This window comes from Phyllobates terribilis, unplaced genomic scaffold (genome assembly GCF_046119375.1).
Source record: "Phyllobates terribilis strain yellow unplaced genomic scaffold, ASM4611937v1 Scaffold_1__5_contigs__length_1240528914, whole genome shotgun sequence".
Lineage (NCBI taxonomy): Eukaryota > Metazoa > Chordata > Amphibia > Anura > Dendrobatidae > Phyllobates > Phyllobates terribilis.
Genome location: NW_027362761.1, coordinates 373,064,050 through 373,279,894, shown reverse-complemented (window position 1 = coordinate 373,279,894; position 215,845 = coordinate 373,064,050). Strand labels below are relative to the sequence as shown.

The following is a 215,845-nucleotide window of genomic DNA, read 5'->3' as shown; positions in this document are numbered from 1 at the left end:
GAACCTGAACCCGTGAAGTAGTCATAAATGGTTGCTTTAAAGCTACGAGAATTAATGAGTTCACATACAATAGGTGTGTGCAGCGTTCTTGATACACAATCTGGGGTGCTTATCTTGGTTCGTGTAAGTGAAAGTCGACAAGATGAAAGCTTCCTATACATCAGGGGTGGGGAATTTTTTTTATGCCCGTACAAATCATGCGCCAACTGTACCCACAAAGTACGTCCTGACGCTGGCACTGGTGTTAGGACATAATCTTTCATTGCACGCGCCTCAGCGATCAGTAGTGAACACTGCGTGTGCTCACAGAACACGAAGAAACTAGAGGGCCGGCGGGGGGCAAGATACAGCTGCCGGCCCAAGCACTGCGGTCCCCGGGAATCTGCCCGGGGGCTGGATAAAAGGTCATTGCAGGCCATAAATGGCCCGCGGGCCTGAGGTTCCCCACCCCCACTATACAGCAACATAATAACAGAAGATCATTCCGCACAACAACAGAATCAAAGTAATGGATCCTATTAATTTTCTGCCACTGGTGAGTGCAAAACATCATCCAGCCGAAGACACGCATGCGACATGTATTACTACATATGTTATACTATTGAAAATATACCCTTGTGATGTTGGCATTGGTGTTTCCTGTAGTTTAAGGGGCTGTCCAGACTTTGTCATGATTAAGCAGTCACACAAAACGACTGCAGACTTTTGTCCAGTGTGCGGGATTCTTCTAGTATGCGGTCAATTTGCCTACTTGTGGTCACATTCTGACTTGACTGGCCGTCTTCTCTCAATAGAAGCCAGGTGAGTCTATCACATGCATGTGGTCACATAACCTCTGAGTAGCTCGGGGAATACCAGGGAGTTCATTTTTGCAGTCTGCAGTTATTCAGAGTGACTGCAGACTTTTGTCACTTTTGTCCCATGTTCAGCCACCTCCTTTAATAAACCCACAAGGAGAGATGTATTCCCTGTATTTGTTGTGTAGCTCCACAGTTTATGTGATTAGTCTTTAGGTCGTGCTATGAACTGCTGGCAGGAAGAGGGCATACCCTGGCAGAAAATGTAGACCGCATAAAACTAGATAAAACAGGCAGAAGCTGCATCTTCTTAGATGTGTGAGACACTTTTCCTAATGCCACCTCTTGGTTGGCTTACTCTACACCAATATTTTGCGTCAGTGCAAGCCATTAATAAATATGTCACATATTACTACTTCTTTTAGCCATACACCATTATCTAGATACTTTTTAAAGGGAGTCTGTCAGCACAAAACACCGGTTCAAACCAAGCACGGATACTTATTGCACCCTTTACAGGACTGGGCAGGTAAGTGCACTACTTGAGATGTTAATCAAGGAAGAGAAGGCGAAGACAGAAACAAAAAGGTGTGAAGGAGCACTGAACTGCTCGGATACATCTATGGTGCACCGAGCGCCTCTGCTTGCTTTCAACAGTCATTTTAGCTTCCATTAAAACTGTTTAGGGAGGGAAAAAATACACTAAATCTGGCACACGGCATATATTCCAGCTTTTGCTGCAATTCACTTAGTAAATTCTCCCAATCACCTTTCATTTTTAAATTTAATGGGTACACTAGGCAGCTTAATATGTGTGAACTGTATGGTCACTGAAGGTTTAGAGATAAGACAGAAATATCCAGTGTATGTTGACTTAGAGCAGACTCTGCCGTGTATTAGTGCCGCAGCATGGTTACAGCTGCCACTCACTATGTACTGAGCTGTGACTGAAGCTGTGCCGGCCGCACCGCTATGACTGAAAGGCCACGGCCCCACTATCAGTATGTGGTCAGTATTTGGGCAGTATTTTCGGGAGTGGGAGACAAAACCAGGTGAGGAACAATCAGAGAAAAGGTATAATAGAAACAAGTCACCAATTCTGCATTTATCACCCACTGACTGAATACTGTTAGTGGGGCCGTGGCCTAAGCCGGAGTCTGCCGGGAGGAATAAAGTTAATTTCCTCTTGGTAGCAGGGCTTTCAGTGCAGCGGCCAGGCAGCTTTGGGACGCTACTAACTGAAGATTAGGTTTCTTTTACAGATGCGCCAGATTTAAGTTTACATCACCTATTGATTGACTTACTTTGTACCAAAATTTTGGCATATTTTTTTTTTTTTTAGAACAGTGTTGCACATGACGCCATGCATTCTTTTCCATTAAATCCAAGTCGCTAAAAGTGTCTAAAACACATAAATGTGGTGCAAGTCATGAAAGACAGGTTTTTTTGGTGCTTTTAGCTTTTAGATATCTGTTCCCCATGGGGATTTATGCTGCACAATAACATGTTGAATTACACAATGTTTTAATCATAACTGATGAGGTCAGTGTGTTACAGACAAACGTCTGTATATACGCTTAATATCAAGTGACAATAATCGTATGAACCTGTCACAGTGGACGTGCTGTGTGATCTGTCAGCAGCATGTTATAGAGCAAGAAAGCTGAACAGATTCATATATACAGATTTGTGGGGAAAGAGTCAGGGTAACCTTTATTCTGCTGCTGAGCGTCACAGGATGGATATCAGCAGTCGTGGCATAATCAGGATTGAAGCCGACCTGCAGAGGACAACCAACAGTTTTTGCTGTCACTACTCACTGGTCATTATTAAACTTCAGTGAAGATTACAGATTCCAGTGACATAAAGGTAGCTGGCATATAATATTCTATTCTGTGTTTAATATTTGATGAAACATATTCAGCTTCAGATCAAAACACAAAACATAGACTAATCACATTACCCAAGTGATCTGGCGTGGAATAACTGGATAGCTTCCTAACCTTCTGCAGACAGTCTGAATGTCATCTGTCCCTACGTGCCATTGCTTTTACTTGTCAGCACTTGGCAACATTGTGGCATCTTATGTACTTATGGAAAGAACTTGGAAAGAGAAGAAACTAGAATAGGACATGGTAATTGTAAAATATTCCACACGTCACAATATGATTCCTGCGGCTCGTTGTTCTTTTGCTCGCAAATATTTCCATTATAATGTTAATCAGTAACAAGAAACTGTGAAGAAAAATGTGATCCAGATGTGACAATATTCAGACTTGTAGCCAAATACCATGAAATTAAGCAGAGGTACAGAGTCGGGTGCACACAGGGCATCTAAGTAGAACTTTTCTCATACATTATTGTTACAAGTAAAGGAGCGGCCAGTTATAAATTTGGAATTTGTCGCATTTTTTTATTGTCCTCAATGGGATATAGGATTACAACACACTTTTAACACTTTTTTAGCATGAGGGAATTTTTAACACCTTTATTGCTTTTTTTCACCAATTTTTACTCCTACCCATTAATGATGTGAAAATTGCAACTTTTTTTGTGACTCTTTGAAAAAGTTGCAATTCATGAATCTGGTATATTGCTTAGCTAATCGTGGCCTCTTTCCCAACCAGATTTGAAAATTGGTGAGGGTGACACTTTGTGCAATAAAAGCTTGCGACAAAATTTGCAATATTTTGATGACAAAACACTGCCTTAAAAATCTATAAATGTCCCCATTAAAGTTCTTGATCAATAACAAATACACAATGAGATATGAACAATTGAATGGAGACATGCTGGAGGAAAATTCTAAAATTGAAGGGAATTTGCAGCAGGTTTTTGCAACGCAATCTGAGATCAGCTGAATGTAAGGGCAGAGACTTAGATTCCAGTGATGTGTCACTTACTGGGCTTTGTGTTGCTGTTTCAATAAATTTAGTGATTTATCGGCAAGAGATTATCACTACAGGACTAGTTGTCTTGTGCCTGCTCTGTGTAAGCACCCGCCCCCCTCCACCACTGATTGGCAGGTTTCTGACAATACAGTGTGAACAGAGAGCTGTCAATCAGTGGTGTGGGCGGGGTTACACGGAGCTCAGCATTCGGAGAACTGCTAGATCTCCAGAAGAGAAAACTGTGATTGTATCAAAATGAAAGTAAGCAACCAGTGAGTAACACATCACTTGAATCAGGGTCTCTGCCCCTACATCGTGCTGCTCTCGGATTCCATAGCACAAATCTCGTGACAGATTCCTTTTAAGTGAAAACTATTTTTACATATCTAAGGTTTATGCTGAAATGTGATCGCTGGAATATTCTGACCCAAAGCCTAATACTCTCAGATATTCTGAGAGTATTTTCCTCTTCTGATTTCGGTCCGTGGCAATATTATCACGAAGACCATGAACCTTGTGTATAAAATCTGCAATAACAAGAAGTGATCATCGGTCTGATCTCGGATTTCTATGCACGGACTGGCCGCTCGTCACCTGACCCAAGCGTGACAGCTTCTTATATTTCTATGAGGCAGTCACGCTCGGGTAGCATGAAACGCAGCTAGTTTGCAGTGCATTGCGATCAGAGATCGGACTTATGATCATGGACGTCTGAAAGCGCTCTTACACATAACAATTAATCAGATAAAGGGCTCGTACAGACGACCGTATTTTTGGTCTTAGTGCGATCCGACAAAACATCAGATCGCATCCGGACCAATGTTAGTTTATGGGGCCGTGCACATGTCTTACTTTTTCCTCGGCCAAAATAGAAAATGGATCCAAAAGAATCGGATCACACTCTGATCAAACTCTAATCAGAGTGTGATTTGTATGGTGGACCCGATTCTCGGATGAGTGAATATTCTCTCGTCTGCTGCCCTAATTCTCTCATTTTCAAACCTGCTCTAAATAAACGATACCTGTATTCTAAGTGATGGCTATTGATTACATTACTATTCCATGTTAGAACTGTCTTTATGATGACACATCCTTCGTCTTCCACACAGTGTCCTCCATCGCGCTTCTGTGCAGGCACCCTTCTCTCAGTCCTTACGAGAGCAAAGCACTGTGAACGCATGTGCCGGCTTCACCCGTGGGTCATCGGTGCTCTTAGGGCGTTCCACGGTCATGTGCGTTACAGTACTTAGCTCTGCCCTCGGCATGTCAGAGTGAAGTACGCCGATGCAGGAGCACAATGGAGGACACTGTGTGGGTGACGTATGACGCGTCATCCACATGAATCAAGAAAGGAGGATGGCAATCGTAAGAAGAGAGGAGGCGTCGGATCAAGACCAAACTGCGCTGTCTGTAGGTATAATAAAAGCTATTTTTCTTCCTTGCATAGGGAATTGGGGACATATATACAGCATACTAGAATCCTGTAACAGAGGACTTAATGATGCTGGCAGTACTTTATATGGGTAAACCTGGTGACAGGTTCCCTTTAATTGTACAGCGGCTCTCATAGCCACATGAAAATAAATGGGAAACACAGCTGGTAGAGTCTCTGGCCCTGATCCATAAAAAATGCCATTTTGCACGCCAGTCTTGTTGAAGGTTCTGCTGGTGGAAGGTAGGTCTCTTAATGAATTTGGTGCAGCTTTCAGAGCCAGTAATGTGCTCCAGTCATGGATAGAAGTACATTTCCTTTGTAGCTTATGACATTTTTGTGGCGTAAATCATGAGGATTTTGTTGGGCATGCCCCCCTCTCTGTAAGCGTCGTCCACTTTTCAAAAAAGATGGCAAAACTAGCCAGGGTTAGCATAAAAAGGTCACAAAATGTTTGTACAATTAAGAGTTTCACAAACTTTTTGTTTTTATAAAACTTCAGTTTGAAATCAATCGGGACTTCTGTGTAGTGAAAAACGCCAAAGGAGCTTCAGCGTCCACCTAGCAGTCACACTGGCACCAAATCCTACCAATATGCATACTAGTGGGAATCCTCCTTAAACGTAGACTCAGCAATACAGACCATATATATATATGGCTATAATATAAATAACCATGCCTGTGTGAAAGAAGCCTTAAACCCATTGTGTGGATTAAAATCACCAACTTCATCAATAACTACATCTCAATTGCTATTAGGACAATGGCACCTGTCCAGGGGTGCGATAGATTAGGTAGCAAATGAACAGTCAGTTCTTGAAGTTAATGTGTTGGAAGGAGGAAAAGTGGACAAGTATAAGGTTCTTAGTGATTTTGACAAAGGCTAAATTGTGATGACATGACGACTGGATCAGAACATCTACAAACTGCAGGTTGTGAGGTGTTCCCAGTATATAGTGGTTAGTACCTACTAAAAGTTCTCCAAGAAAGGACAACTGGTGACAGGGTAATGGGTGCCACTGAAGCACTTGAGGAGCAAGAGCTAGCCCACCTGCTCCAATCCCACAGAAGAGCTACTATAGCACAAAGCACTGAAAAGTGCATGGCAGCTTACATAGTATGGAGCTGTGCAGCCGATGGCACCAGGGTACACTGTGAGAAGAGGGCGAGTGAGTGGAGGCAGTGTGATGCCCTGAGCCAAGTTCTACTGGCAGAGTCCCGGCATTCATGTGGATATTAAAATAAATCGTGGCCCCTTTCAGTGGGATAATCATTCAGGTCTGTTTTCAGAATTGTGACAGAGTTTGAGGTGTTAACTTCACCTCCAAGTTCTCCAGATCTCAATGATCTGAACATCTAACAATGCACCTGACAGGAATCAAATGAAGGAAAGCAGACTTAAGGATGGGCAGCCCGGTGACTCAGTGGTTAGCACTGCAGCCTTGTAGCGCTGGGGTCCAGGGCTCAAATCCCACCAAGGACAACATCTGCAAGGAGTTTGTATGTTCTCGCCATAGTTGTGTAGCTTTTCTATGGTTTCTTCCCACACTCCAAAGACATACAGACAGGGAATCTAGATTGTGAGCCCCAATGGGGACAAGTGATGATGGATGTAAAGTTCTGCGGAATTTGACGGTGCTATGTAACGGTGTACATAAGGCTGGCGTCACAGTACCGTATAACATGGCCGAGTGCTATGTGATAAAACATCGCATAGCACTCGGCCCAGTGTTATTATATATATATATAATATTGAATATATAGTGTTATAGTATAATATATATTATAACCAGTGTTATTCTATGGGCCAGCTCACATCTGCGATTATTTTCTCATGCAGATTCAGCATGAGAGAGCACTCGTAGCATGCTGTGATTTGCAGCGAGATTTGGTTCACTCGCACCCATACAAGTCTAAGGGTGCGCGTGAAACATCGCACTGCACTCGGATGTCATCCCAGTGCAGTCCAATATACGCCGACACAGGCAATGGAGGAGATGGAGAAATTACTTTCTCCATCTCCTCCGCATCTGTGCTGCAATTCTATCATGGGAGAAAATCGCAGCTGAGCAGCATGACACTCGGCTTACTCTCCCAGCAGAGCTGGAGCTGAGGGTGATTCGCATCTCACATCCGATGCCATACGCTAGTCAGTTTCCAGCCTAAAATTAAGGATTCTTCAGCATAAATGTAATATATTACAAAATTATTTTCATATTTCAAATGTTGACTTAAAGTGGTGGTGCACATTTTTTAAAGACTTTATTAATGGGTCCAGGGTGATGGAAAAAGTGTAAAAAAAAACCAACAACAACCTCTCTTCCAGCTTAGATGCAGGCAGTGGCCACCATGTTGGGCCCTTTAATAAAGTCTTTAAATGCAGTTGTCAACCTCTTTAATTGAGCCTTAGGAAAGATGTGGTATAAGAGCCAGTGCCAGGGACATCACACCATAATTAAAGGCACATAGGCCACATTCACACAGTATCTGTAAGTCAAAACAAGGAGTGGAACAGCCAGAGGAAAAGTATAATAGAAACACGTCACCACTTCTGTATTTATCACCCACTCCTGGTTTTGGCTTACAAATACTGATGTGAAATAGTAACCAAAATACTGCTGTGTGAACATGGCCATAGTGTGTCAGAAACGTGGGTGGATTGGTGAGTGATTGTTTCAACTGTATTCTGCTTTATTACTTGTTAAAGCACCACTCCAGTGTTTTTCTTATTGCAGTGCTGGGGTGGTGGTACTAATGTAAGGCCCCCGCCGCCGTCTTCATCGTTTATGAGCACTGCTATGGTCGGTCTTCAGCAGGTTGTGACCGGCTAAATCGCTCCTGTGTTGCTGGGTGAGCCAGAGGTCACTTTTCAATGTAAGTGTATGAGAGCCTTTTTCTGAGTCTCATAAAGTTACACTGAGAGCTTATGACCATTACTTCTGACTTCCAGTCAGTCCGAAGCTGTGGTCACAAGATGTCACCCCGGGACCAGAACGACGCCGATAAAAGGTGAATACAATGGAGGGTAAGCATAAGATGTAGGGGCAGAGACACTGATTCTAGCGATGTAAGCATTGCTTACTGGGCTGCTTAGTGTAGTTTTGATAAAATCGCTGTTTTATCAGCAGGAGATTATCTCTAGAGGACTAGTAGTCCTGCTGCCACGTTGTCCTCCATATTTATGATCTCTGTGTAACCCCATCCCACCACTGATTGGCAACTTTCTCCTAATGCGCAGAACTGCTAGATCTGCAGAAGATAAAACCCTGTAAGTGATTTATGGCTGGAATCAGGGTCTCTGCCCCATATTGTGCGGCTTTCAAATGGGATAGCAAAAATCTGATAACAAATTCCCTTTAACAGGACAGTTTTGCAAAGGTGCTCCATTTTTATTTTTATTTCAGGATTAGAAAAATTAGATTTTTTTCCTCCAGAAACAGCAGCACTTTTGTCAATAAGCTATGTCTGAAATTGCAGATCAGGGTCATTTAAAAAAAAAACAAAGCTTAAAAAACAGATCTAATCCATTATAATAATGGATTAGAAGTTTATCACAATGCTCCATCGCACATTAGTGCTGCAAATTATTATGAATGATACATAAAGAGATCTGCTTCATTATATTTGGGAGCAGAGAGTCTCCTACTGACTGCAAATTGTTTCCATTCACTGATATGTAAGATAAGTAACACTACAGTATACTTCTGATCTCCTGCTCGCTCTGGGGTTGCTATGGTATTAACGTATCATGTGCTCCTGTAAGTGGTGGTCACATGATGGAAGATCAATACAACAAAGATCCTGACATTACCATGGCAACCCCAGAGCAAGCGATAAGGTAAATCATAATCACATAATGGAGCCTAAATTGCTGTACAATGATTATGACATTTACACACAAGTCTTACAACTTTTTACAGATATAAAACCCGCTATCAAAATAATGAACGGTCAAGTAGCATTAGATAATGCAATGTTCTCCATAACCAAGAAACATCATATACAAAATGGACAGCAGAGGTAAAGATTAATGTACAATACTGAATTTTTTACAGCATAGAAATCTGGCAAATTTTCTCTTTTTTCACATTCAGACAATTCCCCTATTTTTCTTGGATGTTTTACTATAAAATTAATATATACAATAAAACGGGGCTAAATAAAAAGAATTACAGTGGCCAATACTGTACAATCAGTTACAAAACTGCCGTCCTGGGCATGTACTAGAGTCATCTGCAAAATCCTCCCTGAGATAAATCAGTAACAGTTCACACATATCAGCTGGAGAGACTGCTGGTGTCACACATTGTCATAGGGCACAGCCAGGCCGATGTTGTAATTGTATCCAGTCACTTCACTGTAGGAGGAACGACAAATCGGGAGAATGCTCTCTGCAGATGTCTGATCCACCGAGAATTCGTATAGACTGATGGTGCCTCGATGTCTGCAATGATAAGAAAAGCCTAGCATTCACAGTGGACAAAGCAGGACTGGCTCTTAATCTGTTTAGTCAGTATGATCGCCATCTAGTGGTACATTCTGTTCTTACACATGTACCGTATATTCCGGCGTATAAGACGACTTTTGAAGACTGAAAAATCTTCTGTCTAGTCTGGGGTCGTCTTATACGCCGGTAATGCTTTTGAACTTTCAGAAATTGACATGCGGGGATACTCTGGGGGTGTTAATAAGCTGCCGTGGCCGTATCCCTGCCATGTCGGAGTTAATATAAGGTGGAGGGAGTTAAAATACGGCGGCGGTAGGTCCAGACAGTCAGCGCTTCTGTGCTGAAACTGACACATCGCTGCGTATTCCCAGCTCCGGACACAGCGCAGGGCTTCTGTGCCGACAGCTTTCACTTGTCACAGAAGCGCTGCGCTGTGTCCAGAGCTGGGAAGTTCGCATCACTTCTGTGACAATATATGAAAAGCCGGCAATTCAGCAGCGGCATAAGCCGGCACCCGACAATTTAGAATAGAAAGAATAGAGCTTCACACATAGATTAGATAGATAGAAACATGTCAGTCACATATATATGAAGTACAGTGACAGTGTTGCTTACTGTACTTGTCATTTAGTGTAAAGGATTTATTAAAACAAATATTAGTGTTTCCATGCACCGTCTCTTTAAAAAAGCCGGCCGGCAATTCAGCATCTGTACCCGACAATTTATAACAGACAGAATAGAGCTTCACACATAGATTAGATAGATAGAAACATGTCAGTCACATATATATGAAGTACAGTGATAGTGCTGGTTACTGTACTTGTCATCTAGTGTTAAAATAACGGATTTATTTAAAAAAAAATTGGCATGGGGTTCCCCTTAATTTTAGTCTCTAGCGGAGGTTAAGCAGACAGCTGGGGCAGATGTTTGAAGCCTGGGAAGGGGGTAATACCCACGGAGCTTCCCAGGCTACTAATATCAGCCCCCCGCTGAATACCTATCCTTTACTAGCTATTAAAATGGGGGACCCCCCCAAAAAAATGACGTGGGGTCCCCCCTATTTTAATAGCTAGCAAAGGCTAGGCAGACAGCTGGAGGCTGATATTAGTAGCCCAGGAAGGGTGCCATGAATATTGGCCCCCTCCCAGGCTAGAAACACCAGCCGTCAGCCACCCCAGAAATGGCGCATCCATAGGATGCGCCAATTCTGGCACTTAGCCTCGCTCTTCCACACTGCCCTGGTGCGGTGGCAGTGGGGTAATAGGGCTGGGGTTGATGTCAGCTTATAATGCCAGCTGACATCAAGCCCAGGTTAGTAATGGAGAGGCGTCTATAAGACACCCCCATTACTAACCCCATAGTCAAAGTTAAAAGAAAACACAAACACCCAGAATAAAGTCCTTTAATTGAAATAAACACACAATTCTTTATTGTTCTAAATTAAACCATACTTACCATCACGCCCATTCCAGCTGAAGCCAACGATCTCCTGCAATAAAAATAAAATAATAAAGCAACCTCATCCTTACCTTTCCATGGTTCCCAGGACAGCTCCAGCTCTGCTACATCGAGATGACAGGCTGGACCGCAGCAGAACGCTGCCATCCAGCCTGTCATCCCGCAGACACTGAGAAGCGCAGGCATGCTTGCGCTCCTCAGTGTCTCGCTGTGACGGCATCCAGATGAGCCGACAATGAACTCAGCTCACCTCCTGGACGTCCGTCACTGACAGCGTGGGAAACTTCTACTGCGCATGCGGGGAGCAGGAGAATTTTCCCACGCTGTCAGTGACGTGCATGAGGTGAGCCGAGTTCATTGGACATGAACTCGGCTCATCTTTATGCCGTCACAGTCAGACACTGAGGAGCACAAGCATGCCTGCGCTTCTCAGTGTCTGCGGGATGACAGGCTGGATGGCAGCGTTCTGCTGCGGTCCAGCCTGTCATCTCGATGTAGCAGAGCTGGACCGGTCCTGGGAACCATGGGAAGGTAAGGATGAGGTTGCTTTATTATTTTACTTTTATTGCAGGAGATCGTTGGCTTCAGCTGGAATGGGCGTGATGGTAAGTATGGTTTAATTTAGAACATTAAAAAATTGTGTGTTTATTTCAATTAAAGGACTTTTTTCTGGGTGTTGTGTTTTTTTTAATTACTTTACTAGAAATTCATGGCGGTCATGTCTAATATTGGCGTGACCCCATGAATTTCAGGCTTAGGGCCAGCTGATAATGCCAAGCTGGCCCTAACCCCTTTATTACCCAGTGAGCCACCGCACCAGGGCCCTGGATGAGTTGGGTACAGCGCCAGAAGATGGCGCTTCTATGAACGCGCCATTTTCCGGGGTGGCTGCGGACTGCAATTTGCAGCGGGGGTGGCCCAGAAAGCTTGGGGCCTCCCTGCGCTGCAGATTCCAGCCCCCAGCTGCCTAGTTGTACCTGGCTGGACACAAAAACAGGGCGAAGCCCCACGTCAATTTTCTTTAAATTATTTCATGAAATAATTAAGAAAAAAAGGGCTTCCCTATATTGTTGTGTCTGGCCAGGTACAAATAGGCAGCTGGTGGTTGGGGGCAGCCCGTTCCTGCCTGCTGTACCTGGCTGGACACAAAAATATGGCGAAGCCCACGTCAACATTTTTGGGAAAAATTAATTACAAAATTAATAATAATTTAGGGACTGCATCTTTATTAACCCCTCAATTGTCATTTAGTGTTAAAATAAAGAATTTTTTAAAAAGAAAATTGGCGTGGGATCCCCCATCATTATAGTCTCTAGCGGAGGTTAAACAGACGGCTGGGGCAGATGTTTGAAGTCTGGGAAGGGGGTAATACCCACGGAGCTTCCCAGGCTACTAATATCAGCCCCCAGCTGAATACCTAGCCTTTACTAGCTATTAGAATGGGGGACCCCCCCCAAAAAATGACGTGGGGTCCCCCCTATTTTAATATGTTTATGAGTGACAGTTTTCCTGCTATATACCTGCATGTCATAAGAATTTAAATTAAAAAAGGACCATGTTAAATTCAAATCTGTTTTTTTTTAATTTTTACCGGTGTTTGGTATGCGTTGGAAAAGGGGTAGTCTTATACGGTGAATATATCCTAAACTCTATATTTTAACAGGAAAGTAGGGGGGTCGTCTTGTACACCAGGTCGTCTTATACGCCGGAATATACGGTACCTAAAAATCTAACTGTGTTTTGGGCTTAGCTTTTATGCAAAAATACTGTACATTTCCATAGGAAACATTGTCACAGGTGTCAGCCCAGAGATATTTACATCTAAAAAGGCAATTATATGGAAATAATGATTTAAAAAAAATATTTTATACAAGTTTGTTGTAAGAATTGGGTAGTTAAATGAAATCTGTCACCAGGTTTTTGCCACCTAATCTGAGAGCAGCATAATATAGAGACAGGAACCTTGATTCCAGTGATGTGTCACCTACTGGGCTGCTTGCTGTAGTTTAAATAAAATCACTGTTTTATCAAAAGGAGATTATCACTAGAGGACTAGTAAACCTGCTGTCATATTGGCCTACATACAGTTATATGAAAAAGTTTGGGCACCCCTATTAATCTTAAGATTAATGTTTTATAAAAATTGGTGTTTTTGCAACAGCTATTTCAGTTTGATATATGTAATAACTGTTGGACACAGTAATGTTTCTGCCTTGAAATGAGGTTTATTGTACTAACAGAAAATGTGCAATCTGCATTCAAACAAAATTTGACAGGTGCATAAGTATGGGCACCTCACCAGAAAAGTGACATTAATATTTAGTAGATCCTCCTTTTGCAAAAATAACAGCCTCTAGTCGCTTCCTGTAGCTTTTAATGATTTCCTGGATCCTGGATGAAGGTATTTTTGACCATTCCTCTTTACAAAACAATTCCAGTTCGGTTAAGTTAGATGGTCGCCGAGCATGGACAGCCCTCTTCAAATGATCCCACAGATGTTCAATGATATTCAGGTCTGGGGACTGGGATGGCCATTCCAGAACATTGTAATTGTTCCTCTGCATGAATGCCTGAGTAGATTTGGAGCGGTGTTTTGGATCATTGTCTTGCTGAAAGATCCATCCCCTGCGTAACTTCAACTTTGTCACTGATTCTTGAACATTATTGTCAAGAATCTGCTGATACTGAGTGGAATCCATGCGTCCCTCAACTTTAACAAGATTCCCGGTGCTGGCATTGGCCACACAGCCCCAAAGCATGATGGAACCTCCACCAAATTTTACTGTGGGTAGGAAGTGTTTTTCTTGGAATGCTGTGTTTTTTTGCCGCCATGCATAACGCCTTTTTGTATGACCAAACAACTCAATCTTGGTTTCATTAGTCCACAGGACCTTCTTCCAAAAAGAAATTGGCTTCTCCAAATGTGCTTTTGCATACCTCAGCCGACTCTGTTTGTGGCGTGCTTGCAGAAACGGCTTCTTTCGCATCACTCTGCCATACAGCTTCTCCTTGTGCAAAGTGCGTTGTATAGTTGACCGATGCACAGTGACACCATCTGCAGCAAGTTGATGCTGCAGCTCTCTGGAGGTGGTCTGAGGATTGTCCTTGACTGATCTCACCATTCTTCTTCTCTGCCTTTCTGATGTTTTTCTTGGCCTGCCACTTCTGGCCTTAACAAGAACTGTCCCTGTGTTCTTACATTTCCTTACTATGTTCCTCACAGTGGAAACTGACAGGTTAAATCTCTGAGACAGCTTTTTGTATCCTTCCCCTGAACAACTATGTTGAATAATTGTAACGGGTCCGGGAGGCGGAACCTCTGAGCTACTATACAAGGGGGCGGCCCTTGTAAGGGAGCGGGTGGCAGTCTCTGGGTGAACGGACAGGGAGTTACGGCACGTGAACAGGGCAGTCTCTGGGTAAGGGGTAGGTACGACCTGTGATGGCAGAGCCTCCGGGTAGGCTAGCAGGCAGATGGTAGATGTGTGCTCCCAGGTGAGCAAGCGAGAGTCTCTGGAATAGCAGGTGATCACGGCACGTGACGGCGGAACCTCCGGGCTGGCAGGCAGGTAGGTAACGGAGAAGCGCTCCCAGGTGAGCGGGCAAGAGTCTCTGGAATAGCTGGTGGTCACCGCACGTGACAACGGGACCTCCGGGCTGGCAAGCAGGCAGGTAACGGAGATGCGCTCCCAGGTGAGCGGGCAAGAGTCTCTGAGATAGCTGGTGGTCACAGCACGTGACAACGGAGCCTCCGGGCTGGCAAGCAGGCAGATAACGGAGAAGCGCTCCCAGGTGAGCGGACAAGCTGGTCCATAGACAGACTGACCGGAGTAGTAAGGCAGACCGTCGGACCTCAGGCAAGCAGGCAGGTAGCTGATATGCGCTCCCAGGTGAGCAGGCAGGCTGGTCCTTTAGACAGACTGACAGGAGTAGTAAGGCAGACCGTCGGACCTCAGACTGGCAGACAGGTAACAAGTATTCAGGCAGGAATCAGGCAGGTAACTGGCAGGTAACTGGCAGGAAACTGGCAGGAAACTGGCAACGGGACCTGAGGGCTGAAGCACAGGTGAGACACAGGTGCAAACAACATTGCTCGGGCACCTCCATTTTGGAGGAGGTGCCTTATATATGATGAAGTCCTCCGGCCATTGGCCGGGGACTCTTTAGGGCGGCGCGCGCGGCCCCTTTAAGAGGAGGGGAGCGCGCGCGCCCTAAGCACAGGGGCCGGGAAGGAGCGCGCGCTGAGAGCAGAGCAGGAGGAGGACGCCGGGACGGAGCGCGCGCAGACAGCAGAGCAGGAGGAGGACGCCGGGACGGAGCGCGCGCTGACAGCAGAGCGGGGAGAGGACGCCGGGACGGAGCGCGCGCTGACAGCGGAGCGGTGAGGGGAGCAGCGTCCCTGCCTAGCAGAGGGCAGGGACGCCAGCGCTACAGTACCCCCCCCTTTAGGCCCCCCCTTTTTTAGGCCAGACAGAAATTTAGCTAGGATGAGAGGGGCATGGATATTCTCCCGGGGCTCCCACGTTCTCTCCTCAGGACCAAACCCCCTCCAATCTACCAAGAAAAAGGTCTTTCCTCTTAGGCTGTGTTCACACGATGCGTATTTCATGCGTTTCCGCGGCGTTTTTGCAGTTGCGTAAACGCCGCGGAAACGCATGAAAAACGCATGGTAGAAGGGCAGCAATGTTCCCCAATGGAAATCCGCATGTGCTGTGCCCATGATGCGGATTTTTCCGCAGCGTTAACGCTGCGGTCAAAAATCCGCAGCATGTCAATTAATTTTGCGGAAACGCGGCGATTTCGCCGCCATTGACTTGCATTAGAACGCGCCAATTCCGCAAGACAGCATTTGTACTTGCGTAATTGGTGCGTTCTAATGTGCGGATGGTACCCGGGTGTGGAGGAGAGGAGAGTCTCATCCACACCCAGGTACCATTAAAAAAGCTGTAAAAAGAAGAATAAAATAAAAAATAAATGTATTCTTACCATCTGTCGGCCCGCGCAGCGCTCCCGCTTGGTTTCCGGCACTTGCAGTGAGTTGTAGGACCTGCGGTGACGTCAGAGTCATGTGACGGGTCACGTGACGCTGACGTCGGCAGGTCTTTCAATTCAAAGTTGCCGGCAGCCGGGAGAACGGAGTGAGCAGGACAGCGCGGGCCATCGGAGGTAAGTATATACACTCTCTCGGTTCACACTGTATAAATCCATGCTGTTTGCATGGATTTATATAGTGTGACCTAGTTGTCAAGCACTTTCCAGGTGATGCTAACATCGCCTGGAAAGCGCTTGTCAATCTGCATGCGGAAACGCATGTGAATCTGCATGTGGATCCGCATGTATTCTGCAGGAAAAACGCATGCACAATCTGCATGCGTTTTTTCTGCCAGGGAGATGCAGAAATGATGCAGAAATTTTCTGCTTCATTTCTGCATCGTGTGCACATACCCTTACCCTTTTGGTGGCAAGAATGTTCTCTACCTCAAACTCGTCCTCAGCAGAAACCGGAGCAAGAGGCGTACCTGTAGACTTAGAAAAAGAGTTAAGTACCACAGGTTTGAGGAGAGATACATGGAAGGAGTTAGGGATCCGTAAGTTGGCCGGGAGTTTCAATTTATAGGCCACCGGGTTGATCTGACTGATAACCTCCAGTGGGCCGATGAACCGAGGCCCCAACTTATAGGAAGGGATCTTGAGCCGGACATATTTGGACGAGAGCCAGACTTTATCCCCAGGACGGAATTGAGGAGGATCCAGACGTCCTTTGTCAGCGTGCCTTTTCATACGCTCGGATGACAGAAGGAGTGCGGACCGGGTACTCTCCCATATGGAGGAAGACTCGCTCTCGTGATTGTTGTACGAGAATTCGGCCCATGGCAGGAGATCCACCCAGTCAGAATGGTGAGCATTAACGAAGTGCCGGAGGTAACTGGTCAGGTTCTGATTGATCCGCTCCACTTGACCATTAGACTGTGGGTGGTAAGCGGAGGAGAAGTCCAGAGTGACGTCTAGCAATTTACAAGTGGCTCTCCAGAAACGAGAAGTGAACTGTACTCCTCGATCCGACACGATGTGACGGGGCAGGCCATGAAGACGGAAGATGTGGCGGATAAAGACTCTAGCCAGCTCGGGTGCAGACGGAAGACCTGGCAGGGGAATGAAGTGAGCCATCTTGGAAAAGCGGTCAGCGACCACCCAAATGACCGTACAACCGGCAGAGACGGGCAGATCAGTTACGAAGTCCATCGCTATATGCTGCCAGGGGGCAGCAGGTGCTGGCAGAGGAAGAAGGCGGCCGGCCGACAGGTGTCTCGGAACCTTGTTGCGGGCGCAGGACACACAGGCAGAAACAAAGTCCATAACATCCTTGTGCAGGTTAGGCCACCAGTAGTGCCGGGTAATAACCTGGAGGGTCTTTTTCTGACCGGCGTTGCCAGCTAGTTTAGACGAATGACCCCAGTGTAGGATCCTCTCCCGATCAGGTACCGATACGAACGTCTTACCAGGAGGGAGACAATTTAGACTCACGGGAGCCACCTGCATTACTCTGGCGGGATCGATGGGGCAGTCACATGGTCTATGAGGTGGTAATGTCTCTGCCTCCTCCATATCAAAGACATCAGCACAAGACCCATAAGGAATCGGAAGTCCAGGTAGATTAGCTGGGATAGGAGAGGGACGGACGGAATGGACGGGAACCAGACAGGTTTTATGACAGTCTTGTCCCCAGCGAAGGACTTCTCCGGTTTGCCAGTCAAGCACGGGTGCATGTCTCTGGAGCCAAGGCAGACCTAGCAAGAGGGCGTGAGAGAGTCCAGGCAGAACGTGAAGGGAGATACTCTCTGAATGCAGCATACCCACTTGCAGAGTAATGGATTCGGTGATGAATTGGATGGGGCGAGATAAGAGGCCCCCATCCACGGCAACAACAGACAAGGGTACAGCCAGAGGTTTGGTGGGGATGCGGTATTTCTCCACCAGGGACAGTGAAATAAGATTTCCGGCTGCTCCAGAGTCAAGTTGGGCTAGTTCGGAATAACGATTCTCCCCGCAGATGATTGAGACAGACAGCAGCAGGGATGGAGAGGATTTATTTTTGTCTAGATCAAGTCCTCTGAGCGAACCTAGACACAGGCGTTCTCCCGACCTCTCCGGGCAGGCACGGATCCGATGCTCCTTACTGCCACAGTAGAAGCAGCTCCCCTCGGCACGGCGAAAGTCCTGACGGGATTTGACCATCTTGGTCTGGTCGACCTGCATAGGCTCAGGAGAGTGTACCAGGGGAGAAACGGAAGGAGTGACGGGTTTCAGAAAAGTAGGAACCAGACGTGGAAGCCCCTTTTCACGGGTGACCTCTTTGGCACGTTCCTGGAACCGTAGGTCAATCCGGGTGGCAAGAGTTATTAGGTCATCGAGAGTGGTAGGAATGTCCCGACCAGCAAGTTCATCTTTAATACGGCCGGACAGACCCTCCCAGAAGACGGATACCAGAGCTTCGTTATCCCAGGCCAGCTCCGAGGCAAGGGTACGGAACCGTATGGCATATTGACCCACGGTGAGGCTTCCCTGACGGAGGCGTAGCAGAGATGATGCGGATGAGGTCCTCCGTCCGGGTTCATCGAAGGCTTTCCGGAAAGCCGTGAGAAAGGCAGGCAAGTCGGACACCAGGGGGTCTCCTCTCTCCCATAGAGGATTTAGCCAGGCCAGAGCCTCCCCGGTGAGATGGGACATGATGAATGCAATTTTGGCTCGGTCGGAATTAAACTGGTGGGACAATAGTTCAAAATGCAGGGTGCACTGATTTATGAAGCCCCGAGCCAGGACGGAGTCGCCTCCGAAGCGAGGAGGTGCAGAGAGCCGGGGTCCGGAAAAGGATACCATGGTACTGGCCGTAGTTGTTGGTGGATCAGACAGAGTGTTCAGGCGAGTATTAACATTCCGCAGGTGACCCAGGATGGCCTCCTGTTGGGACCTCTGACGGGACAGTTCAAGACAGAGGTCCGAGAGCGAGGGAGCTTGGGTGCCACCGGGTTCCATGGCCCGAGCAAACTGTAACGGGTCCGGGAGGCGGAACCTCTGAGCTACTATACAAGGGGGCGGCCCTTGTAAAGGAGCGGGTGGCAGTCTCTGGGTGAACGGACAGGGAGTTACGGCACGTGAACAGGGCAGTCTCTGGGTAAGGGGTAGGTACGACCTGTGATGGCAGAGCCTCCGGGTAGGCTAGCAGGCAGATGGTAGATGTGTGCTCCCAGGTGAGCAAGCGAGAGTCTCTGGAATAGCAGGTGATCACGGCACGTGACGGCGGAACCTCCGGGCTGGCAGGCAGGTAGGTAACGGAGAAGCGCTCCCAGGTGAGCGGGCAAGAGTCTCTGGAATAGCTGGTGGTCACCGCACGTGACAACGGGACCTCCGGGCTGGCAAGCAGGCAGGTAACGGAGATGCGCTCCCAGGTGAGCGGGCAAGAGTCTCTGAGATAGCTGGTGGTCACAGCACGTGACAACGGAGCCTCCGGGCTGGCAAGCAGGCAGATAACGGAGAAGCGCTCCCAGGTGAGCGGACAAGCTGGTCCATAGACAGACTGACCGGAGTAGTAAGGCAGACCGTCGGACCTCAGGCAAGCAGGCAGGTAGCTGATATGCGCTCCCAGGTGAGCAGGCAGGCTGGTCCTTTAGACAGACTGACAGGAGTAGTAAGGCAGACCGTCGGACCTCAGACTGGCAGACAGGTAACAAGTATTCAGGCAGGAATCAGGCAGGTAACTGGCAGGAAACTGGCAGGAAACTGGCAGGAAACTGGCAGGAAACTGGCAGGAAACTGGCAGGAAACTGGCAGGAAACTGGCAGGAAACTGGCAACGGGACCTGAGGGCTGAAGCACAGGTGAGACACAGGTGCAAACAACATTGCTCGGGCACCTCCATTTTGGAGGAGGTGCCTTATATATGATGAAGTCCTCCGGCCATTGGCCGGGGACTCTTTAGGGCGGCGCGCGCGGCCCCTTTAAGAGGAGGGGAGCGCGCGCGCGCGCGCGCCCTAAGCACAGGGGCCGGGAAGGAGCGCGCGCTGAGAGCAGAGCAGGAGGAGGACGCCGGGACGGAGCGCGCGCAGACAGCAGAGCAGGAGGAGGACGCCGGGACGGAGCGCGCGCTGACAGCAGAGCGGGGAGAGGACGCCGGGACGGAGCGCGCGCTGACAGCGGAGCGGTGAGGGGAGCAGCGTCCCTGCCTAGCAGAGGGCAGGGACGCCAGCGCTACAATAATCTTTGTTTTCAGATCATTTGACAGTTGTTTTGAGGAGCCCATGATGCCACTCTTCAGAGGAGATTCAAACAGGAGAACAACTTGCAAGTGGCCACTTTAAGTAGCTTTTCTCATGATTGCATACACCTGGTTATGAAGTTCAAAGCTCAATGAGGTTACAAAACCAAAAAAAGTGCTTTAGTAAGTAGTAAAAAGTAGGTAGGAGTATTTAAAACAAGAAAATGATAAGGGTGCCCATACTTATGCACCTGTCAAATTTTGTTTGAATGCAGATTGCACATTTTCTGTTAGTACAATAAACCTCATTTCAAGGCAGAAACATTACTGTGTCCAACAGTTATTACATATATCAAACTGAAATAGCTGTTGCAAAAACACCAATTTTTATAAAACATTAAGCTTAAGATTAATAGGGGTGCCCAAACTTTTTCATATAACTGTATTCATGGGCTCTGTATAACTTCATCCCCACCACTGATTGGCAGTTTTTTAGTGTGCACTATGTATAAGCAGAAAGCTGCCAATCAGTGATGTGGTCAGGGTTATACAGAGCTCAGCATTCAGAGAACTGCTAGATCAGCAGCAGCAGAAAAACAGGCATTTTATCAAACCTGCACCAAGCAGCCCAGTAAGTGACATCACTGGAATCAGACTTTCTGCCCCTACCGTACGCTGCTCTCAAATTGCATAGCAAAAACCTGATGACAGATTTGCTTTAAATCCAAATAACAGAAATTTAAAGGGCCAATAGTATTACTAGCTGCATTCTACAATCTGTCATTAGAACAATGGCATTTTACGCTATAGGCATCGTACGGTGTTCCTACAGGACTACTCACAAATGATGCAATGGTAAGAGATTAGACTGGCTACCTTCTGTGAGCAGTAAGGTCATCATCCATGATGCTTGCACCACGCGGATGCTTCTCGTCAGGGATGTTTGCGGTGATCAGACTTTGGGAGTTAAACCAGATGTAGCGGACTGGGTGTCTAGAAGAGGAAAAATGATTACACCACAGGTATAATAACTGCCCCAACCCAATACTAACCCATAGAAGAAAAAGCGTTACAGTTACATAGCCTGAAATACAGAGATCTGCTGTGAAATGTAATTGTATTAAGAAGTTTTACCAGATTCTCCTGCGGGTTATGTGACATCCACAAACCACAGTCACCTGGCACCATCTAGTGTCACAAAAGTAGAATGCAGCAGACGCACACATGAATGGCAGTCCGGGACTATTGTCTGCTATATAAGCACTGACGTTATATATGATTATTCCAGATTCCCACCTATTTTTTCTAGAAACATGGTTATTATACCAGTGAGCCTTCTTGTCCATTCTATGTTCTCGTTTATATGACTTTTCTTAGCTTTTTAACAAGTCTGTCTTTAGCTGATAGCACAACGGCAGTGAAAAGACTATGTGCGAATACGAGAAAAGGGGAACAAGTACTTAATGGAATCTCTAATTATTGCCTAATATATCAGGACCCTGAAGGTCCAACCGAAAAATGTATTTGTCTCCGGGGCTTCTTATGGCTGTATTCACAAATAACCTTTCAGATCTTGAATCTTATTCAGCTGGCTGTAATGTGGGGGCCGTTTAGCTTGTATCATAAAACCCGCAGATGTGAGGGGCTATAACACAGATGCCAACAGTATCTGAGGTGTTAATAATGCCTTTAGCTGGTATACAAGCAATGAGGCCTGGAATTGTGGGAGTGAGGCCTGGAATTGTGGGAGTAAGGCCACGGCCCCACTATCAGTATTTGGTCAGTATTTTTTCTCAGGAGTGGGAGCCAAAACCCGGAGTGGGTGATAAAAGCAGAATTGGTGACTTGTTTCTATTATACCTTTTCTCTGATTGTTCCTCACCTGGTTTTCGCTCCCACTCCTAAGAAAAAATACTGACTGAATACTGATAGTGGAGCCGTGGCCAAATACTGATAGTGGGGCTGTGGCCAAATACTGATAGTGGGGCTGTGGCCAAATACTGATAGTGGGGCTGTGGCCAAATACTGATAGTGGGGCTGTGGCCTTATACGGATGCTAAGATGAGCCTGCACTATGGCCGCCTGACTGAGGCCTTACTGTGTGTGCAATGCTAACAACTAAGCCAGCGCTGTATGGTGATAATTAGATGTATCAAAAGGATCAAAGTCACCAGATTTCACAATATAAATGACAAATTATTATCTAGATCTCTTATTCCTCTAGCTATAATCATAAAATGCTCATATTATAATCAGCATATAACCATTCTGACACGGATTTTCAAAGTAAGTTCACCAGTCTCCTCAGGTCCAAAAGATCGATTTAATGATGGATGCAGTTGGTATTGTGAAATCATGTGACTGATCCCCTTTAAGCAATTGTCCTATAGACAACGGGATCTCTATTTTTAGGAGAAGGAAAATCTTTACGTTTCCTTATACGTAAATCCAGTAGTGTTTTTAGTGTGTCAATAAGTGAATCTCATAAACAGTCAAATCAACTCAGTGAGCTCACGACCTGTGTATGCCAAATGTGTGTCTCTGGTCGGTACTTATCCTAAAAGGTTTCCTTCTGCTGTACGCTTTGGGCTTAAAGGATTTGTCCACTTTATTGTAACAAATGTGTTGAGGACGTGATTATTTTATGGCACTTACCACTATATAAGTATTACAAGTTCACTTGATAATGCAGCCTTCATCATAGACTATACAGCTCCAATTTTCAATATGGCCACTGGTAGAGGAACGTGTGACCCCAGACCGGTCCATGACCTCCTCCAATTAAAAACAGCTTTACCACTTGGGGTGTTTTTCAACCCTTTAAATAGTTCCTGTTCCTTTAGATAGTGTGCTCTTATGGCAGAGCCTGCTCTCCTCTCATCTTGGTGGTTCTTATTCTTATTACTTGTCAGTTTGTTTCCGCCTTTATCTGTAAAACTCTTGGGACTCTATTAGGATTATATGAACTACAGGTTACTGTAGTATTGCTATGGAAGTGCTGTGCCCCCCCCCCCCCCCTGTAAACAGTCTAAAGCAGGGGGCGCAGTCTTCTTTAAAGGGAACCTGTCAGTAAAAAAACACTATTAACCTGCATATATAGGGTTAATCTGCAGGTTAATAGCGTTCTGAACCTGCCCTACGCCTGCACTTAGAGCCCCACTGCCAGGAGGAAATAAAGTTTATTCCTCCCAGCAGGCTTACTCTTTCAGTCAAGGGGGAGGCGCGGGTTCAGTCACTGCTCTGTGTATAGGGAGTAGTGGCTGTAACTGTGCCCCTGACACTGACTGACAGCTGGCTGTAATGAAGAGCTACTGTCAGTCAGTGGCGGGGGGCGCAGTTACAGTCAGTACTCCCTATACATTGAGCAGTGACTGAACCTGTGCCGGAACCGCCCCTGTGACTGAAACCCGAATGCTGCCGGGGGGAATGAAGTTCATTTCCTCCTGGCAGTGGGGCTCTAAGTGCAGGCGCCGGGTAGGTTCAGAACACTATTAACCCCATATCTGCAGGTATCCAGTATCCATACTTTCAAAGAACCTTTATAATGTGATAGAGTCATTATTCAACAGTTAGAAGTTTTGATCAGTCAGGGCTTGGGTGCGGAGACCCCGCTAGTTCCTAAAATGGAAAGTCTTTAAACCTATCATCTCCAAGGAGGACAGCGTTCAACTGAGCACCTCTGCTCCTTCCTTTTAGCAATCAGGGGGATCTAAGCATCTGACCCTTGACCAAACAACACTGACATCTCACTTTTTTTGAAAATGAAATGACACTTCAAATAAAGTTCTATAATCACACTGGAAATACTGAGAACAGTAAAGTAATCAGCAGCTATAAGACAACATAGCACCACAGTACCTGGCATGCATCTCCCACAGTTTTGTACCCATTCTTTGATCCCATGTGCAGGTTAAACCTTCCTCTCCTCCAGAAACCACCTTCCAGTCATCCATCTGCACTGCGGAGACTCCCAATTGATGGGCATAGAAGGAACAGAGGGACTTGCTACAACGGAGGTCATGTACACGCACCCTGCAATTTACAAAATCAGATATTCACACAGGTAAATAGGAAAAAAACCTCAGAAACAATAATGTGGTTTGTGCCCTGAACTGTAATTCAGATATGAAAGAAACTGAAGCACATCCACCTGCTACTCGCTGCCATGAGATCCATTAGTAAACTATGGCTGAAAGTGAACCCAAGTGTGGACAGAATTCATCGGAAAGAGTCCAAATCCAGATGCATTAGCCCAGATTTGCAGTTTTTGGCATAAACGGTGTCAAACACCCATCTCCCCCAACCCGCAAATGACCAGAACAAATTTTCATCATTTCTTATCATTTGCTAAATTTGGAAAGTGGTATGGTCTTTTTTTTACGTTTCTGTAGATAAAGCCATATGAGGGCTTGTTTTTTGAGGGACAAGTTGTAATTTTCGATGACACCATCCATTTTACCATACAAAGTACTTAAAGACAGGAAAAAAAAGTCTGATCAGGATGAAATGGTGAAAAACACCTTCACGTAGTTTGGCCAGGTATACGGACTGCAATGCCCAGACTGACTGCAAATCCTCCGACCCGAACCCACAGCTCCATATGTTCTATGAAGCTGTAAATTTTGGTCGGAAGAACCACAGTCACTATGGGCACTGCAGTCCGTATACGGACCATAAAATATGCTTGTGTGAACATGGCTTAACTGATCCAGAAAAAAAAGTCTCACTCACCAACGCCCATACAGGATGCTAATAGCACAATGGGTTTTGCCAGATAGAATGGACCTAGATGTGGTTGTAGATCACATCGGATTATATGGGTACGATTATTAGGACTGGCACCATAAGGGAGCGCAGTACAGTATGTGGTACAATCAATGGATACAGGGATATTTATAAGCATGAATCTAGCACCACCACAGCACTGATAATGGGCACTTTGAATATGGCACTGATAATGGACCCAGTCAGGGCCACACTGGAGCTGAAACTAAGCTCTGGCAATTGAGAGCCTACAGGCCCACCCAATGCGTGGTGAATGTGAAATATTTTCGTGCATTTGTGTGCTATGGCTGATTTGGGTATATGTCACATTTTTTAAATAAAACTTGCTGTAAAGTGCAATCTATCATCGACAGATAAAACTGAATTGACATGATGTAGAATATAAATTTTCCTCCAAGAAAATGTTAATTTCTTTCAACTGGAGGGACGGACATATTGTGATATAGAGCTCCATGATTCCCAAAATGCTATGCTTCACAGTACAAGAAAAGTGAATAAGATATTTGAAATCTCATGGAAAAGCAGCGTATTGTTTCCTTGCAGATATGAAGCAGCGTCATGTTTGCAGCTTCTATTCTTTCAGCATTTTACAGTATTTTTCACAGGGCTGTGGAGTCGGAGTCCATTTTGGTGGTGTCGGAATCTGCATAAAATGGTGGACCGACTCCTAAAATATATAATAAATTGGGTACAGTAGTAGAGTTGAGCCACCCCCGTAGTGTTCGAGTTCGGTTCGTCGAACACCCGTATGTTCGAACTGTTCGTCGAACACCTTCGAACACCGTTAAAACCAATGGCAGGCAAACAAAAACACATAGAAACACATAGAAAACACCTTCAAAGGTGTCCAAAAGCTGACAAACTGCTCAGAAGACACAACTAACACATGGAAAAGTGACAAGTACATATAGTCATGCGAAAAGAAAAGAGGTGGAGGAGTAAAAGGAGGGGGAGACACAGATATAGGCATGTCATGCCCTTCTAAAACCAAAAAAGTGCGAAGCTGACACAGCCAGTCCGTTCTTGCCCGTGCGACCTCCGTGTCGCCGGGTTTGTGCCAGAGCTGCGGTGGACCCTGACGGCCAGCCCCCCTCTCTCAATACTGGTGCCTGTCCGCTGGTGGGTCGAGCGAGCCCCCTTGCGGTGGAGGCAGCTCTAAGCTTTTTAATTTAAATTGTCTCTGTAATTTGAATGACTACACTTTAAATCCTTTTACAAGGATCTATTGGAGGGCAAGTCTGATGCCAGCAGCCACGGGAATTCCAGCTCCAGTAGCGTCCACTAAAGCTGCTGCAGTTAAAAAGCTTTTATAAGGATCGAGCTTGGCGGTCCACCGCAAGGCGTCCTACCGCCAGTCCCAGCCCCCGTGCCTTGGGGTGCCTCCCCGATGCTCTTCACTGAGTGTCCCGGGGGCCCGAAGCATTTCCTTTGAAAAAATTAAGTGTCCAAACTACAGGTGGTGTAGCTTGCTTAACAGGTGGGATAATCCGCTGACTAGCAGACACTGCTACTAGGTCCAAAGTATTTCCTGGGCTAGATGCAGTTAAAAATTTGTAATTAGATCTACAGGCGGTGGCTACTCCGCTGTCTAGCAGACACTGCTACTAGGCCCAAAGTATTGCCTGGGCTAGATGCAGTTAAAAATTTGTAATTAGATACTCTCGTTGGATGCTGTGAAAGCATTCCATAGAGTTTCCTGGCACGCCATATATTATTCTCTTAAAAAGCTTGGGGTAGGGGTCTAGGGGACCCTTTTATAGCCAAAATCATGGCCCTGTATCGCAACCCGTCAGCTAGGCTGAAGATAAATGGAACATTTTCATCACCTTTCATAATCACCAAAGGGACAAGGCAGGGATGTCCTCTGTCCCCTCTCTTATACATCCTAGTGATGGAGCACCTGCTCTCATCAATTCGCGATAACCTCAATATTAGGTGGATTGAGGTGGGAGGCACCGAGTACAAGTGCTCTGCATTTGCTGATGATGTCCTAGTATATATCACTCAATCACATATATCCATCCCTGCTGTTATGGCTGAAATAGATCACTTTGTTACATGGTCATATTTTAAAAGCAATGCAGCGAAGTCTGAGGCCCTCGATGTCTCCCTCCCCAAATCCATACAGGATTCCATCCAGTCCAACTTTCCCTTTGCCTGGCCCTCACAGGGTATCAAATACTTAGGAATTCGTATTCATAGAGACCTCTCCCGTCTATTTTATCTTAATTTTGGGCCCTTTATTGAACAACTCCATAAAGATCTTACTTCTTGGACGGTGAAGGATTTTTCCTGGTTCGGCTGAATAAGTATACTAAAAATGAACGTCCTACCTAAACTCTTATACCTCTTCCAAACCATTCCCGTGGTAATTCCCTCAAATTTTTGGAAAAGACTACGCAGTAGCTTTTAGTCTCCCCAGGATGACACAGGTGGGGCAGATGGTGGTTGTCCCGGCCCGCTAGGCCGCATTGTAGTACAGTGAGCTTCGCACTGCGACTTATGCTTCATATCCATGTGACGGTTCATGCATGAAGTACTCAAACTATGTATTTTTTGGCCTCTACTTAGCTTTTGGTGACAAATGTTACAGATAACCCGAGTTGGGTCATCCTTAGCGATCTGAAAAAATGCACAGGCTATGCAAGGTTTAGAGCCCATGCGACCTGAAGAGCCACCACGACTTGTGGTCAGAGGCAGAGTTGTGTTTGAGGATGCAGTTGTTGACGTGCTTCCAGTACTATGTCTCTGTCCAAGAAGGCGCAACCTGACCTCGTCGTCACTAGCATCCTCCTCCACCTCCTCTGCTGACCTCATCGACTGGCTGACTGTGGGTTCACAGTAAGTGGGATCTGCAACCTTGTCATCATCACCCTGTGTGTTCTCACACCCGTCGTCCTCAGAGCCAACCTCTTCCTGCCCTGACAAAAAAACTCAAAAAACTTGCCCTGACAAATCTGATCGCCTTCTACAAGGAGGTGAGCTCACAACTGGACCGGGGAGAGTCAGTGGATGTTGTATACCTTGACTTCTCCAAAGCGTTTGATACCGTGCCACACAAAAGGTTGGTATATAAAATGAGAATGCTTGATCTGGGGGATAATGTGTGCAAGTGGGTAAATAGCTGGCTGAGTGATAGAAAGCAGAGGGTGGTTATCAATGGAGTAAGCTCAGGGTGTTTCAGGGTTACTAGCGGGGTGCCTCAAGGGTCTGTCTTGGGCCCTATATTATTTAATATATTTATTAATGATCTAGTGGAAGGGTTGCATAGTAAAATAGCAATATTTGCAGATGATACTAAACTTTGTAAAGTAGTTAATACAGATGAGGATAGGGCACAGCTACAGGAGGATTTAGATAAATTGGGGAGTTGGGCCAAAAAATGGCAAATGGGGTTCAATGCCGATAAATGTAAGGTCATGCACATGGGAAAGAAAAACAGCAGTCACCCATACATATTAAATGGGAAACCGTTGGGGAAATCTGACATGGAGAAGGACCTGGGCGTCTTGGTTAACAGCAAATTAAATTGGAGTGCCCAGTGTCAGGCAGCAGCTGCGAAGGCAAATAGAGTCATGGCATGCATCAGAAGAGGAATAGGGGCATATGATGAGAACATTGTTCTTCCTCTGTATAAAGCGCTGGTAAGGCCGCACTTAGAATATTGTGCACAGTTCTGGGCTCCGGTGCTCAGAAAAGACATATTGGAGCTAGAGAGGGTACAAAGGAGGGCGACTAAGGTAATAAAGAGAATGGAGGGACTAGAATACCCAGAGAGGTTGTCAAAATTAGGCCTATTTACGTTGGAAACGAGAAGGCTTAGGGGAGACCTCATAAACATGTATAAATACATCAGGGGGCAGTACAGAGATCTCTCCCATGACCTGTTTATACCAAGGATGGTGACAAAGACGAGGGGGCACACTATGCGTCTGGAGGAAAGGAGGTTCCTGCACCAGCATAGAAGGGGATTCTTTACAGTCAGAGCCGTGAGACTCTGGAAGTGGAAGTGGTGATGTCCAACTCACTTAATGAGTTCAAGAGAGGCCTGGACGCCTTTCTTGAGGACAATAAAATTACATCTTATGCTTAGTGATAGTTAATTAATCCAGGGATTTAATCTGACTGCCAGATTGGAGTCGGGAAGTGATTTTTTCCTCAGTGATGTAAATTGGCCTATACCGCATGTTTTTTTTTTGCCTTCCCCTGGATCAACGCTGCGGAATAGCTGCAGTGCACAAGAAATAGGCTGAACTGGATGGAGGCTTGTCTTTTTTCAGCCTTATAAACTATGTAACTATGTAACTCAAGTTGTCGCTCCAATCAGGTATTTGAGTCTCATCATCGTCTTCCTCATTGTCTCCACCAACAGGAGTTATAGTTTGGGAACGAGGGTCTACATTATGGTCAGAACCTTCTGCGTCTGGTCCTGGATCCGACTCATAAAGATTCTGGGCATCAGTGCAGATCATTTCCATGTCTGGATTCACAGAAGCTCTGGAGCCGACCTCTGATTCCCAGGCTATAGTATGAGTAAACAGCTCTGCAGACTCAACCATCTGTTCTACCCCATACTCAGACGGGCAGCTGGAGACTTGGGAGCTGTGAGGAAGCAAGTGCGATTGGGGTGACAGCTCTGAGGACTGGAGTATTTGTGATGTTGAAGTTGAGGTGGAGGAGAGCCCACTTAAAGGAGCACTTGATATCCGTTGAAGCACCTGTTTTTGTGCCTCATCAGGAATTTGTAGTGATTGGCGTGGCCGTAAGAAAGGGATCGTATCACATTGTCCGCTAAAAGAAGTAGACATCTTAGTTTGGCTGGAACATGGTCTTTCTTCTGCAGATGTTACTGTTGCTTTAACACCTACCCCATGGACACAACCTTTTTTGCCCTTCCCAACACACCTATTCCCCTTTCCACCAGCAGCAGGCCTTATTCCACTGATTTTGGTGCTTAACTAATTGACAACTCTGGAATTGTTTGCACAAAAAACGATGGATGGGAACCGAGCCAAACTGAGTGGCCAAACTGTGGTATTAGCCCAAAAGGATTGGCTGGGTTAGATGCAGTAAAACAAATTTATTACATACACAAGTGGTGGAGCTTAGTATAGTTGGACTAATAGAATGAGTCCCACACACTGCTACAAGCCAAAAATTATTTTCCGAGCTAGATGCAGCTAAAAATTATTTGTAATTTGCAAGCTGGTGGAGCTTAGTATAGATGGACTAAGAATAAGTCCCACACACTGCTACAAGCCCAAAATTATTTTCAGAGCTAGATGCAGATAAAATTATTTGTAATTTGCAAGCTGGTGGAGCTTAGTATAGATGGACTAAGAATAAGTCCCACACACTGCTACAAGCCCAAAATTATTTTCCGAGCTAGATGCAGATAAAAATTATTTGTAATTTGCAAGCTGGAGGAGCTTTGTATAGATGGACTAAGAATAAGTCCCACACACTGCTACAAGCCCAAAATTATTTTCCGAGCTAGATGCAGCTAAAAATTATTTGTAATTTGCAAGCTGGTGGAGCTTATTATAGATGAACTAAGAATAAGTCCCACACACTGCTACAAGCCCAAAATTATTTTCTGAGCTAGATGCAGCTAAAATTATTTGTAATTTGCAAGCTGGTGGAGCTTAGTATAGATGGACTAAGAATAAGTCCCACACACTGCTACAAGCCCAAAATTATTTTCTGAGCTAGATGCAGCTAAAATTATTTGTAATTTGCAAGCTGGTGGAGCTTAGTATAGATGGACTAAGAATAAGTCCCACACACTGCTACAAGCCCAAAATTATTTTCCGAGCTAGATGCAGATAAAAATTATTTGTAATTTGCAAGCTGGAGGAGCTTTGTATAGATGGACTAAGAATAAGTCCCACACACTGCTACAAGCCCAAAATTATTTTCCGAGCTAGATGCAGCTAAAAATTATTTGTAATTTGCAAGCTGGTGGAGCTTATTATAGATGAACTAAGAATAAGTCCCACACACTGCTACAAGCCCAAAATTATTTTCTGAGCTAGATGCAGCTAAAAATTATTTGTAATTTGCAAGCTGGTGGAGCTTAGTATACGTGGACTAAGAATAAGTCCCACACACTGCTACAAGCCCAAAATTATTTTCAGAGCTAGATGCAGATAAAATTATTTGTAATTTACAAGCTGGTGGAGCTTAGTATAGATGGACTAAGAATAAGTCCCACACACTGCTACAAGCCCAAAATTATTTTCTGAGCTAGATGCAGCTAAAATTATTTGTAATTTGCAAGCTGGTGGAGCTTAGTATAGATGGACTAAGAATAAGTCCCACACACTGCTACAAGCCCAAAATTATTTTCCGAGCTAGATGCAGATAAAAAATATTTGTGATTTGCAAGCTGGAGGAGCTTAGTATAGATGGCCTAATAGAATGATGCTATGCCCAAAAGGCTTTACTTGGCTAGGTGCAGTAAAAAAATTGTATTCTATACACACAGGTGGTGTAGCTTGCAACACAGGTACGCTACTCCACTGACTAACACACACTGCAAGAGGCCAAAAAGGATTTGCTTAGCTAGATTTAGCCAAATGCTGTGAAAAACACTTGCACAGCACTGGCACAGACCTGCCTGGCAAAAAGTCCTAGGAAATGCTGTAACCTAGTCCTCAAAAGGACTGCAATTACAATTAGTCCCTACTCCCAACCTATCTATTTAAGAGCACAGACCTGCCTGCTAAAAGTCGTAGGAAATGCTGTAACCTAGTCCTCAAAAGGACTGCAATCACAACTATTCCCTACTCCCAAGCTATCTGTATATTTCTCATAAAATTGGCTTGAAATTAACACTGAAAGTATAGCGCACACAGCAACAGCGGTGCCGTCTAACACGCAGCTGCAGCAGTGAGAAAATGGTGGCGACGGGGAAAATGGCTGGGTCTTATAGGGCAAGGACATGTGACATACACAGCCAATGACACATGCCCTTGCTTGTGTGAAAAAAAGCAGTTCGCTCCGTGTGTGCGCTGCTGATAGGCTGACAGATTGCACCTCCCCACTGTAAATGCGGGAAAGAGGAAAAAAAAATGGAGATCTTCATTATTTATGCAGAGATCCTTCCCCTGCTCCGCTGTACACTCAAACTGCGTATTAACATTGATTATCAGCATTACTGTGAAAAAATCCAGTTATGATTTTGGTGCACGAACAGTTATCGAACATAACCTCGAACAGCCGAATTTTTTTCAAATCGTTCGTGTTCGCCGAACGGCTCGAACACCGCCCAAAACAGCTCGAATTTGAGATTGGCGAACAGTTCGAGTCGAACACCGCTCATCTCTATACAGTAGTACAATGCTGTATATGCTGTATATTTTTTCATAAGAATTTGGAAAAGTTATGAAATGTCCTATAAATGTCTGTTCTGTTCCTGATCTAAGAATCTCGGCTTTTAGTTGAGATGAATCTGTTCTCTAGCCTTAAAATAATTCAATCAGATTTGAGGTCATCTATGAAGGAAAATCTGATGGAGGCGATGCGATTTCTCAGAACAAATTCATAGATTGCACAAATGTTATTCAGTACATTTTTGTTGAAAACTGTTTTTCCCACTTACTGCATAGTGCATTGCATATTTACAATTTATTAAAAGTTTTTTTTGTTCTAAAGTTGTATTCTAATAAATACACTGCTCAAAAAAAATAAAGGGAACACTTAAACAACAGAATATAACTCCAAGTATGGGTATGTGCACACGATGCAGAAATGAAGCAGAAAATTTCTGCATCATTTCTGCATCTCCCTGGCAGAAAAAACGCATGCAGATTGTGCATGCGTTTTTCCTGCGGAATACATGCGGATTCACATGCGTTTCCGCATGTGGATTGACAAGCGCTTTCCAGGCGATTTTAGCATCACTTGGAAAGTGCTTGACAATTAGGTCACACTATATAAATCCATGCAAACAGCATGGATTTATATAGTGTGACCCGAGAGAGTGTATATACTTACCTCCGATGGCCCGCGCTGTCCTGCTCAATCCATTCTCCCTCGCCGGCAACTTTGAATTGAAAGACCTGCCGACGTCAGCGTCACGTGACCCGTCACATGACTCTGATGTCAGCGCAGGTCCTACAACTCACTGCAAGTGCCGGGAACCAAGCAGGAGCGGTGCGCGGGCCGACAGATGGTAAGTATATATATATTTTTTATTTTATTCTTGTTTTACAGCTTTTTTAATGGTACCTGGGTGTGGATGAGACTCTCCTCTCCTCCACACCCGGGTACCATCCGCATATTAGAACGCGCCAATAATGCAAGTACAGATGCAGTCTTGCGGAATTGGCGCGTTCTAATGCAAGTCAATGGCGGCGAAAACGCCGCGTTTACGCAAAATTAATTGACATGCTGCGGATTTTTGAGCGCAGCGTTTACGCTGCGTAAAAATCCGCATCATGGGCACAGCACATGCGGATTTCAATTGGGGATCATTGCTGCCCTTCTACCATGCGTTTTTAATGCGTTTCCGCGGCGTTTACGCAACTGCAAAAACGCCGCGGAAACGCATTAAATACGCATCGTGTGAACTTAGCCTAAATCAAACTTCTGTGAAATCAAACTGTCCACTTAGGACGCAACATTGATTGACAATCAATTTCACATGCTGTTGTGCAAATGGAATAGACAATAGATGGAAATTATTGGCAATTATCAAGACACCCTCAATAAAGGAGTGGTTCTGTGTAGCATCGGCGTCTCTGCCCCTTGCTAGGCAGAGACGCCGTCCCTCTCACCTCCCCGCTTCTGGCGCGGCGTCCTCCAGCGCTTCTCTCCCCGCTGCTTCCGGCACGCGCTCCTTCCCCGGCTCTGTGCTTAGGGCGCGCGCGCGCTCCCCCTCTCTTAATGGGGCCGCGCGCGCCGTCCTAAGGAGTCCCCGGCCAATGGCCGGAGGACCTCACCATATATAAGGCACCTCCTCCAAAATGGAGGTGCCTGAGCAATGTTGTTGCAAAGTCTTTCAACTCTGCTTCAGCCCTCAGGTCCCGTTACCAGTTACCTGCCAGTCACCTGCCAGATTCCTGCTTGATACCTGCCTGATATCTGCTTACCTGCTTGCAATCCTGTGGTCCGACAGTCTGCCTACCAGCACCTGCCAGTCTGTCTATGGATCAGTCCGTCTGCGGACCAGGAAGTACCTGCCAGATACTTGCCTGCCTGCCCAGAGACTCTTGCCCGCTCACCTGGGAGCGCTCACCTGCTACCTGCCTGCTAGCCTACCTGGAGGCTCTGCTGTCACTTGCCGTGACCACCTGCCTGTCCAGAGACTCTCGCCCGCTCACCTGGGAGCGCTCACCTGCTACCTGCCTGCTAGCCTATCTAGAGACTCTTTCCCTGCTGTCACTTGCCGTGACCACCTGCCCTTCTACCCAGAGACTGTCCCCGTCACTTGCCGTGACCTCCTGCCCTTCTACCCAGAGACTGTCCCCGTCATTTGCCGTGACCTCCTGCCCTTCTACCCAGAGACTGTCCCTGTCACTTGCCGTGACTACCTTCCCGCCTTCCCTGGGAGCCACCTGCCTCCTTACAAAGACTGCCCCTTTGTATAATAGCTCAGAGGTTCCACCTCCCAGACTTGTAACAGTTTGCTCGGGCCATGGAACCCGGTGGCACCCAAGCTCCCTTGCTCTCTGACCTATACCATGAAGTCTCCTGTCAGAGATCCCAGCAGGAGTCCATCCTGAACCACCTGCGGAATGTCAACTCCCGCCTGGACACACTGTCTGCTCCACCAGCAACCACCGCTAGTGTCACGACTCGCACCCCGGCAGCGCCGCTGCCCACCAATACCATTGCATCCTGCCCCGGACCCCGGCTTTCCGCACCTCCTCGCTTCGGAGGCGACCCCGTTCAAGCTCGGGGCTTCATAAACCAGTGCACCCTGCACTTTGAACTCTTGGTTCACCAGTTTATCTCCGACCGGGCCAAAGTGGCATTCATCATGTCCCATCTCACTGGGGAGGCACTGGCATGGCTTAACCCCCTGTGGGAGAGAGGGGACCCCCTGGTGTCCGACCTGTCGTCTTTCCTCACTGCTTTCCGGAGAGTCTTCGATGAACCGGGACGAAAGACCTCATCTGCCTCCTCTTTGCTATGTCTCCGCCAAGGGAGTCTCACCGTGGACCAATATGCCATACGGTTCCGCACCCTCGCTTCTGAGCTTGCCTGGGATAATGAGGCCCTGGTGTCCGTCTTCTGGGAGGGTCTTTCCGGTCGGATTAAAGATGAGCTCGCCGGTCGGGACATTCCTACCACCCTGGATGACCTGGTGTCGCTGGCTACATGGATTGACATCCGGTTTCAAGAATGCACCAAAGAGACCACCCGTGAGAGAAGGTTTCCCCGCCTAGCTCCTACTTTCCAGAAACCTGTCTCCTCTTCTGTCACTCCCCGGGCGCACTCACCCGAGTCCATGCAGATCGACCAGACCAAGATGGTCAAGTCTCGCCAAGAGTCACGCCGAGCCGAGGGGAGCTGCTTCTATTGTGGCAGTAAGGAGCACCTGATTAGTTCCTGCCCGGAGAGGCCGGGAAACTCCAGTGTCTAGGACCGCTCGGAGAGGTCGCCCTAGACAAAAATAAGTCCTCTCTAACACTGACTTTGTCTGTATCTATCTCCTGGGGAGAGAACCGTCATTTTGAACTCGCCCACCTGGATTCTGGATCCGCTGGAAACCTCATCTCCCAGTTCCTGGTTGAGAAATACCGTATTCCCACCAAGTCTCTGGCTGAACCTTTGTCAGTCGCCTCCGTGGATGGAAGACTCCTTCCGGTGACCATCCTGCTCGTCACGGAACCCATAACCCTGCAGGTGGGAATGCTGCACTCTGAGGTAATCTCCTTCCATGTGTTGCCCGGACTTTCCCACTCCCTATTGCTAGGACTACCTTGGCTCCAGTCACATGAACTCGTGCTGAACTGGCATTCCAGTGAAGTACTCCGGTGTGGGCTGGCCTGCCATAAGACTTGCCTGGTTCCGGTTCGTCCTCCACCTACCCCAGCTAATTTACCCGGTCTTCCGGCTCCTTACTGGCCCTATACTGACGTCTTCGGTAAAAAGGAAGCAGAGACATTGCCACCTCATAGGCCATATGATTGCCCGATCGACCTGGTACCTGGCGCCACTCCACCCCGTGGGCGTATTTATCCGTTGTCTGCGGATGAAACCCGGGCCATGTCTGAGTACATAGAGGAGAATCTGGCCAGGGGATTCATCCGGAAGTCTACTTCCCCGGCTGGAGCCGGATTCTTCTTTGTCAAAAAAAAGGATGGCTCGCTACGCCCCTGTATTGACTATAGAGGACTCAATCAGATCACGGTTAAAAATAAATACCCCCTTCCGCTCATCTCTGAGTTATTTGATCGCCTTAAAGGCGCCAGGATCTTTTCCAAGCTGGATCTACGTGGTGCGTATAACCTGGTCCGTATCCGTCAGGGAGACGAGTGGAAAACGGCATTTAATACCCGAGACGGACACTATGAGTACCGTGTGATGCCATTCGGTCTCTGCAATGCTCCCGCCGTCTTCCAAGAACTGGTCAACGACATCTTCCGTGACCTTCTTTACTCCTGCGTGGTGGTATACCTGGACGACATCTTGGTCTTCTCTCCGGATCTTCCCACACACCGGAGGGATGTTCGTCAGGTCCTGCTTAGGCTCAGGCAGAACCACCTCTATGCTAAATACGAGAAGTGCCTTTTTGAGCAGACCTCTCTTCCATTCCTGGGCTATATTATCTCCCAGACAGGCTTGTGAATGGATCCCGAGAAGCTCTCTGCTGTCCTAAAGTGGCCCCGTCCGGAGGGCTTGAAGGCGATACAGCGATTCCTGGGCTTCGCCAATTACTATAGTCTCTTCATTCCTCACTTCTCGTCTCGGACTGCGCCCATATCTGCGCTCACCCGTAAGGGAGCAAATCCCAACGTATGGCCACCCGAAGCTGAGGAGGCCTTCCTTTCCCTGAAGCAAGCCTTCTCCTCTGCCCCTGTGCTGCACCGTCCGGACTGCAACAAACAGTTCTACCTGGAGGTTGATGCTTCCTCCTCTGGAGCCGGAGCGGTGCTCACCCAAAAGTCTTCATCCGGGAGAATGGTAACCTGCGGCTTTTTCTCTAAAATCTTCTCCTCCTCCGAGCGCAATTACTCCATAGGAGACCGAGAACTGTTAGCCGTTAAATTGGCGCTGGAGGAGTGGCGTTACCTGCTTGAAGGGGCTCTATACCCGGTGATCATCTACTCGGATCACAAAAACCTGGCATATCTCCAAAATGCCCAGAGACTTAATCCACGTCAGGCTCGGTGGTCTTTGTTTTTTGCCCGCTTCGATTTCATCCTTCATTTCCGCCCGGCAGACAAGAATGTCAAAGCTGATGCCTTGTCCCGATCCTTCCTGTCCTCCGACCAAGAGGAGGAGCCTATGCACATTATCGACCCCTCCAAGGTGATGAATGTGGCCCCCTTGGATTTGACTCGTCTTCCACCCGACAAGACGTTCGTGACGCCTCCTGACCGTGAGAAGGTTCTTCGCTGGGGTCATTCTTCTAAACTAGCTGGCCATGCCGGCCAAAAAAAAACCTTCCTACTCATTTCCCGACATTACTGGTGGTCTACCCTGCGTAAGGATGTGGTAGACTTCGTCTCTGCCTGTTCATCTTGTGGCCGCAACAAAGTTCCCAGACACTTACCAGCTGGTCATCTCCTGCCGCTTCCCATACCTGTTGCCCCGTGGCTACACATCGCTATGGACTTCATTACCGATCTTCCCGTCTCTGCCGGATGTACTGCCATTTGGGTGATCGCGGACGGCTTTTCTAAAATGGCCCACTTCATTCCCCTGCCTGGTCTTCCGTCTGCACCTGAGCTGGCTAAGGACTTTATCCGGCATATCTTCCGTCTCCATGGCCTACCCCTCCACATCGTGTCGGATCGAGGGGTTCAGTTCACCTCACGCTTCTGGAGAGCCACATGTAAACTGCTGGATGTCACCCTGGACTTCTCCTCCGCTTACCACCCTCAGTCCAATGGTCAAGTGGAGCGGATCAATCAGATCCTTACCAGCTATCTCCGGCACTTTGTTAATGCCCACCATTCTGATTGGGTGGACCTCCTCCCTTGGGCCGAATTCTCTTACAATAACCACGAGAGTGAATCCTCTTCCAAATCCCCGTTCTTTATTGTCTTTGGCCAGCACCCCCGGATTCCGTTTCCCGTCTCCGCCTCTGTGGACAACCCTGCTGCGCAGTCTCTTGTCAGCGAGTTTTCTACCATTTGGGAGAGTACTAGGTCCACACTTCTTCAGTCCTCCGAGCGGATGAAGAGATATGCTGATAAGAGACGTCTGGATCCGCCTCAATTCCGTCCAGGAGACAAGGCTTGGCTCTCCTCCAAACATGTACGGCTCAAGATACCCTCCTACAAGTTAGGTCCTCGCTTCATCGGCCCATTCGAAATCCTCAGGCAAATAAATCCAGTGGCCTACAAATTAAAACTCCCGGCCACCTTATGGATTCCCAACTCCTTCCACGTATCTCTCCTCAAACCCGTTGTCTTTAACTCTTTTTCCAACAATCCAGGTACTCCACCTGCTCCGGTTTCCGCTGAAGACGTCTTTGAGGTAGAGAGTATTCTGGCCACCAAGAGGGTAAGAGGAAAGACCTTTTTTCTGGTAGATTGGAAGGGGTTTGGTCCTGAGGAGAGAACTTGGGAACCCAGGGAGAACATCAACGCCCCGCTTCTCCTTGAAAAATTTCTTTCTGGCCTAAAAAAGAGGGGGCCTAAGGGGGGGGTACTATAGCATCGGCGTCTCTGCCCCTTGCTAGGCAGAGATGCCGTCCCTCTCACCTCCCCGCTTCTGGCGTGGCGTCCTCCAGCGCTTCTCTCCCCGCTGCTTCCGGCACGCGCTCCTTCCCCGACTCTGTGCTTAGGGCGCGCGCGCGCTCCCCCTCTCTTAATGGGGCCGCGCGCACTGTCCTAAGGAGTCCCCAGCCAATGGCCGGAGGACCTCACCATATATAAGCCACCTCCTCCAAAATGGAGGTGCCCGAGCAATGTTGTTGCAAAGCCTTTCAACTCTGCTTCAGCCCTCAGGTCCCGTTACCAGTTACCTGCCAGTCACCTGCCAGATTCCTGCTTGATACCTGCCTGTTACCTGCCTGATATCTGCTTACCTGCTTGCAATCCTGTGGTCCGACAGTCTGCCTACCAGCACCTGCCAGTCTGTCTATGGATCAGTCCGTCTGCGGACCAGGAAGTACCTGCCAGATACCTGCCTGCCTGTCCAGAGACTCCTGCCCGCTCACCTGCTACTTGCCTGCTAGCCTACCTGGAGGCTCTGCTGTCACTTGCCGTGACCACCTGCCTGTCCAGAGACTCTCGCCCGCTCACCTGGGAGCGCTCACCTGCTACCTGCCTGCTAGCCTACCTGGAGGCTCTGCCGTCACTTTCCGTGACCACCTGCCTGTCCAGAGACTCTTGCCCGCTCACCTGGGAGCGTTCACCTGCTACCTGCCTGCTAGCCTACCTGGAGGCTCTGCCGTCACTTGCCGTGACCACCTGCCTGTCCAGAGACTCTTGCCCGCTCACCTGGGAGCGCTCACCTGCTACATGCCTGCTAGCCTACCTGGAGGCTCTGCTGTCACTTGCCGTGACCACCTGCCTGTCCAGAGACTCTTGCCCGCTCACCTGCTACCTGCCTGCTAGCCTATCTAGAGACTCTTTCCCTGCTGTCACTTGCCGTGACCACCTGCCCTTCTACCCAGAGACTGTCCCCGTCACTTGCCGTGACCTCCTGCCCTTCTACCCAGAGACTGTCCCCGTCACTTGCCGTGACCTCCTGCCCTTCTACCCAGAGACTGTCCCTGTCACTTGCCGTGACTACCTTCCCGCCTTCCCTGGGAGCCACCTGCCTCCTTACAAAGACTGCCCCTTTGTATAATAGCTCAGAGGTTCCACCTCCCAGACCCGTAACATTCTGCAGGTGGGGACCACAGACCACATCTCAGTACCAATGCTTTCTGGCTGATGTTTTGGTCACTTTTGAATGTTGGTTGTGCTTTCACACTCGTGGTAGCATGAGATGGACTCTACAACCCACATAAGTTGCTCAGGTAGTGCAGCTCATCCAGGATGGCACATCAATGCGAGCTGTGGCAAGAAGGTTTGCTGTGTCTGTCAGCGTAGTGTCCAGAGGCGGGAGGCGCTACCAGGAGACAGGCCAGTACACCAGGACACGTGGAGGGGGCCATAGGAGGGCAACAACCCAGCAGCAGGACCACTACCTCCGCCTTTGTGCAAGGAGGAACAGGAGGAGCACTGCCAGAGCCCTGCAAAATGACCTCCAGCAGGCCACAAATGTGCATGTGTCTGCACAAATGGTTGGAAACCGACTCCATGAGGGTGGTATGAGGGCCAGACGTCCACAGATGGGGTTTGTACTCACAGCCCAACACCGTGCAGGACGCTTGGCATTTGCCACAGAACACCAGGATTGGCAAAGTCGCCACTGGCGTCCTGTGCTCTTCACAGATTAAAGCAAGTTCATATTGAGCACATGTGACAGATGTGACAGAGTCTGAAGACGCGGTGGTGAGCGATCTGCTGCCTGCAACATTCTTCAGCATGACCGGTCTGGCAGTGGGTCAGTAATGGTGTGGGGTGGCATTTCTTTGGAGGCCCGCACAGCCAGAGTTAGCCTGACTACCATTAGGTACCAAGATGAGATCCTCAGACCCCTTGTGAGACCATATGCTGGTGCGGTTGGCCCTGGGTTCCTCCTAATGCAGAATGCAGGGAGGTCATGCAGGCACGTGGAGGCCACATACAATACTGAGCCTCATTTTGACTTGTTTTAAGGACATTATATCAAAACTGGATCAGCCTGTAGTGTGTTTTTCCACTTTAATTTTGGGGGGTGACTCCAAAGCCAGGCCTCCATTGGTTAATAAATTTGATTTCCATTGATGATTTTTGTGTGATTTTGTTGTCAGCACATTCAGCTTTGTACAGAACAAAGTATTCAATGAGAATATTTCATTCATTCAGATCTAGGATGTGTTATTTGAGTGTTCCCTTTATTTTTTTGAGCAGTGTATATTTTATGTTCTATCTAAATAGCTTGATTATTGTATCATAATGGTGATGAAAAGCCTGATGTTACCATTTTACTACAGTAAATTTATCACTTAAACATGAGCCATGTATGAGGGAGTCGGAGTTGTGGAAATTGAGGAGTCAGAAGTTTGGCTTAACGACTCCACAGCCCTGGTCTTTCACCCATTCTAAAGAACGGAAAATAATCTCATAAAAAGCACAGCAATATGAAGGCGATTTTCCTGCCAAGCTTTTTTCCTATGAAGAGACATTTTTTGGAGCAGAAATGTCTGCAGCAAATACTTATGGTGTAATACTTATACCCGCACAGTGTCATTACCAGTAAACACTGTAGACTATGGGCTGTTATCTATACTGACTTCAACAATTATCTTGGACAGGAGAAAATTGCATTTACACCGACTGACTGCAGCCGTTATATCGGCTTCCCACCGCTCTGTCATATACTGTTAGTATGGGATTTCCACAGTTGTAGTTTTGTGCTGAATAGATTCTCATCATCTTCTCTCAATGTTCTTCTGAGTAAAGCAGATGACAATCTACTCAGAACATGACCACAAATTAGCGCAAATACCATTCCTGCAGTGACACCCGCTCCAACCGACAAGCAGAGCCGAATCCTAACATTGTATATAGTGCGCACTGTCAGCTATTCCGTAAGATGTACTGCTTGCTGACAGTTTCCTTTGGGGTGAAAACCCCCTTTATCGGCTGTGGTCTGCCAGGGTGAATGCACCTTAAAGAGAACCTGTCAGCTAGAAAACGAATGGCGGTGATGGTGCTGTAATACCGATTACATTGATATCTTTGGTAAAGAAATCCACTTTGTTGTTTCTCTTCTTTCACCATGTGACGTTTTCTGCTAATGAGATTTCGGTGCACATGGGCCGGACTGTTTAACTGGTCAGTGTTCATAGACTTTATTGCTAAAAGAACGGATCCAGTTGAAACTATTTTTTTTTTAGCTGGATCATACAGTTGTACAGTTGCTGCTGGATCTGTTCTAACCGATGATTACTGCCCATGTGAACACAGCCTTACTTTAGGGAGTCTTGCTTCTTCTGTTCTTGGGCCATCTATGGTCTTATCTCCTTAATGTTTGGACTCGCTGAGCTCATTCTAGAGGTCATTAGACTCCATATCTTTTTAAAAAGAATGGTTACAATACATCTGAGAATAGATATGCAGCCATTTTTGCTTATATTCTATGTTATATAGAGCTCCTTAGTATATTTATGGCGTTCCCTATTCCCTTTTTCATCTTTTCTCACAAATATGTCTTGTATCTTAGATAAAACATGGTAGTAAGTAGCACATTAGACACTTTTATAATGGGTAGTGTTGTATAATCACTGCATATTTCAGGGTTATGTGCTCCTGAGGACTAATTAGTGCCGCCTTCCTCAGGCATAACCCGGTTGTGACCTCGTATAATATGGGGCTGGCCGGTCTCACCTACAAGTTTGGGTCACAGACCTTTTTCTGTTTGCTTTAATGTTTTACTCATTGTTTATTATGTTTACACCCCAAATCCCTCCTAATCCTGGAGACCGGACCTATGAAAGCAATTTATGAATGATCATATCCCCTCTATGAAGGTAATCATCTCCTTAATATTTGCTTCCCTGTGCCGCACATTGCCACGTGAGACACTTAATAATCTGTTTGGGCAGTGTGGGCTGCGGTAAGCGGCTGAGATGTAAGCATTAAAGGGAATCTGTCAGCAGGCTTTTGCTATGTAATCTGAGCATACCATGAGATAAGGGTTAAAACACTGAACTCAACGATGTGTCACATATCCGGCTGTGTGCTGTTTACTTAGACTGAAGCTTTAATCAGCTTGTGATTAACATTGCTGTGACTAGCTGGTCTTGTGAGTCCTGATCTGACTCCGCCACCTTCTGTGATTAGCAGCTCACTGTCTATACCTATGTGCTTGAGAGCCTGGTGTGGGCGGGGTTAGCTGTGGTATGGGCGGGGTTACCTTTCTCAGCTCTGCTGATTTGCTAAATCTAAAAACTCTGATTGTGTCACAAAGGCTGTACCCAGTAAAGTAAGTGATGCATCCTTGGATTCAGGGTCTTTTTTCCTACATTATGCTGCTCTCAGGTGAAATAGCAAAAACATGCTGACAGATTCCTTTTAAGTAAAAATGATTTTAACTCTGCAGCTGTTCTGAATCTAAAAGTAATAGATGAAAGCAATAAATTAGAGAGTGATCCAGCTCACCCATGGTGAACTAGCCAGCGAATCCTCAGCTCGGATGAAAAACCACTCCTGCTCGGTGGCAGCAATAGGAAAAGATAGGGATATCTAGGCATTTTTTGGATAACAGAACATTCCCAGTACAATGTAAAAAATGTGAGACCTTTTCCAAAATGTTCTGTATTTATTCAATTCTACTAATGCAATTTTTTTAATTTTATCCAAAAAACAGCCGAATATCACTACCTTTTCCAATGGATCAAGACACCCTCCAAACTGCATACGTTGATTATTAACCTCTGATATTGTAATATTACAAAAGGATCTGGAAAAGATTCCTGCAAGGGCAAACACACAGCAGATGAAGTTTAATATTAATAAATATAGAATAATGCACAGCGACCGGAGTAATCATACTGCTGTGATCCAAATGTATTATTACCCCTCTATAAATCCCTTGTAAGGCCACATCTTGGATATGGGATCCAATTTGGGCTCCACATTTTAAAAATGATATTTGTAATTTAGACTCAGTTCAAGGGCAGAAAATAGATTATTACAAGATTACATTCCATTTTTATTTATAACTGCATATGTGGTCAATACATAGTACTGGCACATGACTTATCACTTTCCAAGACCTTACAAAGGGTAATGGAGCATTTGTTACACGTGGAGGAAAGTCCACTCTGGCAGCTGAATAGGGAAGGGTTCTTTACAGTTAGAGCAGTCAGAATGTGGAATGACGACCACAAGAGGTAGAAATGGCTGACACTATAGCAGCATTTAAAAAAGGGCTGGATACTTTTTTAACAAAACATGACATTGTGAGCTATAAATAATATAGAAATAAAAAATGTATAACTTTGAAGATAGGACCATAAAGTTCAAACTAGGTCTTTTTTTTCAACCTATATAACTATTGTGATTGTGTTACCCTCTACATAGAGCAGCTCTCGTTTGCAAGTTCATGGACGGATCTATGACTTTAATGGGTGATAAATTGGGAGGGGGGGATATTTATCCTATTAGGGGTTATCCATAATGAACAATCCTTTTAACCAAGTGTCCAACTTCTTGAGACTTGGACCTGGATCTGTAATGGAGAAATGTTACATCCACCTGAGCAATCAGATTAACCAAATTCATTCTAGCAATGAATGTGGTGACAGATATCGCAGCCAGATCTCTCCCACATCCAGTTTATCACATTTATAGTCTATATTTGTTATGTCGTTCTCTGTAAATCTGGTAAAATGTACAAATTGTATAATTCTGCAGTTACATCTGTTATATATCGGCACTAACTCTCTAAACCCAAGGGAAGGGCAGCCCTCCAACCATGGTTCCCTAGAGGGTTCCTCCACAGGGGTTTTTCCTCTCCTGAGTGCTGGAGGGTTGTGCTACTTTCGGTGTCATGTAAATTTAAATAAAGTGGAGAACATTTGACACCTAATTGCAATGCTTCGTGTATTTATTTTCTATGCTTCTGTCTGATTCATTTTGTTTGGGGATCGGGGTCCATCACATATCACTGAGTGATACGTCTGGACATCTGACAGCCGCAGTTTTGCTCCATGGGTTGCCCCTACTCTGAGGAGTATGATGGAGCAGAGAAGACAAACATTACAGCACAGCACCTGCAAGTGTGCACTCATCCTCGGAATAAGGACTTATATTACAGCAGTATTACAAGCAGCTTTCTCACCTCATTCACACAGTGAGTATTTTGGGCAGTAATTTACATCAGTATTTGTAAGCTAAAAACCAGAGGGGAACAAAGACACAGAAAAATAATAACTGAAACACTTTCAACTCTTCTGTGTTTTTGATCCACTCCTGGCGTTTGTTATCAAATACTGATGCAAAATATCTCCATGTAAAAGTGCCCTAAATCCTCACTGACTGATCTGACAGTGAGTTGCAGTGAGCAGCAGAGGTTGCAAGCAATAATGGAGTTTTCTGGTTTCAAAAACCCCTGTCCCCCGGTTGCCATTTTAAAAACAAACAAACTGTACTTTCCTCACCCTCCCCAGGAAAGACTGTGCAGCATATGATCACTTCTATGATAACTGCCTCCATATACTCACCTCACTTACAACCAGCTACTGCTTCTGATTATGAGACGCACTCATTTAGGCCGAGTTCTGCTGCATATTTTCATGCAAAAAAATATATTACAGCATATTAGAGTTCCAGCAAAGTGGATGACATGTATACAATCAAAAAGGCAAAAAGTCAGCGCACCCATAAGAAGATCCATGCACGGACACTTGTAATGCGGCGAGAGGAAGGCAGAAGCAAAAAACACCATATAAAAAAAGCATATATGTTTCTCTTGTGTTTCTGCAGCAAAAATGGATGTAATCCACACGACATTATCAGTAAAGCTTTATCAAAGCTCAGCAGACAGGAAGTTTACAAAACAAAGTACCGTATTTTTCAGACTATAAGACGCACTTTTTTCCTCCAAAATTCTGGAGGAAAATGGGGGATGCGTCTTATAGTCCGAATGTTGGGGGGTGTGTATATATATGTGGGGTGTGGGGGGAGCGGTAGCAGCGGAGGAGCGGGGCACAGGAGGCAGCAGCCGCCCGCTGCAGCCTACACTGTCCCCGCTGCTAAAGAAAATGAATATTCACTGCTCCCTACGCCCATATTCATGCTCCTTAATAGCAGCACACAGTGTAGCCGCGCTGCGGCTCCTGCTGCTGCCGGAATTGCCTGTGCCCGCTGTTAAAGGGCATGAATATTCAACCTCTCTCCACGCCCATGGGGAGGGGGTGAATATTCATGCCCTTTAATAAGTGGGCACACGCTATAGCCTGGCAGCAGAAGGAGCCGCAGCGTGGCTACGCTGTGTGCCGGATATGAAGGAGAGTGAAGTCACTGCTCCCCGCGCACACTGTCCCGGCGTGGGGAGCAGTGACCTCCGGCAGCTGATCTCTCCTTGTGAGCCACGCATGGCAGTGACGCCATGCGCGGCTCACATGGAGAGATCTGTGCAGGCAGACAGGACGCAGCGCTGGAGGAAAGAAGAAAGGTGAGTAGGAGTGTTTATTTTTTTTTTTATGTGCAGCATGATGGGGATTAGGGGGACCATGCATACTAGGATAAGGATGAGGGGGCCATACATACCAGGGTAAGGATGAGGGGGGCATACATAACAGGATAAAGATGAGGGGGCCATACATACCAAGAGAACGCTGAGGGGGGCATACATAACAGGATAAAAATGAGGGGGCCATACATACCAGGATAAGGATGAGGGGTGCCATGCACACCAGGATATGGATTAGGGGTGCCATGCATACCAGGATATGGATTAGGGGTGCCATGTATACCAGGATATGGATTAGGGGTGCCATGCATACCAGGACAGGGATGAGGGGTGCCATGCATACCAGGATAAGGATGAGGGGTGCCATGTATACCAGGATATGGATTAGGGGTGCCATGCATACCAGGATATGGATTAGGGGTGCCATGCATACCAGGATATGGATTAGGGGTGCCATGCATACCAGGATAAGGATGAGGGGTGCCATGCATACCAGGACAGGGATGAGGGGTGCCATGCATACCAGGACAGGGATGAGGGGAGCCATGTATACCAGGACAGGGATGAGGGGAGCCATGCATATCAGGATAGGGATGAGTGGTGCCATGCATACCAGGATGGGGATTGCTGTGCCATGCATACCAGGATGGGGATTAGGGGTGCCATGCATACCAGGATGGGGATTAGGGGTGCCATGCATACCAGGATAGGGATTAGGGGTGCCATGCATACCAGGACAGGGACTAGGGGTGCCATGCATACCAGGACAGGGATGAGGGGTGCCATGCATACCAGGACAGGGATGAGGGGTTCCATGCATACCAGGATGGAGGGATGCCAGGCATACCAGGATGGGTATGGGGACCACGTATAAAAGGAAGGGGGGGCATATATACCAGGATGGGGGACATTGTCAGAATTGGGGGACATTACCCCTATACCAGTGTCAGCAGAAGACCCCCTCCCCCTTAAAAGTGCATCATGAACACATTTTTGGCTTAAATTTGTTTTTTTTTTTATTTTCCTTCTCTAAAACCTAGGTGCGTCTTATGGTCCGGTGCGTTTTATAGTCCGAAAAATACGGTAGTTTTCTTTAAAACACGATATACAAAAAGAGACAAAAGCGTAAATGGAAAAAAAAAAAAAAGTGCTACAAAACACATACAATAAGTACTCAAAATACAACAAAACAAGCAAACAATCACAAGTAACCTAATGTAGCTAATTGAAGCATGAAATGCTGCAGAAAATCTGCAGTGCCAAAAACTTCCTAAATATCACTATGGAAACATATTGTAGCCTTACAGGGTAATTCTGCTGATTGTGAGACGGGGGATTGTAGTCTGTTGCCAATGGGAGAGAATTTGTGGTCTGAATTATGGGGGTTCTCCAGCTTAAAAAAACAAAACAAAATATTTTGATATAGTCTCTTGAAAAATACTAGGTAATATAGGGGTGCCCTTTGTCTGTGACCCTCGTGGTCAGCGTGGTTACAAAGAACATGTCTTGCTCTTGCCTCCGGACGGCTGTTATTCCCTGCAGTAACCAACAATCCACGGATATGAATGATCGCTGTATAATAAATCCATTCTGTGGTGGTGCTAAAGGACAACTGAACAGTATCACTGATTTCCAGATCGTCCTCTAGCAGCAAATTATGTTTTTTCCACCTAATTCGAGAGTAGCATAATATGTAGACAGAGACCCTGATTCCAGTGATGTGTCACTGGGCTGCTTGCTGTAGTTCTTATAAAATTACTGTTTTATCAGCATGAGATTATCACTACAGGACTGGTAAACCTGCTATCATGAAGTTCTCTATATTCAAGAGCTCTGAATAATCACGCCCCCCACCATTGATTGGCTGCTTTCTGCTTATGTACACAGAAATCAGGCCAATCAGTGGTGTGAGCGGGGTTATACAGAGCTCAGCATTCAAAGAACTGCTAGATCCGCAGCAGATAAAATAGGGATTTTATCAAAACTGCAGCAAGCTGCCCAGTAAGTGACACGTCACTGGAATCAGCGTCTCTGCCCCTACATCACGATGTTCTAAGATGGAGTAGTAAAAACCTGGTTATAGATTTCCTTTAATGCTCAACAAGGACTAATCATCATCTGGGATATTTTGCATACTTTATGTTCCTCTGCCTCTTTTAATCCATGGAAAAATGATATAATCGTGACCAGAGAAAGTTTACTGAGCTACCTCAGATAACTGAAATTAAAATTCATTTTATTTTTTACAAATCAAGTAGAGGAAAAAAACTATGACATCTCTTCAAAATGTGCATTTTTTAATATAATTACTGTCCCTTGTCTAAAACTGCAAATCAGCCTGAAGTTAAAGGGCTCAGGAAGATGTAGCAGCCTCCACTGGAAGCCTTAGGTCACAGCCCCACTATCAGTATTTGGTCAGTACTCGGTCAGTATTTTTTCTCAGGAGTGGGAGCCAAAACCAGGAGTGGGTGATAAATGCAGAATTGGTGACTTGTTTCTATTATACCTTTTCTCTGATTGTTCCACTCCTGGTTTTCGCTCCCACTCCTGAGAAAAAATACTGACCAAAAACTGATAGTGGGGCCGTGGCCAAATACTGATAGTGGGGCCGTGGCCAAATACGGATAGTGGGGTTGTGGCCAAATACTGATAGTGGGGCTGTGGCCAAATACTGATAGTGGGGCTGTGGCCTAAACCTCACTCCTGGATGAGGAGGACTCTAACCCCATCTGCAGGCTGGAGGCCTGGTGTCTCTTTATATACTGTGTGCAGGAGAGTGTCGTTTAGATTTCATGTATTATAGGGAAACTGGGGGTTATATTGTGATGTAAAGATTGTGGCAGTAGAGGCTCCATTGTCTCTGGATCAGAACAGCGCCAACACCTGGAATTGCTAGCAAGTTCAGCTTTTAACTCTATCTATATCCTCAGGACATGGATTTAGTTGCAAACTATAGAAAACATTGACATTGGCCCCCTGACCACCGACTTATACTGTCACAGACTTTTTAATAAAGTTTTTCCATCTCCAGAAGTCCATGTAAAAACTTTCAGGCTTTATTTGGTTCATCCAACTTAAGTGTAAAATAGGAAAACACAGGCATTGGTAAACGTGATGAAGACCATAGGGGGCGCTCTGCCGTAGCAAAGCTAAGTCCTAACTCCTACCACCAGGCTCTTTCTTTCTCAGACCTATCTTCAGGACGCCGTGTGCAGTGATACCTGGGTGCAAAAATGACTGCACGACCCAATCAAGAGGAGATGTAGCTGGACGTGTTGTCTGCTGTAGGGGCTGGAAAACACTTTGGGGTTTGGTTATGAATCTTATTTAATGTTGGGGTGATGCACTACTTAGGTTGGAGGTGCGACCTTTAAAAAAGGAAGGACATATATTAATGATATAGTAGCAGGGCTACCAGGACACTAAACTTCAGGAAAGCAAATTTCCATCTGCTAATAGATGATCTGGATACTGGGCAATGTTCTCGAAAATAAAAATACATAAAGGAAATGGGAGACTTTTATAAGCATCTTGGATAGGACCTGTGCACAATATATACCCCATATGTCACATCATGGGACGTAACTAACCTAATAATATGGGCATGCAGGTGATAGAAAATGTAAATCACAGACTAGTGTATTCCGTGATCTTCTGAGCGGGCGCCAGCAGTAAATCGCCTGCGCAGAAGATCAAGGAATACACTAGTCTGTGATCTTCTGCGCAGGCGCTGGTGAGTTACGGAGGCTCGTGGGAGGGAGAGAGAGAGGGAGGGAGGATCGTTGAGGGATTTCAACAAGCAGGCACGAGATTAATGCCCCGCAACAGGACGCTCTGATGTGCAGGGGAGGGGGGAACTATGATAATAAAGAGAGGAGGCGGGGATTCCTTACAGGCTCAAGGGATCATTACCATAAAAGTTATAATATAAGATTTCAAAACTATTAATATGAGGCATACAACCTGTATGCCTCATATTAATAGGTTAGCTACGTCCCCGGAGGTGACAGATTCCCTTTAAGAGTATAAAAACTTTGATGGGAGTGTTTCTTTAAGTACCGTGATAGACAGACCACTATTTCTAATACTCAAGGATTCTATGATAACTGGGTCTGAATCACAGGTCTGCCGCTCTCACGGTGGTAACTCGCATGCCCCCTCAGCGCCGCCCTACTCACCGCTGTCACAACACGGCTTCACTTTGCGTCAGGCCGGCTCGCTGAGCTTTGCCTCTTGCAGCACTGCTGCATATGAGTCTGTTTCCATTTATCTTCAGGGGGATGTGGCTGGTCTCTGCAGGAATTTAACCCTGCTGTGTCCTGCAGAGATTAGGTTCCTTGGCATATCCCGTGCAAGCAGGCTTTATATTAGGCAGCTGACGTCGGCGTGCCCGACTGGGGGAACATGGCAGTGATGTCATGCGCCATGGCTCGCACACCGAAGATCATGTGTAGCAAGATGGGAGTAAAAGATCAGAGGCAGGAGCTGCTGGAAAGAACAGAGGACAAGCGTTTCACCTAACACGTCGTCCCGCACACCGGGAAAAAATCCTTTTCACCAGCTGGACTGGGGGAGAGTTCCTGCACTAACATGCTGCTGCTCTTGTGTGTTGAAGCTACGTACCTCAGCCTTCTCCCGCGAGGCTGGCTGGCCATAGGTAATGATCATGCTGACTGGCTGAAGCGTCATGTTCTCTTTCACTCTTCACGTGCATAACGTGAATGTGAAGAAAAGGAGGTCACGTGGGACTCGTGGAAGAAGGGGTGCGGCGTTATTACCTGCGCAGCAGATAATACCAGGAGACACCAAGTGCAGGTACCAGCCCATCGGGCAATTGCCAGAATTGCCAGATGGCCAGTCCGGCCCTGGACCCAGTCTTTATCTGATAACAGGAGTACCACTGTTTACCACATTTGAGAAGACTGAATTGGTTTGGCCCATCTCGATGACATGAACTGGTTTCCAAAGGATAGGAGTCAATTTGGTATGACCAGGAAAATTAGGGTTATAATAGATTAGTGCTAAAAAAGTGGCATCACAACACCCCAGAATCTGTTTCTGGTCTGTAAATATTTAGATCTTGCACCCATTCCCCTGCAGGTGTGAATGAAGTGGCTGTTCTGTGTCAAAGGACGAAAAAGACCAATCCTCATCTAGGAGTATTTTATAGAGAGATAAAAGCAGCAATGATTATGTGCTGCAAGGGTTAATGTTGCAACATGAGGTAAGACATTTTCTTTAACCTCTTCATGACAAGTTAATTTTTTTGGGTTTTGTCACTTTATTTTTTTCCAAGAGCCATAACTTTTATTTTTTAAGTTTTGCATCGACATAACTATAGGAGGGCTCATTTATTGTGGGATGAGTTACCATAAAATATATTGAAAAATAGAAAAAAAAATATTCAAGTTGGGTGAAATAGTGGAAAAAAAAACAACTCTGTCATTGAAATAGTGGAAAAAAAAACAATTCTCTCATTGTTTTTTTGATTTTGGTATTATGGTGTTCAATGTACGGTAAAAATGACCATAATTCCTCACATCAGCACGGTGGTACCAAACTTATATACGATTTTTACACTTTAGTGGTGAAAAAAAAATCCTAACTTTGTAAAAAAGAAAGAATAGGTTTGTGTCTCCTTTTTCTGCGACTCATAACGTTTTTATTTTTCAGTTGTTGGAGTTGTAACAGGGCATGCTTTTTGCGAGGCGAGCTGCAGTTTTCATTGACATCATTTTGGGGTATGTAGAACATTTAGAACACTTTCTTATACCATTTTTGGGGGGATTTTTTAATTTTATTTCCTTGCTTCTAAATGGAGGGAGGATTCAAACTTTTATATTTTTTTACACTTTCTTTTTTAGTTTTCTTAGGGACCTAGAAACTGCGATATTTGATTGCTTATAATAAATACTGCAGTATTGCAATATACAGTATAGTATAAATAATCTCATAGGGTAAAAAAAAAAAAGGCACCAAATAAGACACTTCAGGAAAATCACTACCAGCTTTTTCATGAAGCAAATCTCATTGGGTGGGCCAGCGTCTGAAAGACATTGTGTGCACATACTCTAGCGATGCATTTAGATCCTTTTCTGCTGTTCCTAAAACTATAGTTTTCTTTACCAGCGTTCCATTCTAAACTGCTGAACCTTCTGTCTTTTTTAGTCTTTTCCCCTTATAAATTGCAGATTTTAGAAGTGATGCAGAATAATAGTAAAAGCTGCTTTCTGGTAACCAAGAAACCTCAGCCCGCTTCTTTAGTCCTATATCTTCATTGTTAACAGGACTAACTACTTCAGAAGCGTGCCAGAACATAGCAGGCCCCATGTACCCATGATCCATCAGGACGACCAGCAACTCATATTCAGATCAAATTGATAACAGACCATGTATTTTTGCCTAATGATTTATAAAAATTTGGGAAAAAAATGTAATTGGTTTAAAAAAAAACAAAAAAAAAAAACAATGAAGCCATAACGGTACATTATGCCCATCCGGGGAAACAGTCAGAGAGCAAGTGGCAGGGATTTAAATAGCAAATTATATGAGATCATATGAGAAAACGTCCCTCAGGTGAGAAGTGCAAACATTTCCAAAAATGAACGGCTTCCAGCATCCTTTTAGCTGATTAGCAAATGTCTTCCCGCAAACATTAAACTCACCCCAGGGTGCAGTCAGAAATGCTCCTCTGTAACTTCATAGCACAAGTACTGCAGTAGAGGCCGCATTGTCTCACCAGACTCATGAATCGCTGCTGTACAGACATATTACTCCATGCCTAGGCTTATAGTGAACCCCATGCTAAAAGTAAATTACTATGTTTTGGGATTTTTTTTTTTACTCAACAGCTTTTTGTAGCACAAAGAAACTAAATTCCTCATTTTGCTGATGGGTGCGGGTCCCAGCGGTAGAACAGACACCACTCAGCAAATTATCACCCATTTATCCTGTGGATTGGTGATAAACTTATTTTCACTGGACATCCCCTTTAATTCATCTAACCAGGCAATGTTACTCCACTGTTCAGTGATTCATTTTTTGCTCACTGAATTTTTGCTTTTTTTTTTCTTGTGCTGTGCTAAGGAATGACAAGTTGTGCTCTTGGTCACCTTCGTAGGAGCACAAGCGCTGTATGGCTGACATTCTCCTCTTATCCCTTACGTTGTCCAGTCATTTCCATCCAGAGGATCCTTTTCCTGGATGTTCTTCAATCACACTCTTCTCAGTATATACTTGCCACCATGACACAAGAAAACCCCATAAGGCTGGCTTTTTTTTTATAAATAAAAGTCCTAGCTAGTTTAACCCAATGATCATGCCTCAGGTGAAATAACTCCGATCACTTGATTTTCCCATTCTAATGTGGACTCACACTGAGGATAGCTTTACACAAGCGTTTAAAAAAAATAGTCCGAGTTTAATCCAGAAAAGTCGGACGATTTTTTTTCTCAATTGTCATCCATATTGGATCCGTTTTTATACGGCAGCAGTTAATACAAATTTACAAGATTAAACAGAGTGTCCTATAATTGTAGAAAAAGATATGGACCGCACATCCAAAAATCTTACATTGATCTAAAGCCGATAGAGTATTTTTTTAAAAAATGAATGAGGTTCTTCGCTAGCACTCTGATCAGACTGAACGAAGCCCACTACAACGTCACAGCAAACCTCTCAGTGGGTTCCTAATTCCTACCGTAAAATGTGTGGTGCCATGCGCCAACCAGTGTTGAAGCGATAGCGCACCAGCAAAAGGAGCGCCCTGGCGCCCCACAACACCCATGCTCTAAGGCAAAGCCCCACAGATCCAGGCCATTTAATCCCACAGGCACAGCACCAAACAACATCAACACCAAGTGGAAAAAAAAGCTAAAAAAACTCACTTTCTATTTAAAAAAAAATATTTGCCTGCCGGCATTAGATCGACGTATGATTTTTGGATGTGCGGTCCATGTCTTTTTCTACAGTTATAGTAAATAGTTTCCTATTTAAAGAATTGAAATGTATCCGTAAAAATCATCTCTGTATGGAATCTGATTTTTTTTTTTTGTGCACCCATAGATTTGAATTGCATAGAATAGAAAACTGTATTTATTGTAACTGTAAAAAAAAGACATGGAGCGCACATCCAAAAATCATACGTTGATTTGATCCCGCTAGACAACATTTTTTTTAAATGAACATGAGGTTCTTAGTGTAACATTCTGATCAGACTGTATGAAGCCCACTGCCACAACACATCCGACACTCGGAAGAAACTAGTGCATGCTGTGAATGTTTCACGCACAGATTTGGTCCGCAAAAAAAAAAAAGGCTCATCTCCACTGCCCCATTGAATAATATTGGTCTGAGTTCTGTCGTGCTGTCCATTTAATCACGGGCAGCACTCTGACTAAAGATACGGTCATGTGAACTAGGCCCAAATCCATAAAAAACTTGCTCCCTTGATGTTATGGTGCACTCTGAGATCATGGCTAATTCCATCCAGGTAAGTCTAATCATTAAAGGTAAGGTGTCTCCAATAAAGTGATCTTTGTCACAGTAACAGGTCTCGCTTTCAACAGGACTGTTTCCACCGGTAAGCACTGTGTGAATTTAGCCTATAAGAGGAAGCCACAAGGTCTTCAAACTGTTCACATCTGTTGAATAAATCCTGTAACCAGTGATACTGCTGAAGGTCTTATCGAGATCTTTGAATTAGATTCTGGTTTTATGCTTTGCCCGGCAGGGGCTGAATTTTGCAGTCCTCTGATCTAATAATAAGGAGGATCAATACTGATAATTAATATGCATTAGTGTACCATTTCCTACCCAAAGTTGAAACTACAATTCAGCCATCATTCATTATAAAAACCAGTAATTGCCCTACAAAATGTAATATTACAAATACTATTTTTTTGGGGGGGACGGGACTTCAACAATCTGTTTTTCACAATGCACCAAACCTACAAACTCCAGCGAGCAGCCAGGAATTGTCAGAATAGAATTAGTCTGTACTCCTCATAAATGTAAGAAATAGGTTTAAGGAAAGCTTGTTCTCTTATCTTTGGGATGTAATTAACGGAGCCGTGACACACACAGTTCTGAATATAGGGAACTTATCAATCTGGTAAATCCATGTTTTGGAAGAGAACACAGGCTGAAATGAGAAGAATAATTTATCAAGTATGTCACGATCCAGTGCACTGAAATAACAAGCTCTGGCGCATCTCCAGAGCTCTGCGGCATCTTTCCTCCTGTGGTCCTGAGGATTGGGGAAGGGTGCAGGTGCCTGGAAAGGGAAGGTGGTAAGTGTCTGATGGAAAAGACGAGACGCAGCTTTTCCAAATCCCTCTTTCAGAAGAGGAAGAGCAGGAACAGTGTGCCAAAAGAGTCATCTGGTACCGCGTTCTGCTGCTTCAGTAGCCACGCAGCCTAGACCTGTTGTGAAGCCTCAAAGTAGATGAGCATATTTAATACTAGGCAATCCCAGTGTAGAGTAATAGGCAATATTACTAGAATTCTCACTTTACTTGCTATGTATATATTATATATATATCACATTAATGATTCTTGACGTGTCCATTCAGAGTGATAGCTGTAATTGGCACTATTTTGGCATAGACTTCATCATTTTTTTTGGGGGGGGGGGGGGATTGGAAAACTGCTTGCTGGAGTGCTTCGGCACCGGCTCCCAGTACCTCCTTCCCCCAGCGATGCGATCGCAGGAAGCATTCGGGTTACTACGGCAGTCAGGGCCTGCTGAAAGCCCCTATGGCTGCCATATTTGTCCTTCTGTGGAGCAAAGTAAAATATTATGAAAGAAATATAAAAATGAATTATATATGTATTTAGATTTTTTACAATCTTTTACCATGCTTCACAGAATTATATATATATTTGGTAAGTCTCAAACAGCATGTTAAATGCCAAAAGGATAAGAAAATTAAATATCAGAATTGCTTCTCTGCCTTTTGTTCTGTTTAAAATGTTTGAAAAAAAATCTCCATCACACAGAAAGCAGCAGGACCCTATTGTAGTCAATGGAGCCCTTCTGTCTGTCTTAGATATTGATGGCAGCATAAAACCAAAACTTACAAGTTTTCATCATAGTCTGAATGAGAAAACATTGTAGCTGCATACAGAATATAGAGAAAATAGAGAAATCAGGATCAGAAAACCTGATAAGTCAGTAACTGTGGGTAAATCTCTAGTATTGGGGTTGTTGCCTCTACCGTACCTTCTGTCCCGGTTTCCAGTTACCACGAGATGTGGCGGGCTGTCTTTCAGATTGATGCAGGTAAAGTCTCCAGTGGAATTACCCAAGGTTGTGAGACATTGAGCAGTCTGTAGGTTGTACACATGAATCTGCGGATATAATGAAACAGGAATCTAATAAGTATAGTGATCCCTCAAGCTACAATATTCATTTGTTCCCGGACATTGTACGTTGACCATAACTCTATTGACAAATAGTAATTGATTCTGAAGTCTCGCAAATGTCAATTCAAAATAAGAAAAATGAGGATTAAATACAATGAAGCAGGTAACTAATACATTAAGGATGAAGCAAGTCTCTACGTGAAAAAGTCAAACAGAAGCTGAGGGGTCCCATTCTGGATTGAGGGCAGGAGTCTCGTAAGGGTCTAGTATATTATGTACAGTGTTCTAGAAAAATAAAGTGCAGCCACTCACATTGAGTGTCCAAAGGAGAAGTCCATTATGGCACAGGTAACGGCACTAAATGTAATACTGCACTATACTATAGAGAGGCCATACCAGACAGCCAATCAGTGCATGCACTTCAGTAATACAGGGGACTTAGCAGTGAAATGGCTGGATCTTCTAACTTAGATCACACGTTCTGTAGACTAAGGCCCAGGAAACATTATTGTATGTGGAAAGTATATTGTAACCCAAGGACATTATAAATTGAAGCACCATTGATGGGTATATACAGTAATATAGATATGTAAAATGTAATACAGACAAACATAATAAGTATATACACCAAGGAGCCATAACAATATGGCTACTTGTGTAGGCCCAACTTGTGCCATAAAATAGCTATGATCGTTCAAGGCATGGAATGAAAAAGACGTCTGAAGGAGACCTGTGGTATCTGGCACCATGATGTCAGTAGCTGATTGTAAAGTCTGATTTGCTGTAAAGATGGCCTACATGGATTGGATTTATTTTACAGCATATCACACAGATCCTCAATCAGATTGAAATCTGGAGATTTTGGAGGCCATGCCATCACCTTGTCCTCAAACAATTCTTGAACAATGTTTGCAGTGTGTCAGGGCACATTATCCTACTCAGAGAGAGAACTTCAATTTGGGAATCCGCTCAGTGAATTACTGTATTTGGTCTGCAACAATGTTTAGGTAGGTGGTACATGTCCACATAAATGCAAAAACCCAAGGTCTCCTCGCAGAACATTGCCCACAGCAGCACACTGCTTCCAATGGCTTTCACTAAAGCGCATCCTGATTCCCCGGGTAAGTGTCCTTACGATTTGGAAGTAAAGTTAATACATTAATCCAGGCCACCTTCTTCCTTTGCCCCATTGTCCAGTTCTGATGCTTATATGTGATTTAAGGGGTCAGCATGGGCAACCTGACCAGTCTGTGGCTACACGGCCCCATACTCCGCAAGGTATTGAGACGTGTATCATTAACTTTTTTTAGCAATTTGTGCCATATATGCCTTTCTGTGAGAACCAGCCTTTGGCTCCTTGGTGCATCTATGAATGTTGAGGACCCATGATAGAAAATAAGTGGCCCAAGGAAGGATAACCTAGGTATGAACCAGAGCATACCAGAAACACCCCACAAGATGCTCTGACCCAGTTGTCTAATTCTAACCATCACAATTTGGCCCTTGTCAAAGCTGCCCTGAACCTTATTCTTGTTTTTCCTGCATCCAAATAAACTTCTAGGACTGGTTGATCAATTGTTGCACATATGTACTCTTGCCCATGTATAACAGAAAGACCTTAATACCATTGTATATATACACTCATTGACATCATATGCCTTCTGATATACATGGGCCAGTGTCAGCGCAAGGGGATTGTCCACCTGGCCAACACAAGGATCTGTGGTCATACTGTGCACACCTCTGATTTAATGGCAGCTTTTGTCCAGAATCTATAGTAAAACGATCATGACATGATGAAAGGTCTACTGGCATGAATGCTACCTGCCTCCATGTGCAAATCCATAATATGGGAGAAAATCTCTATACATACTGTATCTATTGTTTTAAGCCTGGAGTTACAGATGATAATACAGATGCATTCCAGTTAACACTCGCTATAAACACATGGTACTAACAATGTTGCATGCTATATACATACTAAACTTGTAGCAACAAAATGTTTATGGTACATGAATAATAGATGCTGAAGGCAAAAAGCAGCTGGCTACAATCTGATGTCATTCTTGACAATGTGCCAGACTGGCTTTGGGGCCACATTGAGGTAGAGATAAAATATTGGGCCTTCTAACTATCAGAGAATTGACTTTGTTGTGCCATCCCAAAGGTGATAGGGAGAGGGCAACAATAAACTTTCTAATCCAGTGCACTTAGAGAGCTGCAATGTTCACAAGAATAGGTCTCGTGAGGGTAATATCTGGCGTTCTTACTGAGGCACCATAATGTCAGGATGCCTAATTACCTTCTTAAGGGTAAGGTTATACAGGGAGAAACCGTGCGCCTTAGCCTACCTGTATAATAAATTGCCGATGCAATCAATGTAATGTTCTTTATGAGTTTTCCCATAAGTGAAATGGAATGTTTCATCATAGCCTCTTCCCAAAATAATGTGTCATTCTATAAAAATACAAAGCAGGCAGAGCTTTATAAATTCTGGTACTCTCAACCCATTCACACATGGGGTCTGCAGAACATTTTTACCTATCAAGTAAAACACCAGTCTATATATTGCTCCTGCACAAAGCAGCAATAGGATCCTGGCTAGTGATCTACGCCTTTAAGGTTTGTGAACACGACAGGAGACCTGCAGAGCTGTGTCGCCAGTACTTTCTGTAGGGTCTTAGCAGCAGCATGAATGAGAAGTGTAGGTATAATCTGGCAATCGATAATGCAAAAATGCCTTAGCGCCCCTGCTTTAAAGCAAATGTCCAGTGATTAGGTATCGATGACCTATTTCAAGGCAAGGTCATCAATATGTGATCAGTGGGGGTCTGACACCCGCCATCCCAACTGACCAGCTTTTTGCAGCACCTATGGTGACCGGATGTACAAAGTGTACGGAGCAGGAACACTGTGGCTCTGTACACTTGGCAGTGACCATTCTTGGGTATATTGCTCAGATCAGATTCACTTCAAGGGAAGCAGAGCTGCTGCACCTGAGAATGGCAATTACTATGGTGCTCATGCTCTGTACATCCATCTTCCATGGGAAATGTGAACAGATGGTTTGTGGGGGTGCCAAACACTCTAGAAAGCCACCTCTTTATAACCACTTTTATTGATTCAATGTATCTCCATAGTAACAGACTACAAACCTTATGTAGTCTGGTCCTGTAGTCATATTCCATATCATATGTCTGCCTTCCTACCATCATTCATTTGATAGCTTAGCAAGAAGCAGATGGATAGCAACATTGGCAGGATCCGACCATCCAGGGGTGGATACTAGTATGTCACCATAGACACATATTGGTCTGAATAGGAGCTGTAGATTTTAAAATAGGACAGTTGGCACCAGTGAATCAGACAGTAGTATACAGCAACCGTATTTAGTGTGTATTTAGCATGGTTTGAGCTATGGGATATGTGATTGTTATGGAGAGAAATATGTGGTCCATTTGTTTTTTTTGATTGAATCAATAATAACAATCATTATAGACATCGATAAAAAATATTCAATAAGATGAAGTTCCGGTGGAAATCCTCAGGATGCAAACACAAATCTCAGGCTTTTTTTCTAGCTCTTATACATAAGAATCTTTCTTTAGCAATGCACAAATGAGATCTGAATGATTTTTTTTTTACCAAGCTTCTCAAGGTTTCTCTGATATTAGCTTTTTCCATTTAACCGGAAGATATTCTGCAGTGCAGTCAATATCATAAAGCTTAGAGCGCTAATTAGTCCTCGCTGCCATTGGATGCACATTACTCACAACTGACATAAAGCTAGCGAGATTCAACATGACAAAGCTACGATCAAAGAGAAAAGATGGAAAATTATTCATTACTAATTATTTCAAACAATTTTATCCAACCGCGAGGTGAGCGGGAATATGGGAAACGTCCAATCGGAACGCTCGCTTCCACTTCAGTGTGCGGAGAGTAATCACTCTAAGAGGCGCAACCTGATTGATTTGCAGGGTGATGTCAGCTGGGAAAGCCGTGCCAAGCACCAGTCCCATGTATCTAGCACACTGCAGCCATCTGGATTACTTCACTTCTGTGGCTATGATTCGTTTACACAGTAATGATTGTCTTAACCCATTCAGTGTTATTCATTACTGCAGCTATTGTAACAAGATACTCATCTTGGCAACAGGTTTTATCCCTTCGCATTATAAAATGAGAACAAAGCCTATACAAAAGAGCTGCGCCGTACTGCGGGAGATTAACCATATATCATGGCAGAAATGAAGCAACAGGCCTGTGTATGTGTGCCACAAATATTATCTTGTACGATTCCGTTAGACAGGCTAAGGGACAATTTTATGGAGCTTACGTGTTGCTACATGTTTTAAAGAGGTCTTGTTAAAGTAAAGATACAACGTAAAATAAGTTTAACATAAAATAACAATAGAGATTAAATAAATCAAATGTTAAACGTAAAGCTCGTTAGATCGCTTCTCTCCCATACACAGGCGCGCTCACTTCACCAAGCGCTTATGTCTCAATGTGAAAGCTGCTGTTAGACAGTGGCGGTAGCTTATCTCGAGGAGGACAAAGGGATCGGGAATCCAACATTGGACAAGCCGGATCCTTAACTCCCCCAACAGACAATTCTCCAGGGCTTCAAAATACATTAGACTGGCACAAGTAAGATACCAGTGAGCAGCTGGAAAAGGGCTGCGACAAGAAAAGAAATAAATCATCTCCTCGGCTGCATACGCACGAAGGACTAAGGCAGGAGAAAAAAATCCTTTGTGCTCGGTCAACCTGTCACGACTCCACCACTCACAGTGTCCTATGGACGCCGTGAATGACTACTCTGCCACACTATGGGATCGAAGGCTTGCTGAGTGGTCAGGATTGTGAGTGACAGCTCTACCACCCAATCTGAGGCAGAGTTGTCAGTATTGTGAATGACAGCTCAGCCGTCCTATCTGGCTGGGTCTTTTTGAAAGTCTTGTCATGCCTTTTGGGTTAACCAATGTGCCAGAAGTAGTTCAAAACTTTATAAATGACATTTTTTTCTGATATTATTGGAAGGTTTATTGTTGTTTACCTTGATGACTTTCTATTTTTTTTGTCTGATCTGGATTTGCACTATGAATATGTCCTTTATGTATTACATAAGCTCAGGGAAAATTCTTTGTTTGCTAAATTGGAGAAATGTACTTTTTCTGTTCAAAAAATATCATTCTTGGGGTTCATTGCATCTGCTAAAGGGTTTAAGATGGATCCTTGGAAGGTGCAAGCTATAATTACAGAATTATAACACAGATGTCATGTGCTAGAAAACTCTACAGCTCCCTTCAATTTACATGCTCTCGTTACCTTATTGCCATTATTGGTGAACCAGCCATAGCTTTTTACTCCGAATGCTGCCTGATGTGTTGAAACATCCAAGCAGGTAACCGGTTGACCGTAGGTGGAGTGCAGAATGTTTTCGGGCACATCTGGCTTTAGGAGGTAAACCATTTCCTCAGCAGCTGCAACAGCGACAGGAGATCCGGCGGAGTCGTGGGTTAAATGGAGAAAATTTACCTATAAACAGCAAAGAAAATCACTGTAACAAAACAGCATATGTAAATTTTCCTAGGCATATTCACCCTTGTAAAACCTGCAAACCTGCATCAATATCACAATATAATTTTAGACTTTTAAAAACTCTAGAGTGTCCGAAATTCTGAGCTGAATTTTCTCTCCAAGTGTGGATAACAGGGCTGCAGGTAAAATATTGCAGATTTTCTAGAGACCCTGAGTGTGTAGAGTCTGCACATTGATAAAAAATGTAGAATTAAACACCTGTGTCACTGCATATTATTAATAACATAGGGAAAGGGAAAAGGTGGGGGAGTAGTATGTGAAATAAAGTATAAAATGTGCGTTTCGCCGATAAGTGTCAGCTTTTTCTAAGGCCCTTAGGAAAAGCCGACACTTATCGGCGAAACGTACGTCTTCTATTTTATGTCACATGCTACCCCTCTTTTCCTTTTCTCTACATTATTCATGATTTCCCTTGATGGTGCACACCTATGTGAAAAAAAACTTTAAGTATTCAATAGGTTCACAATATATCTTATCACTGCATATTAGACTATAGCTACTGTTTTTCGGAACGTTCCTTGCCAGTGCCGCACTTTCAGACACATTAGACATGACATATAGTAGAAGACTGCGGCTTTCATGTGGATGCAATATTCTTGCCAATTCGATTTATCTTCGGCTACCTGCAATCTATCATTACTAAACAGTTTACAGCAGTGATACTTTAATGGAGAGCAGTGAATTTATCTTTACGGGGTCAAAATCCACCCTAATTCTGTCGGCTTTTAACATGTTAGTCCTGCAATCTACAATTTAATACACTCCTCTCATGGACGCTAATAATTTACTGTCTGCATCTAAACCCAAATATCTTTACCTTTTGTGTCACCCTTATTTTCTGATTAGAAGCAGGACCCTCATTTCTATTGTCTGAATTGTAAATTTGTGGAATATACCGGGAATATAGAAGTAAAGTTTGTTAATATTATTAATTAAAGGAAGTTGTCAACAATCATTATTGGGTTCTGAATGGCTTTGTAGGAATGCCTTTGTTCAAAATAATATTTTTATTAGGATGGAAAAAAGGAAAGATAAATATTACACCCTGCTCAACATAGTCATCTGGGCGGTGCTGACGTGGTGGTTAGTCTCAGTCTCCTTGTCATCAGTACATCACATAGCTTCAAAAAAAAGGGTTCAAAAACGCTTGGAAGACTTCCTATTTACTGCTGTTAATAAGGAGTTTTTTGTAAGTTTTTTTCTTTTCCTAATGAGGATTTAAAAAAAACACGGAGGAAAAATATATTAGTACATATGACTTATTTGAAGCAAATCTGATGGAATCTGTTCCAAAATAGGCAATGTCCAATCAAAAGGCTGCATAAAACAAAGAATAACTATCTCCCAAAAAAACAATTGTTTCCTGAAGCAGAAAAACTTGTCGGATTTTTCTGACTCTAAAAACTCTGAATACAGCCTTAAAGGGAACCTGTCATCAGGTTTCCCATTTCTAAATGACTCCCACTGCCGTGCTGTCATTGTAGTTGGTTTTCTAAGACTATGGTCAAAACTTGTCATTTTAGAACTTGTCAAAAACTCTGTGTGAAGTGGAAATCGCTTCAGGAAACACTTGTTTGAGGAGTTTATGGAGGGGTTTATATTTTCCTAAAAACTTTCCTGCAGAATTTTTGAAGAGATTTTTTTTTTCGTGAACATTCTTTGCAGACCTTTGATTGAACAGTGCCTACTTTAGAGTGGATCAATCAGGATCCGTTTCTAAGTAGTGACATGCGCCTTTGTTTTCTCCACCAGATGTTTTCAAAATCTGAATTGGAGAAAAAAGCTAAAAAAAAAAACTCCTTTAGTCCAGGCCTATTTCATGAGTCAAATTTTTTAAAAAATTCTGTGGAAGCAGGGTTGAAAAGCAATGTCTGACTTTCATTTGTTCATTTTCATAGAGTTCTCATTTACTATTACTTTTGTCAGATTCAAGTTATTTCTGTGACCATTGTGGGTTTTTCTTTCATTAAACAAGGGGTACCAACAATTTTGACCACGTGTGTATACTCAGAGTTTTTCGAGGAGTTTTTGGAGCAGTAATGTGCAGAAACTGAGTGGAAACTCTCCAAATCCTCCTTCATATCTCCTCAAAACCTATTCACACAGTTTCTGCTCTGAAAACTGAGAAAAAGGACTAAGCACATAGCCTGAAGTGATTTTTAAGAACATTCCAGAATGGATCTGCTAAGAAAAAAAAACTCAAGTGTGTTCATAAACTAAATGTGTATTTCCCCACCTTCATGCATATCAGTCAAGGCAAAGGGGCTGGATTACCTGCCTGCCCAACAGACAGTCCTGTGGGGATTTACATATAGTGGGGGCCAAGTTAAGTCAGTTTTTAGCTTTGCTTACAGAGCTGCAACAGTGACATCCCGTATACTACATGTGATTGCTACAGCCAATCATTGGCCGCAGCGGTGATGCCGAGGTTTATGCAACAAGACCACGGAGGTCAGTGAGTGGCTGTAGCTGCCATGTAGACATCATTAGCAGCAGTACTGGAGCTGTCACATGACGAATCCCATTGACCATAATGGTGTCAATCAGGTTTCCCTCATTTTGCCCAATAGTGTTAGTAGATGTTACAGAGGCTCCAACAAAATATAAATAAAATTGTATATTTTATATTAATTGGCGGGTGGTCCTTTGATTACTCCATTTTTTCGTTTGTTGTAGGTATTGCAGATGTAGACATAGCCGGAATATATTTTACTGTGATATATAGCATGGAAAGAAACCTTTATGGCAAACAGAATACATTTTTCTACCTTTCCATACAAACCTGCTTTAACGCAGTTTATGTTTAGGACTTTCTGTAGTGTCTAAACCTATTATATACTTTTCTAATCTGTAGAGACTGAATTATTATTATTTTTTTTTTACTGTAGTTCAGTTTTGATTTGACAATGAAAAGCATACCAGTTTCTGGGTCTGGAAACTGCAGCTAGTTCTCCAATAGCCTTTATCATCAGGACTCTCCACTTTGATTTGGAAAGTAGATGCTGTTGCTATAGCAGCGGTTTCTGGGCTCAGAGCGAGGGCTTGGATCTTTTGGTTGTGCTGATAATGATGGATAGGTTCCCGTCCAACCAGAAGACTCCAAACATCAATGGTACCTGCAGAGACAAAACACAATTATTTCTGTTCTCACCATATTTCTGATGTATCCTACTTCCTTTAGTAAATACAAAAAGTGTACAGTGTCCATTTTAGGACATGATCAGATATCAAAATCAAACATCAGAATGATGTCAGTTTGAGGCTAAATACTAGAGATGAGCGTTGTTCTACTCGAACTGTTCGCCAATCTCAAATTCCAGCTGTTTTGGGCGGTGTTCGAGCCGGTCGGCGAACACGAACAATTTGAGAAAAATTCGGCTGTTCGAGGTTATGTTCGATAACTGTTCGTGCACCAAAATCATAACTGGATTTTTTCTCAGTAATGATGAAAATTAATGTTAATACACAGTTTGAGTGTACAGCGGGGCGGGGGGAGGGGCAGGGGATGGATCTCTGCAGGAACAATGAAGATCTCCATTTTTTTTTCTCTTTCCCGCATTTGCAGTGGGGAGGTGCAATCTGTCAGCCTATCAGCAGCGCACACACGGAGCGAAGTGCTTTTTTTCACACAAGCAAGGGCATGTGTGATTGGCAGTGTATGTCACATGTCCTTGCCCTATAAGACCAAGCCATTTTCCCCGTCGCCACCATTTTCTCACTGCTGCAGCTGCGTGTTAGACGGCACCGCTGTTGCTGTGTGCGCTATACCTTGTTAATTTCAAGCCAATTTTCGCACAAATCTACAGATAGCTTGGGAGTAGGGAATAGTTGTGATTGCAGTCCTTTTAAGGACTAGGTTACAGCATTTCCTACGACTTTTATCAGGCAGGTCTGTGCTCTTAAATAGATAGATTGTGGGAGTAAAGACTAATTGTAATTGGAGTCCTTTTCAGGACTAGGTTACATCAGTTCCTATCAGTTTTTGCCAGGCAGGTCTGTGCCAGTGCTGTGCAAGTTTTTTTCACAGCATTTGGCTGAATCTAGCAAAGCTAATCCTTTTTGGCCTATTGCAGAGTGTGTTAGTCAGTGGAGTAGCCTATCTGTGTTGCAAGATATACCACCTGTGTATAGAATACCAATTTTTTTACTGCACCTAGTGAAGTAAAATCTTTTGGGCATAGCATCATTCTATTAGTCCATCTATACTGACCTCCATCAGGTTGCAAATTGAATATAATTTTTTTCTGCATCTAGCTCTGAAAAAATATTTGGGCTTCTAGCGGTGTGTGGGACTTGGTCTATTAGTCCATCTATACTGACCTCCATCAGGTTGCAAATTAAAAATAATTTTTTTCTGCATCTAGCTCTGAAAAAATATTTGGGCTTCTAGCAGTGTGTGGGACTTGGTCTATTAGTCCATCTATACTGACCTCCATCAGGTTGCAAATTAAAAATAATTTTTTTCTGCATCTAGCTCTGAAAAAATATTTGGGCTTCTAGCAGTGTGTGGGACTTGGTCTATTAGTCCATCTATACTGACCTCCATCAGGTTGCAAATTAAAAATAATTTTTTTCTTCATTTATCTCTGAAAAAATATTTGGGCTTCTAGCAGCGTGTGGGACTTGTTCTATTAGTCCACCTATACTGACCTCCATCAGGTTGCAAATTAAAAATAATTTTTTTCTGCATCTAGCTCTGAAAAAATATTTGGGCTTCTAGCAGTGTGTGGGACTTGGTCTATTAGTCCATCTATACTGACCTCCATCAGGTTGCAAATTAAAAATAATTTTTTTCTGCATCTAGCTCTGAAAAAATATTTGGGCTTCTAGCAGTGTGTGGGACTTGGTCTATTAGTCCATCTATACTGACCTCCATCAGGTTGCAAATTAAAAATAATTTTTTTCTTCATTTATCTCTGAAAAAATATTTGGGCTTCTAGCAGCGTGTGGGACTTGTTCTATTAGTCCATCTATACTGACCTCCATCAGGTTGCAAATTAAAAATAATTTTTTTCTGCATGTAGCTCTGAAAAAATATTTGGGCTTCTAGCAGTGTGTGGGACTTGGTCTATTAGTCCATCTATACTGACCTCCATCAGGTTGCAAATTAAAAATAATTTTTTTCTGCATCTAGCTCTGAAAAAATATTTGGGCTTCTAGCAGTGTGTGGGACTTGGTCTATTAGTCCATCTATACTGACCTCCATCAGGTTGCAAATTGAATAAAAAAAATTTCTGCATCTAGCTCTGAAAAAATATTTGGGCTTCTAGCAGTGTGTGGGACTTGGTCTATTAGTCCATCTATACTGACCTCCATCAGGTTGCAAATTGAATAAAAAAATTTTCTGCATCTAGCTCTGAAAAAATATTTGGGCTTCTAGCGGTGTGTGGGACTTGGTCTATTAGTCCATCTATACTGACCTCCATCAGGTTGCAAATTAAAAATAATTTTTTTCTGCATCTAGCTCTGAAAAAATATTTGGGCTTCTAGCAGTGTGTGGGACTTGGTCTATTAGTCCATCTATACTGACCTCCATCAGGTTGCAAATTAAAAATAATTTTTTTCTGCATCTAGCTCTGAAAAAATATTTGGGCTTCTAGCAGTGTGTGGGACTTGGTCTATTAGTCCATCTATACTGACCTCCATCAGGTTGCAAATTAAAAATAATTTTTTTCTTCATTTATCTCTGAAAAAATATTTGGGCTTCTAGCAGCGTGTGGGACTTGTTCTATTAGTCCATCTATACTGACCTCCATCAGGTTGCAAATTAAAAATAATTTTTTTCTGCATGTAGCTCTGAAAAAATATTTGGGCTTCTAGCAGTGTGTGGGACTTGGTCTATTAGTCCATCTATACTGACCTCCATCAGGTTGCAAATTAAAAATAATTTTTTTCTTCATTTATCTCTGAAAAAATATTTGGGCTTCTAGCAGCGTGTGGGACTTGTTCTATTAGTCCATCTATACTGACCTCCATCAGGTTGCAAATTAAAAATAATTTTTTTCTGCATCTAGCCCAGCCAATAGTTTTGGCCTAATACCACAGTTTGGCCACTCAGCTCTGCTCGGTTACCATCCATTGTTTTTTTGTGCAAACAACTCCAGAGTTGTGAAATAGTTAACCACCAAAATGAGTGGAAAAAGGCCTGCTGCTGGTGGAAAGGGGAATAGGCGTGTTGGGAAGGGGAAAAAAGGTTGTGTCCGTGGGGTAGGTGCAGAAGAAAGACCATCTTCCAGCCAAACTAAAATGTCTACTTCTTTTAGCGGACAATGTGATAAGATCCCTTTCTTACGGCCACGCCAATCGCTACAAATTCCAGATGAGGCACAAAAACAGCAGGTGCTTCAACGGATATCAAGTGCTCCTTTAAGTGGGCTCTCCTCCACATCAACTTCAACATCACAAATACTCCAGTCCTCAAAGGTGTCACCCAAATCGCACTTGCTTCCTCACAGCTCCCAAATCTCCAGCTGCCCGTCTGAGTATGAGGTAGAACAGATGGTTGAGTCTGCAGAGCTGTTTACTCATACTATAGCCTGGGAATCAGAGGTCGACTCCAGCGCTTCTGTGAATCCAGACGAGGAAATGATCTGCACTGATGCCCAGAATCTTTATGAGTCGGATCCAGGACCAGACGCAGAAGGTTCTGACCATAATGTAGACCCTCATTCCCAAACTGTAACTCCTGTTGGTGGAGACAATGAGGAAGACGATGATAAGACTCAAATACCTGATTGGAGCGACAACTTTAGTTTTTTGTCAGGGCAGGAACAGGTTGGCTCTGAGGACGACGGGTGTGATAACGCACAGGGTGATGATGATGAGGTCGGAGATCCCACTTACTGTCAACCCACAGTCAGCCAAGAGATGAGGTCAGCAGAGGAGGTGGAGGAAGATGCTAGTGACGACGAGGTCAGGTTGCGCCTTCCTGGACAGAGACGTAGTACTGGAAGCACGTCAACAACTGCATCCTCAAACACAACTCTGCCTCTCACCACAAGTCGTGGTGGCTCTTCAGGTCGCATGGGTGCTACGCCTTGCATAGCCTGGGCATTTTTTCAGATCGATAAAGATGACCCAACTCGTGTTATCTGTAACATTTGTCAGCAAAAGCTAAGTAGAGGCCAAAAAATACATAGTTTGAGTACTTCATGCATGAACCGGCACATGGACATGAAGCATAAGTTGCAGTGGGAAGCTCAGTGTGCTACAATGCGGCCTAGCCGGCCGGGCCAATCACCGTCTGCCATATCTTGTGCATCCGCGGCCTCTTCATCCTCTGTGACTGGGGGGACAGCAGTCACACCTGTTTTGGGGCGCAGACCTGCCACCTCTTTACCCGCAACAGCCAGCGTGATTGGCAGGTCATCATTTTCTTTGGAGGTGGTAACACCAGCTGGTGTTGAGCGCTGTCCGACATCGATAGCACCACCTTTGGATCAAGGCAACCTAACATGTCCGCCTGCATCTTCCTCACAGACCGGCAGTTTGCCGGGGACACCCTTATCAACCCCGTCTAAGCACAATAGCCAGCCCTCGGTCCCTCAGATGTGGACAAGTAAAAGACCATTTCCTCCTAGCCATGAGAAAGCTAAGAGGTTGAATTTCACCATCTGCAAGCTCTTGGCTACAGAAATGCTGCCTTTCCGCCTGGTGGACACAGAGGATTTTCGAGACCTTATGTCCGTCGCAGTGCCCCAGTACCAGATGCCCAGTCGGCACTACTTCTCAAAGAAAGGTGTGCCTGCGCTCCACCAGCATGTCGCACACAACATCACCGCTTCTTTGAGAAACTCTGTGTGTGACAGGGTGCATTTCACCACAGACACTTGGACGAGTAGGCATGGACAGGGGCGTTACATGTCGCTGACTGGGCACTGGGTAACTATGGTGACAGCAGGACAAGGGGCTGCTGTCCAAGTCTTGCCGTCCCCACGAGTTGTGCGTCAATCCTCTTTATGTCAAAGTTCCTCCACTGCTTCTGCCTCCTCAACCTCCTCTCGGTCTTCCACCTGCACCCAAAGCCTGTCTGGTCATGCCACAAGCTTTCCAACTGCGCAGAAGGGATCCTGCACACCTCCTTACTATGCTGGCAGTAGGGCTCAACGTCATCAGGCGGTTTTTACATTGAAATGTCTGGGAAATGTGAGTCACACAGCTGAGGAGTTGTGGTCAGCTCTGGAGAACCAATTTCATGAATGGTTGTCTCCACTGGACCTGAAACCAGGGAAGGCCGTGTGCGACAATGCTGCAAACCTGGGTGCGGCCCTTCGCCGGGGCAATGTCACACACGTGCCTTGTATGGCTCACGTGTTGAACCTGGTTGTCCAGCAATTTTTAGCCCACTATCCCAGACTAGATGGCCTTCTGCAGAGGGCACGGTCGCTGTGTGCTCACTTCCGCCGTTCGCATCCCGCAGCTCAGCGACTTACATCTCTACAGAAGTCGTTGGGCCCGCCACGTCACCGGCTAAAATGCGATGTGCCTACCCGGTGGAATTCAACTCTGCACATGTTGCAGCGACTGTGGCAGCACCGACAAGCCCTGGTGCAATACGTTCTGACGTATAGCCTGGGCCAACGAGATTCAGAGGTGGGGCAAATCACGCTGGAGGAGTTGTCTCAGATCAGGAACCTATGCACCCTTCTGCACAGTTTTGAAATGGCGACGAAGATGTTTAGTGCTGACGATGCCATTATCAGCATGACTATTCCGGTGATTTACATGCTGGAGCACATGTTAAACAGAATTCGGAGTCAGGTGGTGGCACAAGAGGAGGTGGAGGAAGTAGAGGAGGAGGAGTTGTATGCGGAAGGGCTAACATCTGCAAGGTCCAGACGGTCGGCAGCACCAAGGCGGCAGGCATGTGAGGGTGGGGGAGATGGTTTTACCAGGGCGCATGGTAGCAGCCAAACTAGTGAGGAAGGTGCAGGAGCCCAGGAAGAAGTGGAGGACGAACTGATGGAAGACTCATCAGATGAGGGAGACCTTGATCACATTTCTGTTGTGCGAGGTTGGGGGGAGAGGACAGAGGAAGGAAGCATGATTGTTACCTCGCCACCAACACAACAGGGACTTGGTGCTCCTGGATGCGCAACACACATGAGTGCCTTCTTGCTGCACTACCTGCAACATGACCCTCGAATTGTGAGAATTAGAAATAATCCTGACTACTGGGTTGCCACACTGTTAGATCCCCGGTACAAAAGTAAATTTGCAGAAATTATTCCTGCCATAGAAAGGGATGCACGCATGCAGGAGTATCAGCAGAGACTGTTGCAGAATCTTACATGTGCTTTTCCACAAAATATCAGTGGTGCACGTAGTGAATCTCACAGTTCCAACTTGCCAACCGTGGGACCGTCAAGTGTTCAACACTCAATCCGTAACAGAACCACAGTATCTGCTGGTAACATCAATTTTGCGGAATCATTTCACCACTTTTTTAGCCCATCCTTTGCAAGGCCACAGGAGACAAGAAGTCTGACACATAGTCAACGCCTAGAGACGATGGTACAGGAGTATCTCCAAGTAAACATTGAAGCCACGACTGTGTCACTGGACCCTTGCTCTTTTTGGGCTTCCAATCTGGATAAATGGCCGGAGCTAGCCACTTACGCCTTGGAGATCTTGTCATGCCCCGCAGCCAGCGTTCTTTCTGAACGTGTGTTCAGCGCTGCTGGTGGTGTGCTGACAGATAAGCGCACGCGGCTCTCCACTGATAATGTAGACAGACTCACGTTCATAAAGATGAACAAATCATGGATCTGAAACGACTTTTCTACCCCTGTGTCATCCTGGGGAGAGTAAAAGCTTGATGATTGGTTAAAATCACCCTACCAACCGTTTTAAGCTTTCAAATTACTAATCATGTTTATCTGTATCTTGACTGGAAAATAATTTGGGCTTTGTAGCAGTGTGCAGCACTGATCCTATTAGGCCATCTATAATAAGCTTCACCAGATTTAAAATTAAAAATAATTTTTAGCTGCATCTAGCCCGGAAAATAATTTTGGGGCTCCGAGATGCGCAAGACACATAAGTGCCTTCTTGCTGCACTACCTGCAGCATGACCCTCATATTGTCAGAATTCGAAGTAATCATGACTACTGGGTTGCCACACTCTTAGATCCCCCAAACTTTTCGATCAACCTTTTCATTTTAATAAAGACCAAAAAAATGGTCATTTTTGAAATTATAAGCATTAGCAGGTTGTTAGAAACTGAAATCAAACAGTTTTCAACTCAAAACTTTATTCTAGGTGATGTTACATTTTCACATAGGACCCCTTGTTCGAAAGGAGCTTCTGAACTCTCTCGTCCATTGAATTTGTCAGGTTTTGGATGGTTTCTGCTTCAATTGTTTTGCATGAGGACAGAATACCCTCCCAGAGCTGTTGCTTAGATGTGAACTGCCTCCCGCCATCATAGACACTCCTTTTAATGATGCTCCAAAGGTTCTGAATGGGGTAGAGGTCAGGGGAGCATGGGGGTCACACCATAAGTTTGTCCCCTTTTATGCCCATATCAGCCAGAGATGCAGATGTTTTATGTGCAGCATGAGATGGTGCATTATCATGCAGAAAAATGATCTTGCTGTGAAATACACGGTTCTTCTTCTTGAACCATGGCAGGAAGTGCTGTTTGAGAAAATCCACATACATTATGGAGTTCATCTTTAGCGCCTTCAGGGATCCTAAAGGGGCCGACAATCTCTCTCCCCATGATTCCAGCCCAAAACATTACTCCACCTCCTCCTTGTTGGCGCTGTAGCCGTGTTTGCGTGGGGTGTCCATCAACCAGCCATCCTCCACTCCATTCATCTGGACCATCGAGCGCTGCACGGCACTCATCCGTGAACAAAACAGTTTTGAAATCAGTCTTCATGTAATGTTTGGCCCACTGGAGCCGTTTCTGCTTGTGTGAAGTGGATAGAGGAGGTCGACAGGATGGCATATGCACAGCTGCAAACCTCTGAAGGACCCTGCATCTTGTTGTTCGGGGGACGTTGGAGGCACAAGCAGCTTCAAAAACTTGTCTGCTGCTATGACAAGGCTTTTTTGCCGCTGCTGTTTCAACCTGACGTAATTCCTGTAGGAAAGAGTCCTCAATTTGCCCTTATCAGCACGCACACGTGTGTACTGTGAATCAGCTACATACTTCTTGATTGCCAAGACACTTCATCCTGATCATCGCACAATGTTGATTGTAGTCATGCCTTGACCTAAACACTCCACAATTTGTTGCTTCTCAGCAGCCGACACATCCTTTTTCTTTCCCATTTTGGCAGAAAATGTAGGCTGCTTAATAATGTGAGAGAGCCTTCTTAAGTAGTCTTGCCTTTCATTGGACACACCTGCCAAACTAATTAGCACAGGTGTCTGCAATTGCTTACAGTGATATAAAGAGCCCTGACACACATCACCATCAATGAGTTTAACTGACAAACAAACAAATTCTTCCCTTATCACTCCTAAACACTTTTTGCATAATAATTTGGAACGCGGTGTACATGTGCTTTTCCACAAAACACCAGTGGTTCACGTAGTGAATCTTACAGTTCTAACTTGCCAACCGTGGTCTGTATGGAATTGTTCAATAAAGGGCCCAAAATTAAGATAACATAGATGGGAGAGGTCTCTATGAATAGGAATTCCTAAGTATTTGATACCCTGTGAGGGCCAGGCAAAGGGAAAGTTGGACTGGATGGAATCCTATATGGATTTAGGGAGGGAGACATCGAGGGCCTCAGACTTCGCTGCATTGATTTTAAAATTTTACCATGTAACAAAGTGATCTATTTCAGCCATAACAGCAGGGATGGATATATGTGATTGAGTGATATATACTAGGACATCATCAGCAAATAGAGAGCACTTGTACTCGGTGCCTCCCACCTCAATCCACCTAATATTGGGGTTATGGCGAATTGATGAGAGCAGGTGCTCCGTCACTAGGATGTATAAGAGAGGGGACAGAGGACATCCCTGCCTTGTCCCATTGGTGATTGTGAAAGGTGATGAAAATGTTCTGACGCACCCCCTGGGCCTTGGGACACCCGGAGCCGGACACTTTTTGGTGGATGCTGGTGGTTGTAGTCTTCGTGGCGGCGATCCGGTTCCGTGGCTCAGGGCGGTCAAACCAGTGGCGGAACTATTTATGTGGTTTTGATGTTTAAATGTCCAACTACGCCACCCGTGGATTGCGGTCAGAGTGAACCGCCGCTACAGGGCAGACCGCTAAGGCTGGTGTTGTGGGTGCAGCAGAGCGTAGCATAACTCCCCACGGGAGGAGTATAGCCTCAGGGCAGTGTATGCGGAGGATGGGGGTGATGGTGCAGGGCAGCAGCAGTAACGACACGGAGTCAGTGATGCAGTTCAGGGCCTTTACTCACAGTTCTTATTATCCAGACCACGTCTGCAGGTAACGGCTGCCCACGTCGTACTGTGCTCACCAGGTGAGGGGCTCAGACAACTCCCAGATAACTTTGGAGCGCTTCACAGGACCCCCTTTGTGTGTCCTTTGTCTGGCCTTTCTTACCAACACTTCTGTCCGGCTGCCTCGGGCCTCCTCTTGGTAAACTTGGCGCCAGTTTCCCTGACCCTATGTGGTGCCTTCCTAGCGGGTGGAGCAAGGGGCTGCGCCACATAAAATGTCAGAGCCTCCGGTTTCTAGCTGAGGGTCGTTTCCTGCCTCCACTAGTTCGGGGACCGGTCTCCCCCTTTGGCCTGACCCCTCCACGCAGGTGGATTCGGGCGTGCGGTGGCGACTCGCCCGTCCGCACCCCTGGGATCCCTTCATTCCTCATTCCTGGAGCCTTCTCCGCTCCTCTTCCTTCCTTCTCCCTCTTGCAGGCCTGGGCCTCTGTTACTAGGCCCGCCTCCGGAGCAGAGCTCATGCAGAGCCCCTGCTCCCTGCCACTTCTGCTCAGACTTCTCTGCACTGAACTAAGATGGTGCCCACCTTTTATACTCCCTTCTCAATGCACCCAGGAACTGCTTCCTCCCTGCTCCTGCACTGCAGGGTTCCCCTTCCTCAGTGTTCCCTCCCCCCACTCCAGCCAGGGACAGGGACTGTCGTGCCCATCTCAGGGGCATATTGGTCGCCCTGCCCCACGGCAATGTGGTGTAATGCATGCAGGTGTCGGGTCCTGATCCACACTCCATCCTTATCTGAGAGTGAGATATCACACCTCTGGGTGAGGTGCAATACGTCTGTAGCAACCGAGCCCTCGGTGCTACAGTTCCATTTATCTTCAGCCTAGGTGACGTATTGTGATACAGGGCCGTGATTTTGGCTATAAAAGGGTCCCCTAGACCCCTACCCCAAGCTTTTTAAGAGAATCATATATGGCGTGCCAGGAGACTCTATGGAATGCTTTCTCAGCATCCAACGAGAGTATCTACTTACAAATTTTTAACTGCATCTAGCCCAGGAAATACTTTGTGCCTAGTAGCAGTGTCTGCTAGTCAGCGGATTATCCCGGCTGTTAAGCAAGCTACACCACCTGTAGTTTGGACACTTAATTTTTTCAAAGGAAATGCTTCGGGACCACGGGATACTTAGTGAAGAGCATCAGGAGGCACCCCAAGGCATAGGGGCTGGGACTGGCACTAGGATGCCTTGCGGTGGACAGCCGAGCTCGATCCTTATAAAAGCTTTTTAACTGCAGCAGCTTTAGTGGACGCTACTGGAGCTGGAATTACGCGGCTGCTGGCATGAGACTTGCCCTCCAATAGATCCTTGTAAATGGATTTAAAGTGTATTCATTCAAATTAGAGGGACAATTTAAATTAAAAAGCTTAGAGCTGCCTCCACCACAGGGGGGCTCTCTCGACCCACCAGCGGACAGGCACCAGTATTGGGAGAGGGGGGCTGGCCGTCAGGGTTCACCGCGGCTCTGGCACAAACCCGGCGACACGGAGGTGGCACGGGCAGGAGCGGACTGGCCGTCTCGGCTTCTCACTTTTTGGATTTTAGAAGGGCATGACATGCCTATATCTGTGTCTCCCCCTCCTTTTACTCCTCCACCTCTTTTCTTTTCGCATGACTATATGTACTTGTCACTTTTCCATGTGTTAGTTGTGTCTTCTGAGCAGTTTGTCAGCTTTTGGACACCTTTGAAGGTGTTTTCTATGTGTTTCTATGTGTTTTTGTTTGCCTGCCATTGGTTTTAACGGTGTTCGAAGGTGTTCGACGAACAGTTCGACGAACAGTTCGGCGAACACACGGGTGTTCGACGAACCGAACCGAACTCGAACACTACGGGGGTGGCTCAACACTACTAAATACCCTGTCTGAGAACTGATTTTGATAAGTGATTCTGACGAGTGACTTTTACAACTGTAATAATAAAAAAAAATAAAACAATTGTTCGCTGAAGGGACTTGAACCCAAAATTCTATGTCCCAAAGCCAGTGCACTAACCACTGAGCTATAAACTCAGTTGTAAAAACCTAGGAGTTCTATTTGGTTATATGATTTTCAGTGCAAACTTGTCTAAAACTCATTGGGACTTATGCACAGACTGTAAGCAAGCCAAATTCAAATGATGTTTGATTTTGATGAGTGAGTCTGATGTGTGACTTTCTTCAAATCACAATGACTTTTTGACTTAGTTACCCTGAGTCTTTTCATGGTTGATCTCATAAGACAAGAAAAGCTATCAGTTATTATCACTTGACTGGATAGCGCAATGGTAAGGCATCAGTCTCTGAAACTACAGTGTTAAGAGTTCACAGCTGTCTGCTTTAGCTTTGCTGGTTTATCAAAAATTGGGGGGCCCCACGTCAATGTTTTTATTTATTAGGATACGTAAGACACTAATTATATATATCACAGATATCTATCTAGCTATTATCTATCTACCTCATATCTAACTATCTCTATTTTTGCACATGTTTAACACTTAAAATCTTTAATTTCTATCCTGCGTTCTATTCTGGTACAGGTTACGTGGACGGCACATGGATGTCACGCGAACGTCATCCATGTAAGCATGTGCAATAGGTATTGTCATCTGTGCTGCCAGAAAAAAACAGACATGTCTACGTGTGGGTCACATGGACATATGCGCAGCCCCACAGATTATAATGGGTTTGCGTGTGTACGTGTCTCCGGTACTTGTAAAAACAGACACCACACGTACCGGAAAAACGGACAGGTGAAGGGGGCCTAATGGCTCATGCAGACGTCCATGCAAATCGTTCCAAGATCGGTCCCTAATACACGGACTGGCCAGGGGTCTGCTGACCGGAGCGTAACAGCTGTGTGTCCTTCTATGAGGCTGATTACACATAAAGTATGTATATCATAGCTGGTCATGTAACCTGACATTCACCTGTATATCCAGCACATGACCAGGACAGATTTCTTTCCAATGAGAATAAACAATGAAATCTCCTATGAAGTAACAGCAAGTAAAGATATTGAAATCGTGATGAATGGAAAAAGAAAGTGAACAATTGTAAAAAAAAAAAGAATGTTGCCACAATTTTTATGAATGGTATTATGAATCCAAAACACCCCTCCAGACTTTGATCACGCTTTTGATCACATATTAAAATGGTTAGTTAGCCAGGACTTTAAATCTCTTGGATAGGCCATAAATATTAAATTAGTGGAAGTCTGACTCTTGAAACTCTCACCATTCAGCTGATTAAGGGAGAGGAGACCCTGTAGTGAGCATTGCATCCCTTACTTTGCTTACCAGGCATTGACCTGTAATTTTAGCAGCAGTTCCATTTAAGTGAAAGGAAATGAGACACAATACCAAAAACAGCAGATACTCATAGCAGTGAGCTGTGCAAAGCAAACAAAGGAGATATAGCCCCTTTCTAACCACTGATCAGCGGGGATTCCCAGAGCGGGACCCTTATAGATCTAATATTCATGGCTTATATCAATATTAGCCTTTAGTTATAAAGTACAAAAAAGTCCTTCAAAGTGAAACTATCATCAGAAAATTACCTATTGTTTAAATCACTTTTTTGTATTACTTTTTTTTTTTTAATTTAATTTAGGGTTTTAATTAGTAATCTTGCAATTTTCACACTGACCACTAGAGCTATTATACTCATACTTCCTGTTCTTTCAGGAAGAGTTTACAGAAGCTTTCTTATCAGCAGAGGCAGAATAACAATACACAGCTGATAACACGGGATCCACCATTGACACTAGGTGATATTACATCTTTACAATGAGCTTTGCACAGTCTTGTTAGATACTTCAATACAAAAGATACGGTCGAGGTCTTACTATTGTGGCTATGTACATGTATTGTTTCCTGAAACAAGAGAAAGTTAAAGCCCCAGTGGCCAGTGTGAAAATTGTAAAAGTTTTTTTAAAAATACATGTAATACAAAAACTTGATTTATAATCAATAGATCATTTTCTGATGATAGCTTCCCTTTAATGATACTTTCAGTTATAACGGGTCCATCCTTTTTCCACTTCTACTGCAGGAAAAAAAAAGTAATAAAAAAGACAAATCTGATCCATGAGAGCAAGACAGAAAGCTGATGGAAATGGCAATTTTCAAAGTAATCACTTGTGCCTCCACTATACACAACTTTCTCTATAACATTCAGCAACATGTATTATATGACATTTTACACTGCAGTCTATGGACTTGCAGATCTTTAATAAAACACAGTAATGATAAATGAACTGAATTTAATTTCTTATATTGGTAAATAAATGGCCTCTTTGTATGCATTATTGGACATACAATAATAAAAAAATACCGCTATATCCATATATTGTAACGCTTACATATCCATTTGCAAACAAAAAAATATGAGCATTGCTAATTTGAATATCATTTTAAACAACTTTTAAAAAGGACATCACAGAGCAATATGACATCTAAAAAATATAGAAGAAATATTGCCATTTTACTGAACCTATAAAAGGAAAGAAAATGGGATAAAAAGGAACATAAAACACAGTTGGTCTATGTTCCCCGCCAGCCAACTTTACACAAATTGGACTCCATCAATTCTCCCCAACCAGACGCATGTTAGAAATGTTACTCCCCAGCCCTTTCCGCCCTGTCATAAGGACGACATAAATCATTCTTCCTCGAGCTGTACCTTTAAAATGTGGCAAATGAGAACTTAAAAAGCATCAGAACTGTAAAAATCTCATTACATGCCAACTTAATTAATGGAGAGGTTTAAATAGGACCTCGATCTTTTCAGAAACCAGTTAGACAATTATTTACCTTTTAAGCAATTAATGCAATTACAATTTTGCGAAGAAGTTATCCAGGATCAGTTCTGCTGAAAGCGTCAAATCTCCTTGGGGACACTTTAGACTTGGGGCTCATGTTTAGACGGAGGACTAATTGCAGCTTTGGCTTTGTGCTCTCGATACGAGGCAGCTAATTGTTTAGGTAAATAGCAGATTAATTTAAATATGCATTGCTAATAATAAAAGCAAATGGCCTCCATTACGTTTGTCGCTCCCAGGCCGATTGCTATAAATCTTCCACCCAAGACCCATTAGGTTGGCGGGGGAGGCGTGGATGGTCCGCATTACTTCACAGCAGTAGCACTTCTAGACATCAAACAGCACTTTTTGAAAGCAAGCATAAATCAGCTTAAACTCATTAGGTACCATTTGCGCTGCTTACTGTTTCATTATTGCTCTCCTTAGGGAAAAGCAGCTGGCATCTCTACCCGATCCATAAAGATTTTTTTTTTCCCCTAACGGTGAACTTTAAGCAGGGTGAGATATTGGTGATGGATAGTTCTGAAGATTATTTTTTTTTATTTTGTAACCCAAAGTGTCTGGAGCAAAGTTCATTACGTGCCCTATAAGAGAGATGGTGAACGAGTCATGAAATGTTATGGTGTCCGGGGTGCAGTGAACATGTCAGACTCTCAGAAATTCGCATTGTGCAGTGCTAGGGATACTTTGCAATACATTAATCCAGAAGAACAGAAGGCGCCACAAATATTGGACTGTGTCACTCAAGAGCTGCCGTATAGAGTGTTGGAAGCCTGTGGTGGTACTCTGGTAACATATCCGCGTATAGAGAAAAGTTTTGAAAGGGGCCATGTCCCCCCTCATATCCAATCTGCGACACATGGAATGAGGTGTGATGTATGAAAGCTACAGGCTGCTTTAGTTCCCTCTGATGTGGCCAGCAGCCAAACAGAGCCAAGCCTGGCAGCAGATGGGGTCTTGGCATCACCCTACCGGTCCCTGCTTTAGCAGCATCTGCTCATTACCTGGCACGACGGACGCTTCCATCCACCTCCCCCCTCCTGCTTCCTGCCCACCCTACGAGCCCCAATCAAAGTAGCTATGAACTACATTTAAATTATATTATCTGGGGTGAATAAAAGCATATTCCCATAAAAAAAGCAAAACAAAGCCACAAAAGTGACTACAAGTGTCATAGACAGAACAGGTAAATGGTTTCCCTAAGGAAAAATAAATAGGAGTAACAATGATATAAGACTGAAGCTTTTTTGATCATTTCTATATTATTTTCATTAAATGATATAATAATAAATATTAAAATAGTGCAACTCTTGCAAGCAGTTACATAATTGATACTAATATCTATTGAATAAATATCTACTGATAGTATAGGTATAGACGAGAATTCAATCTATAATTTTGAGTCGTTCCCTATAGTAAAGAGTCGCAATGATGGTACATTTTTATTCTTCAATTGGATTAAAGAGGATACGAAAGTGGCCCAGTTGGAAATAATGACAGGGTTAACATTTTGCCATTTATTACAAGACAATGTTGGCGGCTGAACGTACCTGGCACCACAGAGCCTCGGAGCTCTAAGCCTCAGAAGAATTGAAAACGAGTTTAATGGGTGCTGTGCTTGTGTGCTTTTCTAATGCACATGAGAAAAAAAATAGACATGGCAGCCAACGAGGCCACTCAGAGTAAAAAGAGTGTTCTTGTGTGCGTAGCGCAGAGCAAGACACAGCTGCTTTATTGTCCTCTCTAAAAGACCTTCATCCCACTATAAAATTAACCTCTTCGTAATAAATACATGAAACAGTTTTAAGCTGATACTTGTAAAGGACGAGCAGAACATGAAAAAGGTCCCTGAAACCATTTTATTGACTGACACGGTGCTGTCCTTGCAGGTGCACAGTAACAGCTCTGTTAATCAGATGTTTCTAACTGTCTACTTCTAAGATCTGATGAGATACACAATGGCCCACATTTATCAAAAATTGGGTCATTTGAGCTAAATCTTTTGTGCCCTCACTCCAACTCCGCCACTCCATATTAATGAAAAACCAACAAAGCTAAAAAAAAAACATGTGCAGACAACAGAGTAATGGCAAAGGGGTAAAAAATTAGCTTTAATAGAGGGCAGGTTAAAAGGTATAAATATATCTAACACAATAGACACAAGGACCTATTGATGAATGAACTATCAGGGAGACCCCCATAATAAAATAGCACCAGTCTCCACAAAGGGGTGGTATATCAAAAAAGTATACATGCTTAAAAAAAACCGTCATGTCAAAAACATGCTATTAACCTGCAGATATAGGGTTAATAGCAATCTAAATCCGTGCGGCCGCCATCACAACAGCCCAGCTGCCAGGAGGATATAGACTTTATTCCTCCCAGTAGTCTCCGGCTTTCAGTCAGAGGGGCAGCTTCAGTCACCGCTCAGTACACAGTGAGTGGAGGCTATGACAACATATCAGCACTGACTGACAGTCGCCTCGGTACCGAGCCTGTCAGTCAGTGCGGGGGCGTGATTACAGCCACTATGTACTGAGCAGTGACTGAAGTCGTGCCTCTATGACTGAAAGCTGGAGACTGCCATGAGGAATAAAGTCAATTTCCTCCCGGCAGCAGGGCTTTCAGTGTGGCAGCCGCGTGACTGTAGAGCGCTATTAACATGCAGATTAACCCTATATCTGTAGGTTAATAGGGCTTTTTGACATGACAAGTTCCCTTTAACAAAAGTATCATGGAAGTTAATAAGAATGTACAATATCAAGCATACATGGTACATTGACTGGCTTGGATTGCCAAAAAATTATTCCCTGAAAAGAAGGTCACATAAGGTACAAATAGTATCAGTAGTAGTGCCAGATAAGTGGTAATAGATTCACCCACCAAAAACACAACACGCGTTTCACAAATGCTCCTTTAGGCTCCTGTGAAACATGCGTCAGGTATCTGGTGGGAAACCAGCCACCTAAGATAGACAGAGGTCGTCAGTAACCTAGACAAAGCAGTAGACTATAAAATGAAAAATAACTCTGTCTTTTTCCAAGCACTTTGCAATTTTACCCATTTACGATTAGGAGAAACCCTTTTAAAGGCCCTATTCACACTAGTGTCATTGTGTCTGATCATAACAGTAACATAAAAGTTATGCCCGTTCTATTTTTCAAAATGATACCTGGGAACCCGACTAGTCCCACCGACTTTAAAGTGTCCATTAGGTTACCAATGTCATGCAGACTGCGCAATTCTTGGTGTTTAAAATACAATGCAAACCCTGACCTCAGAATGGTAGTGTTAGAGTCTAAACCATACAGGTAAATTGTACCACTGTCATATTTCACAATCAGGTCTGAAATCTGTGCTTTTCTTGTAGCTGTTGAGATGCTGCAAACCTAACCATCAGCCGTATGCAGATTTCTAATCTGAATGAAAAATTTTCATATATGGCAGGCTCTTACTTTTAGGGCTGCCACATACATGCAGTTATCCCACTGAAGTGAAAGTGAAGTGAATGGATAATGGTGACATCAGGATCAGAAAAAAAGGAGCAAGCTGGCAAGGTGTTAAATAGTGAACTATCTGAAGGGGTTTCTCAACATTTGCCTAAAGCCGGCCAGACACATTAGATGGCTGTCGTCTGAACGAAGCTTTGGCCAATTGTTTGGCCGATAGCCATCTCAGCCAACTCTCCCATAAACAAGAACGCTTACTCGGCCAAACACTCCTGTGTTCTCTATGAGAAAGCCACCAACTGACACAGAACAATGCGATTACAAATGTGCGATCAACATCTCTCCCAGATCATCAGTCGGCCGGCATTCTCAGACAGTCGGCCGAACACATCGAAATCAGCAGGTTCAGCTAACATTGTTAATGTGTATGGGGCATTTAGGCCAAATTCACACTTCCATTTTTGTTGTACGTCTTATCTGGGTTTTTTTAAGAACAATATTACCTGCAGTATCTTTTTCTGCTAAGTTTTTGTCCTGACTGATGTGACTGGAGTAATGCCACATCTGTGAGATTATTATGATTATTTATTATTATTTATTATTATAGCGCCATTTATTCCATGGCGCTTTACATGTGATAGGGATATACATAGCAAAAACATTTACATAATCTTAACAAAACGAGTCAGAAACTGGTACAGGAGGAGCGAGGACCCTGCCCACAAGGGCTCACAGTCTACAAGGGATGGGTGAGGATACAGTAGGTGGACCTTATAAACACATAACCGCAAAGAGAGAAAGACCACATACAAAATATAGTAAATCAAGCTAATTAGAGGGTATTCTATTCAAGAAAATAATAAAACATAAAACTAAAATAACGAAAAAATTTGTAATGAATCCCGGAGAATGTGACATGAAAACCCAAAAGATAAGATGGTAAACACCTAGTGAGCACCCCTAAGAACCCAGTCCAGGCCAGATAAGTAAGCCAGAAACGTACATTGTGCCAGAGCAGGAGGTAGGTCAGCATCGTCCCTCCTAACTGCAAGAGCTGCCTTTGCCAAGCAGAGAGGGCAGCAGGAGGCAACAGAGGGCACCAGGTAGTAAGACTACACATGACAAATGTTACTTTTCAGAGCCATGTGGAGGGTCGCTTTGATTTCACTAAACAATGATCAATTTGCCCGTGATCCAAACAGTGTTAGTCAATGTGGCTACAAGCTACTGGTCACATACCAGGAATTGAAGAAACTGGCTATTCAGTGAGCAGATCAGTTATGGTAGCAAGAATTGGATGTTTCAATTGGCATGAATTATTTCTTTCTACCTTCTGGTCTCTAAGACTGGGGTGCATCCTATCTGGGAGTGTAATTTACAGTCTGAAAAACACGGATCCTGAAATTTCAACTACAAATTACTTACAACGCCTAGGTCTCTATGGAAAAAAGCTTGAAAATATCTTACCATTGTCATATGCTGCTACAGCCAAAGACTTGCTTATCTGTACGAATGATACATAGTGACTGGGTCCAGAATCATCAGCTGCATGGGAGGTTTCAAGTAAAGATTCAGAAAGACTTGAGGTTCGAGTATCCCACAGACGAACATCTCCAGAGGTGTATCTAAAAAAAAAGAAGAAATTAGAAAAGATAAATTTATATGGGAGGCAAAAGTGTACATGTAGTATAAAAAGAAATATAAAAATATACTGTAAAATCGATATTGTTTAAAGGCTTTGCACATTTTAGCATGGAATTTTTTCTTCTTCCTTTACTTCTAAAAATCAAACTTTCTTTAACAAAGTCTTCATTAAAAACATTTTTTAATGAACTAAGCAAGAGCCTTAAGAGCTCTTGCTTAGTTCTGACCTATCTCGCATTGCTGCACCGCCCTTCTCTCAGTGTTAGAGATCGCAGCAGGGAGTGAATTGGTTTGTGCACAAACCCCACAGTATGGGCAGGGAAAAATCATGTACCACAGGGAGGGCAGAGAGACCAATCTATAGATAAAGAGGAAAGAACATGAAAAATAAATGAGTGCAGGATAGATATTATCTATTCTAACGTTTCATTTATACAGCTCCTGTATCAAGCTATATGTTCCTCTGGTTATAGGCTAAAAGCAAATCCTGCAATGTGATCACAAATTTATAGGATACTCCATTACGTCTGCCACAGTATTCTGCAAACACATAGACAAGGAAGGCAAGAAAGTGAACAAGTAGAAAGAGGTTAGAGGACCAGAATCAAATATGTAAGTCACAAGAGTTCACATATTCTTTTAGTTTCAATCATCACACAAAATGCTTGATTATAACATTGCACAACAACCTGAACATACGTTTTTATAGCCGAATCTTCCCAAAAAATCATTATATTGTGGCCAGTCTTTAAACAGAAAAATAAAAATCTAAGAACGGTTTCTCACACCCAAAATTCATGGCCGTATCACAAGCGGGTAGCCTGACACAAATTCAACAGCCTTAGATGTGCCCATGAGGCTGTTAAGTTCAGATAAGATCACCGCGGCCAATGCAGTAATCATAATAAAGAAATCAGACGCGTGAAAGCAGCCAAAGTTCTACCGATAATGTACTAAACTATTGCTATTTGTGTACATACTCCCTTCACTTGTAGAAGTAATCCAATAACAACCTCCAAAGCATAGGTCATTTCACATTTTACTAAAGGCTGTTTCTTTACAGTCTGTACTCGAGTACAAAGCAGAATACAAGCCTTTACAAATGTTTCTGTACCAAGATTTGCAAGGAAAACACCTTCAGCTGCACTGAAATATTCTACCTGAATTTATGCAAAATAAGGTCTTCAAGGTGGAGCAAAGATTAGGAAAAAGATCACTTGCACTATGGGTATAGGCTCCAACACCAACAAAAATATGTAGGCTCAGCTTTCCATAGCACTTTACATTCCCAAATACAGATATTAATTTTCTATGAGAGTAGTTCTAACTTTTCAACAAGGACATCATGGTGTACAAATGAAAATAAAATTGTGGTGCCTCAGTTATTAGGCTTGAATCAGTATATGTCATTCAGTTTTTTGTAGCAGCTCTGCTTTTTGAGATAATGTACAATTGCTCACACATAAATTTGGGATGTTTTCCTCAACAGTGGTATTAATTATAGAATCAAAGATGGTCTGTAAGTTATCTGACAAATAGTTGAATATTTTGTGAAAGAGGTAGTAAGGAGATTTTGATTATTGCAACAATGTTCAAGGCTTGCTGATGAAAAATGGGCATATCACAATATCAACCAAGCGAATGCAGGCTGTCCAGACAGTTCTAAGCGGAGCCTAAAATGTGCGCCTCTACACAATGGAAACAAATAAGTATCAATCCCAAAAGGTCACTCAACTAAGATGACTTAAGAGCAAAACGCAATTACTTTAGTCCTACAGAAAATATCATGCCACGATTACAAGTGATTCTGTGTGGATCTAAAGACTGTGAATATTCTCCTCGGACAGCAGAGTGGATACACTAAGCATCCCTGTTTTAGCCGTCTATGGGTAGTAGATCAAAAAATGAGCACTGGGTGAGAAAACAGCGGCCTCTGAGAGAACACATGGCAGTAGGAGAAAATAATGTAATAGCAGAGCCATTGGTTGACAGGAATAAGATCATTTTACCACCAAATTAGGTTTGTAAAGGCTCTAAACACAGAGGGAAGATGCTTCGACTACATCTGCAGAAAATTTCCAGGGCTGACCATGCAGAAGCTAAAGGCAGGTATTTCTGACGGTCCTCAAATCAGAGGACTCATGAAAGATCCACACTTCAAAAGATAAAAGTGATGAAAGGCAGGTGATGGAAAAATACTGCAAAGTAAGAATGCTTTGAAAAATAGTAATAGTAAAAAAAAAGCACTTTTTTTATCTGCTAGGGCACGGCCAGGCCCAGTAATGGTGACCTTGTGAGTGGGGGCTTCACAACTCTGCGATGCACGGATAGGGTGCCGGGCATCCCGCCTAGTCGAATAGTAGGGGCGTGTAATAGGATGCTGGCTAGGCACGGTGCCGCGAGTGTGTGAATTGCACCCTACTGCAAGTTTCATCTGTGTGCAGTTTTAGTGCTGGGCAGTCGCCCCTCCAGTGAGAGTGGGTGAGGGCGATTGCTCATTAGCATTCTGCACCTGTGTTACCTCCTTCTAACAAAAGGGGGCCGGCCGTGTCCTGGTGTGCATTTTTTTTTAAACCTTGGCTGGTGAGTACCATTGCCTTTTGCTATTTTCTAAAAATCCTGTCTATTGTTCTGGCTATGCTGCCCACTTTATGTAATCCCAGACAGACTTGATAATCATGAGATCAAGGCTCTGTGGGGGCCAGATCATCACTTCCAGGACTCCTTGTTTTTCTCTGCGCTGAAGATAGTTCTTATCCACATTGGCTGTATGTTCGGGGTTCTTGTCCAGCTATAGAATAAATTTGGAGCCAATTCTGATGGTATTGCAAGATGAAGCATCCACCTTTATGTCTCAACACTGAGGATACCATTAATTCTGAACAAATCCTGGACTCCATTTACTGAAATGCAACCCCAAACTTGCAAGGAACCTCCACCTTGCTTCACTTTTGCCTGCAGACACTCATTGTATCGCTCTCCAGGCCTTCGGTGAACAAACTTATTTTAAGCCAAATATTTCAAATTTTGACTAATAAATCCAGAGCAAATGCTGCCATTTTTCTGAACCAAGGTTTTTTATGTTTTTGTTCATAGTTAATTCACATGACCTTGTTTCCATGTTGAAGGTATGACTTTTTGGACGCAATTCTTCCATGTAGACCACTTCTGGCCAGACTTATCTGAAAAGTAAATGGCTGTTCTAAGCTGATGGCACAGCTGGACACGTACTGATTTCAAAGGGAAGTAAACAACATGTGTATTTTGTCTGCTGCACTAAGTTTCCTTGGCAGACTACTGCGGTTACATTCCTCAACAATGTCCATTTCTTGGTGCTTTATCAAAAGAGAAATATTTGCCTTGCTAAGTCTTTGCTATATTGTATGACCTGTGACATGAAAAGGTCTTCCATTACGTCAGCTTTGTGGCGGAGATTGGCTGCTTCTCACCCAGTTTTAAGCCTCCTACAGAGCAGTTTCTGTTTCAGTTAATGGTTGTGTTTCAACCTACATATGAAAATGATGATCAGTATCACTTGCTTGGTAGAATATGCTATTCATATATCTGACTATGATCCTACAAAATCCCTGACATTGTGCAAGAGCATATACAGTCATGGCCAAAAGTTTTGAGAATGACACCAAAATTATATTTTCACATGATCTGCTGGCCTCTGGCTTTTATTAGTGTTTGTCTGATGTTTATATCACATACAGAAATATAATTGCAATCATATTATGAGTACCAATAGGTTATATTGACAGTTAGAATGAGTTAATGCAGCAAGTCAATATTTGCAGTGTTGCCCCTTCTTCTTCAAGACCTCTGTAATTCTCCCTGGCATGCTCTCAATCAACTTTTGGACCAAATCCTGACTGATAGCAGTCCATTCTTGCATAATTAATGCTTGCATTTTGCCAGAATTTGTTGGTTTTTGTTTGTCCACCCGTCTCTTGATGATTGACCACAAGTTCTCAATGGTATTAAGATCTGGGGAGTTTCCAGGCCATGGACCCAAAATCTCTATGTTTTGTTCCATGAGCCATTTAGTTATCACCTTTGCTTTATGGCAAGGTGCTCCATCATGCTGGAAAAGGCATTGTTGGGCGCCAAACTGCTCTTGGACGGTTGGGAGAAGTTGCTCTTGGAGGACATTCTGGTACCATTCTTTATTCATGTCTGTGTTTTTAGGCAAGACTGTGAGTGAGCCGATTCCCTTGGCTGAGAAGCAACCCCACACATGAATGGTTTCAGGAGACAAGACTGGTGGTAGCGCTCACCTCTTCTTCTCCGAATAAGCTGTTTTCCAGATGTCCCAAACAATCGAAAAGGGGATTCATCAGAGAAAATGACTTTGCCCCAGTCCTCAGCAGTCCACTCCCTGTACCTTTTGCAGAATATCAGTCGGTCCCTGATGTTTTTTCTGGAGAGAAGTGGCTTCTTTGCTGCCCTCCTTGAAACCAGCCCTTGCTCAAAGAGTCTCCGCCTCACAGTGTGTGCAGAAGCACTCACACCAGCCTGCTGCCATTCCTGAGCAAGCTCGGCACTGCTGGTAGTCCGATCCCGCAGCTGAAACAGTTTTAAGATATGGTTCTGGCGCTTGCTGGTCTTTCTTGGGCGCCCTGGAGCCTTTTTGACAACAATGGAAGCTCTCTCCTTGAAGTTCTTGATGATGTGATAGATTGTTGACTGAGGTGCAATCTTTGTAGCTGCGATACTCTTCCCTGTTAGGCCATTTTTGCGCAGTGCAATGATGGCTGCACGTGTTTCTTTAGAGATAACCATGGTTAACTGAAGAGAAACAATGATACCAAGAACCAGCCTCCTTTTAAAGTGTCCAGTGAAGTCATTCTTACTTAATCATGACTGATTGATCGCCAGCCCTGTCCTCATCAACACCCACACCTGTGTTAATGGATCAATCACTAAAACGATGTTAGCTGCTCCTTTTAAGGCAGGACTGCAATGATGTTGAAATGTGTTTTGGGGTTAAAGTTCATTTTCTGGGCAAATATTGACTTTGCAAGTACAGTAATTGCTGTTAAGCTGATCACTCTTTGACATTCAGGAGTATATGCAAATTGCCATTACAAAAAATGAAGCAGTAAACTTTGGAAAAATTACTATTTGTCTCATTCTCAATACTTTTGGCCATGACTGTAGAAGATTTGATGTCATTTTGAAGGCAAAGGGCAGGCATAGCAAACATTTGATTTCATTTAGATTTATTTTTGGTTCATTCATTTTGCATTTTATTAATTGATAAAAGTAAACTATTATCACTTCTATTTCTGAAAGCATTCTTACCTCGCAGCATTTTTACACAGGATTGTATATCAAGTACTGCAGAAAGAAAAGGATTCTAAATAATTGTAGGACTGACTCCTACAAAGTAAAAAACTGAATTGCAATATGTCTGGATCAGGAAATGGACAGTGGAGAAAAAGAAAAATTTATATAGGGTAAAAAAGAAAATGAATCCAAGATTTTATCATTATTTCTCCATATCTTTAAAAAATCCGGTTTAAAATATCACTTTAAGTAGGGGTGCCGTCACAACCTGTATTGTTACCTAGTTAAACTCAGAGGGCTGCTAGATATTTTTTTATTAATCACTACATATTATTTAAAAAGAGATGGGATCATTCTGCGTTATAAAGAAGATGAAGGCCAAGTTTCCCGTGACTAAGGGCACACCTGGTTCAGTCCTACCCACTATGCGTTATTCTATGCTAACAAAACAATTACTCATAAAAAGTGCCAGGTCGGAGATGTGGCATGGCACAGTAGCTGACACTTTTTTCAGCGTTCCTCATTAGGAGACAGTTTGGTTGTGTTTCTGTACACACATAGCAGCTGAGGAGCAGTGTGACAGCTGAGGAGTATAGGAGCATAATCTGTCTAATGCATTTCCTGGAACGCGTAGGTCACACTGGCAAAGTCCCCTCGTGTCCCATGTTCCAAATCGAGATAAAGCTTGACCAACAAAGTAGTGGTAAAGGGAAAAAACGAGAGAAAAAGTTTCAATTATATCTGGCAGTGATGGGAGTAAAGACTGCAGCTGGATTGTGTACCTAATGAGGTGGCATTGACAAAGCAAATAGGAACTGTCCAGAATAGGAAAAATGTAATGCCAGCTTCTAAGCCAGCCTGGCTACCATACAGACAGATATCATCCAGTACAAAGAGGTCCAGCGGTGGGAGAAAAATAGCCGCAATCTCCCTCCAGGGCCCCAGATGTCTTCATCGAGGTCTCATGCCAACCACAATCAAATGATGGAAAAATGGTGCTGACAGGCCGGCTAATTGTCAGCCGGTGGGCACTCAATTTTGGCCTCCACATTTTTAGCCATTTTAGCATTTACTGTTGACAACACCTTAAAAAGGTACCAGAAATAATTATAGTTGTATATTAGTTCTATTATATACAAGTTCCCAGATCAACATTAACAGTTGTGTACCAGCACAAGGAATAGTGTGCACGTTCTGTACAATAAACCATGTGGCTCCATATAGAATCTGTACACTATGTGACTGCATACACTTTATAGTATGTGGAGGTTTTCAGTGCACTATAGGCTTTGTAAAAATAAACAATATTATCAAAATATCCTTAATATATACATATAAATATATATATATTGAAAGACTGAAAAACTTAGGAGATATAGTGAGCAGGTGGAATAACTAAATACAAATGAATGCAATTAATGTGATATTAATTCTGCCACCTAATTTTATTTAGATTCACAACATAATGACCTTATATGAGTAAAATAACAAAGTGATGCTCAAGTAATTCAATGGTTTTATTTTCCAAAATTTTCCATTTAACGGAATCAGGAAAAGAATATTGACACTTTTGAGTTAGCTTCTCAAAAAAATAATGTGTGTGTCATTTTGTCACCAAACTTATCAATACCATGAGAGATTTATCGAATTCAAAAGTGACAGTCATTCTGGTTGCACAATTTGTTATTTTGTTGTGACTTTTGCAACAATTGGTAATACATAATAGTAATAGCGACATAATAAGCATAATTGTTGGATCTGCTAACATTTTAAATTTAAAGCGAATCTGTCACCAGGTTTTTGCTACCTCTTCTGAGAGCAACACAATGTAGGGGCCAAGACTCTGATTCTAGCGATGTATCACTTACTGGGTTGCTTGCTGTCATTTTGATAAAATCCCTGTTTATCTGCTGCAGATCTAGCAGTTCTCTGAATGCTGAGCTCTGCATAGCCCCGCTCACACCACTGATTGGCAGCTTTCTGCCCATGTGCAGTGTAAAAACAAAGCAGCCAATCAGTGGAGGGGGCAGGGTTATACAGAGCTCATGACTATGCTTGACTAACTGGCAGCAGGTTTACTAGTCCTCTAATGATAAAATTACAGCTCAGCAGGAGAATATCAAAACGACAAGAAACAGCTCAGTAAGTGACAGATCGCTGGAATCAGGGTCTCTGTCTTTATATTATGCTACTCTCAGATTAGGTGGCAAAAACCTGGTGAAAGATTCCCTTTAACCTCACATATTAAATAGCTTTCAGAAAAACCTTTCTTGCTCTGGAAATCTGCCGTTTGTTATAGAGGCCACTTTTGTTCTAGCATTTTTCAAGTTCCATAGAAAAACATGCAGCGAAAATGCCGTGTTTTGCAAAAAAAAAAAAAAACACTCTCAAACACAGCACAAAAACACCGCCAAAAATAGTTTGCATGCATTGCATTTAATAATGTATTATAGTTTTTAAAGTAACATGGCAGCATGAAAAGAAGAAACTTGTGAGTGCAGCTCTGGGCTATAATACAGAATGAAGCTCAGAATCAATGCAAAGTAAAGAAAGTATCTACAAAGCTAGCCAACCTCTAATGGGAAAATAACATATTACAAAACTTCTGCACTTCAGAAAGACTTGATAGGATCTCTAAATTAATTTTTCGGCTACCAGAGTAATTATTGGGCCCCTCAGTGAACTATATACTAAAGATAACAAGAAACTAATATACAGCAGTTCAAGGTGTAACAGGACTTGGACACTCACTGAGCAAAACCTGTGACATGTGTTAGGTGTTCTGGGAAATTACATATTCCCTTCAGAATAATTCTGAAGTCAACTGAAAAGTCCTTAGTTCTGCTATTACCCAAATTTTTAATTTTACGCTTAAAACAATTATACTTTTGCAACCGCAATTTCATATAAGTTAGCTCAGACCACAATCTCTTTTTCATAAAGTCTAACACCATCACAAACCCACAGCCATTCTACAAGGTAGAGATGTGTAAATCTGTAAAAATGTGTTTAACTGGGGTCTATTTTATGGGCAAATTGGAGCCTTATTTCCCTGCATATAATACAATAGAGGTTAACAATACGGGATCCTTATTTCACCATCCAACATGTTATATTGGATAACATCCCTGTGTATTAAAAAAATTCACATTTCAGCGGAATGCTTCAAAACCTAGACTTCAGGTCAGTCAGATGTCAGTGATGTTTCATCATATACTAAAAAAAAAGGAGAGATTTTCACCAGTGTTTTGGATAATAGATTCATTGGTGTTAGGTCAGTGTTATTTTTTACAAAAGTTTCAACGGTTACGTTTTTCTTACATGTAAAAAATAACTAATGGAGGTTTCTCCAGTTTCTCCTATCACACAGTCAGTGCAACTCAAACAGCACAAGAATGACACATGGATGGCATCCGAGTGCTTCCCGAGGTTTCTCCTATCACAGTCAGTGCAACTCGGACAGCACAAGAATGACACATGGATGGCATCCGAGTGCTTCCCGAGGTTTCTCCTATCACAGTCAGTGCAACTCGGACAGCACAAGAATGACACATGGATGGCATCCGAATGCTTCCCGAGGTTTCTCCTATTACAGAGTCAGTGCAATTCAGACAGCACAAGAATGACACATGGATGGCACCCGAGTGATTCCCGAGGTTTCTCCAATCACACAGTCAGTGCAACTCGGACAGCACAAAAATGACACATGGACGGCATCCGAGTGCTTCCCGAGGTTTCTCCTATCACAGTCAGTGCAACTCGGACAGCACAAGAATGACACATGGATGGCACCCGAGTGATTCCCGAGGTTTCTCCAATCACACAGTCAGTGCAACTCGGACAGCACAAGAATGACACATGGATGGCATCCGAGTGCTTCCCAAGGTTTCTCCTATTACAGAGTCAGTGCAACTCAGACAGCACAAGAATGATACATGAATGGCACCCGAGTGCTTCCCAAGGTTTGTCCTATCACAGTCAGTGCAACTCAGACAGCACAAGAATGATACATGAATGGCACCCGAGTGCTTCCCAAGGTTTGTCCTATCACAGTCAGTGCAACTCGGACAGCACAAGAATGACACATGGACGGCATCCGAGTGCTTCCCGAGGTTTCTCCTATCACAGTCAGTGCATCTCGGACAGCACAAGAATGACACATGGACGGCATCCGAGTGCTTCCCGAGGTTTCTGCTATCACAATCAGTGCAACTCGGACAGCACAAGAATGACACATGGATGGCATCCGAGTGCTTCCTGAGGTTTCTCCAATCACACAGTCAGTGCAACTCAGACAGCACAAGAATGACACATGGATGGCATCCGAGTGCTTCCCGAGGTTTCTGCTATCACAGTCAGTGCAACTCTGGCAGCACAAGAATGACACATGGATGGCATCCGAGTTTTTCCCAAGGTTTCTCCTATTACAGAGTCAGTGCACCTCGGACAGCACAAGAATGACACATGGATGGCATCCGAGTGCTTTCCAAGGTTTCTCCTATTACAGAGTCAGTGCACCTCGGACAGCACAAGAATGACACATGGATGGCACCCGAGTGCTTCCCGAGGTTTCTCCTATCAGTCAGTGCAACTAGGACAGCACAAGAATGACACATGGATGGCACCCGAGTGCTTCCCGAGGTTTCTGCTATCACACAGTCAGTGCAACTCGGACAGCACAAGAATGACACATGGATGGCATCCGAGTGCTTCCCGAGGTTTCTGCTATCACACAGTCAGTGCAACTCAGACAGCACAAGAATGATACAAGAATGGCATCCGAGTGCTTCCCGAGGTTTCTCAAGCTTTTCCTATCACATAGTCAGAGCAATTCGGACAACCCAAGAATGACACATGGATGGCACCAGAGCGCTGCCTGATTTTTTAAACAGACCCATAGACATTGGCAAGTTTGATCAGTGACTTGGTTCAAAATCGGACATTTCTCTATGTTTTGGTGTGGACTTGTCAGTCAGAAAAAAATATATGGACACGTGAACACCTCCATAGACGTTAATAGGTACGAGTTCTGTACTTTAAAAAAAAACATTGCAGAGATATTAGCAATCAAAGTATTTGGCACCTAATACGTAAAATTTGGGTGTTATCAGATCGTTTTCACTGGGGGCATGTACCGTATTTCTGACACTATATGAAAAATGCTCTAAGCTATGGTAGAGGGCATGTTCTTCTTTCCTTTGTGTGTTGTTGCCCGCTTCTGTTTGGTCAGCATTCTACAGGGGGAAGAAGCAGTGGAAAGTATTGCAAAAGTTCTGCAAAAGCCAAATGCCGACTTTGCCAAAAAACGTTGCTGTTCTTTTCAATAAAAAGAGTGAAATCTGTGGCAAAAAATGTACACCAAATTTGCAAAATAATGCAGAAATAGACATTCAGAGGACTTAAAAATAAACAGCAAGCTCTGAAAATGACCATTTTTTTTTCCTGCTACATGTGAATGAGGTTTTGAAAACGATACAGTGTATAATTGGTGCAGAACTACAACTAAAAGCTTATAATATAAATAATAATAAAATTACGGTAATACATCTTGGCCTCCATATAGACTTTTGTCAGAGGGGATAAAAACCCCCAATGATCATGACCTGTCTAGAATGAGAATGAGAATGAAATTGATGGAATAACTCATTGGACATTGGATGATAGAAGTTATGATGTCCCATAAATAAAGCAATTTCAATGGTTCCAGACAATGCACTTTGATGAACAGTTACCAGTTCTGAGATATCTGGTGTCAGGGGCCATTTTTTTGTAACCTAATGGAATTACTGCTAACTCAACTCATGTCTATTCACTTACACAGAAATCAGCTACCATCAGTTATTGTAGCAGGAACTGAAAGACGGATGAAAGTTTATTTTACATTGTAATATACTAAATTATGGCACCAGAACTCTTCTGATTTTCAAGCCACTTCAAGCAACAGGGAAGACTTGGGCCATGTAGGACATGTCAATTCATTCACAGGATGTATAGGTAACTACTCTATGTGGCAAGGCAACTTTTACATATAGATCCTAAGTGACCATTGCTCTTCGTTGAGGTAACCGCCATCTCACATTACTAAACCCCCAAGACATTTAAAAGCTCCTTTGAAAGAGATAGCAAAGGGGTCAGGTGTGATGAGACGACTGGTTTCTGTAAAGCTATCTTACCATCTCCCTCCATGCTTCAGGGTGAAGTTGTCAGCATTCACTGAACACTTACTGTAACTGGAACCCATTCTTTGTTTGGTAATATGATCATTTAATGGTGATGTCATGTCTTTGGACAAGAAATAAAGACGACTAGCATATGGAAAAAGAGAAGCATCGAGTGCGGGAAACCTATTGCAAAAGAAAGAGGTAGCTGGATGGGATAAATAATTCTTAATATGAATAACATAAAGGGAGCTTTATAGGGTTATTTACTATAATGATAGGGAAAAAAGTGACAATATTATAACCAAAATAGTGTTATAAACAATACTTTAGTAATACAAAACTATGGATGTTTATGCTCAAAATATAACTCTGCACCTTTATCTTGCCAAACAAGCAACTTTACCACCCTTATCACCACACTATTCAACAATCCAAAATGGCTCTTTGTGACACTTTTTACTCCATCCTGTCAAAGTGCAGGCCCCTATCACAACCCAGAGCTGACAATCTAGCTTCATATTTAAAAAAAAAATTGACCATATCCGATAGGAAATTTTCTCCCAATCCCCTAATAGCATGGATGCACTTTCCCTCCCGCACTTCATCAAGTTCACTTTCCATCTCTGAACAGGTTACACAAAAAGAAGTTACAAAGCTCCTTATTATTTCTCAACCTACTACCTGCACCAGAGACCCTTTACCCTCTCACCTCCTCCAGACCCTCTCCTTAAATGTCACTACCCGTCAAACCTTTCTTTTTCATCTGGGATTTTTCCCACCCCTTTCCGTCATAACCCCTCCATTAAAAAAAAACATCACAGCTATAACTGCTCTAACTGAAGACCAGTCTCTAATATCTCCTTTATGTCTAAACTCCTGGAACGCCTGGTCCACTCTCGTCTGATCCGCTATCTCTCAGATAACTCTCTTCTTGACCTTTTACACTCTACTGAAACTGCGCTTACCGAAATCTCGAACGATCTACTAACAGCTAAATCTAATGGTCACTGCTCTCTTTGATTCTCATGGATCGTTCCGTATCATTGGACACTGTGGATCACGCATTCCTTCTAACCATGCTCCACCGCTCTACGGGTAGTAAAAAGATTGGGACAAACTGCGGCCAGGGGGCCACATCCAGCCATGTGGCTGTTCCGAGTCCGGCCAGTGGCCCACGAGCCGCACCATGCACACCCCCCGCACATCATGCATCCACCTTTCGCTGTCACCACTATCTGCATCCTCAGGATGCAGACAGTGGTGAATATATTGGTGGAGGAGGGGCCGACGGCTTCATCTTCCACCAATCAGCGTGTAAGACAGTAGAAGTGATTACATAATTTCATGGAGGTGCTGCTGAGACTCAATGCACAGGAGACAGGAGCAAAGCGCCGGGGGAACATGAGCGAGGGGAGTGTGTGATGTTTTTTTTCATGTATATAGGAGCCTATATGAGGGCTCACACTGTATATATGGAGGCTATGTGGGGGGCTCATTCTGTATGTAGGAGGCTATGTGGGGGGCTCATACTGTATATAGTGAGGCTATGTAGGGCACATGCTTTATATAAGTGGCTATGCGGTGCCAACACTGTATATTAAAGGCTATGTGGGGGCTCACGCTGTATATAGTGAGACTGTAGGGGCTCATCCTGAATATAGCAGGCAATGTGGGGGCTCATTCTGAATGTAGGAGGCAATGTGGGGGCCCATACCGTATATAGGAGGCTATGTGGGGCTCATACCGTATATAGGAGGCTATGTGGGGGCTCATACTGTAAATAGGAGGCTATGTGGGAGCTCATACTGAATGTAGGAGTTCATACTGTATTGTATATAGGAGGCTATATAGGGGCTCATACTGTATATAGGGCGCTATGTTAGGGCTCATACCAGGGGCGGACCTACCGCTCGTGCAGCCCGTTCATTGAATGGGGGCCCGAGGGAGAGGGGGCCCCTCCAGCCTCCAGCAGGGCCGCCATCAGGGCATGACTGTCCTGACTCCAGTACGGGGCCCGGAAGGTCGGGGCCCCCTCGGGGCCCCCCTCTTGTGCGTCTCCTCATGGGGCCCCCGCAGGGCCGGCGTCAGCACCCGGCACACCCGGGCAAATGCCGGGGCCCTGAGCAGGCGGGGGGGCCCCTCACAGTCAGCGCCCGCTCTCCCCCCGCTTGCTCAGGGCCCCGGCACAATACTTACCCCTCCCCGTGCCTCCGCAGCAGCTCCTGCATCCTCCGCGGCTGCTGCACTGTGACGTCTCAGGTCAGAGGGCGCGGTGACTTCTTTACACCGCATTCTGTCCTGAGCAGTCACAGAGCAGAGCGGGATGAGGCCGGCGACGCTGAGGAGTCCGGAGCAGCGGCAGCAGGTGAGACGTGAGGTGAGTATTTGATTTTTTTTTTTATTGTATGGAGGCCTGTGGCAGTATAAGGGAGGGGGGTTAGGTGGGGGTATGTGACATCCGGAATGGGGCATTATAAGGGGGGGGGGGGGTGGACATCCTGCATGGGGCATTATAAGGGAGGGGTGTGTGTGACATCCTGCATGGGGCATTATAAGGGAGGGGTGTGTGTGACATCCTGCATGGGGCAGTATAAGGGAGGGGGGGTTGTGACATCCTGCATGGGGCATTATAAGGGAGGAGGGGATGTGACATCCTGCATGGGGCATTATAAGGGAGGGGGGGGAGTGACATACTGCATGGGGCATTATAAGGGAGGGGGGGTGTGACATCCTGCATGGGGCATTTATAAGGGAGGGGGGGTGTGACATCCTGCATGGGGCATTATTAGGGAGGGGGGGTGTGTGACATCCTGCATGGGGCATTATAAGGGAGGGGGTGTGTGTGACATCCTGCATGGGGCATTATAAGGAAGGGGGGGCGGGTGTCATCCTGCATGGGGCATTATAAGGAGGGGTGACATCCTATATGGGGTGGAACAGCCTGCATGGGGCATTATGTGGGGGGGGGGGGAACAGCCTGCGTGGGGCATTATTTGGGGGGAACAGCCTGCCTGGGGCATTATGTGTGGGGAACAGCCTGCATGGAGCATTATATGGGGGCCAGTATTCTGTATGGAGCGTTATATGGGGGCCAGTATCCTATATGGGGGCCAGTATTCCGTATGGAGCGTTATATGGGGGCCAGTATCCTGTATGGAGAGTTATATGGGGGCCAGTATTCCGTATGGAGCGTTATATGGGGCCAGTATTCTGTATGGAGCATTTTATGGGGGCCAGTATTCTGTATGGAGCATTATATGGGGGCCAGTATCCTGTATGGAGCGCTATATGGGGGCCAGTATTCTGTATGGAGCGTTATATGTGGGCCAGTATTCTGTATGGAGCGTTATATGGGAGCCAGTATTCTGTATGGAGCGTTATATGGGGGCCAGTATCCTGTATGGAGCGTTATATGGGGACCAGTATCCTGTATGGGGGCCAGTATTCCGTATGGAGCGTTATATGGGGGCCAGTATTCTGTATGGAGCATTTTATGGGGGGCCAGTATTCTGTATGGAGCATTATATGGGGGCCAGTATCCTGTATGGAGCGTTATATGGGGACCAGTATTCTGGATGGAGCGTTATATGGGGACCAGTATCCTGTATGGAGCATTTTATGGGGGCCAGTATTCTGTATGGAGCATTTTATGGGGGCCAGTATACTGTGTGGAGCGATTCGCTGGTTTCTGAGCTATTGTGGAATTTACAATAGATATCACTCATGTAATGTAAGAAGTGAAATCTTTGCATTGTACTATATATATATATTTCTCTTCGGTATCTGTGCATCATGAATCGTGGTATGTGCTGAGCACTAAGGGCCGGGACATCTCAGTGCTGCTTTCCTATGTGTAGCAGTGCAGCGCTGCTGCGGCAGCGCCTTCATGATTCCCCTGACTTACGGTCATGTGACGGCGCCGTCACATGGCCGGAAGTCAGGAGAACCTGGTGGCAGCGACGTGGACGAGTGCCAGGATTCTGCAGGGATCGCATGGGGGTAAGTATAACAAGTTTTATTTTTTTTAAATACAATTAATTAACTAGGAGTGGGGGGAATCAGAGATGCACGGGGGGATGAGATGCACATGGGGTGGATGAGAGATGAATGGGGGGGATGAGAGCTGCACATGGGGAGGATGAGAGCTGCACATGGGGGGGATGAGAGCTGCACATGGGGGGGGATGAGAGATGCACATGGGGGGGATGAGAGATGCACATGGGTGGATGAGAGATGCACATGGGGGGATGTGAGCTGCACATGGGGGGGTGAGAGCTGCACATGGGGGGATGAGAGATGCACATGGGGGGGATGAGAGATGCACATGGGGGGGATGAGAGATGCACATGGGGGGGGTTATGTTTACATAACTTTGTTGCCCTATGAAGGACAGTGGGGGGGGGGGGGCAAAAATTTCTTGCACAGGGGCCCATTACAGTCTGTGTCTGCCACTGGCTCATACTGTATATAGGGGGCTATGTTATGGCTCATACTGTATATAGGGGGCTATGTTATGGCTCATACTGTATATAGGGGCTATGTTGGGCTCATATCATATATAGAAGGCTATGTGGAGGCTCATACTGGATATAGGGGTTGTGTGCAGGCTCTCACGGTATACAGGGGGCTGTGTGTGGGGTCATACTGTATTTAGGGGGATGTCTGCATACTTAATCCTGCTTAATATTGAGTGATACAATTAATATTAATATAAATAATAATTATTATGTTAAAGGGGTTTTCCCGCGAACAAAAGTTCATTTTAAAAATTGGCTGTGTCTGACCGTGTACGCAACATGGTCTGATCATACCACATACCCTGGGCAGGGGAAGAAGCAAAAAAAGAGTATACAGTCATTACAGCAGGGGATCGCAGAGGATTCATTTTGTGAGGTAAAACATTGTTTAAAAACAGGCAGTGAAATGTTTTACCTCACAAAATGAATCCTCTGTGATCCTGTGCTGTAATGTCTGTATTGTCTTTTGCTTCCTCCCCTGCCCAGGAGATGTGGTATATTCCGTACACGGTCAGACACAGACAATTTTTTAAATGAACTTTTGTTAGCGGGAAAACCCCTTTAATATTAATATTGAGTAGAATTAATTTCAGCCTATTGGTTCGGCCCTCCACAACAGTCACGGTCTCTTATGTGGCCCCTTTGAAAAATTAATTGCTTCAGTGCCCAACGCGTGTCGCCACGCACAGTGGCTTCATCAGGGGCATGGTGTGGCCACGCGCGTTGGGCACTGAACGCCCATCTACACCTTTCTGATTACAGGCTTGTCTGATTAAGGCTGTGTGCCCACGATGCGTTTTTTAAGCGTTTCCACAGTGGCAAAAACGCTGCAGAAATGCTTAAAAAAAGCATGGTTGAATGCCTGCCATGGTCCCCAATGATAATCCGCATGTGCTGTGCACATGCTGCGGAAATTTCAGCTGTGGGTTATCATTGCGGAAAAAAAAGCAGCACTATCAATTATTTTGAGTAAGCGCTGCGTTTTCGCTGCCATTGACTTGCATTGAAACGCATGGATTACGCATCACTGCATATGTAGATGCGCATTCCATGCGTTTCAATGTGCGGATGGTACCCGGGTTTGGAGGACAGGAGACTCTCCTCCGTACCCGGGTACCATAGAACCTGTAAAAAAAAGAATAAAATAAAAAATAAATATTATACTTACCTTCTGACGGCCCCCGGTCTCCTTGTCCTCCCTTGCCGGCAGCTCGCGATGGACTGAAGGACTTGCGCTGATGTCATAGTCATGTGACAGCAGGTCCTTCAGTGTAGTGCACCGCGAGCTGCCGGCAAGCTAGGACGGATCGGATAAAGACTGCGGGGGGCCATCAGAAGGTAAGTATAGATTTATTTTTTTATTTTTAAACATTCTTTAAGGTCACACTATATAAATCCATGCCGGTTGCATGGATTTATATAGTGTGACCAAGTTGACAAGCACTTTCCAAGTGATGCTAAAATCGCTTGGAAAGCGCTTGACAACCCGTATGCGGAAATGCATGTGAAGAACTCTTCACTTCCACATGTACCTGGCAGGAAAAACGCATGTACAATCCACATGTACAATCCGCATGCGTTTTTTCTGCCAGGGAGATGCAGAAACGCTCAGGAAAAAATCCTGAGCATTTCTGCATCGTGGGCACATAGCCTTAATATTAGCTGGTCGTATTGCACGATTGGCCTCCATTTTGCAAAGGTGGCAATGATTGTTCAAATAGGATGATTGCAGTGGTGTTATCACCTTCATTTGAGGAGATGGGTTTATCCTAAACCTCGATTTGCATTGGTTGTGACATCACAGTGATTTATATGTATATCATCCTGCCTTACTTGCATTGTATACACTTTCATAGGTGCATGTGACCTTTTTATGTCTGCCCTCATAAAATATTCTGGGTTTTGTGCAATATTGGCCACCAAAGACATTCGCTAATATTAGCCTGTGTGGGTATATGGATTTGGATTCTTATTTATTCTCATGATCATGTTGAAAGGGTTCTAAAGTAGATGGATTTATAATCAGTGGACTCTCCACTAGATTTTTTACTTGTGTTTTAATGTTTTTGGTATGTTCACGACTTTGTATATGTGTCTATATATATAAAAATAAATTGGTATATTTTTGTACTTCTCTATATACTATTTGAGCTATTTTTTCAGGTGATCACTGCTCAGTTGCATGCCTTCTTTCTTCCTTGGTATATGCCTATAAGACAAACCATCAGCAGATTTAGTTTTCAGTGGTCCAACTACCACCGGTAGTTAAAGCTTAGCCTTTAATCATATAGGACAAAAAAAAAAATTGTGAGAATGTGCACATATTAAAAAAAAAAACATAATGCTCACGCGTTTCGGGTAGAAAAACCCTTAAGTACAGCTACATTTTTATGCTTATTTTAAATTTTTTTTTTTTTTTTTTTTACATTTTTCACTTTATTTTTTTAGTCCTCACAGGAGACTTGAACCTGATATAGTTTGATAGAACAAACTATCTGCTATCCGCTCTTCTAACAGTAATTGACAGGCCGATGTGTATGCATACATACAGCAGTCAAGCAAAGCCTAAAGACATGGGGAGAAATTTGCTTTAAATGGATTATCTGGGATACCTTGTTTTTTTGTTTTTTTTTACTATGGGCCTAAGAACTTACAGACAGTTGTATTTGCTAACTATATGCCTGTTCTACCCAGTGCTGGCTCAGAACGGTCAAGGACCTCTTCTGCTCCATGTCAACAGAGCAGCTCTTCCTCTTCCAAACTACTCTGTTGATGGACTGCCGACGTCATGCTGATTGACAGCCAGCTACGGCAGTTTGGCAGGGCAGAACAGGAGGGTAGTTAGCAAGTAAATAAGCCCATAGTAAAAAAAACAAGACTAGACAACTCCTTTAAATGGCACAGTAGTCTATATGTATGGGATCTGAAAGGGACATGAAACAAAGTAGATGAGTTACAACAATTTTTCATCACGGTTTCATTCCAATCACTTTCTGTACAAAAAAATGATCAAAAAATTAAATATAAAAAAGTGACACCTAGGGAGTAAAAAAAAAAAAACTCATGTCCCAAAGTGAACTCATACAAAAAGATATCATGTTCTCCAAATAATAGACAGAAAGCCCTGCGGCTTTAAGAAGCTCCTGCGGGAGATGTAACTGTAGAAAGGCCAGTGTATACAACATTGATTGGGAGTGAGGTAACCGCAGCCAACTGTGTCTCAAATGAAAAGGGATTGGAGGTCTGACCCAGAAAACAAGCATCGTAACCGCCTGATGAAACTTTAATGATCAACACAAGATTCTCCTTCTCTCAGCCTCTCCGTACAAACACATTACTCTTATATCCATGCAATTCACGGATGATGCTCTCAGGAGGAGCAGATTCTGAAACTGTATAAAATCAATACGTAAATCAGCACTTCTGAGGATTCTTTATCCTAATAAACAAAGATTATTGAAGAGAAAATGTAAAAAAATAAAATAAAATTGGAGAATCTTAAGCTAAATGCAAACTACAGTTTCGGCCTCATTGTCTTCGTTATATGTACAAATAAAAAAAAATACCTAGTACAAATGCTGTGTATGGGTAGTAATGACAAAAAGAAGATTAGGTAGGTACAAAGTTATTCAGATATTTAAATGTATAGAACCTTCAACAACAAAAAAGAAAGGTAAAGGCCATGGCTAAAGGTAAATGGCAAAGTAAAAATCCCACCAAATTCATGTTACCATAGAGCATTGCATTATGGAAGCTCAGATGATTAGTCACACATATTATATCAGATGAGTTGCACATTTAAAACTAAGTCAAATTAATGCCTGTGGGCTGAAGATGAACTGCACAAAGATTTGTAACCCTTAATAACTCACATACTTTTGTATTTAAAGCAACTGTTCGTGAGTTAAAGAAAGATGTAATTTAGTATGTACAAGGAATGATTACTGGTTATTTATTTTTCTTAGATCTTGCTCCTTGACTCCTTTTTTGGCTCAACGTCATTAGGACAATACTGAAATCTGTGACTACAGTTTAGCTACAGCATCTACAGGAAATCTGAAATGTTCTGAGACACACCTCCTATCTCATCATTGGCTCAGACAGCTGCTCTGGACCTCCCCCTACAGCTCTGCCTCCTCAGATTGGTGGATGCTTAGTAACACAAGTCTGTCACCTGCTCACCAGGACATCAGAGCACATTTTTATTACAGTAATGTGTGCCCAAGATGCGTTTTTGGTGCGGATTTGCAGCGCGGAAAAACTCCAGAAACGTATTGCATACCTTATCCCCTGACTTCCTATGACATTCTGCAAGTTCTGTGCCCATGGTCAGGATTTTTTCTGCGCGGATTTTACTCGCAGAAAAAATCCGGACATGACCAATTCTTGTGCGTTTCCGCATGCAGATTTGCCTATACAATGCATTGAGAAAATGCATGGCAAATACGCATGCAAATACGCATGCAAAAACGCATCAAAAAAGCATGTAAAAACCGCATGCATTTTTCTGCCAATAAGATGCAGAAATGCTCAGCAAAATTTCTGCTTCATTTCTGCATCGTGGGCACTAAGCCCTAAGGCTATGTGCCCACGATGCAGAAATGCTCAGGATTTTTTCCGGAGCGTTTCTGCATCTCCCTGGCAGAAAAAACGTATGCACATTGTACATGCGTTTTCCTGCCAGGTACATGCGGAAGTGAAGGGTTCTTCACTTGCATTTCCGCATGCGGGTTGTCAAGCGCTTTCCAAGCGATTTTATCATCACTTGGAAAGTGCTTGTCAACTTGGTCACACTATATAAATCCGTGCAAACGGCATGGATTTATATAGTGTGACCGAAAGAATGGTAAAAAATAAAAAATAAATATATACTTACCCTCTGATGGCCCCCGGTGTCCTGCTTCCCTCCGTTCTCCCTTGCCGGCAGCGGTACACTGAAGGACCTGCCGACGTCAGCGTCGCGTGACCCGTCACATGACTATGACGTCAGCGCAGGTCCTTCAGTCCATCGCGAACTGCCGGCATGCGACGAGGAGCGCATCGGGGGCCGTCAGAAGGTAAGTATATATTTATTTTATTCTTTTTTTTACAGTTTTCTATGGTACCCAGGTCCAGAGGAGAGTCTCCTCTCCTCTAGACCCGGGTACCATCCGCACATTAGAACGCATGGAATGTGCATCTACATATACAGTGATGCGTAATCCATGCATTCTAATGCAAGTCAATGGCGGCGAAAACGCAGCACTTCCGCAAAATAATTGGTAGTGCTGCGTTTTTTTCCGCAATGATAATAAGCAGCGGAAATTTCCGCAGCATGTGCACAGCACATGTGGATTATCATTGGGGAACATGGCAGGCCTTCTACCATGCGTTTTTTAAGCGTTTCTGCAGCGTTTTTGCCGCTGCGGAAACGCTTAAAAAACGCATCGTGGGCACACAGCCTATGACAAGAATGATTATTGCAGATTATTAACCTGCCAATGAGAAAAGATTAGCAGGTAATCACCAAACCTACGTAAAGTTCAAATGAGACTCAGCAGCTCATCAGATGACAGTGGTATTGAAATGTGATCACCAGGACCAACAGAGACACTATGGCAGGAAATTTTAAAAACATGCAAAGAATTCTATAGAATGTCTAAAATTTGAAGCAAATGTATAAAATAAATTAAATTAATCTGTATACATTTCACAATCCTTACCTGTACACACGATCTAAACATTATCCTAAAAATAAAAGACTAAATTAATGTAAACTGCAGCCTAAAATTAAATGAAAATGATAAAGTAAATAATAGTTTACACATTTCCTAACTAAAATGGTGCAGACAACATAAATGCAGCCTAAAAATCAAAGAGAATGCATCAAATAAATATATCTTTACACATATAACTAACCCAAATCTGTATACATTTCCGAACTTTAAAGGAAATCTGTCAGCAGGATTTCACACCCCAAACTATTTACATGTGCATGTAGCTCTTTCAAAGAAAAATATTAAGATTTGAGAGTCCTCAGTGGTTGATACCTTTTAATTGCTAAATGAAAAGATGGTAACAAGTTGCAAGCTTTCGAGACTACTCAGGTCTTTTCATCAGGCATAGTATAACACAAAATCTGAAGAGTCACATATTTATGCACAATGGGACACAGAAATAATGTTATAGATGAGACAGGTAACGTAAAGCAGAGCAATTACTGTGGGAGAAAGATAAACAGTTCAGGCCGAAAATATTGGATTAGTTCATAGATAAGGACTGTGAAAGTTTTATTGTCCGGTGATTGAGGTCTGGTCCAGGGTTATGATGACCCCAAAGTTCTGAGGACCACATTTCTTAGTTGATGTAGAATGACATAAATCCATACAACACATTCATTCCTGCTCTGAAGGTGTCAAACGTCACCATCAGTTTATATTCCCATACTTTTCTGTCTCTCTGAGATTTGATTTTTTTGCCGCTGCGGAAACGCTTAAAAAACGCATCGTGGGCACACAGCCTATGACACGAATGATTATTGCAGATTATTTAATACCAATAATTTCATGACTGTGATGTTGTGATCAGGGAAACAAAACTGCTTGGCCACAGGTAGATCTATTTTTTCTTCTTTTATTGTATGGCAATGAGAATTCATCCTTGTCCTAAGTTTTTGCCCTGTCTTCCCTACATACAGACCCCCAGATGGACATTTGGTGCATATACAGTTAGGTCCATATATATTTGGACAGAGACAACATTTTTCTAATATTTGTTCTAGACATTACCACAATGAATTTTAAACAAAACAATTCAGATACAGTTGAAGTTCAGACTTTCAGCTTTCATTTGAGGGTATCCACATTAAAATTGGATGAAGGGTTTAGGAGTTTCAGCTCCTTAACATGTGCCACCCTGTTTTTAAAGGGACCAAAAGTAATTGGACAATTGACTCCAAGGCTATTTCATGGACAGGTGTGGGCAATCCCTTTGTTATGTCATTCTCAATTAAGCACATAAAAGGCCTGGAGTTGAGGTGTGGTGCTTGCATTTGGAAGGTTTTGCTGTGAAGTAAACATGCGGTCAAAGGAGCTCTCCATGCAGGTGAAACAAGCCATCCTTAAGCTGCAAAAACAGAAAAAACCCATCCGAGAAATTGCTACAATATTAGGAGTGGCAAAATCTACAGTTTGGTACATCCTGAGAAAGAAAGAAAGCACTGGTGAACTCATCAATGCAAAAAGACCTGGGCACCCACGGAAGACAACAGTGGTGGATGATCGCAGAATAATCTCCATGGTGAAGAGAAACCCCTTCACAACAGCCAACCAAGTGAACAACACTCTCCAAGAGGTAGGCGTATCAATATCCAAATCTACCATAAAGAGAAGACTGCATGAAAGTAAATACAGAGGGTTCACTGCACGGTGCAAGCCACTCATAAGCATCAAGAAGAAAAAGGCTAGACTGGACTTTGCTAAAAAAAACATCTAAAAAAGCCAGCACAGTTCTGGAAGAACATTCTTTGGACAGATGAAACCAAGATCAACCTCTACCAGAATGATGGAAAGAGAAAAGTATGGCGAAGGCATGGTACAGCTCATGATCCAAAGCATACCACATCATCTGTAAAACACGGCGGAGGCAGTGTGATGGCTTGGGCATGCATGGCTGCCAGTGGCACTGGGTCGCTAGTGTTTATTGATGATGTGATACAGGACAGAAGCAGCCGAATGAATTCTGATGTCTTCAGAACCATACTGTGTGCTCAGATCCAGCCAAATGCAGCCAAACTGATTGGTCGTCGTTTCATACTACAGATGGACAATGACCCAAAAGATAAAGCCAAAGCAACCCAGGAGTTTATTAAAGCAAAGAAGTGGAATATTCTTGAATGGCCAAGTCAGTCACCTGATCTCAACCCAATTGAGCATGCATTTCACTTGTTAAAGTCTAAACTTCAGACAAAGGCCCACAAACAAACAGCAACTGAAAACCACCGCAGTGAAGGCCTGGCAGAGCATCAAAAAGGAGGAAACACAGCGTCTGGTGATGTCCATGAGTTCAAGACTTCAGGCAGTCATTGCCAACAAAGGGTTTTCAACCAAGTACTGGAAATGAACATTTTATTTACAATTATTTAATCTGTCCAATTACTTTTGGTCCCTTTAAAAACAGGGTGGCACATGTTAAGGAGCTGAAACTCCTAAACCCTTCATCCAATTTTAATGTGGATACCCTCAAATGAAAGCTGAAAGTCTGAACTTCAACTGCATCTGAATTGTTTTGTTTAAAATTCATTGTGGTAATGTCTAGAACCAAAATTAGAAAAATGTTGTCTCTGTCCAAATATATATGGACCTAACTGTAACTAAGTACACTACATTAGATGTGATGCAGCTGAAAGTACCTGGGATATTGTAGTCCTGATGTGAATTGGGGATCTTTATATTGTCTGTGGTCATTATAAATAGACAGGTTTTAAATTTTTTCTGGTTGCAGGGAAAGGTACCTGTAGGCAGGGGTGGATTAAGAGTAGCAAAGGCCCCGGGCAGTTTAGAAGGTGCGGGCCCCCCTCCCCCCCACACCCCGCCCCCCACACCTGATGTATCACGTGACATGTCACATGATCCCCTGTGATAGATCATGTGATAGTTCACGTGAAATTAATTTGGCACAATATTAATATATTAATTATAATAATTTTTTTACATTAATTGTATGACTTAATATTGAGAACAATTAAGTATGCTGACATCCCCTATATACAGTATGAGACCCTACACACAACATGAGCTGCCACAATCCTCCTATACACAGCAGGAGGCAGCACGTAGCCATCTATACACAGCGGGAGGCCGCACGGTGCCATCTATACATAGCAGGAGGCCGCACGTAGCCATCTATACACAGCGGGAGGCCGCACGGTGCCATCTATACACAGCGGGAGGCCGCACGTAGCCATCTATACACAGCAGGAGGCCGCACGTAGCCATCTATACACAGCGGGAGGCCGCACGGCGCCCCCCAGATACAGCAGGAGGCCGCACGTAGCCATCTATATACAGCAGGAGGCCGCACGTAGCCATCTATACACAGCGGGAGGCCGTACGGTGCCATCTATACACAGCGGGAGGCCGCACGGTGCCATCTATACACAGCGGGAGGCCGCACGGTGCCATCTATACACAGCGGGAGGCCGCAATAAAGCCATCTATACACAGTGGGAGGCCGCACGGCGCCCCCCAGATACAGCGGGAGGCCGCACGTAGCCATCTATACACAGCGGGAGGCCGCACGTAGCCATCTATACACAGCGGGAGGCTGCACTGCGCCCCCCAGATACAGCGGGAGGCCGCACGGCACCCCCCCCAGAGACAGCGGGAGGCTGCACGGCGCCCCCCCCAGAGACAGCAGGAGGCCGCACGGCGCCCCCTCAGAGACAGCAGGAGGCCGCACGGCGCCCCCCCAGAGACGACAGGAGGCCACACGGCGCCCCCCCCCCAGAGACAGCGGGAGGCCGCACACACACAAACATATACACACTCACTCACACACACACTCCCATATAAAAACAGACATCACACAATGATATCTGCCTGCACACACACACTCACTCACCATCTCCCGGCACGTCTCGCGTCGTCCAGCTCCTCTCCGGTGGTCAGTAGCAGTGCAGGGCGTGCACTGCATGACGTCACACTAGTAGACACGGCCGCGCACAGGGCCGTGTCTCCTAGCACTGCACCTGTTAACTTCCGTGTGTGCTGGCCCGGCCGAAGAAGAAGCAGCGGCCCTATGTAGCTGCTGGGGGAACGGTCCGGGCCCCCCCCCCCCGCCTCTGACTGCCGGTATGTGCTGCGGCGCCGCACATATTATAATGAGGGCAATCTGGCCATGGGCCCCCCGGAGCCCCGAGGCCTCAGGCGGTAGCCTAGATTGCCCTCATTATAATCCGCCTATGCCTGTAGGTGGAGGAGATGACAGGGAGCTTCTGCCAATGATGCTTCTTAAATTTGGGAGCTGCCTGAAGCACAGAAGTTTGGGGTCTGGAAATATGGATTGTAATCAGGCATCTTTTTGTAGCAAGGGTTGCAGTTTCTGTGCAGCTCTCCTTAGCACCTCCAGATTTGAATTGTAGGTGACTACTATAGGAACCCGGTTGCTTTCTTGTTTAGTTTTGTAATGTAGGAGATGATTCCTTGATATTCTGGTGGCTCTTGTAATCTGGATCTCAATTGTTCTTGGATGGTAGCCCTGATTCAAAAAGATCTTTCGGAGGCCACCAAGGTGTTTGTGTCTCTATCCATACGGTTGAAACATATCCGATTGTATCTGATGGCTTGGCTGTAGACAATAGAGTTTATGTGTTTTGCATGGAAACTGTCCCATTTAAGGTATGCTGGACGGTCGATTGGCTTCCGGTACAGGGATGTCTCTATTTCACTGTTCTGTAGCTTGATGATGGTGTCCAAAAAGTTAATTTCAGTACAGGAGTAGTTGAGTGTTAGGTTGATGGTGGGATAAAATTGATTAAAGTGTTCATGGAACGTCTTCAGCTGTTGCTCAGACTCTGTCCAGATGATTAAAATATCGTCAATGAAACGATAGTAGGCCAGAGGCCTGATGGGATATGAGGACAAAAAGTCACTTTCAAGCTTGGCCATGAAAAGATTGGCGTACTGTGGAGCCATTTTACTTCCCATCGCTGTACCAGTTTCCTGTAGATATATGTTGTTATCAAATTCAAAGTAATTGTGGGGTGAGGATGAATTTTGTAAGTTTCACCACAGATTCAGCATCAATTCCTGTATTTTCCATGAAGATTTTGCAGGCATTTAATCCATCCTGGTGTGGGATATTAGAATACAATGATTCCACATCCATGGTGGCCTGGCCAGGATGGTTCCTTCTAGTAGAGGACTTATTGCTGCTAGTTTATTCAGTAGGTCCGTCATGTCCTGAATGTAGCTGGGTGTAATCTTTAGTGGGCGACGCTCATAGCAATCTGTCATGCCAACCCATAGGTGACCCACGATCATGTGACGGGGTCGCCGATGGGCGAGGCCAAAGACGCGCTTCCCGAAAGCGCGAGTTAAATGCCGTTGTCAGAGATTGACAGCAGCATTTAACTAGTGAACAGCCACGGGTGTATCACCATTCTACCCGCAGCTGTTGCGGGCACATGTCAGCTGTATAGATCAGCTGACATGTGCCGGGAAAGGTGCGGGCTCCGGTGCTGAGGGGGATCTGACGTGGGGCATACTATTACGCTCCACGTCAGAAAGGGATTAATAATGTTAGCTAATCTATATATATAATCGTCTAATTCTGTCTGTTTGTCTGTAACGCAAATCCCACGTCGCTGATTGGTCGCGCCAGCCGCCCGCGACCAATCAGTGACAGGCGCAGTCCGGCCGCGAATTCGCACGGGATTTGAACCACGCTTCGCTGATTGGTCGCGCCCGGCCGGCCGCGACCAATCAGCGATATTGGCACGGCTACTTTAAATTAACCCCCCAATGTATACCCCGGGGCCCCTAATGAATTTCGTAAATACCTCATGTTGCCAATACTGCCTGTGTGCGGCACTATTGCTGACCGCGCACAGGCAGCATGTGACCCCCGGCTGCAGCCGGCTCTTGCTTCCGCTTACGTCACGACTATTTGCGGCTGCAGCCAGGTCTCTCCTGTTCCGTGTTCCACGGTGAGTGACGGGTTGTGGGCGGGTTTATCCCCCATCGCGTCACACCCGGCATCCACCGCGCGCTCTCTTAATGAATGCGGTGGGCGCACAGGCAGTATTGGCAACATGAGGTATTTACGAAATTTATTAGGGGCCCCGGGGCGATACATTGGGGGGTTAATTTAAAGTAGTGGACAACCCCTTTAAACCCGGCTTCGCTGATTGGTCGCGGCCGGCCGGGCGCGACCAATCAGTGATATTGGCGCGGAATTTAACCCCCAGTCACAATGTATATATTTTACCTGGAAAATCCTGTGTATTCATTGCATTATTCTCAAATCTTCATAAATAAACTACATACATATTCTAGAATACCCGATGTGTTAGAATCGGGCCACCATCTAGTAAAATACATAAGAACGGAGTGAAATTTTCAGATCTCATATGTTTTGAAAAAAAAATTCTAAGCATTTTATAGAATAACTATGCAAATAGCCTCTTCTAAAAAGAAGAAAGCTGGCTCCTTAGCTTCACCTATGGGAGATAGCCAACCTATAAGACAAGGTCGACCCTACATCAGTTTTGCCAAACCAAAGGCTTCATCAGAAGAAAAAGTCCTCCATCTTTAGACAGCTTTTTAGGATTCCTGCCCATTGCTAGTGCAAAGCAGGATACTGGTTGTAGACTGAGACGTGTTTGATGGGAGTTTTTTTCTTGAGGAGACCACCAAACAAATGCAAGAAGACTTGTAAGCACCAGGAAATGCTCCCTAGGCACTCTATACAATGCCTATAACACATACACATCATTCTTCACATTTCAGAATAAATATACTTATGGTATATATATTATATATATATATATATATATTCATATATATATATGGCTATCGTGAAGAACACTTATGGCAGAACTGCTCCTAATATGATCCTGATTGATTCATTTTGGGCATCCAGTGCCATCAACAACTGTATTTGACCAATCTGGGAGCTGGATTTTAAAAACACAAAAAAAACAAACAAGAAAAACAGTCACTATGATTTTTGACCCAGCTCGCCCACAGTGTCTGCACGGTACCTCATTTCTATCTATGTAGGAAATGAGGCGCCTTGTACCATGTCCAGTTTCAGACAACCCATCAAAGGCTCCCAGCTCTGTAGATAACCCATCAGAGGCTCCAAGTTCTGATATTACATATAGTGCCTTCTAATTTTCAGTGTTTATAGTAGGGAAGCCCTCAGCCCCCAGCAGTATCAGAATGTAGTTCAATTGAGTGCTCCTGGGCTGCTCCTTTTCAGGATTGGGGATTTTGTACTTTTCTTGCCATATAGTATGAGGATAGGTACTATATACAAGCGAGTTCCTATCTGTGTGAACAGGGCGAGAGATGATGTCTTCAGCCGGATGTGAATACTTCACTGCACAGATCACACAGGTGTAAAGTTCTCAAAATTATGTTTTGGACCATTGTGACGATTCCTGATATTGAACAGCATGACAATAAGCAGATCAATGGTAAAAATATGGAACTCCTGATACAGATGTTAAAAGGAGCCTAAATTGTGACTGAGATTTCCAGATAGATCTGATCTTTTTGGCCTACAGTATTCCGGAAAATCCCCTTTTAAAGGGAATCTCAAGATTCCTCCGAGAGGTGCGAAGCTCAGCAGACAGGAGTGCACAGACGAAGCCTATGCTTACTAATGAATCCGCACTCCCGTCTGTGTGTGCGCTCAGCGGCAGGAGCTTTGTGCTCATATCTGCTGAGCTGCGCACTTCTCAGGGAATTTTTGATTGATTGGTGGAGGTCTTAGGACCCGGACCCTCCACTAATCTACTTATACTTATAAGATCACTGAAATATGAAAAGGTTGCTTGTGGCTTGCACCATGCAATTAAGATCGCTTTTCTCCAGCCCTGTTCTCATCTTTACTGTCCTGCAGGTTATTAGCAGTTCGTGTCTGAAGAAGGTCCATAGCATGGGATCGAAACGTTATACGATATTTTGTTGGTTTGCCAAAGCAAAAAGCTAATCTATCTACAGTTTGAAGTGCCATGTATCTCTGTATTTCTGATGTAACGGAGTGGAACCCTTCTTGAGCACCCGACTGTCTCTACAGAAGTACCATATACCTATTACAGTAATTTCAGTAAATGTCATTCTAAATATAGTATTTGGCGGGTTTTTTTTGCAGCCAGCTAAATGAATATCAGACAAAATGACAACCAAGTAACCCATCATCTGTCTCTTTATTATTATTATTGGAACAAAATGAACAACAAAAGTATTTTTTATACTAAAATGCAAATTGCCTCTTCAGAGAAAAAGAGGACTTGAACTCTATAGCGCCACCTATTGGGAGCAGCAATCCTACAAGTCACAATCAACCCTTTCACGAGTCGTGCAATATGACTTAGGATAAAAGACAAATCAGAATCTCAATTTGCAGACATGGTGTTTCGGGCTCTTGGCCCTCGTCAGTGCAAAGTATGAGAACTGATTTAGCTAGGTGAGAGGCTCTGGACTGAGGCAATTTGCATATTAAATTTCCCAGAGGAGCATTGCACGGCGAATAAGCCTCCTTACCTTGACATGCCAGAGCCGGTATGTCACTCTCCACAAAGAGAAGTGTTACCCCTTAGAACTTACACTAAAATGTTACGCAGCACAAAATAACTAATTAGGTAATAAATTACTAATGAATTTGCTTCTAATGTAGGAATATTTTGCATTCCCTCCTCGATCTTACCCAGCAAGGACCACCCCATCATAGGCATGAACATCACACAGCACCTTCCCGAGTTCATACTGCAGTTGGCTCACAGCTCCAGTACGGTTCTGAAATGGAGAAACAAAACTATTTACACAACAGATCAGCAAAACTATACTTTGTGAAACAGCTATATCATTTTATTGGTTTTCCCAGTCCTGAGACACTTATTTACAATTAAAAGAAGTTTTCTGGGACTTTAACACTCATGGTCTTTCCTAAGGATAGGCCATTGATGCTTTCTTTTTTGCACAAAGGTGGGGTATTGCATTCCGGCTTTCATTGTGCTTCTAAGTGCGGGTCTAAGCGGTAGCACCCAAACTGATCAAACATTACCAGTTATCCTTTTATTGTGCACACAAGTACATTAGCTTGTACACGAGGCTAAACTTGATACAGCTGCACATCATTGTCCACATCAGGGAAGTCTTGGGTAGAGACGAGTGAACCCGAACTGTGAAGTTCGGGGTTCGCACTGGACACTAGGTGCTGAACTCCGAACACAAACTTCTCCCGGAAGTCTGTTTTAGTGTTCGGAGTTCCAGGAAGAGAGAGAATTTTACACCACCATAGTTTGCGTCCCCATTGACTTCTATAGGGTTTAGGTTTTGGTTAAAGTTCGGGTTCAGTTCTGGTACCCGAACCGAACTTTGGACTAAAGTTCGATCGATCCAGCCAAACCCAAACTTCCACAGGTCCGCTCATCCCTAGTCTTGGGGGTTGGCCAGAAAAAAAAGCCGATCAATGTTCCTGCCATAGAACCCAGTTTTTACCTCCCTATTTAGCTACTGCCTGTTCCCTTGCAGCTCATCTTCCATTCGCTGATGGTCATGGAGCATGAGTAACGTTCCTATTATGGGATCTGGATGACACGAGTCCTGCTTCTCCCAAGCAAAGCTTCATTCAACCATTAGAAAGCAAAGTAAAGTTAACAGTCCAATAGGAAGCACAGTAGCAGTTTCTGAATAAAGAGATTCATTTCATATTTACATTATAGCTTTTATGGTGGTCCCTTGACAACACTAGGGTTAAAACAAACAAGTTAACCTTTCCATGGGCTGAGAAAAGCAGCTACACCTTCCAGCAAAAAGTGTACAAACATATAAAAAAAGCTAAGAAAAAGTCAATAAATATCTTGGGGATGACGTGCCTAACTGAGCATACTAAAGAACTTGGGCAATTCACAATTATATTCTTGTCGGGCATATTTATGAACTGTCAGAATAGCACAGCTTACTGTTTATTTGGAAGAACACATGAAAAGCTCAATCAATCAATCAATCAATATAATTTCAAAACAGATCATGAATTACCGATACAGAACAGATCCGGTAAAAATGGAAGCCATGTTGCCAGTATGAACAGAACCTTACACTGCTTTAATTAGTGTGCGGGATATTTTGAGGCCATGCCAAAATGTTCGGAATTTGCCATTGTTGTGCAGTCGACGCAAGTGAATGTAGTATTGTATATGCCATTCATATCTATGAAGAATAATGAATACGATGTGGGTATAAATCCACAGTGTGTTCATTGATCGTACAGATTCTGATAGGAAAATAAATGGATTAGCAATATGGAATATCAATGACGCTTGTTCAGGACCAGTAATGCCGGCACAGACACAGCACAAATCAGGGTTTTTAATCTGTGATTTTTGCTACAAATGCTTTTAAGAAAAACAAACATCAGCTTTTGCATAGGCAACTAACTAGCATGACGTGGTAATGAAGTGGATGACAGCAAAGTGCATGAAGTGTAAATATTCTGCTTCATTCAGGTGTTAATAAATAATCTCATCATTTGGATGTGAGCAAAAATAAGTGAAGACTTTGCATCGACTGCGCTGCTGGAGTGATGCCACAAGATTACTGTCTTACTAGGATCTGATTATCTTTATTTAGTGTTTAAATCAACGCCATTTGGGACCAGACCGATCCCCCTTGTCAGAAATCTACACTATAGTATGTATTGTAATATCCAATCTCAAAATGTGCTACTTAAAACACTCCATAAGATCATCTGAAGCGAGTAAGGAGGGACTCTCGAGGTAACGTTCCAGCATGAGCAGCGCAGCGGATGTAAAGTCTTCACTTTTCTGTGTCCTCATTCACATTACACGATCTGGACTACGGGATCCGGAGAAGAAAACTAATCAGCAGCTCCATTTGTACAACAGGTGTTCTGAACAAAACACAAAAAGGTGAACGGACCTAACTAGGGGGAAATTGCAATACAAAAACTTTGGGTATCAGAATGCCTGTTCAGTATGTATAGTAAAATAGTTAGCGGTGGCCATCTTCTACAGTCTCCAGTGCCACTCTGATCCCTCTGGACCGTTTTGTGGCCACAGCTCTGACTGGCCGAAAATCACGGCCTGCAGTTACTTTCCCTCTTAGGGCTCGCTCACACCACCGTATACATAAGATGAGTGCTATCTGATTTTTTATCGGATATCACTCGGACTAAATGTTATTCACTGGGACAGTACTGAATCTGCAGTAATAAAAAAAATCACAGCATGCTGCAATTTCACTTTGAAATCGGATGACACTCACCCATTCAAGTCTATTGGTGAGTGGAAGACCTTGGACTGCACTCGGAAGACATCTGAGTGCAGTCCGATTTCTGCGGACTCACAGAACAGAGAAGATGGAAACATTTTGTTCTCCATCTTCTCCTCACCTGTGCTACGATTCTCTCAGCCGAGAAAATGGGATCACAGTATGCTAACACTCGGATCAAACTCTGATAGGACAGAATGACATTTGCATAAATGGCCCAATTCTCTCTTATGAGAGAATCTATGGCCGTCTCACAATAGCCTTAACCTCTTCACGCCATGGCCATTTTTCTGTTTTTGTTTTTTCCTCCCATTCTTCCAAGAGCCATAACTTTATTTTTCCATCTACATAGCAGTATGAGGGCTTGTTTTTTTGTGGGATGAGTTGTACTTTTGAATCAGGAGAAAAATTCCAAGTGCGTTGAAATTGCAAAAAAAAAGTGCAATTTCACAATTTATTTATTTTTTTTATATAACATGTTCACTATATGGTAAAACTTACCTGGTAATAGGATTCTCCAGGTCAGTACGAATACACAGATACCACATGGTTAGTTTTTTTTTTTATTTAAGTGGTGAAAAAAATTTCAGAAATTTGTGAGAAATTTTTTTTTTTTACTTTTGTCACCATTTTCTGAGACCTGTAACATTTAGATTTTTCGGGATCTGGGCCTGTGTGGGGGTTTATTTTTTTCGCTCTGAGCTGACGTTTTACTTACACCATTTTGGGGTAAATATGAGGTTTTGATCGCCTCTTACTGCATTTTTTTGCAATGTAATTGTGGTGTTTTGACTTTTTTTTGGATTCATTTATTTTATATTTTGACAGAGCTGACTTTTACGAGAGCAGCGATACCAAATGTGTATTTTTAATTTATTTTTAATTGTTTGATTTCAAACAGACAAAATGATGGTGATCTGAACTTGTGTTTTTTTTCATATTTGTAAAAACTTTTTTTTTTTCACTTTTTATTGTATTTAATAGTCCCCATAGAGGACTTGAATCTGCGATCATCCAATCGCTTGTGCTACACATAGCAGTGCATCAGCACTGCTATGTATAACAGAAATCACAATCTTCTATTAACGCCAGCCGTGGGCTGGCTTTCACAGAATGATCGTAAATGAAAGGCACGGGGGTCTTAAGGAGACCCTTGGCTGTCATAACAACCCATTGGCGCCCTGCGATTAGGTCATGGGCGCGCCGATGGGATCTCTACTCCACCCACGGCTCATGATGGCTGATTAAATAAACAGTCATGTGCCGGGAAAGATGTGGGCACACACTCTGAGCATATGACACGACATATGACGTAAATGTATGTCATATGTCATGAAGGGGTCAATTTATTCTGAGCTTTATTCTGAGTCTCATAGACTTACATTGAAAAGAGACGTCTGATCTCAAAAGCAAAAGCTGGAGTGAACCAGCTAGTCACAAAAGAAGCCAATTATTCCAGAAAAGGACTGGAGTAGCGCTGGGAAAGGGAGAAGACGGTGATCAGTAAGGATTATACTACACACAGGGATCATACATTACTGATACCTAACCAGTGGGGAAATTAAAAAAAAAACTCCAGAGTGGTACCTTAATATCATAGTATACCCTCGCTTTTTAAATCCGATTTGTATTGCGATATAAAATTTCAGCTGAAAGGAAAGTAGAAGTTGACAATGAATGAAATGGACAGATACATGGAACCATATCAGCAATTCACAGATATCCAGTGTATGCTGCCATTTCTTCAAATTACCAGATGCTAGAAATGCAACTATGAAACCGGTTAGCATAGCTGGTACACGGCATTTAATTGAAATAATTGATTTTAAAATTCAACTTTTCATAATCTCTTTAAAGCCCCTCAGGAACTCGAGGCAGAATTCACACAATATAAGCATGCTTGCTATCCAACCTGCTGTTTAAACATATGTGAACAAAACAGTAATAAGGGATCTCTAGTTCTGATCTTCCACAAAATAATTACCGACATCAAAGTGGAATCAGGCTGAAAAATATTCCTCTGAGCGATCCTCTGAAAAGTCAGGGAAAAAAAAAGAAACCTTCATAAAATTTTAATGAAATATTAATAAAGTCTCGCTAATACATCACTTGTCCCTAGGGAGTGGCTAGAAACTGGCAATACTTGATGTGGGATATGCTTAATGCTTCATTGGGAACAAAATCACATTATGCAGAACATGTGTTAGGTTCTGCCAATTTCAGGAGGTCCCTGCGGGTGGGAAATATGCCGGAGACAGCGTGGTTGTTTGCTTATTAGAAAACTTTCAACACAAAGTGCTGTGGACAGGGATATAGAAGAGTATTGACTACTTCCAAACTTCTGTGGAGTTCTCTGCTTTATCTATCACTAGCTGACTACCAGGTAACCAGCCTTATGGTAATAGTCTGCACATTTCAATCAATTACACATTCCCTGCTTTGACGGCGGCAAGGACAGAACAATCTATAGATAAGCAAAACGTTGCCAGCAGAACGGGAAAAAGTTGATCTTGTGTGACGAGTCTGCCTCCTCGGGCTGCAAATGAACTAATTCGCCGGCTGCAAGAATCACAGGTGACAATATTGTAGCAAACTTTTATCTTTCCTTGTGCAGGTTGTGAATGTACAGTAAATCAGGATAGGTGCATGATCTTCCATTTGAGGTGGCCTTGCCACGAGACCCTCCATCGGCAGCCATTTTTTTATGTTGTGCAGCTGGGACAAAAGGTTAGGCTAATACTGAAGAGAAGCTTCAAAAATTAAGAAAGTAATGTAAAACTTGTCTTTAAACTAGACATATTCCAATGATGAAAGATTAAAAAAAAAACATTTGTCTAACAGATAGCCTTAAGGAGGCAATTTGTCATCAAGAGAGTCCCATGCTATATTGGAAAGGATTCATTCTGCCAGGTTATTGGTTCTACCGTTCAATTCTGACTCCCTGCATTTTCACAGATAAAGAACCTGGTACAGATGGACACCAGAAGACATTCCTAACTAATTACAGCCCTGCAGCACACAGAGTCCTAGATCTGTATGGAGTTTTATGTTCACAGGGATGCAAAGCAGCTCACGGGGGTATATAACTTAGGGTTAGAGAAAACGGGGATTAGACCTAGCGGTAATATTGTTTCCAGGAGTCAATCCTGACAGCACCATGGAGGTTGTCCTTCTATCCTTATAGGCACAGGAAACACACGAGAAGTTAAAAGACCCCTCCCACCCACACCCACCAGTGTATGTTCCAAGTACCACACCAGGTTGGATGCAATTCAAATTTTATTAAATTCCTGTACAATGTGAACTTTCACCATAGCACAAGAATCAAAGGAAGGGACGCAGCAGTGCTGTCAGGATGGACTCCTGGAAACAATATTACCGCTAGGTCTAATCCCCGTTTTCCAGCATGTCTCTCCTGACAGCACCATGGAGAATACCAAAGCATGAAACATTTCTACCAAAGCCCATCTGGTGATTTAACATGGTATCTAATTTGTAATGTTTATAAAAAGTGCTAAGCGTAGACCAAGTGGCTGCCTGACAAATCTGTTCTACCGATACTCCGGCCCTCTCTGCCCAGGATGTAGCAATTGCTCTGGTGGAATGGGCTTTTAAACCCACAGGTAAAGGCTTTCCTACAGATTCATAAGCTAAGCTAATGGTGGTCGTTATCCATCTGGCTAAGGTAGGTTTGGAAGCCTTTTTCCCCTTGTTTCTGCCCCCGTACTGAATAAACAAATTATTGTTCTGCCTCCACTCACTAGTTACCTCCAAGTAGCGGATAACTGTCTGTCTTACATCTAAAGAATGGAAGAAACTCTCCTTGTGGTTTTTAGGCTGTTGGCAGAAAGAGGGGAGTATGATCTCCTGATTTAGATTTTGGGGAGAAACCAGCTTGGGCAGGAACACTGGATTTAATTTTAGAATTTATCCGGTCATTGAAGATCTGAATGTAAGGGTTTTGAACAGAAAGAGCCTGAAGCTCTCAGAGTATTTTAGCTGAGGTGACGGCTACCAGGAAGATTGTGAGCCTAGCAATGTTAATCTCTTTTATTGGCTCATAAGGGGTTTTACATAGGGAGTTGAGAACTAAATTTAGATCCCAGAGGGGAACTGACCTTCTTAATGTGGGTCTTAACCTCTGGATGGCTCTAGAAAACCTCGCCACCCAAGGGTGAGCCGCCAAGGGAGTGTCAAAAATGCCACTTAATGCCGCTATCTGTATTCGTAAGGTGCTGGGTTTCAACCCCTTATTAAACCAGTCTGCAGAAAATCTAAAATCTTTGAAATATCAGGGCGGGAGAACTCTATTGAAGAACTGCCACTCTCCAAACAAAACTTCTTCCAGATCTTATTATAAATAGCTGATGTGACTGGCTTTTGGCTCGCCTGAATTGTTGAGATCACTTCATCCAACAAACCTCTGGCTCTTAGGATCTGCCTCGCAGGATCCAAGCTGACAGGTGTAGGCTTTCCAGGTCCGGGTCGAACACGGGACCCTGAGAAAGAAGGTCTCTTCTCTCTGGTAGCAGGACAGGATCCTTCTGGCAAATTCTGCACAGCAGAGGTAACCAACTTCTTTTTGGCCAAAACGGGACTATGAGCAATACTTCTGCTCAGTCTTCCTGGATTTTCCTGAGTACTTTTGGAATTAAGGCTATGGGCGGGAAAGTGTACAACAGAACTCCCTTCCACACCTGATTTAAGGCGTCGATACCCTCTGGATGGTCCCTTGGATTGAGGGAGTAGAATCTCTGAAACTTTGCATTCTTCCTGGTTGCGAAAAGGTCTAGCTGGGGGGTCCCCCATAGATAGCACAGGGACTGAAACACCTCCCTGTTGAGTTCCCACTCTGTAAGTTGAATCCACTGCCTGCTCAGGTAGTCTGCTACGGAATTCTTGGAACCCTCCAGATGGACCGCAGATATCGACAAGACGTCATTCTCTGCCCAGGAAAATATCTTCATGATTAGGTCCTGCAGCTGATGGAATCTTGGGCCCCCTGGTGGCGATGAAATGACACCGTCGTCATGTTGCCTGACATAATATTTAGGTGCTTCTTCGTTAAACAGGCATGGTTTCGTTTTAAGATCCCCCAAACAGCGCGCAGCTCTCTGTAGTTTGAGGTCTGTGTTCGGATGTTCAGAGGCCAGACCCCCTGGAAAAAATCTCCTTCTATGTGGGATCCCCATCCTTCCTTGCTTGCATCTGTCACGATAGTGACGCAAGGAGACAGTACCCATGGTACTCCTAATCTGATGTTTTCGGAAAAGGTCCACCATTCCAGAGATCTTCTGACTCCTAGGGATAAATTAATCTCTTTGTCCAGGGAAGTCTGTCGGAATGGCTCTCTGAAGCTGTCTTGTGTGGAATTGACCCCACCTGACACATGGTATGCAGGCCGTGATAGTCCCTAAGGCCTTCATCGCCGTCATCGATAATCGATTCCGTAATAACAGCCGAACTTTGTTCTTCACCGTTCCCTATTTCTCAACAGGTAAGAAAGACATCCTTCGACTTGAGTCCAGGATAACGCCTAAGAATTTATTCTTGGTCCCTGCCACCAGGTCCGATTTTCCCGGATTTATGATCCAACTCAGATATTCTAACGTTGTGATGACCGTTGTCTTTTTAGTCACGGATTCGGAAATCAACAGGAAATCGTCCAGATAGGGAACAATAATAATCTCCTTTTCCCTTAGGTAGGCTACTACTTCTGCGACCAGTTTGGTATAAATTCTGGGAGCCGAAGGCACACCGAAAGGAAGACATTGGAATTGAAAGCGGCAGTTTAGATTTCCCTGTTTTATTACGAAACTCAAATACTTCTGACAATAGGGATGGATGGGAACGTGATAATAGGTGTGTTTTAGATCTATTGTACACATCATTGAATTCCTGTCTATAAGAGGAATGGACTCCACCCTGAATCTTTTGTATCTTATATACTGATTTAGCGGTTTTAGATTTATTATAGTTCGGCTTTTTCCTGATGTTTTTTTGACAGTAAAGAGACCCGAATAATGACTTAGACCTAGATCCAACTTGGGAACTGGAACTACCACTCCTGAGTCTATCAGTTCTCTGATGTCTGACCACATAGGAGAATGGAAAGAAACGGACTGAGGATTTTTAACTACAAATCTTCTTGGAGGTTCCAGGATAAATTCCAGAAAATACCACTGAGAGATCGTTTTCTGTACCCACTGATTCTGAGAGATGCAACCCCAGGCGTCCGCAAACTGAAAAGTCCCCCCACTCTTATGGCGTCATTGCCTCCTACTACCTGAACCGGAACCAAAGGGAGGGAGGGGGCCTCTACCTCTACCCCCTTTAGGGTAGCTCCACCGACCTCCTTTTCCTTTTATCCCGGTATTCCTGCCTCTGGAAGGGACGGGATCTTTGAAAAGGAAAGGATCTTTTTAACCTATCCTCTGGGAACCCTTTCTTATTATATGAGGCACCTCCTAGAATACTGTCCAGTACTGGACCAAATACTCTCAACACCGAGAAGGAAATAGAACAAAGTTTGTTCTTAGACTGATTGTCACCCGAGCCGCATTGGATAGAGAGTTATTTCTAGCTGCAAATCTAATAGATTCTGCCGATGCATCAGCTAAGAAGACTGTCGCCAATTTCATTAAGGGAATACATTCTAGCAGCTCTTCTTTAGAGGTCTTCCCCCTCAACTGCTCCTCCAGCCGGTCAATCCACAGGTGCATGGATCTAGCAACAGAAGAAGTAGCGGCTATGTTCGTTTTCATGACCGCGGTTGACGCTTCCCAAGCTCTCTTCAGGAGACCATCAGCTTTTCTGTCCATGGGCTCTCTATATAAATCTTCAAATGGTATTGAAGTTTTCTTAGCCACTCTGGCCACAGGGACATCTATCTTCGGAATCTCCTCCCAAGTTTTAGTGTCCTCTGGCTCAAATGATAGTCGCAGTCTAAAATCCCGAGGGATGACTAGACGTTTCTCCGCGTCCTCCCACTCCTCTAAAATCATTGCCCGGATGTGGTTGTTAACTGGGAAAACACAATGTTTCTGTGACCTTAGGCCCGCAAACATCTCATCCTGGATTGACTTGGGTTTTAGGGTTTCTTCAATCCGCATGGTACTTCTTACGGCCCGAAGTAGTTTGCCTGTGTCTTCTGAGGAATAGAGTTATTTTTTGCCTATTTCCGGGAGTTCTGATGTGACCTCTCCCTCTTCTTCCAGGTCAGAGCTTATTCCTGGGCTTCTTCCTCCGAAGACAATTCCATTTCCCAACGTGGTCTCGTGGGCCTGGCTGAGTTGACTGTGCCGGACTAGAGATGGAGGCTTGGACCTCCTCTCTAACCATAGAACACGTGTCCATGAGGAAGGAAGATTGCTCATCCTTCACACAGCTGTTTTGTCCAGGAGCTGGGTAATTTAACATTACAAATAGCACATCTCTTGGACTTCCCAGAGGAACCGCCTTTTCCTTTTGAAGAGGATGTCATGGAGGCCGCTACTGGCTTGTCCTAGTATGCAATATAAGAAGAGACTAATTAGCATTAGGCTTATAGATAAAGTATGGTGAGGGATTCCAAACAGAGTTCACTTACTGACACCAGAGGCTCAGCAGGAGTCTCAGCCTTTCCAATATCATCCATACTGATCTAGAGGAGTGCTCTATTATAATAATAATAATCTTTATTTTTATATAGCGCTAACATATTCCGCAGCGCTTTACATACATTATCGTCGCTGTCCCCATCGGGGCTCACAATCTAGATTCCCTATCAGTATGTCTTTGGAGTGTGGGAGGAAACCGGAAAACCCGGAGGAAACCCACGCAAACACGGGGAGAACATACAAACTCCTTGCAGATGTTGTCCTTGGTGGGATTTGAACCCAGGACCCCAGCGCTGCAAGGCTGCAGTGCTAACCACTGCGCCACCATGCCGCCCATGCTGCTATTACAGCAGTCTTATGCGTATCCCCAGAACAAGGCAGCCTTATATGTCCTACCTTGTCTTCAGTAATCAGCTGAACACCACCTGTCCAACACCCCTTCCGGAAATCCATGCTGACACACATGGATGACGTCATCAACTTCTTCTACTTTGGGGTCTCTATCTATTTGGACCGCATCCCGGAAAAAAGGGGCCCCATAGTATGAGGATCTCCACACTCCTGGTCCCCGGCGTCTCCTGCGTTCCACTATGGAACGCACGCCCGAAACTGGAGGTACGCGCTGCTGCATCCGGCCTCCGGACCTCCTGCGCTCTACCGTGGAACACACGCCGGTAGCATGTGATGCGGCGTGTGACGTCAAAGGAAGTGCGCCTCCATGTGACGCGCCCCCTGAGCCGTGGGGTTCTCGTAAGCCGGGCCAGTTGATGCTGGGGGATGTCACGGTGGCAGTGACCCAGTCCGTGACCCAGGGTGGTCAATTAAAGGAAAAAGTAAAAGGGGAATAAAGTTTTTAGAGATAATGTTCATGACGCCACCTGTGGTACGCGGCTATATGGGGCCGCCGCTGCAGTGCAGATCCTCTGGAGCTGATGGTGATGCAGCAGAGTTGGTTCAGCTCTCCACAGGCAGAGCTAAGCTCCAGGGCAGTATATGTAGAATTGTGGAGGTAGATGTTGTTGGTGCGGTGTAATGTAGGTGATGGCGCAGATAATGACCAGTCCACAGCTTAATGGCGGTATCCTCTTATCTTTACTTGCGGTTTGTTAAGCTGACCGGGGCACAGGTACTAGCTGGTAGTAGAGGTCCGGGCGGCCTGGAAGCAAGTTGGGGATCCACCTCGCCAGGTGAAGTTGTAGGCCTTCCCTCTGCGCTAATCTCTTTGGCCCTGCTGCTTGAAGCTATGCTGCGGCCCTCGTCCCAGAGTAAAACGTCTTTTTCCTCACCCGTATGGCAGGCAGCTCGGGCCTTCCTTAAGTGACGCTCCCATGTGGCGGTGCTGGGCCCTATGGTGCTACTGAGCTGCCGGGCGTCTGGTGGGGCCAGGAGACCTGCAGTCTCCTGCCCTCCGGATTCTGCTGTTGGGCCTTCAGTGCCCCACAACCACGGACTCCGGTGTCCAGTTCCTTTGCGCTTCTCTCCTCTGGGACGAGCTTGTACACAGCTCTCTTCCCCAGGTCCTTCTTCGTCGCTCTCCTGTCTCCAACTCCTCTCAACTAACAACTCACTAACCCCGCCTCCAGATTCCAGTGTGAAGGGGAGGAGCTCCCCTTTCTGGTCTGGAGCCAGGAAAGTGTTGTATGTTGGTAAACATGATTAGGGTACCCCTCCTTCCTTACAGGCATGGCATCACTCCTTGTGAGGGAGGCAATGCCACTGTGGCAACCGGACCCCTGGGGTGCCATACATGCGCTCCAGCAGCATCGTTCCGGCTGGTGGTGAGAGGCGAGAGCCCCCGCTGGGAGGGAAGAGGCACCAGGACCAGGAGCCTCTGCTCAACTGGGTGTCTGGCTGAGGAATCTCCCTTTGGGGGTGTCAGCCTCGGGCCACTTGACAGGGGGAAGGAGAGGATGGATCCCCCTGAGCCCGCAAGGTAATCCGTGAAGGACTGTAACGCCCCATCCGTCTTCTCTCGCGTCTGTCCTTACAGGGACATGAAAAACACTGGTGGGTGTGGGTGGGAGGGGTCTTTTAACCTCTCGTGGGTTTCCTGTCCCTATAAGGATAGAAGGGCAACCTCCATGGTGCTGTCTGTCAGGAGGGAAGTCCTGGAAAGAACAGTTAAAGATGTTTTCCACTACTTTTACATTTCTGACCTATCCTTAGGATAGGTCATCAATGTCTGATCGGCCGGGGTCGGACATCCGGCACCCCCGCCGATCAGCTGTTATAGGTGTCTGCCGCTGGCTGGAAGTACTCACTTACCGAGCTGCTCCCAGCCAAGATGACCTTGTAGACCTGAGTGGAGATTTGCTTTTTTTGTGGATTGAATTGAAGCTTTTATTAGGAACAGTTTACACAATATTTTGGATCAGCTTATCCTACGCTCTACACTGAGCACTTACATTGAGGTTTCCATCTAAATCTCCGAATGACGTGATTCAGATGAAACCCCCGAGCGATCCATTCACTATAATGAGGCAACAGAGTTACTCCGGACTCAGTCTGGCCTCTGTTCAGTGGTGTCCTTTTCAGAAGTAAACACAACTGTGGTCAACTGCATTTTTATGCACGCTGAAAAAACGAGCACCGCCGGATCATAGGTCAGACAGAGTCCAAAGTGTCTTGACTTCATATTCCATCAGGAGTTACGTCAATCACGTATTTAGCCACATGGCGAGACTCGAAACGGACAGAAACCTCGATGTAAGAACTCGGCATACAGCACAGGATAAAATGTGAACCGGAGTCTTACTGCAACCTTTGGGAGGCAGAATAAACAAATCAACAGCAGGTCAAGAATTGGTTTTATTTATTTTTTACACTGTTCCTTGTGCGGTATAAGTGTTAAGATGGCTTTATTCAGTATGATTACAGTGATAGCAGATATATATATATATATATATATATATATATATACACAGTTATATGAAAAAGTTTGGGCACCCCTATTAATCTTAAGCTTAATGTTTTATAAAAATTGGTGTTTTTGCAGCAGCTCTTTCAGTTTGATCTATGTAATAACTGTTGGACACAGTAATGTTTCTGCCTGGAAATGAGGTTTATTGTACTAACAGAAAATGTGCAATCTGCATTCAAACAAAATTTGACAGGTGCATAAGTATGGGCACCCTTATCATTTTCTTGTTTGAAATACTCCTACCTACTTTTTATTGACTTACTAAAAGCCTTTTTTTGGTTTTGTAACCTCATTGAGCTTAGAACTTCATAGCCAGGTGTATGCAATCATGAGAAAAGCTACTTAAAGTGGCCACTTGCAAGTTGTTCTCCTATTTGAATCTCCTCTGAAGAGTGGCATCATGGGCTCCGCAAAACAACTGTCAAATGATCTGAAAACAAAGATTATTCAACATAGTTGTTCAGGGGAAGGATACAAAAAGCTGTCTCAGAGATTTAATCTGTCAGTTTCCACTGTGAGGAACATAGTAAGGAAATGGAAGAACACAGGGACAGTTCTTGTTAAGGCCAGAAGTGGCAGGCCAAGAAAAACATCAGAAAGGCAGAGAAGAAGAATGGTGAGATCAGTCAAGGACAATCCTCAGACCACCTCCAGAGAGCTGCAGCATCAACTTGCTGCAGATGGTGTCACTGTGCATCGGTCAACTATACAACGCACTTTGCACAAGGAGAAGCTGTATGGGAGAGTGATGCGAAAGAAGCAGTTTCTGCAAGCACGCCACAAACAGAGTCGGCTGAGGTATGCAAAAGGACATTTAGAGAAGCCAATTTCTTTTTGGAAGAAGGTCCTGTGGACTGATGAAACCAAGATTGAGTTGTTTGGTCATACAAAAAGGCGTTATGCATGGCGGCAAAAAAACACAGCATTCCAAGAAAAATACTTGCTACCCACAGTAAAATTTGGTGGAGGTTCCATCATGCTTTGGGGCTGTGTGGCCAATGCCGGCACCGGGAATCTTGTTAAAGTTGAGGGACGCATGGATTCCACTCAGTATCAGCAGATTCTTGACAATAATGTTCAAGAATCATTGATAAAGTTGAAGTTACGCAGGGGATGGATCTTTCACCAAGACAATGATCCAAAACACCGCTCCAAATCTACTCAGGCATTCATGCAGAGGAACAATTCCAATGTTCTGGAATGGCCATCCCAGTCCCCAGACCTGAATATCATTGAACATCTGTGGGATCATGTGAAGAGGGCTGTCCATGCTCGGCGACCATCAAACTTACAGGAACTGGAATTGTTTTGTAAAGAGGAATGGTCAAAAATACCTTCATCCAGGAACTCATTAAAAGCTACAGGAAGCGACTAGAGGCAAAAGGAGGATCTACTAAATATTAATGTCACTTTTCTGGTGGGGTGCCCATACTTATGCACCTGTCACATTTTGTTTGAATGCAGATTGCACATTTTCTGTTCGTACAATAAACCTCATTTCAAGGCAGAAACATTACTGTGTCCAACAGTTATTACATAGATCAAACTGAAAGAGCTGCTGCAAAAACACCAATTTATATAAAACATTAAGCTTAAGATTAATAGGGGTGCCCAAACTTTTTCATATAACTGTGTATATATATATATATATATATATATATATATTTATTTTCTTTTTTTTATGTGTGGCTACAATTACACATTTTTTTTTTTTTGCAAAGAAAAGTTTTCGCATCGCCATTTTTTGAGGGCTATAATTTTTCTAGATATCGGCCGACATGTGAAGGCTTGTTCTTTGCGGGATAGTTGAAGTTGAAGTATTTATTGGTACCATTTAAGGGCACATAACATTTTTTGATCACTTTCTATTCAAATTTTTGGGAGGCATAATGAACAAAAACCAGCAATTCAGGAATTGTTTTTTTATGCGGTTCAGTGTAGTAAAATTGATAAGGCAGCTTTATTCTTTGGATCAGTACGATTACAGCGATACCACATTTATATATATATTTATTTATGTTTTGCAGCTTTTACACAATTGTTTTTGCATCGCTATATTTTGAGAGCCATAACATTTTTTTTATTTCTCGGCAGATGGAGCTGTATGGTGGATGGTTTTTTTTGGGGGACAATATTATGTTTTAGTGATACAGTTTTTATTTACATTCGTCTTTTTGTTTGCGTTTTATTCCACTTATTGTCATGTTTTTTATTTATTTTACGGTGTTCACTGAAGGGGTTAAATAGTGTGTCAGTTTTATAGCTCAGGTCATGTATACTTTTTTTTTAATTTGTTTTTACATGAATAGATGTATTAATTGGAATAATGTTTTTTCATTTTTTATGTTCTTTATTTTGTGATATTTTTTTTTTATATTTCCACAAATGCTTTTAGTCCCTCTATGGGAAACTTTTATTACTCTGATCACTGGTATAATGAATTTCAATGAACAAGCATTACAATGCATTACACCTGTCAGTGTTACACTGACAGAACACCTTTTAGGCCATGCTCCTGGCATGGTCTAACAGGCCACCATAGCTGGCAGACCCGGAAGTCATCATTTGACCTCCAGCTACCATGACTTCTATTGGCAGCCCGAGATTGCGTAGTGGGGGTGCCGATCAGGTGGGAGAGAGAGTCCACTCCCTCTCCTAGTCTTCTAAATGCTGTTGTGGCTATTGATTGTGGCATGTAAAAGGTTAAACAGCCGTTTTCCGGTGCAGGAAAACCACGCCCGCATCACAGCTTTCTGTGTACATTGTCTATTGACAGTGAGCTGCTTATCATAGGAGGGGACATGGTCAGATGACTTGGCATGAGGCAGCTAGTCTGGTCAGAGATAACGCACTGGTGATAAAACAATCACTGTATGGAAACAACAGCACAAAGCATAATAAGTGACAACACTGAAATCTGTGTCTCAGCCCCTACCTCAAACTATCCTCAGACGACGTAGCAAAAACCTGCTGACAGATTCCCTTTAAATACATTCAGTCAGTACTTATGGATGTACAAGTTAGTTTTAATATATACTCCATGTTTAGTTGGGTAATATTAATTTAATTGTTTTTGGTTTTTTTTACTGAATGACAAACTTGAATTTTTTTTTAATTCAATTGATGGAAGGGTGGTAAGTGTTAAAAGGACTGTGGCCAAACAAGTTACCCCACCCAACACTGGACTTCATAATTAACCAAGCAACTGCTGTATTCCTATTTCAAGATTTGTAATGAGTTATTAACATAAGGACCGTTCATGTTTGTTTTGATGTCATATCTAGTAAGTGCAGACAATAAAGACGAGTGCTTCCAACAGAGCCAAAGTGCAGCTCAAGTAAACCGTCAACGGTTCGGATAGTCTTTGCTGGTATGTGCCATCCAACAACAAGTCTTCAGCCATAAGTCTGCTATGTCACAAAGACCTAGCTGATTAAAATGACATTGGTGCTCACTATACTGAGGGTAGACGTAGAGGTTGACACAGCTTCTCCTGAAGACCAATGACAACAAGTGAGGAATAGAGGATGACTCTAAGTAAGGGTAGCTCCCCAGAAGGGGGCTCCAGGACCTGCATCTACAATCATGGTAACACTTGCAATCCCTTCACCCATAGACACAGGGAAAGGAGGGGAGAAGATTGTGACACATCACTGGTGTAAAGAGCAGGTACAGATTGTGCTTTAGGGTCATATATTTGGCAAAACAGGGACAGTAGTGTAACACACTAATCCTCATTGTTTCCCTTCACTAAAGACCTTTAGTTATGGGGTCTAACTTGGAAGAAGAGGGAAAGGAAGATCTCAACAAAATAGATATTGGTTTATCTGTTAGTCTAACACACATGGGGTTTTTGAATTTTGAATCTTTTTTGCTAGATGGTTTTCTGTTACAAGCAACATCACAAGGTATCCTGCTGTGTATGGGTGTAAAACATATACACATACATATATACACACACATGTACACACTTCTTTCTTTTTATTGGTTAGTGGCATACAACAGTGTATTACTGTTCTGAACAGGTTTATTATATTCGAAAGGATTAATTTTGTTTGGTCAATGCTTCTACCATTCATTTCTGACTCATAACAGTTTCACAGATAAGGAACCTGGCACAGATGGACACCAGACCACATTTCTAACTAATGACATTACTTGCAGCTGTAGGTCTGTATGGCATTTTATAAACAAAGTAGCACTCTGCAACGCTAAGTATGCGATCATGAAATACAGGTGCATCTCACTAAATTAGAATATCATCAAAAAGTTAATTTATTTCAGTTCAATACAAAAAGTGAAACTCATATTATATAGAGTCATTACAAACAGAGTGATCTATTTCAAGTGTTTATTTCTGTTAATGTTGATGATTATGGCTTACAGCCAATGAAAACACAAAAGTCGTTATCTCAGTAAATTAGAATACTTTATAAAAACAGCTTGAAAAATGTTTTTAAAATCTGAAATATTGGCCTACTGAAATGTATGTTCAGTAAATGCAATCAATACTTGGTCGAGGCTCCTTTTGCATCAATTACTGCATCAATGCGGCGTGGCATGGAGGCGATCAGCCTGTGGCACTGCTGAGGTGTTATGGAAGCCCAAGTCGCTTTGATAGCAGCCTTCAGCTCGTCTGCATTGTTGGGTCTAGTGTCTCTCATCTTCCTCTTGACAATACCCCATAGATTCTCTATGGGATTAAGGTCAGGCGAGTTTGCTGGCCAATCAAGCACAGTGATACTGTTGTGTGTAAACCAGGTATTGGTACTTTTGGCAGTGTGGAGAGGTGCCAAGTCCTGCTGTAGAATGAAATTTCCACCTCCAAAAAGCTTGTCGGCAGAGGGCAGCACGAAGTGCTCTAAAATTTCCTGGTAGACGGCTGCGCTGACTTTGGTATTGATAAAACACAGTGGACCTACACCAGCAGATGACATGGCTCCCCAAACCATCACTGATTGTGGAAACTTCACACTAGACCTCAAGCAGCTTGGATTGTGTGCCTCTCCACTACAAATGAAAATTGGAACTCTGGGACCTTGTGAAGTGTGTTAATGACTGCCTTCTGGACATCTGTCAAGTCAGCAGTCTTCCCCATAATTGTGGAACCTACTGAAACAGACTAAGGGACCTTTTTAAACGCTTAGGAAGACTTTGCAGGTGTTTTTTGTTAATTATTCTAATTTACTGAGATAATGACTTTTGTGTTTTCATTGGCTGTAAGCCATAATCATCAACATTACCACAAAGAAACACTTGAAATACAGTAGTGGCCAAAAGTATTGGCACCCCTGCAATTCTGTCAGATAATACTCAGTTTCTTCCTGAAAATGATTGCAATCACAAATTCTTTGGTATTATTATCTTCATTTAATTTGTCTTCAATTTTGAAAACACAAAAAGAATTGTCCTAAAGCCAAATTGGATATAATTCCACACCAAACCTAAAAAAGGGGTTGGAAAAAAGTATTGGCACTGTTTGAAAAATCATGTGATGCTTCTCTAATTCGTGTAATTAACAGCACCTGTAACTTACCTGTGGCCCCTAACAGGTGTTGGCAATAACTAAATCACACTTGCAGCCAGTTAACATGGATTAAAGTTGACTCAACCTCTGTCCTGTGTCCTTGTGTGTACCACATTGAGCATGGAGAAAAGAAAGAAGACCAAAGAACTGTCTGAGGACTTGAGAAACCACATTGTGAGGAAGCATGAGCAATCTCAAGGCTACAAGTCCATCTCCAAAGACCTGAATGTTCCTGTGCCTTCCGTGCGCAGTGTCATCAAGAAGTTTAAAGCCCACGGCACTGTGGCTAACCTCCCTAGATGTGGACGGAAAAGAAAAATTGACGAGAGATTTCAACGCAAGATTGTGCGGATGGTGGATAAAGAACCTCGACTAACATCCAAACAAGTTCAAGCTGCCCTGCAGTCCGAGGGTACAACAGTGTCAACACGTGCTATCCATCGGCATCTGAATGAAAAGGGACTGTATGGTAGGATACCCAGGAAGACCCCACTTCTTACCCCGAGACATAAAAAAGCCAGGCTGGAGTTCGCCAACACTTACCTGAGAAAGCCTAAAACGTTTTGGAAGAATGTTCTCTGGTCAGATGAGACAAAAGTAGAGCTTTTTGGGAAAAAGCATCAACATAGAGTGTACAGGAAAAAAAAAAAAGAGGCATTCAAAGAAAAGAACACGGTCCCTACAGTCAAACATGGCGGAGGTTCCCCGATGTTTTGGGGTTGCTTTGCTGCCTCTGGCACTGGACTGCTTGACCGTGTGCATGGCATTATGAAGTCTGAAGACTACCAACAAATTTTGCAGCATAATGTAGGGCCCAGTGTGAGAAAGCTGGGTCTCCCTCAGAGGTCATGGGTCTTCCAGCAGGACAATGACCCAAAACACACTTCCAAAAGCACTATAAAATGGTTTGAGAGAAAGCACTGGAGACTTCTAAGGTGGCCAGCAATGAGTCCAGACCTGAATCCCATAGAACACCTGTGGAGAGATCTCAAAATGGCAGTTTGGAGAAGGCACCCTTCAAATACAAGGGACCTGGAGCAGTTTGCCAAAGAAGAATGGTCTACAATTCCAGCAGAGCATTGTAAGAAACTCATTGATGGTTACCGGAAGCGGTTGTTCGCAGTTATTTTGGCTAAAGTTTGTGCAACCAAGAATTAGGCTGAGGGTGCCAATACTTTTGTCTGGCCCATTTTTGGAGTTTTGTGTGAAATGATCAATGATTTGATTTTTACTTCATTCTCTTTTGTGTTTTTTCCTTGCAAGCAAATTAAATGAAGATAATAATACCAAAGAATTTGTGATTGCAATCATTTTCAGGAAGAAATTGAGTATTATCTGACAGAATTGCAGGGGTGCCAATACTTTTGGCCACCACTGTAGATCACTATGTTTGTAATGACTCTATATAATATATGAGTTTCACTTTTTGTATTAAAGAACTGAAATAAATTAACTTTTTGATGATATTCTAATTAAGTGGGATGCACCTATATATGAAATCTGAATAGCATTACTGCTCTAGAAAATAGAAATAACTGAGAAATCTTAGCGCATAAATTGGCCAATTCATGTGTACCTGGTAGTCAAGATAAGGCGTTTCTCGTTATACCAGGACCCTGCCAATGTGGACTCCTCTCTAAGAGACAAAAGTCTGCATGTGTATGGGAAAGCAAGATCCTGCTGCAATTAAAACTGCCTGTGGCCTAGAGGCGGAGTGCTCAGTCAGAAGACCTATACATATAAAACATAAAAGACTGACCGGCGGTTTTAATTGCAGCAGGATCTTGCTTTCCCATACACATGCAGACTTTTGTCTCTTAGAGAGGACCTTAAATTCTAGTGCAGGGTATGGTTTTTGTGTGTAATTGGTTTCAGAAGGTTTAAGGTAAAATGTCAAAAGTGTCTGTTCTCTGCATACAAATGTGTACAAGCAAAATTGTAAAATTTCCAAAGTCAGCAAATAATCAGTCATTTCTAGTGTGCTTAGGTCAAGGGAGTTAGCAATTCAGTATCTGACATTGCATAAAAAGTTTTAGAAAGTTGAAAAAAAAATCTCTCAACGCTATTAAAATCCTCACAGTGTCAGACTGAGGTGCCAAGGGCCCAGCAGTAACATTGACTCTGGAGGGCCACATTTCAGCTACATGCAAATATTTCATTACCCTCCTTCACAAAATGATATACAGTGGGGAAAATAAGTATAAGTATTTGATACACTGTCAATTTTGCAAGTTTTCCCACCTACAAAGAATGGAGAGGTCTGTAATTTTTATCATAGGTACACTTCACCTGTGAGACAGGATCTAAAAATAAAAAACAGAAAATCACATTGTATGATTTTTACATAATTAATTAGCATTTTATTGCATGAAATAAGTATTTGATACAATATAAAAACATAACTTAATATTTGATACAGAAACCTTTGTTTGCATTTACAGAGGTCAGACGTTTCCTGTAGTTCTTGACCAAGTTTGCACACACTGCAGCAGGGATTTTGGCCCACTCCTCCATACAGATCTTCTCCAGATTTCAGGTTTAGGGGCTGTCGTTGGGCAACATTGAGTTTCTGCTCCCTCCAAAGATTTTCTACTAGGTTCAAGTCTGAAGACTGTCTAGGCCACTCCAGGACCTTGAAATGTTTCTTATGGAGTCACTCCTTAGTTGCCCTGGCTGTGTGTTTCGGGTCATTGTCATGCTGGAGGACCCAGCCACGACCCATCTTCAATGCTCTTACTGAGGGAAGGAGGTTGTTGGCCAAAATCTCACGATACATGACCCCATCCATCCTCCCTTCAAAACAATGCAGTCACCCTGTCCCCTTTGCAGAAAAGTACCCCTAAAGTGTAATGTTAACATAATGAAAATAATTTTCCCCACCACGATTCACGGTTGGGACGGTGTTCTTGAGTATGTACTTATCATCCTTCTTCCTCCAAACATAGCGAGTGAAGTTGATACCAAAAGGTTCTATTTTGGTCTCATCTGACCACATGACCTTCTCCCATGCCTATTCTGTATCATCAAGATGGTCACTGGAGAACTTCAAACGGGCCTAGACATGTGCTGCCGTGAGCAGGGGGAATCTTGTGTGCCTGGCAGGATTTTAATCCATGATGGCGCAGTGTGTTACTAATGGTAATGTTGGATACTGTGGTCCCACCTCCCTTCAGGTCATTGACCAGGTCCTCCCATGTAGTTCTGGGCTGATTCCTGACCTTTCTCAGAATTATCCTCATTCCACGAGGTGAGATCTTGCATAGAGCTCTAGACCGAGGAAAATTGACAGTCATGTTGTGTTTCTTCCATTTTCTAATGATTGAGCCAACAGTTGTTGCCTTCTCAACAAGCTGCTTGCCTATTGTTTTGTAGTCCATCTCATCCTTGTGCAGGTCTACAATTTTGACTCTGGTGTCCTTAGCCAGCCCTTTAGTCTTGGCCATGGTGGAGAGGGTGGAGTGTGATTGATTCAGTGTGTGGACAGGTGTCTTTTATATACAGTACTGACCAAAAGTTTGGACACACATTCTCATTTAAAGATTTTTCTGTATTTTCATGACTATGAAAATTGTACATTCACACTGAAGGCATCAAAACTATGAATTAACACATGTGGAATTATATACTTAACAAAAAAGTGTGAAACAACTGAACATATATCTTATATTCTAGGTTCTTCAAAGTAGCCACCTTTTGCTTTGATGACTGCTTTACACACTCTTAGCATTCTCTTGATGAGCTACAAGAGGTAGTCACTGGAAATGGTCTTCCAACAATCTTGAAGGAGTTCCCAGAGATGCTTAGCACTTGTTGGCCCTTTTGACTTCACTCTGCGGTCCAGCTCACCCCAAACCATCTCGATTGGATTCAGGTCTGGTGACTGTGGAGGCCAGGTAATCTGGCGTAGCACCCCATCACTCTCCTTCTTGGTCAAATAGCCCTTACACAGCCTGGAGGTGTGTTTGGGGTCATTGTCCTGGTGAAAAATAAATGATGGTCCAACTAAACGCAAACCGGATGGAATAGCATGCCCCTGCAAGATGCTGTGGTAGCCATGCTGGTTCAGTATGCCTTCAATTTTGAATAAATCTCCAACAGTGTCACCAGCAAAGCACCCCCACACCATCACACCTCCTCCTCCATGTTTCACGGTGGGAACCAGGCATGTAGAGTCCATCTGTTCACCTTTTCTGCATCGAACAAAGACACAGTGGTTGGAACCAAAGATCTCAAATTTGGACTCATCAGACCAAAGCACAGATTTCCACTGGTCTAATGTCCATTTCTTGTGTTCTTTAGCCCAAACAAGTCTCTTCTGCTTGTTGCCTGTCCTTAGCAGTGGTTTCCTAGCAGCTATTTTACCATGAAGGCCTTCTGCACAAAGTCTCCTCTTAACAGTTGTTGAAGACATGTGTCTGCTGCTAGAACGCTGTGCGGCAATGACCTGGTCTCTAATCTGAGCTGCTGTTAACCTGCGATTTCTGAGGCTGGTGACTCGGATAAACTTATCCTCAGAAGCAGAGGTGACTCTTGGTCTTCCTTTCCTGGGGCGGTCCCCATGTGAGCCAGTTTCTTTGTAGCGCTTGATGGTTTTTGCAACTGCACTTGGGGACACTTTCAAAGTTTTCCCAATTTTTCGCACTGACTGACCTTCATTTCTTAAAGTAATGATGGCCACTCGTTTTTCTTTACTTAGCTGCTTTTTTCTTGCCATAATACAAATTCTAACAGTCTATTCAGTAGGAATATCAGCTGTGTTTCCACCAGACTTCTGCACAACACAACTGATGGTCCCAACCCCATTTATAAGGCAAGAAATCCCACTTATTAAACCTGACAGGGCACACCTGTGAAGTGAAAACCATTTCCGGTGACTACCTCTTGAAGCTCATCAAGAGAATGCCAAAAGTGTGCAAATCAGTCATCAAAGCAAAAGGTGGCTACTTTGAAGAACCTAGAATATAAGACATATTTTCAGTTGTTTCACACTTTTTTGTTAAGTATATAATTTCACATGTGTTAATTCATAGTTTTGATGCCTTCAGTGTGAATGTACAATTTTCAGTCATGAAAATACAGAAAAATCTTTAAATGAGAAGGTGTGTCCAAACTTTTGGTCTGTACTGTAGGTAACGAGTTCAAATAGGTGCAATTAATACAGGTAATGAGTGCAGAGTAGGAGGGCTTCTTAAAGAAAAACTAACAGGTCTGTGAGAGCCATAATTCTTGCTGGTTCGTAGGTGATCAAATACTTATTTTATGCAATAAAATGCAATTTAATTATTTAAAAATCATACAATGTGATTTTCTGGATTTTTTTTAAATATTCTGTCTCTCACAGGTGAAGTGTACCAACAATAAAAATTACAGACCTCTCCATTCTTTGTAGGAGGGAAAACTTGCAAAATCGGCAGTGTATCAAATACTTATTTTCACCACTGTAACAATAAACTGGATTTGTTAAATGAATGATAAGATGCTGCCATTGCCTGTTGTGAGGCAGTGACCGGGATCGTATACGAGGGACGTTATACATCCCCCAGAATGTGTACAGAGACCTATTAAATCCATTGGAGTGCATTGCAGTCACAGACACACCTGCGGCTGCAATGCAGGAAAGAAGGTGAGCAATGACCTGGTTAGACTACCTGGCTAAGGCAGATTAAGTAAAACCTGGCAAGGCCTTCATTTCTTGGAGGAGGTCACAGGAGGCAGTGGGGCGGCCTCCTCCCTCCAACCCGGGTTTTCCAGCGGCTCTTGCCACAGGTCCTTTAAAATCCCTGCACTAAGGATTAGTGGTGTTCTCTGTTGGAACCTGCTAGGAGCACAGCAGGTTAGCTCAGCAGGATTGAGGGTGGCTGAACCCACGCCTGGGAAGCCTCTGCACCTGTCAGCCTCTGAGCGGCCCGGTGCGGCCGTTGCCCACGGCAACCATTGTTATGGACTTACCCGTGAGTTGCTGAATAAAAGCTGTTTATGTTGGACTTGTTTGGGTCACTGCCTCAGTTACTGCATGGTGTGAACACAGCCGCCCTACACTGTACATAGTGAGTCAAGTGTATTATGCCAAGCCCTGCTCATATAGGATGGTGGGGGTCCCACCAGGAAATTCACCGGTTCCTCTATGGGCCATTCCGAGCCCATCATCACAGTAAGTATTCTCAATGAAGCAACTGATATATTGATGACATATAAACTCCCCATAAACAATCATTTAGCCGACATCTATCACTCCTAAGCCTCCCATACACAGGAATGTTCAGCTCTGATGAATGTTCCCATGTTCTCAATGAGAGCCACTGCCAGATGTCCATGGTACTTCTTTCTCCCAACATCATCTGTGGGGTAAGAGCCATACACATTAGACTGTCTGCCGATCCCACCGATAACCTTATTGAGTATATAGCAGGTTCACCATAGATTGATCTATTACATTCAAGCCTGCATAGATCCTTTCATTATATCTGACAGCAAAAGATTGCAAATTCACACAGGGGTCTGAAAAAGCTACATATTTAATGGCAATTATGCCTTTCTTACCAATTTCGAAGCATTCATTTACACCCATACTCACTTTCCATGAATTTGGAAATATTTCCTTTAAGTGTTAAAACAATCTCTATGAAGTGAATGAAAACATAGCTAACAACAAAGTAGTTATTTACTCCGGTGATATAAGCAGGGTTAGCAATTCAGCTCAGCACGAGATTTGTTTTGAGCGTGTAATGTTGTTACAGAATGGTGCACACAGAGAGGGGCGAGGTACCTTCCAGTTCGTCCTCAGCATGCTCTCCCGAGTGCGTCTTTCTTTCAGAGCTCCCTTCCAAGACGAGCAGGCTGTAACCTGTCTGTCAGTCAGGTGTCCTTCCCGTTGGCACACACGGTACCACAACATCTCGTCTTCAGCAAGAACCCTCCAAGCTTTGCTTACCTATAGAGAATGAAAAGGATGAGGCAAGGAAAAAATACTTGGCTTATTTTGATCAAATAGCAATCATGAATAATTCAAGTTTTAGAACTGATCTTGTTCCAAAGAGTGTTCAACCTTCTTTCTAATCCATGAGACATAAAGAGATTAAATTATTTAGCAGCGCACAATCTGTAGATAATAGATGTCAGATTTGGCCTTCAGACTCTGGTGACTTATAACAGTTGCCATCAGAAAGGCATCCCTACCTAAACCCTTAATCAATTCAATGAAGATACTAAAAGACTGCCAATGTGTATCAAATACTGTAAGAACATGTTTTACCTGTACAGTCAAATTAGCGCTTTGTGACTTTTTCCTGAATGCTTCTTAGGCTAGGTTCACTTGGTTCTTATGAGGGACCAGGGAAGCCAGGTTTATTGCTCTGATAGGCATGCATCCTTAAGTGGCTCTATATCTACATCTGTCAGAGGCTGTAGGCTAAAAAAAGGCTACCTCAGACAGACTTGGCTCTAGCCACTCCATCTGGCAGATGCCAGAGTTCTCTGGTCTTCGCCCTTTCACCCCAGTACACAGATCAGCTCTTACAACGGGGTCTACCAGATTAGTTCCACAGAGGCCGGACAAGCAAACCATAGGTGAGTCTAGCTAGTCAGGAAACAGGAGTGACAGGACAATACAGAAACAAAAATCAAAAGCCGAAGTCAGATGCCAGGCAATAATTCAAAGTGCAGTCAAAGAACCCATGGTCGCAACAGGGGGAATAACAGAAAAAAATCAAGGTCAAGGTACAAGTCAATCACAGGAATCCACACACTGGCAAACCCCAAAGTGCAGGGAACGTCCAGGCACAACATCTGGCATCTAAAGTGGAAAGATGTGAATACATATGGAGTGTGGTACCATCCCATAGACAACAGCAGGGAGATGATTACACCTGCTAGCCTGCAGGACAGCAGCACACCCATTAACCACAGGTTCCATCTAGACTAATTCCTTGCTGGACAGCGAATCCATTACTAGCTACCACACCTTCTTTAGCACCAGGTGTCCAAAGCCGAATTAGCTAGAGCAGATCCAGGTGAAGATGTGATAGGTTCTCCAGAATGAATAACACACACACACACACACACACACACACACACACACACACACACACACACACACACACACACACAGAGTTCAGACCAAAAGTTTGGACACACCTTCTCATTTAAAGATTTTGCTGTATTTTCATGACTATGAAAATTGTACATTCACACTGAAGGCATCAAAACTATGAATTAACACATGTGGAATTATATACTTAACAAAAAAGTGTGAAACAACTGAAAATATGTCTTATATTCTAGGTTCTTCAAAGTAGCCACCTTTTGCTTTGATGACTGATTTGCACACTTTTGGCATTCTCTTGATGAGCTTCAAGAGGTAGTCACCGGAAATGGTTTTCACTTCACAGGTGTGCCCTGTCAGGTTTAATAAGTGGGATTTCTTGCCTTATAAATGGGGTTGGGACCATCAGTTGTGCTGTGCAGAAGTCAGGTGGATACACAGCTGATAGTCTTAGTGAATAGACTGTTAGAATTTGTATTATGGCAAGAAAAAAGCAGCTAAGGAAAGAAAAACGAGTGGCCATCATTACTTTAAGAAATGAAGGTCAGTAAGCCCGAAAAATTGGGAAAACTTTGAAAGTGTCCCTAAGTGCAGTTGCAAAAACCATCAAGCGCTACAAAGAAACTGGCTCACATGAGGACCGCCCCAGAAAAGGAAGACCAAGAGTCACCTCTGCTTCTGAGAATAAGTTTATCCGAGTCACCAGCCTCAGAAATCGCAGGTTAACAGCAGCTCAGATTAGAGACCAGGTTAATGCCACACACAGTTCTAGCAGCAGACACATCTCTACAACAACTGTTAAGAGGAGACTTTGTGCAGCAGGCCTTCATGGTAAAATAGCTGCTAGTAAACCACTGCTAAGGACAGGCAACAAGCAGAAGAGACTTGTTTGGGCTAAAGAACACAAGAAATGGACGTTAGACCAGTGGAAATCTGTGCTTTGGTCTGATGAGTCCAAATTTGAGATCTTTGGTTCCAACCACCGTGTCTTTGTGCGACGCAGAAAAGGTGAACGGATGGACTCTACATGCCTAGTTCCCACCGTGAAGCATGGAGGAGGAGGTGTGATGGTGTGGGGGTGCTTTGCTGGTGACACTGTTGGGGATTTATTCAAAATTGAAGGCATACTGAACCAGCATGGCTACCACAGCATCTTGCAGCAGCATGCTATTCCATCCGGTTGGTGTTTAGCTGGACCATCATTTATTTTTCAACAGGAAAATGACCCCAAACACACCTCCAGGCTGTGTAAGGGCTATTTGACCAAGAAGGAGAGTGATGGGGTGCTACGCCAGATGACCTGGCCTCCACAGTCACCAGACCTGAACCCAATCGAGATGGTTTGGGGTGAGCTGGACCGCAGAGTGAAGGCAAAAGGGCCAACAAGTGCTAAGCATCTCTGGGAACTCCTTCAAGATTGTTGGAAGACCATTTCCGGTGACTACCTCTTGAAGCTCATCAAGAGAATGCCAAGAGTGTGCAAAGCAGTCATCAAAGCAAAAGGTGGCCACTTTGAAGAACCTAGAATATAAGACATATTTTCAGTTGTTTGACACTTTTTTGTTAAGTATATAATTCCACATGTGTTAATTCATAGTTTTGATGCCTTCAGTGTGAATGTACAATTTTCATAGTCAAGAAAATACAGAAAAATCTTTAAATGAGAAGGTGTGTCCAAACTTTTGGTCTGTACTGTACACATTTATTTATTTAATTCTATGTAAGAAATGTGACAAAAAATAAATTCTTAAGCACCTTTAATTAGCAAATCCTGACAGCTTTGTCTAGGGAGGTAATCTGAAACATGTAATTTCCTTAAAAAGTAAATGTTTATTGAATATGTATAAAACTACACCAAATAGAAACCGTGCAAAGTGATCGACATATAGGGATAAAAAAAACTCAAAAGAGTTTGTAGTACAAGCAGGGCTGTGTAGTCGATGCCCATTTTGGTGGAGTTGGAGTCGGTATAAAATGTCCGACTCCAGCTCCTAAAATATATAGTAAATTGGGTACAGTAGTTCAATGCAATTTGTGGGGAATATTTTATATAAGAATTTGGGAAAGTTATGAAATGTCCTATAAATGTCTGTCCTATTCCTGATCTAAGGGTCTAGACTTTTAGCTGAGATAAATCTGGGCTACAGTAAATTTATCACTTAAACATGAGCCGTGTATGAGGGAGTCGGTGTCATGGAAATTGAAGAGTCAGTCGGAGGTTTGGCTTACTGACTCCACAGCCCTGAATACAAGCCTACAACCGGCAGTAACCATCGCTCCACCATACCACTGCACGACCAGCTCTGCCCTCACCTACTGTATCCTCACCCATCCCTTGTAGATTGTGAGCCCCTCGCGGGCAGGGTCCTCTCTCCTCCTGTACCAGTCGCTGACTTGTTTTTGTTCAAAATATTGTACTTGCTGTTTGCCATGTATACCCCCTTTTTCACATGTAAAGCACCATGGAATTAATGGCGCTATAATAATAAATAATAATAATAATATTGACCTGTGATATTGTGGTCCAAAAAAACAATAAGGACATATTCAAGAAGTTTATTAACCTTTAGGGGCTTCACTGGAATTAAAGCAATGTGGAAAGAAAAAATGAACATTTTACTTGTTCCCACCAAAATATTGCTTTAGCCCCAAATTTAGCATTTTCAAAAGGGTAACAGGAGAAAATGGTTATGCAATTTGTCTTGCGTACACAGATATCCCATATGTGCTGGAAAACTACTGTTTGGGTGCTCAAATATGTAGGCATGTAAACTAGACCCTTCAAGGAATTTATCCAGAGGTGTGGTGAGCACCTTGAAACTTTTGAGGAGCCCCTGTGATGCCAAAACAGCAGAAACCCCCACAAGTGAATTCTGAAACTACACTTCTTGAGGAATTGACCTAGTGAGCAATTTTAACTCTCAAGCGATTGACAGAATTGTATAACATTGGAAAATTACGATTTTTTTCCACTAAAATGTTGCTTTGGCCCAAAGTTTTAAATTTTCAAAAGGGATAATAGGAGAAAATGGACCCTACAATTGGTTATGCAATTTCTACTGAGTGCGCTAATACCCTATTATGTGGTCGAAAAACTATTGAGGCACAGAGGAAAGCTCAGAATGGAAGAAGTGCCATATCGTTGTGCACATTTTGCTGGAATGGTTTGAGGTTGCCATGTCACACTGGCAGAGCCCTGAGGTGCCAGAACAGCACAACCCCCCATAAGTGGCCTAATTTTACAAACTAGAGAAATAAAGATGGTTTGCGCTGGGCAAACAGGTACCTGATCCTTTATTGTTATCTATTAGCCCAGCGCAAACAATCTTTATTTCTCAAGTACAATCATCTTGACAACCTGTGGTAGTTGTCTTAGTTTGCAGCAGGCCTATTAGATACACCTACCAGCATCACTTCCTTTAATCAATATCCTAATTTTACAAACTACACTGCTCAGTGAATTCATCTAAGGCCACGGCCCCACTATCAGTATTAGGTCAGTATTCATTCAGTATTTTTTCTCAGGAGTGGAAGCCAAAACCAGGTGAGGAGCAATCAGAGAAAAGGTATAATAGAAACAAGTCACCAATTCTGCATTTATCACCCACTCCTGGTTTTGGCTCCCACTCCTGAGAAAAATACTGACGGAATACAGATACATATCTGGCTGTACAGTACTGCTTAGTCACACGGCGAGACTCAGGAGGGAAGGAGCTATTTGACTCTCGGTGGACAAGTTTATGTAGAATAGTTTGCAGACTCCACATACAGAGCCGCTAAATGCCAGAAAAGCAGAATTCTCCCCGCAAGTGACCCCATTTTGGAAATTACACCCCTCTGGGAATTTATCTACAGGTGTAGTGACGATTTTGACTCAATGGGTATTTGCCAAAAACAAGCAGCAGTGGATGTTTCCAAGTGAAAATTGAAAATCTGCCAGTGTAGTGCATGTACATTGCAGTGCCCAGTACATTATGTCCAGCTTGTGCTCCTGGAGACATACACCCCGTTAATTAAGCGGGCTCTCATCGTTACTGAAATGCCAATCATGTGGACGCTAAATGTGGTTTAGGCACACTGGGGCTCAGAAGGGAAAGGGGCATTTTGGGAGTGCAGAATTCCCTGGATTTGTTTTGGGGGAAGCCATAGCGATTCTCCAGAGCATTTGTGCTACCAGTAATGTGGAAGCCCCCTATATATACATTGACAGATGATGGACCAGAGTGGGGGATTTTTTGTGTGGATTGAGTTGAAGCTTTTATTGGGAACATTTTACATCACATTTTAGATCACATTTATCCTGGCTCTACGCTGAGCACTTACATTGGATTTTGCACCTAAATCACCGAATGAGATGATTCAGATGAAACCATTCACTATTATGAGGCAGTAGAGTTACTCTGGAATTCATCTGGCCTCTGTTCAGCGGTATCCTTCTTTTCAGAGGTGCACAAAACTGTGTCCAACCGCGCTTTTAGGCACACTTAAAAAGACGGACACTGCTGGATCATAGGCCAGACAACATCCAAAATTACTCCATTAACTCATTATAAGGAATCTTCCGCCAGAAGCTCCGTCTGAATCAGAGTTTTTACACAGAAACCCCTGCTCAGTGGTGTCCTTTTCAGAAATACAGATAACTGTGGTTAACCAAACTTTTATGCACGCTTAAAAAACTAGCTCTGCCAGACCATAGGCCAAACAGAGTCCAAAGTGTCTTGTCTCTATCGGCCTCATTAGGGAATCGTCCATCGGGAGTTACATCAATCACGTATTTAGCCACACGGCAAGACTCGAAAAGGGGCGGAAATCCCGATGTAAGAATTCAGTGTACAGCGCAGGATAAGTGTGAGCCGAGCCTTACTGCAATCTTTGGGAGGCAGAATGAACAAATCAACAGCACGTAAAGAATTGGTTTTATTTATTTTTAACGTCATTCCTCGTTCAGTATAAGAGAATATACAACTGTTATATTTGGGTCGGTGTGATTACAGCGATACTAGATTTATATCATTTTTATGTTTAGCTGCTGTCACACTGTAAATTTCGCTGTTTTTTGCAAAATAAAGTTTTTGCCTTATTTTGAGAGCTATAATTTTTCTATATTTCTGCCGACATGGTCATGTAAGAGCTTGTTTTTTTGCGGAACGAGTTGACGGTTTTATTGGCACCATTTTCGAACATATAACATTTTTTATTCCGATTTTTGAGAAGCAGCATGAACAAAAATCAGCAATTAACTTTTTTATGTTATTCACCATATGGTAAAATTAATAAGACAACTTTATTCTTCAGGTCAGTAAGATTATAGCAATACCACATTTATATATTTTTTATGTTTGCTGCTTTTACACAACAAAAACTAATTTAAAATAAAAAAAAAAATTGTTCTTGCATTGCTATATTCTGAGAGCTATAGCTTTTTTATTTCTCCGTTGGTGGAGCTGTATGGCGGCTTATTTTTTGCGGGACAAGATGACGTTTTCAGCTATACAATTTTTATTTCCATTCAACTTCTTGATCACGTTTTATTCCACTTTTTGTTGGGTGGTATGATGAAAACCCCACGTTTTTTAATTATTTTTTTACAGTGTTCACTGAAGGGGTTAACTAGTCACTCAACTATGCATTAAAACATAGGAACCGGGGTGTGGAAAACTGGCAGGAGATGCTCTGGACAGTTGAGTCAAAATATGAAAAATGTGGTTGTTACAGAAGGGAGTTTGTTCACCGAAGGGCTGGAGAGCAGTATAATAATGAGTGTCTGTGGCAATAGTGATGCATAAGCACGGTGGAGGGTCCTGTAAGTTTGGGGCTGCACGTCAGCAAATGGAGTTGGGAATTGGGTCAGAATTATTGGTTTCCTCAATGCTGAGATATACAGGCAGATACTTATCTATCATGCAATATCATCGGGGAGGTGTCCGATTGGTTCCATATTTATTCTTCAGCGGAACAACAACCCCAAACGTAAGAATTATCATCAGCATAAAGAAGAAGGAGTCCTGGAAGTGATGATATGGTCCCACACAGTGGAGTAACTAGAGTCTCATGGGCCCCCATCTGCATGTTGGTCAGATGTATGGGCCTTTGTAGCGTTATGGATCCTATAAAGACATACATGTTCTCTCTCCATGTAGTAATGTCCCCCATCATCGCTCCTTCTTGTAATCTCCCCCATACTATAACATTTTCCCCCCATCATGGGCAACTCTTTGGTATAATGTCCCTATTCTGCTAAAATGTCCCCATTTTGATATAATATCACCCATGCTGGTGTAATGCCCCCAATTCTGGTATAATGTCCCCAGTTCTGATATAATGTCCATCATCCTGGTATAATATCATCATTCTGATACAGTGTCACCCATCCAGCTTGGGGACTAATGCAGGGGCCATTATACAGCTTGGGGACTAATGCAGGGGCCATTATACAGCTTGGGGACTAATGCAGGGGCCATTATTGTTACGCACACGCCCGGGCAGACTGGCGTGAGAGTGATTAGTGATCCCACTGTACCATTAACCGAGGAGTGACTGGAGGGGCGTAACCAAGTATCAACCCGATCCGACCAAGGTCACACGGCGGCTCAGTCGACTCCGTGAACCAGGGAGGAACCGAGCAGAGGGACCAGGTGCTACTCCAGGTCAGACCCCGGTCACAGCTGTTGACCCACACCGGGGAATGCAGGAACAGGCAGGTTAAACTGGTGGGTACTGGCAGGCACGGCTGGTATGCAGATAGGTGGATATTGACAGGCACAGCTGGAATGCAGACAGGTGGGCACTGGCAGGCAAGGCTGGCATGCAGACAGGTGGGCACAGGGAGGCATGGCTGACATGCAGACAGGCGGGTACTGGCAAGTAGAAACGTAGGCAGGATAGGGACCAGTACAGACTGGGATATAGGAACAGAGCCGCAGGTGCGATAGACAAGCAGAGCGGAGCAAAACCCGCAGATGCGGTCAACAAGCAAAGCAGAGCAAAACCCCCAGATGTGGTGAACAAGCAAAGCAGAGCAAAACCCGCAGATGCGGTGAACAAGCAAAGCAGAGCAAAACAACAAATGCGGTGAACAAGCAAAGCAGAGCAGAGCAAAACCCGCAGATGCGGTGAACAAGCAAAGCAGAGCAAAACCCCCAGATGTGGTGAACAAGCAAAGCAGAGCAAAACCGCAGATGCGGTAAACAAGCAAAGCAGAGCAAAACCCGCAGATGCGGTGAACTAGCAAAGCAGAGCAAAACCCACGGATGCGGTGAACAAGCAAAGCAAAACCGCAGATGCGGTAAACAAGCAAAGCAGAGCAAAACCCGCAGATGCGGTGAACATGCAAAGCTCAGCAAAATCGCAGATGCGGTGAACAAGCAAAGCAGAGCAAAACCCACAGATGCGGTGAACAAGCAAAACAGAGCAAAACCCGCAGATGCGGTGAGCAAGCAAAGCAAAGCAAAACCCGCAGATGAGGTAGACAGGACAGGGCTCTGTTCACATGGAACAGACTGGAAAACACAAGAAGATAGCTGGAACACAGGAGTTAGATACAGAGGGAGGGAAACAGAATAAGCAGAACCAGATACACACAAGGTACTTACAATGAAGTAGCGAGCGGACACAAGACTCACAAACAGAAGTACAGAGACAACGAGTTGGAGTTAGGTGCAGGTTCAGATACTGCAGGAAAGAGGGAAGATACAGACAGAGACAAACAAGTAACGGACTAGGACACTGTTCAGACAGGATCTGAACCAGGAACAAGATACAGGAACGAGCCTGGGAACTCAGCCCCCAGGGTGGCAGAAACTGACTAGAAGTCACAGGTACAGGTAGAGGCCCTGGGTACTCTGCCCCCAGGGTGTCGGACAGACTAGTGTCAGGACAGGAAGTGGCAACTCACAGTTGCACAGAACAGACTGTAAGAAAGTGTTGCTCAGGCACCTCCTACTGGGTGGAGGGGGTTTAAGTATCCAGTGACTCACAGCAATCGGCTGGGGACGCATTAGGACTGCGCACACTGTAGCTTTAAGAATCAGAAAGCAACAGCGCTGACCCCTAAGCCAGCAGACAAGAGACATACAAACAGCAGGTACTGAAGCAAAAGTGTGCAGCCTGGCCTGAAAGGTAAGTTTGCGGTCTTGGATGGTGGGAGATGGTAAGCATGCAAGCACGCCGCCAGGGATGTTACAATTATACAGATTGGTGACTAATGCAGGAGCCATTATACAGTTTGGGGACTAATGAAGGGGCCATTATACAGCTTGGGGACTAATGCAGGAGCCATTATACAGTTTGGGGACTAATGCAGGGGCCATTATACAGCTTGGGATCAATGCAGGGGTCATTATACAGCTTGGGAACTAATGCAGGGGCCATTATACAGCTTGGGGACTAATGCAGGGGCCATTATACAGCTTGAGAACTGATACGGGGGCCATTATACAGCTTGGGGACTAATACAGTTTGAGGGCTACTGTGAGATTCATTATACTGTATTTTGGGGGAGCAATGGGGTCATCATGCTATGTGTAGGGAAGCTGCGGGCCCATCACACTGTGTATAGTGGAGCCGTGGCTTCAATATATTGTGTATAGCGGAGATGTGGGCCTATCATACTGTGAATAGAGGAGCTGCACTGGAATCCTCAGGGGACATTATTACATGTTAAGTGGTCACTTAAGAAGCATAATTATTATTGGGGCACTCAAAGTACTGTGGCCATCAAATGTGCACAGGGGGCATTATTACTTTCTTGGGGCAAAATGTGGACACCGTTTTCTAGGGCACTTGCACAGGCATTAATATTTTCAAGGGGGTGTAAGGTAGCGCTATTCATCACGCTGGGGGCACTCGCTTCACCGGGACAATTAAAGCACACATGCAACGTTTTTTCGGTAATTCACAGTCCAGCAGTTTATTACATCTCATAAACCGCTCATAACATAGTCCATCTCAGTGGTTCGCCGACAGGTTACACATATAATATCCCAGTGCCTTTCCAGTGACAGATATGCCCACTTGGCTCCAGATACAGCCTTCAGCAGGGTAACAATATCAATGTCCACATCAAGCAGCGTTTTTACCTTTGCTGGGTCGTAGCTGCTTCAGTCAGCTTGGTTCTCCCACAGCTGGGGCTTTAAGGCTTCCCAGATGGGGCCTCCGGGCCACGTACCTTCCAAGGCTACTGGTATCTCAAACACAGGGGGATCCAGCCTCTGCCTTCCAGGCTTCACCAGGCCTCTCTCTCTAGGCCTCACCAGGCCACTCTTTCTCTCCCTGTTTCAAAATTACCAGGGTTTATATATCCTTTCGTGCACACAGGACCTGTGATGATGTCACAGTCACGTGATCAGTCACCTGAGGCGGAGGTAAATGGTCAGCTAGAGCACACCCCCTGGACATTCTAGCAATGCAGCAAGCCGCTGCATTACATATCCCCCCCCCCCTCTGTTCAAACTTGTGGGGTTGAACACATAACATACACAATCACAATATAACCCACAGTTCACACAGAGACCATGTACTTGACAATTGCGCTGCTCAGCCCCTGGAACATTAGTCATCGACATTATCCCATTCCTTCGGGACCTACCATCTATCATTGTCACTACCTTCGTCAAGTCACATTTCCGAGTAGTAACCTTGTCAGACCTCCCCCGCTCCCAGCAGTCAGTTATAACCTTGTCAGACCTCCCCCGCTCCCAGCAGTCAATACAGCAGTGTGACTTACTTGCCCTTGTATCTACGGTCAGGTCTGACTTCGTGCTGTCCCGTACTCTATTGGGTGGTTTGTATGGGCCTCTCAGACCTGAGTTAATGGAGGTCTCACTACCTCTAAACCCACGCCCACTATCCTCAGGACATCTTGAAAGGTCTCTAACTGCTACTGTAGCCGTCCTATTATTTGAAGGGCCCTTTCTCTGTCTGGTCTCACAATTTATAGATGGCTGCCATCTTCTGCTGCTCAGACGATGCAGTCTTTCCATTCGCAGTCTGGCGAGATTCAACTGTTCTACCTCTCGCAGGTAAGTCACTCAGTACTCCATCAGCATGCGTATATATGCAAGATTTTCTTCCTTTCCTACAGCGGAGAATGACACCATGCCGTCTTCATCTGGTATCCAGTCCTGATGATCACGTGGACTGCTAACTTTCATCACACCAGACTTCTTTACCATCATTTGCATGGCTTGGCCATTTCTCCCCTCATGCTTTCTTACAAGAGCATGAGGCACCTGGATGACTTCTTCCTGCAGACTTTGAGCTTTTCTCATAAGCTCCAGTTGTCTAATGGCTTGTTCCGTCTTCAACCGGACAAACCGCTTTGTGCGAACACATCGCCAGTGCATGTCACTTAGGATAGCTGCCCTCTTCACTGTAACTTCGGTTGTGGACAGGACCACCAGCTGTTTAGCTTCTGAGGTCGAGTACACCTTACAGGCTACCACGGCCTTCTTAAACTCTTCATGTACTGACTCTCTGTGCATTCTTCTCTCAAATCTTCGGGTACATCTATAAGACACTAGTACCGAGACGTTTCTGTCTCACCAGTGGTCTCCAAATGATCATCTGGCTCAGGTTTCAGGGACAACTGACTTTCAGCTTCTTCACCCTGTATGCTCCCCTGAGCTGACTCACAACTATGAACTCAAAAATTCTCGTCTTGACCACTCCCATTTCATACTTATTTTCTTTCAACACTCTCTCTGCTCTCCTCAGGTCCACCCTCTCATGGCCCAAAGGACTGAGCACAACTTGTTTGCCCTTCTCCAAGGAGGCCTCATTCACTGATTGGTACTTTGCCAGGCGACCTTTGAGCTCGACAACTTCTTTCTCTAGCTCAGCTATTCGCCTCTCAGCAGCCCATCTCTGAAGCTCTTCCGGCTTCAACTGCTCCTTTATCAGCAGAATTTTCTCAGAGCTCTCTGTCTCCAATGCGCCCACTCGGCTCTCGACAGCCAGTCTCTCAAGCTTCTCTTGCTTCAAATGGGCTTGTAGCGACTCCTTGAGCTCCTTGATCTCGGCTCTCACATCCACCGAATCACCCAAGCTCGCATTATCCGAAGAGGCATTTGCTTCATACCTACCTTCTTCGATGGACTCCTCCATCCTGCAGATTCTATCCTTAAGGCACGTCTCTGCCCTCTGGAGATCACCACAGAACGTCTGCAGCTCCTTCACCTGAGCTTCCAGACCTGGGATCTTTCTGCAGAGATCATCATTCTCAGCACGGGTGTCCTGTAGAGTAGTCTCAATCACTTGGCGCATGTGCTCTGCATCAGTTTTATCATCCTCTAGTTTTTCCTTAACCTTGAGGAGATCCTCATAGTCTCTCTTGATTTGTTGCAGTTCCCTATTGAACTTTTCATGCCTCTTTTCTGCCTCACGGTCGTGACCAGACACTTCATCTTTTTTTGCCTCTTTCAGGGCAGAGAGCTCCCGGTCTCGCTGGTACAGAGAGTCCACCAGCCGCTCCTTCTCCTGCATTAGAGGCTTTACTTGGTCCTGGAATTGCTGCAGCTCCCTCATGAGTTCACCATACTCCTTCTTGGAGTCACACAGCTCCCGGTTGAACTGTTCGCGCAGTCGTTCTAGGTTTTGGTCACGTCCAGAAACTTCATCCTGTAGCGCCTCTTTTAAGGCAGATAGCTCCCTATCCCTCTGGAGTAGTCCCTCATCCAGCTTTTGCTTCACCTGCATCAGCTCTAAGTGTACCAGGGAGAACCGATCTTTCAACTCGCACAGCTCATTTTCAAACTCTGCTTTGTCAAGCTCCAACTGAAAAACCTCCTCTTTATTTTTCTGGAACTTTTCCTTCCAATTGTTGACTTCCTTGCTGCTTTCCTCCAGTTCTCGCTGTAAGTTCCTCATAACCTGGTTTATTTTCTGCCGTTCAGGCTCCAGGCTCAGCTGGTTTGAGGACACGTTCTCCAGGTTTTTCCTTAGTTGCTGCACGTCACTCTTATACTGCTGCCTGAGAGGCTCCAGCACTTGGTCATCACTGGCCGCCTCCTCTTTCAGGGCTGTCGTATCCTGATCCTTCTGTCTCAGTACTGTACCGGAGGTTGCTACTGGCAACGTCACCTCCTCTTCTGCTTCTAAAGGAGGATCCACACTCGGAATAAAAGCACACAGCATTACATTTTCTTTATTTGCGCTTTCAGCAAAGGCTACAGGAGCAACTTTTTTGTGGCCCTTGCGCCGTCGACGACGAGAGGGGGACTTTCTCACCTCGTCTAGGTCCTCCTGACTGAACTCTCTTTCTACTTTCGTAGTGTCACTGTCAGTTGTGGGGTCTGTGTTACTCCCCATGGTGTTCTAGACCAACAAGTCACCTCCCACTTTGACGTCAACCCCTTCTACTGGAGCTACTCCGTTATCAATGGTCAAATTGTCATTTTTAGGCGGTACCAACCCACAACCAGTAACCAATTTTGGTTTCCTATACTCCACGCTCTTTTGAAAATCCGCCCCCTTTTGGACATCCACACCTGTAGAGGGGTTTTTTAAAAAAAAAACACGCGATAGTCTTAGGACCCAGTTCACAACATCTCTTACCACCTCCCCGGGCACTCTGGGACAATACTTGCGCCCCCAGAGAACTCACAGAATGGTCCGCTGCCGCCATTCTATACGGTGCCAACAGCTTCTGCCGTTCCTGCACCATGTCCTGTTGCTGAAATTTTAACAGGTACCTTAACCGCTCAGCAGCTTCAGTCTCATCTGTTGCTCCCTTCACAGCCATTTTCATCTGCTCCTGCACCTCTTCAGAAAACTCTATTTTGCTGAAGAGTGTCATCTAACCACTTCTCCATTCCGTCTGGGGATACTGCTCCATTCATAGCCATCGCGATACGCTGTTCACACTAGACACTCCACACCGCTCTCCCCGGAAAATTTTCCTGGCCCCGCCGAGCCACAGCAAACCAGGTTTGGGTGCGACGACAATTTTCGTAACCCTGCCGAGTTACAGCCAGATGCTTTTAATCTTCGTGACCCCGCCGAGCCACAGCAAACCAGGTTTATGTGCGACGACAATTTTCGTAACCCCGCCGAGTTACAGCCAGATGCTTTAATCTTCGTGATCCCGCCGAGCCACAGCAAGATGCTTCCATCCACACTCATCGTCCAGTGCCGTTACCCCTAGCAACCAGGCTGCAGTTGCCCGCATTCTCCACCACATGTAAGGTAGCGTTATTCATCACGCTGGGGACATTCGCTTCACCGGGACAATTAAAGCACACATGCAACGTTTTTTCGGTAATTCACAGTCCAGCAGTTTATTACATCTCATAACCGCTCATAACATAGTCCATCTCAGTGGCTCACCGACAGGTTACACATATAATATCCCAGTGCCGTTCCAGTGACAGATATGCCCACTTGGCTCCAGATACAGCCTTCAGCAAGGTAACAATATCAATGTCCACATCAAGCAGCGTTTTTACCTTTGCCGGGTCGTAGCTGCTTCAGTCAGCTCAGTTCTGCCACAGCTGTGGCTTTAAGGCTTCCCAGATGGGGCCTCCGGGCCACGTACCTTCCAAGGCTATTGGTATCTCAAACACAGGGGGATCCAGCCTCTGCCTTCCAGGCTTCACCAGGCCTCTGTCTCTAGGCCTCACCAGGCCACTCTTTCTCACCCTGTTTCAAAACTACCAGGGTTTATATATCATTTTGTGCCCACAGGACCTGTGATGATGTCACAGTCACGTGATCAGTCACCTGAGGGGGAGGTAAATGGTCAGCTAGAGCACACCCCCTGGACATTCTAGCAATGCAGCAAGCCGCTGCATTACAGGGGCAATTTTATCATCAAGAGGGCACAAACAAGGCATTATTGCTATGTAAGGGGCACAGTGGTGGGCAGTATTATGTGGGGCAGTAAGAGCTAACGTTATTATACCACACAGCAGGTGCAGTAATAGAGATCGGCCTTAGCGGCTCAGTATTGGGGTATCAGTAGGATAAGTCACTATCTGTAACTGTACTGTAATGTCTTATATGTTCTGCATGACTGATATCTACCACTATATGGTCAGTATATGGCGGTAATATAGATCTTGGTTTTTGTAGAGATTTTTGGTGGCTCAGTGGTTAGTACTGTTGCTCTGCAGCACTGGGGTTCTGGGTTCAAATCCCACCAAGGACAACATCTGCAAGGAGTTTGCACGTTCTCCCCGTGTGTGGGTTTCCTCTCGGTTCTCCGGTTTCCTCCCACATTCCAAAGACATAGTGATAGAGAATCTAGATTGTGAGCCCAATGGAGATAGTGATGATGATGTCTGTATGAAATTAATGGCGCTATATAAGTGAAATAAATAAATCAGCATGTCTGGCCATCAGTTATATGAGGAGGCCGCAGCACTATGGAGAGCGCAGCTTTGGTCCTGCAACTAAGACGAATACATAGGACTGAGCTGTAAGGCTATGTTCACACATCATGGTTTGTTCAGCGTTTTTTTCTGCAGCAAAAACCTGATCTCTTGCCAGGAGGTTGTTTAGGATTTTTCTTGCTTTTTTGCTTGTTTTTTGGTGCGTTTTTTTCACTGTCCTTTTGTCTCTTTTATGCATGTACATAAAGTTCAGTGAAAAAAAAAAAATCTCATTCTGGTTTTGCCACAAAAAATGCTGAAAAACCTGACACCTGCGTTTTTGGTGCGTTTTTTTCACCACCCATTACTACTGAAAGAAGTGGAATGCTCTATTTTGCAAAAAAACATGCAAAGCACAAAAAAAACATGATATGTGCATGAGATTTCTGGAATCTCATAGACTTTTCTGGTGCTGTAAAACGCAGTTGAAAATTTGCATGAAAAACCATGATGTGTGAACATAGCCTAACACTGGATGCAGCTGTGACTATAGTTCTGTTACACTCACTTCACTTCTTGTAACATACAGGTGCACAAAGATATTACACATTCACCACACGACAAGTGGGCCAGTGTACCCTTCAATGCCAGGGCTGAATATTCGTCCCAGTCCAGCCCTGCTAGTGTGACAGTTTTATAGGTCAGGTTGTTTCGGCTGTGGCAATACCAAATATGTGTACTCTTTATTTTGTTTTGTTTTTTTACATAAACATACGTATTTATGGGTATAATTTTACTTTTTTTTTTATTTTGTGATAATTTTTAAAATACTTTTACAAATTTTTTTTTTTTTTACTTAGTCCCTGTGTGGGACTTTAACTTTCATTAGTCTAATAGCTGGTATAATGCATTCCAATCCACCAGCAGTGATTTTCCAGCCAAAAACTTCCAACTTTTGTTGGAAATTTATAATGGCACAATCCATTCAGCAGGTTTCTTACCAGGGTCTGGACAATATGAATTAAGACATACCAAGATTTAAAGCAAAAGAAACAAAGAGGAATAAGAAAACTTTTTTTTTTATGGTTTATATATTATGGATTTTCAATCAAGACAATAAAGTCCCAGAGGGAATGGACATAGTAACCATTACCTAATCTTTCCGAGAAGCTGGAGTAGGAGAGTTAACCAGCAAAGCCCTGATGTATGTTGGTTATAACTTAATGCAGGAGAATTGGCAGGGAGCGCCCCAGTAAGGGCCGTGCAGAGCCAGGCTCAGCTGTATAAAACCCTCCTCAGCATTTTAGTTCATGGTACCACTGAGATTTCGCGTGAAGAGAGTATGAAGAGCCACTGGCATCCTGTCAGGTTTATCAGCTTCCTGAGACACTTGGAGGTTCATGTAAGGCTTCCCGAGGAACAACAATGATTTCATCCCCCACAAATCTAATATCCTGTAAATAAGCCTTTGTGTATTTTTAATATAAAAGATTTTTTTCATAAAAGAAATATAAGCCAATCTGGATTAAAAAAGCACCAGGAGCATATTAATAGCAATATTACTGATATTACGCGCAAGTCTTGGTTTGTGAACTTTTTATGAGCTGGAAGTGGCCACACTCCTAATAAAACTAGGCTATGTCTAGCCCGCAAACTGCGGTCAGTCAATCCTTATCAGCACGCTATACTTTGGGTCCCTGTAGCTCCCGATCTTGTCTGCCTGCCAGCATCCTTCATCCCTCAAGCACTTTCTACAATAAACTAAGAAGAAATGAAGGAGGGGGAATTACAATGAGAGTGTCTGTGCCTAGAACAACCATGACGAGAAACAATGTAACTAAAAGATAACAATAATAATGCAAATAATAGATTTCCATTTTTACTATTCTTTATTTTTTTGCTATGCTTTTTATTTGCTACGAATTGCTTGTGCTGCATGCCACCAACTTATATCCCAGTTCATTTCTTTAGGTTTTTTTCAGTTTGTTTGCACCTTATGCATGTAAAGGTGTGGATTGCCTTTTCTTTGAGCAGGACGCTATATTCATGTGGTTCCCAATGGCTGTGTGTCTACTGGCCGGGTTCAGTCGTTCTCAGCCCTTATTCAAATTAAGTCACTTGACAAACAGTAAGGTTTTAATATTAGAGGTTAGTACCGTCCCAAGTATGGTCACCGTGACGTGGTAGGTTGGTTTTTGCATTTTTTTGATCAAAATTATATTAACTAAGTACCCTATGCTATTTTCATGCACTAGTGCGGTTTATTCATTTACTGCAGGGTATTTGCTTATTATATTTCTATCTTGGGTTTTGTCTGTTTAGCGGCCAGCATGAACATGCATTTACATAATGCATGCACACCAAATTATATCCCAGTTCATTTCTTTAGGTTTTTTTTTCGATTCTATAGGTAGGCTGGGCAGTGAGTGATGCCATTTCTTAGACTGCACTTGACTATTATTGTTCAAGGGGGAACCAGTAATGTGGCCAGCGAAGAGGCAGAAAAAAGCTGATTGGTGGGAGTGCTGGGTGTTTAATCCCCACCAATCGGATCTGATAATGATTAATATGTTGGTCCCGGACAACAACCTTTAAAAAAAAAAAATAGATAAACTGAAGTTATAGTTAATGCAAGGCCTGAGTATGTATAACACGACTTAAGACAAAAGTCATGTACCACCCTTAGGGCACTACAATGGGCATCACACAGTGGGCTATGGTGCAAAGAGGAAATGGAACGGTATCTCATAGCATTGAAGGGATTCCAGTTCTTATTTTGCAGAACAAGAACCCTGAATATGGTTTTAGGCAATTGCTCCACTTTTTCTTTTCCAAATTTATCGTTGAATTCCCTAAAAGTAGACATAGAAGTCTTTATTTTTTATATCTTAAACGGGACCCGTCACAGATTTTTTTTTTTTTATTTAAAACTGAGCATCTCCTCTTATTGGTGCTGCTCCACGGATTCCAGCTTTTCTTTAGTGCCCTTATGTTCTAAAGTTATGCTCCTCAGTGATAAAGATGCCAACTTTCCTTTCAACTGACTAGGCATATACCACAGAACTTCTCTGTAGGCTCCGCCATGTTTTGACTAGCCAGAGGAAGAAAAAGAAAATGTCCACAGAAAAGTTTTGTGGCATGCGCCCATTATTACCAAGAGGTATAACTTTGGAATGGAGGGGCAAAGAGGAAAAAGAAAAGCAGTTCCAAAATCAGAGCAGCAACAAATTATATTTAAAAATCCAGTGAAAAGTCCACCTTAAATTAGGTGGTTTAGGATGTTGAGTACCACTCAATACAGATGAAAGAAATTAATAGAGGGAGATGTTAGAGCAGGAAGGGGGGGGGATCAAGGCTCAATGTCAAATAACGTTCCTTTGGTGATTTCAAAAGTTTCATATCTCTAATAAAACTCCGCTGTCCTTCAGAAAAGTGAACCCGCCAAGGAGGTAAAGTTAATGCATCAGAAGAAAAACAATTATTCCAAACATTCGCAGTCATTATGTATAGACAGATGGCGGAGGAACATTGTCATTACATTACAGCAAGTCAGGATGCTCCCATCTCAGTAGGTTTATTTTGCCTTGAGGAAACTGTCATACCTGTCTCTGCGTGTTAACCCTTAACATATACACTAAAGCCGATTACTTCACACTGATAGATACTAGACTGCTTCGCAAAATGCTGCCACAGATAACCACCCGGGAGGAAGAGAAGAAAAGCCTCGAAAATGGAAAAGGATGCAAGTTTGTTGGGTGTGAGGACTGAAGTGTGATTAAGCCTGTAAAGGATCCCTGCCATCTCTTTTCTCTACTGTTTTTCGAGAGAGAAATTTGGCGAGATAGCGAACTAAGCAAGCAGGTCCCCTCCAAGGCCACTAGTACAGTTTAGGATGCCAATTCCTTAAAACTGGCCCGGTCTTTCTGAGCTCCCAAGGCCCCTTCATCTGAAATCTCTTGTAGTAAACACTCAAAAAGCAGCGGGGCATTCAGCTGAACAGAAGCGCTTTCAGCGTCTGATAAATATATAAAAAAGAAGAGAAACAGAGAGAGGGAAACAAGGTTTTTGTGCTGATTTCTCGTGTTTCTGCTTTCTATTATTTTCGTATGAAAAGCAGCACAGTGATTAGTATGTTTTCTAAAACAAGACAGCGTAAAAGAAAATGTTATCAATCCAAATAAATAACAAGCACACGGAAAAAAACAGATTGTGGGTATCTGGATTATTTAGTTTATACAGTTTGCTAGTTTATAATAACCATCCATTAGACAGAACAAATAAATGTTACAATATCAGCAGAAGCTCACACAGCACTGGCTATGAGTAGCAGTCCATCCTTAAAAGGGTTATCTGAGACTTTACATTTTTTGTTAAGGGGCTAAGAACCTGTTCTGCTTAGTGCCGATCTCTGCCGGCTCAGAACGGTCATGTACCGCTCTTGCCGGCGATTCTGCTGCTCCATTTGACCTCATTTCAACAGATCAACTCTTCCTCTTTCGGTCTGCTCTGTTGACAGGGCGTGACTGCTGACATCATACATTGACATTCGGCTCCCTGCAGTTAAGCAGTGGGGAGCTGGCTGTCAATCAGCATGATATCAGCAGAGATACTTCGTCAATACAGCAGAGCAGAAAAGAAGAAGCTTCTCTGTTGAGTTGACATCACCGGAACTGTACAATCGCTGAGGCGCAGTCTGTGATTGCTCCGAGTCGGCAGAGATCAGCGCCAGGCAGAACAGGGAGGTAAGTTAGCAACTACCTGCCTGTAAATTATTATCCCCATAAGAAAAAAATACAAAAATCCCTGATAAACCCTTTAAACCTCCACCTGTTGTAGAAATTCGGCACAGGTAAGCACTTGACCCACAACCATTTTTTGCATATGCACTACACTAGCATTTTATTTTTCTACCATGCATTCAAATAGGACTAGCATTAGACACTATTATTTTCCTTTTCTTCTCCATCTTACCCAGACTGCTATGATAACACCTCCTGACCACTACCACACATTTGATTAAAGAAGTTGTCCACTACTTTATATGAACCCCCCAATGTATCCTCCCGGGGCTCAAAAGTGTTTTTGTAAATACCTTGCGGTACCTTTTCTGCCTCTTAGCGGCGCTATCGGTGGCTGCTCAGAGGCAAGTGAGGCGTGACATCAGTGACGCGCTCCCCGCGGTGAACGCTGGGTTGTGGGTGGGGTTACCCCGCGCGTCACACCCAGCATCCACAGTACGTTTTCCCAGTGAATGAGGAGAGGGAGAGCGTGCGGTGGATGCCAGGTGTGACGCGCGGGGTAACCCCGCCCACAACCCAGCAGCCACTGGTGGAACGCGGAATAGGGACCCTCAACTGCAGCCTGGACTTGTTGTGACGTCAGCGGATGTCAGAGCCGGCTGCAGCCGGGGGTCATGTGATGCCTGTGAGCGGCCAGTGATAGCGCCGCTCACAGGCAGAAAAGGCACCACAAGCTATTTAGAGAAATACTTATGGGCCCTGGGGGAATACATTGGGGGATCACATAAAGTAGTGGACAACCCCTTTAAGGAGTAATTGGTGCAACTATGCAAAATACTGAAAATGTTTTACATCATCTCTCTGTATGTGGCATATGGACTGAATGTACCACACACCAGCAGGGAACCCAATTCAATGTAATATCGACCAAAAGAGAACAATTACTGAATAGGACACGCAGTAGTGATGAATATCTTACCTTACAGTATTCTAGAATACCAGAGATAATGATATACTATTAGTCATTGAACCTGTTCTACGACCAGGTGGCGAGCATTTTTATTGGTATATGGTCTCCCATCCTGTTATGTGCTGCTACCATCCTGGTATTTGTGCTGCCCCCATCCTGGTATTTGTGCTACCCAATCCTGTTTCCCCATCCTGTTATGTGCTGCCCCCATCCTATCCTGGTATGCATGGCAGCCCTCATCCCTATCCTGGTATGCATGGTACCCCTCATCCATATCCTGGTATGCATGGTACCCCTTCATCCCCAATTCTGGTATGTATGGCACCCCTCATCCCCAATGTTGGTATGTATGGCACCCATCATCCCCAATGCAGCAGCCTGCTGCTATCCGAGAAGAAAGGAGGAAACACCGGGAAGGAGTTTATAGGTGAGCGGACTTCATTTTCTTTGTATCATCCCCAATGTTGGTATGCATGGCACCCCTCATCGCCAATCCTGGTATGCATGGCATCCCTCATCCCCAATCCTGGTATGTATGGCCCCCTCAGCCTTATGCTGGTAAGCATGGTACCCATCATCCCCCAGTCCTGGTATGCATGGCACCCCATCCCTCATCCTGATATGCATGGCACCCCTCATCCCCAATCCTGGTATGCATGGTACCCCTCATCCCCAATCCTGGTATGCATGGTACCCCCTCATCCCCAATCCTGGTATGCATGGTACCCCTCATCCACAATCCTGGTATGCATGGCACCCCTCATCCCCAATCCTGGTATGCATGGCACCCTTCATCCCCAATCCTGGTATGTATGGTACTCCTCATCCCTATCCTGGTATGCATGGTACCCCTCATCCACAATCCTGGTATGCTTGGCACCCTACATCCCAATACTGGTATGCATGGCACCCCTCATCCCAATACTGGTATGCATGGCACCCCATCCCTCATCCGAGTATGCATGGCCCCCTCATTACCCAATCATGGTATGCATGGCACCCCTCATCCCAAATCTGGTATGCATGGCATCCCTCATATCAATCCTGGTATGCAAGGCTCCCTTATCCCCAATCCTAGCATATATGGCCCCCTCAGCCTTATGCTGATATGCATGGTACCCCTCATCCCCATCCTGGTATGCATGGCACCCCTCATCCCCCAAATCCTGGTATGCATGGCACCCCATCCCTCATCCTGGTATGTATTGTACCCCTCATCCCCAATCCTGGTATGCATAGCATCCCTCATCCCCAATCCTGGTATATATGGTACCCCTCATCCCCAATCCTGGTATGTATGGTACCGCTCATCCCCAATCCTGGTATGCATGGCACCCTTCATCCCTATCCTGTTATGCATGGCACCCCTCATCCCCCAATCCTGGTATGCATGGCACCCCATCCCTCATCCTGGTATGTATGGTACCCCTCATCCCCAATCCTGGTATGCATGGCACCCCTCATCCCTATCCTGGTATGCATGGCACTCCTCATCGCTATCCTGGTATGCATGGCACCCCCCTCATCCGTATCCTGGTATGCATGGCCCTCATCCGTATCCTGGTATGCATGGCACCCCATCCCTCATCCTGGCATGTATGGTACCCCTCATCCCTCATCCTGGTATGCATGGCACCCCTCATCCCCAATCCTGGTATGCATGGTACCCCTCATCCCCAATCCTGGTATGTATGGCACCCTTCATCCCTATCCTGGTATTTATGGTACCCCTCATCCCTATCCTTTTATGCATGGCACCCCCCTCATCCGTATCCTGGTATGCATTGTACCCCATCCCTCCTCCTGGTATGCATGGTACCCCTCATCCCCAATCCTGGTATGCATGGTACCCCTCATCCCCAATCCTGGTATGCATGGTACCCCCTCATCCCTAGCCTGGTATGCATGGTACCCCTCATTCTTATGACATTGCACACACACACAAAAAAATAAACACTTATACTCACCTATCTTCCCTGTGCTCCAGCGCTGCGTCCCATTCTGCCGGAGACCGGGGGAGGAGTGTGGTGTCGGAGTACGGGCGTGCCCATACCGCGCTGTCCGGCGCCATTTTGCTGAAGACACGCTGCAAATGTGTCTTCAGTAAAATGGCACCGGATAGCACACTATGCGCATCCGCCAATTCCGACGCCGCACTCCTGCCCCGGTCTCTGGCCAGAACAGAGGCGCCACGGCAACACTCCTCCGGGTCAGGTAAGTATGGCACCGGAGATCGGGATATGGGTTCAGTGCTTACACATACCGCGATCTCCGGCGCCATACACTCCTCTTACCTGTAACGGCTCCATGCGTTCTTCTGTCTGGAGCCAGACTGTGCAGGCGTGTCGTGCTTGCGCAGTCTATAAAGACTTCAGACAGAGGGACGCTTGTAGCGTTATATTATAGACTAGCTATATGTAATTATAGGCTGAATATACCACTGACCAGCAGGGAACACATTCACTTTAGCACTGGTCAATAGGAAGTACGGTAATGGCTAAACATACCACTGATTAACGCTAAGGTTATTGCCAACTTGATGATTCAGACCTCAGACTACAGGAGATACTTTACCCTTCTTCCTCCTCAGCTATGGGCAACACAAAATAATACCATGCATCCCCCATATTACTCCCAGCAGGGTCAACCAAATACCACCAGGCAGCAGTTACTACCTGCTAGCAGCACCAAATACCATCGATAGCAATAATGAAATTATTATACTCACATATACATCAATTCTCACTATTCAATATATACACAGCAAGGGTTGTGAGAAGTAATCATTGAAATATATCCTTTATTGGCATTATTTAAAACATGTAATTGCGAAATGCATACAAAACGTATTTCACAACTATTGCGATTGTGTCTCTGGTGTTGAGACCCTCTTTGCAATTGCTGCATCGATCAGATCCTAAATAGATGTATCTGTGTATGTCAGTTACAATCTAATGACTGAGCCTATCCAGGTCCCCCTAGATAGATTCAGGAACAATTGGAGGTACTTGTGTCAGAGATAAGGAGATAAAAAAACAATGGAAACCATCAATGGAGAAATACTTCAACATTATAGATATCACCCCCTTATGTCCACAAGTCATACACATATCGCCAACCTAATGAGAAAAAATATTAGTAAGGAGTTGGCAGTGGTATCTCTACCACAGGCCCCTATGGGTGTTATCGGAAGCGGAGTGGTGGCATCACATGTGCGCTCCTCTCCATTTATTTCTATTGGAGCTTCAAAAATCGCAGAGCAAGCAATGTGGAAAAGAGATGCAAGACCTACTCCATGAGGTACCGTATTTTTCGGACTATAAGACGCGCTTTTTTCCTCCAAAATCTTGGAGGAAAATGGGGGGTGCGTCTTATAGTCCGAATGTTGGGGGGGGGTGTATATACATGTGGGGTGTGGGGGGAGCGGTAGCGGTGGAGGAGTGGGGCACAGGAAGCAGCAGCCGCCCGCTGCAGCCTACACTGTCCCCGCTGCTAAAGAAAATGAATATTCATGCTCCTTAATAGCAGCACACAGTGTAGCCGCAGCGCGGCTCCTGACGAAGTCGCCTGTGCCCGCTGTTAAAGGGCATGAATATTCAACCTCTCTCCATGCCCATGGGCGTGGGGAGGGGGGTGAATATTCATGCCCTTTAATAAGCAGGCACACGTGATAGCCCGGCAGCAGCAGGAGCCGCAGCGCGGCTACGCTGTGTGCCGGCTATGAAGGAGCATGAAGTCACTGCCCCCCCGCGCGCACAGTCCCGGCGTGGGGAGCAGTGACTTCCGGCAGCTGATCTCTCCTTGTGAGCCGCGCATGGCAGTGACGTCATGCGCGACTCACATGGAGAGATCAGTGCGGGCAGACCGGACGCAGCACTGGAGGAGAGAAGAAAGGTGAGTAGGAGTGTTTATTTTTTTTATGTGCAGCATGATGGGGATTAGGGGGACCATGCATACTAGGATAAGGATGAGGGGGCCATACATACCAGGATGGGGATTAGAGGTGCCATGCATACCAGGACAGGGATGAGGGGTGCCATGCATACCAGGACAGGGATGAGGGGTGCCATGCATACCAGGACAGGGATGAGGGGTGCCATGCATACCAGGACTGGGATGAGGGGTGCCATGCATACCAGGATGGGGATTGCAGTGCCATACATACCAGGACGGGGATGAGGGGTGCCATGCATACCAGGACGGGGATGAGGGGTGCCATGCATACCAGGACGGGGATGAGGGGTGCCATGCATACCAGGACAGGGATGAGGGGTGCCATGCATACCAGGACAGGGATGAGGGGTGCCATGCATACCAGGACAGGGATGAGAGGTGCCATGCATACCAGGACAGGGATGAGGGGTGCCATGCATACCAGGACAGGGATGAGGGGTGCCATGCATACCAGGATAGGGATGAGGGGTGCCATGCATATCAGGATAAGGATGAGCGGTGCCATGCATACCAGGATGGAGGGGTTCCATGCATACCAGGATGGGGATGGGGACCACATATAAAAGGAAGGGGGGGGGCATATATACCAGGATGGGGGATATTGTCAGAATTGGGGGACATTACCCCTATACCAGTGTCAGCAGAAGACCCCCTCCCCCTTAAAAGTGCATCATGAACACATTTTTTGCTTACATTTTTTTTTATTTTCCTCCTCTAAAACCTAGGTGCGTCTTATGGTCCGAAAAATACGGTATTCCTTCATCAAACAGTTTATTAAAAAGTAACCTGGTAAAGGCATACACTGTAACATACATACCTGTGCACATCTGCCAAGATCTCTCCTGTCCAAGTACTGAAAGATCTGTAGAGCAATTTCATACGGCAGCTGGATATCAAAGAACGGTATCTCATTTATTTCATTCTAAAAGAAAAGAAAAGATCAATTACAAAAGTAATGAACATAGTTATCAGGGGGGGAAACATGGACGACAATCTGTTTCTCATGCATTAACATTTCTTATACACCTTGTTATATGCAAAAGTGTGCAAAAAACTGTGTGAAGAAGGTCTCATATTGTCCAGGGATATGACCACAGAGGCATAAGAGGGTACAGTAGATGCCTCATGGTCCTCTACGCCGGTTCTACTATGGTTTCATACATAATGGCACCATGTGCACAAGAGAAGGCTGTACAAAACAGCCTGGCATTGGTCCATTACTACATCACTTTGCAGTGGGCTTGACTGAACATTGGTTATTGGTGAATCAGTCAACGATGATCCAGGTTGAACTAGTCACTACCCATTTATTTCATTTTGTCTTAAGTTTTTCATGAAACTGGAACAGTAATGGCAGTAAAAATCAATGGGATGGGTGGTGGAAAAAATGTGTCTAAAGGTCCCATACACCTTAGATAAAATGTCCGAACCCATTGATTACGTCGTGATTGGCGACTATCTAATATATAGGTCAAATAATGTTGAAGGAGAGAAGGATCCAGCCTATTTAATTTCATTGGCTGATCCTTTTGTTCTGTATGGAGATAAGTGGGGGCTAGAAAGGTCCAGAAGCAGCTCTCTCATGGAGAACTCAGTTTTCCTTTGTATGCGGAGTCAGGGGAAAAAGAACAATTTTTTGGCTGGCAGATATCTAACATGTATAGGGGGCCTTAAGGCTAGGTTCACACTTGCTTTAAAGCTTTCATTAGGTGGCTTTGTTGCAGGATTCAACAATTTAACCAGATGAAGAAGTGTAGCATACTGCTATGTTTTTTTTTTCAGTTAATATTACAAATTCTAATGGAAACCAAACAAACCTCTTAACCTCTTGTGCCAACAATACATGGCGCGGGCATAGGAGCTGAGCCAACTCAATGCAGCGTAAAAGCCAACTAGGTTACATAGCCATTCCCCTGAGAGTAAGTGATGCGATCGGAGCCAACTCCATATTGCACGGTCAAGCATGTCAGCGGCCTTTAAAAGTCTCTCAACATGGCGGCAGGCAGTCAGTTCTGACTGTCATCGTTCCCCTCCACCCGGTACAACACATTCATAGGGTGTCGATCATTTGCCATGGTAGGTGGTGGCCTACTGAAGGATCTCATATAGGCCATGTTTACAATACACTGCAACACAGAAGTATCCTTAAGGAACTAAATAAAAATGTGAAAACATAAACATACATATATATATATATATATATATATATATATATATATATATATATATATATATATATATATATATATATATATATATATATATATATCATCGTTGCCCAAAGTAATAAAATATGAAAATATATCCTATACCATTAATATTGAGACGAAATACAAATCGACACGCCAGAACTGTCATTTTGTTCATAGCATTTCCCCCAAAAAAGTACAATAAAAAGTAATCGAAAAGTTACATAATTGCTAAAATGGTACCATTAAAAATGAAAGATCAGAAAAAAACAAAAGCTTAATTGATGGAAAGATGTACAAGTTACGGGTCTCAAAAATTGGTGACAGAAACCAATTTTTTTTCAAAGTTCTAGTTTTTCCTAATGACTTAAAAATAAAATAAAATGAATAAAAGTTTGCCATACTGACCTGAAGAATCATTCATTTTTACGGCACAATGTACACATTTCATTGCACCAGAAATCTTTTCCCTCTTTTTAAGTACATTATATGGTAAAAAGAATGGTGTCATTCCAAACTACAACATATCTCACAAAAAACAAGCCCTCACATGTCTTTGTCAACAGAAAAATAAAGAAAGTTATAGCTCTTGAAATAAAGGGGGGAAAAAAACAGAAAGAGCATAAATGAAAAATAGCCCGATCCTTGAGGGGTTAGTAGTCAACGGGGTCCTTCTGGTGCTACTTTGCTCACAACTTACATTTTTTGCTCCTAAAACAGAAAAGGAACTAAGAACGCCAGTGTGAACGTACGCCTTGGGGAACTGATCAAAACACTTTTTTGCATCTGCAGCTTTAATAGTCTATATGATAGAAAACAAGAAGGGAACTATAAAGATAGCACGCTTTTTAACTGTTCATTAATAGCCATTAGGGACTGTTATCATCTGAACCTGGAAAACCCTTTTACAAGGAAAAGAAAAAAAGAACTATTAAAAGTTTCAGTAAAAAGCTTTCAACTTTGATAAGACAAACAATATATAGGTAAAAAAAAAGCGATAGCATCTGGGAGCTGAATTGTCAGTCATTCTTATTAAATAGGAAAGTTTAACCTTCAGTTCATTTGCCGCGTTACACTTCAAACCACCAATTGTGTTTCCTGTTTTTTGATCATATACCAGATGATATCCCTGGCATTTATCTCTATAGTCTAGCATTCTTCAAGCTGCTTTTTTTCGGTCTATAGGCTTTGTAATAAAACAATGATCCTTTTAGAAATCGACTCCAGTTACTTTTAAATAGAGATTTAGATACAGTGATTTATAATATTATGTTCATGTGTTGTTTTTTTGTTGTCTCCGCAGCTGCAGCTCCCATATTGTCAGTCCAAGAACATGGGACCAAAGAGCGAGGAAGTGTATAGAGGATTACTTCTACTTCTTGTACAGAAACAAAAAAAATTATCCAACCCCCATTGCAAATTAAATTAGTAAAATTTACAAACTTACTAATAAAATAATCAAAACAACGGTTTAAATAACTCAACACAGCTAATATAAGTGATTTCTCCAAATTCAACCCAAAATGCCACTTTTAATAACTACTGTAGTCTCAAAAGTACAGTGGCATGTAAAAGTTTGGGCACCCCTGGTCAATTACTGTTATTGTGAACAGTTAAGCAAATTGAAGATGAAATTATGTCTGAAAGAGCTAAAGTTAAAGATGACACATTTCCTTTGTATTTTAAGCAAAAAAATATATTTTCATCCTTTACATTTTAAAAATTACAAAAAGGAAAATGGGCCGATGCAAAAGTTTGGCCACCCTTGGAGATTTGTGTGCTCATATAACTTTGACCAAGGTTTCAGACCTTAATTAGCCTGATAGGGTTATTGCTTGTTCACTATCATCGTTAGGAAAGGCCAGGTGATGCAAAATATCCCAGCTTTATAAAAACCCAGCCTCCTTTAACCTTGTGCCAAAAAACAGCAGCCATGGGTTCTTCTAAGCAGCTGCATAGCACTCTGAAAATGGTAGAGGCCCACAAAGCAGGAGAAGGCTATAAGAAGATAGCAAAGCGTTTTCAAGTTTCCCTTTCCTCAGTTCGAAATGTTATTAAGAAATGGTAGTTATCAGGAACACTGGAGGTCAAGATAAGTTCTGGAAGACCAAGCAAAATTTCAGTGAAAGTTGCTTGTAGGATCGCTAGAGGCAAATCAGAACCCCCGCTTGACTGCAAAAGACCTTCAGAAAGATTTAGCAGACTGGAGTTGTGGTATTGTTCTAGTGTTCAAAGACATCTGCACAAATATGGCCTTCATGGAAGAGTCATCAGAAGAAAACCTCTCTTGCGTCCTCACCATAAAATTCAGAGACAGAAGTATCCAAAAGAACATCTAAACAAGACTGATGCATTTTGGAAACAAATTCTGTGGACCGATCAGGTTAAAATAGAACTCTCTGGCCACAATGATCAAAGGTATGTGTGGAGAAAAAAGGGCACAGAATTTCAAGAAAAGAACATCTCACCAACCATTAAGAATGGGGGCGGATCAATGATGCTTTGGGGTTGTGTTGCAGCCAATGGCACGGGGAACATTTCATGGGTAGAAGGAAGAATGGATTCAATGAAATTTCAACAAATGCTTGATGCAAACATAAATCCATCTGTAAAAAAGCTGAAGTTGAAAAGAGGATGGCTTCTACAAATGAATAATGATCCTAAACACACATCAAAATCCACAATAGACTACTTCAAAAAGCTCAAGCTGAAGGCTTTAAAATGGCCCTCACAGTCCCCTGATAATTATTATTATAGTGTAATTTATTCCATGGCGCTTTACACGTGAGAAAGAGGTATACATAGCGAAAACAATTACAATAATCTTGAACAAAACGTGACGGCGATGGTACAGGAGGAGCGAGGACCCTCCCTGCGAGGGCTCACAGTCTACAATGGATGGGTGAGGATACAGTAGGTGAGGGTAGGACTGGTCATGGAGCTGTATGGTGGAGCGGTGGTTACTGCAGGTTGTATGCTTGTCGGAAGAGTCTGATATGTTGGGGTAGAGAATTCCAGAGTAGGGGGGATGCACGGGAGAAATCTTGTATGCAATTGTGGGAAGAGGAGATAAGAGAGGAGTAGAGAAGGAGATCTTGTGAGGATTGGAGGTTACGTGCGGGTATGTACCGGCAGACTAGGTCAGAGATATATGGAGGAGACAGGTTGTGAATGGCTTTGTATGCCATGGTTAGGGTTTTGAACTGGATTCTCTGGGTAATGGGGAGCCAGTGAAGAGATTAACAGAGAGGAGAGGTTGGGGAATAGCGGGGGGACAGGTGGATTAGTCAGGCAGCGGAGTTTAGGATAGATTGGAGAGGTGTGAGAGTGTTGGAAGGGAGGCCACAGAGCAGGAGGTTGCAGTAGTCGAGGCGGGAGATGATGAGGGCATGCACTAGTGTTTTTGCAGATTCATGGTTGAGGAATGTGTGGATCCAGGAGATATTTTTAAGTTGGAGTCGGCAGGAAGTGGAAAGGGCTTGAATATGAGGTTTGAAGGAGAGGTCAGAGTCCAGGGTTACCCCAAGGCAGCGAGCTTGCGGGACTAGGGAGAGTGGACAGCCATTGACGTTGATAGATAGGCCAGTTGGGGGGGGTTGAAGAAATTGTCCGGTACTTTTTTTAAATTGCCCAATGTATTCAGCATGTGGACATAAGTATACGTATATTGGAAAATACCTTGTGTTGCTGATAATGCCTGTGAGCAGCGTTATCGGTTGCCGCTCACAGGCATCACGTGACCCCGCGCTGACGTCACGACACGTGACGCGTGACTCAGTGCTCGGGTCCCTGCGGTGGCTGCTGGGTTGTGGGCGAGGTTATTTCCCGCATCACACCTAGCATCCACCTTTCCCAATGAATGGGGAGAGGGAGAGCGCGCAGGGAATGCCGGGTGCGAGATACATGCTGAATACATTGGGCAACTTAAAAAAGTACCGGACAACCCCTTTGAGTGAGATGGCGGAAAGATGATGAATTCGGTTTGATCCATGTTAAGTTTTAGAAATCTAGCAGAGAAGAAGGATGAAATAGAAGGTAGACATAGTGGGATTTTGGTCACTAGGGAGGAGATATCGGGTCCAGAGAGGTAGATCTGTGTGTCATCAGCATAGAGGTGATACTGAAAGCCATGAGACTATGAGCGGTCCCAGGCCTCAGGTGTAGATGGAGAAGAGCAGGGGTCCTAGAACTGGACCTTGGGGAACACCGACACATAGGGGGCGGGATGAGGAGGTGGTGTGTGAGTGGGAGACACTGAATGTCCCCGATCTGTTAGGTATGAGGAGATCCAGGATAGGGCCAAGTCTGTGATGCCGAGAGATGAGAGAGTCTGTAGTAAGAGGGAATGGTCCACTGTCTCGAGGGCAGATGACAGATCCAGGAGGAGGAGGACAGAGTAGTGTCACTTGGATTTGGCAGTTAGCAGGTCGCTGGTGACTTTAGTTAGTGCAGTTTCAGTGGAGTGGAGCGGTCGGAAACCAAATTGTAGGCGGTCGAAGAGGGAGCAGGAGGAGAGGTGGGAGGACCGTTCAGAATGGAAGTGTTGTTCCTGTAGTTTTGAGGCATAGGGGAGAAGTGATATGGGGCGATAGCTAGTCAGAAAGGAAGGGTCAAGGGAGGGTTTTTGAGGATGGGTGTGATTGAGGCATGTTTGAAGCATGAGGGGAAGACGCCAGTTGTTAGTGACAGGTTGAAAAGGTGGGTTAGGGTTGGGATGAAGATAGTGGTAAGGTTTGGGATGAGGTGGGACGGGATTGGGTCAAGTTTACAGGTGGTGAAGTGTGATTTGGAGAGTAAAGAGGAAAGTTGATCTTCCGTAATGGTGGAGAAGGTGGTTTTGGAGGAGGAGGGTTGAGTGGATATGAGGAGAGGCTGTGGGGACTTTAGGCAAACGCTTTGTCTGATGGTGTCAATCTTCTGCTTGAAGAATGAGGCAAAGTCTTCGGCTGAAATAAGAGGAGAGGGAGGAGGCACTGGGGGGGCGGAGGAGGGAATTGAAGGTGTTGTATAGTTGTTTGGGGTTGTGAGACAGGGAAGATATGAGAGATGAGAAGTATGTTTCTTTTGCTGCAGTGAGTGTAGACTTGAAGGTAGTGAGGGACTGTTTGAATGCGATGAAGTGCTCATTGGAGTGGGACCATTTCCATCTACGCTCCGCAATCTTGGAGGCCCGTCGCAGTTCTTTGGTTAGGCAGGTGTGCCAGGGTTGCCTGTTGATTGTGCGAACATTGGTATGTGTGAGGGGGGCGACCGAAGTGAGAGCTGCAACTGTTGTATAAAGTGGCAGCAACGTCTGTATCATGTAAGGAACTAATGTCTGTAAGAGGGAGAAGGGATTCAGAGAGTGAGTGTAGGTCAAGGTGTTTAAGATTTCTGCGAGGGTGTGCAAGTTGGTGGAGTGGGGATTGAGGACCTGGAGATGAGAGGGTAGAGAATGTAAGTAGGTTGTGGTCAGAAAGAGGGAGGGGTGAGTTAGAGAGGGTAGACAGGGAGCAGAGGCAGGTGAAGATGAGGTCCAGAGTGTGGCCGTCTTTGTGGGTGTTGCGGAAGACCACCGAGTAAGGCCAAAGGAGGAAGTGAGGGATAGAAGCTTAGAGGCAGCTGAGAGGGAAGTGTCAATGGGGATGTTGAAGTCACCCATGAGGATAGTGGGGATGTCAGTGGAAAGGAAATTAAGTAGCCAGGTGGTGAAGTGGTCAAAGAAGGTGGTGGCTGACCCTGGGGGATAGTAAATGATAGCCAGCTGGAGGTTGGAGGGGGAGTAGATGCACACACAGTGCACCTCAAAAGAGGGGAGAGTAACGGAGGGCAGCAGTGGGATTTGGGTGAAGGAGCAGTTATCCGATAGGAGGAAACCTACTCCTCCACCATGCTTGCCATTGGAGCGGTGAGGGGTGGGAAAGGTGGAATCCACCATACGAAAATGCAGCAGGAGAGGCCGTGTCGGAGGGGGTGAGCCAGGTTTCAGTGATGCCGAGGAAGGAAAGCTTGGTAGTGATGAAGAGATCATGAATGTAGGAAAGTTTTTTTTGCAGACGGAGCGAGCGTTCCATAGAGCTCCTAATCTAAATATCACTGAAAATCTGTGGCTAGACCTCAAAATAGCAGTGCATGCAAGAGGACCTAGGAATCTCACAGAACTGGAAGAATTTTCCAAGGAAAAATAGATGAAAATCCCTCAAACAAAAACTGAAAGACTCTTGTCTGGCTACAAACAGCATTTACAAACAGTTATACTTTCAAAAGGGGGTGCTACTAGGTACTAACCATGTAGGGTGCCCAAACTTTTGCATCAGCCCATTTTCCTTTTTGTAATTTTTAAAATGTAAAAGATGAAAATGTATACTTCTTGCCTAAAATACAAAGGAAATGTGTCATCTTTACCTTTAGGCCTTTTAGAGATTATTTCATATTCAACTTGCTTAACTATTCACAATAACAGTAATTTCGACTGGGGATGCCCAAACTTTAACATGCCACTGTATTCAAACCCTTTGTGACAAGTGTCTTTACTACTTAGTAGAGGACTTCCAGCTGTTATAATCTGCTGAAAATGTGATAGATTGCCAGACACCAGCTTCTGGCAGTGTTTCTGAGGAATGTTCGCCCAATCCTCATGGGCAATTGCCTCCAGGTCACTAATATGCTGCTGAATTTTCTTCAAAGCGCAACAAATATTTCCTATGGGGTTCTAATCAGGGGACTAGGATGGCCACTTCAAAATCTTTCAGGTTGTCTTCTGAAACCAAGATTCGAAGAATTTCAAGGTGTGCTTGGGATCTTTGTCCCATCCATTCTATCAGCTCCCTCACAGAAGGCATGACATTTACTCCTAGAATTTCCTGATACTTAAATGAATCCATACACTGCATTGTTGCAGTGGCAAAGGAAGTAAAAGAACCCAGAGAAATACAGAGCCACTGCCATGCTTCTCTGTCGGTTGGGTGTTCTTTTCAGCATATGATCCACTCTTCCTCCTGGAGACATTCAGCTAAGGGCTAAGATTTCTCAACCGAGCATTCCTGCATAAGAGGAACCAGGAGAGATAGTTGTTAGCCAAATAATAGCTCAGCAGACAGCTATATAATGTGTATTGCGGTCCTTAGATTCACAATATTAAGAATAAATAAGAAGTTATCAAGCAGTATTGGCCATAGAAGAGGTGACCCATCTCAGGCATTCTTGACAGTCAATAACAGATCAGGCAAAATTAGTCCAATGTGTATTGGGGCCTTTATGCCCTCTCTTTAATTAAATAAACCTGCACTCTCAGTCAACCCCTTCACGCATATTTTTGGTGAAGTCACATACTTACAGTGGTGTGAAAAAGTGTTTGCCCCCTTCCTGATTTCTTATTTTTTTGCAGGTTTGTCACACTAAAAAGTTTCAGATCACAAAAAAAATGTATGTATTAGACAACAATAACACAAGATGCAGTTTTTAAATGAAGGTCATTATTATTAAGGGAAAAAGAAATCCAAACCTACAGGGCCCTGTGTGAAAAAGTGACCCCCCACTTCCTAAAACATAAAGATGTGAGAAACCACAGTTAATTTAGGAAGCGGAGTTCAATTTCCCTAGCCACACACAGGTGTGATTACTGCCACACCTGTTCTCAATCAAGAAATCACCTAATTAGGACCTCCCTGACAAAGTGAAGTAGATCAAATGATCCTCAAAAGCTAGACATCATGCTGCTATCCAAAGAAATTCAGGAACAAATGAGAAACAAAGTAATTGAGATCTATCAGTCTGCAAAAGGCTATTTAGCCATTTCTAAAGCTTTGGGACTCCAGCGAACCACAGTGAGGGCAATTATCCACAAATGGCAAAAACATGGAGCAGTGGTAAACCTTCGTAGGAGTGGCTGGCCAACCAAAATTACCCCAAGAGCGTAGAGACAACTTATTCAATAGGTCATAAAAGACCCCACAACTACATCCATACAACTGCAGGCCTCACTTGCCTCAGTTAAGGTCAGTGTTCATAAGGTCAGAGACACACTGCCATATAACTCGTGCAATGATCGCATCCAACTGCACGGACTGGCCGGCACCTCTCCTGACCTGAGCATGACAGCATAATGGAATTCTATGCAGCTGTCAAGGTCATGTCAGGAGAGGTGCCAGCCAGTATGAGGTTAATGATGCGATCCGTGCATGAGAAATAAGGCAGTGTGTCTCTTCCCTAAGAAAGAGACTGGGCAAAAATGGCATGCATGCCAGAGTTTCAAGATGAAAACCAATGCTGAGCAAAAAACAAAGACTCATCTCAGTTTTGCCACAAAACATCTTGATGATCGCCAAGACTTTTGGGAGAATACTTTGTGGACTGATGAGACAGTGTATGTCCCATTTCATCTGGCACAGAAGTAACACAGAATTTCAGAAAAGGAACATCATACCAACAGTAAAATATGGTGGTAGTAGTGTGATGGTCTGGGGCTGTTTTGCTGCTTCAGGACCTGGAAGACTTACTGTGGTAAATGTAACCATGAATTCTGCAGACTATCAAAAAAATCCTGAAGGAGAAAGCCCGCCAACTCTTTGTGACCTCAAGCTAAAGTGAACTTGGGTTATGCAGCAGGACAATGATCCAAAACACACCAGCAAGTCCACCACTGAATGGTTTCTTTTTCCCTTAATAATAAAAGACCTTCATTTAAAAACTGCATTTTGTGTTTACTTCTGTTATCTTTGTCTAATATTTAAATTTGTTTTGTGATCTGAAACATTTAAGAGTGCCAAACATGCAAAAGAATAAGAAATCAGGAAGGGGGCAAACACTTTTCACACCACTGTAGCTGTCAGCCTGCTAGCTGCCAAATGTCTCAGAGCTCTCCAGGAAAGTAATAAATGGGTCACTGTCACATAATTAAAATGCAGTCCATCCTAGTAACATGTCAGGACAGGTTGCAATCTGAAGAAACACTGCTCCCAAGACCCGTGTGTCAACTGACAGAAGACCAGTATCATAAGCACACAGTACCTCAGTGAGGCGGCGACACGTGTGTGACAGAAGAAATAAATAGCAATAATAGGCACAAAACTGATTTTTTTTTAATGTTTTTAATTTTTATAATTAAAAAAAAATCCATTTTGTGCCTATTCTTGGTATTTATTTCTTCTGTCACACATTTTTCTTCAGCTCATGGATGTACTCCTGTCACTCGCTTAACCCATCAGTTTTATACAATGGTTCTCCACAATCACTCATAAAGCTAGACAAACCCAAGACCTTATCTTCACCCGACCCTGTTCCCTATACCTCTACCCCATCTGACAAAAACCTACCTGCATCATTGTCCCCTTCAACTGCTTTCCAAGTCCAGCAAATAGCACACCCTCGCAGAAACCCCTCACACATCGACATTCACACACTCTTCTACCACTAGACAAAAGGTAGGGGATCAACCCCCAATTTATGTGGCAAAACAGATCTTGGGTGCTTATACCACTGGAGCAGATCACATTGCTCCATAATTCATCACAAAGTTAACAGAGTATAAAAGGAATAGTACAACAAGAATAGGCACAAAAAAGAACTTTTTTTTAAATACTTTTTATTTTTCTTCCCTTATCTATTACATTGCATTGTGAAGTATAGTAACGTTTTGAGTAATGTACTGTACCCTTCATCAGGCTAGGAATTGGAAATGTGTGGAATGTCCTGCTTGGACAAAAAGAGAAAAAAATCTACTTGTAGCAGCATATAAAGGGATGGAATCGCTGGGCTGTCTAGGGATCCAAAGAGAGTGTGGAAATTACTATTACCCATGGGAGAAGGGACCCTGTGGTTAAAAAAAGCAGTGGATGTAGAGGAATACGGATGTAGAGGAAAAGCATTATAAAAAGCATTCCTTTTTCGTGCCTATTCTCTTTTACCACATCTTTACTCCACAACACAGCCACTGACACACTCACATCAGCTTTTGACTCAGTTGCCCATCTCATACATGACAAGAGGCAACGAATCAATAGACAACCCTGGCACACCAACCTCACAAAAAGAGCTGTGCCAAGCACTCAGGGTTGCAGAGCATTGCTGGAAGAAAACACACTCACAGGAAGACTTTACCACATTCAAACAAGCAACTTTCACATTTAAGTTAGCCCTTACCTCTGCTAAACAACAGTACTTCGCAACACTCATATCCTCTCAGTCCCATAACCTCAAACAGTTGTTCAACACTTCTAATTCCCTTATCATCCACTACTGCTCCTTCCGCCCTTCCTCTTCAATGTAAAAAACTTTGACTCATATGTCAAAAACAAGATTGACCACATCAGCCAAAGCTTTAATATTCAACCAACAGAACCTCCTCAAATAACAGACCAATGCCCTTCCCCCATAGCCTTCTTTCCCACCATCACTGAAGAAAAGCTTGCTCATTCTCTCTCCAATTCACACCTCACCACTTAAGCGCTTGACACTATCCTATCCCACCTCCTCCCCAACTTTACCACCATGTTTATCCCAGCCCAAACCCATCTCTTCAACCCATCTTTAACCACTGGTGTCTTCTATTCTGCTTTCAAATACTCAACAATCACGCTTATCCTGAAAAAGCCATCCCTTGACCCAACATTTATGTTCAGCTACCGCCCCATATCACTACTCCTATTAACCTTGAAACTCCTTAAACAGCACTTCCACATGAAATCTCCTCCCACATATCATCCAACACACTCTTTGATGACTTACAACCTTGGCCTGTCTGTCCTGGGACCCCTAATCTTCTCCATCTACAACTTGGTCCTCGGATAACTCAAACTCACATTTCTTACAGTACCACCTATTTGCTGATGACAAATCTACCTCTCTGGCACAGATGTCATCTCTCTTCTGTCCAGAATCCCTGAGTGTCTATCAGCTATATCCTCCTTCTCATCACGCTTTCTAAAACTCAACATGAACAAAACCAAACTCCCTCAACTCTTCTACTCAACTCAAAACCTTCCCATCTTCTACCACCTCCAACTCAAAAATATTCATCCTTTCCTCGTACTCGAATCTCTGGTCTTGACTACTGCAATATCCTCCTCTGTGTCCTCCCTAATAACACCACTCTTGTATGTTCCTCACCCAATCACCTTCAGGATTTTTCCCGAGCGCCCCCCAGCATCTGGAATTCCGTGCCCGAACACGTCCCATTGTGTCCCACATTTGGAATCTTCAGACACAACCTGAAAACTCATCTCCAGGAAAGTTTACGGCCTGCAAAAACCCTGTTGTCACCTCACCACCACCGGAGCGGTGATAGTGGTGAGGTGGTGGTGGTGCAGTCTCCCAAACTACTTTCTGTTTCCTCATTACCCTGAAGATTGTAAGTCCGAGGGGGTAGGGTCCTCTCCCCTCTGTACCAGTCTGTCATTTTCTTTACTTTACATTTGTAATATGTATTTAACCCTTTTCACATGTATAGCACCATAGAATTAAAGGGGATAGAAAAATAAATAATTATGATATTTTTTATCAGAGCAACTAAAGCAGTTTTAATGTACACCCCATAGGCGCAAATCCTGAGTTTATGTTAAAATCTCTTGAAATAGACTTCTATCCTATACTAAGAATCAGCATCTAACACGGAGTATTAACCCCTTAATAACATCTGACGTACTAATACACGTCTGTGCCCTGGGACTTAAGAGCCAGACCCGTATTAGTACGTCATCGCGATCGCGCGCGCACACAGGCTGTGTGGGCGCGATCGCCGCCGGGTGTCAGCTGATTGTCACAGCTGACACCCGGTACTATGTGCAGGGAGCGGTCCTGCACCGCTCCCAGCACATTAACCCCCGCGATGCTGCGATCGAAGTCGATCGCGGCATTGCGGGGGCAAGGGGAGGTGATCGGCGATACTCACCTCCTCTTCCGGCTTCCAGCGCAGTCTGCAAAGGCTTCCCGGGTGTTGCCATGATGACCCGATGTCGTCATGACAACATCCGGGTCACCAGAGAGCAGGAAGATTGCTTGGACATGCGCAGTGCATCTCCAAGCAATCTTCACACTGTGCACTTCTGACAGCCTTCATGGCATAGGGATGGTGCTCCATTCCTGTGCCATGCAGGCGATCAGAAAAAAAAAGTGAAAGTCCCAGAGTGGGACAAAGTAATAAAGTGTATAAACTGTGTGAAAGTGGGAAAAAAAAAAAAAAAAAAAAAAGTGCAAAAATATTATAAAAAAATAAAAAAAATAATACACCAAAAATAAAAATATAATGTACCCATCAATAAATATTATTATAAAAAAAATAAAAAAAAACAATAAAAGTACACATATTTGGTATCGCCGCGTCCAGAACAACCTGACCTATAAAACTGTCCCACTAGTTAACCCCTTCAGTGAACACAGTAAAAAAAAAAAAAAAAAAAAAAAAGAAGCAAAAAACAATGCTTTATCACCATACCGCCAAACAAAAAGTGGAATAACACGTGATCAAAAAGACGCATATAAATAAAAATGATACCGCTGAAAACGTCATCTCGTCCCGCAAAAAACAAGCTGCCACACAGCTCCATCAGCCGAAAAATAAAAAAGTTATAGCTCTCAGAATAAAGCGATACTAAAAAATATTTTTTTCTATAAAATAGCTTTTATTGTGTATAAGCGCCAAAACATAGAAAAATGATACAAATGTGGTACCGCTGTAAACGTACTGACCCGAAGAATAAAGCTACCTCATCAATTTTACCACACGCGGAACAGAATAAAAAAAAAAAAAAAAAAACAATTCCTGAATTGTTGGTTTTTGTTTATTCTGCCTCCCAAAAATCGGAATAGAAAGCGATCAAAAAATGTCACGTGCCTGAAAATGGCACCAATAACAACGTCAAGTCATCCCGCAAAAAACGAGCCGTCACATGACTGTCTGCCAAAATCTGGAAAAATTATAGCTCTCAAAATATGGCGATGCAAAAACTAGATTTTACAAAAAATGCGTCTTTTAGTGTGTGACAGCTGTCAGTCATAAAAACCCCATATGATTCTGGCATTGCTGTAATCACACCGACCCGAAGAATAAAGTCGTCTAATCACTTATACCGCACAAGGAACGGCGTCAAAAATAAACTCTTGGGTTAGGATTGGGCTAGGGTTAGGGCTGGGTTTGGGGCTAGGGTTGTGCTGGGGCTAGGGTTAGGGCTGGGGTTGGGATTTTTTTCAAAAGTAAGAAAAAAAGATGACGATATGGCGACTAGTGTTGAGAGCAAGTGCTCGCTACTTGAGTTTGCATCGGGTGCTCTGGTATGCATTGAGTATCGTGGGTATTTGAGTGACATGCTCGAGTCTCTGCCCCATATGCTTCGCGGCCAAAAAACTTTACGGGGATTGCCTGCCATGCACGAGCGATCCCCGCATGTTTTTTTTTGGGTGTTTAATAACCGTGAAACATGCGGAGCAGGGACTCGAGCATGTCACTCGAGCACACGCTGTACATGGTGCATACCTGAGTACCCGATGCAAACTCAAGTAGCGAGCACTTGCGCTCAAGAATAATGACAACTTATTCAATATGATGACCTAATGTAAACAAATTCTGTGCCGTACCTCTGGGTTCAAAATGTTCACTATACACCTTAATAAAATCCTTGAGGGGTATAGTTTCCAAAATGGGGACACTTGTGGGGGAGCTCCACTGTTTAGGCACATCACGGGCTCTCCAAACGCGACATGGTGTCCGCTAACAAATTGAATGGAAAATCGGCTCAAATTGTTAGCGGACGCCATGTTGCGTTTGGAGAGCCCCTGTGTGCCCAAACACTTTTTCATTTTTACGAATCAATTTGTGAAGCACCTAGGGGTTCCAAGTGCTCACTATGCATCTAGATAGGTGCCTTGGGGGGTCTAGTTTCCAAAATGGGGTCACTTGTGGGGGAGCTCCAAAGTTTGGGCACACAGGGGCTCTCCAAACACAACATGGCGTCCGCTAATTATTCAAGCAAATTTTACAATCAAAAAGTCAAATGGCGCTCCTTCCCTTCCGAGCCCTGCCGTGCGCCCAAACAGTGTTTCTTCCCCAAATATTGGGTATCTGCGTGCCCAGGGGAAATTGCACAACAAATTTTGGGGTCCATTTTTTCTTGTTACCCCTGTGAAAATAAAAAAAATTGGGTCTAAAGTAACATTTTTGTGAAAAAAGTTAAATGTTCATTTTTTTCTTCCACATTCAAAAAATTCCTGTGAAGCACCTGAAGGGTTAATAAAGTTCTTGAATGTGGTTTTGAGCACCTTGAGGGGTGCCGTTTTTAGAATGGTGTCACTTTTGGGTATTTTCTGTCATAAAGACCTCTCCAAGTGACTTCAAATGTGATGTGGTCCCTAAAAAAATGGTTTTATAAATTTTGTTGGAAAAATTAGAAATCGCTGGTCAACTTTTAACCCTTATAGCTCCCTAACAAAAAAAAATGTTGGTTCCAAAATTGTGCTGATGTGAAGTAGACATGTGGGAAATGTTATTTATTAACTCTTTTGTGTGACATATCGCTCTGATTTCAGGGCTTAAAAATTCAAATTTTGAAAATTGCAACATTTTCAAAATTTTCGCCAAATTTCCGTTTTTTTCACAAATAAACGCAAGTGATATCGAAGAAATTTTTCCACAATCATGAAGTACAATATGTCACGAAAAAACAATCTCAGAATCAGGGGGATCCGTTGAAGCGTTCCAGAGTAATTACCTCATAAAGTGACAGTGGTCAGAATTGTAAAAATTGGCCCGGTCATTAACGTGCAAACCACCCGCGGGGCTTAAGGGGTTAAGAGCATCTCTGAATTTCATTCACAATGTTTCCTTTTCATGGCAATGATCAGCATAAGAGTGCAGTCAGACAGATGTATAAATTGGACCGAGATCGGATTGCAAGGCTCGGACTGGCCGGCGACTCTCCTGACCCGAGCATGACAACTGCATAGAAATATATGAAGCTGTCTCGCTTGGGTAGATAGAGCCCCTGGCTGGTCCGTGCACTGCGGTCTGATCTTTGATTTATAAGGTCGTCTGACTGCGCCCTTACTTAAACTTTCGTGAAAGCTCCAAAACTCGTAGCATAAGCTTACATTTATTCCAGCTATGGTGTCTGCTCTGCAACCAATTTGGATTTGTATTGTCCTTATAAGTTTTTGGTGGTGTTTAACAAAGAGATGACCAACCACAGGTCCCATAAAGGAGTGTGAATGAAGTAAGGGATGGTTTTGTCTTTGTTTTTAGGTTATGCTATTTAGGCACAGCAAGTGAGCTCTTTGTGCAGCCGAATCCAAGCACAGACATTTGTTATCCATTTAAGAAAGCAAATGGGAGCAGGCTGAAATTAACGGCTTAATTTATGTAATCAAAGCCTGTTGACTTGGCGATTAGAAAGCTTCTCTTCTGTTAGATTCGAAGTCTGGCTAAATAGCTCTTTAGCGTTGCCAGGCCAATTAAGAGCACACAGACAAACATTAAAATATTAATTTCAGGCTCTAGTTAATGATGTGGCTCTTTGGAAAGTCACATTTGAGAAACTTTGTCTGCTGGAACATGGAAACTTGCACATGGCAATAGTCAAAGTAATGAGATTATTGAGAGGATAGTGCGGCTATAGAGCGGGCTGAAAGAACTTACATGACGCGGTGCATTTCTAAATGGCCCACTATTACCTATAATTACAATTTCCTCTGCAAAGTTATTGAAATCTGTTTCACTTGTGAGCAACAAAGTACAAGATAAGCAGCAAGTGTGGAGCTTGCATTTGTCCTGTGCCAGGAGACATTGCAGGAGATCTTATTCGGTGGTAGTTGGTCAGGGCTGTGGAGTCGGTATAAAATGGACCGACTCCAACTCCTAAAATATATAATAAATTGGGTACAGTAGTTCAATGCAGTTTGTGGGGAATATTTTTTCATAAGAATTTGGGAAAGTTATGAAATGTCCTATAAATGTCTGTCCTATTCCTGATCTAAGGGTCTAGACTTTTAGCTGAGATGAATCTGTCCTACAGTAAATTTATCACTTAAACATGAGCCGTGTATGAGGGAGTCGTGGAAATTGAGGAGTCGGAGGTTTGGCTTACCAACTCCACAGCCCTATAGTTGGCACACACCTGGGTCTAGGGTGTTAATAGGCAGTGTTATATAATAAGGGGTAAGAGGGCCGTCAGCCGGTCCCTCCTGAAGTTACTATGTGGACTATGAGTGACCTGGCACTGACACTCCAACATTGCGGGGCGGTGATACAAGACCAGGCTGGTGAGAGCGATACTGCTATTCTTATGCAGGTCATTGCAGGATACTGTTGTGGGTTTTCCTGTTGGCCTCGCTGCCTGCGCTCTTTATAGGACACATTGTTGCTTTCTTGGATTCCATCACTAATTATAGAATATATATTTATATTGGACTGCATAGTGTCACAGTGCGGCTGTCGGACATACACTTTAGTCGCCCCGTTGTTGCTGTGTAAGCGCCACTCCTCACACTGGTCTAACACTTTACTAAATGCCTGCAGCCCCCACAGATAAAAACCAGTGTAAGCAATGTGTGCTCAAACAGCCAATCAGCTAGCTTCTTTCAGTATCTAACCCACTCTGGTAAAATAAGAGCTGTACTCTGATTGGGTACCCGGCGCTAAGGGTTGTGACGTCACGCTGCCTCCCCGCAGACGGTTACCAGGTCGCTGATGAGCTGCTCCAGCAGGCTGGGCGCAGTGTGCGGTGACGGTGGCGGCCTGGCTACGGCACGCTCGGGCTTCTCCAGCAGTAAGCTCTCGGCCAGCGCCAGGTACCGGTTCTCAGCTCCGTCCGTGTCCGGGAGCGGTGACCCGGGGAGACGTCTCCAGGCCACACCCTCCTCTCCGGGTGGCTCGGGCTCCGGGCTGGGTGCAGAACGCCGGCGTTTTGGAGGCACCGGGGCAGTGATTTCTCCGCGGAGCTCTGCCCGCCAGCGATCGCGGAACTCTTCCAGGGAGGCGTCCATCGCCATAGTGACCGTCCGCCTCACTCCGTCATGGTCGGGTGGAACTGGGGGGCATGAAAGCTTCGTTACCAGGGTAACCGCGAGCCCCTGTACCCAGAGAGGACCTGTGTAGCCTGGAGAGTCTTCCGGCCAGGAACTGTGACATTAAACATTAGTTCCTACCCTGACGCAGGCTTGAGCTGCCCGGCCTTATCAATAATGGCGCCGACGGACTCAGGAACTTGTCTCCCCCCCATAATGGGTGTATTAACCGTTCACCAGCGCAGATGGCTCCGCAGTCAGACAAGCAGATCACCGGGTTGTGTGAGGCTGACCAGGAAGCAACAAGAGACAAAAAAACGCAGCCTCAAAAACTCATCTAAAAAAAAAAAAAAAAAAAACGCAATGAAAGCATGCACGTAGCATTAAAATAGGTGCTGGAAATCTGCACCATCAATCACCTAACAGATACTCCTCATGGGAACGTGGTATAAGTTTAAGTTCACACAATGCGTTTTTGATGCATACTAGCGCTGTGCCAAAAAACGCAGCGTCTCACAGTTCCAGCAAAGTGGATGTAATTTCTAGAAATCTCATGGCCATTGTGTTTTTATTTTTCTCGGTGTAAACTGATCTGCGGTGCGTGCTTTAATCAATTTCTCTTGCTGGTTTGCTGAGTTTTATCTGCAGATTTTCCCCATAGAATTGTATTCGATGTAAAAAAAAAAAAAAAAAAAACGCCCATGTGCAGTGTAAATGATCTAAAAACACATGTAATCCGCACATGACAGTATCAAGGAAGGTGCGCTTTAACCAAACTATCAGCAGGATTGTGCTCAGTAAACTACATACACTGTCAGGTGGGTGACATTACACTGATTAATATGATTCCTTGGTTGATATCTGTCCTGTGGTTCTTGTGTAATCTTTACTTTCAGTTTGGAGATGAGATGCTCGTGCTCTGGGGGGCGCTCTCTGTTGCTGTGCTTACATATCCATCTGTATGCTCTTATGACAGCTCACTGATCGTTCACTGACCTGCCTCCTATTTTTTCAGCATACAGATGAATATGTAAGCAGAGCACCAGAGAGAGCGCCCCCCACAGGCTGCCCCGAAGCACGAGCACATCATTATCTCCAAACTGAACGTAAAGATTACACAAGACGGATTTCGACAACCTAGGTATCATATTAATCAGTGTAACATCGCCCACCTGACAGTGTATGTAGTTTACTGAGCACAATCCTGCTGACAGGTGTGCTTTAAAGGGGCTGTATACTACTAGGACAACCCCTTCTTGATCTAAATGTTTGGCGCCGCCGATAAAATAAAGTTTATACTCACCTCCCGTGCTGGCGCCTTTCCCGCATTGTCGGCACCACGTTCCTGGGGCTATCGTGCGGTTATGACCTGAGGCTTGCACCCAATCAGTGCTAGTGTCACTGTCTCAGCCTTCCAACAAATAAAACATCAAAATGCAGTCTGGGCTGCGGCTGCTCTCTCACTTCCTCTTGATGTTCGATTAGTCTGAATGCGGAGACAGTGACACTAGCACTGATTGGGTGCAAGCCTCGGGTCATAACCACACGAGAGCCCCAGGGAGAATGAGTGCTGACACCGCTGGAACGGCGCCGGGAGGGGAGTATAGGCTTTTTTTTTTTTTTTATCAGCGCCGAACATTTAGATCAAGACGGTGTTGTCATAGTAATGGACAACCCTCTTTAAGGCTGAAAAACATTTTTTTAAGTTTTAAAAATATATACAATTTACTAATAAATTTGTATTAAAGTTATTGAAAAATAATTTTTATTTGGTGGACAAAGGGCTCAGACTAATGTACAAAAATAAAAAAAAAAGCAGTAATCATTGGCCGAGCGTGCATTTCCTGCAATTTTCAGTGTTCTGAGAAAGGACCAGAAGGTTGTAATCAGCGGTAAATGGGTAAGAATCAGAACAGAAGCTGCAGGGGATCGATGAGGATGATTATTTAGCTCTGGGCAACCCCATGAATGGTGCAACACTCTCAGCATTGAGCTCCACTATCCGCTAAGGATTGACATAGGAGAGAGTTTCCTGTGTTGGCACAGGACCAGTGCTGTGTGTGAAGGTGCATCTCACTAAATTAGAATATCATCAAAAAGTTAATTTACTTCAGTTCTTCAATACAAAAAGTGAAACTCATTTAATATATAGAGTCATTACAAACAGTGATCTATTTCAAGTGTTTATTTCTGTTAATGTTGATGATTATGGCTTACAGCCAATGAAAACACAAAAGTCATTATCTCAGTAAATTAGAATAATAAAAACACCTGCAAAGGCTTCCTACGTGTTTAAAAAAGGTCCCTTAGTCTGTTTCAGTAGGTTCCACAATCATGGGGAAGACTGCTGATTTGACAGATGTCCAGAAGGCAGTCATTGACACACTCCACAAGGAGGGTAAGCCACAAAAGGTCATTGCAAGCTGCTTGAGGTCTAGTGTGAAGTTTCCACAATCAGTGATGGTTTGGGGAGCCATGTCATCTGCTGGTGTAGGTCCACTGTGTTTTATCAAGACCAAAGTCCGCGCAGCCGTCTACCAGGAAATTTTAGAGCCCTTCATGCTTCCCTCTGCCGACAAGCTTTTTGGAGATGGAAATTTCATTCTCCAGCAGGACTTGGCACCTGTCTACACTGCCAAAAGTACCAATACCTGGTTTAAAAACAACAGTATCACTGTGCTTGATTGGCCAGCAAACTCGCCTGACCTTAAGGCCATAGAGAATCTATGGGGTATTGTCAAGAGGAAGATAAGAGACACCAGACCCAACAATGCAGGCGAGCTGAAGGCTGCTATCAAAGCAACCTTGGCTTCCATAACACCTCAGCAGTGCCACAGGCTGATCGCCCCCATGCCACGCCGCATTGATGCAGTAATTGATGCAAAAGGAGCCCCGACCAAGTATTGAGTGCATTTACTGAACATACATTTCAGTAGGCCAACATTTCGGATTTTAAAAACATTTTTCAAGCTGTTATAAAGTATTCTAATTTACTGAGATAATGACTTTTCTGTTTTCATTGGCTGTAAGCCATAATCATCAACATTAACAGAAATAAACACTTGAAATAGATCACTCTGTAATGACTCAATATAATATAGGAGTTTCACATTTTGTATTGAAGAACTGAAATAAATTAACTTTTTGATGATATTCTAATTTAGTGAGATGCACCTGTATTTCAGTAGCTAACTCAGCCCCCTTCTTTCACTAGTGATGCATATAGAGAGAAGAGTGCTGGCTATCGAATGGAGCAGTCAGCCGGCCTCTTCACACACAGCACTAATGGTGTCCTAACACAAGAAACTCTCCTGTGCCGGTCACATGCAGGAAGCTGCTGGGACCAGTGCTCATTTCTTCAGATCGGGACACCTTTCTTAAAAGATACTCTGTCAGCACATAATGACTGTTCAAGCCAAGTACAGGGGCCCAGTGCATCATGGCGGGGATGAACATTTAGGCCTGGACAGTAACTGAGCAGAAATGGAAGACAGTGTGTATTGTTTATTCCAACCGCTGCTGTGCTGTAAGGGTCAGTGAGCAGACGAATTCGCGTTCAAGATACCTGACAGGACGCTGCCCTCACCTGATGTCTGTCTCAAGCAGACGTCTTTACGCAGCCCATCCTACTACATGTCAGCCGGGACGGCTGTGAAACTGCCATAGATGGCAGCAGACATATTTAAAATCCTGACAGTGCACTATATAAAGCTTACCTTTTTTGCTAAATAACGGTATTTAGTAAAATTTGTAATATCTTATTTTATTACATTTCTCAGAGAACCCCTTTAAATGTTTGGCCCCGCCATGATGCACCGAGCGTCTACACTTGGTTAGAAAAGTCATTCTGTGCTGGCAGAGTCACTTTAAGGCCCCCATCATACACTTTAGACTGAAGTCTATATCAGCGGGATCAACCAACAGTCTAATGTGTATGGGGGCTTTCCACTGACAGATGATGTCAAGGTAGCGAGGGTCCGAACCACAGGAATTTCAGCAGCTGATCCTTTTGTTTTCCCTGGAGATGAGGAGTCTCTTAGCAGCTCTCTCCTAGAGAACACAGGAGCCCTCAGCCTGGCACTACCGTGCACGGGATGTTGGGAGAGGGCTAATGTGTACGGGGGCCCTTAGAGGCCAGTGCATCAGAATGGTTGTATTAACCTGATGAGCATAAGGGGAAAGAAACTTTCCAAAAGGATCATACAGCTATTGTGACATGGATTTTCCATCCAGCTTCATCAGGTGTAAGATATGTATTTAATAAGATTTGAGGTATAAATTGTGAAGTCTGGTGATCAATCCGCTGCACTATATATGTATTTAATATGAAAATTGCCTCTTCAGAAAGAAAGAGGACTTGAACTCTATAGCGCCACCTGTTGGAAGCAGCAATCCTACAAGTCATTCTTGACCCTTTAACGAGTCTTGCAATTTGACCGGATAAATGCCAAATCAGAATCTCAATTTGTAGAAAGTGTGTTTCAGGGTATTGCCCCTCGTCAGTGCAAAGTATGTATTTGTCAGTTTCCGTATATCTTTTATTTTCAGGAATAAGTTGCATGGGAAGACATGCATCCACTACCGAGTTGGAATGTTTCACCACTTCCACATGGCAGTCTTTTGGTTAGTATTGGTAAGTCAAAACTATGAGGGATCCTACCCAGAGAAAAAGTATAAGGTTGGGGTTAGATGGAGCTACACAGGCTGCGCGGCCAAAGATCCGTCTGTGCAGCTGCTACATCGCGGTGAATTGCATGTGAATGGGGTTGCGTTGTGACCAAAATACCCCTTAGTTAACGTAGCCCAGCCTGAGTTGTAGTGATAACAGGTAACAATGTAAAAGTGTATTATTGTATTGTTCATTGCCCTATAAATAAATGCAGGAAAATAATCAGAGGAAATAGTGTTTCTGACAAGGAAATCCCAATATCCCTTTTTGGCTTTGTCACATTATTGTTCCCTTGTGCTGCTTTAACTATATAAATACTGAATTTATATTTGACAGTGTAAGCAATTGAAACCCATCTATAAGAAAAGAAGAGATTGATTTCCGCATGTAATGGACTTCTAGTTTTATGTGTAACTTACTTTGGGTATTTGCATTTGTTATGTAGATGTTTGATTCCACAGTCAGCAAATCCTAGACGATATGGCCCAAGCACATTAAATACTGTTTGATGTGAAATCAATGCACCTTTTATGATGACTGTCATATTGGCTTACTTAGTGAAAATAAGACTTTGTTAGAAGTTGTGCTTTATGACTATGTTACACTCTAAGGTAAGAGTACCAAACTCAGCTGGGTAAGTGGGCCGCGCATAGAAAAAAATTGAAGTTGACGGGCCGCATTCCTTGACGGATAAGATGATGTTTTCAGTGACGTCATGATTTTTATTTAATCACATTTTATTACATTCTTTTGTGCGTCAGTATAATGAACAAGCTATTGTTTTTGCATGTTTATTTATTTTTTCAGTGTTCGTCATATGGGTTATAAAGATAAAAAGAGACAGAAAAACGCTCCCTGTGTGAATCAGTGTTGCAGGCTCAACATGTAAAGGTAAGCATCACTCACCTCGGACGGTTATGCCGGACAGCCACAACATTGGAGATGGTGTAGTGAAAAGGGTCCCACCCGACCACTTCTGCACCGACCGCCTACTCTACAACCCTCCTGAGAAGGAGCTGAGAACATGAACTGGAGAAAAAACGAGGGCAGATGTCGTCCGGGCGCTGCGAAGCAGAAAACCAGCCAGATGAAAGGTATAGAACGTTCATTGGCACTACGCGTTTCAGGGACGAACCGTCCCCTGCCTCAGGTGCATACAGATTAAAAATCTCCACAGCTTTTAAGCAAATCCGCCATGACGTAAAACGACTATTAAAAACAACGTCGTGTATTATACATCATAAAAAATGTGTTGATAAAATATTTGGTCTTACACCCAATCATTCAAACAAAGATAAAAAAAGATAAATAATTTGATTACATTTAAACATGCTTGCACATATAAATATATATAGCTCTTTTCAACTATTTTAAGTACCTAGCAAACAGAGAGAAAAACAGCCAAACAAATATTATAGCCCACACAAAAAAATCCATACATCAATCAGCGCGTATACTAAATATTCACATTGAGACCCTCCGGAGTAAGAGTGGTGTAAGGCAGCGCTAGTCATCATAATGGTGGATACTCGCTGCTCTGGGTCAATTAAGGCACATAAGCAATGTCCTTCCGATATTTCACAATGCAGTTTATTATTTCGTCATAAACCGCTAATCACACAGTCCATCTTAGTATATGCCCGGCATGTTTACACCTATCACCTCCGGGAGCTTCTCAAGTGGCAGACCGGCATATTACACACATCACAATTCGGGAGCCTTTCCAGCGACAGATACGTCCACTTGACTCCCGTTATAGCCCTCGGCTAGGCAACAACATAAATGTCCATATAACGCAGCGTTTTACCTTTAGCGGGTTTTGGCTGCTACAGTCCGTTTATTCCGCCACCACTGTGGCTTTGCGGCTTTCCCAGGTGGGGGTCTCTAGCCGTCGTCCCCTCGTAGGCTACTGGTATGTCTTCCACACTTGACATCCAGCCTGCGCCTTTCAGGGTTCTTCACCAAGCCGGCTCTCCCTCAAAGGCCACTGACATCCACGCACAGGATCCAGGCTCGGCCTTTCAGGCTGCCAGGCTTCACTCTCGGCCTCCCTAGGCCTCTCACAAACGGTGTCCCACACACACGGAGCACAGGCCTCACACCGAACACACCTGTCTCAAATTACCAGGGTTTATATATCCTGTGCACACACACACACATACTGACAGGACCTTGCTGATGTCACAGTCATGTGATCAGTCAGCTGTGTGTATAGGTCCTGTGTGCTGTCCCAGTCATGTGTACAGACCTTTACTGTGCATACAGGACCTGTGTGATGTCATGTGACCAGTCACCTGAGGGGGAAGGTATATGGTCAGGTAAAACACATCCTAGACCATTACCGTAATGCCAGCAAGTCGCTGCATTACAGTGGCCAGAAGGATTCTGTGTTAATTAATCTCTGAAAACGATTGGGAATATTTTCAGGCCCGTATCTGTTCTAAAATAGTCAGGCGTAAACATTCAAGATACACTTTGGTTCACTTCCCCATTTCTAATATTGTGTCTTTATTCTGTTATGGATGGGTTCAATAGAACAACCAACATATTCTTCAATATAATACAACTATATTCTAATAAATAGACTGCAAAAGATGCATTACAGTTCAAATACTGATTAATGGGGAAATGTTTCCCCAGTTATCTTAGACAGGAAACTGTCACAACCATGTGCAAGAATACCACAACAGAGACATTTGGGGCCCCACATCAAAAACCTTTCTTAACTCCGATAGGCAAAAAACGTGATTTAAAACCGCAAATTGCAGACATGACTACGCTCCATAAAGCCATTTGCATGGCAAACAAGGACGGAAGGTGCCTGCTATCTTCATGCGCTAGTCTGGCTCACAAATAGGACAAGACTAGGGCATTCTAGGCGGCATGAGAATTAGGCTATGTGCACTTCCACTTAGGCCGGAGAGAATCGGGCCAGTTATGCTAACGACACTAGGCTCAAACTTTTATCAGAGTTTGAGCCTAGTGTCAGTTTACTATGATCCGATTCTCTCACATGAGAAATGTGGAGAAGATAGAGAACTCAATTTCTCCCTCTTCTCCATTATCTGTGTCCACATAAATGTTTAACACACACCCATAGACTTGTATGGATGCGCATGATCTGATTTGCGGAGCCAATTGCAGCATGTTGCGATTTTTTTCTCGTGCTGAAGCGCAGATCTGCACTGCTCCATAGCATAACATTGGTCCGAGTGCTATCCTATAAAACATTGTGATAGCACTCGTCCAAGTTATGCACTCATGTGATCGAGCCCATAGACTGACATTGCGTCCATGGCCAGTCCGTTTTCCACACACAGCACACAGACTAAAAACACGCTCATCTGAATGTATCCTTATTAAAGGGTTATTCCCTTCTGCATAAATGGGTATTGTAGCATAGTGCTTGTAAGTACCAGTAGTCTTGTAATTTGCTGCTTATTAAAATTTGCAGTTCTGGAAATGTTAACACCTTTCTTCAGTTTACAGCTCGTGGATTTGGAGACCGACCACCACTGCGAGACAGTAGAACATGCGATAACTTGTTTTCACTGTTTTGCATGCTGTTACCTCCCAATCCCGACCAGCTTCAGCGGAGTTCTTACTAAGTAAACAGCAGCGGTGGATGATGAGTTATAAACCAAGAAAAAGGGATGTGGACCCTTGGGGACAAGTTTTTTCTTTAATGCATATATTTTGGAATAAAAATCATTTTTTCCAATTGGGTTTCATTAAATATTTTTGCACAGTTTGGCTTTTTCAGGCTCTTTGTTTCCCTGCACTTTTACATTTGATGTGGTCTGTGCTCATAAATCTGATAGGAGCTCAGAAAAGAAAGATAAAAGAATTAAACTCCCTGTCAGACTCATAGTGGGCTGACTGACGGATTCTCCGTTAAGTTGGGACTAACCCTTATAGCATTTCCTGTGCCTGTTTCTACAGAAAATGCATAGATTTCAATAAGCTTCATTCAGATGAACAGAACAGTTACAGACATTTCTGCAATAAATCTGCTGCATGTGAATTCTCTCCAGACAAAAACCTCTACGCCATAAATTTTGTATGTGCTCATACCTACTACCTGCTGCTAAGGGAGGCCCAACCAGTCATTAGGTTTAGGGGGAAATTACTTTTTCACACAGTGCCCTGTAGGTTTGGATTTCTTTTTCCCTTAATAATAAAGACCTTCATTTAAAAACTGCATTTTGTGTTTACTTGTGTTATATTTGTCTAATATTTAAATTTGTTTTGTGATCTGAAACCTTTAAGTGTGACAAACATACAAAAGAATAAGAAATCAGGAAGGAGGCAAACACTTTTTCCCACCAATGTAGCTAGATTTATCTTCACTTTGGTGATTCAAATTGCCTCCAAAGCTTGTATATAAAGGGAAGCCTATTCATGCTGCGCAAATCACCGGCAGCACAAATTGCAACCTGGTGGTACAATTGCAGCCAGGTTTATTATTCCTTGAAACGCTCTGACATTTCAGAGAATATATACTTTGAAGAACCAGTTGGAAACCATAGCTGAAGCCCAAATTAGTCCAGCTCTGTCCCCAGCTGGCTTTTCCAAGCACCACTACAGGTGGTTGGCAGGACTCTTCCTATGTACACATGAAAATAGAAGAAAAAGGAAAGCGCTCCTTGTGCAAGTTAAACAAATCACAGTGAGAAAAGTTGCTCACTTGGATGAGTTGTGCGGCTCCATGACAAACTCTGGGAATGACAGAAACGGCTTTCTTGTGGCTGCAGCTTTGCCCACTGAATCCAGACCATGGACCCAGATGATTAAAAGCAAGGGACTAGGAAAAAAAAAACGTGGCTCAAAATAGAGCTGGCAAGGATTCAAAAATATTAAATGGGTAACGTAACAGCTTAAACCTGATGAAAGAGCTCGATCAGCTCCGAAACGCGTAGCATTTTAATCATTTTTTAAGTTACCTTTTTCCTATTTTTTTAATTTTTGGCAGCGCTATTTTGAGCCTCTGTTTTTTTTCTTAGTCCTTTGCTTCTATGAACACACGAGGGAGAGACCTGTCAATCACTTGCAGCAGGCAGGGACGGAGCAGGACTAGTATTGTGTCTGGCTATGTTCCCAAGCCTGATCTTCAAAGTATAACTTCTCTGAAATGCCAGAGTTTCAGAGAATTATATACCTGACTGCAGTCATGAAGCCAGGCTGCGATTCATGCTGTCCACAGTTTGGGTAGCATAAATCACCTGACAGGTTCCCTTTAACCGCTTCCAGACCGCCCACTGTACATAAACGTCGGCGCTGCCTGGGCTCTGTGCAGCGCCGACGTTTATGAACGGTTGGTGGTCCCGCAACCCTCAGGACCCCCAGGGTCCTGCAAGTGCTGCGGTTGCGGTTCAGAGCGACGGCCCCCTGATGTCTTCCAGAACCTGCCGTTGTTATGGCAGCCGGAGGTCACATGACCGCCTCCGGATCTGCCATATATGGTGTCCCGCTAGGCTCAGCCTGCAGCTGAAGTCTAGCAGGAGACAGACAGTGTGAAACTGTCAGCAAAGTTCTCATGCAATGCAATACATGTCTATTTCATTGCATGAGAACAGTGATTAGAAAAAGAAAAATTAATGTCCCATACAGGGACTAAGTAAAAATGTAAAAAAAAAAGTCTAAAAAATGTTTTCAAACTGTTAAAAAAAAAAATTACAAAATAAATAAAAATAAATAAATAAAATATTAAACCAATAAATCCGTATATTTATGCAAAAACAAAAAAAGTACACATATTTGGTATCACCGCGTCTGAAACGACCCGATCTATAAAACTGGCACACTAATTAACTCCTTCTGTGCACACCGTAATAAAAATAAATAAAAAACGGAGCAAAAAACTATGCTTTTTCATCATATCGCCAAACAAAAAGTGGAAAAAAATGCCATCAAAAAGCAAAATGGAAATAAAAATGGTACCTCTGAAAACGTCATCTTGTTCCGCAAAAAGAATCTGCCATACAGCTCCATCAGCCGAAAAATAAAAAAGTTATAGCTCTCAGAATAAAGCGATGCAAAAAAAATATTTTTTCTATACAATTGTTTTATTGTGTAAAAGCGCAAAAACATAAAAAAATATACAGTAAGTGTAGTATCGCTGTAAATGTACTGACCCGAAGAATAACGCTGCCTGATCACTTTTACCACACGCAGAACGGCATAAAAAAAAACCTCAAAAAAACAATTCCTGAATTGTTGGTTTTTGTTAATTTTACCTCCCAAAAAAAGGAATAGAAAGCGATCAAAAAAGGCACGTACCCAAAAATGGTACCAATAAAAATGTCAACTCGTCCCGCAAAAAACAAGCCATCACATGACTCTGTCGGCCGAAATATGGAAAAATTATAGCTCTCAAAATATGGCGATGCAAAAACTAGATTTTGCAAAAAAAAAAAGCGTCTTTTAGTGTGTGACAGCTATCCGTCATAAATACCGATATAAATCTGGTATCTCTGTAATCGCACCGACCCGAAGAATAAAGTAATCTCATCACTTATACCGCACGAGGAACGGCGTAAAAAATAAATAAAACCAATTCTTCTACTGATTTGTTTATCATGTCTCCCAAAGATCGCAGTAAGGCTCTGCTCACATTTATCCTGAGCTCTGCGCTGAGCACTTACACCAGAGTTTCCGTGTAAATCTCTGAAATACGTGATTCAGACGGAACCCATGACGGAAGATTCCCTGTAATGAGGCAGATATAGGCCACTGTGGATGCCGTCTGGCCTGTGATCCAACGGTGTCAGTTTTTTTAGGCGTGCATAAAAGTGTGGTTGGCCACAGTTTTGTGCACTTCTGAAAAAAAGGACACCGCTAAATCGAGGCCAGACGGAGTCCAGAGTAACTCTGCTGCCTCACTACAGTGAATGGATCCCGCAGGGGTTTCATCTGAATTACATCACTTGGAAATTTAGATGGAAACCCCGATGTAAGTGCTCAGCCTAGAGCGCCGGATAAATGTTGCGTAAAATGTTCCCAATAAAAGCTTCAACTCAGTCCTCAAAAAAAGCTAGTCCCCACTCAGATCCGTCATCTGTTAAAAATATAAGGGACTTCCAAGTTACTGGTAGCAGAAAGGCTCTGGAAAAGCGAAATGGCCCTTGCCCCCCAAAAGAAATTCAGAAAATTTTCTGCTCCCAAATCCAAATGCCTATTCTACAATAATTTGTTTTCCAATTGTCAAATAGCGCTCTGTCCCTCCCAGATCTCGCTGTATGGCTAAGCGGTACGATACAGCCACATATGGGGTATTGCCACTTTTAGAAGAAATTGTGTGACACATTTCGGCACCATTTTTACCCATTGCCCTGTGTGAAAATGTAAAATCTGAGGGTAAAACATTTTTTTGTGGTAAAAATATAATTATGTTTTCTTCACTGCCCAATGGTATAAATTTAAAAATTAAAAAATACTCACTACTTCCCTAGATGAATTCCTTGAGAGGTGTAGTTTACAAAATGGGGTCACTTGTGGGGGTTTCGGCTGTTTCGGCATGTCAGCAACTCTTCAAATGTGACATGGTGCCTGCAACCTATCCCATCCAACATAGCGCTCCTTTCTCTTCCGAACCCTGCCGTACACCAAAGCAGTGGTTTGCCTCCACATATGGGGTATCGGCGTACTCAGGAGAAATTGCACAACAAATTTCATGGTGCAATTTCTCCTGTTACCCTTATGATAATGCAAAATTAGGGGATGAAAAACATTTTTTGTGGGAAAAATGTGAAAATTTTATTTTTATGGCTCAATATTATAAACTTCTGTGAAGCACCTTGGGGTTCAAGGTGCTCACCACACATCTAGATAAGTTCCCTAAGGGGTCTACTTTCCAAAATGGTGTCACTTGTGGGGGATTTCCACTGTTTAGGCACATCAGGAGCTCTCAAAACGCAACATGACGTTTGCTAATTATTCAAGCAAAGTTTACATTCAAAAAGTCTAATGGCGCTCCTTCCCTTCCGAACCCTGCAGTGCGCCCAAACAGTGGTTTTCCCTCACATATGGGGTATCAGCGCACTCATGAGAAATTGCACTACAAATTGTTTATTCCATTATTTCCTGTTACCCTTGGGAAAATAAAAAAAAATGGGTCTAAAGTAACATTTTTGTGAAAAAAAGTTAAATGTTCATTGTTTTCTTCCACATTCCAAAAATTCCCGTGAAACACCTGAAGGGTTAATAAACTTCTTGAATGTGGTTTTGAGCACCTTGAGGGGTGCAGTTTTTAGAATGGTGTCACTTTTGGGTATTTTCTGTCTTAAAGGCCCCTCAAAGTCACTTCAAATGTGATGTGGTCCCTAAAAAAATGTTTTTGTAAATTTTGTTGGAAAAACGAGAAATCGCTGGTCAACTTTTAACCCTTATAGCCTTCTAACAAAAAAAAAAATTTCGTTCTAAAATTGTGCTGATGTAAAGTAGACATGTGGGAAATGTTATTTATTAACTATTTTGTGTGGCATATCTCTCTGATTTAAGGCATGAAAATTCAAAGTTTGAAAATTGCAAAATTTTCAAAATTTTCACCAAATTTCAGATTTTTTCACAAATAAACGCAAGTGATATCGAAGAAATGTTACCACTATCATGAAGTACAATATGTCATGAAAAAACAATCTCAGAATCAGGGGAATCCGTTGAAGCGTTCCAGAGTAATTACCTCATAAAGTGACAGTGGTCAGAATTGAAAAAATTGGCCTGGTCACGAAGGCAAAAACAGGCTCTGGTGCGAAGTGGTTAAATACCTAGATCAAGGTAGAGTGGCTTGCTGACAACCCCGTGGCATCAAGCACCAGTGGCTTATGGTCATCTTAGCTACACCATTGATAATGGATATCTGGACTTAAGGTAACATTAAAGCATACACTCACTCTTATGTCCCATATACCTGTGCTTCTCAGTATGAGGCACACTCTAATTGTTGATGGGCCACAGATGAGACGGCAGTCTTACTAAAGTGATCATAAATTGCACAGCCCTTAATGTCGTAGCAGCAATCTCTAGTTTAATAACACAATTTACTAAATTTATTTTTATTTTCTACAGAGATCGGGAGACAAATAACATGTCAATTGTGAGAAATTTGTAATTTTATTATGTCCTTTGTTCACAGATAGTGAAGGCCAAGTATCACCTTTGTCTGTCCATTTGAGAAACCCCACCATAGACTGTAACAGAGAATGTCCATGCATGCCTAACTGTCTGGCTCATATGGGTTAGGACTTGCTGTCAATGACTGAAATGGGAATATCCATTTAAGCACAGTAAAAGAATCTGTGGAATCTCTAGTAATGTAACTTTAGTTTTATAACCGTAAATTATTTTTACAGTTAATCATCACAAGAAAAATCTATAATGCATATTCTCGGTTATGAGATCACATAATAAGTTGGCATTAAATACCAGGATAGAAGCCAGATCCAGACGATATTTTGCAAAAAAGTGGCCTGACCATGATCTACAATGCTGAAAATGAGGTTAGAAATATGTGCTGTAAAATAATATTAGCATTGATCAAAATAGTCCCTAATGACCCAACCCCAAGTGCCACATAGTGCTGAGTGCACAGTTAGCAATGGCAGAATGTAAATCACGATGGCAACTAATGCCTACAGCCTGTCACATAGGTGTGTGCTGACAATGGGATTTATTGGTACAGGATAATCAGTTTTTTAATGCATTTAGCAACACTATTTTATTGGCCAAAATAATTCTGCTATGAGTGTAGATCAAAAAGTAAAACAGCAAGGCATTTGCATGTGGTCCAAGGGGTGTTGGACCTGCTTTAGGCTTCATAATATGGGTACAGAGGTGACGCAATGGATACACAGTGACCTGAATAACTGCGCCAATTGCTGTACTAGAGCAGTGACAGCCACAGAGCCCTCATTCGCCACAAATCCTCCTACAAAGCCCACAGTTGTCAAATAGCACATTCAGAACATGACTGACCCTCTATAACCTGTCCTGTCCACAAGAGGATCATGTCCCCTACATACAAATACATTTGCTAACATGCCAATCCACCCAACGCGCTTCCTTTTCGCCACCTCTGTCATTGATTCTAAAGGCTGTTTTGCAAAGTAGCTCTACTCATGTGCCACGTAGAGGTAACTACACTGTAATTCAATGTCCGAGCCTTGAAATATGACTATATTAGCCTAAACTGACAGATATCTTTAGACTGCTATTTCAGGGTTCTTGCCACTTGTTAGAGTACGGAACTGTTTGGCTGGATCAGTAGCGGACACAGACAAAAAAGAGCCCCTGTGCCAGAAGCGTATATGAGCCCTCTGCAGTCCAATAGCTCATTATACTGCACAATTCCACCTACTTTGGAGGTATAAGTGGGCCCCCTTATGTCATGGGCCCCTGTGCGGCTGCACAATTTACACCAATGGCATGTCTACCACTGGGCTGGATGTGATGAGTGTGAAGCAACTCTAGAGAGCTCTTGGGGAGTCTTAAAGGGGTTGTCCTAAACCTAACAGTGAACTTATCAATTAATGTTTAACTAATTTAAACAATTTTTCTAACGCAGTTCAATTAAAAACTTCCTACAGTTCCCTCTCTGTGTCTTTCTTCCGATGATGTGTCGTTTGAGTGTCCCTCTCTGCATGCACTGGGGACTCTCCAATGGATTGTCATCGATGGGCTGGTGCTGTGGTCACTGCATACACCAACCCAATCTCCCCAGAGAGAACCAGCACCCCCAGAACTGTTTCAAATACATCTGGCTGTACTTATGGGGGCTAAGAATCCTGGAGTAGATGTCTACAAAAGGGTTCCTGGCTTAATATACCTAGTCATGCTTCAAGTCTTTTTTATGAGACAAACTTTGACATGCCGGATATCTACCTTTAGATAACATTGCAGACAGTTTTCGTTCAGGAAAAGAGCAAATTATCATTTTTTTCCAACTGCACAGTAATACCACTTGAGTTTAGTACAGTATAAGGCATCTGACCCAGGGCAACCCTGAATGCCACTCCTTGGCTAAGGACTAGTAATTTTACATATTAATGATTAATATATAGTTTTATATGTAATGAAAGTTGTGAATGTTTGGTAGCTTTGATTGAATGCTTTTTTCATGATGCTTTTCTTTTTCAGGTGACAACTCTGGTCCATATTTGGCAGGTACTGGCTGTGTCACACAGCAGGCACTGTCTGTAACTGCAGCATCCAGAGCTAGCACCGATCACTGTAGTTTTACCTCCTAGGCTTTGTTCACACTGTGTCTTTTTCTGGTTGTGAAAAAAGTCAAGCAGTAAGACCAGTCAAGAATCGGTCCTCTTCTGTGGCATTTTGTGATCCTGCAATGTCTTTTTTTCCGTTCTTTGTTGTTGTTGTTTCCTGAGCACTTTTTTGACATTTTTATGCTATTGTTTTTCTCAGCATTTTTAACATTATATTAAATTTTATTTAATATTACATTTCCCCTTTGCCAGAGGTACCAAAAGCAAATTCACCTAATCTCCCCAGGGATGGCATTGTAAAGCAGACAATCCCTTTAAGTTATTAGTTTAAGCTTGATGGAATATACTAAAAGCTTTGTCTCATAGAGGGAGATCTCCTTCTATTAGCTTCTGCTTCAGCCAACAAGACCCGGCCATGTACTAGCTGCAACTGTTTCATATAGCCAGGATGTTTGGCTCATTGCACTTAGCTGATCACTTGGTGTCTTATTTTGTTACTGGGTTTTTGTTGCTGATCCAACCCCTTTAATGCCATGAAATACAATATGCTCTTACTGCGGGCATTACATTTAAACAATCCTGAAGCACTCTACAGATGTTTTCTTTAAAGAATATTTCCACCACTTTATATTAAGTTCAACTATACTACACAGCGAACTTCCAGTGTTACTTGTGCAGGTCAAAGTAATGTGCCTGCTTCACATCAGAGCTTACATACACAGGTGCATCTCACTAAATTAGAATATCATCAAAAAGTTAATTTATTAGAGTTCTTCAATACAAAAAGAGAAAGTCATATATTATAGAGAGTCATTACAAACAGAGTGATCTATTTCAAGTGTTTATTTCTGTTAATGGTGATGATTATAGCTTACAGCCAATGAAAACACAAAAGTCATTATCTCAGTAAATTAAAATAATTAACAAAAAACACCTGCAAAGGCTTCCTAAGCATATAAAAAGGTCCCTTAGACTGTTTCAGTAGGCTCCACAATCATGGGGAAGACTGCTGACTTGACAGATGTCCAGACGGCAGTCATTGACACACTCCACAAGGTCCCAGAGTTTCAATTTGCATTTGGAAATCAAGGTCTCAGAGTCTGGAGGAAGAGTGGAGAGGCACATAATCCAAGCTGCTTGAGGTCTAGTGTGAAGTTTCCACAATCAGTGATGGTTTGGGGAGCCATGTCATCTGCTGGTGTAGGTCCACTGTGTTTTATGAAGGCCAAAGTTAGCGCCGCCATCTACCAGGAAATTTTAGAGCACTTCATGCTTCCCTCTGCCGACAAGCTTTTTGGAGATGGAAATTTCATTCTCCAGCAGGACTTGGCACCTGTCCACACTGCCAAAAGTACCAATACCTGGTTTAACCCTAGAACGCATACCTGGGGCCTCGCAGGCCCGCCCTGTTAATTGTTTTCTATTTTCTGCAAGATTTCTTTAGTTAGAATTTTGAAACTCTAGGTATTCCTCAGGTATATAGTTGTTTGTCATTTCCAGTTGGTCATTTATTTATTATTTGCACACGGGCCTAAAAGGCCCCAGGTATGTGAAAGTGTAGTTTTTTATGGTCATGCGTTCTAGGGTTAAAAACAACAGTATCACTGTGCTTGATTGGCCAGCAAACTCACCTGACCTTAACCCCATAGAAAATCTATGGGGCATTGTCAAGAGGAAGATGAGAGACACCAGACCCAACAATGCAGACGAGCTGAAGGCTGCTATCAAAGCAACCTGGGCTTCCATAACACCTCAGCAGTGCCACAAGCTGATCGCCTCCATGCCACGCCACATTGATGCAGTAATTGATGCAAAAGGAGCCCCAACCAAGTATTGAGTCCATTTACTGAACATACATTTCAGTAGGCCAACATTTCAGATTTTAAAAACATTTTTCAAGCTGTTGTTATAAAGTATTCTAATTTACTGACATAATGACTTTTGTGTTTTCATTGGCTGTAAGTCATAATCATCAACATTAATAGAAATAAACACTGGAAATAGATCACTCTGTTTGTAATGACTCTATATAATATGAGTTTCACTTTTAGAATTGAAGAACTGAAATAAATTAACTTTGATGGTATTCTAATTTAGTGAGATGCACCTGTAAGTTCAAATGCATCTAGTTATACAGTACAGACCAAAAGTTTCGTGCCTTATAAATGGGGTTGGGACCATCAGTTGTGTTGTGCAGAAGTCTGGTGGATACACAGCTGATAGTCCTACTGAATAGACTGTTAGAATTTGTATTATGGCAAGAAAAAAGCAGCTAAGTAAAGAAAAACGAGTGGCCATCATTACTTTAAGAAATGAAGGTCAGTCAGTCCGAAAAAGAAACTGGCTCACATGAGGATCGCCCCTGGAAAGGAAGACCAAGAGTCACCTCTGCTTCTGAGGATAAGTTCATCTGAGTCACCAGCCTCAGAAATCGCAGGTTAACAGCAGCTCAGATTAGAGACTAGGTCAATGCCACACAGAGTTCTAGCAGCAGACACATCTCTACAACAACTGTTAAGAGGAGACTTTGTGCAGCAGGCCTTCATGGTAAAATAGCTGCTAGAAAACCACTGCTAAGGACAGGCAACAAGCAGAAGAGACTTGTTTGGGCTAAAGAACACAAGGAATGGACATTAGACCAGTGGAAATCTGTGCTTTGGTCTGATGAGTCCAAATTTGAGATCTTTGGTTCCAACCACCGTGTCTTTGTGCGACGCAGAAAAGGTGAACAGATGGACTCTACATGTCTGGTTCCGCAGAGTGAAGGCAAAAGGGCCAACAAGTGCTAAGCATCTCTGGGAACTCCTTCAAGATTGTTGGAAGAACATTTCCGGTGACTAGCTCTTGAAGCCCATCAAGAGAATGCCAAGAGTGTGCAAAGCAGTCATCAAAGCAAAAGGTAGCTACTTTGAAGAACCTAGAATATAAGACATATTTTCAGTTGTTTCACACTTTTTTGTTAAGTATATAATTCCACATGTGTTAATTCATAGTTTTGATGCCTTCAGTGTGAATGTACAATTTTCATAGTCATGAAAATACCGAAAAATCTTTAAATGAGAAGGTGTGTCTAAACTTTTGGTCTGTACTGTATGTGCACTATATATATATCCAAAGCTTTCATACTATACACATCCACATCTTGTGTACTATATACACCCCAGGCTTGTGTACTATATACATTCAAAGCATGTGTATTATATATGTATATATATACTGTGTCATGTAAAAGTTGAGCATCCCTGGTCAAAATTACTATTATTTTGAATAGTTAAGCAAGTTGAAGATGAAATGATCTCTAAAAGGCCTAAAGTTAAAGATGATACATTTCCTTTGTATTTTAGGCATAAAAATATATAATGTCATTTTTTACACTTTAAAAATTAGAAAACGAAAAATGAGCCGATGCAAAAGTGTGGGCACCCTGCATGGTTAATACCTAGTAGCACCCCCTTTTGAAAGTATCACAGCTTGTAAACACTTTTTGTAGCAAGCCAAGAGTCTTTTAATCCTTTTCTGAGGGACTTTCATCCATTCTTCCGTGGAAAATTCTTCCAGTTCTGTGAGATTCCTGGGTCATCTTGCATGCACTGCTATTTTGAGGTCTAGCCACAGATTTTCAATGATGTTTAGATCAGAAAACTGTGAGGGCAATTTTAAAACCTTCAGCTTGAACCTTTGGAGGCAGTCTATTGTGGATTTTAATGTGTGTTTATGATCACTTTCCATTCAACTTCAGCTTTTTTACAGATGGTGTTATGTTTGCATCAAGAATTTTTTGAAATTTCATTCAATCCATTCTTCCCTCTACCCGTGAAATGTTCCCCGTGCCATTGGCTGCAATGCAACCCCAAAGCATGATTGACCCACCCCCATGCTTAATGGTTGGCGAAATGTTCTATTCCTGAAATTCTGTGCCCTTTTTTCACCACACATACCTTTGATCATTGTTGCTAAAAAAGTTCTATTTTAACCTGATAGGTCCACACCACTTGCTTCTAAAATGCATCAGTCTTGTTTAGATGTTCTTTTGCATACTTCTGATGCTGAAGTTTATGGTGATGACGCAAGAGAGGTTTTCTTCTGATGACTCTTGCTTGAAAGCCATATTTGTACAGGTGTCTCTGAACAGTAGAACAATGTACCATAACTCCAGAGTCTGCTAAATCTTTCTGAAGGTCTTTTGCAGTCAAGCAGGGGTTATTATTTGCCTCTCTAGCAATCCTATGAGCAGCTCTCACTGAAATTTTTCTTGGTCTTCCAGACCTTATCTTGACCTCCACTGTTCCTGTTAACTGCCATTTCTTAATTACATCTCGAACTGAGCTGAGGAAAGGGCTACTTGAAAACACTTTGCTATCTTCTTATAACCTTCTCCTGCTTTGTGGGCCTCCACCATTTTCATTTTCAGAGTGATAGGCAGCTGCTTAGAAGAACCCATGGCTGCTGTTTTTTGGCACAAGGTTAGAGGAGGCTGGGTTTTTATAAAGCTGGGAAATTTCCATCATCTGGCCTTTCCTAATGATGATAGTGAACAAGCCATAATCCTAGCAGTCTAATTAAGGTCTGAAACCTTGGTCAAAGTTATCTGTGCACACAAATCTCCAAGGGTACCCATTGTCCTTTTTGTAATTTTTAAAATGTAAGAGATGACAATATATATACTGTATATACACTGTGTTACAAATTATTATGCAAATAATATTTTCTCAGATTTTCCCAAATTACCTATATGAATTGCAGTCATTGTAATTTTCCAGTCAAATAACTATTAGAGTACAACTGAAAGGTTTTTGTACAAACTGCCTATGATAACAGTATATTTAAAAAAAAATAAAAAACTCAAACTGCACTCAAAATGCATGTTCCAAATTATTATGCACAGCAGAGTTTTCAACCTTTACATTTTAATAAAGAACAAAAAAATGGTCATTTTTGAAATTATAAGCATTAGCAGGTTATTACAAACTGAAATCAAACAGTTTTCAACTCAAAACTTTATTCTAGGTGATGTTACATTTGTACATAGGACCGCTTGTTCGAAAGGAGCTTCTGAACTCTCTTATCCATTGAATTTGGAAGAAATCCCACTCCGCTGAACACCTCACCCTGTTCAAACAGTCCCTCACCGCCTTCAAGACTGCTCTCACGAATGCAAAACAAGACTACTTCTCTTCCCTAATAACCGCCCTATCCCGCAACCCCAAGAAACTTTTCAGCACCTTCAACTCTCTACTCCGTCCCCCTGCACCCCCCCCCTCACCCCTCATCTCAGCCGACGACTTCGCCACCTTCTTCAAGGACAAGATTGACAAAGTCAGACAAAGCTTCGATCTACAAGCTGCTCGGCCCCCCACCCCCACCGCCCAACCCCCCTCACCCAAATGTAGTTTCTCCCCCATGACAGAAGACATCCTCTCCTCTCTGCTAGCTCACTCACACCTCACCACCTGTGCCCTCGACTCCCTCTCCTCCCACCTCATCCCTAACCTCACCACTGTCCTCATCCCCGCCCTAACCCATCTTTTCAACCTATCACTTAAATCCGGCACTTTCCCATCATCCTTCAAGCATGCCACAATCACACCCATCCTCAAAAAACCCTCCCTTGACCCTGCAATAGTCTCTAACTACCGCCCGATATCTCTCCTCCCTTTTGCCTCAAAATTACTTGAACAGCACGTTCATGCCGAGCTGTCCTCCCACCTCTCCTCCTCCTCCCTCTTCGACTGCCTTCAATCCAGTTTCCGACTCCACCACTCCAACGAAACAGCCCTAACTAAAGTCACCAACGACCTACTGACCGCCAAGAGCAAGCGACACTACACCGTCCTCCTTCTTCTCGACCTCTCCGCCGCCTTCGACACAGTCGACCACCCCCTCCTACTCCACATCCTAGAATCCCTTGGCATCACTGACCTAGCCCTCTCATGGATCTCCTCCTACCTAACGGACCGGACTTTCAGCGTCACCCACTCCCACACCTCATTCTCGCCCCACCCCCTTTCTGTTGGAGTTCCCCAAGGCTCAGTCCTGGGACCACTACTCTTCTCCGCATACACCCTCGGCCTGGGGAAACTCATCGAATCCCACGGCCTCCAATACCACCTCTACGCTGACGACACCCAGCTCTACCTGTCTGGCCCTGACATTTCCGCCCTACTATCCAAAATTCCCCAATGCCTATCCGCCATCTCATCCTTCTTCTCCGCCCGATTTCTCAAACTCAACATGGACAAGACCGAGATAATCGTCTTCCCCCCCAACCGCTCTCCCCAGCTCCACAACTTATCCATCACAATCAACGACTGCACCCTCTCACCCGTCTCCCACGCCAAGTGCCTCGGGGTAATCCTCGACTCCTCCCTCTCCTTCAAGCCCCACATCGAAGCCCTCGCCACCGCCTGCTGACTCCAACTGAGGAACATTGCCCGAATCCGTTCGTTCCTTGACCAGGACTCGGCAAAAACGCTTATCCACGCCCTCATCATCTCCCGTCTCGACTACTCCAACCCCCTGCTCACTGGCCTCCCCGCTTCCTCCCTCGCACCTCTCCGCACCATCCTCAATTCCGCTGCCCAACTCATCCACCTATCTCCCCGTTTCACCCCCGCCTCCCCCCTCTGCCAAGCCCTTCACTGGCTCCCATTGCCCTGAGATCACGGTTCAAAACCCTAACCCTAACATACAAGGCCATATATAACCTGTCCCCTCCCTACATCTCTGACCTGGTTTCCAGATATGTCCCCCCGCGCGATCTTCGCTCCTCTCAAGAACTTCTCCTCTTCTCCCCTCTCATTTCCTCCTCCCACAACCTCCTACAAGACTTCTCTCGTGCATCCGCCATACTCTGGAACTCTCTCCCCCATCACATCCGACACTCCCCTACCCTGGGAACCTTCAAGGAAAACCTAAAGACCCACCTCTTCCTTCAGGCCTACAGCCCACACTGAGACCCATCCTCTACACCATCTCACCCTCTCCTCTCCCCTTCCTCCTGTCTCCCCATCCACCCCCTATAGACTGTGAGCCCTCGTGGACAGGACCCCCTGCCCTACTGTACCAGTGCGCCTCGTTTGATGTTTCATGTTCGTGTACCTGTCTGCCCCCACACTTGTAAAGCGCCATGGAACCTAATGGCGTTATATAAATATTTAATAATAATAATAATAATAATAATAATAATATTGGTCTGACACTAACCCACAGTGGATAGATCCCTCCAAGACTGTTGGAACACAAAAATTGATGGTATGGTGTGGTATATGGGGTACAAAGATAGTGGGGCCATTCTTCATCAATGGAAACCTCAATGCCACTGGATATCTGAAATTGCTACATGATGATATGTTGCCCTCTTTATGCACTGAAAATCGCATGTTCTCAGAGTTTTTCCAACAAAATGGTGCACCACCACATTATGGGTGTCAGGTCCGAGCATTCCTACATGAACAGTTTCCTGGAAAGTGGATTGGTCATCGTGGGCCAGTTGAATGGCCACCAAGGTCTCCCGATCTGACCCCCTTAGACTTTTATCTTTGGGGTCATCTGAAGGCAATTGTCTATGCTGTGAAGATATGAGATGTGCAGCATCTGAAACAACGGATACTGGAAGCCTGTGCTAGCATTTCTTCTGCGGTCTTGCTATCAGTGTGTCAAGAGTGGGACAAGAGGGTTGCATTGACAATCCAACACAATGGGCAGCACTTTGAACACATTTTATAAGTGGTCATAAACTTGTAAATAACTCATGAAAGAATAAAGTTATGTTAAAACCAAGCACACCATTGTTTCTCTTATGAAATTCTCAATAAGTTTGATGTGTCACATGACCCTCTTCCCATTGAAAAAAATAAAGTTGGATCCAAAATAGCCGACTTCAAAATGGCCGCCATGGTCACCACCCATCTGGAAAAGTTTTCCCCCTCCCATATACTAATGTGTCACAAACAGGAAGTTGATATCACCAACCATTCCCATTTTATTTAGGTGTATCCATATAAATGGCCCACCCTCTATATACAGTACAGACCAAAAGTTTGGACACACCTTCTCATTTAAAGATTTTTCGGTATTTTCATGACTATGAAAATTGTACATTCACAATGAAGGCATCAAAACTATGAATTAACACATGTGGAATTATATACTTAACAAAAAAGTGTGAAACAACTGAAAATATGTCTTATATTCTAGGTTCTTCAAAGTAGCCACCTTTTGCTTTGATGACTGCTTTGCACACTCTTGGCATTCTCTTGATGAGCTTCAAGAGGTAGTCACCGGAAATGGTTTTCACTTCACATGTGTGCCCTGTCAGGTTTAATAAGTGGGATTTCTTGCCTTATAAATGGGGTTGGGACCATCAGTTGTGTTGTGCAGAAGTCTGGTGGATACACAGCTGATAGTCCTACTGAATAGACTGTTAGAATTTGTATTATGGCAAGAAAAAAGCAGCTAAGTAAAGAAAAACGAGTGGCCATCATTACTTTAAGAAATGAAGGTCAGTCAGTCTGAAAAATTGGGCAAACTTTGAAAGTGTCCCCAAGTGCAGTTGCAAAAACCATCAAGCGCTACAAAGAAACTGAATCACATGAGGACCACCCCAGGAAATGAAGACCAAGAGTCACCTCTGCTTCTGAGGATAAGTTTATCCTAGACACCAGCCTCAGAAATCGCAGGTTAACAGCAGCTCAGATTAGAGACCAGGTCAATGCCACACAGAGTTCTAGCAGCAGACACATCTCTACAACAACTGTTAAGAGGAGACTTTGTGCAGCAAGCCTTCATGGTAAAATAGCTGCCAGGAAACCACTGCTAAGGACAGGCAACAAGCAGAAGAGACTTGTTTAGGCTAAAGAACACAAGGAATGGACATTAGACCAGTGGAAATCTGTGCTTTGGTCTGATGAGTCCAAAATTGAGATCTTGGTTCCAACCACCGTGTCTTTGTGCGACGCTGAAAAGGTGAACGGATGGACTCTACATGCCTGGTTCCCACCGTGAAGCATGGAGGAGGAGGTGTGATGGTGTGGGGGTGCTTTGCTGGTGACACTGTTGGGGATTTATTCAAAATTGAAGGCATACTGAACCAGCATGGCTACCACAGCATCTTGCAGCGGCATGCTATTCCATCCGGTTTGCGTTTAGTTGGACCATCATTTATTTTTCAACAGGACAATGACCCCAAACACACCTCCAGGCTGTGTAAGGGCTATTTGACCAAGAAGGAGAGTGATGGGGTGCTGCGCCAGATGACCTGGCCTCCACAGTCACCAGACCTGAACCCAATCGAGATGGTTTGGGGTGAGCTGGACCGTAGAGTGAAGGCGAAAGGGCCAACAAGTGCTAAGCATCTCTGGGAACTCCTTCAAGATTGTTGGAAGACCATTTCCGGTGACTACCTCTTGAAGCTCATCAAGAGAATGCCAAGAGTGTGCAAAGCAGTCGTCACAGCAAAAGGTGGCTACTTTGAAGAACCTAGAATATAAGACATATTTTCAGTTGTTTCACACTTTTTTGTTAAGTATATAATTCCACATGTGTTAATTCATAGTTTTGATGCCTTCAGTGTGAATGTACAATTTTCATAGTCATGAAAATACAGAAAAATCTTTAAATGAGAAGGTGTGTCCAAACTTTTGGTCTGTACTGTACATCCAAAGCTTGTGTAATATGCAAATCAATAGGTTGTGTACTATACACATCAAAAAGTTGTGTACTATACACATACAATGCTTGTGTATTATACACATCCAAAGCTTGTGTACTATACGCATCCAAAACTCGTGTACTGTACACATCCAAGGCTTGTATACTATACACATCCAAGGCTTGTATACTATACATATCCAAGGCTTGTGTACTATACACATCCTAAGCTTGTGTAATATACACATCCAATGCTTGTGTACTATACACATCCTAAGCTTGTGTACTATACACATTCAATGCTTGTGTACTATACACATTCAAAGCATGTGTACTATACACATCCAAAGCTTATGTACTATACACATCCAATTTGTGTGTACTGTACACATCCAAGGCTTGTGTACTATACACATCCAAAGTTTGTGTACTATGCACATCCAAGGTGTCACGGTAATACCGCGATAGAGAGGGGCCAGAAGATCGCGGCGTCTGGTTACCAAAACTCTTGCACTGGTTAGAACTGCTTCAACATTCTACTAAACAGTGCCGGTTTTCTTTGATCTGGCTTTGCTAAGGTTAAAAAGTTCAGTTGATCTCCTGGAGCTCTCCATCCTAGATTGCCTCAGCTGTTCTGTGTTGGACACTCCCCTCTGGTATAAATGCTTGCCCCTAGCATTTGGGAATTGCCAGTGATAGTTCATTCTGCCTGGTTTGGAGTTGAATGAGTTGTTCGGAGTTGGCGGTTGGAGAGTTGTTCTGGAGATTTCTATGTGGAGCTTGTTTGCGTATTCATCCTCATACTATCTTATTTGGTTTCACCTGCCTTACCCTCGCCTGTGTTCCACTCTGTTGTTTGGTGAGTGTATTTTGTATGATTATAGTTTTCATGTATCCCTGCCTGTCTTCCCTTCTCTGTCTGGTTAGTGTAATCCTACATACTTCGGCCTTACACCTTCCTGGGTGGGGGAGGGAACAGATAAAGGTAATACAAGAGCATAGCAAGGCACATGACCCCGGTGTCTCCACCTTCAGGAGTAATTTGGGGCACAGGGATAGACTAGGGCGCTCCCTAGCTTGAGGGATAGTGTCACGCCAGGTGTGAGTGCAACACAGAGAGTCACACCAGGTGTGAGTGCAACACAGAGGGGAAAGGGAGCCCAGACACTAGGGAAAGGGGGAAGAGGTGACCTCCTAATCTGGACTAGTGTCACCCTGTCTCCCCCTGGCGTCCCTATATAGCCTCCGCAGCTGTCACCGATCACGTGCCTCGCCCTACTATCCCTGGCGTAAGGCTATAGCTGGGGGTGGAAGGAGATGAGCACTAGTCAACCTCCACTAGCACTCTAAACACAAAAGGGGAAGACAACACAGGGGAACAACAACTCAGCTTTAGAAGAACTCCAACAGGGAACACGGCCTCAAGACTCCAGAGAGGACGTGATGCTGCTTCAGCCAAGTTCCAAGTAGAAATGAGTATAACCGGTGACGCCCACTTAGACACACCAGGTATATATACACCCAGACTAACGGGAGGTAGTCGCTGGGTCCTAAATACAGCCTCATATATAGACAGCTGTCTGCCTTGCCAAACGTGGAGATCTCCTGCAAACCACTGCAGGGCAACTGTCTGTCACCTCTGACACACCCGTGACAGATAGGGAAGTAGCCCCTTGCCCCGGGAAATTGTGCACCAGTACCGTGACACAAGGCTTGTGTATTATATACATCCAAAGCGGAGTCCAGGTTCAGAACATTTTAATTAAAGAGCACTGCCACCCCTAGGGTGTCCCTTTGAGATAACTTGACTGTACAATGTCACAATACAGATATAATAGTCCTAACCGATACAAACGTCCAACTAACTTTATAAAAACTTCCACTGTTACAATGATAATTTGGGAAAAGACACTGTCCTCTGTATAACAATATAAGATAATAGGCCACACATTATTAGAAGACCACACTATTAGAAACTGCAGTGCAGGATAATATATTTGGTGCCTTTGGTTCTCAGGCGCCACGTTGAAGCTCTCTTGCTTAATTTATTAAAAAGATAATTTCCTTGTTTCCTAGTTTCTTTCTTCTTAATAAACTATTTAGATGTGTAATATTAACTGGACTAAGCACTTTTGTAGGATGCGTGTTGCTATTAATTTGGCAACCCCATTGACTGAAAATGTATATTAATGAGGGATTGATGATAGTCTTGCTGGAAACTGTTGATCACTTAATTAAAACTTGATCTCCATGACTCCAGCTACCAGAGTATGTTGTCTTCACCAATTGTCTAGAAGTTTTGGATAATGACTCCCTAAAGATATCTCTTTAGTCATTCTTTATACAATGAATTTTTCTTTACTTCCTTTCTCTTTTTTTAAGTCATTATAGTTAATAACTTCATTCAATATAATTTCTTTTGTAGAAGTTGCAGATTTGTCGTGCTTTCAGCGCCATATGTCACAAAACCGAAAGGTTTTTTTTTTGGTTTTGATTTAGTTTTTTGTACTTTGTGCAAACAGGTGCGTGGCTCCCCTTTTTTGCGCTGTTCATTTTGGTTATATAGCCTTCCCAGGTAAGTGTCTGAACAGTTGGGACCCAGGTCCTGCTCTGCCCTTATTTATTTATATGTCTGCTGACACATAGTGAGGTAAACTACAAGAGTTGGGTACTGTCCCAATTTAGTACAGCTCGTGGTGGAATGGCTTTTACTTTTTTTTTAATCAAAACAGTGTTAACTACAGTGGGTACGGATAGTATTCAGACCTATTTAAATTTTTCACTCTTTGTTTCATTGCAGCCATTTGGTAAATTCTAAAAAGTTAATTTTTTAGCATTAAAGTACACTCTGCACTCCATCTTGACTGGAAAAAGACAGAAATATAGAAATGTTTGCAAATTTATAAAAAAAAACTGAAATATCACATGGTCATAAGTATTCAGACCCTTTGCTAAGACACTCATATTTAAGTCACATGCTGTCCATTTCCTTGTGATCCTCCTTGAGATGGTTCTACTCCTTCATTGGAGTCCAGCTGTGTTTAATTAAACTGATAGGACTTGATTTGGAAAGTCACACACCTGTCTATATAAGACCTCACAGCTCACAGTGCATGTCAGACCAAATGAGAATCATGAGCTCAAAGGAACTGCCCAAGGAGCTCAGAGACAGAATTGTGGCAAGGCACAGATCTGGCTTAGGTTACAAAAGAATTTCTGCATTACTCAAGGTTCCTAAGAGCACAATGGCCTCCATAATCCTTAAATGGAAGAAGTTTGGGACCACCTGAAGTCTTCCTAGACCTGGCCGTCCAGCCAAACTGAGCAAACGTGGGAGAAGAGCCCTTGTGAAAGAGGTAAAGAAGAACCCCAAGATCACTGTGTCTGAGCTCCAGAGATGCAGTAGGGAGATGGGAGAACATTCCACAAAGGCAACTATCACTGCAGCCCTCCACCAGGCAGGCCTTTATGGCAGAGTGGCCCGATGGAAGCCTCTCCTCAGTACAAGACACATGAAAGCCCGCATAGAGTTTGCTCAAAAACACATGAAGGACTCCCAGACTATGAGAAATAAGATTCTCTGGTCTGTTGAGACGAAGATAGAACTTTTTGGTAATAATTCTAAGCGGTATGTGTGGAGAAAACCAGGCACTGCTCATCACCTGCCCAATACAATCCCAACAGTGAAACATGGTGGTGGCCGCATCATGCTATAGGGGTGTTTTTCAGCTGCAGTGACAGGACGACTAGTTGCAATTGAAGGAAACAAACTCAGAAATGTCCCAAGTGTTTAAAGGGAACCTGTCACCAGATTTTTCCCATATGACGTAAGGCCAGTACCTGTAAGCCCTCATATTCAGCATTCTAATATGCTATATATACAGTGGGTACGGAAAGTATTCAGATCCCTTTAAATTTTTCACTCTTTGTTTCATTGTAGCCATTTGGTAAATTCTAAAAAGTTCATTATTTTTTTCTCATTAAAGTACACTCTGCACCCCATCTTGACTAAAAAAAACAGAAATGTAGAAATTTTTGCAAATTTATTAAAAAAGAAAAACTGAAATATCACATGGTCATAAGCATTCAGACCCCTTGCTCAGCATTGAGTAGAAGCACCCTTTTGAGCTAGTACAGCCATGAGTCTTCTTGGGAATGATGCAACAAGTTTTTCACACCTGGATTTGGGGATCCTCTGCCATTCTTCCTTGCAGATCCTCTCCAGTTCCATCAGCCATTTTCAGGTCTCTCCAGAGATGCTCAATTGGGTTTAGGTCAGCGCTCTGGCTGGGCCAGTCAAGAATGGTCACAGAGTTGTTCTAAAGCTACTCCTTTGTTATTTTAGGTGTGTGCTTAGGGTCATTGCCTTGTGGGAAGGTGAACCTGTGGCCAAGTCTGAGGTCCAGAGCACTCTGGAAGAGGTTTTCATCCAGGATATCTCTGTACTTGGCCGCATTCATGTTTCCTTCAATTGCAACCAGTCATCCTGTCCCTGCAGCTCAAAAACACCCCCATAGCATGATGCTGCTACCACCATGTTTCACTGTTGGGATTGTATTGGGCAGGTGATGAGCAGTGCCTGGTTTTCTCCACACATACCGCTTAGAACTTTTTGGTGATAATTCTATCTTCGTCTCACCAGACCAGAGAATCTTATTTCTCATAGTCTGAGAGTCCTTCATGTGTTTTTGAGCAAACTTTTTGCGGGCTTCCATATGTCTTGCACTGAGGAGAGGCTTCCGTCAGGCCACTCTGCTATAAAGGCCCGACTGATGGAGAGCTGCAGTGATAGTTGACTTTGTGGAACTTTCTCCCATCTCCCTACTGCATCTCTGGAGCTCAGACACAGTGATCTTGGGGTTCTTCTTTACCTCTGTCACCAAGGCTCCTCTCTCACGTTTGCTCAGTTTGGCTGGACAGCCGGGTCTAGGAAGACTTCAGGTGGTCCCAAACTTCTTCCATTTAAGGATTATGGAGGCCACTGTGCTCTTGGAAACCTTGAGTAATGCAGAAATTCTTTTGTAACCTTGGCCAGATCTGTGCCTTGCCACAATTCTGTCTCTGAGCTCCTTGGGCAGTTCCTTTGAGCTCATGATTCTCATTTGGTCTGACATGCACTGGGAGCTGTGAGGTCTTATATAGACAGGTGTGTGCCTTTCCAAATCAAGTCCTATCAGTTTAATTAAACACAGCTGGACTCCAATGAAGGAGTAGAACGATCTCAATGAGGATCACAATGAAATGGACAGCATGTGACTTAAATATGAGTGTCTGAGCAAAGGGTCTGAATACTTATGACCATGTGATATTTCAGTTTTTCTTTTCTAATAAATTTGCAAAAATTTCTACATT

At 43.8% G+C, this 215,845-nt stretch overlaps 1 protein-coding gene and 1 long non-coding RNA gene across 3 annotated transcripts; one reads left to right on the top strand and one right to left on the bottom strand.

The window, feature by feature from the left end:
- Positions 1 to 2,957: 2,957 nt before the first annotated feature.
- FBXW8 (F-box and WD repeat domain containing 8) lies at positions 2,958 to 185,122 on the bottom strand. Its single transcript, XM_073676367.1, has 11 exons — positions 184,631 to 185,122; positions 166,618 to 166,722; positions 140,557 to 140,721; positions 115,161 to 115,249; positions 84,599 to 84,756; positions 65,371 to 65,567; positions 62,179 to 62,388; positions 56,702 to 56,829; positions 24,136 to 24,309; positions 21,154 to 21,270; positions 2,958 to 9,564 (listed from the first exon to the last, which is right to left on the bottom strand). The coding sequence occupies exons 1-11, from the start codon at positions 184,940 to 184,942 to the stop codon at positions 9,420 to 9,422; spliced, it is 1,800 nt and encodes a 599-aa protein (XP_073532468.1). The 5' UTR covers positions 184,943 to 185,122; the 3' UTR covers positions 2,958 to 9,419.
- On the top strand, positions 184,604 to 191,461 carry LOC141263356 (uncharacterized). 2 transcript variants are annotated; one of them, XR_012319800.1, is made up of 4 exons: positions 184,604 to 185,775; positions 185,973 to 186,098; positions 189,506 to 189,590; positions 190,434 to 191,461. It is a non-coding gene; the product is annotated as an uncharacterized lncRNA (long non-coding RNA). The 2 variants fall into 2 exon arrangements; XR_012319799.1 differs by lacking the exon at positions 184,604 to 185,775 and having other exon boundaries at positions 185,795 to 186,098.
- Positions 191,462 to 215,845: the final 24,384 nt, after the last annotated feature.

Excerpts from the sequence above, each read along its gene's own strand:
- FBXW8 (XM_073676367.1), bottom strand. The coding sequence starts at position 184,942 with ATGGCGATGGACGCCTCCCTGGAAGAGTTCCGCGATCGCTGGCGGGCA. Across the intron at positions 84,757-115,160 it reads GATGGGGTGGTCCTTGCTGG|ATACACCTCTGGAGATGTTC; the intron begins GTAAGATCGAGG and ends CTTTTTTTTTAG. Across the intron at positions 9,565-21,153 it reads GACCTTACTGCTCACAGAAG|ACATCGAGGCACCATCAGTC; the intron begins GTAGCCAGTCTA and ends TTATCATTGCAG.